The 288,358-nt window shown below is 40.9% G+C and overlaps 1 protein-coding gene and 1 pseudogene across 1 annotated transcript; both read left to right on the top strand.

Moving 5' to 3' along the window:
• Positions 1-53,470: 53,470 nt before the first annotated feature.
• Positions 53,471-248,983, top strand: LOC126066244 (cadherin-3-like; annotated as a pseudogene).
• Positions 248,984-249,237: 254 nt separating this feature from the next.
• LOC126066243 (potassium-transporting ATPase alpha chain 2-like) lies at positions 249,238-287,051 on the top strand. The gene is made up of 23 exons (XM_049867104.1): positions 249,238-249,411; positions 250,045-250,233; positions 252,919-252,978; positions 256,903-257,106; positions 257,914-258,027; positions 259,212-259,346; positions 259,465-259,582; positions 260,371-260,639; positions 262,420-262,618; positions 262,752-262,861; positions 264,790-264,924; positions 268,768-268,960; positions 270,935-271,110; positions 271,961-272,097; positions 277,830-277,980; positions 278,577-278,745; positions 278,835-278,989; positions 285,124-285,244; positions 285,409-285,554; positions 286,032-286,165; positions 286,370-286,471; positions 286,849-286,940; positions 287,023-287,051. The coding sequence occupies exons 1-23, from the start codon at positions 249,238-249,240 to the stop codon at positions 287,049-287,051; spliced, it is 3,312 nt and encodes a 1,103-aa protein (XP_049723061.1).
• The last annotated feature ends 1,307 nt before the right edge of the window (positions 287,052-288,358 follow it).

Raw genomic sequence — 288,358 nt, 5'->3', positions numbered from 1 at the left:
TATCCTGCTTGCACTGGCTGAGTCTCTGTCACTCAGGTCAACTCTTTAGATCTGTGTTTGATGGTCAGGGCTCTTAGATTGTCATGTATGTGATTGATTCACTTGTGTTTCCGAGTCTTTTTTGCAAGTGAGATCCGAGGTAGCTTCTACCTAGTCAGACATCTTGGCCCCGCCTCCTCGTTTCTTATTTTGATTACATTTTTTCTTTGTCAGTCTAGTGAGGGGTTTGTCAGTTTTATTGATCTTTTTCAAAGAATCACCTTCTGAATTTGATTCTTTCTACTGTTTGTCATCTTATTTATTTCTTCTCTGATCTTTATTATTTCTTTTCTTCTAGTAGTTTTAAGTTTAGGTTTAGTTGTTTTTTTTTTTTTTTCTAGTTCCTCAAGCTGTAGAGTTAGACCATTTATTTGAGATCTTTGTTCTTTTTTTAATGTAGGTGTTTATTGGTAGAAATTTTCCTCTGAGGACTGCCTTCACTGCATTCCATAAGTTTTGGTATGATGCATTTTCATTTTTATTTATTGCCATTTTTTTTATTTCACTCTTTTTTAAAAAATAATTTTTATTGTGATTTAAGTGAAAGTTTAAAAATCAAGTCAATCTCTCACACAAAAACCCATATACACCTTGCTATGCACTCCCAATTACTCTCCGCCTAATAAGACAGCCCGCTCTCTCCCTCCACTCTCTCTTTTCGTGTCCTTTTCACCAGCTTCTAACCCCCTCCACCCTCTCATCTCCCTTCCAGGCAGGAGATGCCAACATAGTCTCAAGTGTTCACCTGATCCGAGAAGCTCACTCCTCACCAGCATCCCTCTCCAATCCATTGTCCAGTCCAATCCATGTCTGAAGAGTTGGCTTCAGGAATGGTTCCTGTCCTGGGGCAACAGAAGGTCTGGGAACCAAGACCACTGGGGTCCTTCCAGTCTCAGTCAGACCATTAAGCCTGGTCTTATGAGAATTTGGGGTCTGTATCCCACTGCTCTCCTGCTCCCTCAGGGGTTCTCTGTTGTGTTCCCTGTCAGGGCAGTCATCGGTTGTAGTTGGGCACCATCTAGTTCTTCTGATCTCAGGATGATGTAGTTGCTGGTTCTTGTGGCTTTGTCTGTCCCTTGGGCTCGTAATCATCTTGTGTCCTTGGTGTTCTTCATTCTCCTTTGATCCAGATGTGTTGAGACCAATTGATGCATCTTAGATGGCTGTTTGCTAGTGTTTCAGACCCCAGATGCCACTCTTCAAAGTGGGATGCAGAATGTATTGTTAATAGATTTTCTTATGCCAATAGACTTAGATGTCCCCTGAAACCATGTTCCCCAGACCCCTGCTCCTGCTATGCTGGCCTTTGAAGCATTCAGTTTATTCAGGAAACTTCTTTGCTTTTGATTTAGTCCAATTGTGCTGACCTCTTCAGTATTGTGTGCAGTCTTTCCCTTCACCTAAAGTAGTTCTTATCTACTATCTAATTAGTGAATACCTCTCTCCTGTCCTCCCTCCCTCCCCCCATTGTAACCACAAAAGAATGTTTTCTTCTCAGTCTAAACTATTTCTCAAGTTCTTATAATAGTGGTCTTATACAATATTTGTCCTTTGCAACTGACTTTCACTCAGCATAATGCCTTCCAGGTTCCTCCATGTTATGAAATGTTTCACAGATTCCTCACTTTTCTTTATCCACTTGTGTGAATATACCATAATTTATTTATCCATTATTCTGTTGATGGGCACCTTGGTTGCTTCCGTCTTTTTGCTATTGTAAACAGTGCTGCAATAAACATGGGTGTGCATGTATCTGTTTGTGTGAAGGCTCTTGTTTCTCTAGGATATATTCCAAGGAGTGGGATTGCTGGTAGTTCTTTTTCTAACTTTTTAAGGAACCGCCAAATCACTTTCCAAAGTGGTTGTACCATTTGCCATTCCCACCAGCAGTGTAGAAGTGTTCCAATCTCTCCACAGCCTCTTCAACATTTATTATTTTGTGTTTTTTGGATTAATGCCAGCCTTGTTGGAATGAGATGAAATCTCATTGTAGTTTTGATCTGCATTTCTCTAATGGCTAATGATCGTGAACATTTCCTCATATATCTGTTAGCTACCTGAATGTCTTCTTTAGTGAAGTGTCTATTCATACCTTTTGCCCATTTTTTAATTAGGTTATTTGTCTTTTTGCAGTTGAGTTTTTGCAGTATCATGTAGATTTTAGAGATCAGGCGCTGATCAGAAATGTCATACCTAAAAACTTTTTCCCAGTCTGTAGGTAGTCTCTTTACTCTTTTGGTGAACTCTTTGAATGAGCATAAGTGTTTGATTTTTAGGAGCTCCCAGTTATCTAGTTTTTCTTCTATGTTCTCCATAATGTTTTTTATACTGTTTATGCCATGTATTAGGGCTCCTAATGTTGTCCCTATTCTTTCTTCCATGATCTTTATCGTTTTACATTTTATATTTAGGTCTTTGATCCATTTTGAGTTCGTTTTTGTGCATGGAATGAGGTAAGGGTCTTGTTTCTTTTTTTGCAGATGGATGTCTAGTTATGCCAGCACCCTTTGTTAAAAAGACTGTCGTTTCCCCATTTAACTGTTTTGGGGCCTTTTTCGAATATCAACTGCTCATATGTGGATGGATTTATGTCTGGATTCTCAATTCTGTTCCATTGATCCATGTATCTGTTGTTGTAGCAGTACCAGGCTGTTTTGACTACTGTGGTGGTATAATAGTTTCTAAAATCACGTAAAGTAAGGCCTCCCACTTTGTTTTTATTTTTCAGTAATGGCTTATTTATCCGGTCCTCTTTCCCTTCCATATGAAATTGGTGATTTGTTTCTCCATCTCATTAAAGAACGTCTTTGGGATTTGGTTCGGAATGGCATTAAATGTATAGATTGCTTTTGGCAGAATAGACTTTTTTTATAATGTTAAGTCTTCCTATCCAGGAGCAAGGTGTGTTCTTCCACTTATGTAAGTCTCTTTTGGTTTCTTGCAGAATTGTACTGTAGTTTTCTTTGTATAAGTCTTTTACATCTCTGGTAAGATTTATTCCAAAGTATTTTATCATCGTGGGGGCTACTGTAAATGGCATTAATTTGGTGATTTCCTCTTCAATGTTCTTTTTGTTGGTGTAGAGGAACCCAACTGATTTTTGTATGTTTATCTTGTATCCCAATACTGTGCTGAATTCTTCTATTAGTTTCAGTAGTTTTCTGGAGGATTCCCTAGGGTTTTCTGTGTATAAGATCATGTCATCTGCAAATAGAGATACTTTGACTTTTTCCTTGCCTATCTGGATGCCCGTTATTTCTTTATCTAGCGTAATTGCTCTGGCTAGGACGTCCAGCACAATGTTGAATAAGAGTGGTGATAAAGGGCATCCTTGTCTGGTTCCCGATCTCAGTGGGAATGTTTTCAGGCTCTCTCCATTTAGGGTGATGTTGGCTGTTCGCTTTGTATATATGCCCTTTATTATAATGAGGAATTTTCCTTCTATTCCTATTTTGCTGAGAGTTTTTATCATGAATGAGTGTTGAACTTTGTCAAATGCCTTTTCTGCATCAATTGATAAAATCATGTGATTCTTGTCTTTTGTTTTATTTATGTGGTGTATTACATTAATTGTTTTTCTAATGTTGAACCACTCCTGTATACCTGGTATGAATCCCACTTGGTAATGGCGAATTATTTTTTTGATATGTTGTTGGATTCTATTGGCTAGAATTTTGTTGAGGATTTTTGCATCTATGTTCATGAGGGATATAGGTCTGTAATTTTCTTTTTTTGTCATGTCTTTACCTGGTTTTGGTATCAGGGATATGGTGGCTTCATAGAATGAGTTTGGTAGTATTCCATCCTTTTCTATGCTCTGAAATACCTTTAGTAGTAGTGATGTTAACTCTTCTCTGAAAGTTTGGTAGAACTCTGCAGTGAAGCCATTTGGACCAGGGCTTTTTTTTTTTGTTGGGAGTTTTTTGATTACATTTTCAATCTCTTCTTTTTTTATGGGTCTATTTAGTTGTTCTACGTCTGTTTGTGTTAGTTTAGGTAGGTAGTGTGTTTCTAGGAATTCATCCATTTCTTCTAGGTTTTCAAATTTGAGTACAGTTTATCATAGTAATCTGATTCTTTTAATTTCAGCTGGGTCTGTTGTAATTAGTCCATCGCATTTTTTATTCAGGTTATTTGCTTCCTCTCCTGCTTTTCTCTTGTCAGTTTGGCCAATGGTTTATCAATTTTGTTGAGTTTTTCAAAAAAACAGCTTTTTATCTGATTTTTCTTCAAATATATTAGTGCCAAGTGATTTATCTTTGAGTTCAGAAATTCTAGGTTCTACTTGCTCAATTCTGCTCCTCTGACTTTCTACTGAGTTGTCTAATTTTGTAATTTTATTGTTAATCTTCTGAATTTCTGATTGCTGTATGTCTATGGATTTTTCCAGCTTATTAAACTTTTCATTATGTTCCTGAATAATCTTTCTGAGTTTTTCAGTTGCTTTATCTGTGTGTTCCTTGGCTTGTTCTGTGTATTGCCTCATTTTCTTCCTGATGTCTTGAAGGATTCTGTATATTGAACTTTTGTATTCTGCATCTGATAATTCCAGGAATGCACGTTCATCTAGAAGATCCCTGGATTCTTTGTTTTAGAGCTTGTTGAGGTGATCATGGCCTGTTTCTTTATGTGACTCGATATTGACTGTTGTGTCTGAGCCATCTACAAGTTATTGTATTAGCTTTTGCTTGCTCACTGTGTCGTAGTTGCTTGCTTTCTTTTGTTTTGGTGTACCCCTGTGGGTTGCTTGAGTGAGCTAGCTTGATTATTTTCGCCTTTGGAGGTCTGGTGTCCTATCCCCAGCTGGCTAGAGCTGTTATCAGGTATATCTGTCTAGGAGTTCATTCAGTTTTCTTGTATGAATTCAGCTCAGGTTTCCAGGTAGCTGATATCAAGTGTGTGGTACAGGCTCTGTCCTACAGTCTTAGAGGGGCAGGGGTGATTGGCATACATATATGTATCTGATTGCAGCAGGGGGTCATGCTCTGAACAAGGCAGGGGGCTGAGAACCGACCCCCAAATGTCTCTGAGGAATACGCATCTCTGTTTCCTAGAGCATGGTGGTGGGTGAGCTCTGCAGAGGGACCATGAGCACCCAAAGTTTTTGTTGTAAGGACTGGGAAGTACCAGTTATCCCTGGACCCCTGTTGCGGGTGGCTGGGTGACCCAAGTGGAGCCACCAGTCCTTGGGTCCCTGTTGTGGGTAGGTGACGACCTTGTTTAATCGGCAAAGCAATGTCAAATGTCAAACACCTACCTCTCCACTGTACCACTGAAATTGTTGGAGTTTGTCAACAAGGGCCAATTCTCCCGAAATAGGCCCACACAGGTCCATGCAGTAGGGAAAGATGCTCAGGGTCCACTGGCGGTTTATGCCTGGACAGGAACTGCTTCTGTCCTGAGCTCCCCCCAGTTAATGGAGCTAGCAAATTATCTTTTCCCCCTAGTTGGAAATTTTTTCCTTCCCCAAGGCTGGGAGAACAGGTCCAGGTGCTCACCAGGGTCTCTCTCAGGCCTAAGGATTCAGCTGCTGAAGGTGGGTTGGGGGTGGGGGTGGCGCGGTAAAATATACGCAAGTACTTAGCTTTTGCCGAGAGCGCCCTTCTCCTCAGGTTCTGGAGGTGTGAGTGGGCTGTGTGGCTGGCTGCTTCTCCCTGAGGAAACTGCTGCAGAACGCTAGTACCGGCCTGCCACCGCCACTGCCGTTCTGGGAATGGTGCCTGAGGGCTCCCCACGATTCAGGTTCGGTAACTCCTCTCCGCTTCTGAATGGTCTCTTCCTTCCCCTGCCCCTCAGTTCCTTGTCTAATCTTGCCTTTGATGCTCAGGGCTCCCAGCTTGTCACAAATATACTCATTTCACTTGTTTTTTCGGGTCTTAGTTGTAAAGAGGGCTCGACAAAAGAGTCTGTCTATTCCGCCACCTTGGCTCCGCCTCCTTAATGTCACTCTTGATTTCTTCCTTGACCCAATAGTTTTTTAATAGTGCATTTTTTAATTTCCATGAATTTGTATGTTTTCTAGTTTTACTTCTGCTGTTAATTTCTAATATTCCTTTGTGGTCAGAGAAGATATTTCACATAACTTCGTTTTAAATTTGTTGAGACTTGTTTTGTTGCCTAGCCTATGGTCTATTCTGAAAAATGTTTCATGTACACATGAGAAGAAAGTATATTATTCTGATGTTGGGTAAAAAAAAGAAAAAAAAAATTTTTTTTCTTTTGTTGGGTAGAGTGCTCTATATATGTCAATTAGGTCTAATTGGTTTATGGTATTGCTTAAGTCCTCTGTGTTTTCATTTACCTTGTTTTCAGATGTTCTGTCAAGCATTAAAAGTGGTGTACTGATGTACCCAACTGTTAATGTGGAATTGTGTATTACTCCTTTCAGATCTGTCAGTATTGGTTTTATATACTTTGGAGTATTGATGTTAGGTGTATATGTATTCATATTTGTTATGTCTTCTTGATGTTCTTGATGCAGTGACATTTTTATTATTGTGTAATGTCCTTCTTTATTTCTTATAATAGATTCTGATTTAAAATTTATTTTATTTTATATCAGTGTGGCCACTCTTTTTTGGTAACTAGTTGCATGGAACATGCTTTTCCATCCTTTTACTTTCAGTCTGTATCCTATATTATCTTTGTCCCATTATTCCCATATTTCTGCTATTTTTTATGTTTAGCTGCTTTTTTGTGTTGAGCCTTTTTGATTTCTTCTTCACTTTTGTATATTTTTTCTAAGTATTTTCTTAGTGGTTACCACAGATATTATAATGAACCACTTAAAATTGCTGCAACTTATTTAGCTTGCTGCCAACATATGACATACAAACAGCAAGTAGCATACAAAATTAGCATATAAAACTCCATTCCTGTTTTGCTCCTCTTTCCCCCTTTTTGTCACATCATTATACCCTATATCTGATAGGTTTGATTTTGTATTTATTTCTTATGCATGTGACATTGTTTAGCTTATGGAACTTAACTATTGAATTTACCCCTTAAGAATACTGTCTACTTGGTCTCTATGCTTGCCAATGTCTCTACCTTTATTGCAGATTCCTCTCTCTCTTGTTTTCCCCCTTTCCCATGTGCAGATCAAGTATTTGTCTAGTATCCTTTCCTTTCCACTGGAAGAAGTTTCCTAAATAAATTCCCAGAGTTTCTGCTTATTTGGGAATGTCTTGATTTTCCCCTCATTTTTGAATGACAGCTTTGTGAGGTAAAGAATTCTTGATTGGCAATTGTTTTCCTCCAATACTTTATATGTGTCGCTTCATTGTATTCTGGCCTCCAGGGTTTCTACAGAGAAATCCATAGTAATTATTACAAATGATCCTTGATAAGTTATATGGCGCTTTCTTCTTGTTGTTTTCAGAATTTTCTGTTTTTCTTTGGTTTTTATGAATTTTACTACAATGTGTTGTGATGAAGACCTCTATATTTTTTCTTCTTGGGGTTCACCTAGCTTCTTGGATTTGCAGGCTTGATTCCTTATTTAGGTCTGGGAAATTCTCAATGGCTACCTTTTGGAAAAATGTTTCTATACCTTTTTTACTATCGTGTTCTTTTTGAATTCCAAAAATCCTAACGTTGGATTTCTTAATTGAATTCTAAATTTCCATTTGGCTTTGTTTATCGTTCTCTGTTCTTTCCTCTTATTTCTCTTGAAACCTGATAAACCCAGTTACCCTGTCTTCTAGTTCACTTATTCTATCTCCTGTCTGTTCAAATGTATTGTTGAAAATTTCTCTTGCAATTTCTGATTCAATTATTTTATTCTTCAATTCCAGTATTTCTCTCTCTCTTTTTCTTTTGATTTCAGTCTCCTTATTGAGTTTTCATTTTGTTTCCTGATGTCCACTAGTTTATTTGTTGTGTGTTCTTTACTTTCTTTGAACATACTTAACATTGTTATCTGGGGGTCTTCTATTTTTCCCATTAACCTGGTTTCCATCAGAGAAATATCTGCTTCTTCATGGTTTCCTTTTTATTGGGCCATCTTCTTCTGTGATCATATACGTTTTATATTTTTTTGTTGAATGTGAGAATTATAATATTTTACTGTGTTAGTCAGGAACTTAGAATTTTTTTATTTCCAGGAATTATTTTATATATCTATAACTTAATTCCACCTTCTTCTCCTAAGTCCAACTAATGGACACTCTGGCCCTTTGACTCTTTCAGCATGGACTCAGTCTTTCTGTGGTTTGGTTGTGTGTATCCTTCCAGAAGGCTGCAACAGTGGGGCAGATTTCCCTCACATCTATTTGTGGGTGTGGGGCTTGGCTTTTCCTTTGTGGCTAATTGTGCAGGCTTGGGACTTTTCTGCTGGCTGAATGTGGAAGGAGTGGGGCAAGGCTTTCCCAAGGCAGAGTGTGGTAGTGCTTTGTGTCCTTTCCCCAGGGGCAATCCTTAGGAGCCTGGCTGTTAAGTAGGGAGGCAGTTGGTTACTGCTGGGTTTCCTGTTTGATGTACTTTTCTCTTCCTGGCCTGTGGATGGGTCCCATGGCTCTTCTTTGGCTCTGGGTCCTAATACCTACCTGTCTTTGGCCTCAGTGAGACTCAATAGCACTCACCCTCCAGCTTTTTGCTTCCCCCTGCCCCTGCCCAAGTGTGTGCTTGGGCTTCCCTGCTCATGTATTTCCACAACCAACCTGCATCACTTTAATCAGATTGTGATTTCCTTAGTTTCCTGGATTTCAAATCCAATCGTGCCAATATACCAGTATCTCTCACTTTTTCCCCAATTGAGAAGGCACCCCACCCACTTTGTTTGATCTCTCCAAAGCAATTTTCCTAATATCTCTGAGCTGGTGTGTGTCCTTATTGCAGATTCTGTCCTGGGTTCTTTTTCAGTGGCGTTTCCTACCCAAGTCCCAAAATGGCTGCAGTGAGCTGCAACAGCAGGTAGGGTGCTGGCAGTCAGCAAAACTCAGCCTTTCCACCATCTCTGCTGTCTTTCCTGATTTGGTCTCACTCCTGTTTGGAGCTCCAGAATTTCTGTCTGTACTAATTTTCATTTGTTGTTCCCTGACTTAGTTGTAGGTGGAAGTAAGGGAGCAACTGCTATTCCACCATCTTGCCCTGTCCTCCAGCCAGCCAGTCTCTTGAAATTAATGTGTGTTGAGGGAAAACTTGGGCCTACAGAAAAATAGATAAAACAAATTACTGGCAATCCCAATAACTGGAAAAGTTCATTTCCTTCCAGTCTTTTTTCTCTGTGCATATGTACACATACTATATACGCATTCTACATTCTGTTCATTTTGTTTTACTTCATAGCATAAGAAATTAACCAGATAATTTAAAAATTATTATTTGAACAACTGGGTGAATAACCTATGAAGTAAGTGAAGTGAACCATAACTTATTTAACGTTTTCCCTATGTTGGAGATGATTTAACCTTTGCCATACATCATTTCTGGTCCTTCTAGCCCAAAGCAAAGCACTACAAACCTGTGTGCTGGAGGTAAAGGACAGGACAGCCCTGGGGATCTCACGGCCTTAGAACCTTCTGGAACTGAATTAGGCCTCGGTCTCTCTTCTCCCCCTCCCACTGGCTGAGCACATCACAGCCCAGGACTCCTTAGCAGGGTTGGTTTCTAGGCAGTTTTCTCTTTTTCACAGTTAAGTTCCAGTCTTCCTGATAGGAGCCTGTTGTATGAGTGAGCTTGGGGTCCTGACTGGCACAGGAGCTCTGGGGGGCTGAAGGTAGATACTTGAGGGTAGGCTTTTTGAGCCTTGTTCTGCCACCTTCCAGTAATTCTCCCTAAAATGTGGCCAGTGTCTTAACCTTTTTATACTTAGTTTTGTCTGTTTTTGAAGTTCATGTCAATGAAATCACATGTATGTCCTCTCTTGTGTCTGATTTCTGTTATCCAACTTTATGTTTATAAGGTCCACCCGTGTTGTGGTATGTACTTGTAGTAGTTTTGTTTTACTGGATGAATTTCTATCCATTGTAGTTTAGTGGACATTTGGGCTGTTTTTTAACTATTATGTGTAGTGCTGCTATGAACCTTCTAATACATGTCTTTGGGCGAATATGTTTTTGTTGTGTCTGTACCTTAGAGGGGAATTGCTGGGTCATGGGGAATGTCTACAATCAGCTACAGAATATACTGCCAATTTTCTAAAGTGACTGTACCATAGTATACTTTCACATCAGACTTCTACTTTTTTATATTATACTTTTGTACACTACTTGAGTACTTTTTCAAGTTCACACTATTTTTATAACTTAAAAAAAACTCATCTGCTATCCTTTATATGACAGAAAGTTTCTTTTTATACTAAAGAAATAATAATAATAAAACTCTGAGACTAAATGACAGCTTTTCCAAAAAGAATGATTGGGAGACCTTACCCCAACTTTTATATGTGCACAGCACTGTCCTTGTGGAGATTGTTTTACTGCAACCAGCAAAACCAGGAGCACTAGGGCAGAGCCAAGATAGTGGAATAGACAGATGTTCCCAGCAAGCCCTCTTTAAAACAAAGACCTGAAAAAACAAGTGAAACGAGTATATTTGTGACAAGCTGGGAGCCTTGAGCATCAAAGGCAAGCTGAGAAAATGAACTAGGGGTAGGGGGAGGAAGAGACCATTCATAAGCAGAGAGGAGTTACCAGACCTGAATCACGGGGAGCCCTCAGGCACCATTCCCGGAGCAGCAGCGGAGGAGGGCTGGTACTAACATTTGGCCAGTTTCCTCAAGGAGAAGTAGCCAGCCACACAGCCCACTCACACCTCCAGAACCTGAGAAGAATGGCGCTCTTGGCAAAAGCTAAGTACTTGTGTATATTTTACCATGCCCCCCAAACCCCAAGTCAGCTTCAACGGCTGATTTCCCTGGGCCTGAGATAGGCACTGTTGACCACCTAGAGCCATCCTCCTGGCTTTGAGGAAGGAAAAGCTTTGCAACTGGGGGAAAAGATAATTTGCTAGCTCCACTAACCGGGGGAGTTCAGGACAGAGGCAGCTCCTGTCCAGGCATAAACTGTCCATGGACTTTGAACATCTTTCCCTTCTGCATGGACATGTCTGGGCCTATTTCGGGAGAATAGACCCTTGTTGGCAGACTCCAACTGTTTCAGCTGTATGGTGCAGAGGTGGGTGTTTGATGTCTGACATTGCTTTGCCCGTTAAAAAAAGATCCTCACTTACCCACATCAGGGACCTAAGGACTGGTAGCTCCAATCTGGTCACCCAGCCACCTGCGACAGGGTCCAAAGATAACTGGTACCTCCCAGTCCTTACAACAAAAACTTTGGGTGCTCATGGTCCATCTACAAAACCCACCCACCTGCACCCTACAGGAAACGGAGGCACTTTCCTCAGACACACTTGGGGGTCAGTTCTCAGTCCCCTGTCTTGTTCAGAGTGTGACCTTTTGCTGCAATCAGATACCGGTATATACACCAATCACCCCTGCCCTTCTAAGACTGTAGGACAGAGTCTGTACCACACACTTGATGATCAGCTACCTGGAAACCTGAGCTGAATTCATACAAGAAAACTGAATGCACTTCTAGACTGATATACCTGAAAATAGCTCTAGTTATCTGGGGACAGGAAGTCAGAGCTCCATACGGAAAAATAAGCTAGATCACTTAAGCAACCCATAGGGATATGCCAAAACAAAACAAAGCAAGAAGCTACGAAACACTAAGCAAGCATAAACTAATGCAATAACTTATAGATAGCTCAGAGACAACAGTCAATATCAAGTCACATAAAGAAACAGACCATGATCACCTCAACAGGCTCTCAAAACAAGGAATCCAGGGATCTTCTAGATGAAAGTGCATTCCTGGAATTACCAGATGCAGAATACAGAAGTTTAATATACAGAACCTTTCAAGACATCAGGAAGGAAATGAGGCAATACACAGAACAAGCCAAGGAACACACAGATAAAGCAATTGAAGAAATTAGAAAGATTATTCAGGAACATAATGAAAAGTTTAATAAGCTGGAAAAATCCATAGACATACAGCAATCAGAAATTCAGAAGATTAACAATAAAATTACAAAAGTAGACAACTCAATAGAAAGTCAGAGAAGCAGTGTTGAGCAAGTAGAAGCTGGAATTTCTGAACTCGAAGATAAATCACTTGGCACTAATATATCTGAAGAAAAATCAGATAAAAGAATTTTTAAAAAATGAAGAAACCTTAGGAATCATGTGGGACTCTACCAAGGGAAATAACCTACAAGTGATGGGAGTACCAGAAGAGGGAGGGATAACAGAAGATGCAGAGAGAATTGCTGAAGATTTGTTGCCAGAAAACTTCCCTGATATCATGAAAGATGAGAAGATATCTATCCAAGATGCTCATCGAACTCCACATAAGGTAGATCTTAAAAGAAAGTCACCAAGACATATTATAATCGAACTTGCCAAAACAAAAGATAAAGAGACAATTATAAGAGGAGCAAGGGATAAATGAAAAGCCACCTACTAAGGAGAGCCAATAAGAATAAACTCGGACTACTAGGCAGAAACCATGCAGGCAAGAAGGCAATGGGACGACATTTAAAAAATTGAAGGAAAAAAATTGCCTGCCAAGAATCATATATCCATCAAAACTGTCTCATAAATATGAATTTGAAATTCAGACATTTCCAGATAAACACAAGTTTAGGGAATTTATAAAAACCAAACCAAAACTGCAAGAAATACTAAAGACAGTTCTGTGGTAAGAAAATCAGTAATATCAGGTATCGACCCAAGACTAGAACACTGGGCAGAGCAACCAGAAGTCAACTGAGAGAGACAAATCTAAAAAAAAAAAAACAAAGCAAGAATACAAAAAAAAAGCTCCAAAAAAGGTAACAGGGATGTTATTATATAAAAGAAGACAATATTAAAATAATAAAGACTGACTAGGAAATGTAATCATACACCTTTCATATGGAGAGGAATATACACTGATACAAAAAATGAAAATTAGGTTTAAATGTAGAAAAATAGGAGTAAATAATAAGATAACCACAAAGGAGACGAACTATCCTACTCATCCAAATAAAATACAAGAAAAAAATAGAAACTCAGCAGAAACAAAATCAACAACAACAAAATATGAGGAAAGGACAATATATAAAGAAAATCTACTCAGCACATAAAATGAAGAGGGAACAAGTAACTGTCAACAACGCACAAAAAAAGACATCAAAATGATAGCACTAAATTCATACCTATCCGTAGTTACCCTGAATGTAAACGGACTAAATGCACCAATAAAGAAACAGACAGTGGCAGAATGGATTAAAAAACATGATCTATCTATACGCTGCCTACACGAGACACACCTTAGACTTGGAGCCACAAACTAAAACTCAAAATATGGAAAAAAATGTATCAAGCAAACAAAAATCAAAAATGAGTAGGAGTGGCAATATTAATTTCTGACAAAATAGACTTTCAAGTTAAATCCATCAGAAAGGGTAAGGAAGGACACTATATAATGATTAAACGGACAATACACCAAGAAGATATAACCGTATTAAATATTTATGCAGCCAATGACAGGGCTCCAAGGTACATAAAGCAAACTCTATCAACATTGAAAAGTTAGATAGACAGCTCCACAATAATAGTAGAAGACTTCAACACACCACTCTCAGTGAAGGACGGGACATCCAGAAAGAAGCTCAATAGAGACACAGAAGATCTAAACGCCACAATCAACCAACATGACCTCGTAGACATATACAGAACACTCCATCCAACAGCAACAAAGTATACTTTCTTTTCTAGGGCACATGGAACATTCTCTAGAATAGATCACATATTAGGTCATAAAGCAAGCCTTAGCAGAATCCAAAACATTGAAATATTACAAAGCATCTTCTCTGACCAGAAGGCCATAAAAGTGGAAATCAATAACAGGAAAAGCAGGGAAAAGAAATCAAATACTTGGAAACTGAACAATACCCTGCCCAAAAAGGACTGGATTATAGAAGACAGTAAAGATGGGATAAAGAAATTAATAGAATCCAATGAGAATGAAAACACTTCCTATCAGAACCTTTGGGACACGGCAAAAGGTGTGCTCAGAGGCCAATTTATATCAATAAATGCACACACACACAAAGAAGAAAAGGCCAAAATCAAAGAATTATCCCTACAATTTGAACAAATAGAAACCCACAGGCACCAGAAGAAAACAAATAATAAAAATTAGAGCAGAACTAAATGAAATAGAAAACAGAAAAACAATTGAAAGAATTAACAAGATCAAAAGCTGTTTTTTTTTTAAAAAATCAACAACATTGACAAACCATTGGCCAAACTGACAAAAGAAAAACAGGAGAGGAAGCAAAGAATCCGAATAAGAAATGAGAGGGGCGATATTACAACAGATCCAATTGAAATTAAAAGAATCATATCAGATTACAATGAAAAACTGTAACAAATTTGAAAACCTAGAAGAACTGGATGAGTTCCTAATAACCTACTAAATTAATGCAAACAGAGGTAAAACAAATAAATAGACCCATAATAGAAAAAGAGATTGAAAAGGTAATCAAAAAACTCCCAACAAAAAACAGCCCTGGTCCAGACAGCTTCACTGAAGAGTATTATCAAACTTTCAGAGAAGAGTTAACACCACGGCTACAAAAGGTATTTCAGAGCATAGAAAAGGAAAAAATACTACCAAACTCATTCTATGAAGCCACCATGGCACCACAAGAAAAGAAATTATAGACGTATATCTCTCATGAACGTAGATGCAAAAATCATCAACAAAATTCTAGCCAACAGAATTCAACAACATATCAAAAAAATAATTCACCATGACCAAGTGGGATTCATACCAGGTATGCAGGGATGGTTCAACATTAGAAAAACAATTAATGTAAACCATCATACAAATAAAACAAAAGACAAGAATCACATGATTTTATCACTTGATGCAGAAAAGGCATTTGACCAAGTTCAACACTCATTCATGATAAAAAAACTCTCAGCAAATTAGGAGTAGAAGGAAAATTTCTCAACATAATAAAGGGCATTTATACAAAACCAACAGCCAACATCACCCTAAATGGAGAGGGCCTGAACCCATTCCCACTGTGATCGGGAACCAGACAAGGATGCCCTTTATCACCACTCTTATTCAACATGGTGCTGGACGTCCTAACCAGAGCAATTAGGGTAGATAAAGAAGTAAAGGGCATCCAGATTGGCAAGGAAGAAGTAAAAGTATCTCTATTTGCAGATGACATGATCTTATACACAGGAAACCCTAAGGAATCCTCCAGAAAACTACTGAAACTAATAGGAGAATTCAGCAGAGTACTGGGATACAAGATAAACATACAAAAATCAGTTGGATTCCTCTACACTAACAAAAAGAACATTGAAGAGGAAATCACCAAATCAATGTCATTTACAGTAGCTACCAAGAAGATAAAATACTTAGGAATAAAACACAGTACACTTCTGCAAGAAACCAAAAGAGACTTAACTAAGTGGAAAAACATACCTTGCTCATGGATAGGAAGATTTAACGTTATAAAAATGTCTATTCTACCAAAAGCGATCCATACATCTAATGCACTTCCGATCCAAATCCCAATGGCATTCTTTAATGAGATGGAGAAACAAATCACCAACTTCATATGGAAGGGAAAGAGGCCCCAGATAAATAAAGCATTACTGAAAAAGAAGAACAAAGTGGGAGGTCTTACTTTACGTGATTTTAGAACCTGTTATTCTGCCACGGTAGTCAAAACAGCCTGGTACTGCTACAACAACAGCTACATAGACCGGTGGAACAGAATTGAGAATCCAGACATAAATCCATCCAGATATGAGCAGTTGATATTTGACAAAGGCCCCAAAACAGTTAAATGGGGAAAAGACAGTCTTTTTAACAAACGGTGCTGGCATAACCGGATATCCATCTGCAAAAAAATGAAAGAAGACCCATACTTCACACCATGCACAAAAATGAGCTGATAATGGATCAGAGATCTAAATATAACATCTAAAACAATAAAGATCATGGAAGAAAAATAGGGACATTAGCAGCCCTATTACATGGCATAAACAGTATACAAAACGTTATTAAGAATGCAGAAGAAAAGCCAGATAACTTGGACCTCCTAAAAATCAAACACCTATGCTCACCCAAAGAGTTCACCGAAAGAGTAAAAAGACTACCTACAGACTGCGAAAAAGTTTTTAGCTATGTCATTTCCGGTCAGCGCCTGCTCTCTAAAATCTACATGATACTGCAAAAACTCAACCACAAAAAGACAAATGAACCAATTAAAAAATGGGCAAAAGATATGAATAAAGACTTCACTAAAGAAGACATTCAGGTAGCTAACAGATACATGAGGAAATGTTCACAATCATTAGCCATTAGAGAAATGCAGATCAAAACTATAATGAGAATTCATCTCACTCCAACAAGGCTGGCATTAATCCAAAAAACACAAAATAATAAATGTTGGAGAGGCTGTGGAGAGATTGGAAAACTTCTACACTGCTGGTGGGAATGTCAAATGGTACAGCCACTTTGGAAATTGATTTGGCGCTTCCTTAAAAAGCTAGAAATAGAACTACCGTGCGGTTCAGCAATCCCACTCCTTGGAATATATCCTAAAGAAACAAGAGCCTTTACAGGAACAGATATATACACATCCATGTTTATGGCAGCGCTCTTTACAAAAGCAAAAAGATGGAAGCAACCAAGGTGCCCATCAACAGATTAAGGGATCAATAAATTATGGTATATTCACAGAATGGAATACTATGCATGGATAAAGAACAGTGATGAATCTTTGAAACATTTCGTAACATGGAGGAACCTGGAGGGCATTATGCTGAGTGAAATTAGTCACTCATAAACGGACAAATACTGTATAAGACCACTATTATAAGAACTTGAGAAATAGTTTAAACTGAGAAGAAAACATTCTTTTGTGGTTATGAGAGGAGGGAGGGAGGGAGGGTGGGAGAGGAGTATTCACTAGTTAGATAGTAGATAAGAACTACTTTAGGTGAAGGGAAAGACAACACAATACAGGGGAGGTCAGCACAACTGGACTAAACCAAAAGCAAAGAAGTTTCCTGAATAAACTGAATGCATTGAAGGCCAGTGTAGCAGGGGCAGCGGTTTGGGGACCATGGTTTCTGGGGACATGTAAGTTAATTGGCATAAAGAAAACATTCTGCATCCCACTTTGAAGAGTGGCGTCTAGGGTCTTAAACGCTAGCAAGCAGCCATCTGAGATGCATCAATTGGTCTCGACCCACCTGGATCAAAAGAGAATGAAGAACACCAAGAACACAAAGTGATTACGAGCCCAAGAGACAGAAAGGGCCACATGAACCAGAGACTACATCATCCTGAGACCAGAAGAACTAGATGGTGCCCAGCTACAACTAATGACTGCCCTGACAGGGAACACAACAGAGAACCCCTGAGGGAGCAGGAAAGCAGTGGGATGCAGACCCCAAATTGTATAAAAGACCAGACTTAATGGTCTGACTGAGACTAGAAGGACCCCAGTGGTCATGGCCCGCAGACCTTCTGTTGGCCCAGGAGAGGAATCATTCCCAAAGCCAACTCTTCAGACATGGATTGGACTGGACAATGGTTGGAGAGGGATGCTGGCGAGGAGTGAGCTTCTTGGATCAGGTGAACACTTGAGACTATGTTGGCATCTCCTGCCTGGAGGGGAGATGAGAGGGTAGAGGGGGTTAGAAGCTGGCAAAATGGTCAAGAAAAGACAGACTGGAAGGAGGGAGCAGGCTGTCTCATCAGGGGGAGAGTAATTGGGTGTATGTAGTAAGGTGTATATAAGTTTTTGTGTGAGAGACTGACTTGATTTGTAAACTTTCACTTAAGGTACAATAAAAATTATTTAAAAAAATAAAAAGACCAGACTTAATTGTCTGACTGAGACTAGAAGGGCCCAGGTGGTCATGGCCCCTAGACCTTCTGTTGGCCCAGGACAGGAACCATTCCTGAAGCCAACTCTTCAGACATGGATTGGACTGGACAATGGGTTGGAGAGGGATGATGGTAAGGAGTGTGCTTCTTGGATCTGGTGGACACTTGAGACTATGTTGGCATCTCCTGCCTGGAGGGGAGATGAGAGGGTAGAGGGGGTTAGAAGCTGGCAAAATGGACATGAAAAGAGAGAGTGGAGGGAGAGAGCGGGATGTCTCATTGGGGGAGAGTAATTGGGAGTATGTAGGAAGGTTTTTTTTTTTTTTTTTAGGAAGGTGTATATAAGTTTTTGTGTGAGAGACTGACTTGATCTGTAAACTTTCAATTAAAGCACAATAAAAATTATGAAAGAAAAAAACAGAAACCAGGAGTGCTAGTGGCAGGGTTGGCATTAAGGGGAGCACTGGGCCCAGGGAGTAGCCCCTGGCAGGCCTCTCAATTTCATGTTTTGGCCACGAGGAAGGGCAGGTAAGAACATCAGTTGTGAATACTCTAGCATATGTCTTGGAGTTGGGTAGACCAAGCTTCTGATCCTCTGTTTTTTTTTTTTCCTTAGAAAAGGTGCTAAGGCATTCCTAGGTAGCACAAACAATTAATGATCTCTGCTACTAACTGAAAGGATGGAGGTTCGAGTCCACCCAGAGATGTCTTGGAAGAAAGGCCTGGTGATCTACTTTCAAAAAATCAGCCACTGAAAAACAGAGCAAAATAAAAGAGCCCTGGTGGCACAGTGGTTAAGAGCTATGGCTGCTAACTAAAAAGTCAGCAGTTTGAATCCACCAGCTATTCCTTGGAAACCCTATGAGGTCATTCTACCTCACCTTATAGTGTTGCTATGAGTTGGGATCAACTCAATGCCATTTTTTTTTATTAACTTTTATTGAGCTTCAAGTGAACGTTTACAAATCAAGTCAGTCTGTCACATATAAGTTTACATACATCTTACTCTGTACTCCCACTTGCTCTCCCCCTAATGAGTCAGCCCTTCCAGTCTCTCCTTTCGTGACAATTTTGCCAGCTTCCCTCTCTCTCTATCCTCCCATCCCCCCTCCAGACAGGAGGTGCCAACACAATCTCAAGTGTCTACCTGATATAATTAGCTCGCTCTTCATCACCATCTCTCTCCCACCCACTGTCCAGTCCCTTTCATGTCTGATGAATTGTCTTCGGGGATGGTTCCTGTCCTGTGCCAACAGAAGGTCTGGGGACCATGACCGCCGGGATTCCTCTAGTCTCAGTCAGACCATTAAGTATGGTCTTTTTATGAGAATTTGGGGTCTGCATCCCACTGATCTCCTGCTCCCTCAGGGGTTCTCTGTTGTGCTCCCTGTCAGGGCAGTCATCGATTGTGGCCGGGCACCAACTAGTTCTTCTGGCCTCAGGATAATGTAGGTCTCTGGTTCATGTGGCCCTTTCTGTCTCTTGGGCTCATAATTACCATATGACCTTGGTGTTCTTCATTCTCCTTTGATCCAGGTGGGTTGAGACCAATTGATGCATCTTAGATGGCCGCTTGTTAGCATTTAAGACCCCAGACGCCACATTTCAAAGTGGGATGCAGAATGTTTTCATAATAGAATTATTTTGCCAATTGACTTAGAAGTCCCCTTAAACCATGGTCCCCAACCCCCCACTCTTGCTCTGCTGACCTTTGAAGCATTCATTTTATCCTGGAAACTTCTTTGCTTTTGGTCCAGTCCAATTGAGCTGACCTTCCATGTATTGAGTGTTGTCCTTCCCTTCACCTAAAGCAGTTCTTATCTACTAATTAATCAATAAAAAACCCTCTCCCTCCCTCCCTCCCTCCCCCCCTCATAACCACAAAAGTATGTGTTCTTCTCAGTTTATACTATTTCTCAATATCTTAAGTGGTTGTATGATTTTACATTCCCACCAGCAGTGTATAAGAGTTCCAATCTCTCCGCAGCCTCTCCAACATTTATTATTTTGTGTTTTTTGGATTAATGCCAGCCTTGTTGGTGTGAGATGGAATCTCATCGTAGTTTAATTTGCATTTCTCTAATGGCTAATGATCAAGAGCATTTTCTCATGTATCAGTTAGCTGCCTGAATATCTTCTTTAGTGAAGTGTGTGTTCATATCCTTTGTCCACTTCTTGATTGGGTTGTTTGTCTTTTTGTGGTTGAGTTTTGACAGAATCATGTAGATTTTAGAGATCAGGCACTGGTCGGAGATGTCATAGCTGAAAATCCTTTCCCAAACTGTAGGTGGTCTTTTTACTCTTTTGGTGAAGTCTTTAGATGAGCATAGGTGTTTGATTTTTAGGAGCTCACAGTTATCGGGTTTCTCTTCGTCATTTTTGGTAATGTTTTGTATTCTGTTTATGCCTTGTATTAGGGTTCCTAGGGTTGTCCCTATTTTTTCTTCCATGATCTTTATCGTTTTAGTCTTTATGTTTAGGTCTTTGATCCACTTGGAGTTAGTTTTTGTGCATGGTGTGAGGTATGGGTCCTGTTTCATTTTTTTGCAGATGGATATCCAGTTATGCCAGCACCATTTGTTAAAAAGACTGTCTTTTCCCCAATTAACTGACACTGGTCCTTTGTCAATATCAGCTGCTCATATGTGGATGGATTTATATCTGGGTTCTCAATTCTGTTCCATTGGTCTATGTGCCTGTTGTTGTACCAATACCAGGCTGTTTTGACTACTGTGGCTGTAAAATAGCTTCTGAAATCCGGTAGAGTGAGGTCTCCCACTTTCTTCTTCTTTTTTCAGTAATGCTTTGTTTATCTGAGGCTTCTTTCCCTTCCATATGAAATTGGTGATTTGTTTCTCTATCAGCTTAAAAAATGACATTGGAATTTGGATCGGAAGTGTATTATATGTATAGATGGCTTTTGGTAGAATAGACATTTTTACTATGTTAAGTCTTCCTATCCATGAGCAAAGTATGTTTTTCCCCTTAAGTATGTCTTTTTTAATTTCTTGTAGTAGAGCTTTGTAGTTTTCTTTGTATAGGTCTTTTACATCCTTGCTAAGATTTATTCCTAAGTATTTTATCTTCTTGGGGGCTACTGTGAATGGTATTGATTTGGTGATTTCCTCTTCGGTGTTCTTTTTGTTGATGTAGAGGAATCCAAGTGATTTTTGTATGTTTATTTTGTAACCTGAGACTCTGCCAAACTCTTCTATTCGTTTCAGTCGTTTTCTAGAGGATTCCTTAGGGTTTTCTGTGTATAGGATCATGTTATCTGCAAATAGAGATAATTTTACTTCCTCCTTGCCAATCCGGATGCCTTTTATTTCTTTGTCTAGCCTAACTGCCCTGGCTAGGACTTCTAGCACGATGTTGAATAAGAGCGGTGATAAAGGGCATCCTTGTCTGGTTCCCGTTCTCAAGGGAAATGCTTTCAGGTTCTCTCCATTTAGAGTGATCTTGGCTGTTGGCTTTGCATAGATGCCCTTTATTATGTTGAGGAATTTTCCTTCAATTCCTATTTTGCTGAGAGTTTTTATCATAAATGGGTGTTGGACTTTGTCAAATGCCTTTTCTGCATCAATTGATAAGATCATGTGGTTTTTGTCTTTTGTTTTATTTATGTGATGGATTACATTAATGGTTTTTCTGATATTAAACCAGCCTTGCATACCTGGTATAAATCCCACTTGATCGTGGTGAATTATTTTTTTGATATGTTGTTGAATTCCATTGGCTAGAATTTTGTTGAGGATTTTTGCATCTATGTTCATGAGGGATATAGGTCTGTAATTTTCTTTTTTTGTCATGTCTTTACCTGGTTTTGGTATCAGGGAGATGGTGGCTTCATAGAATGAGTTGGGTAGTATTCTGTCATTTTCTATGCTTTGAAATACCTTTAGTAGTAGTGGTGTTAACTCTTCTCTGAAAGTTTGGTAGAACTCTGCAGTGAAGCCGTCCGGGCCAGGGCTTTTTTTAGTTGGGAGTTTTTTGATTACCGTTTCAATCTCTTTTTTTGTTATGGGTCTATTTAGTTGTTCTACTTCTGAATGTGTTAGTTTAGGTAGGTAGTGTTTTTCCAGGAATTCATCCATTTCTTCTAGGTTTGCAAATTTGTTAGAGTATAATTTTTCGTAATAATCTGATATGATTCTTTTAATTTCAGTTGGGTCTGTTGTGATGTGGCCCATCTCGTTTCTTATTCGGGTTATTTGTTTCCTTTCCTGTATTTCTTTAGTCAGTCTGGCCAATGGTTTATCAATTTTGTTAATTTTTTCAAAGAACATGCTTTTGGCTTTGTTAGTTCTTTCCATTGTTTTTCTGTTCTCTAATTCATTTAGTTCAGCTCTAATTTTTATTATTTGTTTTCTTCTGGTGCCTGATGGGTTCTTTTGTTGCTCACTTTCTATTTGTTCAAGCTGTAGGGACAGTTCTCTGATTTTGGCTCTTTCTTCTTTTTGTATGTGTGCATTTATCGATATAAATTGGCCTCTGAGCACTGCTTTTGCTGTGTCGCAGAGGTTTTGATAGGAAGTATTTTCATTCTCGTTGCATTCTATGAATTTCCTTATTCCCTCCTTGATGTCTTCTATAACCCAGTCTTTTTTAGGGAGGGTATTGTTCAGTTTCTAAGTATTTGATTTCTTTTCCCTAGTTTTTCTCTTATTGATTTCTGGTTTTATTGCCTTGTGGTCTGAGAAGATGCTTTGTAATATTTCGATGTTTTGGACTCTGCAAAGGTTTGTTTTATGACCTAATATGTGGTCTATTCTAGAGAATGTTCCATGTGCGCTACAAAAAAAAGTATACTTTGCAGCGGTTGGGTGGAGAGTTCTGTATAAGTCAATGAGGTCAAGCTGGTTGATTGTTGTAAGTAGGTCTTCTGTGTCTCTATTGAGCTTCTTACTGGATGTCCTGTCCTTCTCCAAAAGTGGTGTGTTGAAGTCTCCTACTATAATTGTGGAGGTGTCTATCTCACTTTTCAGTTCTGTTAAAATGTGTTTTATGTATCTTGCAGCCCTGTCATTGGGTGCATAAATATTTAATATGGTTATATCTTCCTGATCAATTGTCCCTTTTATCATGATGTAGTGTCCTTCTTTATCCTTTGTGGTGGATTTAAGTCTAAAGTCTATTTTGTCAGAAATTAATATTGCTACTCCTCTTCTTTTTTGCTTGTTGTTTGCTTGATATATTTTTTTCCATCCTTTGAGTTTTAGTTTGTTTGTGTCTCTAAGTCTAAGGTGTGTCTCTTGTAGGCAGCATATAGACGGATCGTGTTTCTTTATCCAGTCCGAGACTCTCTGTCTCTTTATTGGTGCATTTAGTCCATTTACATTCAGCGTAATTATAGATAAATAAGTTTTTAGTGCTGTCATTTTGATGCCTTTTCATGTGTGTTGTTGACAATTTCATTTTCCACATACTTTTTTGTGCTGAGATGTTTTTCTTAGTAAATTGTGAGATCCTCATTTTCGTAGTGTTTGACTTTCTGTTTCTTGAGTCGTTACGTTTTTCTTGGCTTTTATCTTGAGTTATGGAGTTGTTATACCTTTTTGAGGTTACCTTATTATTTACCCCTATTTTTCTAATTAAAAACCTAACTTTTATTGTTCTATATCGCCTTGTATCACTCTCCATATGGCAGTTCTATGCCTCCTGTATTTAGTCCATCTTTTTGATTATTGTGATCTGTTACATATTGACTTCCGTGATTCCCTGTTGTATTTTTTTTAATTAATCTTAATTTGTTTTTGTGATTTTCCTATTTGAGTTGATATCAGGATGTTCTGTTTTGTGACCTTGTGTTGTGCTGGTATCTGATATTATTGGTTTTCTGACCAAACAATATCCTTTAGTATTTCTTGTAGCTTTGGTTTGGTTTTTGCAAATTCTCTAAACTTGTGTTTATCTGTAAATATCTTAATTTCGCCTTCATATTTCAGAGAGAGTTTTGCTGGATATATGATCCTTGGCTGGCAGTTTTTCTCCTTCAGTGCTCTGTATATGTCGTCCCATTCCCTTCTTGACTGCATGGTTTCTGCTGAGTAGTCTGAACTTATTCTTATGGATTCTCCCTTGAAGGAAACCTTTCTTTTCTCCCTGGCTGCTTTTAAAATTTTCTCTTTATCTTTGGTTTTGGCAAGTTTGATGATAATATGTCTTGGTGTTTTTCTTTTTGGATCAATCTTAAATGGGGTTCGATGAGCATCTTGGATAGATATCCTTTCGTCTTTCATGATGTCAGGGAAGTTTTCTGTCAGGGGTTCTTCAACTATTTTCTCTGTGTTTTCTGTCCTCCCTCCCTGTTCTGGGACTCCAATCACATGCAAGTTATCCTTCTTGATAGAGTCCCACATAATTCTTAGGGTTTCTTCATTTTTTTAAATTCTTTTATCTGATTTTTTTTCAGCTATGTTGGTGTTGATTCCCTGGTCCTCCAGATGTCCCAGTCTGCATTCTAATTGCTCGAGTCTGCTCCTCTGACTTCCTATTGCGTTGTCTAATTCTGTAATTTTATTGTTAATCTTTTGGATTTCTACATTCTGTCTCTCTCTGGATTCTTGCAACTTACTGATTTTTCCACTATGTTCTTGAATAATCTTTTTGAGTTCTTCAACAGTTTTATCAGTGTGTTCCTTGGCTCTTTCTGCAGTTTGCCTTATTTTGTATCTGATGTCTTGAAGCATTCTGTAAATTAGTTTTTTATATTCTGTATCTGATAATTCCAGGATTGTATCTTCATTTGGGAAAGATTTTGATTCTTTTGTTTGGGGGGTTGTAGAAGCTGTCATGGTCTGCTTCTTTATGTGGTTTGATATGGACTGCTGTCTCCGAGCCATCACTGGGAAACTAGTTTTTCCAGAAAATCCGCTAAAAAAAATGCAGTCAGATCCCTATCAGAATTGCCTTTGGATTATAACCGCCACCTTGTTCCCTGTAAGGATGAAAGTCTGAGATTTGGATCATTTATGCTTGGCTCTAGCTGGTTCTGTGTTTTTAGTCCAATTAGGGGTGGATTTTTGGTCCCTGGGTGTTTTGTTGTTGTTGTTGTTGTTGTTGTTGTTTTGTTCCTTCTCTCAGGCTGAAAGAGTGGGTTAGGAAAAGACCAAAAGAAAAAAAAAGGGGGGGGGGAAGCAAAGCCGCCGCGGAGCAGGAGCTGTTCTCCCTCTGGCTCAGGCAATTCCAATGTTAATGAAGCCGTTGGGGAGGGTGGGAGAGGGATCAGAGAGATAGGAGAGTAGCACCTCAGAATGTAGCCAGAGTTGCTTGTCTTGCTTGGAATGACTATTATATCTGAGATTCCTGTGGGGCGTGTCGCCTATGTGTCCTGGCTGTGTGGAGATTGCCCCCGGGGGTCTGGCCCGCTGAAGTCATGGTCAGATCCTCTGCTGCCAGTTCAAATTCTAGCGTCAAGGTTCTCCTGCTGGGACGCTTTACTCCCGGCTCCAAAATCAGTCGCTGCCTCCCAGGGACTTCTCGTCCTGCCAGCCGCATCGCCACGCCGCACCCGCGAACCGGCTGGGCCCCCTCCCAGGGTTAGTTTAGGGGAGTGGAGCAGCTCCCCGTGTTTGTGCCATGACAGCACCCAGTCAGATGTCCGGCGGCACGATTCCCAGGCTGGGACGCTGCTCTCCCAGCTCCAAGACCAGTCACTGCCTCCGGGGGACTTCTCCCAACGTCTGCTTCACCACGCCGCCTGTGCAAACCAGCTGGGCCCCCTCCTGGGGTGAGTTCAGGGGGGGTAGGGCTGGGCCCCTTGTTTGCGCCATCAGGTCCCCTGGGCTCTGCCCTAAATTGGGCGCCAAAGGTTACGTGACTGAGATGCTGGCTCCAGGCTCTGAAAACAATCGCTGCTTCCCCGTATTTGTTCATTTTCGGTCTCTAAATCTGTGTTTGTTGTTCAGGGTTCATAGATTTTTATGTACATGATCGATTCACTTGTTTTTCCGAGTCTTTGTTGCAAGAGGGATCCGAGGTAGCGTCTACCTAGTCCGCCATCTTGGCCCCGCCTCCTGGATGCTGCAATTTTTTTGTAAATATCTACTTGGACAGGGTGGTTGTTAAGATGAAATTGGACCCGTTTCTGGCTTGGTTAATGATAATTATAAGCTCACAGTGCTTACTTTTAAGTGGCTGAGCAGGGAGCACTGAGAAGGGGCATAACAAACTAAAACAACCAGAGGTTGTTCAGAGTGATCTGTGTGAGTTAGGGTAGCAGGGTGTATATTGTGTGTAGGTGGATTTGTGGCCTTTGGAAATGCTGAAAATCTCCTGCCTCTGGCAGTACCTTGTTTTAGCTATATGTCTCATGACACCATCTAGGACTAATATTTTACCCACAAACTGACCACAGAATGGTCTTATCTGTTGAGGTCAAGCTTGGAAGCCCCATCTGAAACTTGTTTGGTCAGCAAGTGCAGGGCCCCCACGTCACTGCTGATCAGAGGAAGTAAGCCACATCGCTCCTCTGTAGCCACGTGGTTAAAGTTCTTGGTCCAACCAGGGGACTGACCTGTCTTGTTTTCCCTGGGTTGATTTCCAGAAGCCCCTTCCTTCCTAATATTTTCTTTGTTCCCTTCCCCACAGAAGTTTTCATGGGCTTCTCTGGGCAAGAGTCAGCCCTGCTTAGCACTGATGACGACAACTTTGCTCTGCTGAATGATGGAACAGTCCAAGTGAAACACTATGTCCACCTGCAGGATGGGAGAAGGATGTTCTCTGTGCATGCCCAAAACAATGATGGTCAGGAGTCCTTGGTCACTGTGGCTTTTGTGAGCCAGCTTAAGCCTTCGGAGGAAGTAGTGTTAGCCCAGAGTTGTCCACAGCTGTGGGTATGGGCACTGATCTACGCAGGGTAGAATTTCCAGCTACCCAGAGGGGCTGCCAGAGAGTCAGAGCAGTGGGGCAAAAAGCTGTCTTGTGAGTAACCACCCTAGGAAAGCTTAGTGCCCTTTGTCCCTTAGATTTCCTCTCCCATCTTCCTCTCTTTATCTAAACCCCAAAAGAAGGCAATTCTAACAGTACTGACAGTTTCATGAGTCTCTGGGAAGATGGACCTAAGGCACTTGGCCACACTTCTTTGTTTCTTTTAATTTGATTTCTTGAATAGATGATATATCCACATGGTTTAAATTTTTTAAATATGAAAAAGTTATACAATGAAAAATTTCCACTTGCCTGTCTCCTTCTGCCTAATTTCCTCTCTACTCCCCCAACAGAAAACACAGATAGCCGTTGTTACCATTTTATCTTTTCAGAGTTTGGTTTACATAGACCAATGCAAAAATAAAAATAGACCCTTATTCCTCCTCCCCTTTATGCAAAAGATAACACTATTCATATGTCTGCACCTTTCTTTCTACCCTTAAGAATATGTCTACATAATTCCTATCTCCTCATCACACATAACCAGTTATTAATTTCTCCTCTATGCTCATAGACTTTGTCTATATATAAGCTTTTGTTGTTGTTGTTAGGTGTCGTCGAGTTGGTTCCAACTCAGGGCCTGTGTTCAACAGAATAAAACACTGCCCAGTCCTGTAGCATCCTCACAATCATTAAACCCATTGTTGTAGCCACTGTGTCAATTCATCTTGTTGAGGCTCTTCCTCTTTTTTGCTGGTTTTCTACTTTACCAAGCATGATGTACTTCTCCAGGGATTGATCCCTCCTGATAAATCTCCAAAGTATGTAAGATGAAGTGCAGCCATCATTGCTTCTAATGAGCATTCAGGCAGTACTTCTTCCAAGACAGATTTGTTTGTTCTTCTGACAGTTCATGGTATATTCAATATACTTATACATAACCAAACATGAAAAATGTCTTCTTTTTATACTTTTTACACAAAAGCTGGAATAGAGCCCAGCACTGTATTAAGATGTTCTGAATCTTGCTCTTTTCAGTTAGCAACATATATTAAAGATCTTTCCATGTCAGCACATAGAGAGCTTCCTTGCTCCTCATTTTTGAAGATGCATAGTGTTCCACTAGGTAGACAGACTGTAGTGTTTTTACTCAGTCTTCTGTAAGTGAGAACTTAGGTTGTTTCCAAGTTTCCTTTTGCAATAGACCCAGCTAGGTCTTTCTCCTCACCCTTAACTCCTGTACATGAGGGGGCACTGAGATGCGTTTCTGATGTTTGCACATTTGGGTTAAGGGGTCTTCTCTTCCTGCAGAAGAAGAAGGCATTGAAGATATCCCCATCCAAACATATGAAGATGCAAGAGAATGTCTGACCTGGCCAATATTTGTCCCTGACAATGCCAAGGGTCCTTTCTCCCAGAGGTTATGTCAGGTATGACTATGGCCCTTCTCCCTGGAAGTCACTGGTGGCTGCAGGGACCCCACCCAGAGGCTTGAATGTGGAGTTTCTCCCTACTGGGCCTGTAGAGGGACAGCTCTATCATGGAAGCAGTCTGATAAAGTGGTCCTGCAGGCTCCCACCACACCACAGAGGATTCTTTGCTGCAATTATGAGATACTTTCACTTCGTCAGTTGCCACTTTCTTTTGCTTCCAGCTCATATCCAATAATAACAAAGGCTCCAAGATTTTCTACAGCCTGGGGCTGATAGTTCCTGTCTTAGACTGTATTCTCTAGAGAAGCAAAACCAGCAAAAGCATAGAGAGAGAGAGAGATTTTTTTCAAGGAAATGGCTCATATGATTTTTAGAGGTTGTAACATTTCAAGTCCATGGGGCAACAAAGACGCTTTTCTGTATTCACGTAGCCACAGGAGCTGATGATCCCAAGATCGACAGGCAAGAACACTGGTAAGCTGCTAGCCTAAGTCCCAAGAAATGGAGGTCAAACAGGAGCCAGCTGCAGAATCTGGAAAAAGCAAAAGCCCCAGCAAATAGAGCAGGAAGGACTAGGAGGTGGAGGCCTGAGAGATGAAGGCTGAGGGGTCGGTGAGCTACCACAGCCCTTGCCCCCACTGGTACCATGCAGCAGATCCCATCATGGGGACGATCACATATCAAATCTCAACAGGGAAGTGATCATAACACTACACGGCTGCCAAAACACTGAGAATCCTGGCCCAGCCAGGACAACACACAATCTTAACCATCACATCCCCCCACCCCAAGGTTGTCTTTACCACACAGAAGGAGAGTGGCAGGTTGTTGTCGAATAAGCCACTGGACTGAGAGAAGATCGTCAAGTGTCTTAGTTATCTAGTGCTGATATAACAAAAATACCAGCTATGGATGGCTTTAAAAAACAGGAATTTATTCTTTCACAGTTTAGGAGACTAGACTTTAGAAATCATGGTGCCAGCTCCAGGTGAAGGGGTTCTCTCTCTGTTAGCTCTAGGGAAAGGTCCTTGTCATCAATCTTCCCCTGTTCTAGGAGCTTCTCAGCTCAGGGACTCTGGGTCCAATGGATGTGCTCCACTGCTGGCTCTACATTCTTGTTGGTGGAAGGTTCATTTCTCTCTGCTAGCTTCTCTCTCCTTTTATCTCTTGTTAGATAAAAAGTTATACAGGCCACACCCCAGGGAAACTCCCTTTACATTGGAGCAGGGCTGTGATCTGAGTAAGGGTGTTGCATCCCACCTTAATCCTCTTTAACATGCTCTAATCTTGCCTTATTAACCACAGGCAGCAATTAGGATTTACTTCATATAGGAATATCACATCAGATCACAAAATGTAGGACAACTACACAATACTGGGAATCATGGCCTAGCCAAGTTGGCACATATTTTAGGGGGACACAATTCAGTCTGTGACTCCAAGTATGAGGCAAGTAGCCTTTAGCATCAAGAGGGTAGGGTGAAGATGGCAGAGTAGTCAGATTCTTCCTGTGGTCCCTCTTACAACAAACACCTGAAAAAACAAGTGAATCAATTATATATGACAATCTAGGATCCCTGAACGTCAGACAAAGTTGAGGAGTCAGACTGAGTGGCAGAAGGAGGGAGAGACAGTTCAGACGCAGCGAGAATTTGCCAGACCTGACCTGGCTGGCACCCTGCAGGCTGGATCAGCTGGTGCATGCAAGCTGAGGCAAGTAGTAGCGCTCAGGACAAGTTTTCCATATCAGGAGAAACCAAGTGGTAGAGAGTCTGCAGAAGCCTCCAGAGCCAGGGGGAGGTGGCACTGGATCTTTGAAAGTTAAGGGCAAGCGTCTAACCTACCCCCACAGGATCAAAACAGCCCTTCTCTAGGAAGTACCTCTCTCCCATTCCCCTACTCCTCCCCTGATCTGCTCTGGTTCCAGGCTGGTTTCAGTGATTGCCGCGTCCCTGGCATTTTCCCTGCTTTGGAGAGGGAACAAATGACAAACAGGAAAAAACAATCTGCCAGCTCCCATAAGCTGGGATCTAGGGGCAGGCACAGCCCCTTTGCCTAAGCACAGGCATCAAGGGTCCATGGACTTTGAATGCCTCTCACCCCTGCCTAGACATGTGTGGGCCCATTTCAACCGAGTAGGCCCTCATTAGCATAGTACAACAGGACATATACCCAAAGCCTATTTTCAACCGCAACAACTAAGGGGGAGTGGCAGATTTGTGATATTTGACCCCACCCTGCCCTTTAAACAGGGTCCTCACCCACACATATCAGTGGCCTGAGGACTAGTAGCTCCACCCACTCCACCTAGCCACCCATGACAGGGGTCTGAGAAGAAGTAGTGCCTCCCAGTACAGCCAACAGCACTGGGTGCCCGAAGTCTGGCTGCAAAACTCACCCACCTATGTGCTCTAGAGAACAAGGACATGCCTTCTACCCAAGGACTCAGGGACAGCCATTTGCTCCCTAACTTGCTAAACACATAACCTTCTACTGTAGCCAAATACCTGTGCCTGCTCCAATTATGCCTATGGAGCCCTGCTCATCTAGGACTGTAGGTGAAAGGCTGCACTACACACTTGGTGACCAAAAACCTGGACACCTGAGCTGAATCCACACAAGAAAAGTAAATGTATTCTTGGGCTCAGATACCTAGTACCAGCTCTAACCACCTGGTGACAGGACCTGAGAGCTTCAAAGGTGCCAATAATGAGAGTAGCTCACAAGACCAGCCTATTTGGACATATCAAAACAAAAGAAGAAGCTAGGACACAGTAAGCAAACATAAAATAAATGTAATACCTTATTGATGTCTTAGAGACAACAGTTGATATTAAATTGCATAAGGAAACAGACCATGGCGGCTTCAGCAAGCAACCAAAATAAAGAACCAGGAAACCTCTGGAGGAAGAGAAAGTCTTGGAATTACCAGAGGTAGAATTCAAAAGACATATACAGAGCTCAATACACAGAGCTTTTCAAGAGATCGGGAAGAAGACCAGGCAAAACACAGACCAAGCCAAGGAACACAGAGACAAAACAATAGAGGAATTTAAGAGGGCTATAAAAGAGCAAAAAGACAAATTTAACAGGCTGAAAGAATCCATAGAGAGACATCAAATAGAAATCCAAAAGATTAGCAATAAAATTTCAGAATTAGACAACTCAATAGAAAGTCATAGGAGAAGAATTGAGGAAATGGAAGTCAGAATTAGTGAGCTTGAAGGTAAAGCATTTGACACCAATTTATTTGAGGAAAAATCAGGTAAAAAAATTTAAAAAATGAAGAAACTCCAAAAAGTATGTGGAGCTATATCAAGGGGAATAACCTGCAAGTGATTGGAGTACTAGAGTGGGGAGGATAACAGAAAATACAGAGAGAATTGCAGAAGATTTGTTGGCAGAAATCTTCCCTGATACTATGAAAAAGAGAAGATATTTCTCCAAGAAGCTCATCAAACCCCACACAGGGTAGATTCCCAAAGAAAGTCACCAAGACGTATTATAATCAAACTTGCCAAAACCAAAGATAAAGAGAGAACTTTAAGAGCAGTTTTTTTTTTTTTTTTAGGGATAAACTAAGTCATTTACAAAGGAGAGTCCATAAGACTAAGCTTGACTACACAGCAGAAACCATGCAGGTCAGAAGGCAATGGGATGACATATATAAAGCCTTGAAGGAAAAAAACTGCTAGCAAAAAAATTATATTTCCAGCAAAACTGTCTCTGAAATATGATGGCAAAATTAGGGTATGCCAGATAAACAGAAGTTAAGGGAATTTGTAAAAACGAAACCAAAACTGCAGGAAATACTAAAAGGAGCCCTCTGGTCAGAGAATCAATAATATCAGATAACAACCCAAGACTAGAACACAGGACAGAACAAACAGATATCAACCCAGATAGGGAAGTCACAAAACAAATGAAAGCTAAAACACAGAAAATAGAGAAACAGACATTAATATGTAAAACCTGACAACATTAAAACAAAGAACAGGGACTAAATAATGTAGCCATAGAACTTTTATATGGAAAGGAAGTTAAGGTGATATCAAGAAATAAAAGATTGTATTAAGAAAACATTCTGCATCCCACTTTGGAGAGTGGCGTCTGGGGTCTTAAACGTGAACAAGTGGCCATCTAAGATGCATCAATTGGTCTCAACCCACCTGGATCCAAGGAGAATGAAGAACACCAAAGACATAAGGTAATTATGAGCCCAAGAGACAGAAAGGGCCACATAAATCAGAGATTACATCAGCCTGAGACCAGAAGAACAAGATGGTGCCCAACTACAACCAAGGACTGCCCTGACAGGGAACACATCAGAGAACCCCTGAAGGAGCAGGGGAGAAGTGGGATGTAGACCTTAAATTCTTGTAAAAAGACCAGACTTAACAGTCTGAGACTAGAAGGACCCTGGAGGTCATGGTTCCCAGACATTCTGTTAGCCCCAAGCTGGAATCATTCCCAAAGCCAACTCATCAGACAGGGATTGGACTGGACTATAAGACAGAAAATGATACTGGTGAGGAGTGAGCTTCTCGGATCAAGTAGACACATGAGACTATGTGAGCAGCTCCTGTCTGGAGAGGAGATGAGAAGGTAGAGGGGGACAGAAGCTGGCTGAATGGACACAATAATAGAGGGTGGAGAGAAGGAATGTGCTGTCTCATTATGGGGAGAGAAACTAGGAGTATATAGAAAGGTGTATATACATTTTTGTATGAGAGACTGACTTGATTTGTAAACTTTCACTTGAAGCAGAATAAAAATTTAAAAATAAATAAAAATAGCTATTTTAAAATAAAAATTCTATAACAAAAAAGAAATAAAAGATTGGTTTAAACTTAGAAAAATAGAGGTAAATTTTAAGGTAATCACACAGGAAACTAACAACCCTACACATTAAAATAAAAAAAGAAGAAAAATATAAAGACTCAGCAAATACAAAATCAACAACAATGAAAAAGATGAAAAGAAAATACATAAAGAAAAATGACTAAGCACAGAAAATTAAGTGGAACAAAGAAACTGTCAACAACACACACAAAAAAAGTCAAAATGATAGCCGTAAACTCATACTTATCAATAATTACACTGGATGTAAATGGACTAAATACACCAATAAAGAGGCAGAGAGTGGCAGAATGCATAAAAAGACAAGATCACACCTTAGACTCAAAGGCACAAACAAACTAAAACTCAAACCATGGAAAAAAATATACAAAGCAAACAAGAAAGAGCAGGAATGGCGATATTAATCTCTGACAAAATAGACTTTAAACCAAAATCCACCACAAAGGATAAGGAAGGACACTATACAATGATTAAAGGATCAAGACACCAGGAGGACATAACCATAATAAATATTTATGTACCCTACAACAGGGCTCCAAAATACATAAAACAAACTCTAACAGCACTGAGAAGAGAGATAGCGCCATAACAATAGTAGGAGACTTCAACACACCACTTTTGGTGAAAGACAGAACATCCAGAAAAAAGCTCAATAAAGACACGGAAGATCTGAATGCCACAATCAACCAACTTGACCTCATAGACATATACAGAATGCTCCACTCAACAGCAGCCAAATATACCTTCTTTTCCAAAGCACACTGATCATTCTTCAGAATAGACCACATATTAGTCCACAAAGCAAGCCTTAGAACAGAATCCAAAACATCAAAATATTACAAAGAGTCTTTTCTAACCATAAACCCATAAAAGTAGGAATCAATTACAGAAAAAGCAAGGAAAAAAAAATACATGGAAACTGAACAATACCTTGCTCAAAAACTACTACGTTATAGAAGAAATCAAGTATGGAATAAAGAAATTCTTAGAACCAAATGAAAATGAAGACACATCCCACCAGGACCTCTGGGACGTAGCAAAAGCACTGCTCAGAGGTCAATTTATAGCAATAAATGGACACATTCAATAAGAAGAAAGGGCCAGAATCAAAAAATTAACACTACAACTCGAACAAATAGAAAGAGAACAGCATAAAAAGCTCTTGGGCACCAGAAGAAAGAAAATAATAAAGATTAGAGTAGTAGCCTTTAGCATTCAATGTAAACGTCCTATCAGGGGACAAGAAGCTGGCCCTGCTGAGGAGAGTAGCCACAGGTGGATCCCAGGCCTGTGTGCCCACAGCTATTTGGTCATGCTGTATCTGAGAATGGTGTCTCAGTGGAGGAGTCACTGGATTATCATGACAAACAAGAATGACTATAAGCCCAAGTTCACCCAGGATGTCTTCAGAGGAAGTGTCTTGGAGGGGACACTGCCAGGTAAGAGGATTCCAGAGGGGACTGCTGTGGGTCTGTTGGGTGTAGACCTGGTCTTGAGTTAACTTCTGAAACCATCTGGGGATCAACCCAGACCCTTAAAAGTTGGAAGACCCCTCTACATCTGATTTCCTTGAGTGTGCATCAGATCACATGGAATCTTCTTAAACTTTCAGATTCCCCTACTCCTTCTCAAAATTCCTGAACCAGAATGATCCTGGGGCAGAGCCCTGGAATCTGTAAAAATAAAAATTTTCCAGAACACTCAGATGATGTAAAACACTAACGTTGTATCTGCGAATGCCTAGATTTGAATTTTGACTTTGCTTCTCTGCCAGCTGTGACCCTGGCAAGTTCCTGACCTTGAGCCTCAAATCTCACATCTGGAAATGGGGCTAATATCTACCTGAGTAACTGTGAAGATTAGAAATAGTATGTGAATCCTGTTATGTAATATAAGCACCTGACATGTGCTTATTCAGTGAATGGCAACTACAAGGAAAGCAGCAAAGGATGGAAGGTGTTAGAACATGGTTTTTTGTTTCTAATAATTTATTTAATTTTTGTTGAACATACACACACACACACACACAAAACCTGTTGCCATGGAGTCAATTCTGACTTATAGCAACCCTTCAGGACAGAATAAAACTGCCGCGTAGGGTTTCCAAGGAGCACCTGGTGGAATAGAACTGCCAATCTTTTGGTTAGCAGCCACAGCTCTTAACCACTACTTCTCCAGAGTTTCCATACACAACATAAAAATAACATTAATTCAGCAGTTTCAGTGGCATTGATTACATGATTCAAATTGTGCAACTAATCTCACCATCCTTTTCTGAATTATTCCTCCACTGTTAACATAAATTCACTATCCCCTAAGCTTCCTGTCTAACTTTTACAGTTGTGGTCGTCAAATTGATCCCATACAGATAGTTCTTTAAGAGAGACCACAGTTTTTATTAATTAGTTTTTAATTATATATTATTTTGTTTTCAGTGAAAATTTACACAGTAAATTGGGTCCCCATTTGACGATTTCTATACAATTTGTTCAATGACATTAGTTAAGTTTTTTCACGATGAGTCAACATTCTCTTTCATTGCATTCTGTTTGTTCCATTTCTGGTACTCTAGTTTTCCTGCACCCTTATATTCTCATTTTTGCGGAGCGTAATTGTTGATCTTTTGGTCTTGTATAGCTGGTTTGGTTTTGTTTTTAAAAGGGCATGGTAGGAGGGGGCCAAGATGGCTGACTAGGTAGATGCTACCTTGGATCCCTCTTGCAACAAAGACTCAGAAAAACAAGTGAATCGATCACATACATGACAATCTACGAACCCTGACCAACAAACACAGATTTAAAGAGTTGACCTGAGTGACAGAGACGGAGAACGAATGACCACGGGGAAGCAGTGAATGTTTTCGGAGCCTGGAGCCAGCGCCCCAGTCAGGAAACCTTGGCGCCGGGCTTTGAACTGGGTGCATGGGAGCTGAGCATGGCATCCTGTGATGGCGCAAACACGGGGCGCAGCCCTTCCCCATTGAACTAACCTCGGGAGGGGGCCCAGCCAGTCTGCGTGGGCGGTACAACGCGGCTGGAAGGAGAAGTTACTGGGAGGCAGCGACTGGTTTTGGAGCCGGGGTGCGGCATCCCAGCCGGGGAACCTTGGCGCTGGGCTTTGGACTGGGCACAGGGGAGCTGAGCACCGCATCCTCTGACGGTGCAAACACGGGGTGCAGCCCCAGCCCCTGAACGGACCTCGGGGGAAGCCCAGCCAGTGTACACAGGTGACGCAGCGATGCGGCTGACAGGAGGAGAAGTCACCGGGAGGCAGAGACTGGTTTTGGAGCCGGAAGTGCAGGGTCCCAGCCGGGGAACCTTGACACTGGGCTTTGGACTGGGAGCGGAGGAACTAACCGCGGCTTCTGAGACAGCACAAGCACGGGACGCGGGCCTGACCCTCGGGGACAATCTCTACCCAGCCAGTGCACACAGGCGACGCGCCCCTCAGGAATCTCAGATAAAAGAGTCACCCCAAGCAAGATAAGTAACTTTGTCTATATTCCAGGGTGCTACTCTCTCCTGTTTTTTTGAACCCTCCCCTCCCCTTCCCAGGCAGCTTCATTAACATTGGAATTTCCTGAGCCAGAGGGACTCAGCAAACATAAAGTCAAATACTATGAAAATGAGGAACACACAATTTACAAAGAAAAACATCTCAGCACAAAAAAGTAAGTGGAAAAATGAAATTGTCAACAACACACATAAAAAAGCATCAAAATGACAACGCTAAACACATACTTATCTATAATTACGCTGAATGTAAAAGGACTAAATGCACCAATAAAGAGACAGAGAGTCTCAGACTGAATAAAGAAACACGACCCGTCTATATGCTGCCTACAAGAGACACACCTTAGACTTAGAGACACAAACAAACTAAAACTCAAAGGATGGAAAAAAATATATCAAGCAAACAACAAGCAAAAAAGAAGAGGAGTAGCAATATTAATTTCTGACAAAATAGACTTTAAACTTAAATCCACCACAAAGGATAAAGAAAAAAAGGACACTACATAATGATAAAAGGGACAATCGACCAGGAAGATATAACCATATTAAATATTTATGCACCCAATGACAGGGCTGCAAGATACATAAAACACATTTTAACAGAACTGAAAAATGAGATAGACACCTCCACAATTATAGTAGGAGACTTCAACACACCACTTTCGGAGACGGACAGGAAATCCAGTAAGAAGCTCAATAGAGACATGGAAGACCTAATTACTACAATCAACTAACTTGACCTCATTGACTTATACAGAACTCTCCACCCAACTGCTGCAAAGTATACTTTTTTTTCTAGCACACATGGAACATTCTCTAGAATAGACCACATATTAGGTCATAAAACAAACCTTTGCAGAATCCAAAACATTGAACTATTACAAAGCATCTTCTCAGACCACAAGGCCATAAAAGTGGAAATCAATAACAGAAAAATTAGGGAAAAGAAATCAAATACTTGGAAACTGAACAATACCCTCCTGAAAAAAGACCGGGTTATAGAAGACATCAAGGAGGGAAAAAAGAAATTCATAGACTGCAACGAGATTGAAAATACTTCCTATTAAAACCTCTGCGACACAGCAAAAGCAGTGCTCAGAGGCCAATTTATATCGATAAATGCACACATACAAAAAGAAGAGCCAAAATCAGAGAACTGTCCCTACAGCTTGAACAAATAGAAAGTGAGCAACAAAAGAATCCATCAGGCACCAGAAGAAAACAAATAATAAAAATTAGAGCTGAATTAAATGAATTAGAGAACAGAAAAACAATGGAAAGAACTAACAAAGCCAAAAGCATGTTCTTTGAAAAAATTAACAAAATTGATAAACCATTGGCCAGACTGACTAAAGAAATACAGGAAAGGAAACAAATAACCCGAATAAGAAACGAGATGGGCCACATCACAACAGACCCAAATGAAATTAAAAGAATCATATCAGATTATTACAAAAAATTATACTCTAACAAATTTGCAAACCTAGAAGAAATAGATGAATTCCTGGAAAAACGCTACCTACCTAAACTAACGCATTCAGAAGTAGAACAACTAAATAGACCCATAACAAAAAAAGAGATTGAAACGGTAATCCAAAAACTCCCAACTAAAAAAAGCCCTGGCCCAGATGGCTTTACTGCAGAGTTCTACCAAACTTTCAGAGAAGAGTTAACACCACTACTACTAAAGGTATTTCAAAGCATAGAAAATGACGGATTACTACGTAACTCATTCTATGAAGCCACTGTATTCCTGATACCAAAACCAGGTAAAGACATGACAAAAAAAGAAAATTACAGACCTATATCCCTCATGAACATAGATGCAAAAATCCTCAATAAAATTCTAGCCAATAGAATTCAATACCATATCAAAAAAATAATCCACCATGACCAAGTGGGATTTATACCAGGTATGCAAGGTTGGTTTAATATTAGAAAAACCATTAATGAAATCCACCATATAAATAAAACAAAAGACAAAAACCACATGATCTTATCAATTGATGCAGAAAAGGCATTTGACAAAGTCCAACACCCATTCATGATAAAAACTCTCACCAAAATTGGAATTGAAGGAAAATTCCTCAACATAATAAAGGGCATCTATACAAAGCCAACAGCCAACATTACTCCACATGGAGAGAGCCTGAAAGCATTTCCTTTGTTAACGGGAACCAGACAAGGATGCCCTTTATCACCGCTCTTATTCAACATTGTGCTAGAGGTCCTAGCCAGAGCAATTATGACAGACAAAGAAATAAAGGGCATCTGGATTGGCAAGGAGGAAGTAAAATTATCTCCATTTGCAGATGACATGATCTTATACACAGAAAACCATAAGGAATCCTCCAGAAAACTACTGATACTAATAGAAGAGTTTGGCAGTCTCAGATTATAAGATAAACATACAAAAATCACTTGGATTCCTCTACATCAACAAAAAGAACATCGAAGAGGAAATCACCAAATCAATACTATTCACAGTAGCCCCCAAGAAGATAAAATACTTAGGAATAAATCTTACCAAGGATGTAAAAGACCTATACAAAGAAAACTACAAAGTACCACTACAAGAAACTAAAAGGAGCCTCCTTAAGTGGAAAAACATACCTTGCTCATGGATAGGAAGACTTAACATAATAAAAATGTCTATTCTATCATAAGCCATTTGTACATACAATGCACTTCCGATCCAAATTCCAATGTCATTTTTTAATGTGATGGTGAAACAAATCACCGACTTCATATGGAAGGGAAAGAAGCCCCGGATAAGTAAAGCATTACTGAAAAAGAAGAAGAAAGTGGGAGGCCTCACTCTACCTGATTTTAGAACATATTATACAGCCACAGTAGTCAAAACAGCCTGGTAATGGTACAACAACAGGCACATAGACCAACAGAACAGAATTGAGAACCCAGATATAAATCAACCACATATGAGCAGCAGATGTTTGACAAATGCCCAGTGTCAGTTAATTGGGGAAAAGACAGTCTTTTTAACAAATGGTGCTGGCATAACTGGATATCCATTTGCAAAAAAATGAAACAGGACCCATAGCTCACACCATGCACAAAAACTAACTCCAAGTGGATCAAAGACCTAAGCATAAAGACTAAAACGATAAAGATCATGGAAGAAAAAACAGGGTCAACGTTAGCAGCCTTAATACAAGGCATAAACAGAATACAGAAGATTACCAAAAATGACAAAGAGAAACCAGATAACCGGGAGCTCCTCAAAATCAAACACCTATGCTCATCTAAAGACTTCACCAAAAGAGTAAAAAGACCACCTACAGACTGGGAAAGAATTTTCAGCTATGACTTCTCCGACCAGCGCCTGATCTCTAAAATCTATATGATTCTGTCAAAACTCAACCACAAAAAGACAAACAACCCAATCAAGAAGTGGGCAAAGGATATGAACACGCACTTCACTAAAGAAGATATTCAGGCAGCTAACTGATACATGAGAAAATGTTCTCGATCATTAGCCATTAGAGAAATGCAAATTAAAACTTTGATGAGATTCCATCTCACTCCAACAAGGCTGGCATTAATCCAAAAAACACAAAATAATAAATGTTGGAGAGGCGGCGGAGAGGTTGGAACTCTTATACACTGCTGGTGGGAATGTAAAATGATACAACCACTTTGGAAATCTATCTGGCGTTATCTTAAACAGTTAGAAATAGAACTACCATACAACCCAGAAATCCCACTCCTCGGAATATACCCGAGAGAAATAAGAGCCTTCACACAAACAGATATATGCACACCCATGTTTATTGCAGCTGTGTTTACAATAGCAAAATGCTGGAAGCAACCTATGTGTCCATCAACGGATGAATGGTTAAATAAATTGTGGTATATTCACACAATGGAATACTACACATCCATAAAGAACAGTGAGGAATCTGTGAAACATTTCTTAACACGGAGGAACCTGGAAGGCATTATGCTGAGCGAAATTCGTCAGAGGGAAAAGGACAAATATTGTATAAGACCACTATTATAAGATTTTGAGAAATAGTATAAACTGAAAAGAACACATACTTTTGTGGTTACGAGGAGGGGGAGGGAGCGAGGGTGGGAAAGGGGTTTTTTACTGATTAGTTAGTAGATAAGAACTACTTTAGGTGAAGGGAAGGACAATACTCAATACATGGAAGGTCAGCTCAACTGGACTGGACAAAAGCAAAGAAGTTTCCTGGATAAACTGAATGCTTCAAAGGTCAGCAGAGCAAGGGCGGGGGTTTGGGGACTATGGTTTAAGGGGACTTCTAAGCCAATTGGCAAAATAATTCTATTATGAAAACATTCTGCATCCCACTTTGAAATGTGGCATCTGGGGTCTTAAATGCTAACAAGCGGCCATCTAAGATGCATCAATTGGTCTCAACCCACCTGGAGCAAAGGAGAATGAAGAACACCAAGGTCTCACAATAACTATGAGCCCAAGAGACAGAAAGGGCCACATGAACTAGAGACTTACATCATCCTGAGACCAGAAGAACTAGTTGGTGCCCGGTCACAACCAATGACTGCCCTGACAGGGAGCACAATAGAGAACCCCTGAGGGAGCAAGAGATCAGTGGGATGCAGGCCCCAAATTCTCACAAAAAGACCATACTTAATGGTCTGACTGAGACTAGAGGAATCCCGGCGGTCATGGTCCCCAAACCTTCTGTTGGCCCAGGACAGGAACCATTCCTGAAGACAATTCATCAGACATGAAAGGGACTGGACAGTGGGTAGGAGAGAGATGCTGATGAAGAGTGAGCTACTTGTATCAGGTGGACACTTGAGACTCTGTTGGCATCTCCTGTCTGGAGGGGGGATGGGAGGATAGAGAGAGTTGGAAGCTGGCAAAATTGTCACGAAAGGAGAGACTGGAAGGGCTGACTCATTAGGGGAAAAGGCAGTGGGAGTATGGAGTAAGGTGTATATAAACTTATATGTGACAGACTGACTTGATTTGTAAACATTCACTTGAAGATCAATAAAAATTAAAAAAAATTTGAGTTACATACAATGATTCATAATAAAGAACTCACGCACTATTTTGTGACACTCATGAAAAAAAAAAGATATAAAAAAGAGAATCATGCAGAGAGACATGGGGACCTCATACCACCAAGAAAGCAATGCTGGAAGCAGAGCATGTCCTTTGGACCCGAGGTTCCTAAGCAGAGGAGCTCCTATGCCATGTGAAGTTTGATGACAAGGACCTTCCTCCAGAGCCAACAGACAGAGAAAGCCTTCCCCTGGAGCTGGCACCCTGAATATGGACTTCTATTCTACTAGAATGTGAGAGAATAAACGTTTGTTCATTAAAACCAAAAAAAAAAAAAAAAAAAAAGGGCATGGTACTCACAGGTAATATCCTTTTTTTAAATTTACTTTTTATTTATTGTGCTTTAAGCGAAGGTTTACAAATCAAGTCAGTCTCTCATACAAAAAACTTATGCACGCCTTGCTATGTACTCCTAGCTGCTCTCTCCCTAATGAGACAGCACACTCCCTCTCGCCACCCTGTATTCCTTGAGTCCATTTAACCAACTCCTGTCCTCCTCTCCCTTCTCATTTTGCCTGCAAACAGAAGCTGCCCACATAGTCTCATGTGTCTACTTTAGCCAAGAAGCTCACTCCTCACCAGTATCATTTTCTGTCTCATAGTCCAGTCAAATCCCTGTCTGTAGGATTGATTTTGGAAACCCCGGTGGCGTAGTGGTTAAGTGCTACAGCTGCTAACCAAAAGGTCAGCAGTTCAAATCCACCAGGTGCTCCTCGGAAACTCTATGGGGCAGTTCTTCTCTGTCCTATAGGGTCGCTATGAGTCGGAATCGACTCGACGTCAATGGGTTTGGTTTTTCTTCTTTTGGTTTTAGAATTGTCTTTGGGAATGTTTCCAGTATTGAGCTAACAGAGGGTCCAGGAATCCCTCTAGTCTCAAACCATTAAGCCCGGTCTTTTTATGAAAATTTGAGGTCCATATCCCACTGTTCTCCTGCTCCATCAGGAATTCTCTGTTGTGTTCCCTGTCAGTCATCATTTGTAGCCGGACACCATGTAGTTCTTCCAGTTTCTGATGGAGTCTCTGGTTTATGTGGCCCTTTCTGTCTCTTGAGCTCATATTTACCTTGTGTCTTTGGTGTTCTTCAGTCTCCTTTGCTCCAGGTGGGTTGAGACCAATTGATGCATCTTAGATGGCCACTTGCTGGCATTTAAGACCCCACACACCACTTACCAAAGTGGGACACAGAATGTTTTCTTAATGCATTTTGTTATGCCAATTGACCTAGATGTCCCCTGAAACCATGGACCCCAGGTCCCTGTCCCTGCTACTCTGGCCTTCGAAGTGTTCAGTTGGTAATATCCTTTGTTTTGTATGCTGCTCTGTTATTCACTAAAAGGTGGTCTCAGGATAGTTTCCTTTCAAGGTTTAAAGAATATCTCTGGGTAATAGACTCAGGGAGGTCTCTGGTCTCAACTGGTCCAGCAAGTCTGGACTTTTTAAGAATTAGAGTTCTGTTCCACATTTTTTCTGCCATTCTAACAGGTCCATGTATTGTGGCCCTGTTCAGAATGGTCAATAGTGGTAGCTGGGCACCATCTCATTCTTCTGGCCTCAGGGTAGATGAAGCCATGGCTCGTGCAGGCTTTTATCTCTGTGGACTTATTTCTTCTCTGAGGCTTTGGTTTCCTTCTTTCTCTTTTGCTCCTGACAGGTTGTTTCTTAGATGGCTGCATGCAAGATTTTAAGACCCAGATGCTACTCAGCTCACTAGGATGCAGAACGTGAACTTTGTGAACTATATTATGCCAATTGCCTGAGTTGTCCTATGAGACTAAGGTCCTATCCCAGAAAACCAATCTCTTAAGGTGTTTGGTTATGTCTGAGAGGTATCTGTAATTATGTCCTTTATGACTATATATGCCCGCACACACATATATACACATATATAATTACTTCTATCTGTGCACGTGGTAGGTATGTACCTGTACCTACCTGTCTTGGTTATCTAGTGCTACTGTAACACATATACCACAAATGGATGGCTTTAACAAAGAAAAATTTATTCCTCACAGTAAAGTAGACTAAAAGTCCAAATTTAGGGCATCAGCTCCAGGAGAAGGCTTTCTCTCTCTGTCAGGACTTCCATCATTGTTCCCCTAGACTAGGAGCTTCTTCGTCCAGGGACCCCGGGTCCAAAGGATGCTCTCTGCTCACAGCACTGTTTTCTTGGTGGTATGAGGTCCCAAACTCTCTGTTCCCTTCCCTTTCCTTTTCATCTCTTGAGAGATAAAAGGTGGTGCAGGCACTGGTGATATTCTCTGAGCTTCACATAAGTGTCTCCATTTTGTTTTTAGTTTCTACATTGGCCACTAGTGCCGATGTAGTTGTTCCATTCAGACTATTTTTATTTGTTTCCTAGGACTGCCACAACAAATTATCACAAACATGATTGTTTAAGACAACAGAAATTTACTCCCTCAGAGTTCTACAGGCTGGAAGGCTGAAATTAAGACATCAGCAGGGACACAATCCTGCCCAGGATGGGCTCTAGGGTAGAATTCTTCTGTGCCTTTTCCAGCTTCTGGTGTCTCCTGGCATTCCTTGGTTTGTGAGAACATAACTCTAATCTCTGCCTTTATCTTCACATGACCTTCTTCCCTGGATCTCTGTGTCTTCTCATTTTCTGTCTCTTATATGGACAACCATCATCAAATTTAGGGCTCATTCTAATTCAGGATGATCTCATCTTAAAATTCTCAATGTAATTACATCTGCAAAAACCCTTATTACAATTAAGGTCACATTCTGAGGTTTGGAGTAGACATATCTTTTGGGGGGACACAATTCAATTCACTACACTATTCATAGAGGCTAACCCTTCAGTCACTTCAACTTTGGCATAAGCTCCTCAAATGAACAACAAATGAGCACTATCATACCCATAAGCCTATTGCCATTGAGTTGATTCCAACTCATAGTAAGCCTATAGGACAGAGTAGAACTTCTCCATAGGGTTTCCAAGGAGAGATTCCTGGATTTAAACTGTTGACCTTTTGGTTCGCAGCCAAGCTCTTAACCACTGTTCCACCAGGGCTCTGAGCAGTATCATAACATCAAGCAATACATCAAAAGCCAAGGAAAAACACTCAAATCATTTGACTTTTTTTCTAACACTTGATTGTGCTTTAGGTGATCATTTACATAGCAAGTTAGTTTTCCAATCAGTAATTCATACACAAATTGTTCTGTGACATTGGCTGCAACCCTCCCAATGTGTCAGCACTCTCCGTATTTCCTACCTGGGTTCCCCATTTCCATTCATCAGTTTCCCTGTGCCTCCCTGTCTTCTCTTCTTTGGTTTTGGGCAAAGGTTCCCCTTTTCTTCTCAATAGTTGATTGTTCTAAGGAACACATTCTTCTCAGGTGTTATTGTTTATTTTATAGTCCCATCTATTATTTGGCTAAAAGGTGGCCTCTGGGAGTGTCTTCAGTTAGAAAGTTGCCTTAGGGGAGTATCTTGGGGGTTCCTCTAGTCTCTTTTGGACCAGTAAGTCTTGTCTTTTTTTAAATTTATTTATTTGAATTTTGTTCTACATTTTTTACCCGTTTGAACTGGGACCTTCTATTGTGAACCTGGTCAGAGTGGTTGGTAGTAAAAACCAGGCACCATCTAGTACTTCGGGTCTCAGGATAGAGGAGACTGTGCTTCATGTGGGCCATTAGTCCTCTGGACTAATTGCTTCCTTGAGTCTTCACTTTTCTTCATTCTCTTTTGCTCTAGGCAGGAGGAGACCAATAGACCAATGGTTGCTTCTTAGATGGCTGCTCGCAAGCCTTTAAGACTCATCAGACTTGGGTGCAGAATATTGTCTTTACTGTGTTTCACCAATTGACCTAGGTGTCCCCCAAGATCATGGTCCATAGCCTTCATGTCCAGTAGTTCAGTTCAGATGTCTAAGTAGTTTCTATAGCTGTGCCCCCAAGTACTCTATTATGTATATGAGTATACTTGCAGCATTTACAAATATGTATGTAGAAATATACACACATGCATATAAATATAAATATATATTTATATACACACACATACAAATGCACGGGTGTGCTCTCTCACCTATTTAGCATACATATTTACCTATGTATATACAAATTCAAATTGTTGCTTATTACTACTGTTGTTGCAGGATTTTATATATTATAGCATTTACCATAGCTGTCTGAAATTTATGCTTCTTTATCTCTCAGTGTCTTGCTTTGCCTTGGTCACGTTACACTGGCTTCCCCCATGTTGCATATTGCCTTTCCCTTCACCAGAACTAACACTTATCATGATCATGTCATCTGACAATAGAGATAGTTTTACTCATTCCTTCCAGATTTAGTTAACTTTTATTTCTCTTTCTTACCTTGTTGCTCTGGCTAGGACTTTGAGAACAATATTGAATAAAAGTGGCGATAATGGGCATCCTTGCCTTTTTCCCATTCTCAAGGGGAAGGCTCTCAGTCTTTCTCCATTGAGAATAATATTGGTTGTTGGTTTTGCATATATGCCCTTAGTTATATTGAGAAATGTCCCTTTTATCCTTATTTTGCTGAAGGTTTTTATCAGGAAGGGTGTTGGATTTTATCATATGTCTTTTCTGCATCAATTGATACGATCATATGGTTCTTTTCCTTAGTTTTATTTATGTGGTACATTACATTGATAGATTTTCTAATATTGAACCACCTTTGCAATCCTGGTTTAAATCCCACTTGATCACGGTGTATTATTATTTTTTTAATATATTGTTGAATTTTGTTGAAAAATTTTACTTCAATATTCATGGGGGATATTGGTCTGCAGTTTTCTTCTTTTGTGATGATTTTGCCTGGCTTTGTTATCAGGATGATCCTGGCTTCATAGAATAAGTTAGGGAGTATTCTTTCCTCTTCTATGATTTTGCAGAATTTGAGTAAAATCGGCATCAACCCTTCTCTGAATGTTTGGTAAAACCCCCCAGTGAAGCCATCTGGTCCTGGGCTTTTTGTTGTTGTTGGCAGTTTTTTTTATGACATCTTCAATCTCTTCTTTCGTTATGGTTCCGTTTAGATTTTTCTACCTCTGTTTGTGTAAGTTAAGGTAGTTAGTGTGTTTCTAGGAGTTTGTCCATTTCATCTAGACTTTCAATTTTGTGGGAGTACCATTTATCATAGTATTCTGTTATGTTTCTCTTTATCTCATTTGTATTTGTTGTAATGTCTCCTATTTCATTTCTTATTTTGCCTCTTCTGTTTTTTTTGTTTGTTTGTTTTTTCTTTTGTCTGTTTAGCCAGTCATTTGTCTATTTTACTGATCCTTTTAAGGAGCCAACTTCTGATTTTGTTGATTTTTTTTCCTGTTGTTTTTCGGTTTTTGATTTTGTTTATTTCTGTTCTGATCTTTATTATTTCCTTTCTTCTGGTAGCTTTGGCCTTCTTTTGCTCTGGCTTTTCTACTTGTTCAAGTTGTCATTTTAAGCTATTGATATTGGATCTTTTTTTTATGTAGGCAATTATTTCTTCTTTTATTACTGTACTTTAGGTGAAGGTTTACAGAACAAACTGTTGTTGTTGTTAGGTGCCCTCGAGTCGGTTCCAACTCATAGCAACCCTATGCACAACAGAACGAAACAGTGCCTGGTCCTGGGCCATCCTTACAATTGTTATGCTTGAGCTCATTGTTGCAGCCACTGTGTCAATCCACATCGTTGAGGGTCTTCCTCTTTTCTGCTGACCCTGTACTCTGCCAAGCATGATGTCTTTCTCCAGGGACTGATCCCTCCTGACAACATGTCCAAAGGATGTAAGATGCAGTTTTGCCATCCTTTCCTCTAACGAGCATTCTGGCTGTACTTTTTCTAAGACAGATTTGTTTGTTCTTTTGGCAGTCCATGGTGTATTCAATACTCTTCACCAACGCCACAATTCAAAGGCATCAACTCTTCTTCGATCTTCCTTATTCATTGCTCAGCTTTCACATGCATATGATGCGACTGAAAATACCATAGCTTGGGTCAGGCTCACCTTAGTCTTCAGGGTGACATCTTTGCTCTTCAACACTTTTAAGAGGTCCTTTGCAGCAGATTCACCCAATGCAATGTGTCTTTTGATTTCTTGACTGCTGCTTCCATGGCTGTTGATTGTGGATCCAAGTAAAATGAAATCCTTGACAACTTCAATCTTTTTTCCATTTATCATGATGTTGCTCATTGGTCCAGTTGTGAGGATTCTTGTTTTCTTTTTTTTTTTATGTTGAGGTGTAATCCATACTGAAGGCTGTGGTCTATGATCTTCATTAGTAAGTGCTGCAAGTCCTCTTCACTTTCAGCAAGCAAGGTTGTGCCATCTGCATAACGAAGGTTGTTAATGAGTCTTCCTCCAATCCCGATGCCCTGTTCTTCTTCATATAGTCCAGCTTCTTGGATTATTTGTTCAGCATACAGGTTAAATAGGTACGGTGAAAGAATACAACCCTGATGCACACCTTTCCTGACTTTAAACCAATCAGTATCCCCTTGTTCTGTCCGAACAACTGCCTCTTGATCTATGTAAAGTTTCCTCATGAGCACAATTAAGTGTTCTGGAATTCCCATTCTTCGCAGTGTTGTCCATAGTTTGTTATGATCCACACAGTCAAATGTCTTTGCATAGTCAATAAAAGACAGGTAAACATCCTTCGTTATTCTCTGCTTTCAGCCAGGATCCATCTGACATCAGCAATGATGTCCCTGGTTCCACGTCCTCTTCTGAAACCAGCCTGAATTTCTGGCAGTTCCCTGTCGATAAACTGTTGCAGCTGAACAAACTAGCTTCTTGTTAAAAAGTACACATATTGTTTTATGATATTGGTTACCATCCCACGACATGTTATCACTCTCCCCTTCTCAACCTTGGGTTCCCTGTTACCAGCTTTCCTGTCCCCTCCTGCCTTCTAGTTCTTGTGTGCAATTATTTCTATATATCTCCCTCTGAGTATTGCTTTCGTTGTGTCCCAAAAGTTTTGACATGTGTTTTCATTTTTTTTGATTCTGCTTTTTAATTTCTCTTTTGATTTCTTCTATGACCCCATAGTTTTTAGTAGTGTATTATTTTCTTTCCATGTAGTTATTTTTTTTCCTCATTCTTCCTGTTGTTGATTTCTAGCTTTATACCATTATGATCAGAGAAGATGCTTTATGATTTCAGTCTTTTTAAATTTATTGAGACTTGTTTTGTGACCTAGCATATTGAACGCCACAATTCAAAGGCATCAACTCTTCTTCGATCTTCCTTATTCATTGCTCAGCTTTCACATGCATATGATGCGACTGAAAATACCATAGCTTGGGTCAGGCTCACCTTAGTCTTCAGGGTGACATCTTTGCTCTTCAACACTTTTAAGAGGTCCTTTGCTTATTGTTCTGCTGTTGGGTGGAGTGTCCATTAGGTCAAACGGGCTTATGGCTTTATTTAAGTCCTCAGTGTCCTCACTGATCTTTTTAGATGTCCTGTCCAGAATTGAGAGTGGTGTGCTGAAGTCCCCAACTATTATTGTCGTGTTGTCTATTTCTCTTTTTATATTAGTCAATATCTGATTCATGTGTTTTAGAGCATTGATGTTGGATGCATATATATTTATAAATGTTACGTCTTCTTGATGGATTGACCCTTTTATAATTATGTAATGTCCTTCTTTATTGCTTGTAATAGATTTTGATTTAAAGCCTTTTTTGTCTGATATCAGTATAGCCACCCTTGCTCTTTTTTGGTTACTGACTGCATGGAAAAAATTTTTTTTCCATCCTTTTGTTTTCAGTCTGTTTGTTTCCTTATGTCTAAGGTGTTTTTCTTATAGGCAGCAAAACAATGGATCATTTTTTAAAATTCATTTTGTTACTCTGTCTTTTGCAAGGAAAGTTTAGACCATTTACATTTAAATTTATTACTTAAATAAAGTACCCACTTCATTCATTTTGTTATTTGCTCTTTGAGCGTCTTACATCTTCTCTGTTGTTTTATTCTTTTTTTTTTTGTTACTTTTTGTGTTTGGTCGCTTTTTTATGATGATTCTTTATGATTTCTTCTTTCTTTTGTGTATTTTTTATAGATGTTTTCTTACTGGTTACTACAGATATTACATTACATAACTTGCATTTGCAACAACACTTAACAAACAAACAAATAACATACAACATTAACATACCAAGAGACTATTCCTGTTTTGCTCCTCTCTCCCTTTTTCCTGAGGGTGAGTCTCCATTGGCATCATTGTACATCCTATATCTGATAGGTTTACTATGTACTTCTTTCTTACACACTTGATGCTGTAGAGCTTGTACAAGTTAGCTATTAAGTTTATTCCCTGAAAATATTATATACTTGGTCCTTATATTTGCCCATGAAATTGCATTTTTTGGGGGGGGGGAGATTGCTCTCTTTCTTTTAAAATTTCCTTGTGTAGATTGGAGTATTTGTTTAATGTTCTTTCTTTTCCCTTTGGAGAACCCCTTAAGTAATACCTTCAGAGCTGGTCTGGTAATGACAAGTTCCCAGAGCTTTTGTTTATTTGGGAATGTCTTAATTTCCCCTCATTTTGAATGACAGCTTTGTTCAATAAAGAATTATTGGTTGACAACTGTTTTCCTTGACTATTTTCTGTATGTCAGTCCATTGTTTTCTGGCCTCCAGGGTTTCTGGGGGAGAAATCCACAGTAATTGTTATAAAGACACTTGCTATGTTATATAGTGCTTTTCTCTTTCGGCTTTCAGATTCTCTGCTTGTCTTTGGTTTTCAGAAATTTTATTAGGATGCTATCCAGGGTGGATCTTTTTGTATTTCTTCTTATTGAAGTTCATGTAGTTTCTTGTATTTGCAAGCTTGGTTTCCTGTTCACGTCTACGAAATTCTCTAAGATTATCGCTTGGAAAAAAAATTTTTTTCAGTTATTATCATGAGGCTCTGAAATTCCAACAATTCTAACGTCAGATTTCTTAATTGAGTCCCATATTTCCATTTGGTTTTGTTCAGATCCTTTGTTTTCTTTCTCTTGTTTCTTCTGGGACTTGATAAGTTCAGTTACTCTGTCTTCTAGTTTACTCATTCTACCTTTTGCCCATTTGAATGTATTGTTGAATGCTTTTCTTACGTTTTCTAAATAAGTTATTTTTATTCTTCATTTACAGTAATTGTCTCTTTTTTTAGGTAATGTTTTCAATTTCTTTATTCTGTTTCTCATTTTGTCCCTCAATTTGTTTCCCGATCTCCATTAGTTTGTTTTCTGTTTTTTTTTTTTTTTTTTGCTTCCTTTAAACATATTTAATACCTTTGTCTTGAAGCCTTCTATTTTTATTATCCTGGTCTTCATTGGAGAAATTTCTGCTTCTTCATGTTTTTCTTTTGATTGGTCCTTCTTCTCTTGTGATTTTATGTGTTTTATTATTTTTCATTGAACATGGGGCATTTTAATATCCTTTTGTGATAACTTGAAATTGTTTTATTTTTATGGAAATAGTTTTGTTAGGTTTACCTCCACTATCTTCTCCTAAGTACCGTTACTAAGCACTCTTGAACTTAAGGTATTTCAGCACTGAGTCAGCAGCTCTGTCTGAGAATTTATCTCTGTTATTTTTTGCTTCTAGCCTAATGCCACAGCTTTTAGTGTCTTGAAAAGTTTTAAGTCTCTGGGTACTTACTCTGGCTGGTTCTCCCTAGGGTGGCTGACTTTACTGGTGTGTGAGGGTCCCTCTATCTTCTATGAGTTTGGCTGTATCCCAAACTACACTCCTGGGGCTGGATTTCTTCCCTTCTCTCTGTGGGATTAAGGGATGATTTCCTCTGTGGTTGATTGCATATACATGAGAGTTTTCTGCTGACCATGATAGAGATGTGGAGATGGTGGGGTTCAGATGAAGGTGATGTGGCTTGGCTTTCCCAAGTTGAGAGTGGGGAGCACTTTATGATCTCCCACATGGGTGACTATGAAATGGTTCTCCCACACTGCCCGATTGCGGGCAGGGAACAAGTTGTTTCCCACTGTGTTGTCTGTTTGTTGTATTTTTCTCACTCCGGCTGATGGATGTACTGCTCCACTTTTCAGTATCTCTGGGTCCTAGCAATCTTTGGCTTCTGGTCTTGGTGTCATTCAACAGTACCCACTTGAGACACCTTAGCCTCACTGCTCCCCCCTCAAGTATGCAGCCTGTGAATATCTGCAGCTAAGTTGTGCCTCCTTAATTGGACTACACCTTCCTCAGTTTCTGGGGCCCTGGTGGTGCAGTGATTAAAGTGCTTGGCTGCAACCAAAAGGTCAGCAGTTTGAACCTACTAGGTACTTTGTGGGTGAAAGATGTGGCAGTCTGCTTCCATAAAGATTGCCTCCTTGGAAACCCTATGGTGTAGTTCTATTCTGTCCTACAGGATTAGGAATTGGAATTGACTTGATGGCAACGGGTTGGGTTTTGGGTTCCTTCAGTTTAGCACCTGTACTGCATTCTTTTTTCTAGTTGTTGCCTGTCATTGTCCCAAAATGGCTGCAATGAGTGGAGTTCTCCAGATTCCAGTGGCCAGAATCCTCCAGTATCTGGGCCAACCTCACTATTCCTCTCATCTGTATTTGAACTTACCTTAACTCTGCAGCATCTCAGTGGCCATCCAGAGGTCTGAGATCTCAGTCTCCACCTGTTTCTATTAGTTGTTCAGTGGGTTAGTTGCAGAGGGATAAATAGGAGTGACCAATCACTCTGCCATCTTGTCCCACTTCCAGAACTATGGTTTTTAGAAAGCTGAAAATAAATTGCCATGGCTGGAGAAAAGGATGGCAGGGGCCAGCCAAATACTAGGGAAGTATCAATGACCTTACAAAGACAGGTGCTGGTGGAAACGGTTCCTCCTCTTCTTTTCTCTCTGTTGTGGAGAATTACAGAGAAGTGTGAAATGGCTAGACTGCCAATAACAGAAACCCCCACAATAAAAACAGTGGCTTAAACAAGATGAAGCTTTTTTTTTTTCCTTTTTCTTCTTACATTCTGATATGTCTAGAGGTAGTCAACACAAGATGGAATAGTGATTCATAATGTTGGGAACCTAGGTTGGAGACTTAGTGGGGCAAAGAGCTGCCTTGGGTGAGGTAGTGGAATAGCTTAGGTGGAATTGTTCCTTTTATCTTCTTGCTCTGCTGTTTTGGCTTTTGTTTTCAAGGTAATCTTGTGATGCTTCTGGAGCTATAGGCATCACCTTTGGAAGGAGGGAAGGGGTCAGAAGAACACCCCCATACTTGTAAAAACACTTCTTCCAAAATTCTCATTTGTCAGAACTTAGTTGTATGGTCACAGCTACTTTCAAGAGAGACTTGGAGAGTCTTTTGTTCTGGTAGGCCTATGCCCAGCCTAAAATTAAGATTCTGTTTTAAAGGCAGAAAGAGAGAATGGAAAAATGAGTACCAGCTAGCAGCCTCTGCCAAAAAAGTGGCACATGAGTGCAAGCTGGAGGGCAGGGAGGAACCTCTCAGAGTCCCATAAGTGGGCAGAGTTGGACTCAGAGTTGGAAGAGGAGGGCACTCAGTCATCTCATGTCCCCTCCAGGTACTTCTTTGATGAGTGTGACAACCACATATGAGGATCATGCCATCAACACCTACAATGGGGTGGCTCCTTACTCGTCCATAGCCAGTTGGATGGAGGATTAACAGCTGCAGAGGGTGGAACAGTCTCAGGATAGTTAGCTTCTGAGCTCTGAACATGCTGTGCTTTCCACTTTGACAGAACGAGAACTGGATGCCCAAAAATGTGGTGAGCCATAAGGTAGAGAGGCTGACAATGGCTGATCTGGATGTCCCCACTCAACTGGCATGGCATGCCACCTCCCACATTGTAACAGGTGATGACAGGGACCATTTTACCATCACCACCCACCCTGAGAGCAACCAGCATATCCTGATAACCAAGAAGGTGAGTCAGTTTTGGCTTTATACAACAGTAACTCCAAGGGTAGTCAGGCCTGAAGCTTCCAGGATAAGAAGGCCATGCCTACCTTAGCTGCAGGAAACATTATGTTGGGCCACCTGCCTCATTCACCAGGAAGTGCATTAGGCCAGTGGCTTCCAACACGGTCCTGCCCCTTCTTGTGTTGGGGATACCTATGTTCAAAATGAACCTTACATATGCATCCAATTCACAGAACAGGTAAGAGTTGCTGATCTTATTGAAGCAGAACCGTGGAGTCACTCCTCCCAGATCCCATTGTCCCGCAGCTGCCCCAATCAGTCTTCTCACAAGGAAAGTCTCCAAACTGCAGAAGTTGTATGTTTTATTTGAATTCATGCTTATTTTGCATTCAACCCATAACACTTATCTTGGTGTTTGAATAGTAAAGTGTTTAAAATTACTTAGTAGGTAGGCATACTGTGGTGCAGTGAATTGCTTAATATGGCCCTTTTAGCCACGTATTGTCTTGTAACTCTCACACAATGATTGGGTGGGTCTATGCAAATAAGGTGTTTTTGACCCACCAAGTGTATCGGACAGCCTACTAAGAATGTAAAAAAAAAAGTGCATGGAACCCCTGTGGGAGTGGGACCATGCAAATAAGGTGTATGGAACGCTAAGGAGTTTGCCATCTTGCTAGGTTTAAAAGAGAGCCAATCCCACAGCAGAGGGAAGACCTCACTACCATCAAGAAAAAAGAGCTGGGAATGGAGTACTTCCTTTAGACACAGGTTCCCTGTGCTGAGAACCTCTGAGACCTAGGGAACAGAGAGAGAGAGAACTGTAACACCAAAGATGGCAAGAGATAGTGAGAAGCAGCAGCAGAGAAATGGTGGCAGCTGAACCAGGATACTAGCAGAAGATGGGCACAGTGGGCATCCCAGTCCATGGAGAAAGTGCCTTCAGGCAGGAGGATTCCTGGTAGAGTGAGGTGACTCTGGACACCTACTGGCAGAGCTAAAGAGCTTTGTTATACTTTTCGGAGCAGGGCAGAGGCCAAGATGAGCAGGGCCTAGGGCAAGGGCTGAGAGAGTAGGCCTGTTCTGAGGGGGCCTAGAGGAGCCTGTCCTGAGGGGCTAGGAGCCCTTCCTCAGGGAACGGAGAGGTGCCTGTCCTCAGGGGGCTGTGGAAACCCCTGCATGACCAAGAGGAGCTGAAAAAGTTGTCCTGCACTGAAGAAGGGAAATTTTGCCTACATGCTTCCTGATCCCAGTTGCAGCCTGTTGATACTTGTCTTAGTCATCTAGTGCTGCTATAACAGAAATACCACAAGTGGATGGCTTTAACAAAGAGACATTTATTGTCTCACCGTCCAGTAGGTTACAAGTCCAAATTCGGGGTATCAGCTCCAGGGGACGGCTTTCTCCCTCTGTTGGCTCTAGAGGAAGATTCCTTGTTATCAATCTTCCCCAGTCCAGGAGCTTCTCAGGCACAGGGACCCACGTCCAAAGGCGCGTCTTGCTCCTGGTGCTACTTTCTTAATGGTATGAGGTCCCTAACTGTCTGCTTGTTTCCCTTTCCTTTTATCTCTTTTGAGATAAAAGATGGTGCAGGCCATCACCAGGGAAACTCCCTTTACATTGGATCAGGGATGTGGCCTGGTAAGGGTGTTACAATCCCACCCTAATCTTCTTTAGCATAAAATTACAATCACAAAATGGAGGACAACCACACAATACTGGAAATCATGGCCTAACCAAGTTGATACAAACATTTTTTGGTGGACATAATTCAATCCATGACATTCCACCCTTTGGCCCCCCCCAAAATCGCATGCTTGCCACATGCAAAACATATTCATTCCATCGTATCATAGCAAAAGTCTTAACTCCAAATCCAAAATCCAAAAATGTATCTTCATCTGTGAAATCTAGAATATAAGTTATCTGCTTCCAAAGGCACAATGGCAGAACAGGCACAAGCTAGACATTCCAATTACAAAAGGGAGAAATTGAAGGGAAAGAAGGCATAACAGGCACCAAACAGATCAGCAGAACACATTACATTAGCCCTCAAGGCTTTGAAAATAATCCTCTGTTCTCTGAGACAATTTACACAATGGCATTGCCCTCCAGATTCTAGGTATTGGCCACACTCTCCAGATTCTGAGTGGAGGCTCCTTGGCCCTGAATTTCAGCTCCACCTTCCAGGCCCACTGAGACAGCAACTCTGCTCCCTCAGCTTTAGGCAAACCATTGTCCTAGTCCATCCAAGTGGCAACTCTACACTTAGAAACACCAGAGGTCCTGGCCATGCCTTTCGAGACTGAGGCAGCTCAGCTTCTTGTGTTGTCTCTTCAGCTTCTGTTTTCTGGTTTCTTGGCCTCTTGGCTCCTTAGACCTGAAGCCCACATCTGCCGTGCTGGGGCAAGTGTTTCAAAGCTCTGTAGCTCCATCAGTAAAGGCTCAGAGACATCCCACTCCACCAGGAAGTTTTTTGTACACAGGCACTCAGCTCTCTTGTTCTGTGGGTCAGCTCCAGTGCTGTCTGGTGCTGGTCTCCTGGTTCTGCTGCTTCTGGTTCTCTGCTGCTGCAGGTTCTCTGCTGCTGCTGGCCTTCTGTTACTGCTGTTCCTCTATCCATTCACAGCTTCAAAACCGCTTCCATATGTTAGGTATCTGTTAACACAGAACCCCACTTTCAGTACCAAATTCTGTCTTAGTCATCTAGTGCTGCTGTAACAGAAATACCACAAGTGGATGGCTTTAACAAAGAGAAATTTATTCTCTCACAGTCTACTAGGTTACAAGTCCAAAATCAGGGTGTCAGCTCCAGGGGATGGCTTTCTCTCTCTGTTGGCTCTGGAGGAAGATTCCTTGTCATCAATCATCCTCTGGTTGAGGAGCTTCTCAGAGGTAGCAACCCCAGGTCCAAAGGACGTGCTTTGCTCCTGGTGCTACTTTCTTGGTGGTATGAGTTCCCCAACTCTCTGCTTGCTTCCCTTTCCTTTTATCTCTTGTAAGATAAAAAGGAGATGCAGGCCACACCCCAGGATAACTCCCTTTACGAAGGATCAGGGATGTGACCTGGTAAGGTGTTACAATCCCACCCTAATTCTCTTTAGCATAAAGTTACAATCACAAAATGGAGGACAACCACACAGTACTAGGAATTATGGCCTAACCATGTTTATACACACATTTTGGGGGGGACATAATTCAATCCATGATAATACTGATCCCAAGTTGTAACCTGTTACTTCCTTAATAAACCCCATAAGTGTTAGTATGGTCTGTGAGTCCTGAGTGGCCATTGCAACAAGTTATCAAACCCAGCAGAGAAGAAGAGTGCCATGGGAGGGACAGCTGGTGTCAGAATTTATGGAAAGGTTGGAGCGAAGCAGTATGCTTGACCTCCACCTCATCAGCCTTGGACTAGTTGAAGTTGATTTCGATTCTTTCCCCTCTTTGTGAAGCTAGACGAGATCTGACACCACTGTGCCATTTTTACACAGACTCTTTCCTCTAAAAAGCCTTTGAATAAAATTGGGGCTTCAAGAAAATAAGCCTTATCTTTCTTTGATTTCTTTTACCTCCTAATTTCGTTACAACAAATGCCACCACCACCACCACCCCAACCTCCCATTAAGTAAGCAGAATTTTACATAATACTTTTAAGAATATTCTCAACAGTTTCAGAATATTCAGGGTTTCCTTTTGCAACAAATAGATGGTAGTGCCTCTTTTACATTCCAGAATGAAGTTCATTTTTTAAAAAATAATATTTTATTGTGTTTTCAGTGAAGGCTTACACAGCAGTTTGAGTTCCCAGTCAACAATTTCTACATAGTTCAGGGACATTGGTTATATTCTTCACAATGGGTCAACATTCTCATTATTTCTGTTCTGGTTGTTCCATTTACTTTAGTTTCCCTGCACCTTTACATTCTCATCTTTGTTTTAAAGTAATTAATTATGGCCAACAATTTTCTGATTACCATATTGTTCAATATTTTGACCATCACTCCTGCACAGGACCTCTCCTTCCCACCCTCCTAGAGGTTGAATAGGCACCCAGGGGGAGGATGTTTCCCCTCCTACTCATGTATGCCTGCCAGAACAGTCTCCCCTTCAACCGTTACTTCCCATTCACAAGTGAGATGCTTAAGAGCCTAGAGGCCATGATTCCATTATCCAGTTGGCATGAGGGGGCTTTGAATGATGACACCAAAACTCTTAAGCACTCTGGGTGTTACTTTTCTCAGCTTTTCCTCTCCAGCTACCACATTCTGAGAGACCCAGTAGGGTAGGTGGAAATGCACCCAGACAGTGGGCAAGTCACTGTTGTGGCCAACTTGAACCTCAAGGATGAACGGTTTGTGAAGAATGACGTCTACGAAGTCATAGTCTTGGCCATGGACAATGGTGACAGCTTCTTCCCAATCCTTCTACAAGGGGCATTTTTTCCCATGTGGTATGACACAGCACGTTTCCTTCAACCCCATAGTAGGAACATGGTGGGGAGGAATGTCAGCAAACCAATCTTGAGAGTCAAAGGGATCTTTTACAGGAGTGCTTTAAAGATTGATCCTAAGGTGGCTGGCCATGATTCAGATTCTCTAAAAACCCTGGGAGTTAAGAGGAGTTGTTACCTTGAGGGCTCCCTTCTGCCTAAGTTTGTGGTTCACTGAACCCTGAATTGGCTTGTCAGTTTCCTCTTGTGATTGATTGATAAGGCATTGCTGGGATTAATGACTTGAGCAAGATCTAAGGCTGCATCTGGGATCACTGGGAAAGTGTCATGATTGATTATTGATAACAGATTGTGATTGCCATTTCTGGCTTGATACATAGTCAGCCTGGGTCTGGAGGCAGTTGAGAGGTTACAGCAGGGCTGTGAAGGGAAGCTTTCCTGAAGCTGATAAGCAAACATTAGATTAGCCCCAAGGTGGCCAATAGGTTTCCCCTTGTGATAGATTGGTAGTGGTTGTCTGGCTGAAGTGACTGCTACTATGTTGTAATCCATTGGTAATGTCTTCCATGGACATTAAATGAGAATAATGGCATGATTGTCAAGTGTTTGCCAACACAGCCTTGATCTATACTGGAGCTGGGGCATGGAAGGTATTGAGAAGTTACAGCTGGGCAGTAAACAAGAGTAAACAAGCTGATTGGATAGGTCATAGGGGAATTTAACATTGATTCATCAACCCAACCAAGGGCAGATATGTGTAATTGCAAACAGGGAGCCCTCCTACTATGGGTACTGAAACCCTCCTACTAAACACTTATCAACATCGACGACCATGGCCCAGTCCCTGAGCTCTGTCAGATCTGCAACCAAGTACTGAACACCACAGTCAAGGACCTATCCCCAACACTTCCCCTTTCCAGGCCCAACTCACCTACAAATCAGACATCTACTGGATGGCAGATGTCAGTAAGAACGGTAATTGAGCAGTGGTGGCAGGTGGGTGCCAGCTCTGCTGGGTGGGCTTCTGCCTCATACCAGGACCCTGCGCACATTCCCTTCCCAGCATCTTGTGGGTCACGGAGGTAACCATCTCCTCCAGAAACTCAATCAAATGCTATTTGGTAGCCTAATATAAGCTTTTGGAATCCCACAGGGGCTCTTAGAGACCATTCTAGCTGAGCCACCTTCCTTGTACAGATGGAAAAATGGGTGCCTAGAGAAAGAGGGAGTGACTTACCCAATATAAGAGTCAGGGTCCCAACACAGTAATAGTAGTTTACACATACTAAGAATGCTTACTATATGCTAGACACTGCTGCAAATACTTTATTTAGATTAGATAATCTTCACAACTACCATGTGAAGAAGATACTATTGTCACACCCTCACACACACACACCCATCTTACAGAAGAGGAAACTGAGGCTTACAAAAGCTTAAATATCTTACCAGAGGTGTCATCACTACAAAATGATGGCAACAGGATTTGAACCCAGATGGTCTGTCGAACCATTAGGCTCTGTTATTTATTGATATGCAAGATGCTTTTTTTTTTCCATATTTAATATTTCTACCACCTTCTGTGATCAGTATTTTTATTCCTATTTACTGATGAGGCTCAGAGAGTTTAAACTGCATGACCAAGGCACCGAGTGGGTGAGTCATAGAGCAGAAATTAAAGCCAGACTTTGACACTAGAGCGCCTGGCCCCCACACCACTGCTCCTATCCACCTCCCTGTCCTGTTTCTTTCCAACCCATCAGCTCCAAGGTTCTCAGCCTTCTGTGAGTTTATACTTGTCTCAAGGACTTGAGAAGAGTCCTACTGGCATCAAGTGAGTGAGGATTCAAGGTGAGGGTTTAGTGGTTGAGGTTTCAGGGTGCACCCCAAGCGCTAATAAAGCCCCTGTAGAAAGTGCATGACCATGGTTTAAACTGTTATCCCTTCTTCTTGGGGTTAGGATCCCCCAGGAGGGAAATGGGGAACTGATATATTTAGGCCCCACCCCAAAGAAAGTAAATGTTCATTTCTATTATTGCTTATAAGCCCAGCCCAGAAAGGACTCAGGAGACCTGTTTCAGACACCCACAATGTCTCATTTTTAGGATGCCTGTGATTTGGGTGTATATATCCAGCCTCTTTCCTTTGGGAGCCCAAGTTTGTTTTCTGTCACCCCCTTGTGGCCCAGAGGCCATTTTTTTTTTTTCTTCACTGAACATATAATGTAAGAGCTTGGACTCTGGAGCCAGAATGCTTTGGTTTAAGACCGAAGTCATCCATTTACTAGCTTTATGAACTTGGGCAATTTACTAAATCTCACTGTTCCTCAATTTCTTTATCTGTAGAATGGGAGTCAATAATTAAACCTACTCTCATACAGCTATTGTGACAATTAAGTAAATGAATACATGAAAAACATCTTGCCTTGCGTATAAGTGCTCACTACATGCAAGCTGCCATCCTCTCCACTGTCTTTTCCCAACAAAAACCCAAAAGCCCTGTGGAAATGTTAACGTTATGACCAAATCCCAATGGTACCAGTACCTGATAGTAATGTTGATACCTGAGTCCTGGTTTTAACCTAGTTTTCTTGTTCCACTTTGTCCCTGTTGACAGGGGAATTAATCCAGACTTCAGCTCTATGTGACTTAAGCCTACCTACTTAACCTCTCAAAACCTCAATTGCAAAATAAGGATAATAATAGAAACCACCTTTTAAAGTTGTGGTGAGCAATTAGAGTTAGGTTTGGCACATAGTAAGCATCGATTTGGCCTCCATCATCAATATCATCAGCACCACCATCAACTGAAGAAATCAGCCCAACAGCATGGGAACAGGATGTTGGTAGGGTGTTTGGCCTCTCTGCATGGTAGACCAAATACTCAGTCTGCAGAACTGTCTCTACCTGCTGGTACTGAAAAGGAATGGCATGAATTCTCCTTTTGGGACTTTCTAAGAGGGGGAGTGGTGAGTTAGAAATGTGGGGGTTGTTTATGGTTACCACTATGATTGGGAGACACTACTGGCATTTTGGAAATCCTGGTGGCTAGCTATGGCTGTTAATCAAAAGGTCAGCAGTTCAAATCCACCAGGCACGCCTTGGAATTTCTGCGGGACAGCTACTCTGTCCTATGGGTCGCTATGAGAAAGAATCGATTTGACAGCAGTGGGTTTGTTTTTTCATTTTTTTTTTTGGTTTACTGGTATTTAGTGATGGGGACCTGCAATGCTTAGAAAGTTCTTTATGATAAAAAAAAAAATACTGCTACTCAAGCCTATAGCTCCCCCTTGAGAAACTTGGGTCTAAAATGAAGGGTGCTATGTGCAGATCTTTCTTTAAAGAGACCCTTGACCCTCAAAAATTTTCCTCCCTAACTCTAGGACTGCCACACAGTCTCCCCAGAGTTGTGTCCTTTGTGTGGGCCACGTCTGCTCTGTGGTTAGCCAAAATCTGCCACTGACTTCGGAACTTTGAAGCCTAGTTAGCCCAATGCCTATTTCTTGTATCCCTGAATATGTGTGATATCATTAGTCCTGTGATAACACAGATTGGCATCCTATCTGATCCTCTTAACAATACCAGTTATCTAAGCATGGCAGGTGTCATTTGGATTTATTAATAACCGAATATTCACTTTAAAACTAGGTGTTTCATATATAGAATTCATTCATACATTTGAGGTATAAAGAATATATTTTTTATTGCAAGAGCAAGATGTTGCAATAATATATGTTAGTAAATTTTAAAGTAGTGAAAATAGAAAAATAAGTGGCCAGTTAATACGAATATTAAGAGACTGTGTTAGCTAGATCTCTTAGGGAGATAAATGTATTCTTTTTGAAGCAACAGTTCAGCAGTTGATGGTGCTGAAAAATTATTGGTCCTGCATGACATCACTTTTAAAACTTTATTTTAAAAAATATTGCAATTGTTGATACTTTTCCAAGTAAATTGATGAATTTATTCTTTTACCACAATAAATAATCCTTTCCATAATGACAAATTTGGCTTTGACCAAATATCTATTTTTAACACTCAACCAAAGCATGCTTTTGGGATATTTCTCCATGTTACCCAGATGCAGATGTATAATATACTCAGTTCCCCCAACATATGGTACTCCAAGGCTGATAAATTGTCCACTCTAGGAGACACAGTGGCCTTGTCCCTGAATGAGTTCCTGAAGCAAGACACATATGATGTGCACCTTTTTCTGTCTGACCACGGCAGGGCCACCGTGTGTGACTGTGACAGCCATGTGAAGACCTGCCCCAGATGCTGTAAGTGGGGTTTCATCCTATCCATCTTGGAGGCTTTCCTGGCCCTGTGGCATGAGTACCAGGATGTTAAAAGAGCTGATTCTATCTTGAACTTCTGGGACTAAGGGACCATTGCCCATCCATTCCTTAAACTTTTTGTTTTTATGTTGTACTTTAGATGAAGGTTTACAGAACAAACTAGTTTCTCATCAAACACAGTACACACATTGTTCTATGACATTGGTTAACAACTCCACAACATGTCAACACTCTCCCTTCTCATCACTGCGTTCCCTATTACCAGGCTTCCTGTTCCCTCCTGGCTTCCAGTCCCTGCCCAAAGGCTGGTGCACCCCTTTAGTCTTGTTTTGTTCCATGGGTCTGTTCAGTCTTTGGCTGGAGGGTGAACCTCAGGAGTGACCTCGTTACTTAGCTGAAAGGGTGTTGCGGGGCCATACTCTCTGGGTTTCTCCAGTCTGTGTCAAGCCAGCAAGTCTGGTCTTTCTTTTTGAGTTAGAATTTTGCTCTACATTTTTTCTCCAGCTCTGTCCAGGACCCTCTATTGTTATCCCTGTCAAAGCAGCCAGTGGTGATAGCCATGTACCATCTAGTTTTACTGGACTCAGCCTGATGGAGGCCATGGTAGATGTGGCCCATTAGTCCCTTGGACTAATCTTTCCCTTGTATCTTTAGTTTTCTTCATTATTCCTTGCTCCTAAAGGGGTAACACCGGTGGAGTATCCTCGATAGCCACTTACAGGCTTTTAAGACCCCAGATGCTACTCACCAAAGTAGAATGTAGAACATATTCTTTATAAACTATGTTATGCCAATTGAGCTAGGTGTTCCCTGAGACCATGATCCCCACAGCCCTCAGTCTACCAATTCAGTCCCTCAAGGAATTTACATTCCTCGAACTCTTAATTCTAGGATTGTCCTCCAGCCGGTAGCTATTTACGAAGCTTTTGAAATGCGCAGGTTTTGGGTTACAGTAGTGAGCAAACAGACTTGACCCTGTTGGATGGAGTCTAGTGGCTAGAGCAGTTCTCAGATGTGGCCTCCAGGTCAGCAACATTAACATTACCCAGAATTTGTGAGAAAGGAAAATTAACAGGCCCCACTTCAGACCTAGTGACTCAGAAACTTGAGGAGGTCTAGAAATCTGTGTTTTAACAAGCCCTCCAGGAGACTCTGATGTAGCTAGGATTTGAGAACCACTAGTCTAGGGGGCAGAGTTTAATTAAAAATTGTCTTTTCCCTAAAGGTAGAACCTATCACAGCTGCTCCTACTACTCCTTGACTTGTCCTTACACAGAAAACACACATTCAATCAGATATGAATACAACAAGATCAAGCTTAAAATAATTCAACATACTTATTAAGTCAGGGTGGCACAAATGGTTAAGCACTCAGCTACTAACAGAGTGGTTGGTGGTTTGAATCCACCCAGAGGCCCCTTGGGAGAAAGATGTGGCAATCTAATTCCAAAAGAAAACTTTATGGTGTGCTGTTCCTCTCTGACACACATGGGGTTGCCATGAGTTGGAATTACTCAACGGCAACTGGTTTCAGGTTTTTTTTAACTATGTGTCAAGCACTGTTTTGGCCACTGGGAGTATAGCACTTAACGAAATAAGAGTGTCAAGATAGGGGGGACATCTGCAGTTCTAAATAGGATGGCTAGGAAAAGCCTTGCTGAGAAGGGGATATTCAAGTAAAGATCTGAAAGTTTAGGAAGCAAATCATGCATATATTTAGGGGAATAGCATTCCAGACAGAGGGAACATGTATGAAAGCCCTGAGGCAGGACTATGTCTAGTGCGTAGAAATAGCAAGGAAGCCAATATGGCTGGAAAAGAGTGAGTGAGAGGGAAAAGCATAGATGAGGTCAAAAAGTTGATGGGGATCATCATATTGGACCTTGTAGGCTCTTGTATGGACTTTGGCTTTTATTCTGCATAAAATGGGAAGTCAGCAGATTTTAAGCAGAGGAACGATGTGATTAGATTTAACTTTTACAGAATTTCCACTGAACAGACTTTAGTGGAGAGCAGAGTAAAGTCAGAAAAAACAGTTTAGGAGGATGTTGCCATAATCCAGGAGTGAGATGATGGTGGCTCAGACAAAGATGATAGCATTGGAGGTGATCAGAGGTGACGGTCGTACAGTGAGATAGAGTCCATTCAGACTGATGTGTGGTTTGAGGGCAATAGTCATCAATGATTCTAGGGCTTTTAGCCTGAGTAATTAGGAACGTGGAGTTTCCATTTACAGACTGGGGAAGGACAGTGGAAAGAGCAACTTTGCCAGGCCAATCCAAATGGAGATATCAGTAGGCATTAGACATATAAGCCTTATAAGACATATTAGGTGAGAAGTCGAGGTCACCTCCTACCTTCCCCCAGGCCCAGTGAGAATGAAAATAAATAAGGAGTTACAGTTTAGCTCACATGGTGTGTGTATCCCGAGAACCTGTGGATTTCCAACGAAAGCTAGGTCTGTCTTGTCTGGTCAGAAAGAACCAGAAGTTCCATCAGCAGGCAAAAAGATGATAAACCTAAGCAGTGGCTGTAATGTCTTACATCCAACTGCCTCAAAGAGGGGGCCAGAGGGCATCCTCCTAGTATGGGGTTAACTGAGTGTAGTCATGGCAATTAGGAAAAGCAAACAGCCATTAGCTATCTAGTACTCCCATATAAAAAGAACTTGCCAATCATAATCTCTAAAAACCAGTTTCTGTCTTAAAATCCTAACTTAGCATTTACACCTAAATTCAAAGTATTGCACCATATTAGTGTTGCATTATCTTGCTTTAAGTTAAACCCTAGGCTTATTAAGGAGCCATCTGGTGACTAGAAGAGAGTTTCATTTAAAGGTAATGTCTTCTTGGAGGTCCCCATCCCCATAAAGGAGGATTTTCATAAGGACAAATACACCAACATGGGGAAGAATGATAGTAAATTATATGGAATTATAGGTGGTGGCAATGAAGTCAGAATACTTCTAAAACGAAGTAATATTAAGCTGAGATTTGAAGGATGAGAAAGAACCATGTATATGCACAGAGAGTGTTGTAGGTGAAGAAATAGCCCATATGAAGATTCTGAAGTGAGGAATTGTGTGGCATACGTGAGGAATTCAGAGGAGGCTAATGTAGCTAGACATTGGTGGTGATTGGAAGGGTTGAAGACAGAAGCAGGGGCCTTGTTAAGGAGTTTTTTTTTCCCCCTAAGAGCAGATGGAACCATTTAAGTGTGTTAAGCAGGGAAGGAACAAGACATAGAGGTTGTTGCTCTGGTTACTGAGTGGAGGGGTGTAAAATTAAATGGGGCCCTAAAGGTTTAGGGGTATTGGCCAGACATGTGGTTTGGTGTGGGGGGGTATTCACTCCTGAACCCTTTCAGCCCTCCTTCTGGTGCTCTTTTGTTGATGAGAAAGAAGCAGAAGGGCAAGAAGCCTCTTCTGGTCCCAGAAGACAACACCTGGAACATCTTCCACAATGGCAAACAGGAAGGTGATGAAGAAAACCAGGTGAGGCACTGGGAGATCTAGGAGCTGGAACTAGGTGCCCTCAGGGTACAGGCAGTGATAGTTGAGCCAAAAACTGACTACACTGGCTACCTTGACCAGACCCTAGTATGAAGCATCAACCTTCATGTAGAATCGACCATCAACTTTCCTCCAGCCAAGGTGACTTTGAGCTTGTACTTAATTTAGAAAGATAGAGGTGAGTAGAAACTAGGGCTTTAAGAAATTTCTAACCTTTAGCTGTTGTCTAAAACTTACACATGGGCCAAAGCATCCAGGTGGTAAGGAGGATCCTTATCAATCTATGATCTTTATTTTCATAAAGGACTATGACATTACCCAAGTTCACCAGGGTCTGGAGGTCCGGTCTGAGGTGGTTCTCCACAATGATATGGTGCCAAATTTCATCCCCACACCCATGTACTGTCTGCATCTAGCCAACCCAGATAAAACTGGCACCTCATCATTGAGGTGAGGCTTAGGGGCAGTCTAAGTGTCTTAGGCTGGGTTCTCTAGAGGAGCAAAACCAGTGTAGGGTATATATATAAATATAGAGAGATTTATCTCAAAGATATGGCTTACACAGTTGTGGACACTGCAAGTCCCAAATCCGTGGTTCAGGCATCAGGCTGGAGGCTTTTCCTGACTCATGCTGTTGCAAGGCCCACCAAACCCCAAATTGGCAGGTCAGGTAGAATGCTGCTCACTCACAGGGTTGCAAGAGCTGGCTAACTCCAAAATCTGCATGTCAGCCAGCAGACTGCTGGCTCACGTACAAGAACTGGAGGTCAGAGGATGATGAGTCAGAAGCAGGATACAGAGCAAGAAAGCTTTGCCAGAAAGTCCATATTGGATGCAGGCCACACCCCCAAGGAAACATTAATCAGATCACAAAATAAAGGATAACTACATAATACTGAGAATCATGGCCTAGCCAACCTGACACATAACATTTACCATCACAGTCCACACTTTGCCAACTTGACATCAGTACACACCCTCTTAAACCATACATAATCTCTAAATAAAGACAATTATAAAGTCATACTTGCATCTAATATGCTACCATTAACACGTGTACAACTGAAAATGTACCAACACCATTTAAATCTTATATTTTATGTGATGGAATAAGAGAAGGAAGAAAACAAAAATATTTGTTTTGTATACACACACATATCATAAAAAACATATATATGCGTACATGCACATATAAGAAAACAAGGAAGAAATACCCATAATAATTACAGTCCTTGTTTCTGCAACTGGTCACATGTTCACAGATGGTATTTAGAATTACCTTCTTCTACCACCCATTCCATGTTCTCTTTGTTCTGAAAAAGCACACCAGCTGGTTATAATCCTTTGCCTGGTGGGGTGACTCAAATCTTCATTCCCGAAGGGTCTGGGCCGTTAGTAGTCATGTCAGAATTGGGTTGCTGTAGTTTTCCATTGACTTTAATCACAGGACATGGTAGTACTAAGAGACACCCTAAAGGATCTTCTGTATTCCAGACATACTCTTCTTTACCTCCATTGTGTCGTATCAATCTGATTTCTCCTTGGTAATCAGGATCAATCACACCAGCCAATAGGGAAGCTCCATTCATTGCCTGTTGATCCAGAGGCATGAGGGTGACATTCTTAACTTCCTGTTCAATGGAATCAGTGATGTGTCACCAGGTAGCAGCATTCCTCCATTTGGAACTAACACCTCTATACCCACAGAGCCTAGGGTTGCAGGCACAGGAAACAAAAATTTGGCAAGTGGGTCATTAGGGGTAATAGTGAGTGGTTCCACTGCCATTTCCACCCCTTGATTCCTGAACCGATGAATCCTGGCAATAGGAGAACGAGAACTATCTATTGGACTCTGGTTTGGAGCTTATACAGCCTCCTGGAGAACATTGCTCCACACCTCCAAGGTGTAGCCACCTAGTTGATGCCATAAGTGTATCTTTAGAAGGCCACTCCATCGTTCTATTAAGTCAGCTGCTTCCAGATGATGGGAAACATGTAAGACCAGTGAATTCCCAGAGCATGGGCCCATTGCCACCCTTCATTTGCTGTGCCTTGATCCAAGGCAATGCTGTGTGGGATACCATGAAGGTGGATAAAGCATTCTGTAAGCCCACAGATGGTAGTTTTGACAGAAGCATTGTGTGCAGGGAAGGCAAATATGTATCCAGAGTAACTGTCTATCCCAGTAAGAACAAAATGCTGCCCTTTCCATAATGGAAGTAGTCCAATGTAATTGACCTGCCACCAGGTTGCTGGCTGATCACCCCCTAGGCATGGTGCCATATCAGGGACTTAGTGTTGTTCTCTGCTCCTGGCAGATGGGGCACTCAGTCATGGCTGTAGATAAGTTGGCCTTGGTGAGTGGAAGTTCTTGTTGCTGAGCCCATGCATAACCTCCATCCCTTTCACCATGGGCACTTTGTTCATGAGCCCAACGGGCAATGACAGGAGGTAGTCCAATGTAATTGACCTGCCACCAGGTTGCTGGCTGATCACCCCCTAGGCATGGTGCCATATCAGGGACTTAGTGTTGTTCTCTGCTCCTGGCAGATGGGGCACTCAGTCATGGCTGTAGATAAGTTGGCCTTGGTGAGTGGAAGTCCTTGTTGCTGAGCCCATGCATAACCTCCATCCCTTTCACCATGGGCACTTTGTTCATGAGCCCAACGGGCAATGACAGGAGTAGCTGGGGAAAAATGTTGACTGGTAGCCACAGAGTGCATCATCCCATTCACTTGATTGTTAAAATGCTCCTCTGCCGAGGTTACCCTTTAGTGAGCATTTACATGAGATACAAATATCTTCACTTCTTTGGCCCATTTAGAGAGGTTTATCCATATGCTTCTTCCCCATGCCTCCTTGTCACCAATTTTCCAATCATGTTCCTTTCAAGTCCCTGACCGTCCAGTCAAAGCATTGGCCACAGCCCATGAATCAGTACACAGCTGCACATGTGGCCATCTCTTCTTCCAAGAAAAATGAACAAGCATGTGCACTGCTCAAAGTTCTACCCACTGGGAGGATTTTCCTTCACCACTGTCTTTCAGGAAGGTCCCAGAAAAGGACTGTGGTGCTGCAGTTGTCCGTTTTCGAGTAGTGCTTGCATATTGCATGGAACTGTCTGTAAACCAGGCACAAGTTTTCCCTTCCTCAGCCAACTGATCATAAAGAACTCCCCATGAGGCCATAGGGGCAGATTGGGAGAGGGGAGATAATGTAACAGAAGTGGAGGCCATGGGCATTTGAGCCACTTCCTCATGTAACTTGCTTATGCCTTCAGTTCCTGCTCAAGCTGGATCTTGTATACACCACTTCCATTTAATGATGGAGGGCTGCTATGCACTTTTGACTTTACGACTCTATGGGTCAGACAACACTCAGTTCATGATGAGCAGAAATGTCTAGAACATGGTGACTTGATGTCTCATGGTTAAGCGTTCAGTCTCTACTAAGGCCCAGTAACAAGCTAAAAGCTGTTTCTCAAAAGGAGAGTGGTTATCTGAAGGGGATGGCAAAATAGTAAGGGTCCGCACTGTGATTCACCAATTGGGGCCTGCCGAAGACTGAACAGCATTTCTATCGCAACTGACACTTCAAGCACCATTGGCTTAGCCCGATCATACGATCCAAGTAGCAGAACGGCTCATACTGCAGCCTGAGCCTGTTGCAGAGATGTCTCTTGTACTGGGCCCCACTAAAAACTGTTGATTTTTTTAGTCACTTGATAAATAGACTGAAGTAGCACACCGAAGTGAAGGATACAGGTAACCCCTGGTTCTCAAAAGATTGCCTTAAGGCACTTCACTTTTTTTTTTTAATTTTTATTGTGCTTTAAGTGAAAGATTACAAATCAAGTCAGTCTCTCACACAAAAACTTATATACACTTTGCTACATACTCCCAATGATTCTCCCCCTGATGAGACAGACCACTCCCTCCCTCCACTCTCTCTTTTCATGTCCATTCCACCAGCTTCTAACCCCCTCTACCCTCTCATCTCCCCTCCAGACAGGAGATACCAATATAGTCCCAAGTGTCCACCTGATCCAAGAAGCTCACTCCTCACCAGCACCCCTTTCCATCCCATTGTCCAGTCCAATCCCTGTCTGAAGAGTTGGCTTTGGGAATGGTTCCAGTCCTGGACCAACAGAAGGTCTGGGGGCCATGACCACTGGGGTCTTTCTAGTCTCACTCAGACCATTAAGTCCGGTCTTTTTATGAGAATTTGGGGTCTGCATCCCACCACTCTCCTGCTCCCTCAGGGGTTCTCTGTTGTCTTCCCTGCCAGGGCAGTCATCGTTGTAGCCAGGCACCATCTAGTTCTTCTGGTCTCAGGCTGATGTAGTCTCTGGTTCATGTGGCCCTTTCTGTCTCTTGGGCTCATAATCGCCTTGTGTCCTTAGTGTTCTTCATTCTCCTTTGTTCCAGGTGGGTTGAGACCAATTAATGCATCTTAGATGGCCACTTGCTAGCATTTAAGACCCCAGATGCCACTCTCCAAAGTGGGATACAGAATGTTTTCTTAATAGATTTTATTATGCCAATTGACTTAGATGTCCCCTGAAACCATGGTCTCCAACACCCTGCCCTGCTACACTGGCCTTCAAAGCATTCAGTTTATTCAGGAAACTTCTTTGCTTTTGGTTGAGTCCATTTGTGCTGACCTCTCCTGTGTTATGTGTTGTCTTTCCCTTCACATAAAGTAGTTATTATCTAATATCTAATGAGAAGCCACTTCACTTTTGAGAAAAACCTATTTGGGTAGCTGTTTGTGCTAACGGAAAGAAACCCAAAGAGCATTTTTGCTTTTACCAAAAAAGCAAAAATAACATTCAGGGTTTGTTTTGAAGCAGCTGTTAAAGAGGCAGTGTACAATACGAGCAGGAAGAGTGATGTCACCAAGCTCCTTCCCCGGCAACTACATTCAGCATCTCAGCACCACAGCTTTGAACAGTGTCAGTGATTTCAATTTATTCTAGGCATTCATTAGCAAGATGTACCCTAAGGTATCAGCAAAGCTTAAGGAACGTTGTAGAGGTGTTATGCTTAGCATAAAACTGCCCTTTCAGAGTGCTCCCTGTTTTCTCAATTCTGGTAAGGAAAACTATGAAGTACATACATTGTTTCTACTTTATATAGGCTGTGTATGATGCCTCCAAAATCCAAAGTGGACCACCAGGTGTTGTGTCTCATTTTTAGTTGTAGGAGGGGTCAAATGCAACAAGTTACCTTTCACTTAAGGAATATCTCAACATGCCTCATACCACTGGACCTCTAGAAATTTCACTGAGGTGAAAGGTACCTGAATTTTTGTCAGGTTAATTTCTAACCTCTAGCACACAAACGTCTTACCAGCAAGTCTAGAGTCATTGATACTTCTTCCTTTCTAGGTCCAATCAGCGTAATGCCATCAGTGTAATGGACCAGTGTGAAGTCTTGTGGAAGGGAAAGGTGACCAAGTTTCCTTGGGGCTATATTATGCCATAGGGCTGCAGAGCTCATGTACCCTCCCCCCTCCCCCCAGGCAGGCCAGTGGAGGTGTACTGCTATCCTTGCCAGCTGAAGGCAAAATGCTTCTGGTGTTCCTTCAAAACAAAAATCAAGAAAAAGCCATTGGCCAGATCAAAAGCTGCATACCAGGTACTGGGAGATGTATTAATCTGCTCAAACAATGAAACCACATCTGGAACAACAGCTACAATTTGAGTAATCACCTGGTTAAGTTGTCAATAATCCACTGTCATTTTTCAAGGTCTATCTATTTTTTGCACTGCCAAATGGCCAAATTTAATGGGGGCATGGTGGGAATCACCACCCCTACATCCTTCAAGTCCTCGATGGTGGCAGTAATCTCTGTAATCCCTACAGGAATGCACTATTGCTTTTAGTTTACTATTTTCCTAGGTAGGGGCAGTTCTAATAGATTCCACTTGGCTTTTCCTACCATAATAGACTTTACCCCACATGTTAGGGATCCAGTGTTGGGGTTCTGCTAGTTGCTGAGCATGTCTATTTCAATTATGCATTCTGGAAATAGGTAAATCACTACAGAATGGGTTTGAGGACCCCCTGGGCATACTGTGAGACAGGCCTGAGCTAAGACTACATTAATAACCTGACCTCCATATGCCTACACTCTGACTGGTGGGCCAAAGTGACATTTTGTGTCTCCTGGGATTAGTGCCAGTTCAGAGACAGGGTCCAGTAATCCCCCAAAAGCCTGCTTATTTCCTTTTCTCCAATGAACATTCACTCTCATAAAAGGCTGCAAGATCCCTTTGGGGAAGGCTGGTAGAAAGTATAAATTTTTGGCAGTGTAATGGGGTCCTTCCTCAAGGTGACCCAGTCTCCCCTTCATTCAAGGTGTTGTGGGTCTGTAAACTGGCTTAAGTCTGGGAATAGACTGAGGGGCTGTGACTCTATTATGGCAATTCAAGTTAGACTGCTGTTAATTTGACCTAGAATTCTTCCACTTGTACAGATAAGTAAATATTTTACTCCTAGGGACGCCGTGACAAAGTAGCCAACACCATAAGTCCTTATGAGTTAGATTATTCTGATTACTGCTTTGACTGTGCTGTCCATTATGGTTACCATGCCCACCTTGTCTTTAGTGATGGAGTGTCACCACTTGGCCTCACCACCCTGGGATCCAATCAGCCCCATTATAGTTCGGTGCCTTAGCTCAGTTAGGGAAATTCCCACCGTCAAATCTGACTTACATAGAATAGCAAACACAACAGTCTTCAAGGATGCTAGGTCTCCCTTCACAAATTTGTTCCTCACCGTTGTGGTGAAAGTAGTGTCCTCTGGGTACTCCATACATGGGTCTTGAGTCCAACTTGATACATCCATTCTAACATGCCAGTTTCCCTAAGCCTTTGGACACCTTCTTCTACAATATGCCAAGGTAGACCTGGCATTTCAACTTGATTTAGTGTAGGCCACCACTTAATCCATGCTTCAATGAATCAACCAGTCTTAGGCTGGGTTCTCTAGAGAAACAAAACCAGGAAAATGTATAAGTATATATAGACACAGATTTATATCAAGGATGGCTCAAGCAGTAGTTGAGGTTGGAACTTCCCAAATTCGTGGGTCAGGCTGGAGGCTTCTCCTGATTCAAGTAGGCACAGGGACAGGTGAACCCAAGATGGACAGGTCAGAAAGCAGGGCTTTTGCTCACAGGCTGCCAAGACAAATGAATTACCACATCAGCAGGCAAGATACCAAGTAAGCTGATAGCTCAAGTACCAAGAATTGGAGGTCAGATGAACAGGAATCAGCTGCAGGATCCAGAGACAGCAAAAGCCCACGACCCTTGCCAGAGTCCACCTATATTGGATGTAGTCCACACCTCCAAGTAAACTTCCTTTCAACTGATTAGCTACTCACAGCATATCCCACCATAGAGATGATCGCATTATATCAAAAATCATCAGAGAAGTCACCTGCCTGCCAAACTACATCATAACTGCCAAACTGCTGAGAATCATGGTCCAGCCAAGTTGACACACTACCTTAATGATTACACAACCAAATAAACTATTACATCCTTTTCTAACCACTCAAGTTTCATTGAATGAAGAATCTATGCTTAGTGGACTCGTATCAATATCAGACTGATCCAGAGTTATGTTCCTTGCACTATTATCCCACACCCTTAATAGCCAAGCCAAAACCAAGCCCATTGCCATTGAGTTGATTCAGTCTCATAGTGACCCTATAGGACAGAGTAGAACTGCGCCATAGGGTTTCCAAGGAGCTGCTGGTGGATTTGAACTGCTGACCTTTTGGTTAGCAGCTGTAGCTCTTAATCACTACACCAGCCATTGCCACACACACTCCCCAGGTTTCTAAATCAAGCAGTTCTTTCAGAGTATACTTCCTCCTCGGTCACACTGTTCTTCACCTCTTGAGGCTCGCTGGGGCTTAAGTCTAGTTATAGGTTTAGAAGCAAAAACGGGTGGTAGGGATGGGTTCTGAGGACATTCAGCAGTATCTCTTAAAGCATCTGCCTCAGCCGATGTCCCAGGCAATGCCCCAGCCATTGCTCCAAGTGATGTCTCAGACAAAGGCTCTTCAGACACAGCTTGGTTAATCTTATTAACCCTCGTTTAGCAGACAAAGATGGAGTAATCTCTTCAGTTGGGAGTAAGAGGGCTGGCTCTGTTGACAGGAGTGATTCAACGAAATTTAGGGGTTCAGTATCCTCAGATTTCTGATTATCTGCCCATATGTCCCCATCCCAAGTTCCAAGATCCCATTTCTTCCCAATCAATGCCCTCACTTTAACTTCAGACCCCATTTGAGGTTGGGAATTTAACTGGTGTTGTAATTCAGTCACTCTTACAATAGGACACTGGGTTTGGTTTTCGGCAATAACGATTCTGTTACTACAAGAAATGAGGCTTTCCTTCAGGGCACAAGTGGCAACTATCAAGTCTTTTATGTGAGAGCTGAGCTGTGAATCTGAAGTCCTGAGCTCATTTCTTTCTTTCACCACTTTGTCTAGTGAAATTAGAACCAACCAATCTGCTTCCTTATATTTCTAAGTTTGACTGAAATGCTGAAAGACATCAAACACATAATCATCTGGAGCCTTGTTTCTCATAAATATTTGATCCGATGGTGGTGATATTTTATGTATTTCTACTGCCACCTCATGCCATGAATTAGCAGTGCTCTCTTCCCTATGGAATTAGAGTCATTGGTGTATTTAGGTCTAGACAGACTTAAGAACCAATTCAGAAAACTCATCCTTAAGATTTTTTTCTCCTAGTACCACTCTCGGTACCCAATATCTTAGGCTGGGTGCTCTAAAGGAGCAAAACCAGTGAAAAATTACTGTTCAAATGGATGCCATCTAGTCAGTTCCCACTCATAGTGACCGTACGTACAACAGAACAAAACACTTCTGGTCCTGCACCATCCTCACGATCATTACTATGTTTGAGCCCATTGTTGCAGCAACTGTGTCAATCCATCTCATTGAGGGTCTTCCTCTTCCTTACTGACCTTGTGCTTTACAAAGCATGATGTCCTTCTCCAGGGACTGGTCCCTCCAGATAACATGTCCAATGTATGTGAGATGACGTCCTGTCATCCTCACTTCTAGAGAGCATTCTGTACAGAATTATTCATTCTTTTGGCAGCCCAAACCTTCACCAACACCACAACTCAAAGGTGTCAATTCTTCAGTCTTCCTTATGCATTGTCCAGCTTTCACATTCATAGGAGGCTATTGAAAACACCATGGCTTGAGTTAGGCACACCTTAGTCCTCAAAGTTACATCTTTGCTTTCTAACATTTTAAAGAGGTCTTTTGCCACAGATTTGCCCAAAGCAATACTTCGTTTGTTTTCTTAACTGCTGCTTAAATGGGTGTGGAACGTGGATCCAAGTAAAATGGAATCCTTGACAATTTCAATCTTTTCACCATTTATCATGATGTTGCTTATTGGTCCAGTTATGAGGGTTTTTGTTTTCTTGATGTTGAGATGTAATCCATACTGAAGGCTGTAGTCTTTGATTTTCCTCAGTAAATGCTTCAAGTCCTCTTCACTTTCAGCAAGCAAACTGTTAATGTGTCTTCCTCCAATCTTGATGCCACATTCTTCTTCATATATTCCAGTTTCTCAGATTATTTGCTCACCATACAGATTGAATAGATATGGTGAAAGGATGCAACCCTGATGCATACCATTTCTCATTTTAAACCATGCTGTATCCCCTTGTTCTGTATGAACAACTGCCCCTTGAACTATGTACAGGTTCATCATGAGCATAATTAAGTGTTCTGCTGCAATTCCAGTTCTTTGCATTGTTATTTATTATGATCCTCACAATTGAGTGCCTTTGCATAGTCAATAAAACACAGGTAAATATTTTTCTGATATTCTCTGCTTTCAGCCAAGGTGCATCTGACATCAGCAATGATATCCCTTGTTCCAAGTCTTCTTCTGAATCTGGCTTGAATTTCTGGCAATTCTGTGTCGATGTACTGCTGCAACCACTTTTGAATGATCTTCAGCGAAATTTTATTTGTGTGCAGAGAAGGTGGGGCCAAGATGGTGGAGTAGTCAGGCGCTTCCTGTGGCCTCTCTTAAAACAAAGACACACACAAAAAAAGTGAATTGATTATATATGACAAGCTAGGAGCTCTGGACATCAAAGGCAAGGTTGAGGAATTGGACTGAGTGGCAGGGGAGAAATGGTTCAGAAGCAGGGAAGAGTTGCCAGACATGATCTGGTGGGAACTGGCACTCTGTAGGCCAGTTATGCTGGAGTGAGTGTGGTGAGGCAAGCAGTGGCATTCAGGACATGTTTTCCACATCAGGAGAGAATGAGCGGCAGAGAGTCCTCTCAACCCTCCAAAGTAAGCAAGAAGTGGCTCTTAATCGGCAAAAGATAATTTAACCTACCTCACAGATCCAAAAATATCCCTTCAGGAAAAAACTCTCTCCCAATTACCTGCTCCCTTCCCACTCTGCACTGGGTCTAAGAAGGCTGCGGCCCCTAGGTGGGAAGAAGGACCCTGCACTCACCTTGAGCCATTCTCCTGGCCTTGGAAATGGAATAAATTAACAGTTCCCCTAAACCAGGAACTTAGGGCAGAAACAACCCCTTTGTCTAGGCACAGGCATAAGGGGTCCACAGATTTTGAATGCCTTTCACCCCTGCCTAGACCTGTGTGGGCCCATTTCAACAGTATAGGCCCTCATTAACATGGTACAACAAGGTATGTACCTGAAGTCTAACTTCAAATGTTTCAGCTACACCTTGGAGAGGCAGGTTCATGCCATTCAACACCACTCTGCCTATTAAGCAGGGACCTTGCCTACCCACATCAGGGGCCTGAGAACTGGTAGCTCCATCCATGACACCTAGCCACCTGCCACAGGGCTCCAAGAATAAGTGGTGCCTCCCAGTCCTTACAGTCAACAGCACTGGGAGCCCATAGTCCAGCTGCAAAACCCAACAACATATGTGCTCTAGGGAACAGGGACACACTGTCTTGAAAGAAACTCAGTGGCAGTTATCAGCCCCTTTCCTGGCTCAGTGCGAGACCCCCCTACTGCAGCCAGATACCTGTGCCTATACCAATCACCCCTGCATGTCTAGGACTGTGAGAGCCTACACCACACCCTTGGTGACTGATTACCTGGACACCTGAGCTGAGTGCATACAAGAAAAGTGAATGGAATCATAGGCTCACATACCTGGTAACAGCTCTAACCACCTGGCAACAGGACATTAGAGCTTCAAAGATGCCAATAATCAAGCTCACTCAAGCAGCCTTTTTGGGAATATCAAAACAACAAAACAAGAAGCTAGGACATAGTAAACAAACATAAAATAAATAAAGACAATAAATTATTGATGACTTGGAGACAACAGTTAATATCAAATCACATAAAGAGGCAGAACATGTGGCTTCAACAAGCTTCCAAAACAAAGAATCAAGAAATCTTCAGGATAAAGAGTATTTCCTGGAATTACTAGAGATAGAATACAAAAGGTTAATATACAGAACTCTTCAAGAGATCAGGAAGGTGATCAGGCAAAACACAGAACAATCCAATCAGCACACAGACAAAGCATTAGAGGAATTTAAGCAGATTAGACAAGAGCATAATGGCAAATTTAATAGGCTGCAAGAATCCATAGAGATACAAAAGAAATTCAGAAGATTAACAATAAAATTTCAGAATTAGACAATTCAATAGAAAGTCATAAGAGCAGAATTAAGGCAATGGAAGTCAAAATTAGTGAGACTGAAGATAAAGCGCTTGACACCAACATATTTAAGGAAAAAGCAGATAAAAGAATTAAAAAAAAAAAAATGAAGAAACCCTAAGAATTACATTGAACTATATCAAGAAGGATAACCTATGAGTGATTGGAGAACCAGAAAGAGGGGGATAACAGAAAATACAGAGATAATTGTTGCAGATTTGTTGGCAGAAAACCTCCCCGAAATCAGAAAAGATGATGAGATATCTATCCAAGATGATCATTGAACCCCATACAAGTTAGATCCCAAAAGAAAGTCACCAAGGCATATTATAATCGAACTTGCCAAAACCAAAGATAAAGAGGGAATTTTAAGAGCAGCTAGGGATAAACAAAAAGTCACCTACAAAGGAGAGTCAATAAGACTAAGCATGGACTACTCAGCAGAAACCTTGCAGGCAAGAAGACAATGGGATGACATATATAAAGCCTTGAAGGAAAAAAAAAATTGTCAGCCAAGAATTATATATCCCTCAAAACTGTCACTCAAATATGATGGCAAAATTAGGGGATTTCTGGGCAAACAGAACTTTAGGGAATTTGTAAAAACCAAACCAAAATTACAAGAAATTCTAAAGGGACCCCTCTGGTTAGAAAGTCAATAACATCAGATAACAAACCAAAACTAGAACATGGGGCAGAGTAACCAGATATCAATCCAGATAGGGAAATCACAAAAATAAATCAAAGCTAAAACACTCAAAACAGGGAAACAGAGAAGTCATTATGTAAAAGATGACAACATAGAACAAAAAAGAAGGACTACAAAATGTAGTCATAGATCTTTCATATTGAGAGGAACTCAAGGCGATAAAGAGAAATAAAAGAGTGGTTTCAGCTTGGAAAAATAGGGGTAAACATTAAGGTAACCACAAAGGAAACTAAAAATCCTGCACATCAAAATAAAAAACAAGAAAACCATAAAAATTCAGCAAATACAAAATCAACAACAATGAAAAAGAGGAAAAACATATAAAGAAAAATGACTCACCACAGAAAATTAAGTGAAACAAAGAAACTGTCAACAACAGACAAATAAGACATCAAAATGGCAGCACTAAACTCATAAAAAAAAAAAAATACCTATCAATAATTACACTGAATGTAAATGGACTAAATGCACCAATAAAGAGATGGAGAGAATGGATAAAAAACATGATCTGCCTATATGCTGCCTACAAGAGACACACCTTAGACTTAAAGACACAAACAAACTAAAACTCAAAGGATGGAAAAACATATATCAAGCAAAGAACAATCAAAAAAGAGCAGAAGTGACAATATTCATTTCTGACAAAATAGGCTTTAAAGTTAAATCTACCACAAAGGATAAGGAAGGGCACTATATAATGATTAAAGGGCCAAAACACCAGGAAGACAGAACCATAGTAAATATTTATGCACCCAATGACAGGACTCCAAAATACATAAAACAAATTCTAACATCATTGAAAAAAGAGATAGACAGCTCCACAATAATAGTAGAATTCAACACACCACTTTCAGTGAAGGACAGAACATCCAGAAAGAAGGCTCAGTAAAGTACAAAGTACAAGGAAGACCTAAATCCACAATCAACCAAACTCATAAACATATACAGAACACTCCACCCAGCAACAGCCAAGTATACTTTCTTTTTCAATGTAGTTGGAACATTCTCCAGAAGAGAACACATATTAGGCCATAAAGCAAGCCTTAACAGAATCCAAAACACTGAAATATTACAAGGCATCTTTTCTAACCCTAAAGCCATAAAAGTAGAAATCAATAACAAAAAAAGCAAGGAAAATATCAAACACGTGGAAACCGAACATCTTGCTAAAAAACTATTGAGTTATAGAAGAAATTAAGGATGGAATAAAGAAATCCATAGGATCAAATAAGAAAGAAAACACATCCTACCAGAATCTTTGGGACTTAGCAAAAGCAGTGCTCAGAGGTCAATTTATAGCAATAAATGTACACTTCCAAAAAGAAGAAAGGACCAGAATCAAAGAATTAACCCTACAACTCAAATGAATAGAAAGAGAACAGCAAAAGAAGCCCTCAGGCACCAGAAAAAAGCAAATAACAAAAATTACAGCAGAATTAATAGAAATAGAGAACAGAAAAACAATCAAACGAGTTAAAATACCAAAAGCTGGTTCTTTGAAAAGATCAACAAAATCGATAAATCATTGGCCAAACTGACAAAAGAGAATCAGGAGAGGGAGCAAATAATCCAAATAAGAAATGAGATGGGAGGATATCACAACAAACACAACTGAAATTAAAAGAATCATAACAGAATACTATAAAATATTGTACTCTAACAAATTTGAAAACCTAGAGAAAATGGACACATTTCTAGAAACACACTACTTACATAATCTAACACAAATAGAGGTAGAAGAACTAAATAAACCTATGACAAAAGAAGAGATTGTAAAGGTAACTTAAAAACTGCACCCCCCCCCACCCCCAAGAAAAGCCATGGCCCTGATGGCTTCACTGGAGAATTCTACCAAACTTTCAGAGAAGAGATAACACCACTACTACTAAATGTATTTCAGAGCATAGAAAAGGATGGAATACTCCCAAACACATTTTATGAAGCCAGCATAACCCTGACGCCAAAACAGGTGAAGACACCATAAAAATTGAACATTACAGACCAATGTCCCTCATGAACTTAGATGCAAAAACCCTGAACAAAATTCTAGCCAATAGAATTCAACAACATATCAAAAAAAAAAAAAAAAATTCACCATGACCAAGTGGGATTCATACCAAGTATTCAGGGATGGCTTAACATTAGAAAAACGATCAATGTGATGAACCAAATGAATAAAACAAAAGACAAGAAACAAATGATCTTATCAATTGATGAAGAAAAGGCACTTCGCAAAGTCCAACACCCATTCATGATAAAACTCCCAGCAAAATAGTAATAGAAGGAAAATTTCTCAACATAATAAAAAGGATTTATGCAAAGCCAACAACCAACATCATCCTAAATGGAGAGAGTCTGAAAGCATCCCCCTCGAGAATGGGAACCAGTCAAGGATGTCCTTTATCATCACTCTTATTCAACATTGTGCTGGAAGTCCTAGCCAGAGCAATTAGGATAGAAAAAGAAATAAAGTGCATCCAAATCAGTAAGGAAGAAGTAAAAGTATCTCTATTTGCAGATGATGTGACTTTATACACAGAAAACCCGAAGGAATCCACAAGAAAACTACTGGAACTGATAGAGTTCTGCAAAGCATCAGGATACAAGATAAACAGACAAAAATCAGTTGGATTCCTATACACCAACAAAGAGAGCTTCAAAAAGGAAATCACCAAATCCCCCAAGAAGTTAAAATACTTAGGAATAAATCTAACCAAGACCTATACAAAGAAAACTGCAAGATGCTACTGAAGAAACCGAAAAAGCCCTACATAAGTGGAAAAAGATACGTTGCATATGGTTAGGAAGACTCATCATTGTGAAAATGTCTGTTCTACCCAAAGCAATCTACAGATAAAATGTAATCCTGATCCAAATTCCAATGGCATTTTTTAATGAGATGGAGAAACAAATCACCAACTTCATATGGAAAGGGAAGAGGTCCCATATAAGTAAAGCATTACTGAAAAAGAACAAAACGGGAGGCCGCACACTACCAGATTTTAAAATCTTTTATACCACCACAGTTGTCAAAACAGCATGATATTGGTACAACAACAGATACATAGACCAACGGAATAGAATTGAGAATACAGACATAAATTCATCCAGATATGAGCAGCTGATATTTGAAAAAGGCCCAAAGTCCGTTAAATGGGAAAAAGACAGTCTCTTTAATAAATGGTGCTGGCATAACTGGATATTCATCTGCAAAAAAGTGAAACAAGACCCATACCTCACACCATGCACAAAAACTAACTCAAAATGGATCAAAGATCGAAATATAAAATCTAAAACAATAAAGATCATGGAAGAAAAAAATATGGACAACACTAGGAGCCCTCATACATGACATAAACAGTATGCAAAACCTGTATGCACAAACACCAGAAGAGACTGGGAGCTCCTAAAAATCACTTTGTGCTAATCCAAAGAGTTCACCAAAAGAGTGAAAAGACCACCTACAAACTGGGAAAAAATTTTGGCCAGGACAAATCAGATCAGTGTCTAATCTCTAAAACCTACAAGATACTGCAAAACTTCAACAACAACAACAAAAATAACACAGTTGAAAAATAGGCAAGCAATATGAACAAGCACTTCACCAAAGAAGACATTCAGGCAGCTAACAGATGCATGAAGAAATGCTCGTGATCATTAGCCATTACAGAAATGCAAATCAAAACCTCAATGAGATCTCACCCCAACAAGGCTGACATTAATCCAAAAATAATAACAATAATAATAATAATAAATGTTGGAGAGGTTGTGGAGAGACTGGAACACTTATACACTGCTGAGGGAATATAAAATGGTACAACTACTTTGGAGATAGATTTGGAACTTCCTTAAAAATCTAGAAATAGAACTACCATATGATCTAGCAATCCCACTCCTTGAAATACTTCTTAGAGAAATAAGAGCCTTCACGTGAATAGACATATGCACATCCATGTTCATTGCAGCACTGTTCACAATAGCAAAAAGATGGAAGCAATCAAGGTGCCCATCAACGGATGAATGGATAAACAAACTATGGTGTATTCACACAATGGAATACTACACAACTATAAAGAACAACGATGAATCCGTGAAACATCTCATAAGGTGGAGGAATCTGGAAGGCATTATGCTGAGTGAAATTAGTCACGAAAGGACAAATATTGTATGAGACCCCCATTATAAGTACTTGAGAAAAGATTTAAACACAGAAGAAAACATTCTTTGTTGGTTATGAGGGTGGTGAGGGAAGGAGAAGAGTACTCACTAATTAAGTAGCAGACAAGAATTGTTTTAGGTGAAGGGAAGGACAACACACAATATAGGGGAAGTCAGTACAAATGGACTAGTCCAACAGTTAAGAATTTTCCTGAATACAACCAAACACTTCTAGGGACAGAGTCGCAGGGGCAGGGGTCTGGGGACCATGGTTTCGGAGGACATCTAGGTCAACTGGCATAACAAAGAGTATTTAAGACAATGTTCTGCATCCCACTTTGGTGAGTGGTGTCTGGGGTCTTAAAAGCTAAGATGCATCAATTGGTCTCAACCCACATACAGCAAAGAAGAATGAAGAACACCAAAAACACAAGGAAAATAGGAGCCCAAGAGTAAAAAAGGGCTACATAAACCAGAAGCTCCATCAGCCTGAGACTGGAAGAACTAGATGGTGCCTGACTACCACCAATGACTGCCCTAACAGGCAACACAACAGAGAACCCAGGATGGAACAGGAGAAAAGTGCAATGTAGACCTCAAATTCCAGTAAAAAGACTAGACTTAATGGTCTGACTGAGACTGGAGGGACCCCAGTGGTCATGTCCCCAAACTAAAACCATTCTCAAAGCCAGCTCTTCAGAAAAATATTAGACTGGACTATAAGACAGCTCCTGTAGACACATGAGACTATGTGGGCAGCTCCTGATCTGGAGGTGAGATGAGAAGGCAGAGGGGGACAGAAGCTGATTGAATGGACACAGAAATACAGGGTGGAGAGGAGGAGTGTGCTGTCACATTGTAGGGAGAGCAACTAGGGTCATATAGCAATGCATGTATAGGTCTTTTTGTGAGAGGCTGACTTGAATTGTAAACTTTCACTTAAAGCACAATAAAATTTTTTTCTTTTAGTTTGTGTGTGATATTAATGATATTGTTCAATAATTTTTGCATTCAGTTGGATCCCATATATTCCATCTGGCAACGTCCACATGTATAAAAAAAAAAGAAAAAAAAATTTTTTTTTTTTTTAGTCACTGTTAATGTTGTTGAAAAAAGGTATTTGCTGTTAAAAAGCTGCTAGTCTTGCAAAATTCTATCATGTGGTCTCCAGCATCATTTCTGTCACCAAGGTCATATTTTCCAACTACTGATCCTTCTTCTTTGTTTCCAACTTTTGCATTCCAATCACCAGTAATTATCAATGCATCTTGATTGCATGTTAAATCAATTTTAGACTGCAGAAGTTGGTAAAAATCTTCAATTTCTTCACCTTTGGCCTTAGTGGTTGGTGTGGGAATTTGAAGTCTTATTAACTGGTCTTCCTTGTAGGCATATGAATATTATCCTGTTACTGATAGCATTGTACTTCGGGATAAAACTTAGAATGTTCTTTTTAATGATGAATGCAAAGCCAATTTGTCATTCCTGGCATAAAAAAAAATATATATATAATTGTCAGATTCGAAATGGCCAATACCAGTCTATTTCAGCTCACTAATGCCTAGGATGTTGATGTTTATGTTTATTCCATTTCATTTTTGATGATTTCCAATTTTCTTAGATTCGTGCTTTGTACATTCCATGTTCAGATAATTAAAGGATGTTTGCAGCTGTTTCTTGTCTTTTTGAGTCATGCCACATCAGCAAATGAAGGCCCAGAAAGCTTGACTCCATCCACATCATTAAGGTTGACTCTACTTTGAGGAGGCAGCATTTCCTGAGTCAAATTTTGAGTGCCTTCCAACCTCAGGGGCTCATCTTTGGACACTATATCAGACAGTGTTTCACTGCTTTTCATAAGGTTTTCACTGGCTGACTTTTTTCAGAAGTAGTCCACCAGGTCTCTAGTCCGTCTTAGTCTAGAAACTCAGCTGAAACTTGTCCACCATCCGTGACCCTGCTGGTTCTTGAATACTGGTGGCATAGCTTCCAGCATCACAGCAACATGTAAGCTCCCACAGTATGACAAGCCGACAGATACGTGTGGGTGAAGCATATACATATATATATATATAGACAGACAAATTTACTTCAAGGAAATGGCTCACACAGTTCTGGAGGCATCAAATCCACGGGTCAATCATCAGGCTGGAGGCTTTTCCTGACTTACATAGTCACAAGGGCTGCCAAACCCAAAATTGCCGGGTCAGGCAGAAGGCTGCTGGCTGATATCCCAAGAACTAGATGTCAGAGGATGATGAATCAGATGCAGGATCCAGGGTAAGTGAGCTTTGCTAGAACTTCCATGTATATTGAAAGCATGCCACACCCAAGGAAATTCTCCTTATATCAAATTTTTAATAAAGGATAATTACATAATATTAAGAATAATGGACTAGCCAAGTTGACACAGAATATTAACCATCACACTAAGATAACCCTTTATTTCAAGACTAGTGCCCACAGTACAGGAGAAAGAACATGGGCTTGGAGTCTTGGCTCTAGATTCAAATCTTGGTTCCACCACCAGCCAGCTATGTGACCTATGGCAACTCCTGGAACTTGGGCTTGTTTCCTCCTCTGTAAAACCCTAACTTGCCAAGTGGTGAATAATAGATTAGGAGGGATTTATGCACTTATTCAACAAAAACAATGGTTGATAGGTGATTCCAATATGCACCAAAGTTTGAGAATCTCAGTTATGGGTTGTACAGTGCAGTGAATTACTTAATATGGCTCTTTTAGCCTTAGTTTTTGTAACTCCCACCAGATGACTGGGTGAAACCATGCAAATGAGATGCAAGTGGCCCACAAAGGGACTGGTCTGCTTGCCAATAATGTAAGTAAGGTGTATGGCACCCTTGTGAGGGTGGGACCATGCAAATAACATGTATGGAACTTAATTAAAGGATTGGTCAGTGTTGCCATCCCACTAGCCTTAAAGGGAGACAGAGAGAGATAGAGAGAAAAGAATTGTAACACAGAAGCAGTGAGAGATGGTGGCACAGAATTACCAAGAGTTATAGTGGCATGAGACAGCAAGAACCAGGAGACCAAAGTGAGAGTCCTGCGGTGGGGCTTGTCGACCCATGGAGCTTAGAGTTGTAACACTTGCCTGAGAAGGCCCCCAGCAGGGCCCAGCTGCAGAAGGCCCCCAGCAGGGCCCAGTGGCAGCAAGGCCTCACCATGGCCTGGTGGCAGAAGGCAAAAAGTAGCTTTCCTGATCAAACAACTGCATCCTGAGTTATTCCTGTTACTTCCAAGTTGATTCCAATCTGTAGTTTTGCCTTTTCTTCCCTTATAAACCACTTAACCGTAAGTATAGTTCGTGAGTTCTGTGAGGTTGTTACAGCAAATTATTGAACCCAAAAATGGAAGGGAGAGTACTGAGGGGTGGGGAAATAGTTGATGTTAGAGATGATGGAGTTGTACAGCAGCTTGGAAAAGTTGCACATTATGGACATCTTTAGCCTCCTTCTCATAGGAACTGGCTTTGTGCTGATCCTAAAAAAAGAAATTATTGGTTTTCTGGAGGCAAGGCAAAGACGGCAGAGTAGTCAGATGCTTCTGATGATCCCTCTTACAACAAAGGCCTGAAAAAAAAGTGATGTGATTATATTTATGACAAGCTACGAGTCCTGAACATCAAAGGCAAAGTTAGAGAACGGATTGAGTGGCAGGCAGACAGAGAGATGGTTCAGAAGCAGAAAGGAGTTGCCAGACCTGAACTGCCAGGAATGCTCAGGCACTACTCCCAGGAGTGACTGTGGCAGGCTGGCGGTAGCCTTCTGGCCACCATTTCCTCAGGAAGAGAAAGCCAGCCGCACAGCTTACTCACAACTCCAGAACCAGATAAGAACAAAGCTCTTGGCAAAAGCTAAGTACTTGTGTATATTTTACCATGCCCCCAGCTCCCAAGCTGGTTTCAGTGGCTGTCAACTTTCCTGGGCCTGAGATAGGCTCTGCTGAGAGTCCTGAGCCATTCTCCTGGCCTTGGAGAAGGAACAAACTTACAATTAGGGGGAAAAGATAATATCCCAGCTCCACTAACCTGGGGAGCTCAGGACAGAAGTGACTCCTGTCCAGGCATAAATGATCCATGGATTTTAAATACCTTCCCCACCTGAATGGACCTGGTTCTTTGAAAAAATTAACAAAATTGATGAACCATTGGCCAAACTGACAAAAGAAAAACAGGAGAGGAAGCAAATAACCTGAATAAGATATGAGATGGGCAATATCACAACAGACCCAACTGAAATTAAAAGAATCGTATCAGATTACTATGAAAAATTGTACTCTAACAAATTTGGAAACCTAAAAGAAATGGGTGAATTCCTAGCAACACACTACCTACCTAAACTAACACAAACAAAGGTAGAACAACTAAATAAGTCCATAAAAAAGAAGAGACTGAAAGGTAATTAAAAAGCTCCCAACAACAACAACAACAACAAAAAAGCCCTGGCCCAGACAGCTTCACTAGAGAGTTCTACCAAACTTTCAGAGAAGAGGCAACACCACTACTACTAAAGGTATTTCAGAGAATGGAAAAAGATGGAACACTCCCAAACTCATTCTATGAAGCCAGCATATCCCTGATACCAAACCAGGCAAGAACAGCACAGAAAAACAAAATTACAGACTTATATCCCTCACAAACATAGATGCAAAACTCCTCAACAAAATTCTAGCCAATAGAATTCAACAACATATCAAAAAAATAATTCACCATGACCAAGTGGGATTCATACCAGGTATGCAGGGATGGTTCAACATTAGAAAAACAATTAATGTAATCCATCATATAAATAAAACAAAAGACAAGAACCACATGATCTTATCAATTGAGGCAAAAAAGGGATTTGACAAAGTTCAACACCCATTCATGATAAAAACTCTCAGCAAAATAGCAATAGAAGGAAAATTCCTCAACATAATAAAGGGCATTTATACAAGGCCAACAGTGGACTTCAACCCAAATGGAGAGAGTCTGAAAGCATTCCCCTTGAGAATGGGAATCAGACAAGGATGCCCTTTATCACCACTCTTATTCAATATTGTGCTGGAGGTTCTGGCCAGAGCAGTTAGGCTAGATAAAGAAATAAAGGGCATCCAGATTGGTAAGGAAGAAGTAAAAGTATCTCTATTTGCAGATGACATGATCTTGTACACAGAAATCCCTCAAGAAAACTACTGAAACTAATAGAAAAGTTAAGCAGAGTTTCAGGATACAAGATAAACATACAAAAATGAGTTGGATTCCTCTACACCAAGAAAAAAACATCAAAAAGGAAATCACCAAATCAATAGCATTTACTCTTGCCCCCAAGAAGATAAAATACTGCTGGTGAGGAGTGAGCTTCTTGGATCAGGTGGACACTTGAGACTATGTTGGCATCCCCTGCCTGGAGGGTAGATGAGAGGGTAGAAAGGGTTAGAAGCTGGCAAAATGGACACGAAAAGAGATAGTGGAGGGAGAGTGCAGGCTGTCTCATTAAAAAAAAAAAAAAAGGGGGAGAGTATTTGGAAACTCTATGGGGCAGTTCTACTCTGTCCTATAGAGTCGCTGTGAGTCGGGATCGACTCGATGGCAGTGGGTAGCAAGGTGTATATAAGATTTTATGTGAAAGACTGACTTGTGAACTTTCACTTAAAGCACAATAAAATTTTTTTTTTTAAGTAATTTTTTATTTAGCTGGTTTAAGAATGGTGGGGTTTGTTGCAAGGGCCCAGTCTCACTGGAATACGTGCTTTCAGAAATAAGGGAATAAACAGGAGAATGGAGAAACTTCTGGTTTTTGAATGGATAATAAACCCCAGGGTTAAAGTAGCTGTTATATTGCAATCAATTATCCAAGGAAAACGCTGTTCTTGGGAGTTAGGAGTGGTTGGTCTAACTCCAGAGGAACTGACTAACTGGATGCATATGGAAATGTGGAGTGATAAGGAAAGGGTGAGACTTACTATTCCTTGGTTTCTGTTATCAGTAATAGCTGGAAGGGCAGGGAAGAATTGTATCACTGAACTAAACACAGATCTTGTTCTGTTGGAGACATGATCTTTAGCCTCAGGGCCAACCTAAAAAGGAAAAATTGTGTCAGAATGACAGGAAGTACTCCTAGGACTGCTGGTCTCCAAGAGTTAGCCTGGGAAGGGAATGGGTAGACCAGAAACTACTGAAACTAGGGGGTATAAAAAAAAAAAAAAAGTTTTTTTTTTTTTTAAAGGAATTACTTCAGTTTGTAGATTGGTATTGTCAGCTTCCTGAAACCTCATTACTATTGTTAGAGCTACTAATTTAGGGGCACTGTTTTTAATTTTGAATGCTGTAGAATGGAAGAATATGTTTGGGTTGATGCAAGACCTCCAACTCACTATTGTCAAAAATGATACAAGATACAGTTACATAGCAGGTTAACCCAGAGGGTACAGCCAGCCTGGTGAACTGGATAAAATTTACAGTGAGACTTGTTTACCCTGAGAAGGGAAACTGCCCCTCTCCCCCTGTAAATACCCAATGGAACACTCTAGAGAAAGTAGCTGATGTGTTTCTTATGCAAGTCATGATGAAGTGGCTTTATGGTGATTAGGATATTCATTTGGTGAGTATGTCTTTTACACAGGTCATGGCAGATATGGTAATCAAAGGAGCCCCTTCTACATGGGCACCCCATGTAACCTTGCTACTGTGAAACAAAGCAACGATCCTAGAAACATTCTCAGGTCTGTTGGCACAGCTTCCCCACATGGGTCTTACAGATGCAAGAAACATAAGGATGATTCATAGGAGAATGGGAAGAGGCAATGGGGAAAGAACTTACTCCAGAAGAACAAATATTTTTAAATGATTACTAAGAAATGGGAAGAATATAATGGACATTGATGGAGTTGAGACAAAAGTTCTAATGCAGCACTACAGGAGGTTGGGTAGACCAACAAAAACACCTGCAGGTTCCAAAACACGAAAGAGGCTTGAACATGTCCATTCTATTCACCCCAGTCAGGGGAAATTTAATGATGGTAAGTCCCATCTGGGACCATTTGAAGCAGGGGCTCAGCTAGTTGATCAAGATAAGGATTGATGAGGGGGCCAGAGTCTTCTTGTCCAGGCCCCATCAGGGAACCTGAGGCCATATGCACATGTGTGGGTGAAATGGCTCAGGGGTGGGGAAAAGACATCCTTGGGGCTCTTGGACACAGAAGCCCAATATACTGTAATCCAAAAACCTGTCAATAAAATCATGAAGGAGCCTAAACTTAGGTATGGGGATGCATCTGTTGATGGGACTAAAGTGAAAGTTTGGATGAGAATTGGAAGATTCAAACAGATCTTGTATGAAGTAGTTGCATCTCCCTTACATGAATGTGTTATCGCTATGGATATTATGTCTAACTGGGGAACATTTCCTCTACTTGATATTGTAAAATGGAAGGCTTGTAAGTCTGCCCTTAGGCCAGTATTGATTGGACATGCTAAATAGGAATCATTAGAATTGTCCAAACCAACTCAGGTTGTTAATTTGAAACAGCATAGGATACCTGGTGGACAAAAGGAGATTACTGCTTTGATTAAAGACATTCTAAAGGCTGGAGGGTTGGTGCCAAAAAATTCTCTGTATAATTGTCCAGTAACACCCATGAAAAAGGCAGATGGCTGGTGGAGGCTGACAGTAGACAATCAAAGCCTAAATAAAGTAGTGCTACCTGTGGTTTCAGCTGTTCCAGATATGATACCAATGGTGCAGAAAATACAGCAGGCTAAAGGAGACTGGTACTCAGTGATTGATCTTGCAAATGTTTTTTTCTCCATCCCAGTCTCAGAAAAGAGCCAGTCACAGTTTTCTTTCACATGGAAAGGATCCTAATTTACTTTTACTGTAATGCCACCGGGTTACTTGAATTCACTAGTTTACTGTCATAGTTTGATTAGAAGAGACTCAGACTTAGTGGAAATCTCAAAGGTAATGATATATCACAGTGATGATATTATGTTAATTTCAAATGCCAAAGAACAGACTAGGGTTGATTTGAATACACTGGTGGCCCACGTGACCAAAAGAGGTTAACAAAACCAGCAAAAATCCAGAGCCCTGACCAAACAGTGAAATTCTTGGGAATAACTTGGGCGGGTGCCACTCATGACATTCTGCAGGCTACCAAAAATAAGTTGCTGTTGCTACCTACCCTCAAGACTAAGAAGGAGGCCCAATGTTTGGTTGGTCTAGTTGGATTTCAGAGAGTGAATATTCCACATCTGGGAATATTGTCGGCCTTGTCCATAAAACTACTTGGGAAAAAATTGTACTCTAATGAGGGCCAGAGCAACAGCAGCTATGTCTGAATTACAGAAAGCTGTCTCCCTCTCCCCGTATTTAGGCCCTTATGATCCACATTCAGACATGATTTTGGAGGTGTCTGCTACACATGCTGATGCAGACTGGAGCTTATGGCAAAAAAACTGAGAATGCTGCCATATGGCAACCACTGGGATTCTGGACTAGGAAGTGTCCTGATACTGCAGCACGATACGCGCCACTTGCAAGGCAATTACTCACCTCCTATGGGCATAGATTGAGACTGCCTCAATAATAGAAGGACATAAAATCATGAGACCTGAAATACTCGTAATGTCTTGGGTTATGTCAGAGAGACACTCTAGTGAGGAAGGTGGTATCCCAAGTAGTTCCATAATAAAAGGGAAGTGGTTCATACAAGACCAAGCTACTTGGGGGAATTCAGGGAGGAACCCATCACATCCATGAGCAGATAGCCTCTTTTCCCATAGATCCTACCTTGGAAGCAACTGAGAAGCTGCCAGAGCCCATTGCTACATGGACAATGAACAATTGTCCTATGAACAATTTTCTGCTGACTTACAGAAGGCTGCTTGATTCACAGCTGGAGGTTCCAGGGTACATGGACTACATATGACGTGGAAAGCTACTGCATTCAGAAGCAGATGGAAAGACCCAAATTGAAGAAGGTAAGAACAATTCAGCTCAATGGGCTGAATTTCTTGCTCTCTTCCTAGCTGTGATGGAAGAATTGGGCAATGGCGAGAGCCCATGTGTTTGGATTGTCACTGCTTCATGGGCAGTAGCCAATGGCCTAGGTATATGGTCAGGCAAATGGGCAATACAAAATTGGACTATTAAGGGGACACCCTCGTGGGATATGGACCTATAGAAACCACTCTGGGAATTTAGAGGGTGCATTAGTGTTGGACATGTCAGTGTCCATCAGAAGACCCTCCCTTCCTGAATTGGAAGGAGATTGGAATCAACAAGTGAACCTATTGGAATGCTCACTTGAGATGGCCATTTGGGCCCATGAAATAAGCTGACCTGGGGATGCTGAAGCAATGCAGAGATGGTCTGAATCTAGACACACCTCTCTTGCACCCTCTGAGGCACAAAATGCCAATAAGGTCTGCTCTGTCTGCCAGCAAGAAAAATAGAGGTTGCAGACGGTTATAGGGAAGATTCTCTGGGAGGGAGGCCATGCACATAGCTGGTAGTGGATTATATTGGATTAAAAATGCTGGTTGCACAAGGTGGCAACAAATGAGCCTTCAGGGGAATAGATACTTACTCTGGACTGGGCTTTGTGTACCCCATGACAGATGCACATGTCAAAAACACCATTAAGGGATTGGAACAAAAAGTACTTATCAATTTGGGCCACTGAGTTATGTTTCATCAGACCAAGGAAGACACTTTATTGCCCATAGGGTGCAACAATGGGCCAAGAAACATATAGTAAGCAGACATACCATGTTGTATTCCACTCTCGATAGAGAATTGGAATAACCAATTGAAACATTTGTATCTAAAATGGAGGCAGACAAAGGCATGAAGGTCTGGCTCACATGCCCTCATGAGTATGTGCTCATACTCATCATGATGGGAACAAAGGGAGGATCACTACTGGACAGATTCCTACACTTCTCTTGGGAATCTTGGGAAGAAGGGATTGAGGAGAACACCAGTTCCCATATCACCTAAAATTGCTTTTTTCTTGCCAGATGCTGTGTTCCCAGGACCAGGGATGCAGCTGTGGATGCCGGAAGCAAGGGTGATCCCTAAGCAAGAGACTGTAACTATAGCCCTGAACATGTATACCAGAATTCCCAGGGGCCTAATGAGATAGATTGTACCTTTGGGGTTGACAGCGAACACTGCCATATTTCCTAGTGAGTGAGACAGCCCACTAGTGTGGTACCAATATAACCTATTCAGCACGAATGGGAGTGGACTGAGAGTGAAGCTCTTGCTAGACTGGTGTTGCCACCAGCAATCTGGGCTAGCACAGCAGCTGAAACTGATGTCTTTTCCCAAGGTGGAAAAGTTTGGATAGAAATAAATGACACATGGAAGGAAGAAGAAATAATAGCTGAAGGTAAAGAAATGAATAAACAGGTTACGCAGCAGGGAAAATCTAACATTATGCTGATATTTCCAGAGAGATTCAGAACAAGGAAATAATCTTTCCTCAGTTAAATTTTATCAGAACCCAGAGAGGATGAAGCTGTGATGGCTATTGGAGAAACTGACCAAATCAGATGGATACCTGCAGCAGACATGAATGACTGGTACCTGAGTAACCTCACCCTGAGTACTCTTTGCCCTATTTCAGGACTAATTGTTAATAACTGTTTTGGATTGATAAAGTGATTGGGAGGGGGAAGTTAATCCTTCAAATATGAAAGGACCAATGGCTCAATGAGCCAGGAGGTGGCCTGCAGTGCAGTGAATTACTTAATATGGCCTTTCTAGTCATAATTTTTGTAACTTCCAGCAAATGACTGGGTGGGGCAATGCAAATGTGGTACTTGTGGCCCACCAAGGGGATTAGATAGTTTAGTGATAATGTAAATAAAGTGCATGGTATCCTTGTGGGGATTCAAATAAAGTGTATGGAACCCTAACAAGGGTATGGGTCAGTTTTGTCATCCCACTAGGCTTAAAGGGACACAGAGAGAGAGAGGGGAGCTCTAACGCTGAAGACAGCAAGAGATGACTGTGCAGCAGTAGCAAGAGCGATAGTGGCAGGAGATGGCAGGTATCAGGAGAATGGCTTGAAAGGCTTGCAGTGGGGTTTGCGAACCATGGAACTAAGAGTTGTAACACTTGTCCAAGAAGGCCCCCAGCAGGGACCAGCAGCAGCAAGGCCCCATCAAGGCCTGACAGAGGGCAAGAAAAAGCTGTCCTGATGGAAGAAATGCATCCTGAGTTATTCCTGTTACTTCCAAGCTGATCCCAATCCTGAGTTGTACCGTGTTACTTCCCTAACAAACCACTTATTTTTAAGTACAGTTTGTAAATTCTGTGAAAGTAATTTGTTGATGCAAATTACTGAATCCAAAGATGGAAGGGAGGCTACTGAGTTGAGGGGAAGTAGCTGATGTTAGAGATAATGGAGTGGTACAGCAGCTTGGAAAATTTGGACATTACAGACATCTTTAACCTGCACATCATGGGAACCACCTTTGTGCTGATCCTTATAAAAGAAATTGCTCATTTAGATAAGTACCTAGCACAGTCCAAGGACAGTAGTTCCCAAACTTGCCTGCACATTGGAATCACCAGGGAAACTTTTAAGAATACTGAAGCCTCTGACCTCTAGAAATTGTGATTTATTTGATCTGGAATGTCGCCTGAGTTTCAGTTTTTAAAAAAAGATCCCTGGGTTATTCAAGTTTGAGAATCACTGGCAAGCACATGGCATTTATTAGGTAATGCTAAATGTTGTTACTAATAGCTGTCAAATTATCTCCCATGTGCTTAACTCTGGTTGCAAATTTGATTTATCTGAGGAATTTCAAAAAATATCAATGCCTGAGATCTAGGCATCTACTTTATTTTCTTAACTTCCCAAGTGATTCAAATACACACTCAGCATTTTTGAGAACCAGCGAACTAGGCACATAGGAGATATGTAATATGAGCCAACCACAGCTTGTACTTAGTTAAAAAGAAAAAACTTTTTTTTTCTTTTTTAACTTAGTTAAAAAAAAAAATGCCATCAATAAATGGAGGTTCTTTTTTTTTAAAAAAAAAAAAAAGTATTTTATTGTGTTTTTGGTGAAGGTTCACATAACAGTTTAGGTTCCCATTCAACAATTTCTACACAAATTTTTCAGTGACACCGGTTACATTCTTTACAATGTGTGAACATTCTTGTTTTTCCATTTTGATTGTTCTGTTTCCATTAATCTAGTTTCCCTGCTCCCTTACATCCTCATCTTTGTTTTAAAGTAATTGTTGTCCATTTGGTCTCATATAGGTGATTTTTAAAGGAAAACAGTATTTATGGATGATATTATTTTTTGAAGCAATTTGTTATTCAGCTACAAGGTGACCTCAGGGGTTAGTTTCAGTTCAAGGTTTGAAGAGTATCTCAGGACAACAGTCTTGGGGAGTTGTCCAATCTCAACCAGTCCAGTAAGTCTTTTTTTTTTTTTTTTCCAGTAATTTGAGGTTCTGTCCCAAATTTTTCTCCCATTCTATCAGGGTCCTGATTAGAATTGTCAGTAGTAGTAACTGGGCACCATTTAGTTCTTCTGGTCTCAGGGTAGATGAGGTAATGCTTTCTGAAGACTATTTGTTCTGCAGACTAGTTTCTTCTTTGAGCCTTGGTTTCTTTGTTTTACTTTTGCTCCAGATGAGTAGAGACTAATAGTTTTATCTTAGCTTCTTGCAAGATTTTAAGACTTAAATGGAGATTCTTAATAACAAAAAAGAAAGCAAGGAAGGAAGGAAGAAAGAGAAAGGGAGGAAGAATCTCCATTTAAGTCTTAAAACTTACAAGGAGGGAGGGAGGGAGAGAGAGAAGAAAGAAAGACAGAGAGGAGAGAGAGAGAGAGAAAGAGAGAGAGATAGAGAGACAGAAAGAAAGAAAGACAGACAGACAGACAAAGAGAGAGAGAGAAAGAAAGACAGAAAGAGAGAAAGACAGAGAGAGAAAGAGAGAAGGAAGGAGGGAGGGAGGGAGAGAGAAAGAAAGAAAGAGAGAGAGAGAGAAAGAAAGAAAAAGGAAAGAAGAAAGAAAGAAAGAAAGAGAGAAAGAGAGAAAGAAAGAAAGAAAGAAAGTAAATTAGTTGAAATTCAAAACTGCATCAGATGCAGGGAGCAGCAGTGGACAGAGGACATGGTCGGGGGTCAGGGCTGCTCATCCTGACTCAGTCCCTCTCCCTGTTTTCTCTTTAACAAAGAGGGAAAGTAAGCTTTTTACCCTTTTTGCCTTCCAGAAACAGCTTGATGGTGAGACTCTGTTCTTTACTCTGGGTGTATTTGAGAGAGTTCTATACAAACATATTCTCATAAACTGGAAAGCTACTGAAGACATCTGGTTTGGAGAAGATGGCTTAGACTTGGAGCTGGATGCCTGGAACATTTCTTCCAATTAGAGGAAGACAGTTTCTACAATGTCTGTATGTTGGGCATTTTTCCAAATACTATCTTTTTTAAACCCCACATTACTTTGTGGGGTAAGGGTCCTATTATTATCTTTGTTTTACAGATGAGAAAATAATGTTCATCTACATGCCAAGTACTATTTGTAATAAGTGCTTCATACATATTTACATATATTCATTTATTCCTCTTAAAACTGTATAAAGTATCACTATTTTACAGATGAGGAAACAGATGTATAGAGAGGTTAAGGGACTTGCCTGAGGTCACAAAACAAGTATGTGGACTCTGAGTTCTAACTCGGGCTGCCTGATTTCAGAGTCCCGGCCCTTGGCCTCTGTCACTGGTCCAGGTCACATTGAGCACTTGCTGTGTTTTGGGCCCTGTTTTAAGTACTTTATGTGCATTTTTTTAAGACACAAATACAGATACTCCTCAGAAATAATCAAACACCTTTCAACATTGGTTTTCTGTATTCAAAGGCTTAGGACCATAGTCTCACGGGACAACTCAGTCAGTTGGCATAACATAGTTCACAAAAGTCATCATCTACATCCTAGTGAAGTGAGTCAACATTTGGGGTTTTGTAGTTATCTAGTGCTGCTATAACAGAAATACCACAAGTAAGTGGCTTTAACAAAGAGTTTATTCTTTCACAGTTTAAGGACAGAGTAGAACTGCCCCATAGGGTTTTCAAGGAGCACCTGGTGGATTTGAACTGCCGACCTTTTGGTTAGCAGCCATAGGTCTTAACCACTACACCACCAGGGTTCCCTTTAGGAGGCTAGAAGCCCAAATTCAGGGTGCCAGCTCTAGGGGAAGGCTTTCTTTCTCTGTTGGCTTTGGGATAAGGTCCTCATCATCAATCCTCCTAGGTAGAGGAGCTTCTCAGTGCAGGAACCCTGGGCCCAAAGGACGTGCTATTCTCCTGACTCTTGTTTTTTGGTGGTGTGAAGTCCCCACGTCTCTCTGCTCCCTTCTCTCTTTTATATCTCAGAAGAGCTTAACTTAAGACACAACCTAATCTTTTAGATTGAGTCCTACCTCATTAACATCATGGAGGTAAGGTTTACAACACACAGGAAAATCAGGTCAGATGACAAAATGGTGGACAATCACAAAATATTGGAAATCATAACCTAGCCAAGTTGACACACATTTTAAAAAATTATTATTATTTTTTTTTCATTTTAGGGGGATACATTTCAATCCATAACTGGTCTTAAAAGCTTGCAAGTGCCCAAAACACAACTACGGGTCTCAACTTATCAGGAGAAAAACAGTAAGAAGGTAACCAAAACCACAGAGAAGAAACAAGTCTACGAGAGCCACAATCTCATGTACCCGGAGACCAGAAGAACTAGATGGTGGCCGACTATCACCACTGACCACTATGACTAGGGCCACAATAGTTGGTCCCAGATAGAATGGGAGAAAAATATGGAGCAGAAATCAAGTTCTTACTAAAAAAAAAAAAGCCAGACAAACTGGAATTGTAGAGAACAGAGGACCCTCTGAGACTATTGCCCTAAGATACTCTTTAAACTTGGAACTGAGCTTATCCCCTGAGATACTCTTTAAACCTAAAACTGAGCCTATCCCCCAAGATCAGCTTTTAGTGAAATAGCAGAGTGATACACAAAATTAAGGATATTACCCATAAGATCGGTCCCCTACTTAAAAATCATCAGTATGATATCAACAGGTCAACAATTTCTCAAAAGAAAAGATGATAAGGGGCCGGAGAAACTATAGTACTGGACATGGAACAAAAAGAACACAAAGAGAATGCTGACACATTGTGATAAATGTAACAAATGTCACTGAACAATTTGTGTGGAAATTGTCAAGTGGAAAACTAACTTGCTTTGTAAACTTTCACCAAAACTCAATAAAAGGTCTACTTTATATGTACCTCTAGAATCCCTGGGTGGTGCAAACATTTAAATCACTTGGCTGCTAACCAAAAGGTTGGTGGTTTGAGTTCACTCAGAGGTGCCTTGGAAGAAAGACCTGGTGATCTATTTCAAAAAAAAAAAAAAAACCCAGCTATTGAAAACCCTATGGAGCACAGTTTTACTCTGACACACATCTGGCCTCCATGAGTTGGAATTGACTGGACAGCAAATATATCAAGCCCATTGCCGTAGAGTTGATTCTAACTCATAGTGATCCTACAGGACAGAGTAAAACTGCACATAATGGTTTCCAAGGCTCTACATCTTTGCAGAAGCAGACTGGTGGGTTAGAACCACTGATATTTTGGTTAGAAGCTGAGTCCTTAACCGCTGTGCCACCAGGGCTCCTTTATACACACACACACATGCATCTCTAAAACCTTAAAGGAGGGAGAAATGGCCTCACAATGAGGAAATGGAGGCTCAGTAAGTTTAGTCAACTTACTTGTGTTCTCGCAGCTGGCAAATGTCAGAGTCCCATTCTGCTGGGATGACTGAGACAGTCATCTGCTGTCTTGCCACAGAACCTGGAGGCCACCAACAGCGACCCCACAGCCCCACCCTGACTCCCCTGTTAGTGTTCCACTACGACTTCAGCCTCCGACCAGGACCAAGATTATGATTATCTGAATGAGTGGGGCAACAACTTCAAGAAGCTGGAAGCATGTACTGTGGTGAGAAGGACAACTAGGCCACCCTGCCTGCAGGGCCAGGAATTAAGCTCCAGGCCATAGCACCCTCCTCTAAGAGGTCTCGAGTTCACCTTTCCACCAAGAATTTAGAGATTGTCAAGAAGTGGCTTAGCAACTTGGAGGGGCGAGTCCTCAAGTCTGACTCTAAACGAATTAGCCTTTCAGAGTGGAGGGATGTGGGCAGATTGACTTTAACTCTGAAAAGCTCTCAGCCTAGGTCAGGGTTGCCTTGGAGGCCAAATTTCTGGGAATTTCTCATCTGCCATAATATGCTCGGCCCTGTGTCCTGGGCCTTACAAGCCCTGACCCTCCCATGATGACTTTCTATCTGGAATGGACACTTCTCCTTAGAAAGAGGCATCTTCTTGCACCATGATTTCTTTTTCTTTCTTCTCTTTCTTTTTTTAATGCTATTTTTGAAAAGTTAGAGGCAGGTCTTCAACCATCGCCTTGGTTCCTCCAGAGCTACTGGGTTCACCATTCCCTTCCTGCCTTCCTCTCTCACCAGCAGCCCCCTGAGAACTCCCATCTCATTTAGGGGATCACTGCATTTTTATACTGAGTGTGTCTAGGTTGCCCCCTGTTGTGTGCTGTAGATGAAAGGTAATGACAATCGTCTAAATGTACCAAATTTTTTATTAAAGGAATTTTTCCCAGGGCTGCTTTATTATTATATAAGTCACAAACCATGCAATTCATATATATATATATATATATACATAATATATAATACAATGGTTTTTAGTATTTTCAGAGTTGTACAAGGAGGGACGAACAATTTTAACCCTATTCACCTCGTTTCAGTTTCCTCCCAATGGGAGCAGAAGCTCATGATTAGTTAACAAGCTCAGGTGGGCCCAGATGGGGACTGTGCAGGGATGGGCTGGGGTTGGGGGCCAACCTTCTTCCCTCCTCCCTAGAAATTCAGACCTGCTTTTCTATGTGAAGAGCCCTCATATTATAATGGTTAAGCACTCGCCTACTAGCCAAAAGGTTGGTGATACAAACCTACCTGTTGCTCAGTGGGAAAAAGATGTAGCAGCCTGCCTCCATAAAGATTACAGCCTCGGAAACCCTATATGGCAGTTCTACTCTGTCCTATAGGGTCACTATGGAATTGACTCGATGACAATGGGTTTTTTTATGTAAGACAACCCACCAGAGTAGCAGGCATGTCTTTCCTGGAAAGATGGCTGCTCTTTCTGTGGTACAGTATGTAAAGATTCCCTCTTCAGTGCTGTGGGCTTTGTGTGAAAAGGCAGGGCCTGGGCAAGATTCAGAGTCTTTGGGTGGTGCAAATGGTTAAGCACTCGGCTACGAACCGAAAGATTGGAGGTTTGCATCTGCCCAGAGGTGCCTAGGAAGAAAGGCCTGGCAATCTACTTCTGAAAAATTGGCCATTGAAAATCCTATGGAGCATAATTTTATTCTGATACACATGGGGTTGCTATGAGTCAGTGCGGTCTCCACACAGGGCTTAGAGCAATGGACACACAGAACTCAAAGACCATACTCATGATTTTGGGGTTTATTAGGGAAGTAACAGGCTACAATTCAGGTTCAGGAATGCTCAGGATACAGTTCTTCCATCAGGACAACCTCTTTTTAGCTGTGCCTGCAGGCACACCTCTCTCTGGCCCCTTGGCTCCTGCTCCTGCTCAGGCAAGTGTTAAAAAGCTCTTTTAGCTCTGCGATTAGTGTCCTGAGGCACACCACTCCACCAGTAAGCGTTGGCCCTAAGGCACTCAGCTTTAGCTCCATTAGTTGGCAAACCTAGCTCCACCAAGTGCCCAGAGGCACCCTACTTCACCAGCAAGCCTTCTGCCCAGGCACTCAGCTTTCTTACTCCATGAGCTGGGAAGCCTACTGTGCTGTCTCCTGCCAGTCTCTCCTGCCACTGTCTCTCTGCCACTGCTTCTCACCATCTTCAGTGTTACAGCTCTCTCTCTCTCTCAGTCTCCTGGTTTCAGGAGCTTCTCAGTGCAGGGATCCCTGGTCCAAAGGATATGCTCTGCTGTTGGCTCTTCTTCCTTGGTGGTGGTGAGATCCTCTCTTTGCTCCAAAATTGGCTTTCTTTTAAGCCTAGCCAGATGGCAAAACTGACCAATTCCCTTGGTGAGTCACAATTACCTTATTTGCACAGTCCCACCCGATTACTTGGGTGGGCGTTACAAGATCATGGCAAGAAAGGCCACACAAAAGTGATCTATCAAACGATAGGTGGAAATGCAAATTCTCAGCAAGGGTTCAAACAGAAAGGAGCCAGTTGGAAGCCCTGGCTCCACGGCAACTAGAACTCAAAGTGCAGCCTCTGGGCCAGCTGCATCAGCATCACCTGGGAACCTGTTAGAAATGCAAATTCTGCTGAATCAGAAACTCTGGGAGCAGGAACTAAGATCTGTTTTAACAAGCCCTTCAGTTTAAGACCAAGGCTCTGAAAGATGAAGCTAAGGGCATCCTGAAGCCTCAGCCTCTGGTTGGGAAATCAAAAGGGAATTAAGTAGGCTGGAAAGTCCTATCCCTATTGTCGTCAGAAATTTCTCACCTGTCCTCAGTCCATAACGCCATAGCCCACAAGCCAAGATCTCCTCCTGGCTCTCCAACTTTTGGCTCCTGCTGCTTCAGATTCCCCTTTTCCAAGGCACTACTGCTTTTGCTAATAAGGTTGTGTTGGAGGATTGGGTGTCTCAGCCAGCAAACGCCCGCTGCCCTTATCTTTTTTTTTTTTTTTTATCTTTTTGTTGTTTAGAATACACACAACAGAATGTACACCAAATTGACAATTTCTACGTGTACAATTCAGCAACATTGATTACATTCTTCAAGCTGTGCAACCATTCTCACCCTCCTTTATTGAATTGTTCTCCCCCCATTAACATAAACTCACTGTCTCCTGAGTTTCCTATGTAATCTTCCAGGTTGCCATTAGTTTGATCCCATATGAATACTTCTTAAAAGGGCATAATGCTCAGGGAAAACATTCTTAATTAGTTAAGCTAAACTCAACTAGTTTGAAATTTAAAGACTTCAGGCTGCCACACCTATTCTTAAACTTCAAGAAGCCTGAATAAAGCTTGAACCCTACCTCTAGTTAACGATAAGAATAAAACCAAATGCCCACTGTTCAGGCTGGCCTTCCTTCTCTTAGATTTTTTGGGGGGAATTGAGGAGGAAAATCCTGGCCTCTGTGGATGGATCTAGATTCCCTTGGCAGTGGAACCAGTCACCAGCTTCTGCATGGTTTGGAAAGAATGAGCCCAGACACCATGCTGTGGGACTGTTAGGTCACACTCTCATTCTAGGCCTGCTTTCTCATCTGCAAAAGGGGAACTTAAGACCCTGGCTTTTAGGGCCTATAAAAAGGAGTCAGAATGCTTATAGCTGGTAAATCACCACTGGAGTTCCTGGATAGGGCAAACAGTTAAAGTGCTTGGCTGCTAACTGAAAGGCTGGAGGTTCAACTTCATCCAGAGGCTCCTCAGCAGAAAGACCTGGTGATGTACTTTTAAAAAATCAGCCAATGAATGCCTTATAGAGCACAGTTCTACTCTGATACACATAGGGCCACCATGAGTCAGAATCAACTTGATGGCAACTGGTTGGTTAAGTTACCAGTGCTAACCACACAGAGCAAGCGCTAACCCTAAGTAATTAGTGCATGCTGCCATACCAGTGAGGACCACCTGATGCTTGATTTACTAATCCTTCACATTTCATGATTCATGTGCATACATAAATGTATAAAATAAAACAATCATGAACCTCTCTTCCTATTACATCTTAATGCCTGGGAGTAACCCCCGTGAAGAGTTTTGTGAGCCTCCTTCTCATTTTTTTTTCTTCAATGCATGTACACACACATTTTGTATTGATGCCTTTTCATAACAGCATTCTACAGTTGGATATATTATTTAATCTTACCACCATCCACTGGTAATTGGTAATTCGGGGTTTTGCCCATAACAATGTTAAAATAAACATCCTTGAACACCCATCTTTGGAGATGCTTCCAAGCCATCCCTCCAATCTTCTTGGGATAGGTGAGGGGGAATGTGGTCAAAGCTGCCTGACACTGGGTGGAGGGTTCAGTCTAGGATGGCAGGTTGGAGCTGAAAGGACCTCTAGGGCTCATTCTATTAAGTGATTTTTTTCCCCAAGCTTTTAAAATCCAGAGCCACAGAATCCAAATTCAACAGAAAAAATAATAAAAGTGGAATTTCGGCTGAATAAGAGGTTGGGATGCCCGGAGACTTGTCTCTTTGCCCTCATTCTCCCAAAGTATCTCCTTAAAAACCATTGCTGTAGAGTCAATTCTGACTCATAGTGACCCTATAGGATGGAGTAGAACTGCACCATATGGTTTCCAAGGAGTGGCTGGTGGATTTGAACTGCTGATCTTTTGGTTAGCAGCTGAAGTCTTAACCACTGCACCACCAAGAACTCCCAAATACAGAGAGTTTGAAAATTGCCTTTATATACCTCTATTATTTTTTCATAGATGGAATGATGGAGGCTCCAAGAGAAGTGACTCTCAGGCCTCACTTCAGGCCATGCCTTTCCCTTGCAACAGTCCTTTTTTTTCCCAAGGGACTGCATCTAGGACTCGCCTCCTTCATGGGCCTTGCTCTACTCTTGAGAGGCCTGGAGGGATGACTCTTATCTCCAGAAGCTACGTGAGTAGCTGATCCTCCTGAATTCCTGGCTCCCCATGCTGGGCGGAGCCCTGGTGGTGCAGTGGCTAAGAACATCAAAGAGGAAATCACCAAAATCAATACCATTTACAGTAACCCGCAAGAAGATAAATACTTAGGAACAAATCTTACCAGATATGTAAAAGACTTATACAAACAAAACTACAAAACACTTCTGCAAGAAACCGAAAGAGACCTACATAAGTGGAAAAACATAACTTGCTCATGGATAGGAAGACTTAACATTGTCAAAATGTCTATTCTACCAGAAGCGATCTATAGATTTAATGCAATTCTGATCCAAATTCCAATGGCGGTTTTTAATGACATGGAGAAAAAGATCACCAACTTCATATGGAAGGAACAGAGGCCCCAGAGAAGTAAAGAATTACTGAAATAGAACAAAGTGGGAGGCCTCACTAGACCTGATTTTAGATCATATTATACCATCACAGTAGTCAAAACGGCCTGGTACTGGTAAAACAACAGATACATAGACCAATGGAACAGAATTGAGAATCCAGACATAAATCCATCCACATATGAGCAGTTGATATTTGACACAGGCCCCAAATCAGTTAAATGGGGAAAAGACAGTCTATTTAACAAATGGTGCTGGCATAATGGGATATCTGCAAAAAAGTGAAACAAGACCCATACCTCACACCATGTACAAAAACAAACTCAAAATGGATCAAAGACCTAAACATAAAATCTAAAATGATAAAGACCATGGAAGAAAAAATAGGGACAACATTAGGAGCCCTAATACATGGCATAAACAGTTTACAAAACCTTACTAACAATGCAGAAAAAAAAAAACAGATAACTGGGAGCTCCTAAAAATCAAACACCTATGTTCATCCAAAGACTTCACCAAAAGACTAAAAAGATTACCTGCAGACTTCGAAAAAGTTTTTACCTATGACATTTCCAGTCAGTGTCTGATCTCTAAAATATACGTGATACTGCAAAAACTCAACAACAAAAAGATAAAAAACCCAATTAAAAAATGGGCAAAAGATATGAACAGACACTTCACTAAAGAAGACATTTAGGTAGCTAACAGATACATGAGGAAATGCTCATGATCCTTAGCCATTAGAGAAATGCAAATCAAAACTACAATGAGATTTCATCTCACTCCAACAAGGCTGGCATTAATCCAAAAAACACAAAATAATAAATGTTGGAGAGGTTGTGGGGAGACTGGAACACTTCTACACTGCTGGTGGAATGTAAAATGGTACAACCACTTTGGAAATCGATTTGGAGTTTCATTCAAAGCTAGAAATAGAACTACCATACGATCAAACATCCCACTCCTTGGAACGTACCCTAGAGAAATAAGAGCCTTTACAGGAACAGATATATCCACACACATGTTCATTGCAGCACTGTTTACAATAGCATAAAGATTGAACCAACCAAGGTGCCCATCAACGGATGAGTGGATAAATAAATTATGGTATATTCACACAATGGAATACTATGTATTGATAAAGAACAGTGATGAATCTGTGAAACATTTCATAGCATGGAGGAATCTGGAAGGCATTACGCTGAACGAAATTAGTCAGTTGCAAAAGGGCAAATATTGTATAAGACCACTCTTATAAGAACTCAAGAAATAGTTAAAACAGAGAAGAAAAATATTCTTTTGTGGTTACGAGAAGGGGGAGGGAGAGGGGTATCCACTAATTAGATAGTAGTTAAGAACTACTTTAGGTGAAGGGAAAGACAACACACAATACAGGACATGTCAGCGCAACTAGACTAAACCAAAAACAAAGAAGTTTTCTGAATAAACCAAATGCTTTGAAGGCCAGTGTAGCAGGGTTTGGGGGTTTGGGGACCATGGTTTCAGGGGACATCTAAGTCAATTGGCATAATAAAATCAATTATGAAAACATTCTGCATCCCACTTTGGAGAGTGGTTTCTGGGGTCTTAAACGCTAACAAGTGGCCATCTAAGATGCATCAACTGGTCTAACCCACCGGGAGCAAAGGAGAATGAAGAACACCAAGGACACAAGTTAATTCTGAGCCCAAGAGACAGAAATGGCTGCATAAACCAGAGACTACATCAGCCTGAGACCAGAAGAACTAGATGATGCCCAGCTACAACTGATGACTGCTCTGACAGGGAACACAACAGAGAACTCCTGAGGGAGCAGGAGAGCAGTGGGATGCAGACCCTATATTCTCGTAAAAAGACCAGACTTAATGGTCTGACTGAGACTAGAGGGACCCTGGTGGTCATGGCCCCCAGACTTTCTGGTAGCCCAGGACAGGAACCATTCCAAAGCCAACTCTTCAGACAGGGATTGGACTGGACAATGAGATAGAAAAAGATGCTGTTGAAGAATGAGTTTTTTGGATCAAGTAAACACTTGAAACTATGTTGGCATCTCCTATGTGGAGGGGAGTTGAGAGGGCAGAGGGGGTCAGAAGCTGATGGAATGGACACAAAAAGAGAGAGTGGATGGAAGGAGTGGGCTGTCTCATTAGGAGGAGAGCAATTAGGAGTATATAGCAAGGTGTATATAAATTTTTGTATAAGAGACCGCTTTGATTTGTAAACTTTCACTTAAAGTACAATAAAAATTAAATAATAATAATAATATAAAATAAAATACTTAGAAATAAATCTAACCAGGGACATAAAACACCTATACAAAGAAAGCTACAAAACACTGCTGCCAGAAGCCTAGGTAAATGGGAAAACATAGCATGCTTATGGATAGAAGGACTCAACATTGTGAAAATACAATGCAATTCTGATCCAAATGCCAACAGCATTCTTTAGCAAGATGGAACAACAAATCACTTACTTTATATGGAAAGGGAAGAGGCCCAACATAAGTAAAGCACTATTGAAGAAAAAGAATAAAGTAGGAGGACTTGCACTACTTCACCTTAGAACATACTACATAGCCGTGGTAGTCAAAAGAAGCTCGTATTGGTACGATGACAGATACATTGACCAATGGAACAGAATGGAGGATCCAGATGTAAAGCCATCCACCTAGGGTCACTTGATCTTCAACAAAGCCCCAAAGTCCATTAAATGGGGAAAAGATAGTCTTTTTAACAAGTGGTACCAGCAAAACTGGATGTCCATCTGTACAATAATGTAACAGGACCCATACCTCACACTATACACAAAAACCAATTCAAAATGTATCAAACACCTAAGTACAAAATGTGAAAGTATAAAGGTCATAGAGGAAAAAATAGGGTCAATACTAGAGGCCCTAATATAAAGCATAAACAGCACACAAATGATAACTAACAATACACAAACACCCAAAGATAAGCTAGATAGCTGGGATCTCCTGAAAAGTAAACATTTATGCTCTTCAAAAGACTTTACCAAAAGATTAAAAAGAGAACCTACAGACTGGGAAAAAAAAATTTGGCTATGACAAATCGAACAAAGTTCTAATCTCTAAAACTATAGGAAAATCCATCACCTCTACAAAAAAAGACAATTCAATTAAAAAATGGGCAAAGATATGGACATACACTTCACCAAGGAAGACATTCAGGCAGCTAACAGACATGAGGAAATGCTCAAGATCACTAGCCACCAGAGAAATACAAATCAAAACTACAATGAGATACCATCTCACCTCAACATTGCTGGCACTAATAAAAAAAAAAGAAACAGAAAATAAAAAACTTTGGAGAGGTTGCAGGAAGATTGGAACTCTTATGCAATACTGGTGAGAATGTAAAATGGTACGACCACTATGGAAAAATAAGGTGCTTCCTTAAAAAGCTAGAAATAGAAATACAATAAGATCCAGTAATCCCACTACTAGGAATATGTCCTAGAGAAATAAGAACCATCCCACAAATAGACATATGCACACCCAAGTTCATTGCAGCGCTATTCACAATAGCAAAAAGATGGAAACAACCTAAGTGCCCATCAACAGATGTATGGTAACAAACTATGGTACATACACACAATGGAATACTACTCAACAGTAAAGAACAATGATGAGTCTGCAAATCATCTCACAACTTGGATGGATCTGGAGAGCATTATGCTGAGTGAAATAAGTCAATCACAAAAGGACAAATACTGTATGGGATCACTATTATAAAAACCCAAGAAAAGTTTTACACACAGAAAAAAACAATCTTTGATTGTTACGAGGGAGAGGAGGGGTGGGAAATGGAAATCACTAAATAGTAGACAAGTTAACTTTTGTTATGGGAAAGACAGTATGAATTTTTTTTACTGTACTTTAGATGAAGATTTACAGAACAAACTAGTTTCTCATTAAACAGTTAGTACACATATTGTTTATGACATTGGTTAACTACCCCACGACATGTCAACACTTTCCCTTCTTCACTTTAGGTTCCCTATTACCAGCTTTCCTCCCCCTCCTGCCTTCTAGTCCTTTCCCCAGGGCTGGTGTGCCCCTTTAGTCTGTTTTATGGGCCTGTCCAATCTTTGGCTGAAGGGTGAACCTCAGGAATGACTTCATGACTGAACTGAAAGGGTGTCTGGGGTCCATACTCTCAGAGTTTCTCCAGTCTCTGTCAGGACAGCAAGTCTGGTCTTTCTTTTTGAGTTAGAATTCTGTTCTACATTTTTCTCCAACTCTGGGACTTTCTATTGTGATCTCTGTCAGAGCAGTCAGTGGTGGTAGCTGGACAGCATCTAGCTGTAGTGGACTCAGCATGGTGGAGGCTGTGGTAGATTTGGTCCATTAGTCCTTTGGACTAATCTTTCCCTTGTATCTTTAATTTTGTTCATAAGACAGTAAACAATTTTGGGGAAGTTAGCTCAACTTGACCAAGGCAAGCTCATGGAAGCTTCATAGATACATCCAAACTCCCTGGGGGACCAAATTACTGAGCTGAGGGCTGGGGACAATGGTCTTGGGGAACATCTAGCACAATTGGCATAACATAGTTTATAAAGAAAATGTTCTACATTCTACTTTGGTGAGTAGCATCTGGGGTTTTAAAAGCTAATGAGTGGCCATCTAAGATACTCCACTGGTCCCACCCCTACTGGAGCAAGGGAGAATGAAGAAAACCAAAAACACAAGAGAAAGATCAGTCCAAAGGACTAATGGACCACGAGTACCACAATCTCTACCAGAATGAGTCTAGCACAACTAGATGGTGCCACCACCAACTGCTCTGACAGGGATCACAACAAAAGGTCCTGGACAGAGCTGGGGAAAAATGTAAAACAAAATTCTAACTTACAAACAGAGCAGGCTTACTCTGGTCTGAGAGAGACTGGAGAAATTCTGAGAGTATGCCCCCTGGACACCCTTTCAACTCAGTAATGAAGTCACTCCTGAGGTTCAACATTCAGCCAAAGATTAAACAGGCCCATAAAACTAAATGGGTACATCAGCTCAGGAACAGGGATGAGAAGTCAGGAGGAGACGGGAAAGCTGGTAATGGGGAACCAAGGTTGACAGGGGGAGGGTGTTGGCACATCGTGGGATTGGCAACCAATGTCACAAAACAATTTGTGTATTGATTAATGAGAAACTAATTTGCTCTGTAAACCTTTATCTAGGGTACAAAAAAAAAAAAAAAAGGAAAGCAATGTGTGCCACTTTGGCTAGGCCATGATTCCCAGTACTGTGTGGTTGTCTTCCATTTTGTGATCTAATATGATTGTCCTGTGTGTTGTAAATCCTAACCCCTATGATGTTAAAGAGGCAGGATTAGAGGCAGTTATGTTAATGAGGCAGAACTCAATCTACAGGATGTGATTGTATTTTAACTCAATCTCTGTTGAGATACAAAAGAGAGAAGAAATCAGAGAGGAGAGGGACCTCATTACGATCAAGCAAAAAGAACCAAGAGAGGAGTGCATCCTTTGGACCCGGAGTGCGTTCTTTGGACCCGTAGTCCCTGTGCTGAGAAGCTCCTAAACCAGGGGAAGATCGATGACAAGGACCTTCACCCAGAACAGAGGAAGTAAGCCTTGCCTTGGAGCTGGCACCCTGAATTCGGACTTCTAGCTTCCTAAACTGTAAGAGAATAATCTTCTGTTTCTTAAAGCCATCCACTATGCTATTTCTGTTACAGCAGCACTAGATAACTAAGGCAATTGACATAGATTCGCTGCCGCCCTAGGTTCTTATCTAATCTTTCGAGTTGTTGTTGTCAGTTTGATCCCATACAGATAGTTCTTAAAAGGCAGGCTTTTTTTTTTTACTAGTTAAGCTAAACTATTATTTGGTTTTAAGAAGATGTCAGGAGATATTTTTGGTTTAAGGTTTAAAGGTTATCTCAGGGCAATAGTTTTAGGTGCTCATCCAAACTTCATGGCTCTAGGAAGTCTGGAGTCCGTGAGAATTTGAAATTCTGTTTTGCGTTTTTCCCCTTTTGATCAGGATTCTTCTGTAGAATCTTTGATCAAAATGTTCAGTAATGGTAGCTGGGCACAATTTATTTACTTCTTCTGGTGTCATGGCAAAGGAGGCAGTTGTTCATGGAGGCAGTCAGCCATGTACTCCATATCATCCTGTTCCTATTCATGATTCTCCCTCTTCCTCTGTTACTCCAGGCAGACAGAGACCAACTGTGCCTTGGATGGCTGCTCGCAAGCTTTTAAGGCCCCAGGTGAATGCCCTGCTTATTAACCTTGGAAACCTTGATTCCGACACTGGAATAAAAAATGTCTTGTGAGAACACATTGTACAAAAGAAAAAGAGCGATCAGAGAGAAGAAAAATTATTTCCCTACAGGCAGTACATTCATGCTCAGAGATCATATATGTTGCTTAACTACGGAGAAAATTCAATTCAACACATATTCACTGAGCGACTTAATATGCTAGGGACCACAAGGGGATCCAATGAAAAAAAAACCCAAGGAGATAGAGGCCCAGCCCTTGACCTCAGGCAGGCAGCTTGATCTGGTTATGGAGACCAGACATGGTTACACATACACTTGCACACACATACTCATGCACTCTCACCCACACACACAAACACATACATTCTCACCATTCACATACATGCACACCCACACACACTGTCATACACACTCTCACACACAATAATTAATAGACATAATACTTTCACAAACACTGACTAAGCATGGTAGAAGGCACTAGCCAGGAGAAAAATGTCCCCACTCTCAAGAAACTGAAAATTTATTGTGGTAAGGCAAGTAGCTAAAAAATAATTTTAAAAAGAGGAAGAGAAAGTTGAGAGCCATAAATGAAAATAAAAACTTGTATTTACCTAGTACTTTCTTAACATTCCATATACTTTCCCCTGGATGTCATTTGTAACACTCCTTCTGGTTTCTCTCCCACCTCTCTGGTGATTCCTTCTCAGTTTCTTTGGTGGGTCGTTTTCCTCATTTTGCCCCTTAAATGTAAAGAGTCCGCTGCTTTCCCAAAACAACACTCATGGGTGACCTCTCATATATCCACGGCCTCAACTATGAATTATAAGCTGATTACTTTTGCTTGAAGGCCAGCTCCATGAGGACAGAAATCTTGCCTAGTGCGTTGATCCATTTCCTTAATATAAATCTGTCTATATATTTTTATATATATATATATATATATAAATTTATATATATATACACACACTTTACTGGTTTTGCTTCTCTAGAGAACCCAGCATAAGACATTTAGTACAGAGAGTGGTTTTCCAAATTTGTTCTTAATTCTGGTTAGTCTTAAAGATTTTGATGATTCTGCTGCCAGTAGTAAAGAGGGCACTGCTGATCTATGGTGAGAGGTGACAATACAAATATGCTTAATGTCACCACCAATAGATCAGGTATTTGTGAAAGACGAGGTTCTAGGTGACTGCATGCTTGGTATCTTCCTACAACTTTGTCATAATAAGAAGTACAAGGAAGCTTGTTGGTTGATCCTACTTTTGCTAGACAAACTGGTGAAAGAAAGAGATTCACTCAGGGCTTCAAAGCTCAGGTACTATATAAACAATTTCAAAGTTTCCACTTGTGCTTTGAAAAAGCCTTATTTCTTGTAGTTACAGAGCTGATATTGCCAAAAACAAAAACCAGAGTCTTATCATAAGAGTGGATGCATTATAGCACCAACTCAACTTGCCAGTCTCAAGAGGTATCTGAAGTTAAAGTGAAGGCATTTATTGGGAAGAGCAGGGATCCCGAAACCTGGGATGGAGACATATGGGCAGATAATCAGGAAGCAGGAGAAACTGAGCTCCTAAATTCCATTCAATCACTCCTGCCAACAGAACCAGCCCTTTCATTTCCATCTGAAGAATTACTCCATGTTTGTCTACTAAACTACCCTCCTCAGTAAAACCATTAGCTCCTTCACTCCCATCCAATGAGATGAACCTAGCTGCCTCTAAAGGGAACTTGTCTGAGTCATTGCATGCTGAATGTTCTCAAAACACTTTCCCACTGATTTTGGCTTCTAGACCTATAACTGTACTTAAGTGCCAGGGATCCCCAAAAGGTGAAGTACAAAGTGTGACCCAGGAGGAGGTACACTACACTCCAAAAGAACTGCTTGACTTTTCTGATATGTACAAACAGAAACCTGGGGAATATGTGTGAGAATGGCTATTAAGCTTGTGGGAAACTGGTGCAAGGAACATAAAGATGAATCAGTCTGAGTTTATTAATATGGGCCCACAAAGCACAGATACCTCGTTAATGTTTCAGCTTGAGAAGTTAAGAAAGGATTTAACAGTTTATTTGGTTGGGTCACTGGAGCATGGATTATGCAGTGGCCTACACTAAATCAAGGTGAAGTACCAGACCTGCCTTGGTATATTAGAGAAGATGGTATCCAAAGGTTTAGGGAAATTGGCATGCTAGAGTGGATTTATCAGGTTACACACACAGACCCACACATGGAGTGCCCAGAGGACACACTGTGAGGAACAAATTTGTAAAGGGAGCTCCAGCATCCTTGAAGACTGCTGTGATTGCCAACTCAGATTTGACAGTGGGACTGCCCTAACTGAATTAGACACCTAACTACAAGAGGACTGATTGGACCCCATGGTAGTAGGGGCCAAATGGCTGCACTCAATAAACAAATGCAAGGTGAGCCTGGTTACTGTAAAGGACAGCAGACTCAATGTAATCAGAATAGTCTGACACATATGGACTTATGGCATTGGCTACTTAATCACAGTGTCCCTAGAAGTGAAATAGAAGGAAATTTACTAAAAGTTTACTTGATCTGTACAAGTGGATGAATTTTAGGTCAAGTGAACAGCAGTCTAACTCGAATCACCAGAATACAGAGTCACGGTAACTCAGTCAATTCCAGACTTGAGTGAGTTAAAAGGCCCACAATCTCTTGAATGAAGGTGAGGACGGGTTCCCTTGAGAAAGAACTCCAATACACTATGGAAAATTTATACTATTAATCTCTCTCCAAGCCTTCACCAAAGGGATCTACAGCTGTTCATTGGGGAAAAGGTAATAATCAACTTTTGGGGATTACTGGATACTAGCTCTGAACTGACACTAATTCCACAAAATCCAAAACATCACTGTTGTCCAGTAGTCACAGCGGGGGCATATGGAGGTCAGGTTATTGATGGAGTCTTAGATCACGGCCATTTCACAGTAGGTCCAGTGGGTCCCTGAACTCACTGTGTAGTGATTTCCCCAGTTGCAGAATGCATAATTGGAATAGATATACTCAGCAACTTGCAGCACCCCCACATTGGATCCCTGACAAAGGGAGTAAGAGCTCTTATGGTGGGAAAATTCAAGCAGAAGCCATTAGAACTGCTCCCATCTAGAGAAAAAGTAAACCAAAAGCAATACCGCATTCCTGGAGGGATTGCAGAGATTACTGGCACCATCAAGGACTTGAAGAACGCAGGGTTGGTGATTTCCACCACATCCTCATTCAACTCACCTATTTGTTCTGTGCAAAAAACAGACGGATCTTGGAAAATGACAGTGGATTATGGAAAATTTAACATGGAGGAGGCTCCAATTGTGGCTGCTGTTACAGATGTAGTTTCATTCATTGAGCATTTCAATACATCTCCTGGTACCTGTATGTAGTCATTGATCTGGCTAATGCCTTTTTCTCCATACCTATTTCAAAGGACCATCAAAAGCAGTTTGCCTTCACCTGGCAAGGCCAGTAATACACCTTCAGTTGCCTACCTTAGGGCTACATCAATTCTCTAGTCTTAAGTCCTAATTTAGACTACAGGAAACTTGACCACATCTCCCTTTCACAAGACATCACACTGGTCCATTACATTGATGACATTATGCTGACTGGACGTAGTAAGGAAGAAATGTCAACGTCTACGGACTTATTGGTAAAATATTTTCATGCCAGAGGGTGGGAAATTACTTCCACAAAAATTCAGGCACCTTCCACCTCAGTGGAATTTCTAGGGTTCCAGTGGTGTGGGGCATATTAAGATACTCCTTCTAAAGTGAAGGATAAGTTATTGTATCTGGCTCTTCAGACAACTAAAAAGGAGGCACTGTGCCTAGCGAGCCTCTTTGGATTTTGGAGGCAACATATTTCTCATTTGAGTGTGCTACTCTGGCCTATTTATCACGTGATTTAGAAAGCTGCTAGTTTTGAGTGGGGCCCAGAACAGGAGAAGGCTCTGCAACAGGTTCACACTGCTGTGCAAGCCACTGTGCCACTTGGGCCATATGATCTGGCTGATCCAATGGGGCTTGAAATGTCAGTGGCAGATAGAGATGCTGTTTGGATTCTCTGGCAGTCTGTTATTGATGTTGAATAAAAGCGGTGATAAAGGGCATCCTCATCTGGTTCCCGTTCTTAAGGGAAATGCTTTCAGGCTTTCTCCACTTAGAGTGATGTTGGCTGTTGGCTTTGTATAGATGCCCTTTATTATGTTGAGGAATTTTCCTTCGATTCCTATTTTGGTGAGAGTTTTTATCATAAATGGGTGTTGGACTTTGTCAAATGCCTTTTCTGCATCAATTGATAAGATCATGTGGTTTTTGTCTTTTGTTTTATTTATATGGTGGATTACATTAATGGTTTTTCTAATACTGAACCAGCCTTGCATACCTGGTATAAATCCCACTTGGTCATGGTGGATTATTTTTTTGATATGTTCTTGAATTCTATTGGCTAGAATTTTGTTGAGGATTTTTGCATCTATGTTCATGAGGGATATAGGTCTGTAATTTTCTTTTTTTGTGATGTCTTTACCTGGCTTTGGTATCAGGGAAACGGTGGCTTAATAGAAAGAGTTAGGTAGTATTCCATCATTTTCTATGCCTTGAAATACCTTTAGTAGTAGTGGTGTTAACTCTTCTCTGAAAGTTTGGGAGAACTCTGCAGTGAAGCCATCTGGGCCAGGGCTTTTTTTTTCTTGGGAGTTTTTTGATTACCTTAACAATCTCTTTTTTTGTTATGGGTCTATTTAGTTGTTCTACTTCTCATTGTGTTAGTTTAGGTAGGCAGTGCTTTTCCAGGAATTCATCCATTTCTTCTAGGTTTGCAAATTTGTTAGAGTACAGTTTTTTGTAATAATCTGATATGATTCTTTTAATTTCATTTGGGTCTGTTGTGATGTGTCGCATCTTGTTTCTTATTCGGGTTATTTGTTTCCTTTCCTGTATGTCTTTAGTCAGTCTGGCCAATGGTTTATCAATTTTGTTAATTTTTTCAAAGAACCAGCTTTTGGCTTTGTTAATTCTTTCCATTGTTTTTCTGTTCTCTAATTCATTTAATTCAGCTCTAATTTTTATTATTTGTTTTCTTCTGGTGCATGATGGATTCTTTTGTTGCTCACTTTCTATTTGATCAAGTTGTAGGGACAGTTCTCTGATTTTGGCTCTTTCTTCTTTTTGTATGTGTGCATTTATCAATATAAATTGGCCTCTGAGCACTGCTTTTGCTGTGTCCCAGAGGTTTTGATAGGAAGTATTTTCATTCTCGTTGCATTCTATGAATTTCTTTATTCCCTCCTTAATGTCTTCTATAACCCAGTCTTTTTTCAGGAGGGTATTGTTCAGTTTCCAACTGTTTGATTTCTTTTCCCTAATTTTTCTGTTATTAATTTCCACTTTTATGGCCTTGTGGTCTGAGAAGATGCTTTGTAATATTTCGATGTTTTGGATTCTGCAAAGGTTTGTTTTATGACCTAATATGTGGTCTATTCTAGAGAATGTTCCATGTGCGCTAGAAAAAAAAGTATACTTTGCAGCAGTTGGGTGGAGAGTTCTGTATAAGTCAATGAGGTCAAGTCGGTTGATTGTAGTAATTAGGTCTTCCGTGTCTCTATTGAGCTTCTTACTGGATGTCCTGTCCTCCGAAAGTGGTGTGTTGAAGTCTCCTACTATAATTGTGGAGGTGTCTATCTCACTTTTCAGTTCTGTTAAAATGTGTTTTATGTATCTTTGCAGCCCTGTCATTGGGTGCATAAATATTTAATATGGTTATATCTTTCTGGTCAATTGTCCCTTTTATCATTATGTAGTGTCCTTCTTTATCCTTTGTGGTGGATTTAACTTTAAAGTCTATTTTGTCAGAAATTAATATTGCTACTCCTGCTCTTTTTTGCTTATTGTTTGCTTGATATATTTCTTTCCATCCTTTGAGTTTTAGTTTGTTTGTGTCTCTAAGTCTAAGGTGTGTCTCTTGTAGGCAGCATATAGACGGATCGTGTTTCTTTATCCAGTCTGAGACTCTCTGTCTCTTTTTTGGTGCGTTTAGTCCATTTACATTCAGCATAAAATTTTTTTTTTTATAATTATAGATAAGTATGTGTTTATTGCTGTCATTTTGATGCCTTTTTATGTGTGTTGTTGACAATTTCATTTTTCCACTTACTTTTTTGTGCTGAGATGTTTTTCTTTGTAAATTGTGTGTTCCTCATTTTCATAGTATTTGACTTTATGTTTGTTGAGTCGTTCTGTTTTTCTTGGTTTTTATTTAGAGTTATGGAGTTGTTATACCTCTTTGTGGTTACCTTAATATTTACCCCTATTTTTCTAAGTAAAAACCTAACTTGTATTGTCCTATATCGCCTTGTATCCCTCTCCATATGGCAGTTCTATGCCACCTGTATTTAGTCCCTCTTTTTGATTATTGTGATCTTTTACATATCGACTTCAATGATTCCCTGTTTTGAGCATTTTTTTTTAATTAATCTTAATTTGTTTTTGTGATTTCCCTATTTGAGTTGATATCAGGCTGCTCTGTTCTGTGACCTTGTGTTGTGCTGGTATCTGATATTATTGGTTTTCTGACCAAACAATTTCCTTTAGTATTTCTTGTAGCTTTAGTTTGGTTTTTGCAAATTCTCCAAGCTTGTGTTTATCTGTAAATATCTTAATTTCTCCTTCATATTTCAGAGAGAGTTTTGCTGGATAAATGATTCTTGGCTGGCAGTTTTTCTCCTTCAGTGCTCTGTATATGTCATCCCATTGCCTTCTTGCCTGCATGGTTTCTGCTGAGTAGTCTGAACTTATTCTTATTGATTCTCCCTTGAAGGAGACCTTTCTTTTCTCCCTGGCTGCTTTTAAAATTTTCTCTTTATCTTTGGTTTTGGCGAGTTTGATGATAATATGTCTTGGTGTTTCTCTTTTTGGATCAATCTTAAATGGGGTTCGATGAGCATCTTGGATAGATATCCTTTCGTCTTTCACGATCTCAGGGAAGTTTTCTGCCAGCAGATCTTCAACTATTCTCTCTGCGTTTTCTGTCCTCCCTCCCTGTTCTGGGACTCCAATCACATGCAAGTTATCCTTCTTGATAGAGTCCCACATGATTCTTAGGGTTTCTTCTTTTTTTTTTAAGTTCTTTTATCTGATTTTTTTCAGCTATGCTAGTGTTAATTCCCTGGTCCTCCAGATTTCCCAGTCTGCATCCTAATTGCTCGAGTCTGCTCCTCTGACTTCCTATTGCGTTGTCTAATTCTGTAATTTTATTGTTAATCTTTTGGATTTCTGAATGCTGTCTCTCTATGGATTCTTGCAACTTATTAATTTTTCCACTATGTTCTTGAATAATCTTTTTGAGTTCTTCAACTGCTTTATCAGTGTGTTCCTTGGCTTTTTCTGTACATTGCCTTATTTCATTTCTGAGGTCATCCCTGATGTCTTGAAGCATTCTGTAAATTAGTTTTTTATATTCTGTATCTGGTAATTCCAGGATTGTGTCTTCATTTAGGAAAGATTTTGATTCTTTAGTTTGGGGGGTTGTAGAAGCAGTCATGGTCTGCTTCTTTATGTGGTTTCATATCGACTGCTGTCTCCGAGCCATCACTAAGATATTGTAGTGATTTATTCTATATTTGCTCACTGAGTCTTATCTTGTTTTGTTTTCTTTCAATATACGTAGATGGGCTACTAGATTGCGCTGTCTTGATTGTTGTAGCCCTTGACTTACTTATGAGCTATTACCAGCTGGTTTGGGCTGTTACCAGATATATATGCCTGAGTCCATTCACTATTCTTGAGTAGAATCTGATTTTGGGTCATCAAGTGTGTGATGCACACTGTCACCTATCCACCTTGAGAAGTAGTGGTGATAGTTGTGTGCACCAGATTCTAGTAGCAGCTGGGGTTCACAGTCCATGGGGGGGCAGGATGCTGACAGGCTTCCCCCAAGTGTCAGTGAGGTAGGTGTGTCTCTATTCCTAAAGCACCTTGGTGGGAGGGCTCTGCAGCTGTATCTTAGGCCCCCAATGCAAGTACCTCTACAGATTGGTAGGTGTCACCCTCCTTAGACCCCTAAGGCAGGAGGCTAGGTGGTCTGGGAGGAGCTTCAGCCCTCAGTTCCCTGTTGTGGGTCAGTGAGGGCTCTGTTGAACACACAGAGATATCAGACCTGGGAAACTTGTCTTTCCAGTAAATCTGCTAAAACAAATGCAGTCAGATCCCTATCAGAAATGTCTTTGCATTATAATAGCCACCTTGTTCCCTGTAGGGTTCAAAGCCGGAGACTGTGGATCACATATGCTTGGCTGGAGCTGGTTCTGTGTTTTTAATCCAATTACAGAAGGATTTTTGGTCCCTGGGTTTTTTGTGGTTGCTTCTCTCAGGCCAGAAGAATGGGCTAGGAAAAGACCAAAAAAAAAAAAAAAAAAGGGAAAAGAAAAACGGCGGAGGAGTTCGCCCTCTGGCTCAGGAAATTCCAATGTTAATGAAGCCACCTGGGAAGGGGAGGGGAGGGTTCAGAAAAACAGGAGAGAGTAGCACCCCGGAATATAGACAAAGTTATCTATCTTGCTTGGGATGACTCTTTTATCTGAGATTCCAGAGGGGCGCGTCGCCTGTGTGCGCTGGCTGGGTAGAGATTGCCCTAGAGGGTCAGGCCCACGTCCCGTGCTTGCACTGTCTCAGAAGCCACGGTTAGTTCCTCCACTCCCAGTCCAAAGCCCAGCGTCAAGGTTCCCCGGCTTGGATGCTGCACCCCTGGCTCCAAAACCAATCTCTGCCTCCCGGCGACTTCTCCTCCCACCAGCCGCGTTGCCGCCCCGCCCGCACAGACTGGCTGGGCCCCCTCCCGAGGTCAGTTCAGGGGGGTAGTGCTGTCCCCCGTGTTTGCGCAGTCACAGGATGCCGTGCTTAGCTCCCCTGCACCCAGTCCAAAACCCGGCGCCAAGGTTTCCTGACTGGTACGCTGGCTCCAGGCTCTGAAAACAGTCACTGCTTCCCCGTAGTTGTTCGTTCTCCATCTCTGTCACTCAGGTCAACTCTTCAAATCTGTGTTTTTTGGTCAAGGTTCATAGATTGTCATGTATGTGATTGATTCACTTGTTTTTCCGAGTTTTTGTTGCAAGAGGGATCCGACGCAGCGTCTACCTAGTCAGCCATCTTGGCCCCCTCCGGCAGTCTGTTATTGATGAATAACAGCTCAGACCCTTAGGATTTTGGAGGAAAACCCTCTAATCCTCTGCAGATAACTACTCTCCTTTAGAGAAACAGCTTTTGGCTTATTACTGGGCCTTAGTAGAAACTGAATGCTTAACCATGGGACACTAAATCACCATGCGGCCTGAACTGCCTGTCATGAGCTGGTTGTTGTCTGACCCACAGAGTCAAAAACTTCAGCATGCACAGGAATAGCTGTTGTTCTTAGGTGCCATCGAGTTGGTTTTGACTTATAGCGACCTTATGCACAACAGAACGAAACATTGCCCGGTCCTGAGCCATCCTTATAATCGTTGCTATGCTTGAGCTCCTTGTTGCAGTCACTGTGTCGATCCACCTCGTTGAGGGTCTTCCTCTTTTCTGCAGATCCTGTACTCTGATGTCCTTCTAGAGGGACTGATCCCGCCCGAAAATATGTCCAAAGTATGTAAGATGCAGCCTTGCTATCCTTGTTTCTAAGGAGCATTCTGGTTGTACTTCTTCCAAGACAGATTTGTTTGTTCTTTTGGCAGTCCACGGTATATACAATATTCTTTGCCAACACCACAATTCGAAGCTGTCAATTCTTCTTTGGTCTTCCTCATTCACTGTCCAGCTTTCACATGCATATGATGCGATTGAAAATACCATGGCTTGGGTCAGGTGCACCTTAGACTTCAAGGTGACATCTTTGCTCTTCAACACTTTAAAGAGGTCCTTTGCAGCAGATTTACCCAATGCAACGCGTCTTTTGATTTCTTGACTGCTGCTTCCATGGCTGTTGATTGAGGATCTAAATAAAATGAAATCTTTGACAACTTCAATCTTTTCGCCGTTTATCATGATGTTGCTCATTGGTCCAGTTGTGAGGATTTTTGTTTTCTTTATGTTGAGGTGCAATCCATACTGAAGGCTGTGGTCTTTGATCTACATTAGTAAGTGCTTCAAGTCTCTTCACTTTCAGCAAGCAAGGTTGTGTCATCTGCATAACACAGGTTGTTAAGGAGTCTTCCTCCAATGCCCTGCTCTTCTTCATATAGTATCCACATAAAATGAATGCAAAACACCAAAATATTAACTGTGGTTATCACTGCCTGATAGGGTTATCGATAATTGAAAAAGTTTTTCTTTCACCTTGATGCTTTTTCTTAATTTTGTGAAACCGACATGTGCTTATTTTAATAAAAATGATATCAATAATTTTCTTAAAGAGAAGTCTTGAAAGATAAGCACAAGGCAATCATTTCATTCTATAGATGAGATTTTAGGAAAGATTGCATTTGACAGTTAGAAAAAAAAATCCAAGCTTCCTGTTTTGTAAAGAATACCATTCATGCTCAGTATATTTGAATACAAAACCAAACCAAACCGATTCCAACTCATAGTGACCCTATAGGGCAGAGTAGAACTGCCCATAGGGTTTCCACAGAGCAGCTGGTGGATTTGAACTGTTGACCTGTTGGTTAGTAGCTGTGGTTCTTAACCACTGGGCTACCAGGGCTCCATATTTGAATAATTACTGCAAATTTTAAAGGTTGCTATCTGTCAGGTCTTCTTCTAGGCTGTGAACTCCTTAAAGGAGCTTCTGCTTATTTGGCATTTACTAGGTGCCAGACCCTTTACATCTGATTTGTCATTAAACCTTCATCACAGACTGTGAGATAGGTAGTGAGGCCCAAAGTCTGGCATTTATACAAGGGTGCACATTAGGGAACCCCTTGAGTTTATTTAACATAAAGCCCAAGGTTCATAGTTGAAACTGTGAGACAAAGAACTCCATTTGGCCTTTGTCTCCAGCTCCTGAAAATAAACATAGAAATTTGCCAGCAGTCAAGGACCCTTTGTTTTCTAAAATAAATAGCCAGGCAACATGCAAACATGTACAAAGAGGGAGATGATGCAATCAATCATGCATATCATGATTAATAATCATGCATATCTCCCATAACCAGGATTCATGGGTCCAGAAATCAAAGGGAGTGGCACAACTCTATTACTCCTAGTGACCTGTCCCTACAACTTTGTTGACTTAGAGGTTTAGAGGAACCCTCTGGCCTGGAGATGCATCACTGATTCCACTGAACTGGTAATTAAGAATGCTGCTTGGGGATACAAGATAAACATACAAAAATCAGTTGGATTCCTGCACCTATAAAAAGAACATCGAAGAGGAAATCACCAAATCAATGCCATTTTTTACAGTAGCCCCCACAAAGATAAAATACTTAGGAATAAATCTTACCAGAGATGTAAAAGACTTATATAGAGAAGACTACAGTACACTTCTGCAAGAAACCAAAAGAGACTTACAGTAGTGGAAGAACATACCTTGCTCCTGGATAGGAAGACTCAACATTGTAAACGTGTCTATTCTACCAAAAGTGATCTATAGATACAATTCCAATCCAAATCCCAAGGACATTCTTTAATAAGATGGAGAAACAAATCACCAACTTCATATGGAAGGGAAAGAGGCCCCAGATAAATAAGGCATTACTGAAAAAGAAGAACAAAGTAGGAGGCCTTACTTTACCTGATTTTAGAACCTATTATACCGCCACAGCAGTCAAAACAGCCTGGTACTGGTAAAACAACAGATACATGGACCAATGGAACAGAATTGAGAATCCAGACATAAATCCATCCACATATGAGCAGTTGATATTTGACAAAGGCCCCAAAACAGTTAAATGGGGAAAAGACAGTCTTTTTCAAAAATGATGCTGGCATAACTAGATATCCATGTGCAAAAAAAAAATGAAACAAGACCCATACCTCACTCCATGCACAAAAACTAACTCAAAATGGATCAGAGACTTAAATATAAAATCTAAAACGATAAAGATCATGGAAGAAAAAATAGGGACAATGTTAGGAGCCCTAATACATGTCATAAACAGTATATAAAACATTACAAAGAATGTAGAAGAAACACTAAATAACTGGAGCTCCTAAAAATCAAACACCTATGCTCATCCAAAGACTTCACCAAAAGAGTAAAAAGACTGCCTACAGACTGGGAAAAAGGTTTTAGCTATGACATGTCTGAGCAGCACCTGACCTCTAAAATCTACATGATACTGCAAAAACTCAACTGCAAAAAGACAAATAACCCAATTAAAAAATGGGCAGAAGATATGAATAGACACTTCACTAAAGAAGACATTCAGGTAGCTAACAGATATATGAGGAAATGTTTACAATCATTAGCCATTAGAGAAATGCAGATCAAAACTATAATGAGATTTCATCTCACTCCAACAAGGCTGGCATTAGTCCAAAAAACACAAAATAATAAATGTTGGAGAGGCTGTGGAGAGATTGGAACACTTCTACACTGCTGGTGGGAATGTCAAATGGTACAACCACTTTGGACATCGATTTGGCACTTCCTTAAAAAGCTAGAAATAGAACTACCATACGATCCAGCAATCCCACTCCTTGTACTATATCCTAGAGAAGTAAGAGCCTTTACACGAACAGATATATGCACACACATGTTTATTAAAGCACTGTTTACAATAGCAAAAATGGAACCAACCAAGGTGCCCATCAACGGATGAATGGATAAATAAATTATGGTATATTCACACAATGGAATACTACGCACCAATAAAGAAAAGTGAGGAATCTGTGAAACATTTCATAACATGGAGGAACCTGGAAGGCATCAAGTTGAGTGACATTAGTCAGTTGCAAAAGGACAAGTATTATATAAGACCACTATTACAAGAACTTGAGAAATAGTTTAAACTGAAAAGAAAACATTCTTTTGTGGTTACAAGAGGGGGGAGGAAGGGAGGGTGGGAAAGGGGCATTCACTAACTAGATAGTAGATAAGAACTACTTTAGGTGAAGGGAAAGACAGCACACAATACAGGGGAGGTCAGCACAATTGGACTAAACCAAAAGCAAAGAAGTTTCCTGAATAAACTGAATGGTTCAAAGGCCAGTGTAGCAGGGGCAGGGGTCTGGGGACCATGGTTTCAGGGGGCATCTAAGTCAATTGGCATAATAAAATCTATTAAGAAAACATTCTGCATCCCACTTTGAAGAGTGGCGTCTGGGGTCTTAAACGCTAGCAAGTAGCCATCTAAGATGCATCAGTTGGTCTCAAGCCACCTGGATCAAAGGAGAATGAAGAACGCCAAGGACACAAGGCGATTACGAGCCCAAGAGACAGAAAGGGCCACATGAACCAGAGACTACATCATCCTGAGACCAGAAGAACTAGATGGTGCCCAGCTACAGCCAAGGACTGCCCTGAGAGGGAGCACAACAGAGAACCCCTGAGGGAGCAGGAGAGCAGTGGGATGCAGACCCCAAATTCTCATAAGATCAGACTTAATGGTTTGACTGAGACTAGAAAGGCCCTGGTGGTCATGGCCCCCAGACCTTCTGTTGCCCCAGGACGGGAACCATTCCCGAAGCCAGCTCTTCAGACATGGATTGGACTGGACAATGTGTTGGAGAGGGATGCTAGTGAGGAATGAGCTTCTTGGATCAGGTGGACACTTGAGACTATGTTGGCATCACCTGCCTGGAAGGGAAATGAGAGGGTGGAGGGGATTAGAAGCTGGCGAAATAGACATGAAAAGAAAGAGTGGAGGGAAAAAGCGGGCTGTCTCATTAGGGGGAGAGTAATTGGGAGGGTGTAGCAAGGTGTATATGGGTTTTTGTGTGAGAGACTGACTTGATTTGTAATCTTTCACTTAAAGCACAATAAAAATTACATATAAAAAAAAAGAATGTCACTTGGCCGCTTTGGGCTCCTCATGCCTCTGGATCAGTGGGCAAAGAAAGGAGTTACCATATTGGCAGGTGTGATTGATCATGATTACCAAGAAGAAATAGGACTGATGTTACATAATGGAGGTAAAGACGACTATGTCTGGAATGCAGGAGATCCCTTAGAGTGTCTCTTAGCTCATCCATGCCCTGTGATTAAATAGTTCTCAAGTCTGGTTAGTCTTAAAGATGTTGATGACTATGCTTCCAGTAGTAAAGAGGGCACTACTAATCCATGGTGTGAGGTGGCAATACAGATATGCAAAATATCACCACCAATAGATTAGGTATTGGTGAAAGATGAGGCTTTTGGTGATTGCAAGTATGATACCTTTCTACAATTTTGTCACAATGAGAAGTACAAGGAAACTCGTACGATAGTCCTACTTTTGCTAGACATTCTGGTGAAGGAGATGAACTCAGGGCTTCTGAGTCAAAGCTCAAGCACCGCATAAATGACCTCAAAGTTTCTGCTTGTGGCTTTAAAGAAAGTCTATTTATTGTAGTAACAGGACAGATATTGCCAAAAACCAAAGCCAGAATCTTACTGTAAGTTGGCTAAATTACAATACGAACTCACTGCCAAGCTCAAGAGGTGTCTGAAGTTAAAGTGAGGGCATTGATTGGGAAGAAATGGGATCTTAAATCCTGGGATGAGGACATATGGGCAGGTAATCAGGAAGCTGGAGACACTGAGACCCTAAATTTCATTGAATCACTCCTTCCCACAGAATCATTAGCCCCTCCACTCCTATCTAATGAGATTAACCCAGCTGCATCAAAAGCACCATTGTCTAAGTCATTGTCTGGGATATCACCGGAGTCAGATGCTTTACAAGGCAATGCTGAATGATCTCTAAACATTTCCCCACTGATTTTGGCTTCTAGATCTATAACTAGACTTAAGTCCCAGTGAGCCTCAAGGTGAAGTACAAAGTATAACCCAGGAGGAAGTACACTACACTCTGAAAGAACTGCTTGACTTTTTGAATGTGTACAAACAGAAACCTGGGGAATATGTGTAGGAATGGTTATTAAGGGTGTGCGATACTGGTGTAAGGAACATAAAGATGGATCAGTCTGATTTTATTGATATGGGCTCACTAACCACTGATTCTTCATTCAGTGTTTCAGCTCAAGAAGTTGGGAAACGATCTAGTTTATTTGGTTGGGTTGCTGAAGTGTGGATTATGTGGTGGCCTACACTAAATCATGGTGAAGTACACGACTTACCCGTGTATACTGGAGAAGAAGGCATCCAAAAGCTTAGGGAAATTGGCAATGCTAGAGTAGATTTATCAGGTTACACCCACATACCTACCCATGGAGTGCCCAGAGTACGCACCTTTGACCACAACTGTGAGGAACAAATTTGTGAAGGGTGCTCCAGCATCCTTGAAGACTGCTGTGATTGCTATTTTATGCAAGTCAGATTTGACAGTAGGAACTGCCCTAACCAAATTAAGGGCACCTAACTATGATGGGTATAACTATGATGCCACTGATTGGACCCTGTGGTGGTAGGGGTCAAGTGGCAGTACTCGATTTACAAAGACAGGTTAGGCGTGGTTACCATAATGGACATCAGAGTCAAAGCAGTAATCAAAATAGCTGACTTGTATGGACTTACATCATTGGCTACTTAGTCATGGTGTTCCTAGGAGTGAAATAGATAGGAAACCTACTAAATATTTGATCTGTACAAAAGGATGAATTCTAGTTCAAGTGAACAACGGTCTAACTAGAATTGCCAGAATACAGAGTCACTGTCCCTCAATCAATTCCAGACTTGAGTGAGTTTATAGACCTACATCCTCTTGAATGAAGGGGAGGGAGGGTCCCCTTGAGGAAGGACTCAAACAAACTGCTAAAAACTTACATTGTTAATCTTTCTCCCAGCCTTCCCCATAGGGACCTACAGCCTTTTACAAGAGTGACTGTTCATTGGGGAAAAAGAAATAATCAGACTTTTTGGGAATTACTGGATTCTGGCTCTTAACTGACACTAATTACAAGAGTTTCAAAACATCACTGTGGCCCACTGGTCAGAGTGAGGGCATATGGAGGTCAGGTTATTAAAGGAGTCTTAGCCCATGTCCATCTCACAGTAGTTCCAGTGGGTCCCCAAACCCATCCCGTAGTGATTTTCCCAGTTCCAGAATGCATAATTGGAATAGATACACTCAGTAACTGACAGAATCCAGTTGGATTGAATCCCTGACAAATGGAGTAAGGGCTATTACGGTAAGAAAAGTCCAGTGGAAGCCATTAGAACTATCCCTAGCTAGAGAAATAGTAAACCAAAAGCAATACCACATTCCTGGAGGGATTGCAGAGATTACGACCACCATCAAAGATTTGAAGGATGCAGGGGTAGTGATTCCCACCATACCCTCATTCAACTTGCCTATTTGGCCTGTGCAAAAAACAGATGGATCTTGGAAATGACAGTGAATTATCAAAAACTTAACCAGGAGGTGACTCCAATTGCAGCTGCTGTTCCAGATGTAGTTTCATTTTTGAACAATTTAATATATCTCCTCATACCTGGTATGCACCTATTGATCTGGTGTCTTAGTCTTCTAGTGCTGCTATCACAGAAATACCACAAGTGGATGGCTTCAACAAAGACAAGTCTATTTTCTCACAGTCCAGCAGGCTAGAAGTCCGAATTCAGAGCACTGTCTCCAACAGAAGGCTTTCTCCCTCTGTTGGCTCTGAAGGAAAGTCCTTATTATCAGTCTTACCCTGGTCTGGGAGCATCTCAGCACAGGAACCTCAGGTCCAAAGGATGTGCTGTGCTTCCAGTGCTGCTTTCTTGATGGTAAGATGTCCCCAACTCTCTGCTTGCTTCCTTTTCCTTTTTATCTCTTGAGAGATAAAAGGTGGTTTAGGCCACATCCCAGGGAAACTCCCTTTACATTGGATCAGGGGTATGACCTGGGTAAGGGTGGTGTTACAACCCCACCCTAATCCTCTTTAACATAAAATTACAATCACAAAATGCAGGACAACCACACAATACTGGGAATCGTGGCCTAACCAAGTCGAGACACATATTTGGGGGGGACACAATTCAACCCATGATATCTGGCTAATGCCTTTTTCTCCATACTTGATTTGAAGGACCATCAGAAGCCGTTTGCCTTCACCTGGCAAAGCCAGCAATACACCTTCAGTTGCCTACCTTAGGGCTACCTCAACTCTCCAGCCCTATGTCATAATTTAGTCTGCAGGAAACTTGACCACATTTCCCTTCCACAAGACGTCACACTAGTTCATTACATTGATGACATTATGCTGATTGGACGTAGTAAGGAAGAGATGTCAATGACTCTGGACTTATTGTAGAAACATTTGTGTGCTGTGCTAGAGGGTGGGAAATTAATTCCACAAAAATTCTGGCACCTTACACCTCAGTGAAATTTCTAAGGTTCCAGTGGTGTGGGGCATGTTGAGAGCTTCCTTCTAAAGTGAAGGATAAGTTTTTGTATCTGGCTCCTCCTACAACTAAAAAAGAGGCAAAACGCCTAGTGGATCTCTTTGGATTTTGGAAGCAACATATTTCTCATTTGGGTGTGCTACTCTGGCCTATTTATCAAGTGACTTGAAAAGCTGCTAGTTTTGAGTGGGGCCCAGAATAAAAGAAGGCTCTGCAACAGGTCCATGCTGCTGTGCAAGCTGCTCTGCCACTTGGGCCATATAATCCAGCTGATCCCATGGTGCTTGAAGTGTCAGTGGCAGATAGAGATGCTGTTTGGAATCTTTGGCAGGCCTCTCTTAGTGAATCGCAGCACAGAACCTTAGACTTTTGGAGCAAAGCATTGTCATCCTCTGCAGATAACTACTCTCCCTTTGAGAAACAGCTTTTGGCTTGTTACGGGGCCTTAGTAGAGACTTATCGCTTAACCATGGGACAACAAGTCACCATGCAGTCTGAACTGCCCATCATGAAGTGGGTATTGTCTGACTCACAGTCAAAAAGTTGGACAAGCACAGCAGGACGCCATCATTAAATGGAAGTGATATATATGAGATCAGGCCTGAGCATGACCTGAAGGCAAAAATGTTGCATGAGGAAGTGGCAAATGCCCATGGTCTCCACTCCTGTCACATTACCTTCCATTTCCAAGTCTGCAACTATAGCCTCATGGGGAGTTCTTTATGATCAGTTGACTGAAGAAGAGAAAACTCCTGCCTGGTTTGCAGATGGTTCTGTGTGATATGCAGGCACCGCTCATAAGAGGACAGTGGCAGCACTACTGCTCTTTCCTGGGTCCTCCCTGAAGCCCAGTGGTGAAGAGAAATCCTCCCAAAGGGAAAACTTCAAGCAGTGCACCTGGTTCCTCACTTTGCTTGGAAGGATAAATGGTCAGATGTGTGATTGCATACTGATTCACAGGCTATAGCCAATGGTTTGGCTGGTCAGGTATTTGGAAGGAACATGATTGGAAAATTGGAGACAAGGATTTATGGGGAAGAGGTATTTGGATAGATCTCTCTGAACGAGCCAAAGAAGTGAAAATCTTTGTGTCTCTTGTGAATGCTTACCAAAGAGTGACCTCAGCAGAGGAGGATTTTAACTATCAAGCGGGTAGGATGATGCATTCTGTGGAAACCACTCATCCTCTTTCCCTAGTTACTCCCGACATTGCTCAATGGGCTTATGAACAAAGTGGACATGGGCAGAGACGGAGGTTATGCATGGGCCCAGCAACATGAACTTCCACTCACCAAGACCAGCTTGCTACAACCAGCAGCAGAGACCAACACTGTGTTCCCAATATGGCACCATCTCTTGACGTTATCAGCCAGCAACCTGGTGGCCAGTTCATTACACTGACCACTTACATCATGCAAAAGGCACCATTTTGTCCTTACTGGAATAGGTACCTACTCTGCATATTGATTTGCCTTCTCTGCACGCAGTGCTGCTGTCAAAACTACCATCAGTGGAATTAAAGAATGCCTTATCCACCATCATGGTATCCCACACGGCATTGTCTCAGATCAAGGTAGTCACTTCACAGAAAATGAAGTGTGGCAGTGGGCCCATGCTCATGAAATTCATTGATCTTACAGTGTTCCCTATTGTCTTAGGCTGGGTTCTCTAGAGAAGCAAAACCAGTAAAGCATATAAATATATATAGAGAGATTTATATCAAGGAAACAGCTCACGCAATTGTAGGGGTTGGAACGTCCCAAGTCCTTGGGTCTGGATAGAGTCCTTTCCCAATTCACAGAGCTGCAGAGCTGATGAACCCAAGACAAGTAGGTTGGAGAGCAGGGCTACCGCTTACAGACTGTGATGGTCGAGGAATCCCCAAGGTTGGCAGGCAAGACCACAAGGTTTCTCTTGAGTCGCATAGCTGTAGGGGCTGGTGAACCCAAGATAGGCAGGTCGGGAAGCAGGACTCTTACTCGGAGGCCATGTAGATTGGCGAATCCCAAGATGGACAGGTAAGCTGCTAGCTCAAGTACCAAGAACCAGAGGTCAGACAAGAGACAGCTGCTGGATCCAGAACAAGCCAATAATTTTTGCAAGATGAGCAGGAAATAAGTAGGTGGCAGAAGGAGGAGAGATGAAGGCTGAAGGGGTGGTGAGCTGCCACAGGCCCCACCCCCAGCAGTACCACTCAGCAGCTTCCATCATAGGAGTGATCACATATCAAATTTCAACAGGGAAGTGACCACAACATTATACAACTGCCAAAACACTAAGAATCATGGCCCAGCCATGTTGACACACATTCTCAACCATCACACCCATAATCCTGAAGTAGCTGGCTTAATAGAATGATGGAATGGCCTCCTAAAGATGCAAAAGTGGCACCAGCTAGGTGGCAATACCTAGCAGTGTTGGGGCAATGTTCTCCAGGAGACTGTATATGCTCTAAACCAGCATCCAATATATGGTGGTGTATCTCCCACAGCCAGCATTCATGGGTCCAGGAATCAAGGAGTGGAAATGGGAGTGGCACCACTCACTATTACCCTTACTGACCCACTTGCAAGATTTTTGCTTCCTGTCCCTTCGACCTTATGCTTTGCAGGTCTAGAGGTCTTAGTTTAAAAGGGAAGAATGCTCTCACCTGGAGACATATCACTGATTCCATTGAACTGGAAGCTAAGAATGCCACCTGGCCTCTTTGGGCTCCTTATCCCTCTGGATCAACAGGCAAAGAAAGTAGTTACCTTCTTTGGTGTGATTGATTCTGACTGCCAAGAGGAAATCAGATTAATATTATATAATAGGTGTAAAGGAGAGCATGTCTGGAATGCAGGAGATCCCTTAGGGCGTCTCTTAGTACTACCATGTCCTGTGATTAAAGTCAATGGAAAACTACAGCAACCCAATTCCTACATGACCACTAATGGCCCAGACCCTTCAGGAATGAAGGTTTGGGTCACCCCACCAGGCAAAGAACCATGACCAGCTGGGGTGCTTGCTGAGGACAAAGGGAATACGGAATGGTGGTGGAAGAAGGTAGTTCCAAATACCAGTTACAGCCCTGTGACCAGTTGCAGAAACTAGGACTGCAATCGTTATGAGTATTTCCACTTTGTACATGTGCGTCAAATACTTTTGTTTTCTTCACTTATAAGATGTAAACAGTGCTACTGAATTTTTGATTGTATGTGTGCTCGTTGTATCATGTTAGGCCCAAGTATGACTTTATAATTGTCTTTATTCAGAGATTACGTATGGTTTAAGGAGATGTGTACAGGTGCCAAGTTGACAAGGGATGGACTATGATGGTTAAGATTGTGTGTCAACTTGGCTGGGCCATGATTCTCAGTCTTTTGCCAGTCATATATCGTTGTAATCATGTCCCTGTTGAGATTTGATATGTGATCACCCCCATGATGGGATCTGCTGTGACTAGCCAATCAGTTGAAGGGGAGTTTCCTTGTGCGTGTGGCCTTCATTGAGTGTGTGCAGATGTTTACCCAGGGCTGGGGGCTTTTGCTTTTTCTGGATTCTGCAGCTGGCTCCTGTTCATCTGACCTCAGGTCTGGGACTTGAGCTAACAGCTTACCCATGTTCTTGCCTGTCAATCTTGGGTACCAACCCCTGCGGCTATGTGAATCAAGAAAAGCCTTTTTCATGACCCACGGATCTGGGACGTTTCAGCCTCTACAATCATGTGAGCCATTTCCTTGATATAAATCTCTTTCTCGTCCTCTCTCTCTCTCTCTCTATACATATATATTTATATGCTTTACTGGTTTTGTGTCTCTAGACAACCCAGCATAAGACAACTACTAATCAACCAGAAGGTTCAGGAATGAAGGTTTGGGTCACCCCACCGAAGAACCATGGCCAGCTGAGGTGCTTGCTGAAGGTAAAGGGGATATGCAATGGGTGACGGAAGAAGGTAGTTCTAAAAACCAATGAATACTGCAATCTTTATGAATATTTCTTGCTTGTATTTGTATATCAAATATTTTTTGTTCTCTTATAAAATTTAAGCTATAAACAGGGCTAGTGCATTTTTGGTTGTATGCGTGTTACTTGTCTTATGTTAGGCACAAGTATGACTTTATAATTGTCTTTATTTGGAGATTATGTATGGTTTAAGGAGATGTGTACAAATGTCCAGTTGACAAGTGGTTGACTGTGATGGTTAAGGTTGTGTGTCAACTTTGCTGGGCCAGAAATTTCAGCAGTTTGGCCGTTATGATACAGTTTAGCACTTATGTAATGATGTTATCACCTCCATGAAGAGATCTGCTGTGAGTAGCCAACCATCTGAAAGACAGTTTCCTTGGGAGTGTGGTCTGCATCCAATATATATGGACTTTCTGGCAAAGCTTGTTTGCTCACTCTGTACCCTGCATCTGGTTCGTCAGCCTCTGACCTCTGGTTCTTGGGACTTGAACCAGCAGCTTGCCAATATTTGGATTCACCCTGTTGGCCTGCAGCCTGCATGCAGTCTTACCTGCCAGTCTTGGGTTTGTCAGTCCCTGCAGCTGTGTGAGTCAGGAGAAGCTCCCAGTAATGCCTGACCCACATACCTGGGACTTGCCATCTTCTACAAACTGCGTGAGCTATTTCCTTGAGATAAATCTCTCTCTCTGATTTTGCTTCTGTAGAGAACCCAGACTAAGATAATAAGTATTTGTTGAATAAATGCCTAAAGTTCAGTGCTTTCCTGTCTTATGATGTGCTATTCCTTCTAAGCAATTTTCCCCTAGTGATTCAGCTTAGTTTCTTTGAGGCTGGTGCAGGGCCTGGCACAAATTCTGGACTTCATAGCCATTTTAGAGGTTAATACAATTACCTGATTGCAAGAACTAACTGAAAGCAGAACAAAGCTATGTTATTGCTTAATGGGGACCGAGTTTCTGTTTGGGCTGATGAAAAAGTTTTGAAGATAGGTAGTGTTAATGTCGCACAACATTGTGAATATAATTAAGGCCACTGAATTGTACATATAAAATGGTTAAAATAACAAATTTTGTGTTATATATATTTTACCACAATAAAATTAAAAATTTCAGTGTGGGACTATTTAGTGCCAAGGAGGAGGGCATATCTGTTCATGAAAAATTAAACAATTAAGGCCATTTTCATAAGCCCATGAAGTTATTCACAAGTATTCTCTTCCTGGCTGAAACACTGAGCCTGAAGAAAAATGATTAGTGAGGAAAAGAATATCTGATCCTCTTTTCAGATGAGTTCAATTCTCTTCTGCCAGAAACAAGTCACCGTTGACAGGGACACTTGCGCCCTGAAGATAGAAAATGTCATGCTAATTTTACCACCCAATTTTATTTATGTTTCAGGTCACTTTGCTGTTGCCAAGTTTTCCATTTGCTCAAAAGGGGCATTATAATAAAAGCTGGTGATATATTTAAGCTTTATAGAACCCTCTTAGACTGTCAGGTAGTTCTGATTTTCCCCAGAGGACCATGATATTCATGGAGGCACACTGAGTTTGGTGCTACAATAATCACAACACTGTTGTTGTTGCTGTATGACATTGAGTCAGTTTGGACTCATAACAACCCTAAAGGACAGAGTAGAACTGCCCCATATGGTTTCCTAGACTATAATCTTTACAGGAGCAGATTGGGCCTTTTTTCTTGCAGAGTTGCTGGGTAGGTTTGAACCACTGGCCTTTGGGTTAGCAGCCAAGTGCTTCACCATTGTGCCACCAGGGTTACTTCAACAATCACAATAGCTTCTATTTATTGAAACTTTATTATTTGCCATACAAGGGGCTAAACATTATATTGTCTCACTTCGTGTCACAATTTCCCATTTTATAGGTGAAGAAACTGAGGCTCAGATGATTTAGGAACCTTGCAGAATGTCAGAACACCAATATGTGGCAAATTAGGACTTGAATTAGGACTCGTAACTCCTCGTTTATGACTATCTCCCCTATGAGTCAGAATCAACTCGATGGCAGTGGGTTTGGTTCTTTGGTTCCCCAAAAGGAGAGGGATTTGTAATTCAGCTGAGTTCTGAAATGGTGAGGATGTGGATTATAAGGAGTCCTTGGGTGGTGCAAATGTTTAAGCACTTGAATAGTAACCAGGAGTTGGTGGTACAAAACTACCCAGAGGTGCCTTGAAAGGAAGGCCTATGGAGCAGTTCTACTCAGCACACATGGGTTTGCCATGAGACTGACTCCACGGCAGCTCGTTTGGTTTTCAGTGTGTGTAGATGATGAATCAGAGCATGCACAGTTTTTAGAAGACCGCAAAGTCCTGTGAAACCCCACTTATTGCCCAGATTTAGTGTATTGGTCTCTTTAGTAGATTAAGTCTCTGAAGCTGATTAGGAGAGTTTGGCCCTCTCCCATTGTGCCAGCTGCTGATCCCTATGTGGACTTACAGATAGTAGCTACATTTCTGTCCTGGGTTGTACTAATGGTTAAGCCCTTGATTACAAGACAAAAGGCTGGCAGTTCGAACCCACCCAGAGGCACCTTGGAAAACAGGCCTAGTGATCTGCTTCCAAAAGGTCACAGCCATGAAACCCTATGGAGCAGTTCTAGTCTGCACACATGGGATTGCCATGGGTCTGAATCAACTAACAACAATTCTACCCAGGGCTGGCATGTCAGATCTTCCTGGTCTTACCTGTCTCTTATTCCAGCTGCTGCTGCACACATGCTCCAACTGACTTCACAGCAGTATTAGGTGCTTTGTTTGCCTCATGAGCAAACTGGTCATTCACCTCCCTGCTTGGGGAATTGCTGTCGAGGTCTCCATAAGACCCACCTGGTGCTCACACGTATGCAATTTGGGGGAGCAACATGGAAGTAGGGTGAATCTTTGACCAATGGGAAGCAAGAACTGATGGGTAAATTCTCCACCTCCCCCAGCTCCTGATAGGCAGAATTCAGATGCAGTTCACATAGTTTCCCCATGAGGACAGGGACTGACCCTATAGCTTTTCTTATAATACCTGGGGCTTAACGGCTGTTGAATAAATAAATATTTTTTCAGTGAATGTGTGCCCCACACCTAGCAATCATTTGCACACTGTAGTAGCAGGCAGCTCGGTAACTGGCATCCTTAAATTAGTTTGACTTTCTCTCCTTTCCTTCTCCCCTACTCCTGTTGCCTTGAATTGTATTCCCTACAAAGTTAAAGCACATGAGCCCTCCATCTTGGGCACTACTTTTGAGGAACCCAAGCTAAGACAGGTGGGGGAGCTCTAAATAATCTTACATTCATTCAAAAGCTTCAGAGACAGCCAGCACATCTGTGTCCAAGGCATTTGGATTTTTTGAGTCATAGGTAATATATAATGAGGTGGGGTGAAAACCTGTGACTAGAAAGCATACTGTAGAGTTACTTCCATCTTAAGGAGCCTGGGTGGCACAAGCAGTTCGCAACTGGCTGCCAACTTGGCAGTTCAAACCTGCTCAGCAACTCTGCAGAAGAAAATGCCTGGTGAACTGCTTCCATAAAGATTATAGCCAAGAAAACCCTATGGGGCTGTTCTGCTTTATAGCACATGGGGTTGCCATGAGTCAGGTGTAAGTAGATGGCAGCTAACAACAACAACACCTACATCTCCCTTCAAATAACTTTCCATTTAATTTCCACAGATCATTTCCTTCTCACTAAGTAACTAAGAAGCATAAGACACTTATATACCAAAGGTTAGCCCAGCCCACTCATTATCTTCTCCTGGTACTTTTTTCTACTTTCAAAAAGATATGTGACATCTTCATGCTTGATTGAAAACTGATTTCTGGCCCCAAGGTGAACCCAGGAGCTGCTTCCCTCTCTTTGCACAGATTCAAAACACATGAGTGAAACTCAAAAACTTTGCAATGGCAACTGCAATCTTCATCTGTCATTTTGTTGTACTGTGGTTGCTTGCATGTTGCTGCGATGCTGGAGGATATGCCGCTGGTATTTCATATACCAGCAGGGTGACCTGTTTTGGGTAGGTTTCAGAGAAGCTTCCAGACTAAGACAGACTGGGAAAAGGACCTGGTGATCTACTTCTGAAAAAATTGGCCAGCGAAAACCTTATGAATAGTGGCAGAACATTGTCTGATATAGTGCCAGAAGATGAACTTCTCAGGACCAAAAACCAAAACCAAACCCACTGCTGTCAAATCGGTTCTGACTCATAGCAGCCCTATAGGACAGAATAGAACTGCCCCATAGAGTTTCCAAGGAGCGCCTGGTGGATTTGAACTGCCGACATTTTGGTTAGCAGCCGTAGCACTTAACCACTATGCCACCAGGGTAAGACACTCAAAATACAACTGGGGAAGAGCTGCCTCCTCAAATTAGACTCGACCTTAATGACACAGATGGTGTAAATCTTTCAGGACCTTTATTTGCTGATGTGCTTCAACTCAAAATGAGAAGAAATAGCTTCAAACATCCAGTAATAATTGGAACACGGAATGAACAAATATGAATCAAGGAAAATTGAAAGTTGTCAAAAATAAAATAGAATGCTTGAAGATCGATATCTTAGGCATTAGTTAGCTGAAATGAACTGGTATTGGCCTTTTGGAATCAATCATATGGTCTGCTATGCTGGGAATGACAAATTAAAGAGGAACAGCGTCTCGATCATCCTCAAAAAGAACATTTCAAGATCTATCCTGAAGTACAACGCTGTCAGTGATAGGATAATATCCATACACCTACAAGGAAGACGAGTTAATATGACTATTATTCAAATTTATGCACCAACCACTAATGCCAACGATGAAGAAATTTAAGATTTTATCAACTTCTGCAGTCTGAAATTGATCACACCTGCAATCAAGATGCATTGATAATTGCTGGTGATTGCAATGCAAAAGTTGGAAACAAAGAAGGATCAGTAGTTGGAAAATGTGACATTGGTGATAGAAACAACACGAGAGACTGTGTGGCAAAATTTTACAAGACCAAGAACTTACTCATTGCAAATACCTCTTTTCAATAACACAATGCAATTACACACATGGACCTTGCCAGATGGAATACACAAGAATCAAATTGACTATATCTGTGGAAGGAGATGTTGGAGAAAACTCAGTATCACCAGTTAGAACAAGGCCAGGGGCCAACTGCCGAACAGATCATCAATTGCGCATATGTAAGTTCAAGTTGAAGCTGATGAAAATTAAAACAAGTTCCACTAGAGCCAAAGTGTGATCTTGAGTGTATCCCACCTGAATTTAGAGACCATCTCAAAAATATATTTGATGCATTACACACTAATGACCAAACACCAGATGAGTTGTGGGATGATATCAAGGCCATCATACACGAAGAAAGTAGAGGTCATTTAAAAGACAGGAAAGAAAGAAAAGACCAAAATGGGTATCAAAAGAAACTCTGAAACCTGTTCTTGAGCACAGAGTTGCTAAAGCAAAAGGAAGAAATGATAAAGTGAAAGCCATGCTGTCCTGGGACTCTGGGATACTCTGGGCAGTTCCATAGAAGAGGAAGGTTGGAGAGGTAGGAGGGGCAGCCCTTGTCCTGAGCTGGAGACCTTGTATCAGGGCAGAGGGAAGGAGGGATGAAGTTGGTGAGGCCTCCTTCTCAGATCCAAGGGATCTCTCTGCTGCTGAAGGGAGGGAGAGGGGAAGATATGAATAAAGTTGTAATTAATCTAAAAATTAAATTAAGTTAAAAATAAACCCATCATAAAAAATGCACAGGCCAGGTGAGAGTGGTGGTATCTTCCATGTATGGCTCACCTCCCCAATTTCTCCAGAATAGAAATAGCAGAGAAATAAATTAAGGAATCCAGAGACCATCACAAGTTAAGTAGGCATAATTACCCTCTCCCACACCAATCACAAGGTTAGGAAGCTGAAGTCATTTTGCACCACCCATACCCCAGAGAGCAGAGGAACAATAGTGCCAAAAAGGGAAGGAAGGAAGCCAGGAGAACATATAGCTGGGTTGGGGTGGGATGAAGTCACTGCTGTGCAAGTAGCTGGTAAGTAGATCAATGCAAAGAAAGGCCAAGCAGCAGGGATAGGAATGGAAGGGGTTGAGGCTTTTAGATGAAAAAAAAAAGGCTCTCCTAAAACAGAATGCTCACTGTCCCTGCCACTGGGGAGTGGAGTAGCCCAATCAGCACCCTGGGAGCTAGAGGAGCCATTAGGCCCTGGAATCCCCTTCCCACTCCCATCCACACATCAGCCCCTCTTCTACCTGGGAGGACTATGGGGAGGTGAAGGCACAGATTCTTGAGGAAGGGGACAAATACCCCTTTCACACAGCTTGTGAAAGAAAATGTCCAGCTCTGGGGATGGAACGAGAACAGAGGGTTCAGTGTGGAGGGAGTTCAGAGCCCCTCAGCCTCACCTCTGCAGCACCAGAGCAACACCAGTCCCACCTGCTCAGGGCTGTTCCTTGCCCAGTCAACAGCTGCGTAGGCTCCCTGTCCAGAAACCTGAGATCAGGGGAAGGTCACTTCTGGTGGTTTGCCTGGAAGGAAAGAGAGGTAGAAGCTGATGTCAACTTGGGGAGGACCTGACAGGGAACTGACCACCCTGGGCTTAGTGTTCCAGCTCTGATCCAACTTCCTAGGAAATCCCATAGATCCAGCCTCCACTGCCTCCATAAAGCAGGGAAGTAAGAAGGCCAGAGCACACCTGAAGCCTTCCCATTCTTTTCACTGTAAGGATTTCTGCAACTTTGCTGGCCTTGGAGTCTCTGCCAAATGTAAGCAATGGTGGCTGATGTCCTTGCTGTAGCAAGCTTTGAGTAAGTAGTCTCTGTTCTTATTTGGATTGTCTTTGCTTATTTATTTATTTATGGAAACCCTGGTGGCTGCTAACCAAAAGGTCAGCAGTTCGAATCTGCCAGGCGCTCCTTGGAAACTCTATGGGGCAGTTCTACTCTGTCTTATAGGGTCGCTATGAGTCAGAATCGACTCGATGGCAGTGGGTTTTGTTTTATTTTTTGGGTTGCTTATTTATACAGAACCATCTGGCCTCCCCCACAGACATGTTAGAAAAGACAAAGCAAGGGATTATAGAAATTCCCCAGAGGAAACACACCCATCTAGTCCCAGCAGTTTTGTTCAGGTGGAGGTGAAGTGGCTGGTTGGCAGCTAGGACCAACCGGCCTCCACTCTATTCTCCCAGGTGACTTCTGGGAGGCTTTTGGTTGTTTTGGAGGCAATGATTTTGAAGGCCATGAAGGTATCAGATATCCTCTTCTGTTGAACCCTATTGAAAGACTGCCGAGGGAGTTTGCACACCTCCACCCTCTACTACATAAAGTCTTCCTGGCCCGACATGCCATGCATGCACAGCAGCTGGGACTGGGAGCTGATTTTCATCCTCATGTAAAGTTTAGTGAACACAGCTTGGTCTCCCAAGGTTTGAGCATCTCCACTCAGTCCTTACATTCAAGTTCATTCAGGAACTTCTGGCACACCTGAAGCACAGATTTCTTCTTAAAAACTTGAAGAACCTGCAAGTGACCCCCTGGATATTTCCTGAGGAGAGGCTGGGGTCACACCACAGGGAAAACTCTGCTGGTTACACACCTGTCAAGGTGCCCAACATGGATAGTTTCTTTTGGACATATCCTGGCGGAAATTGGTTCTGCCCAGGCCTCCACCAGTGCAGCTGAAGTGGTGGGCTTAGAAGGAAAGCATAGAGAATGCCAGACTGCTGGGCTGGGATGCTGCACCTTACAAATACTCTCTGTGGGGTGCAGCCCAGAGACCTGGCTGGGCTGCACTGAGGTCACCTAGTATTCCTGGTGCAGGAAAAGCAGGGCTATGGAGACTGAGGCAGAACCAGAAGCCCTGGAAGTCCTGGACTGTCTCACAGTTAGGTTGTATTTGCTATTTTAGACGGAAGCCTGGCCAAGGCTGGCTTCCAAAACAAGGGCATTCTTTGGAAACCCTGGTGGAATAGTGGTTAAGAGCTATGGCTGCTAACCAAAAGGCTGGCAGTTTGAATCCACTGGGTGCTCCTTGGAAACCCTGTGGGGCAGTTCTACTCTGTCCTATAGGGTCCGTATGAGTCCAAACCGACTCAACAGCAACCAGTTTGGTTTTTTTCTTTTCTTTTTTTTTTTTGCTTTAGTTTATGCTGGTAGGGAATTCTCACTGTTCACAGGGCTGGTGTTTTCCTCCTCTAGACTAGATAGGGGGCAGGTAGTTAGAACTCTAGTCCATCAGTGAGTCCCAGATCTCTTCCTGCGTGTAAAGCATGAACACCATCAACTCAGTTCACCAGGGTCTTTGTAGTCAGGGAGTGGCTCCATGTAAAGCTTTAGTTCATAACCTTTACGGCCTACATTCATCCATGAAAGCATGATTTGCTTAAAAGTACCTCTTTCCTGGGATTGAGAATGAGTTTTTTTTTCCAGCCTTTTTTTGTTTTCTGTGAAATTTTATAGCTCAAATTAGTTTTTCATTCAAAAATTTATACACAAATTATTCTGTGACATTGGTTGCAACTCCTGCAATGTGTCAGTACTCTCCCCCTTTCCCTTTTCACCATGGGTTCTCCATGTCTTTTCGTCCAGTTTTCCTGTCCCTTTCTGCCTTGTCTTTGCTTTGGGGCAGGTGTTGCCCATTTGGTCTCACGTACTAAATTGAAATAAGCACATTCATCACATGTGTTATTGTTTGTCTTATAGGCCTGTCTAATCTTTGGCTAAAAGGTGAACTTCATGAGTGGCTTCAGTCCTGAGTTAGGAGGGTGTCTGTGGACCCAGTCTCTGTCAAACCAAGAAGTCTGATTTGCGTGTGTGTGTGTGTGAATTTGAATTTTTTTCTAAATTTTTCTCCCAGTCTATCTGGGACCCTCTATTGTGATCCCTTTCAGAGCAGTTGGAAGTGGTAGCCAGGCATCAATTAGCTGTTCTGGGCTCAGGCTGGTAGAGGCTGTGGTTCATGTGGTCCATTAGTCCTTTGGAGTAATGGTTTCCTTGTATCTTTGGTTTCCTTCATTCTCCGTTGCTCTGAATAGGATGGGACCAATAGACGTATCTTAGATGGCCTCTTGCAAACTTTTAAGACCCCAAACACCACTCATCAAAGTAGGATGTAGAACATTTTCTTCATTAACTATGATATGCCAATTGACCTAGATGCCTCCTGAGACTATGGTCCCCAACCCTCAGCTCCAGTAATTTGGTCCCCCAAGGTGTTTGGATGTGTCCAGGAAGCTTCTATGACTTTGCCTTTGTCAAGTTGGGCTGCCTTCCCCTATACTCAGTGTTGTCTTTTCCTTCATCAAAGTTAACCTGTCTACTATTAGTTAGTGATTTCCCTTCCCCACCCCACCTCTCCCTCATAACCATCAAAGATTGTTTTTTTCTGTGTGTAAACATTTATTGGGTTTTTATAACAGTAGTCTCATACAATATTTGTCCTTTTGTGACTGACTTATTTCACTCAGCATAGATTCATCCATGTTGTGAGATGTTTCATGGATTCATCATTGTTCTCTATTGTTGTGTAGTATTCCATTGTGCATATGTATCATAGTTTGTTTATCCATTCCTCTGTTGATGGGCACTTTGGTTCTTTCCATCTTTTTGCTACTGTGAATAGTGCTGCAATGGACATGGGTGCGTATATGTCTATCTGTGGGACAGTTCTTATTTCTGTAGGATATATTCCTAGGAGTGGGACTGCTGGATCATATGCTATTTCTATTTCTAGCTTTTAAAGGAAGCGCCATATTGTTTTCCATAGTGGTTGTACCATTTTACATTCTCACCAGCAATGCATAAGAGTTCCAATCTCCCCACAGCCTGTCGTTTGTTATTTTCTGTTTTTTTTTTCTTTTTTTATTAGTGGCAGCAATGTTGAGGTCAGATGGTATATCACTGTAGTTTTGATTTGCATTTCTCTAATGGCTAATTATCACAAGCATTTCTTCATGTGTCTGCTAGGTGCCTGAGCATCTTCTTTGGTGAAGTGTCTGCTAATAGCCTTTGCTCATTTTTTAATTGGATTATTTGTCTTTTTATTGTTGAGGTGTTGAAGTATTCTAAAGATTTTAGAGATTAGACCCTTGTCAGATATGCTGTAGCTAAAAATGTTTTCCCAGTCTGTAGGTTCTCTTTTTACTCTTTTGTTGAAGTCTTTTCATGAGCATAAGCGTTTAATTTTTTAGGAGCTCCCAGCCATCTAGTTTTTCTTCTGGTGTTTCTGCATTGTTAGTTATGGTTTGTACTGAATTTATGCCATGTATTAGGGCATCTAGTGTTGTCCCTATTTTTTTTCTATAATCTTTATCGTTTTTATGTTTTATATTTAGGTTTTTGATCCATTTTGAGTTAGTTTTTGTGCATGGTGTGAGGTATGGGCTCTGTTTCATTTTTTTACAGGTGGATATCCAGTTTCACCAGCATTATTTGTTAAAAAGACTGTCTTTTTCCCATTTAATGGACTTTGGGCCTTTGTCAAAGATCTGCTAACCACAGGTGGATGGATTTACATCTGGGACCTTGATTTTGTTCCATTGGTCTATGTGTCTGTCATTGTACCAGTAGCAGGCTGTTCTGACTGCTGTGGCTGAACAGTAGATTTTGAGATCAGTAGGAAGCCTCCTACTTTGACATTTTCACAATGTTGATTCTTCCTATCCATGGGTATGGTATTTTTTTCCCCATTTATATAGGTCTCTTTTGTTTTCTTGTTTTGTAGTTTTCTTCATATAGGTCTTTTACATCTGTCTTAGTTATTTAATGCTGCTATAACAGAAATACCAGAAATGGATGGCTTTAACAAATAGAAGTTTAGTCTCTCACAGTCAAGTAGGATAGAAGTCCAAATTCAGGGTGCCAGCTCCATGGGAGGCTTTCTTTCTCTGTTAGCTCTGGAGGAAAGTTTTTGTCATCAATCTTCCCCTGGTGTGGGAGCTTCTCAGCATAAGGACCCTGGGTCCAAAGGATGTGCTCTGCTCCCGGCACTACTTTCTTGGTGATATGAGGTCCTTACCCTTTCAGCTCTCTTATATATCTCAGAAGAGATTGATTAAATATACAACCTCATCCTGTAGAATGAATCCTTCCTCATTAACATAACTGCCTCTAATCCTGCCTCATCACCATCATACAGGCAGGATTTACAACACATAGGAAAATCACATCAGATCACAAAATGGTGGACAACCACACAATACTGGGAATCATGGCATAGCTAACGACACACATTTTTGGGGAACACAATTCAATCAGTAACAACGTCCCTGATCAGATTTATTCCTAAGCATTTTATCTTTTTTAGGGGACTATTATAAATGGTATTGTTTTCCTGATTTCCTTTTTGAAGTTCTCTTGGTTGGTGCATAGGAATCCAACTGATTTTTTTTATGTTAATCTTGTATTCTGCTACTTTGCTGAATCTATTAGTTCCAGTAGTTTTCTTGTGGAATCTTTGGGGTTCTCTATGTATAGGATTGTATCATGTGCAACTAGAGATAGGGATGAGACTTTTTTGAGCAGGCTTTTGCACTCCATGAATATGTACAAGTGAAGATGATTTTTCCATTCAGTATCTGCTCCTGCAGCTACTTGAAGTTCTGTCCATCAAAAGGCAGGCATTCACTGACCAGTATATATACAAAGACTCCTCTGCTCCACAACATATCCACTGTGGTTTCACTGTACTTTTGGCCCTGGAAGAGTTCTGAGACAGAATAATGAGGACGGCTACAAGAGGTATCCAACTTCTTACCAAAGGTGCATTCCTTGCTGAAGACAACGTCTGGAGTGATGATGCCATCCAAGAGTAGGTTTTCTGCTTTTAACTCTCTATGTATATTAAACCTCTGGTGACAGCAGACTGGCAGAATTTACTTGGATCACTTTTTCCTTCACATTTCCATGAGCCACTAGGAAATCATCAAACAGTCAAAAGGCAGAGTTTTCTCAGGCTTGATATCTTCAAATAACTATGTTAAGATAATTTAAAGTCTTCATTATTCTTATTTCATGGGAGAGTTTGAAAAGTCTGGGGAAATTCTGTTTAGTCTTGGCAATGGTCATGACACTGATGCTCAGCCAAACTTCAATCAGGCTGGTCTGAGCTACAGCCTCTAACTTCCAAGACTTTACCCAATGTGTAAGTTTTAATGAAAGTAAAAGAAAGTTTTGAGGTAAACCCTGATACTGGGCTAAGATTGAATTCTGACTAATCTTACCCTCTACCCTCCAGGCCCCTACAAAGGAATGTGCTGGGGCAGATCCTGTCCCTGCACAAAGCTTAGATTATATCCAGGCTGAACGACAGCCACAGCCTCAGAGTTAACTCCAAATACTGAAACAAGAGATAATACAGGAGGCTGGAGACTGGAATGATTAAAAGAGAATGGCTAAAACAAGTCTGAAAGAAAAAGGAATTCATCCTAGAAGGGTGGAGTTCTTGAACCAGTTATTAAGAAATGAGAGGGCTGGTAACAACAGCCAAGATTGCAGAGTAGTCAGGTGCTTCCAGTGAACCATCTTACAACAAAGATCTGAAAAAACAAGCAAACAATTATATTTATGACAAGCTAGGAACACTGAACATCAAAGGCAAAGTTAGAAAATGGACTGAGTGGCATGGGGAGAGAGAGATGGTTCAGAAGGGAAGAGGGGTTGTAAGACCCACATCTCCAGGAACCCTCAGGCACCATTCCCGGGAGCAATGGTGCCGGGCTAGTGGTAGCATTCAGCCGCAGTTTCCTCAGGGAGAAACAGGCAGCCACAGAGCCTACTAACACCTCCAGAACCAGAGAAGAATGGCACTCTCAGCAAAAGCTAAGTACTTGCATATATTTTACCACACCCCCAGCCCCCAAGCCAGCTTCAGTGGCTGTCAATTTCCCTGGGCCTGAGATAGGTCCTGCTGCATGCCCTGAGCCATGCTCCCAGACTTGGAGAAGGAATCAATTCACAACTGGGGGACAAGATAATCTGCCAGCTCCACTAACCTGAGGAGTTCAGGACAGAAGCAGCTCCTGTCCAGGCATAAATGGTCTGTGGACTTTGCATATCTTTCACACCTGCATGGACCTGTGTGGGCCTATTTCAGGAGAATAAGCCTTTGTTGCCAAAATGCAACTGTTTCAGCTGTGCAGTGGAGAGTGAGGTGTTTGATATTTAACTACGCTTTGCCTATTAAACAGGGTCCTCACCTACCCACATCAGGGGCTGAAGGACAGGTGGCTCCACTCAGGCCACCCAGCCACCTGCAGCAAAGGTCCAAGGATAATTGGTACCTCCAGTCCTTACAACCAAAAGCATTGGGTGCCCATGGTCTGTCTGTGGAACCCCCCCTCCTGTGTCCTATAGGGAACAGTGACACACTTTCCTCACACTCGGGTGACAGTTGTCAGCACCCTGCCTTGTTCAGAGTGTGACCCCCCGCTGCAACCAGATACCTGTGCCTACACCAATCACCGCTGCCCCTCTGAGACTGTAGGACAAAGCCTGTATGACACACTTGATGACCAACTACCTGGACACCTGAGCTGAAGCCATACAAGAAAAGCGAATGGACTCCTAGGCTTATATACCTGATAACAGCCCTGGCCACCTGCTGACAGGATGTCAGAGCTTCAAAGGCAAAAATAATCAAGCTAGCTCACTAAAGAAACCTATTTGGGCATATCAAACCAAAACAAAGCAAGAAATTAGGATACAGTAAGAAAATGTAAAATAAATTAATACAATAACTTATAGATGGCTCGGAGGAAACAGTCACTATCAAGTCACGTAAAGAAGCAGACAATGATTGATTCAACAAGCTCTCAAAATAAAGAATCAAGGGATCTTCTGCATAAAGGTATCTTCATGAAATTATGGGATGCAGAATACAAAAGATTAATATACAGAACTCTTGAAGACATCAGGAACGAGATCAGGAAGGAGATGAGGCAATACACAGAACAAGCCAAGGAACACACACATAAAGCAGTTGAAGAAATTAAAAAAGGTTATTCAAGGACATAATGAAAAATTTAATAAGCTGCAAGAGTCCATAGGGAGACAGCAATCAGAAATTACAGAATTAGCTCAACAGAAAGTCGGAGGAGCAGAATTGAGAAAATGGAAGTCAGCATCGCTGAAACTGAAGACAAAACACTTCGCACCAATATATTTGAAGAAAAATCAGATAAAAGAATTTATAAAAATGAAGAAACCCTAAGAATCATGTGGGACTCTATCAAGAGAAATAACCTACAAGTGACTGGAGTACCAGAAAAGAGAGGGATAACAGAAAATACAGAGAGGATTGTTGAAGATTTATTGACAGAAAACTTCCCTGATATAGTGAAAGATGAGAAGATATCTATCCAGATGCCCAACAAAGTCCACATAAGGTAGATCTTAACAGAAAGTCACCAAGACATATTATAATCAAACTTGCCAAAACCAAAGATAGAGAATTTTAAGAGTGGCTAGGGATAAATGAAAAGTCACCTACAAAGGAGAGTTAATAAGAATAAGCTCAGACAACGGCATAAACCATGCAGGCAAGAAGGCAATGGGATGAGGAAAAAAATTGCCAACCAAGAATCATATATCCAGCAAAACTGTCTCTCAAACATGAAGGCAAAATTAGGACATTTCCAGATGAACACAAGTTTAGGGAATTTGTAAAAAACAAGCCAAAACTACAAGAAATACTAAAGGGAGTTCTCTGGTTAGAAAATCAGTAATATCAGATATCAAGCCAAGACTAGAACACTGGACAGAGCAACTGATATCAAGCTAGATAGGGAAATCACAAAAATAAATCTAGATAAAAAGAATGCTCAAAACAGGGAAACAGTGATGTCATTATGTAATAGAGGACGACATCAAAACAATAAAGGGGGACTAAGAAATGTAGTCATAAATCTTTCATATGGAGAGGAAGTCAAGGCGATATAAAGAAATAAAAGTTCGGTTTAAACATAGAAAAATAGGCATGAATATTAAGGTAACCACAAAGGAGACTAACAATCCTACACATCAAAATAAAATACAAGAAAAACATAAAGATTCAGTAAAAACAAAATCAACAACAATGAATAAGAAAAAGACAGTATATAAAGACAACTACTCAGCACAAAAAATTACGTGGGAAAAAGAAACTGTCAACAACACACACAAAAAAGACATCAAAATGACAGCATTGAACTCATACCTATCCATAATTACAGTGAATGTAAATGGACTAAATGCACCAATAAAAAAACAGAGAGTGGGGAGGGGGGCCAAGATGGCTGATTAGGTAGACGATACCTCGGATCCCTCTTGCAACAAAGACTCGGAAAAACAAGTGAATCGATCACATATATGACAGACAATCTACAAACCCTGACCAACAAACACAGATTTAAAGAGTTGACCTGAGTGACAGAGCTGGAGAACGAACAACTCCGGGGAAGCAGAGACTGTTTTCAGAGCCTGGAGCCAGCATCCCAGTCAGGTAACCTTGGCGCCGGGCTTAGGACTGGGCTCAGGGAAGCTGACCAGGACATCCTGTGAATGTGCAAACACAGGGTGCAGCCCTACCCCTCTGAACTGACCCCGGGAGGGGGCCCAGCCAGTCCTCATGGGCAGCGCGGCGACGCAGCTGGTGGGAGAAGTCCCCGGGAGGCAGCGACTGGTTTTGGAGTGGGGAGTGCAGCGTTCCAGGTGGGGAACCTTGGCGCCAGGCTTTGGACTGGGTGCAGGGGAGCTGAGCACCACATCTTGTGATGGTGCAAACACGGGGTGTAGGCCTACACCCCTGAACTGACCCCGGGAGGGGGCCCAGCTGGTCTTCATGGGCCACACGGTGACACGGCTGGCGGGAGGACAAGTCCCCGGGAGGCAGCGACTGTTTTTGGAGCCGGAAGTGCAGCGTCCCAGCCAGGGAACTTTGACACTGGGCTTTGGACTGGCAGCAGAGGAACTAACCGCGGCTTCTGAGACATCGCAAGGACGGGACGCAGGCCTGACCCTCGGGGGCAATCTCTACCCAGCCAGCACACACAGGCAACACGCCCCTCGGGAATCTCAGATAAAATAGTCATCCCAAGCAAGATAAGTAACTCTGTCTATATTCCGGGGTGCTACTCTCTCCTGTTTTTCTGAACCCTCCCCTCCCCTTCCCAGGCGGCTTCATTAACATTGGAATTTCCTGAGCCAGAGGGAGAACTACTCCGTGGTTTTTCTTTTCTCTTTTTTTTGGATCTTTTCCTAACCCATTCTTCCTGCCTGAGAGAAGCAACCACAAAAAACCCAGGGACCAAAAATCCTTCCATAATTGGATTAAAAACACAGAACCAGCTCCAGCCAAGCATATGTGATCCACAGTCTTCGGCTTTGAACCCTACAGGGAACAAGGTGGCTATTATAATGCAAAGGCATTTCTGGTAGGGATCTGACTGCATTTATTTTTAGCGGATTTACTGGAAAGACAAGTTTCCCAGGTCTGATATCTCTGTGTATTCAACAGAGCCCTCACTGACCCACAACAGGGAACTGAGGGCTGAAGCTCCTCCCAGACCACCTAGCCTCCTGCCTTAGGGGTCTAAGGAGGGTGACACCTACCAATCTGTAGAGGTACTTGCATTGGGGGCCTAAGATACAGCTGCAGAGCCCTCCCACCAAGGTGCTTTAGGAATAGAGACACACCTACCTCACTGACACTTGGGGGAAGCCTGTCAGCATCCTGCCCCCCCATGGACTGTGAACCCCAGCTGCTACTAGAATCTGGTGCACACAACTATCACCACTACTTCTCAAGGTGGATAGGTGACAGTGTGCATCACACACTTGATGACCCAAAATCAGATTCTACTCAAGAATAGTGAATGGGCTCAGGCATATATATCTGGTAACAGCCCAAACCAGCTGGTAATATGTCATAAGGAAGTCAAGGGCTACAACAATCAAGACAGTACAATCTAGTAACCCATTCACGTATATTGAAAGAAAACAAAACAAGATAAGACTCAGTGAGCAAATATAGAATAAATCACTACAATATCTTAGCGATGACTTGGAGACAGCAGTCGATATGAAACCACATAAAGAAGCAGACCATGACTGCTTCTACAACCCCCCAAACTAAAGAATCAAAATCTTTCCCAAATGAAGATACAATCCTGGAATTATCAGATACAGAATATAAAAAACTAATTTACAGAATGCTTCAAGACATCAGGGATGACCTCAGAAATGAAATAAGGCAATCTGTAGAAAAAGCCAAGGAACACACTGATAAAACAGTTGAAGAACTCAAAAAGATTATTCAAGAACATAGTGGAAAAATTAATAAGTTGCAAGAATCCATAGAGAGACAGCATTCAGAAATCCAAAAGATTAACAATAAAATTACAGAATTAGACAACGCAATAGGAAGTCAGAGGAGCAGACTCGAGCAATTAGGATGCAGACTGGGAAATCTGGAGGACCAGGGAATTAACACCAACATAGCTGAAAAAAAAATCAGATAAAAGAATTAAAAAAAAAGAAGAAACCCTAAGAATCATGTGGGACTCTATCAAGAAGGATAACTTGCATGTGATTGGAGTCCCAGAACAGGGAGGGATAACAGAAAACACAGAGAGAATAGTTGAAGATCTCCTGACAGAAAACTTCCCTGACATCATGAAAGATGAAAGGATATCTATCCAAGATGCTCATCGAACCCCATTTAAGATTGATCCAAAAAGAAAAACACCAAGACATATTATCATCAAACTCGCCAAAACCAAAGATAAACAGAAAATTTTAAAAGCAGCCAGGGAGAAAAGAAAGGTCTCCTTCAAGGGAGAATCAATAAGAATAAGTTCAGACTACTCAGCAGAAACCATGCAGGCAAGAAGGCAATGGGATGACATATACAGAGCACTGAAGGAGAAAAACTGCCAGCCAAGGATCATTTATCCAGCAAAACTCTCTCTGAAATATGAAGGCGAAATTAAGATATTTACAGATAAACACAAGCTTGGAGAATTTGCAAAAACCAAACTAAAGCTACAAGAAATACTAAAGGAAATTGTTTGGTCAGAAAACCAATAATATCAGATACCAGCACAACACAAGGTCACAGAACAGAACATCCTGATATCAACTCAAATAGGGAAATCACAAAAACAAATTAAGATTAATTTAAAAAAAGTGCTCAAAACAGGGAATCATTGAAGTCGATATGTAAAAGATCACAATAATCAAAAAGAGGGACTAAATACAGGTGGCACAGAACTGCCGTATGGAGAGGGATACAAGGTGATATAGGACAATACAAGTTAGGTTTTTACTTAGAAAAATAGGGGTAAATATTAAGGTAACCACAAAGAGGTATAACAACTCCATAACTCAAAATAAAAACCAAGAAAAACGGAACGACTCAGCAAACATAAAGTCAAATACTATGAAAATGAGGAACACACAATTTACAAAGAAAAACATCTCAGCACAAAAAAGTAAGTGGAAAAATGAAATTGTCAACAACACACATAAAAAGGCATCAAAATGACAACAATAAACACATACTTATCTATAATTATGCTGAATGTAAATGGACTAAACGCACCAAAAAAGAGACAGAGAGTCTCAGACTGGATAAAGAAACACGATCCGTCTATATGCTGCCTACAAGAGACACACCTTAGACTTAGAGACACAAACAAACTAAAACTCAAAGGATGGAAAGAAATATATCAAGCAAACAATAAGCAAAAAAGAGCAGGAGTAGCAATATTAATTTCTGACAAAATAGACTTTAAAGTTAAATCCACCACAAAGGATAAAGAAGGACACTACATAATGATAAAAGGGACAATTGATCAGGAAGATATAACCATATTAAATATTTATGCACCCAATGACAGGGCTGCAAAGATACATAAAACACATTTTAACAGAACTGAAAAGTGAGATAGACACCTCCACAATTATAGTAGGAGACTTCAACACACCACTTTCGGAGAAGGACAGGACATCCAGTAAGAAGCTCAATGGAGACACGGAAGACCTAATTACAACAATCAACCAACTTGACCTCATTGACATACAGAACTCTCCACCCAACCGCTGCAAAGTATACTTTTTTTTCTAGCGCACATGGAACATTCTCTAGAATAGACCACATATTAGGTCATAAAACAAACCTTTGCAGAATCGAAAACATCAAAATATTACAAAGCATCTTCTCAGACCACAAGGCCATAAAAGTGGAAATCAATAATAGAAAAATTAGGGAAAAGAAATCAAATACTTGACTGAGTTTTTATCTCTCTTCTTTATGGGAATGATTGAGGTTTCGTTGATTCAGAACTGAAGACCTTCATAATGTGGCATCTGGATTTTTACTTTCCCCTTTCTTCAAATGGTCTGACCTGAACTGATGGTGGTTCTAGAAGTTGAGTGTGCACAAAACCTGTGGCCCGCATTTCAGACATCCAGTGTCCTGGTGACTCCCCTGTGCTTTTGATTTAGTAGTTCATAGAAGATTTTTTTTTTTTTTAGAAGAGAGCTTAAAGATAAAGATATTCACCATTGAAATGATCCCTAACCATTCATAAGGATGAAGGCAGTGGCTGTTAAAAACAAAAAAAAATTACTGTGGTAAAATATATATAACACAAAATTTTCCATTTAACTATTTTTAAGAGTACAATTTGGTGACATTAAATACATTAATAAAGTTGTACAACCTTCTCCACCTAATTCCAAAATTTTCATCATTCCAAACAGGAACTTAGCACCCCTTAAGCAATAACTCTCAATTTCCTCCTCCCCTGAGTCCCTGGTAGTCACTAATAAACTTTGGTCTCTATGCTTTTACATGTTTTATTTATTTCATATAAGTTATATCATATAATATTTGTCCTATCACTGATTTCACTTAGCATAGTGTTTTCAAGGTTCATCCATTTTGAAGCATGAACAAAGTTTTTCTTTATGAATAAATAATATTTTGTGGTATGTGTTTTTTTAATCCATTCATCTGTTGATGGACACTTGAGTTGTTTCCATCTTTTGGCTATTATGAATAATGTTGAGATGAACACTAGTATACAAGTATCTTTTTGAATACCTGCTTTCGATTCTTTTGGTTGGGTTCAAACTACAAACCTAGGTGTGGAATATCTGGGTCATATGGTAGGTAATTCAACATTTAACTTTTTGAAGAACTGCCAAACCACTTTCCCACAGTGGTTGTGCTATTTTACATTCTCACCCACGGTGTGTGAGAGTTCCAATTTCTCTATACCCTCACCAACACTTATTCTTCCCCATTTTTCTGCTAATAGCCATCCTAGGGGATATGAAGTGGTATCTCATGTGGCTTTGATTTGCATTTCCCTAGTGACTAGATGGAGCCCTGGTAGTGCAGTGGTTATGAGCTCAGCTGCTAACCTAAAGGTCAGCAGTTCGAAACCACTAACTGCTCCTTAGGAATGCTACGGGGTGGTTCTACACTGTCCTATAGGGTCATTATGAGATGAAATTGACTCAGTGGCAATGGGTTTGGCTTTTGGTCAAGTTCAGTGACTAGACGACATTAAGCATCTTTTCATGCACTTATTGGGCATTTGGTTATCTTCTTTAGAGAAATAGACCTATTTAAGTCCCTTGACCATTTTTTTAAACTTGTAAGTAGACTTCCAGGCTTCTTTTCCTAGTTTGTCTTTGTCTGGAAGCCCCACTGAAACCTGTTCAGCATCATAGCAACAGGCAAGTCCCCACTGACAGACAGGCAGTCGCTGTGCATGAGGTGCATTGGCCCAGAATTGAAGCCAGGTTTCCCATGTGGAAGGCAGGAGTTCTACCACTAAACAATCAATGTCCCCATTTGACACAGAATTTGCCAATAACATAGACAAAGTCACTGGGTCTCATACTTTCCCATGTAAACAACGAAAAGCCTAAGATGGAAAAAATAGGCTTTTTTTCTTCATCCTTTAATCTTATTCTTTCTCATACAGCAGCCATCTTGCCACAATGAGAATGTTGGTTGTGTGGTAATGGCGGTAGAGTAGGCAGAAAGAAGGAGCCTGAGTCACTGATTACTTTGCAGAGCACCTGTCATATCTGAACTGTAACCTCTGGAGATAAAATGATAAAATCCTTACTTGTTTCCATTTTCCAGGTGCTTTGTCACTCACAAACAAAAAATATTGCTACCTGACCAATGAGACTGTTATTTTGTGTTGAGAGAATTCTGGGCATTGATTGTAATTTTGTGCCTTAGAAAGATGTCATGAAAACCTTCCTTTGTTGCTTATGAGAGAGAGAGAGAGGCACTACAACTAATCTTCCCTTATAACTAAATTTTGAATTAGTCTTGGTCTTAGGCTGAATTCTCTAGAGAAGCAGAACCAGTTAAGTATATATATATATGGAAAGAGAGATTTACCTCAAGGAAATGGCTCCCATGGTTGTAGAAGCTGGCAAATCCCAAGTCTGTTAGTCAGGCATCAGGCTGAAGAACTGACTCACATAGCTGCAGGGGCTGATGAACCCAAGATTGGCAGATCAGTTGGCAAACTGCTGGCTCACAGGCTACAGAGGCCAATGAATCCAAAGATCGACAGTTAAGCTGCTAGCTCAAGTCCCAAGAACCAAAAGTCAGCTGATGACAAGCTGGATGCATGATCCAGAGCAAGAGCTTTGCTGGCACATTGATTTCTATACTGGAGGCAGGCCACACCCCCAAGGAAACTCCCTTTCAACTGATTGGCTGCTCATAGCAGATCTCATCATGGAATTGATTGCAGTATTACATAACTGCCAAATCACATCATCATGTAACTGCCAAACCACTGAGAATCATGGCTCAGCCAAGTTAACATACAACCCAAACTATCACAGTTTTCTATCCTTTATCTTTTTATTTCCTCAACCCCTGTGTCTTTTACCTATAGTACTTGCCTGAGACAATAATATCCTGGTGTTTAAGCTCAAAACTCAGACCTAAGGTCTGTATTACTGTCACTCTCAATAATTTGTGATACTGTGACCACTATTCACTATGTTCATAAAAATGTTATTATCACTCAACATAATTAATTCTTTAATGTAATATAATGTCCAAATAGACAAAACGTGCTTCCCTTTATATGTTGTGTTGTTGTTGTTAGCTGCTTTTGAGTTGGCCCTGACTTATGGTTACCCCATCACTATGGAATGAAACTGATCATTATGATTGATAGGATTTTCTTTGGCTGATTTTCAGAAGTAAGTCACCAGGCCTTTCTTCCTAGTCCATCTTAGTCTGAAAGCTCTGCTGAAACCTGTTCAACATCTTATTGTCATGTAAGCTAACAGACACATGGTGGCTCTGTATGAGGTGCCTTGGCTGGGAATCAAAGCCAGGTCTCCCACGTGTAAGGCAAGGATTCTACCACTGAACCACCAATGCCACCTAACTTTTTAAGGAACCTCCAGAATGTTTTCCACAGAGGCAATGCCATTTTAAATTGCTGCCATTAATAATAGCCATCATAGTTGGTATGAAGTGGTATCTCATTTTTGGTTTGATCTGCATTTCCTAGTGGTTAAGCGTTCAGCTGCTAACCAAAGGTTGGCTGTTCAAATCCACCAGCCTTTCCTTGGAAATCCTATGGGGCAGTTCTACTGTGTCCTATAGGGTCACTATGAGTTGAAATCAACTCAACAGGAATGGTTTTTTTAGTCACTTGGAACATCTGGTGTGCTTATGGGCCATTTGTATATCTTCTTCGGAAAAATGACTATTCAGGTCCTTTGCACATTTTTTATTGGGTTATCTTTTTGGTGCTGAGTTGTAGGAATTATTTATATATTCTGGATATTAAACTTTTATCCGATATATGATTCCTAAAATATTTTCTATTTTCTCCTTCCTGCAGGTTGTATCTTTACTTTCTTGATAAAGTTTTTGATGCACGAAAGTTAATTTTGTTGAAGTCCAACTTATGTATTTTATCTTTTGTTGCTCATAATTTTAATGTCATATCTAAGAATCTACTATCAAAAACTAGCTTCTGTAGCACTACTTATACATTTTTACCTAGAAAAGTTTTATAGTTTTAGTCTATGTATGGTCTTTAATCCATTCTGAGTTAATTTTCATATATGGTGTGATGAATGGGTGTGATTTCATTATTTTGCATGTAGAAACCGGTATTACCAGCCCCATTTGTTGAAAAGATTCTTTTTTTTTCACATTGAATGGATTTTCAACTTTGTGGAAAATCAATTGACCATAAATGTGTTGGTTTATTAGGGACTCTCAATTCTATTCCAGTCATTGGTCTATTTGTGTATCCTTATACCAGAACCAGACTGTTTGGGTCACTGTAGCTTTATAGTACATTTTTTAATAGGAATGTGTGAGTTGTCCTACTTTGTTCCTCTTTTTAAAATTGCTTTGGATTGATTTGTGTCCTCTTGCAATTCCAGATAAATTTCAGGATTTGCTTTTCCATTTCTCCAAAAATGGCTATTAGAATTTTGATAGAGATTGCAATGAATCGAGATCACTTTGGGTACTAATGACACCTTAACAACATTAAGTCTTCCAATCCGTGAACACAGGGTGTCTTCCCATTTATTTAAACTAAAAACACCAGTTGCCTTTGGGTTGATTCTGACTCATGGCAATCCCATGTGTTTCAGAGCAGAACTGCACTATACAGGGCATTCAATAGCTGGGATCTTTTGGAAGTAGATCTCCAGGCATTTCATCTGAGGTAACTTAAATTTATTTAGGTCTTTTAAAATTTCTTTCCATAATGTTTTATAGTTTTCCAGGTACAAGCCTTTCACCTCCCTGGTTAAATTTATTTGTAGGTATTTTTTTCCTTCAGATACTATTGTGAATGGAAGGATAATCTTTTTTTTTTTTCCTTAAATTTTATTTATTTTGTCGTTGAGAATATATACAGCAAAACATACACCAATTTAACAGTTTCTACATGTATAGGCATACCTAGGAGATACTGGAGTTTGGTTCCAGACCACTGCAGTAAAGTGACTATCACAATAATGCAAATCGCAAGAATTTTTTTGGTTTCCCAGTGCAAATAAAAGTTATGTTTAGATCACAACCAGAGGTGGAGCCAACATGGTGCTATAGATGGAAGCTCCATGCTGTTCCTCTGCATCAAAGACCCAAAAAATGAAGCAAAACATCAAACCCTAAGCATCACATGAAGGAATAAAGAACTCGATCAACCACCAAATGGAATAAGAAACTAACAGAGAACAGAAAATGAGGGGTAAGGAGTGGAAGTCCCCTGCCAGCTAACATGGCACAGATTCATCATCTTGGAGTACAGCCACCAAGGAAAGCAGACAGGGAGTACAAGAAGGCAACTTCACCGAGCTTCCAACATTAGACAGAGCACCCAGTAACCAGGGATACACACCTTCCTACCCCTCACCCTTCTTCCCTGTATGAGGTCTCTGCTGCTTTCCAATGGGCCACAGTCACTCAGTCAGAGAGACACCAGCTCACTGCTGCTTAGATTTGCCATCTTGGACCTCAGCCACCAAGGGCCAAGAACAGAAAGTATGGGAAGACAACTTCATGGAGCTTCCAAAAGGAGACAGAGCACCCAGAAACCGGGGATACATGCTTTCCCATCCCCCACCCTTCTTCCCTCTAGGCAGCCTCTGCCACTTTCCAGTGGGGATCACTCAGCCGGAGTGACACCAGCTCACTTCCGCCAGGGTCCACTCCACCCCCGCAGTGGGCCTCTTCGGCGCCATTTTGTTTGTTTTTGTTACGGTTTTCTTGGCTTTTTTTTTTCTTTTCTCTCTCTCCCTTCCTTCCCTTCAGTTTCTCCCACACAGGTAAACTCATGTGCCATCCCCTCCCCTTCATGATGGACTGTGATTTTTTGGTTTGTTTGCTTCTTTTTTCTATTTCTTCTCTCTCCTTTCTTCCATGCATCCAGCCCAGTGCACCACCCCTACCCCTTCTCAAGGGGTCATACTGCACCACTTGGCTGGAGAGTCGCTGCACGCAGCCTCCCGAGGTCTGTGACACCGTCACCAACCAGCACCATTTTATTTATTTTTTGTTTCTTTTACTCTTTTTTGTTGTTATTTCTTCTTTCTCCCTTTCTCCCACCAACCTAGCTCCATGCACCACGCTCCCCACTTCTTGGCAAGCTGTGCTGTACTGCTTGGCTGGAGAGCCTCTGGCACACGACCTCCCATGTATGCGCCACACCCACAAGCTGGTTCCCTCAGAGTCATGTTTTTCTTTTTTATCTTTCCCCTTCTCCCTCCCACCTAAGCCCTGCATTGCCTCCACCTCTTCCTGAAGGGCTGTGCTGTGCCACCCAACAAGAGAGACATCAGCTTGCTGACACCCCAATTCCACCCTGCCCCCAAAGGCCGGCTCCCCCACCACTGTATATATAATTTTTGGTTTCTTCTATCTTTTTCCCCTCCTTCCTATCCTTCCACCCACCTAGCCCTGTGTACCACCCATGCCTCTTCTTAACAGGCCAAGCTACACTGCTTGGCTAGAGAGCCACCAGCACATGGCCTTGCCCAGTCTGCCTTGCCCTCACCCACAGATTCCTAGCAGGCCACCATTTTATTTATTTTTTCTTTTGTTTATTTTTCTTCTTTCTCCTTCCCTCAAGCACTTAGCTCTGCACATCTCCTCCTCTCCCTGCCCTCCTGCTTATCTGAACCATGCACTTAGTGCTGTGCATCCAAGCAGAACCAATTTGATCCTCCGGCTCCCACCCTGCACTGTCTCCTGGCCTAACCCCATCAGCCCCACTTCGTACAGCAAACTACTCATCCTTGTCTCTCGACGCCCAGTGGACATGCTCTGCTGTATCAGAGCTGAGTGACTGGCCCTACTCACCTGGACAAAGTGGTGAGAAGTATGTCCACAGGTGAGCAAGCAACAAAACATGCCCAAAAATAAGGAAAAATTAAGCAAAATCATGGAAAATAACAGACAAAATCGGAGAAAACACAGACAAAGCAAAGGAAGAATTTAGGAAAATAATATAGAAACAAAATATCAAAATAAATAAACAACTAGAAATCATACAAAAACAGCTACTAGAAATCCAAAAGAGAAACAACAAGATTTCAGAAACAGACAGTGCAATAGAAGGTTTTAGGAGCAAATTTGAAAAATGCAAGACAGGGTCAGCGAAATTGAAGGCAAATACTTGGATACCACTTTGAGGAAAAATCAGAGAAAAGAAGAAAAATGAAGAAACCCTGAGAATGATGTGGGAAATAATTAAAAGGAAAAATTTGCATGTGATTGGAATTCCGGAATGGGGGAGAAAACGGAAAACACAGAGGATCATTGAAGATTTGCTGATAGAAAACTTTCCTAATATCATGAAAGATGAAAAGCTGACCATCTAAGAATCTCAATGAACTCCATACAGGGTAGACTCCAAAAGAAAATCATTGAGACATAATCACACTCCTTAAAATTGAAGGCAAAGAAAGAATCATGACAGCAACTCAAAAAAAAAAAAAAGAAAAGAAAAGAAAAGTCACATACAAGGGGAAAAAATAAGACTAAGCTCTGATTATCTGGAAGAAACCATGCAGGCAGAAGGCAATGGGGTGACATATATAACCATGAAATTAAAAAACTGTCAACCAAGAATAATAAAGTAAAAATAAGTAAATATATCCTGCAAAAATCTCACTGAAATATGATGGTGAAATTAGGACATTTCCAGATAAACAGAAATCAATGGTATTTGTAAAAATCAAACCAAATTTTTAAGAATTATTGAAGGAAGTCCTTCAGTTAGAGAACCAACAACCTGAATTTAGAACACAGGTCAGTATCTGCCAAATACTGAGCTAGGTAATGAACTCTCAAGGACCAAGCAAAACTCAAAGATTCAAACCAGGGAATTAGAGATGTCAATTTGTAAATGATGACAACATCAGAACAATAAAAGGTGGAATACATGGTGCAGATATAGAACTTTCAAATGGCAGGGAAGTCAAGGCAATATCAAGTAACAAAAAAATGGCTCAGACTTAGGAAGGTAGGGATAAGTTTCAAGGTAACCACAAAGAAAGTTAACAAACCTACTCAAAAAAAAGAAAAACAGAAAGTCTCAGTAAACACAAAATCAACAATAATGAAAGAAACAAAAAGAAATTTCATACACACACAAAAGGAATTCAGCACAAGACAGTAACAGGAACCAAGAAAAGGTCAGCAGCACAAAAAAAAAAAAAAAAAAAAAAACTACAAAATGAACAGCAATAAACTCACACCCGTGAATAATCACACAGAATGTAAATGCCTTAAATGCACCCGTAAAAAGACAGAGACAGTGACAGGATGGATAAAAAAAAAATAAAAGTGAACCATCGATAAGCTGTCTACAAGAGACATACCTTAGGCTCAAAGTCATAAATATATTAAAAATCAAAGGATGGGGAAAAAAAGTATAACAAGCAAAAAAGCACAGGAGTGGAAATACTAATCTCAGATAAAATAGATTTTAAGTCAAAATCTGCCATAAAAGACAAGGAAGGACATTGTGTAGTGATTATAGGGACAGCCAACCATGATTACATAACCATGATTAATATCTATGCACCCAACAACAGGGCTCCAAAATATATTTAAAAAAAAATCTAACAACACTGAAAAGAGAAACTGACAGTTCCACCATAATAGCAGGAGACTTCAACACAGCCCTCTCAGGAAAGGACAGAACATCTAGGAACTCAGCAAAGATACAGAGGATATTAAGGCCGCAATCAACCATCTTGACTTCCTAGACATATATATAATACTCCACTCAACAGCAGCAAAGCATATATTCTTTCCCAATGCACCTGGAATGTTCTCCATGATAGGCCATATCCTGGGCCAAAAAGCAATGCTCAACAAAATCTAAAACACTGAGATAGTACAAAGCATCTTCTCTGATCACAACACCATAAAAGTACAAATTACTAACAGGAAGAGCAAGGAAAAAAATCATACACACAGTGTCATGGATTGAATTATGTCACCCAAAAGTATGTGTGTCAACTTGGCTTGGCCATGATTCCCAGTATTGTGTGATTGTCCGCCATTCTGTCATCTGATGTGATTTTCCTAAGTGTTGTAAATCCTACCTCTATGATGTTAATGAGGTGGGAGAGGCCGCAGTTGTGTTAAGGAGACAGGACTCAATCTACAAGATTGGATTGTGTCTTGAGCCAATCGCTGTTGAGATATAAAAGAAAGAAGCAAGCAGAGAGACAGGGGGACCTCATACCACCAAGAAAGCAGCACCAGGAGCAGAGTGCCTCCTTTGGACCCAGGGTTCTTGTGTGGAGAAGCTCCTAGTAGGGGAAGATTGATGACAAGAACCTTCCTCCATACCAGCAGAGAAAGCCTTCTCCTGGAGCTGATGCCGTGAATTTGGACTTCTAGCCTGCTAGACTGTGAGAGAATAAACTTCTGTTTGTTACAGCCATCGACTTGTGGTATTTCTGTTACAGCAGCACTAGATGATTAAGACACATGGAAACTGAATAACTCCTTACTTAAAAACCACTGGTTAATAGGAGAAATCAAAGCTGGAATAAAAAATAATTTTAGGATCAAATGAAAATGAAAACACATCATACCAAACCACTGGGACACAGCAAAGGTAGTGCCCAGATGTCAATTTATAGCAACAGATGGACACACCAAAAAAGAAGAAAGGGAAAAAATCAAAACATTAGCTAGACAACACAAACAAATAGGAGAACAGCAAAAGATGCCCAGAGCCACCAGAGAAAGGAAATAATAAAGATCAGAGCAGAAATAAAAGAAATAGAGAGTAGAAAAACAATAGAAAGAATCAACAAAACCAAAGTTGGTTCTTTGAAGGATCATCAAAATTGACAAACCATTGGCCAAATTGACAAAAGGAAAACAGGAAAGGAAGTATATAATCCAAATAAGAAATGAGACAGGTGATATCACAACAGACCCAACTGAAATAAAAAGGATCATGACAAGTTACTTTGAGAAACTGTACTTCAACAAATTCCAAAACATAGAAGAAATGGAAAATTTTTAGAAACTCACTAACTACCTAAACTAACACAAACTGAGGTAGAAAATCTGAACAGGCCCATAATAAGAGAAGAGATTGAAAAGGCAATTAAAAAAAAAACTAACAAAAAAAAAGTCCTGCCCAGATTGCTTCACTGGAGAATTCTACCAAATATTCAGAGAAGAGCTTACACTAGTACTACTCAAATTATTTCAAAACACAGAAAAGTAAGGGATACTTCCAAATTTATTCTATGAAGCCAGCAGAACCCTGATACCAAAACCAAGGAGAGACATCACAAAAAAAGAAAATTACAGACCAATATCTCTCATGAATATAGATGCAAAACAACTCAATAACATTATAGCTAATAGCACCATATAACAAAAATAATACACCACGACAAAATAGGATTCATACCAGGTATGCAAGGATATTTCAACTTTTAGAAAATCAATCAATGTAATCCACCACATAAATAAAAGAATCACATGATCATCTCAATTGATGCAGAAAAGGCATCCAATGAAGTCCAACACCCATTCCTAATAAAAACTCTCAATGGGATAGGAATAGAAGGGAAATTCCTCAACATAATGAAGGGCTTCTATACAAAACCTACAGCCAACAACTTTCTCACAGAAAAAAGCTGAAAACATTCAATGAGAATGGACATAAGACAAGGATGCCCTTTATCACCACTCCTATTTAATACAGTACTGGAAGTCCTAGCTAGAGCAATAAGGCAAGAAAAAGAAATAAAGAGCATCCAAATTGGTAAGAAGAAGTAAAACTATCTCTATTCACAAACCATTAACCCACTGCCATCGAGTCGACTCTGACTCATAGCGACCCTATAGGACAGAGTAGAACTGCCCCATAGAGTTTCCTAGGAGCACCTGGTGGATTTGAACTGCTGACCTTTAGGTTAGAAGTCGTAGCACTTAACCACTTCACCACCAGGGTTTCCATCTCTATTCACAGAAGATATAATAATATACACAGAGAACCTTAAAGATTCCACAAGAAAACTACTGTAACTAATAGAGTTAGCTGAATAGAAGCATACAAGATAAACATAAAAAAATCAGTTGGATTCCTATACACAAATGTCATTGATTGAATTATGTCCCCCCCAAAATGTATGTATCAATTGAGCTGGGCCATGACTCCTGGTATTGTGTGATTTTCCTATATGCTGTAAATCCTGCCTCTGTGATATTAATGAGGGAGGATGGGTGGCAGTTGTGTTAGTGAGGCAGGGCTCAAACTACAGGATTAGATTGTGTCTTGAGGCAATCTCTTGAGATATAAAAGACAGAAGCAAGCAGAGAGACAAGGGAACTCGTACCACCAAGAAAGCAGTGCCGGGAGCAGAGTGTGTCCTTTGGACACAGGGTCCCTGTGAGAAGAAGCTCCTAGTCTGGGGGAATATTGAGGAGAAGGCCAACAGAGAGTGAAAGCCTTCCCCTGGAGCTGACACCCTGAATTTGGACTTTTAGCCTACTTTACTGTGAGAAAATAAACCTCTTTTTGTTAAAGCTACCCATTTGTGGTATTTCTGTGATAGCGGCACTAGATAATAAAGACAGAATTTGGTACCAGGAGTGGGGTGCTGTTCTAACAGATACCTAAAATGTGGGAGCAATTTTGAAACTGTGAATGGATATAGGAGCAGCTGCGACAAAGGGCTAGCAGTAGCAGAGAACCTGCAGTGGCAGAGAAGTGGCAGCGAAAGAACCAGCAGCAACAGAATCAGGAGACCAGAGCCAGACAGTGCTGGAGCCGATCCACAGGGCAAGAGAGCTGAGTGCCTGTGCACAAGAGGCTTCCTGGTAGAGTGGGGTGCCTCTGGGCACTTATCGATGGAGCTAGGCTTGCTGACCCACAGAGCAAGAGAGCTGAGTGCCTGTGTGTAGGAGGCTTCCTGGAGGACTGGGTGCCTCTGGGAACTTATCAGTGGAGCTACAGAGCTTTGGAACACTTGCCCCAGCAAAGCAGATGCAGGTGTGAGGCCTGAGGAGCCAAGAGGCCAAGAAACCAGGAAACAGAAGCTGAAGAGACAAAGAACACAAGAAGCCTCAGTCTCAAAAGGTATGGCCATAACCTCAGGGGTTTCAAAGGGTGGAACAATGGCCTCTGGTGTTTTTAACAGTGGAGTCACACACTCAGATGGACTGGGAGAACGGTGTGCCTAATGCCGAGGGAGCAGAGCTGCTGTCCCAGTGGGCCTGGAAGGCGGAGGTGAAGCCCAGGGCCAAGGGGCCTCCACTCAAAATCTGGAGAGTGTGGCCAATACCTAGAGTCTGGAGGGCAGAGCTATTGCGTAAATTGTCTCAGAGAACAAAGAATTATTTTCAAAGCTTTGAGGGCTACTGTAATGTGTTCTGCTGACTTGCTTGGTGCCTCTTATGCCTTCTTTTCCTCCACTTTCTCCCATTTGTAGTGGAAATATCTAGCTTGTGCGTGTTCTGCCATTGTACCTTTGGAAGCAGATAATCTGTATTCTAGATTTCGCACATGAAGAGGAATTTTTGGCTTTTGGACTTGGAGTTAAGGCTTTTGCTCTTGGAGTTAAGGCTTTTGCTCTGATATGATGGGGTGAATATGTTTTGCATGTTGCAAGGATGTGATTTTTGGGGGGCCATGTCATGGATTGAATTATGTCCCCCCCAAAAAGTGTATAAATTAGGCTGGGCCATGATTCCTGTATTGTGTGATTTTCCTGTATGTTGTAAATCCTGCCTCTTGATGTTAATGAGCGAGGATGGGGGGCAGTTGTGTTAGGCAGGACTCAACCAACAGGATTAGATTGTGTCTTGACGCAATCTCTTAAGATATAAAAGACATAAACATGCAGAGAGACAGGGGACCTCACACCTCCAAGAGTGCAGTGCTGGGAGCTGGGAGACTAGAAAGAAGCTCCTAGACTGGAGGAACATTGATGAGAAGGCTGACAGAGGGAGAAAGCCTTCCCCTGAAGCTGACACCCTGTATTGGACTTTTAGCCTACTTTACTGTGAGAAAATAAACTTGTCTTTGTTAAAGCCATCCACTTGTGGTATTTCTGTTATAGCAGCACTAGATAACTAAGACAACCAATAAAGAGAACTACAGAAAGGAAATCAAGAAAACAATGCCATTTATAGTAGCCCCTAAAAAAAATGAAATACGTGGAGTAAATCTAACCAGGACATAAAAGATCTATACAAAGAAAACTACCAAACACTACTGCAAGAAACCAAAAATGACCTATACAAATAGAAAAACATAATATGCTTATGGATAGGTAGGCTAAACCATTGTGAAAATATCAATTCTATCCAAAGCAATCAACAAACACAATGCAATTCCGATTCGAATACCAACAACATTCTTTAATGAGATGAAAAACTGACCATTTACTTTATATGGAAAGGAGAGAGGCCCCAATAAGTAAATCATTACTGAAGAAGGACAAAGTAGGAGGCCTCTCACTACCTGACCTCAGAACCTACTATACAGCTGTTGTTCTCGTCGCTGTTGTTAGGTGCCATCGAGTTGGTTCAGACTCACAGCAACCCTATGTACAACAGAATGAAACACTGCCCAATCTGTGCAGCATCCTCACAACCTTTGTTATGCTTGAGCCCACTGTTGTAGCCACTGTGTCAATCCATCTCACTGAGGGTCTTCCTCTTTTTTGCTGACCCTCTACTTTACCAAGCATGATATCCTTCTCCAGGGCCTGCTCCCTCCAGATAACATGTCCAAAGTATGTGAGACAAAGTCTCACAATTCTCACTTCCAAGGAGCACTCTGTATTTCTTCCGAGACAGGCTTGTTCTCTCTCCTGGCGGTCCATGGTATATTCAGTATTCTTTGCCAACACCACAATTCAAAGGCATCAATTCTGTCTTCCTTATTAATTGTCCAGCATTTGCATGCATATGAGGCAATTGAAAAAATATTATGACTTGAGTCAGGTGCACCTTAGTTCTCAAAGTGACATCTTTGCTTTTTAACACTTTAAAGAAGTCTTTTGCAGCAGATTTCCTCAATGCAATATGTCATTTTATTTCCTGATGCTTCCATGGGTGTTGATTGTGGATCCAAGTAAAGTGAAATCCTTGACAACCTCAATCTTTTCTCCATTTATTGTGATGTTGTTTATTGGTCTAGTTGTGAGGATTTCTGCCTTCCTTACGTTGAGATGTAATCCATGCTGAAGGCTGTAGCCTTTGACCTTCATCAATATGTGATTCAAATCCTCTTGGCTTTCAGCAAGCAAGGTTGTGTCATCTGTATATATCAGGTTGTTAATGAGTCTTCCACCAATCCTGATGCCATGTTCTTCTTCATATAATTCAGCTTCTCATATTATTTGCTCAGCATACAAATTGAATAAGTATGGTGAAAGGATACAACCTAATGTATGCCTTTCCTGATTTTAAACCATGTAGTATCATCTTGCTCTGTTTGAATGATTGCCTCTCAGTCTATGTACAGGTTCCACATGAGCACAATTAAGTGTCCTGGAATTCCCATTCTTTGCAGCGTAATCCATAATTTGTTATCATCCACACAGTCGAACGCCTTAGCATAGTCAATAAAACACAGGTAAACATCTTTCTGGTATTCTCTGTTTTCAACCAAGATCTGACATCAGCAATGATTCCCCTCATTCAATGTCCTCTTTGGAATCTGGCTCGAATTTCTGGCAGTTCCCTGTCAATGTACTGCTGCAATAGCTTTTGAATGATCTTCAGCAAAATTTTACCTGCGTGTGATATTAATGACATTGATAATTTCTGCATTCTGTTGCATCACCTTTCTTTGAAATGGGCAAAAATACAGAACTGTTCTGTCAGTTGGCCAGATAACTGTCTTCCAAATTTCTTAGCATAGACTAGTGATTGTCTCCATTGTTGCAGCCGTTTGTTGAAACATCTCAATTGGCATTTTGTCAATTCCTGGAGCCTTGTTTTTCTCCAATGCCTCCAAGGTAGCTTGAATTTCTTCTTCCTTCATACTGTCGGTTCTTGATCATATGCTAACCTCATGAAATGTCTGAACATGGACCAATTCTTTTTGGTATAATGATTTTGAGTATTCCTTCCATCTGCTTTTGATGCTTCCTGTGTCATTCAATATTTTGCTCACAGAATCTTCAAAATTTCAACTTGAAGGTTGAATTTTTTCATTTCTTTCAGCTTGAGAAATGCTGAGCATGTTCTTTCCTTTTGGTTTTCTAACTCCAGGCCTTTGTACATTTCATTATAATACTTAACTTCATGCTGCCCTTTGAACTTTTCTGTTCAGCTCTTTTACTTCGTCATTTCTTCCATTTGTTTAGCTACTCTACCTTGAAGAGCAAATTTCAGAGTACACAGCCACAGTAGTCAAAACAGCCTGGTACTGGTAGGATGAAAAATACTTTGATCAGGGGAACAGAATCGAGAACACAGATGTAAATCCATCTACCTACAGCCACTCGATCTTTGACAAAGGCCCAAAGTCCATTAAAGGGGGGAAAAGACAATCTTTTTAGCAACTGGTGTTAGCAAAACTGGAGTCCATCTATAAAAAATGAAACAGGACACATACTTCACACCATATACAAAATCTAATTCAAAAAAATCAAAGACCTAAAAAAAAAACCCCAAAACTATAAAGATCACGGAGGAAAAAATAGGGTCAACATTAGGGGCCCTAATATGTGGCATAAACAGCATACAAACCATAATTAACAATATACAAACACCAGAAGATAAGCTAGATAAATGGGATCTCCTAAAAATTAAACACTATGCTCATCAAAACACTTCACCAAAAGAGTAAAAAGAGAACCTACAGACTGGAAAAAAAGTTTCAGCTATGACAAATCCAACAAAGGTCTAATCTCTAAAATCTATAGAAGAATCCAACACCTCCACAATAAAAATACAAATATATCCAATTAAAAAATGGGCAAAAGATAATGAACACATAATTCACCAAAGAAGGCGTTCAGGAGACTAATAGTCATGTGAGTAAATGCTTGTGATTCTTAGCCATTAGAGAAATGCAATTCAAAACTACAATGTGGTACCATCTCACCCTGACATTACTGGCACTAATCAAAAAAAACAGAAAATAACAAATGTTGGAGAGGCTGCCAGAAGATTGGAATTCTTATGCACTGCTGGTGGGAATGCAAAATGGTACAACAATCTTGGAAAACAATATGCCTCTTCCTTAAAAATCTACAAATAGAAATACCATAGAATTCAGCAGCCCCACTCCTAGGAATATATCCTAGAGAAATAAGTACCCTCACATGAATAGACATATGCACACCCATGTCCATTGTAGGATTATTCACAATAGCAAAATGATGGAAACCACCTAAGTGCCCATCAACAGATGAATGGGTTAAAAAAAAAAAAAAAAAAAACCATGGTACCTGCACACGGTGGAATACCACACAACAATAAAGAACAATGATGAATCTGTGAAACATCTCATAACATGGATGAATCTGGAGGGCATTATGCTGAGTGAAATAAGTCGATCACAAAAGGACAAATACTGTATGAGACCACTATATAAAAGCACGTGAAAATGTTTCTACACAGAAAAAAAAATCTTTGATGGTTACTTGAGAGGGGAGGGATGAGGAGGGAAAAACACTAATTAGATTGTAGAGAAGTGGTAACTTTGGTGAAGGGTAACAGAATACATAATATTGGGGAAGTCAGTGCACCTTGACCTGGACAAAGTCACAGAAGCTTGACAGACACATTCAAATGCCCTGAGAGACCAAGCTACTGGGCTGAGTGCTAGGGACTGTGGTCTCTGGGGATATCTAGCTCAATACGCTTACCATAGTCAATAAAAAGAATGTCCTACATTCAACTGTGGTGGGTAGTGACTGGGGTCTTAAAAATCTGCAAGCAGCCATTTAAGATACATCTACTGCTCCCATGCCGGCTGATGCAATGGAGAATGAAGAAGACCAAAGACACAAGGCAAAGACTAGTCCAAATAAATGGTGCCGGTTACCATCATCAACTGCTCTGGTAGGGATAAAAATAGAGAGTCCCAGATAGGGCAGAAGAAAAATGTAGGACAAAATTAATATTCACACACACACAAAAAAATCAGGCTTGCTGGTCTGACAGAGACTGGAGAAACCCCAGGAATGGCCCCTGGACGCTCATTTAACTCAGTAAGTCACTCCTGAGGTTCACACTTCAGCCAAAGATTAGACAGGCCTATGGGGATCCAACAATAACATACATGAGGGACGTGCTTCATAGTTTAATCACGTATATAAGATAACGGATACACTAGCCCAAAAGCAAAGACAAGAAGGCAGGAAGGGACAGGAAAGCTGCATGAAAGGAAACAGGGAAACTGGGGTGGAGAAGGGGAGAGTGTTGACACATTGTGGGGTTGGCAACCGGTGTCACAAAACAATTTGTGTATTAACTCTTTAATGAGAAACTTATTTGCTCTGTAAACCTTCACTCAAATCACAATTAAAAAAAAAAAAAAAAACTTCAACAACAAAAAGACAGCCCAATCATAAAATGGGAAAAGGACTTGAATAGACATTTCACCAAAGGAGACATTAAAAATGCTACCAAAGACATGAGAAGATGTTCAGCACCATTAGCCATCAGAGAGGCACCAATCAAAATCACAATGAGATACCATTTCACTCCCAGCAGGATGATTTAAAAAAAAAAAAAAAAAAAAAAACACGGAATTGTTGACAAGGATGTGGGGAAGCTGGAACCCTTATCCATTGTTGGTTGGAATAAAAATGGTACACTCATTGTGGAAAAGAGTGTGGCAGTTCCTTAAAAAACTAAAATTAGAACTACCATATAACCCAACAATTCCACTCCTAGGTATATACTCAAAAGACTTGAAAGCAGAGGTTGAAAAAGAAACTTGTTCACCAATGTTTATTGCAACATCATTCACAATAGCCAAAAAGTGGAAACAACCTAAATGTCCATCAACAGATGAGTGGATAAATGTAATGTGTTACATAAATACAATGGAATACCACTCAGCCAGTAGAAGAAATGAAGTCTTGATACATGCTACATTATGGAGCTTGCAGATATCATGCTGAGCGAAATAAGCCAATCACAAAAGGACAAATATTGTAGGACATCACTTATATAAAAAGACAAGAAAAGATAAATGTACAGGGCGGAGCCAAGATGGCGGACTAGGCAGATGCTACCTCAGATCCCTCTTACAACAAAGACGCGGAAAAACAAGTGAATCGATCACATACATAACAATCTACGAACCCTGAACAACAAACACAGATTTAGAGACGGAGAACGAACTAATACGGGGAAGCAGCGATTGTTTTCAGAGCCTGGAGCCAGCGTACCAGTCAGGTACGGCACAAGCACAGAGAGCTGCTCCACCCCCCTGAACTAACCCCGGGAGGGGGCCCAGTTGGGTCGCGCGGGCGGCGTGGGATGCAGCCGGTAGGTGAAGTCCCCGGGAGGCAGCGACTGGTATTGGAGCGGGGAGAACAGCGTCCCAGCCGGGACACTCGGTCACGGCACAAGCACGGGGAGCTGCTCCACCCACCTGAACTAACTCCGGGAGGCGGCCCAACTGGTCCGTGGAGGCGGCATGGCAATGCGGCTAGAGGGACAAGAAGTCCCCGGCAGGCAGCGACTGATTTTGGAGTCGAGAGTGCACCGTCCCAGTAGGGGAGCCTTGATGCTGGGCGTGGGGCTGGAAGCAGAGGATCTGACCTTGACTCCAGCGGGCCAGACCCCCCCGGGGGCAATCTCCACACAGCCAGCACACATAGGCGACGCGCCCCGCGGGAATCTCAGATATAATAGTCATTCCAAGCAAGACAAGCGACTCTGGCTATATTCTGAGGTGCTACTCTCCTATCTCTCTGTTCCCTCCCCCACCCTCCCCAGGCAGCTTCATTAACATCCGAATAGCCTGAGCCAGAGGGAGAACACTGATAGGGATCTGACTGCAATTTTTTTTAGCGGATTTTCTGGAAAAACTAGTTTCCCAGTGATGGCTCGGAGACAGCAATCCATATCAAACCACTTAAAGAAGCAGACCATGACAGCTTCTCCAAGCCCCCAAACAAAAGAATCAAAATCTTTCCCAAATGAAGATACAATCCTGGAATTATCAGATACAGAATATAAAAAACTAATTTACAGAATGATTCGAGACATCACAAATGAAATAAGGCAAACTGCAGAAAAAGCCAAGGAACACACTGATAAAACTGTTGAAGAACTCAAAAAGATTATTCAAAAACATAGTGGAAAAATTAATAAGTTGCAAGAATCCATAGAGAGACAGCATGTAGAAATCCAAAAGATTAACAATAAAATTACAGAATTAGACAATGCAATAGGAAGTCAGAGGAGCAGACTCGAGCAATTAGAATGCAGACTGGGACATCTGGAGGACCAGGGAATCAACACCAACATACCTGAAAAAAAATCAGATAAAAGAATTTAAAAAAATGAAGAAACCCTAAGAATCATGTGGGACTCTATCAAGAAGGATAACCTGCGGGTGATTGGAGTCCCAGAACAGGGAGGGGGGACAGAAAACACAGAGAAAATAGTTGAAGATCTCCTGACAGAAAACTTCCCTGACATCATGAAAGACGAAAGGATATCTATCCAAGATGCTCATCGAACCCCATTTAAGATTGATCCAAAAAGAAAAACACCAAGACATATTATCATCAAACTCGCCAAAACCAAAGATAAAGAGAAAATTTTAAAAGCAGCCAGGGAGAAAAGAAAGGTCTCCTTCAAGGAAGAATCAATAAGAATAAGTTCAGACTACTCAGCAGAAACCATGCAGGCAAGAAGGGAATGGGACGACATATACAGAACACTGAAGGAGAAAAACTGCCAACCAAGCATCATATATCCAGCAAAACTCTCTCTGAAATATGAAGGCGAAATTAAGATATTTACAGATAAACACAAGTTTAGAGAATTTGCAAAAACCAAACCAAAGCTACAAGAAATACTAAAGGATATTGTTTGGTCAGAGAACCAATAATATCAGATATCAGCACAACACAAGGTCACAAAACAGAACGTCCTGATATCAACTCAAATAGGGAAATCACAAAAACAAACAAATTAAGATTAATTAAAAAAAAATACACATAACAGGGAATCATGGAAGTCAATAGGTAAAAGATCACAATAATCAAAAAGAGGGACTAAATACAGGAGGCATTGAACTGCCATATGGAGAGTGATACAAGGCGATATAGAACAATACAAGTTAGGTTTTTAATTAGAAAAATAGGGGTAAATAATGAGGTAACCACAAAAAGTTATAACAACTCTATAACTCAAGATAATAGCCAAGAAAAACGTAACGACTCAACTAACATAAAGTCAAACACTATGAAAATGAGGATCTCACAATTTACTAAGAAAAACGCCTCAGCACAAAAAAGTATGTGGAAAAATGAAATTGTCAACAACACACATAAAAAGGCATCAAAATGACAGCACTAAAAACTTATTTATCTATAATTACCCTGAATGTAAATGGACTAAATGCACCAATAAAGAGACAGAGAGTCTCAGACTGGATAAAGAAACACGATCCGTTTATATGCTGCCTACAAGAGACACACCTTAGACTTAGAGACACAAACAAACTAAAACTCAAAGGATGGAAAAAAATATATCAAGCAAACAATAAGCAAAAAAGAAGAGGAGTAGCAATATTAATTTCTGACAAAATAGACTTTAGACTTAAATCCACCACAAAGGATAAAGAAGGACACTACATCATGATAAAAGGGACAATTGATCAGGAAGACATAACCATATTAAATATTTATGCACCCAATGACAGGGCTGCAAGATACATAAATCAAATTTTAACAGAATTGAAAAGTGAGATAGATACCTCCACAATTATAGTAGGAGACTTCAACACACCACTTTCGGAGAAGGACAGGACATCCAGTAAGAAGCTCAATAGAGACACGGAAGATCTAATTACAACAATCAACCAACTTGACCTCATTGACTTATACAGAACTCTCCACCCAACTGCTGCAAAGTATACTTTTTTTTCTAGCGCACATGGAACATTCTCTAGAATAGACCACATATTAGGTCATAAAACAAACCTTTGCAGAGTCCGAAACATCGAAATATTACAAAGCATCTTCTCAGACCACAAGGCGATAAAACTAGAGATCAATAACAGAAAAACTAGGGAAAAGAAATCAAATACTTGGAAAATGAACAATACCCTCCTGAAAAAAGACTGGGTTATAGAAGACATCAAGGAGGGAATAAGGAAATTCATAGAATGCAACGAGAATGAAAAAACTTCCTATCAAAACCTCTGGGACACAGCAAAAGCAGTGCTCAGAGGCCAATTTATATCGATAAATGCACACATACAAAAAGAAGAAAGAGCCAAAATCAGAGAACTGTCCCTACAACTTGAACAAATAAAAAGTGAGCAACAAAAGAATCCATCAGGCACCAGAAGAAAACAAATAATAAAAATTAGAGCTGAACTAAATGAATTAGAGAACAGAAAAACAATTGAAAGAATAAACAAAGCCAAAAGCTGGTTCTTTGAAAAAAATAACAAAATTGATAAACCATTGGCTAGACTGACTAAAGAAATACAGGAAAGGAAACAAATAACCCGAATAAGAAACGAGAAGGACCACATCACAACAGAACCAAATGAAATTAAAAGAATCATTTCAGGTTATTATGAAAAATTGTACTCTAACAAATTTGAAAACCTAGAAGAAATGGATGAACTCCTGGAAAAACACTACCTACCTAAACTGACACATTCAGAAGTAGAACAACTAAATAGACCCATAACAAAAAAAGAGATTGAAACGGTAATCAAAAAACTCCCAACAAAAAAAAGCCCTGGCCCGGACGGCTTCACTGCAGAGTTCTACCAAACTTTCAGAGAAGAGTTAACACCACTACTTCTGAAGGTATTCCAAAGCATAGAAAATGACGGAATACTACCCAACTCATTCTATGAAGCCACCATCTCCCTGATACCAAAACCAGGTAAAGACATCACAAAAAAAGAAAATTATAGACCTATATCCCTCATGAACATAGATGCAACAATCCTCAACAAAATTCTAGCCAATAGAATCCAAAAACACATCAAAAAAATAATTCACCATGATCAAGTGGGATTTATACTAGGTATGCAAGGCTGGTTTAATATCAGAAAAACCATTAATGTATGATCTTATCAATTGATGCAGAAAAGGCATTTGACAAAGTCCAACACCCATTTATGATAAAAACTCTCACCAAAATAGGAATTGGAGGAAAATTCCTCAACATAATAAAGGGCATCTCTGCAAAGCCAACAGCCAATATCACTCTAAATGGAGAGAACCTGAAAGCATTTCCCTTGAGAACGGGAACCAGACAAGGATGCCCTTTATCACTGCTCTTATTCAACATCGTGCTGGAAGTCCTAGCCAGGGCAATTAGGCTAGACAAAGAAATAAAAGGTATCCGGATTGGCAAGGAGGAAGTAAAGTTATCACTATTTGCAGATGACATGATGATATACACAGAAAACCCTAAGGAATCCTCCAGAAAACTACTGAAACTAATAGAAGAGTTTGGAAGAGTCTCAGGTTATAAAATAAACATACAAAAATCACTTGGATTCCTCTACATCAACAAAAAGAACACCGAAGAGGAAATAACCAAATCAATACCATTCACAGTAGCTCCCAAGAAGATAAGATACTTAGGAATAAATCTTACCAAGGATGTAAAAGACCTATACAAAGAAAACTACAAAGCTCTACTACAAGAAATTCAAAAGGATATACTTAAGTGGAAAAACATACCTTGCTCATGGATAGGAAGACTTAACATAGTAAAAATGTCTATTCTACCAAAAGCCATCTATACATTTAACGCACTTCCGATCCAAATTCCAATGTCATATTTTAAGGGGATAGAGAAACAAATCACTAATTTCATATGGAAGGGAAAGAAGCCCCGGATAAGCAAAGCACTACTGAAAAAGAAGAAGAAAGTGGGAGGCCTCACTTTGCCTGATTTCAGAACCTATTATACAGCCACAGTAGTCAAAACAGCCTGGTACTGGTACAACAACAGGCACATAGACCAATGGAACAGAATTGAGAACCCAGACATAGATCCATCCACGTATGAGCAGCTGATATTTGACAAAGGACCAGTTTCAATTAATTGTGGAAAAGAAAGCCTTTTTAACAAATGGTGCTGGCATAACTGGATATCCATTTGCAAAAAAATGAAACAGGACCCATACCTTACACCATGCACAAAAACTAACTCCAAGTGGATCAAAGACCTAAACATAAAGACTAAAACGATAAAGATCATGGAAGAAAAAATAGGGACAAACCTAGGAGCCCTAATACAAGGCATAAACAGAATACAAAACATTACCAAAAATGATGAAGAGAAACCCGATAATTGGGAGCTCCTAAAAATCAAACACCTATGCTCATCTAAAAGACTTCACCAAAAGAGTAAAAAGACCACCTACAGATTGGGAAAGAATTTTCAGCTATGACATCTCTGATCAGCGCCTGATCTCTAAAATCTACATGATTCTGTCAAAACTCAACCACAAAAAGACAAACAACCCAATCAAAAAGTGGGCAAAGGATATGAACACACATTTCACTAAAGACGATATTCAGGCAGCCAACAGATACATGAGAAAATGCTCACGATCATTAGCCGTTAGAGAAATGCAAATTAAAACTACAATGAGATTCCATCTCACACCAGCAAGGCTGGCATTAATCCAAAAAACACAAAATAATAAATGTTGGAGAGGCTGCGGAGAGATTGGAACTCTTATACACTGCTGGTGGGAATGTAAAATGGTACAACCACTTTGGAAATCTATCTGGCGTTATCTTAAACAGTTAGAAATAGAACTACCATACAACCCAGAAATCCCACTCCTCGGAATATACCCTAGAGATACAAGAGCCTTCATACAAACAGATATATGCACACCCATGTTTATTGCAGCTCTGTTTGCAATAGCAAAAAGTTGGAAGCAACCAAGGTGTCCATCAACGGATGAATGGGTAAATAAATTGTGGTATATTCACACAATGGAATACTACGCATCGATAAAGAACAGTGACGAATCTGTGAAACATTTCATAACATGGAGGAACCTGGAAGGCATTATGCTGAGCGAAATTAGTCAGAGGCAAAAGGACAAATATTGTATAAGACCACTATTATAAGATCTTGAGTAATAGTAAACCTGAGAAGAACACATACTTTTGTGGTTACGAGGGGGGGAGGGAGGGAGGGTGGGAGAGGGTTTTTTATTGATTAATCAGTAGATAAGAAATGCTTTAGGTGAAGGGAAAGACAACACTCAATACATGGAAGGTCAGCTCAATTGGACTGGACCAAAAGCAAAGAAGTTTCCGCGATAAAATGAAGGCTTCAAAGGTCAGCGGAGCAAGGGCGGGGGTCTGGGGAACATGGTTTGCGGGGACTTCTAAGTCAACTGGCAAAATAATTCTATTATGAAATCATTCTGCATCCCACTTAGAAATGTGGCATCTGGGGTCTTAAATGCTAACAAGCGGCCATCTAAGATGCATCAATTGGTTTCAACCCACCTGGAGCAAAGGAAAATGAAGAACACCAAGACCACATGACAACTAAGAGCCCAAGAGACAGAAAGGGCCACATGAACCAGAGACCTACATCATCCTGAGACCTGAAGAACTAGTTGGTGCCCGGCCACAATCGATGACTGCCCTGACAGGGAGCACAGCAGAGGACCCCTGAGGGAGCAGGAGATCAGTGGGATACAGACCCCAAATTCTCATAAAAAGACCAAACTTAATGGTCTGACTGAGTCTAGAGGAATCCTGGCGGCCATGGTCCCCAGACCTTCTGTTGGCACAGGACAGAAACCATCCCCGAAGACAACTCATCAGGCATGAAAGGGACTGGTCAGCGGGTGGGAGAGAGACGCTGATGAAGACTGAACTAATTATATCAGGTGGACACTTGAGATTGTGTTGGCAACTCTTGTCTGGAGGGGGGATGGGAGGATAGAGAGAGAGAGAAGCCGGCAAAATTGTCATGAAAGGAGAGACTGAAAGGGCTGACTCAAGAGGGGGAGAGCAAGTGGGAGTAGGGAGTGAGATGTATGTAAACTTATATGTGACAGACTGATTGGATTTGTAAACATTCACTTGAAGCTTAATAAAAGTAAATAAAAAAAAAAAAGATAAATGTACAGAGAACACAGTTTGTTAGTGTTTACTAGGGGCAGGAGGTAGGGGGAAAAGTGGGTTTAATGGTGATGGAAAAATCACAATAATTAAGGGTAGGGTTGCATAGGTGATTATTGAAAATTTTGTCAATAAGTTCTACACCTGTAAAGAGTTGAATTGGCAAAAGTTGTTTGATAGGTATATTTACAACAATGACCTGATCAAAAAAATAAAAATGTAGCTGCCGAATCTGCTTATGTACAAACTAAACACCTCATGGGATTTGGTTCCTTGGTTTGGAGGTTTAGGGTCATGGTTTCACGGAACATCACAGTTAATTGGCCTAATAATGTGTTTAGTGCTTTTGTTCTACCTTCCAGTTCATTGCCTAGTGTTTGGGGTCTTAAAAGTTCGCAAATGGTCACCCAAGGCACAAAAATTGGTCTCTATTCACCTGGAGCAAAAGAGGAAAGAGAGAGGAATAGGAGGAGAATATGGAATGTGTGGCTAATTCCTTCCATGAACAACTGCCTCCTTTGCCGTGAGACAAGAAGAACTGAATGGTGCCCAGCTACTAGTACTGAACACTCTGATCAAAGATTTCATAGAAGAACTCTAACCAAAAGGGGGAAAATGCAGAATAGAATTTCAAATTCTTATGGACTCTAGACTTTTTGGAGTTATGGAGGGTGGATGAACATCTGAAGCTATTGCCCTGAGATAATCTTTAAACCTTAAACTAAAACATTCTCTGAAGTCATCTTAAAACCAAACAGTAGTTTAGCTTCGCTAGTAAAAAAAGGTCTGCCTTGAGCATTATGCTCTTTTAAGAACTATCTATATGGGATCAAATTGACAACAGCAACTTGAAAAATTAGATAGGAACCTTAGGGGGCAGTGAATGGAACAACTCAGAAAAAGGAAGTTGAGAATGGTTGCATAACTCAAAGAATGTAATCAATATTAGTAAATGGTACATGTAGAAACTGTTGAATCAGTTATGTTTTGCTGTGTACGTTTTCAACAATAACAACAAAATTAAAAAAAGGAAAGAATGCCCGAAGTGAAACAGCCAGGATGTTGTGGAAACTCCCTCAGTGGAAGCCTTTTCAAACAGCTTTCTCCTTCTGGTAAAGTATCACTTTCCTAAAGGTAAAGGATATTTCAATATCCTTACCAAATCTATAAGACTTTATTATTCCAAATTAATAAAAATCTTCTTCCCAAATTTATTCTATTTTTATTTGCACACAGAGATGAAAAACTAGAGAAAGCAAAGGTGCCAGAAAGCAAATTATCCCAAGATAGGGTAACCAGAAACCCAAGACTTAGTTACACATACTAACAATCAGGAAGTCCCCTCCACCAACCTAAAACAATCAGTGCTTTTAATACCACCCTCTAAGAAGTCTGAGTTACATGAGTAGTGAAGAGCTTTGATAAAGGGTACAGATGAGTTTCCAAAAGCATACCTAAGCAACAAACCTGTTACGTGGCCCAGCTGTATCCTGTTAGAGAGAATGGATGGCATAAAGTTATAAAGACTGTGACAGGGATATGTTCACAGTTGGTTTCTCTGTATTTTTATCTTCTAAAATAACTCTTCTCCTTTTACTTCCATCTTTCCCCCAACACCCCGACAGGAATTGGTCCTGAAACCATATGCTCTTTTTTCCTTCTCTCTTGTACTCCTCTTTGCCTGCTCCTTACGCCTCTAATGACAATCCTTAAGCACAAGGGAGCCAATGCATGAGCAAAAGTGTGCCAACCATTATCTTAGCACATATCATTCTAGTTACATTATTCTTTCCAATGCTTTTCGTTAGCCCCAAACTACTACCCATTAACTGACTTTTCCCCTAAGCCCATGTTCTATGAAAACACAATCCCTCTTTGCTATCACTGAACCACAACAGCTTCAAAAGGAGTTTGTTTTTTTTTTTTTAATTTTTATTTCAAAGTTTTTTCTCAACTTTAAAAAGATGTAGCCCTCTTTAGGAGCAGACCTCTTCTGTTGGAATTCTGAATGAATTAGGGGCACAATTTAGAGCCACAGTAACAATTAAAATAGAATCACAAAACTCCTCCACCTAGTGGACTTACAATCTGCAGTGAAATAGGTTTCTAAAATCAAGGGTTTGAAAACAAACCTCTATCAATGGTTTTCCCTAATGCTAAATCATATAGCATTTGTGCCAGATATGTCAGAAATTAAGAATTGCTTTGAGAAGCAATTCAAGGAAGAAAAGTTTCTGGTTAGGAATAAAGAATGTACTGGGTGCTTAACACTTGTGGGTTGTTAGCCTTAAGTTTTTAAGTAAGCACAGTGAGTGCCTGAGTTTGGCTCATTTGAAAAGAAAAAAAGATGAAGACATAAAGACAAAGATGTGATTTCTTTAAAGATAAAGAAGCAGTACATCAAGCCAATCTTCAGAGTTTCTTCCAGCTCGAAAATTCTTACTCTATGAAAACCTTTACATGGTTTTGTAACATAGTAACTATACAGAGACTTTATCTTTCCTACAGGTTAAAGAATATAGCGGCTTCCTCAAAAAGAATATAGCTCTCACAAGAAAGATAAAAATCCAAGAAATAAGGTCTATTCTGTCTCATAATGTGAAATTTTCTCTTTCTTAGAGGAGTTCAAATAACATTTTTTTAATTGAGAAATGATGGAAATTTAGAAAATAAATATATTTTCCTAATAGGTTATAAGAAATACTTCCCATGTTTTCCACTAAAAAAGTATACATAGAGAAATAATGTATAAATAACAAGGATTGTGTTAAAGAGCAAAAGCTATCCAATAGAAGAACCTTAGATGAATAATTTCAGAACACTTGTTAACAAGGCAACATCAAAGGTACAAATAAACCTCATCTAAATTGTCATCCTCACTTACTTCCTCAATACCTTTAAGCAAAAAAAAATTTCACAAAGGAACCCTAGTGGTGCAATGGTTAAGCACTTATCTGTTAACCGAAAGGTCAGTGGTATGAATCCACTAGAAATTCCATGGGAGAAAAGGCCTGGTGATCTGTTTCCATAATAATTACTGCCTAGGAACCCCTATGGGGCAGTTCTACTCTGTCCTATAGGGTCACTATGAGTTGGAATTAACTAGATAGAACCTAACAACAACCAACAGCAAATTTCACAAATTTGTAACCTTGCTTATTCACTCCATAAATTTCATTCATTCCTCTTCCAAGGCATTTCTGCCCGTTGCCATAGCTATAACTTTAGCTGATACCCTAGAAACCAGAGCTAGACTTGATCCCTTCCACCCTTACCTATCCTATATGAAAAGAATCACCAATAAGTATGTTTAATACCTGCACAAGTCAATCCTTTATTCAGAATTGCTTCCAAATAATACTTACAGTTTTGAAATTTGAAAGCTTCAAACTTGGCCACCTGAGGCAAAAACAATGCTGTCTATTCTCTGCTCTTCCTGATCAGTTTTGCTTGGGGAAGCTCCATAAACTCCTCTGCAGCAAAAGGTGATGATGCAGCTCACTTCTTGGCAATGAGGTCTACATGGAAATCTCTTGTTTGGGGCCCAAAACAAAGCTATTGCTTTCCAAAGAAAAGATGCATGTGCCTTTTCCTCTTCTCCCCTATCAGAATGTGGGCTTAATATTTAGATATACAGGAACTATCTGGCGAGCATGAAGATAAAAATCACTTATTAAAGGAGCAACACGACAGAGCCTGTGCCTGATTGCATTACTGAGTTGCAACGGCAGCCCTGGATTTTTTTTTTTTTTAACACTGGAAAACTCAACCTCTTTGTGCTAAGCCATGGTAGTAAGGTTGCTGTTACCAGTACTGGAGCAGAATCCTAACTGACACAAGCACCACAGCATGCTCACCACCCCCACTGAATCTGAAGGCTTTCAAGCCCTACTATGGTATAAATACCTTGACTTAAAAACTTGCTTCTTAAAGTTTGGCAATTTCTTACTAATGAAACACATGCTAATCACATGACCCACCAGTCCTACTCCTAGTATTTATTCAAGTCAAATAAAAATCTATGTTCAAAACAAAAACCTGTATGTAAATACCCATGGAGGCTTTATTTGTAATTGTATACACTGGAAACAACCCAAGTGTCCCTTAACTGGGAAATGGATAAACAAACCATGGTACCCACCCACCACTGCCCACCATGGTAAAGCTATATAATGGAATAGAATACTACTCAGCAATACAAAGGAACAAGCTACTACTATACGCAACCACATGGGTGAATCTCAGATGTATTATGCTAAGTGAAAGAGCCAGACTCAAAAGGCCATAGTGCATGATTCCATTTACATAATGTTCTGCAAAAGCATAAATATAGGAACAGAAAACAGATTAGTAGCTGCTAGGGGCTGAAGGGAGGGGGGATGGGGTTGGCCAAAAAGGGCATGAGAGAATTTTGGGGATGGTGGAACTGTTCTATATCTTGATTGTGGTGGTGGTTACACAACTGTATGTTTGTCAGAACTATCCACTAAAAAGGGTGAATTTTACTGTCTGCACATTAAATAGCAAAACAAACAAGAATGACAAAAAAAACAGTTGCCACAGAGTCAATTCCGACTCAAGGCGACCCCGCATGTGTATAAAAAACCCGTTGCCATCAAGTTGATTCTGACTTATAGCGACCCTATAGTACCCAAAAATGACCTTATAGTATACCTTAAAATAAATGGGGGCTGTAAAGGAGTACTTCAGGACTTTACCTCTTACAGCAAGCCTTGCAAAATGTATTGATGGCCCAGAAACTCTAAGCACTCCTTAACCAGATATTATTGGCCCTACCCAAAACCAAAAACCAAACCATTGCCATCAAGTCAATTTCAACTCATAGCAACCCTATATTATTGTCCCTACGTGGCTAAAATTAATGTTTCAGTTGCCTGTGGTCTTATGGACACCTCATGTCTGTTTACCGTATATCTCACATTAGAGTGAGCATCTTGAAAGAGTCTACTCCTCTCTCTTTTTTTTGACCTCAGTCATGTATAGTAAAATCTTTGCCTTTTTAAATACTGAATATTTACCTCTAATTTTCATGCTAAACTCTTGTCAGGAAGTTATTCGAAGATATAATGCTCTTTAACATAAATTCAAAGGTTGCTAACATTTCTTGCTAACAAAAGATAATTAAACTAGTCTTCTTCCAGAGTTTATATAAGCACATGCTATCTAAGCTAGTTCTAGTCTTCAAGTTTAATTCCTCAGGATTCTCCAGCCAACGGAATTTTTTTATAGCACTTGTTGCACAAAACCACAAGGGGGCATTGTTCACATTAGTATAAAACCAAAAAAACCAAACCCTTTGGCATTGATTTCAGCTCATAGCGACCCTACGGGACACAGCAAAAGTGCCCCATATGGTTTTCAAGGAGTAAACTACTTTAAAAATTAATGCTTTCACGACTCAGACACATCACACCAATGTTCATTGCAGCATTATTCACAATGACCAAAAGATGGAATCAACCCAAGTGCCCATCAACAGATGAACGGGTAAATGTGGTACATACTAAGATGGAATATTATTCACCGTAGAGGGAAATGAAGCTCTGATACATGCTACAACATGGATAAACCTTGAGAAGATTACACTAAGTGAAATAAGACAGACACAAAGGACAAATATCGTATGATTCCACTTACATGAAATATCTAGAATAAGTAAATCCATTGAGACAAAAGATTGGTGGTTATCAGGGGACGAGGGAAGGGGAAATAGGAAAAAAAAATAGTATAGGTTCTATAATCACCCCTCCTGGGTTTGAATCTTCACTCTGCCATGTTAGCTCTGTGTCTTGGGCAAGCAACACAACCTCTTCTGCCCCAGTTTCCCTACCTGAAAAATGGTGAGGACAAAATGGATAATCCAGGTAAAAGGCAGAGCACAGGAGTTGATCCTTCATAAGTTCAATAAATGTTAGCCTGAAATAATAGCAGCTGCTACAGCAGTGATAGACTTAAAAAAAAAAGGAATGCTTTCAAATACAGATTCATTTAGCTTGTCTCTGTGATAGTCTGTTTCACTTAGTGAGAATTTAAGGTTCAAAACCACGGCAGTTTAAGCATGGATGGGGGAAACATAGATACTACATGGAGATATCCAAGGAACACCAAGAAGAAGCTGAGACTCCTTCCCCTAGAGTGGACAGGGAGTGTTCCCCTATAGCCAGTGCCCTGAATCTGACTTCTAGCCTCCTAAACTGTGAGAAAATAAATTTCTGTTCATTAAAGCTTGTGGTATTTCTAGTATAGCAGCACTAACAGACTAAGACAGACATCTACGCTAAAATGGCAGAAAGAAAATACTGTATTCAAAGAAGGACAAGATATTCCTTTCAGGGAATGAGGATAAGTATCCCTAAAGGAGGCTGGATTTCAGCTGGGCTAAGAGCCATGAGAAGAACTTTAAAAATGGAGAAGGTGAAGTTTTCTAGAAACAGCAGCATGAGCAAAACGGAGAGTCAGAAAGGTCAAAAGGCATGTTTGGGCCATATGTAGTAACAAACCTGACTACAACAGAGAGCTCTTATAAGCAAGTAATATGGAAATAACCAGAAAAATAAATAAATAAACCCACGTTATAGAATCCTGACTGGTAGTTCTAATGAGCTTTGTTTTCACTGACATTTTAGCTGGCCAAAACAAAATTAGTTTAACAAATTTACTTTTAAATTTTACACCAATCATATATATAACTAAGAAATATATGTATATTTAACACCTAATTTTAAACAAAAAGTAACCCTTGTGGTGCTAACCTAAAGGTCAGAAGTTTGAACCCACCAGCTGCTCCATGGAAGAAAGATGTGGCAGTCCGCTTCCATAAAGATTCACAGCCTTGGAAACACGATGGGGCAGTTATACTCTGTCCTTTAGAGTTACCGTCATTTGGAATTGACTTGACACCAATGGGTTTTTTTTTTTTTTTTTTTAATTTTGTACAACAGAAGAACAAATACAAAGAAAATATTCTATACTTCTCGTTAGTCAAGTCAGTTCCTTAAGTCAGATAACATTGTTCAGTCACTTGAGGAGTGCATTCCAAATGTGTGATTTTCTTGAACAGCACTCAGCATTCCAGGTGTGTCTTGGAACAGATGAGTAAGAGAACTGAGCCAGGGTTGGGTTTTTGCCGGGTGAGTGCAAAGGAAGGACACTGGATTAAGGAACTGAGATACTGACAAGAATGGATGAAGCGATCTAAACCAGATAGGGAAGTGAAGACAGAAGGGGGAAGGGGAGTGTCTTAGGTTGGGTTCTCTAGAGAAGCAAAACTAGTAAAGTGTGTAGAGAGAGAGACTTATATCAAGGAAATGGCTTACACAGTTTTTAGAGGCTTTAAGTCCCAAGTCCATGAGGTAGGAAAGAAAATTCTCCCGTCATGTAGCTGCAGGGGCTGGCAAACCCAAGATTGGCAGGCCAGAAAGCAGTGCTGCCACAGGCTGTGGAAAATCCATGATCGGCAGGCAAGACGCTGGCAAGCTGCTAGCCCAAGTCCCAAAACCAGAGGCCAGACAAACAGGAGCCAGCTGCAGGGTCTGGAGCCAGCAAAAGCCCTGGCAAGGCAAGCAGGAAGCAAATAGGCAGAGGAGGCTGGGGAGATGAATGCCGATGGGGTGGTGAGCCACCACAGGCCTCACCCCTGGCAATACCACTCAGCAGATTCCATCATACGGATGACATCGTATCAAATCTCAACAGGGCAGTGATCACATTATACAACTGCCAAAACACTGAGAATCATGGCCCAGCCAAGCTGACACATAATCTTAACCATCACTGGGAGTCTGACAGAAAAATAGATGTCCAGTTTTAAGACCTCCAGGGCACAGTGTTCCAGAAAATAACATCCAGGCCAAGTGACTGAAACTGAAGAGAGATGAAGGACCCCAGAAATGTAAAAGTAAAGTGTCCAATGAACTCTTATTATAAGCTGTAAGTCTTATTGGGAAGGATGTTAGAATTGAAGGGAGCTGTAAAGACAGCAGAAAACTCAGAGGAGAAAGGCAAAAATCTGGAATCTGCACCAAGAGGCCTCCACGTCGCAAAAATCAAAAGGTCTCACTTTTTGGTTCTCATTTTAATTGACCTATCCACAGCAATCTGCACTGCTATTCACATCTCTCTTCTTCACATTTTCCCTTCCGTTGGCTTCCATAACACCCCATATTCCTAATTTTCTGCTACATCTGTCTCCTCATCAGTCTTACTCATTTTTACTCGTTGCAAAGGCTCAAAGTACAGTGTTAGGCTACCTTCTCTCCTCACTCTACCATTTCCCCTTGGTGAACTCTTCCATATTCATGGTCTCATGATCCAAAAATATGTATTTCCCGCCTAGACTGGTCTGAGTCTGAATGCGTACTCAAAACATCTTTAAACAGACATCTCAGAGTCTCCTCATACTTAACAGTGTCCAAAGCCACTGCCTCAAATACCAATTCTGAGTCTTTCCATATAACACCATTTAATAGTAATTCAGTCAATAAATATTTATTCTCCACCTACTAATTTTGAGGCACTGTGCAAAGTGCAGCAGTACCGTAAATGACCAAGACTAGGGCCAGATATAATATAGTGTGATAATTGCTGTTACAGGTACATTAATAACTATGTATTTGCAAAGGAGGGAGTGTTTAGTTAGGGTAGTTTGGTCCATGGGCTAGCACACAATCCACACACTTATACCAGAATATGAATCAAATTACGCCACAAAGCACAATATTTACTACAGTTGACTTTTTTTAAACAAGACTTTCTTGATGAAGGAAGTAAATGCACAGATTTATATTCTGGCACAAGCTCTTTATCATGTTCAGAGTAGAACTATGGTAGCACTAGAGAGAGGAAATGAAGAGTAAGAAGAGCGTGACAAATCAGGTGACACTTAAGACAGGCCCTACAAAATAAGATTTGCTAAGGAGATAAAGAAAAAAAGGCATTCTAGTACATCCTGCTCCAGGTGACCTAGATACCTTCATTTGTTAGCTGAAGATGCTGTTAAAAAATCTATTATATACATCAAGTCTATGTTGACTGGATGACCATATTGTTTAAAATTAAATTCTTCTGAATTGTCCCTTTACCCTCATCCAACTCCTGCTTCTGTGTGTATGTGTGTATGTCTTTTTTTTTTTAAAATCATATTTGTCCATTGTTGGTTCTAAATCTTTATGTTTATGCTGGTTTCCCTCAAAATTATCTCTAAAGCCTTATAGAACAGTAACTAACTTTTTCACAGAAGAGTACCAATCTGGTACATCACTACATATGAAAGTGGACTAAGTTGAGCAAACTACAAATTTAAGTACGTGATCATTTTAACTGTCCCACCTTAGTCTTCTGCGTTGAGAGGAAGTATCTTAGTTCTTTCTGGGAAGACAGTAAGAGTGCTCTAATGGGATTTTTGATAAATATGTTCTAGGTAGACATCAGCTAATCTTCTTCCCTAATGGTGTAAAACCACCAATCACTTGGTAAGGCTCAGATTGCTTGGCTTTGATTTCAGGAATGAATTCCTGGTTTTTACAATTAAGGACAAGCACTTGTATATCTTGCTCACTGCTGTATTTGCTCTGCCTATCATACTGCAGTAATTCAACAAATTTTTGCTGAAAAAAATAATCAAAATAATGAACATACCCAAGTATTAGAAATTTTTTTAACAGGAGCACTCAGCCACTATTGCCTCCACTACTGAACATCTACTAGATAACATGCAGCAGCTCCCCTCAGAGAGTAGAGTACATTACCATTATGACACATTTGTTATTTAAATGAACCCTGATATCCAGAATTCCTATTAGGTCTACCCAAAATTATAATCAATAATAAATGGTCTCATACAATATAGCTTACAGTCCTGTTCCCTAGTACAACATTATAGGGAAGTCAATGAATCAAAACTACATTAATAAAAATTATATTCTCAAAACACCAAATAACAATATTTTCAAAGTCATTATATACCAATTCTGAAGAGGAACAAATTCAGGATTAATCATACTCAGTTGAATATTTTCCAACTTATAAAAAACCAAATTTCCCTTTTCAATTATTCATTACTGTACCCATTGCTGTCAAGTTGATTCCAACTCATAGCTACCCTATAGCACAGAGTAGAACTGCCCCATAAAGTTTCCAGGAAGTGGCTGGTGGATTCAAACTGCCGACTTTTTTATTAGCCACCAAGCTCTTAACCACTACACCACCAGGGCTCCAATTATTCATTAGGGCCAGAAAGATCATCATTTGGAAGCACCCAGCATTGCCACAGTAAAAGACAGTTATTTCACTGAACTCTTTGCTCACTTTCTTCTTTCCTCCTTTCACCTTGCAATCTCCTCTGGTGTGTCTAACTTGATTTTCTTCATACCAGAAGTATCTAGGGGGAAAAAGCCTGCTGAACATCAGGAAGCATATAGTATGCTTTTGACTAAATCTTCAGTATCATGAGGGATGGAAACCCTGGTAGCGTAGTGGTTAAGAGCTATGGCTGCTAACCAAAAGGTTGGCTGTTTGAATCCACCAGGCACTCCTTGGAAACTCTATGGAGCAGACCTACTCTGTCCTATAGAGTCGCTATAAGTCAGAATTGACTCAACAGCAATGGGGTTTTTTATGGGGGATAGTGGAGGCTTTGTGCCTAACATTAAATTTAGGAGCACAGGCAGTTTTTAAACTAAGTAAGCAGTTTTTATCCATTCTTACTATGACTTTTATGTTAAAGAACAATTTTTCATGTATTTGGGCTAAGAACTACTAGATAGGAAAAAAAGAAATAACAATTTTGGTTACAAAGTAAACAATGTCACCCATTTTCTCAAATAACATTACGTACCTAAATGAATGACCTACCAACCAAAATTGAGGGCGGTAACTAAAGAAATAATGACTGCACATAACTATCCGAAGCAGCATGGTATAGTAAAATGAGTGTACAGTTTGGAGTTAAGAAACTTATATTCAAGATTCAGTTCTGAAGCCTTGGGCAGATGATTTTTTTTTTTTTTTCCAGATCTATTAAGTGAGGGCAATATCTACTTCGCATAGCTGTTTGGGAGGATAAAAATGAATAAGAGATGTAAAAATGCCTTAAAAACTATAAAGAACTTCACAAAAGTTTACTTACTATTAGGCTAAGTAAATAGAGATATGAAGTCAACAGATGAACGGAATAAAAGGAGCATGCATGTATCAAAAAAAGATAGGGTGGAAAAGACATAAATGAGAGGTGGGGCCAAGATGGTGGAGTAGTGAGACACTCCCTGTGGTCCCTCTTACAACAAAGATCAGAAAAACCAAGTGAATCAATTATATATGACAATGTAGGAGCCCTGACCATCAAAGACAAAGTTGAGGAATCAGACCGAGAGGCAGGTGGAGGGAGAGATGGTTCAGAAGCAGCTAGGACTTGCCAGGCCTCACCTGGCTGGCACCAGCACCCTGCAGGCTGGATTGGCTGGCATGCAAGGGGTGAGGAGAGCAGTGGCACTCGGGATGTGTTTTCCACATCAGGAGAGACCGAGTGGCAGAGAGTCTGCTCAAGCTTTCAGAACCAGCCAGAAATGGCACTGAGTTGGTGAAAGATAAGTACAAGCATCTAACCAACTGCATGGATGACCCCCATCCCCCGCCACTGGGGAGTACTCTCTCCCATTTACCTGCTTCTTGCCTGCTATGCTCCAGGCTCTGATCTGCCTTCAGTGATTGCAGCAACCCCTGGGCTGGAAGTAGGACCCATGGTGCTCCCTGAGCCATTCTGCCAGCTTTGGAAAGGAAAAAATTAACAAACAGGAAAAAATAATCCACCAGCTCCCCTAAGCTAGGAACTCAGGGCAGGCACAACCACTTTGCCTAGGCACAGGCATAAGGGGTCCCATGGACTTTGAATGCTTTTCCCCCTGCATAGACCTGTGTGGGCCCAATTCAATAGCTTAGGCCCTCATTAGCACAATATAGCAGGGTATATACCTGAAGCCTATTTTCAGCTGTATCAGCTATAAGTTGGAGTGGTAGATTTGTGACATTTGAATCTGCTTTGCCCATTAAGCAGGGTCCCCCCCCCACCAATGTCAGGGGCCTGAGGACTGGTGGCTCCACTCACTCCACCAAGCCATCCAAGACAGGGGTCCAAGAATAAGTGGTGACTCCTAGTCCTTACAGCCAACAGCATTGGGTACCAACAGTCTGGCTGAAAAACCCACCCACCTACGCTCTCTAAGGAACAGAAACACCTTCCACCCAGACGCTCAGGGGAAGCAGTCAGCCCCCTGCCTTGATTAGCACATGACCCCCTACTACAGCTAGATACCTGCGCCTACTCCAGTCACCCCTTCCCATATAGGACTGTAAGTGAGAGCCTGCACCACAAATTAGTGACCGACGACCTGGACACCTGAACTGAATCCACACAAGAAAAGTAAATGGACTCTTGGGCTCACATACCTAGTAACAGCTCTAGTTACTTGGAGACAGGATGTGAGAGCTTCAAAGATGCCAATAATCAAACTAGCTCACACAACCAGCCTATCTGGGTATATCAAACAAGAAGCTAGGATACAGTAAGCAAACATAAAATAAATAAATACAATAACTTATTGATGGCTCAGAGACAACAGTCAATATCAAATTACATGAAAAGCCAGACCATAATGGCTTCAGCAAGCCACCAAAACAAATATTTAAGAAACCTTCCAGAGGAAGAGAATTTCTTGGAATTACCAGAGGTAAAATTCAAAAGATCAATATACAGAGCTCTTCAAGAGATCAAGAATGAGGTCAGACAAAACACAGAACAAGTCAAGGAACACAGAGACAAAGCAAAAGAGGTAAAACAAGAGCATAATGAAAACTTTAACAGGCTGCAATAATCCATACAGAAACAGCAAACAAAAATCCAAAAGATTAAAAATCAAATTTCAAATCAGACAACTCAATAGGAAGTCACAGGAGCAGAATAGAGGCAATGGAAGTCATAACTAGTGAGAGTGAAGATTAAGCACTTGACATCAATTTATTGGAGGAAAAATCAGATAAAAGAATTAAAAAAATGAAGAAACCCTAAGAATTTGTGGGACTCTATCAAGAGAATAACCTACAAGTGACTGGAGTACAAGAATGGGGAGGATAACAGAAAATACAGAAAGAATTGTTGGCAGAAAAAATCTCCAATATTGTGAAAGATGAGAAGATATCTATCCAAGAAGCTCATTGAACCCCACACAAGGTAGATCCTAAAAGAAAATCACTGAGATATATTATAATAAACTTGCCAAAACCAAAGGTAAAGAGAGAATTTTAATAGCAGCTAGGGATAAATGAAAAGTCACCTACAAAGGAGAGTCAGTAAGAGTAAACTCTGACTACTCAGCAGAAACAGTGCAGGCAAGAAGGCAATGGGTGACACACATAAATCCTTGAGGGAAAAAAGTGCAGCCAAGAATTATATACCAAGCAAAACTGTCTCTCAAATATGATGCCAAATTAGGGCATTTCCAGATAAACCGAAGTTTAGGAAATTTGTAAAAACCAAACCCATTAGAAAATCAATAACATCAGATAACAATCCAAGACTAGAACACAGGACAGAACCACCAGATATCAACCCAGATAGGAAAGTCACAAAAATAAATCAAAGTTAAAACACTGAAAATAGGCAAAAAGATACATCAATATATAAAAGATGACAACATTAAAACAAAAAAGAGGGACTAAATAATGTAGTCATAGATCTTTAACAGGAAGAGGAAGCCAAGTGATATAAAGAAATAAAAGATTGGTTTAAACTTAGAAGAATAGAGGTAAATATTAAGGCAACCACAAAGGAAACTAACAATCCTGCCTTCAAAATAAAAAACAAGGAATAAATAAAGATTCAGCAAATACAAAATCAACAATGAAAAAGATGAAAAGAAAATACGCAAAGAAAAATGGCTCAGCACAGAAAAATAAGTGGAAAAAAGAAACTGTCAACAACATACACACAAAAATATACCTCCAAATGACAACACTCATAGCTATCAATAATTACGCTGAATGTAAATGGACTAAATGCACCAATAAAGAGACAGACAGGCAGAATGGATTAAAAAAAAAAAAAACTATGCATCTATATGCTGCCTGCATGCTGACTTAAAGACACAAACATACTAAAACTCAAAGGATGGAAAAAATACACCAAGCAAACAACAATCAAAAAAAGCAGGTGTGATGATATTAATCTCTGATGATATAGACTTTAAAGCAAAATCCACCAAAAAGGATAAGGAAAGCCACTATAAAGTGATTAAAGGGTCAATCCACCAGGAGGACATAGCCATAATAAATATATATGTACCCAACAACAGGGCTCCAAAATACATAAAACAAACTCTAACAGCATTGAAAAGAGAAATAGACAGCTCCGCAATAGTAGTAGAAGACTTCAACACACCACTTTCAGTGAAGGACAGAACTACTAGAAAGAAGCTCAATAAAGACGAGAAGACCTAAATGCTGCAATCAACCACTTCATCTCATATACATAGACATATACAGAACACTCCACCCAACAGCTGCCAATGCACATTAAACATTCTCCAGAATAGATCACATATTAGGCTACAGAGCAAGCCTTAAGAGAATCCAAAACACTGAAATATTACAAAGCTTCTTTTCTGACCATGAAGCCATAAAAATAGAAATCAATAACAGAAAAAGCAAGGAAAAAAAAAATAACACATGGAAACTGAACATCACCTTGCTCAAAAACTACTGGGTTATAGAAGAAATTAAGGATGAAATAAAGACATTCACAAAATCAAATGAGAATGAAAACACATCCTACCAGAACCTTTGGGACACAGCAAAAGCAGCGCGCAGAGGTCAATTTATAGCAATAAATGCACACATCCAAAAAGAAGAAAAGACCAAAATCAAAACATTAACCCTACAACTTGAATAGAAAGAAAGCAGCAGAAGAAGCCCTTGGGCATCAGAAGAAAGGAAATAATAAGAATTAGAGCAGAATTAAATGAAATAGAGGATAGAAAAATCAATTCAAACAATTGGAAGGTTAACAAAACCAAAAGCTGATTCTTTGAAAAGATCAACAAAATCGATAAACCACTGGCCAAACTGACAAAAGAAAAACAGAAGAGGAAGCAAATAACTTGAATAAGAAATGAGATGGGCAATATCACAACAGACCCAAATGAAATTAAAAGAATTATAACAATACTATGAAAAACTGTACTCCAGCAAATTTGAAAACCTAGAGAAATTGGACAAATTTCTAGAAACATGCTACCTATCTAAACTAACAGAAACAGAGGAAGAACTAAATAAATCTACAACAAAAGAAGAGATTGAAAAAGTAATTTAAAAACTTCCAACAACAACAACAAAAAGCCCTAGCCCTGACAGCTTCACTGGAGAATTCTACCAAACTTTCAGAGAAGAGTTAACACCGCTACTACTAAAGGTATTTCAGAGCACAGAAAAGGATGGAATACTCTCAGACTCACTCTATGAAACCAGCATAACCCTGATATCTAAACCAGGTAAAGACACCACAAAAAAAAGAGGAAATTACAGACCAATATTCCTCATGAACATAGATGCAAAAATCCTCAGCTAAATCCTGGCCAATAGAATTCAACAACATATCAAAAAAATAATTCACCATGACCAAGTAAGATTCATACCCGGTCTGCAGGGGTGGTTCAACATTAGAAAAACAATCAATGTAATCCATCACATAAATAAAACAAAAGACAAGAAACACATGATCTTATCCTGTGAGAATGGGAACCAGGCAAGGACGACCTTTATCAACACTCTTATTCAACATTTTGCTGGAGGTCCTAGCCAGGGCAATTAGGCTAGAAAAAGAAACAAAGGGCATGCAAATTGATAAGGAAGAAGTAAAAGTATCCCTATTTGCAGATGATATGATCTTATACATAATAGAAAACCCCAAAGCATACAGAAGAAAACTACTGGAACTAATACATAATTTCAGCAAAACACCAGGATACAAGGTAAACTTACAAAAATCGGTTGGATTTCTCTACACCAACAAAGAGAACTTCAAAGAGGAAATCAAATCAATACCACGTACAATAGCCCCCAAGAAAATAAAATACTTAGGAATAAATCTAACTGGAAACATAAAAGACCTATACAAAGAAAACTACAAGACACCACCGAAAAAATCCAAAAGAGACCTACATAAGCAGAAAAACATATTTTCTTAGTCATCTAGTGATGCTAAAACAGAAATACCACAGTGGATGGCTTTAACAAAGAGAAATTTGCTTCTTCACAGTAAAGTAGGCTTAAAGCCCAAATTCAGGGTGTCAGCTCCAGGGGAAGGCTTTCTCTCTCTGTCAGTCTTCTCATCAATCTTCCCCTGGGCTAGGAGATTCTCTGTCCAGGGGCCCTTGGTCCAAAGGACGGTTTCTGCTCCTGGCACTGCTTTCTTGGTGGTACGAGGTCCCCCTCTCTGCTCGTTTCCCTTTCCTCTTTATCACTTGAGAGATAAAAGGTGGTGTAGGCCACTCCCCAGGGAAACTCCCTTTACATTGGATCAGGGATGTGACCTCAGTAAGGGTGTTACCATCCCACACTAATCCTCTTTAACATAAAATTGTAATTACAAAATGTAGGAGAACCACATAATACTGGGAACCATGGCCCAGCCAAACTGATACACATTTTGGAGGGGCAGTAATTCAATCCATTTGAGACAGAAACAAGAAACTGAGAAAAGAAATAATTAAAAAAAAAAAAAGCCCTAAGGCAGCCCACTGGCATGGTGGTGCAGACCAGCGATGTGGCTTCTCAGCCAAGTGGTGCTGTACAGCCTCTCAAGAAGGAGCAGAGATGGCACACAGCGCCAGGTTTTCAGGAGAAAAGGAAAGAGAGGAAGGTAGAGAGAGACAAGAAACTGAAAAACAAAGAAAAAAATGCTCCCAGGGATCCCACAAACATGGTGGCACGGATGGGGGAAGGGGCTTCTCCAGCCAAGCGGTGCTGCACAGCTTATCAAGAAGAACTGGAGCTGGCACATGGCAACACGTATTAGGGTGAACGGAAAGGAAGGAAGGTAGAGACAAGAAACTGAGAAAAGAGAAATAAAAGCCCCAAGAGAGCCCACTGGTTTGGCAGAATGGACTAGAGAAGTGATTCCCCAGCCGAGCAGCACTGCTCAGCCCATTAAGGAGTGGAGAGAAGGCGGAGACAAGATGGTGGAATAGACAGATGCTTTTGTCGAGCCCTCTTTACAACAAAGACCTGAAAAAACAAGTGAAACGAGTATATTTGTGACAAGCTGGGAGCCCCGAGCATCAAAGGCAAACTTAAACAACGAACTGAGGGGCAGGGGAAGGAAGAGACCGTTCAGAAGCAGAGAGGAGTGGCCAGACCTGAATCGCAGGAAGCCCTCAGGCACCATTCCTGGAGTGGCGGCTGTGGCGGCAGCGGTGGCAGCAGTGGGCTGATCCTAGCGTTCAGCCAGTTTCCTCAGGGAGAAACAGCCAGCCACACAGCCCACTCACACCTCCAGAACCTGAGGAGAAGGGCGCTCTCAGCAAAAGCTAAGTACTTGCATATATTTTACTGCGCCTCCCCACCCCCAAGCCAGCTTCAGTGGCTGAATCCCTAAGCCTGAGATAGACCCTGGTGAGCACATGGCGCCGTCCTCCCGGCCTTGGGGAAGGAAAAAATTTGCAACTGGGGGGAAAAGATAATTTGCTAGCTCCATTAACTGGGGGAGCTCAGGACAGAAGCGGCTCCTGTCTAGGCATAAACCGTCCGTGGACCTTGAGCATCTTTCCCTTCTGCATGGACCTGTGTGGGCCTATTTTGGGAGAATAGGCCCTTGTTGGCAAACTCCAGCCATGTCAGCAGTGCGGTAGAGAGGTGCGTGTTTGACATTTGACGTTACTTTGCCTATTAAACAAGGTCCTCACCCACCCACAACAGGGACCTAAGGACTGGTGGCTCCATTTGGGTCACCCAGTCACCTGCGACAGGGGTCCAGGGATAACTGGTACCTCCCAGTCCTTACAAAAAAACTTTGGGTGCCCATGATCCTTCTGCAGGGCCCACCCACCAGCACGCTCTAGGGAACAGAGACGTGTTTTCCTCAGAGACACTTGGGGGTCGGTTCTCAGCCCCCTGACTTGTTCAGAGCATGACCCACTGCTGCAATCAGATACGGGTATACACTCCAATTACCCCTGCCTCTCTAAGACTGTAGGACAGAGCCTGTACCACACACTTGATATCAGCTACCTGGAAACCTGAGCTGAATTCATACAAGAAAACTGAATGGACTTCTAGACTGATATACCTGATAACAGCTCTAGCCACCTGGGGACAGGACACCAGAGCACCAAAGGTGAAAATAATCAAGCTAGCTCACTCAAGCAACCCACAGGGGTATGGTATACCAAAACAAAACAAAGCAAGTAGCCACGACACAGTAAGCAAGCATAAACTAATACAATAACTTATAGATGGAGACAACAGTCAATATCAAGTTACATAAAGAAACAGACCATGATCACCTCAACAGGCTCTCAAAACAAAGAATCCAGGGATCTTTTAGATGAAAGTGTATTCCTGGAGTTATCAGATGCAGAATACAAAAGTTTAATATACAAAACCGTTCAAGACATCAGGAAGGAAATGAGGCAATATGCAGAACAAGCCAAGGAACACACACATAAAGCAACTGAAGAACTCAGAAAGATTCTTCAGGAACATAACGAAAAGTTTAATAAGCTGGAAAAATCCATAGACAGCAATCAGAAATTCAGAAGATTAACAATAAAATTACTAAATTAGACAACTTGATAGAAAGTCAGAGGAGCAGAATTGAGCAAGTAGAAGCTAGAATTTCTGAATTTGAAGATAAATCACTTGGCACTAATATATTTGAAGAAAAATCAGATAAAAGAATTAAAAAAAATGAAGAAACCTTAAGAATCATGTGGGACTCTATCAAAAGAAATAGCCTACGAGTGATTGGAGTACCAGAACAGGGAGGGATAACAGAAAATACAGAGAAAATTGTTGAGGATTTGTTGCCAGAAAACTTCCCTGATATTGTGAAAGATGAGAAGATATCTTTCCAAGATGCTCATCAAACTCCACATAAGGTAGATCTTAAAAGAAAGTCACCAAGACATATTATAATCAAGCTTGCCGAAACCAAAGATAAGGAGACAATTATAGAGCAGCAAGGGATAAAAGGAAAGTCACCTACAAGGGAAAGCCAACAAGAATAAGCTCAGACTACTCAGCAGAAACCATGCAGGCAAGAAGGCAATAGGATGACATATTTAAAAAACTGAAGGAAAAAAATTGCCTGCCAAGAATCATATATCCATCAAAACTGTCTCTTAAATATGAAGGTGAAATTAAGACATTTCCAGATAAACACAAGTTGAGGGAATTTGTAAAAACCAAACCAAAACTACAAGAAATGCTAAAGGGAGTTCTTTGGTTAGAAAATCAATAATATCAGGTATCAACCCAAGACTAGAACACTGGGCAGAGCAACCAGAAGTCAACCCAGACAGGGAAATCCAAAAACAAACAAACAAACAAAAAGCAAGATTAAAAACAAAAAGAAGCCCAACACAGGGTAACAGCGATGTTATTATATAAAAGAAGACAACATTAAAATAATAAAGAGGGACTAAGAAATGTAATCATACAGCTTCCATATGGAGAGGAAGATATGGCGATACAAAGAAATAAAAGATAGTTATAAATTTAGGAAAATAGCAGTAAATAATAAGGTAACCACAAAGGAGACAAACTATCCTACTCATCAAAATAAAATACAAGGGAAAAATACAGACTCAGCAGAAACAAAACCAACAACAACAAATATGAGGAAAGGACAATATATAAAGAAAATCTACTCAGCACATAAAATCAAGTGGGAAAAAGAAGCTGTCAACACACAAAAAAAGACATCAAAATGATAGCACTAAATTCCTACCTATCCATAATTACCCTGAATGTAAATGGACTAAGTGCACCAATAAAGAGACAGAGAGTGGCAGAATGGATTAAAAAACAAGATCCGTCTATATGCTGCCTACAAGAGACACACCTTAGACTTAGAGACACAAACAGACTAAAACTCAAAGAATGGAAAAAAATATATCAAGCAAACAACAATCAAAAAAGAGCAGGAGTGGCAACATTAATTTCTGAAAAAATAGACTTTAAAGTTATATCCATCAGAAAGGATAAGGAAGGACACTATATAATGATTAAAGAGACAATACACCAAGAAGATATAACCATATTAAATATTTATGCACCCATTGACAGGGCTGCAAGATGCATAAAACAAACTATCAGCATTGAAAAGTGAGATAGACAGCTCCACAATAATAGTACACGAACAGATATATGCATACCCATGTTTATTGCAGCACTGCTTACAATAGCAAAAAGATGGAAGCAACCAAGGTGCCCATCAAAGGGTGAATGGATAAATAAATTATGGTATATTCACACAATGGAATACTACGCATCGAAAAGAACAGTGAGGAATCTGTGAAACATTTCATAACATGGAGGAAACTGGAAGGCATTATGCTGAGTGAAATTAGTCAGTTGCAAAAGGACAAATATTGTAAAAGACCACTATTGTAAGATCTTGAGAAATAGTTTAAACCGAAAAGAAAATATTCTTTTGTGTTTACAAGAGGGGGGAGGGAGGGAGGGTGGGAAAGGTGTATTCACTAATTAGGTAGTAGATAAGAACTACTTTAGGTGAAGGGAAAGACAGCAGACAATACAGGGGAGGTCAGCACAATTAGACTAAAACAAAAGCATAGAAGTTTCCTGAATAAACTGAATGCTTCGAAGGCCAGCGTAGCAGGGCAGGGGTCTCGGGACCATGGTTTCAGGGGACATCTAAGTCAATTGGCATAATAAAATCTATTAAGAAAACATTCTGCATCTTACTTTGAAGAGTGGCATCTGGGGACTTAAACACTAGCAAGCAGCCATCTAAGATGCATCAATTGGTCTAAACCAACCTGGATCAAAGGAGAATGAAGAACACCAAGGACACAAGGCGATTATGAGCCCAAGAGACAGAAAGGGCCACATGAACCAGTGAGTACATCATCCTGAGACCAGAAGAACTAGATGGTGCCTGGCTACAATTGATGACTGCCGTGACAGGGAACACAACAGAGAACCCCTGAGGGAGCAGGAGAGTGGTGGGATTCAGACCCCAAATTCTCATAAGACCAGACTTAATGGTCTGACTGAGACTGGAAGGCCCCCGGTGGTCATGGCCCCCAGACCTTCTGTTGCCCCAGGACAGGAACCATTCCCAAAGCCAACTCTTCAGACATGGATTGGACTGGACAATGGGTTGGAGAGGGATGCTGGTGAGGAGTGAGCTTCTCGGATCAGGTGGACTCTTGAGACTATGTTGGCATCTCCTGCCTGGAAGGGAGATGAGAGGGTGGAGGGGGTTAGAAGCTGGTGAAAAGGACACGAAAAGAGAGAGTGGAGGGAGAGAGCAGGCTGTCTCATTAGTGGGAGAGGAATTGGGAGTATGTAGCAAGGTGTATATGGGTTTTTGTGTGAGAGACTGACTTGATTTGTAAACTAGCAAGGTGTATATGGGTTTTTGTGTGAGAGACTGACTTGATTTGTAAACTTTCACTTAAAGCACAATAAAAATTAAAAAAAAAAATAGGAGTGGCGATGGCAGATAGCAGGCACCAGGTGTTCGTGAGAAAGGAAAGGAAGGAGGTCAGAGAGACAGAAGAAACCAATGTTGTTGTTGTTAGGTGCCGTCGAGTCAATTCCAACTCCTAGCGATCCTATGCATAACAGAATGAAGCACTGCCTGATCCTGCGCCATCCTTACAATCGTTATGCTTGAGCTCATTGTTGGAGCCAGTGTGCCAATCCACCTCATTGAGGTCTTCCTCTTTTCTGACGACCCTGTACTCTGCCAAGCACAATGTCCTTCTCCAGGGACTGATCCCTCCTGACAACATGTCCAAAGTATCTAAGATGCAGTCTCGCCATCCTTGCCTCTAAGGAGCATTCTGGCCACACTTCTTCCAAGACAGATTTGTTCATTCTTTTGGCAGTCCATGGTATATTCAATATTCTCTGCCAACACCACAATTCAAAGGCGTCAACTCTTCTTCGGTCTTCCTTATTCATTGTCCAGCTTTTCCATGCATATGATGTGATTGAAAATACCTTGGCTTAGGTCAGGCGCACCTTAGTCTTCAGGGTGACATCTTTGCTCTTCAACACTTTGAAGAGGTCCTTTGCAGCAGATTTACCCAATGCAATGCGTCTTTTGATTTCTTGACTGCTGCTTCCATGGCTATTGATTGTGGATCCAAGTAAAATGAAATCCTTGACAACTTCAATTTTTTCTCCGTTTATCATGATGTTGCTCATTGGTCCAGTTGTGAGGATTTTTGTTTTCTTTATGTTGAAGTGTAATCCATACTGAAGGCTGTGGTCTTTGATCTTCATTAGTAAGTGCTTCAAGTCCTCTTCACTTTCAGCATAACGCAGATTGTTAATGAGTCTTCCTCCAATCCTGATGCCCCATTCTTCTTCATATAGTCCAGCTTCTTGGATTATTTGTTCAGAATACAGATTAAATAGATATGGTGAAAGAATATAACCCTGACGCACACCTTTCCTGACTTTAAACCAATCAGTATCCCCTTGTTCTGTCCGAACAACTGCCTCTTGATCTATGTAAAGGTTCCTCATGAGCACAATTAAGTATTCTGGAATTCCCATTCTTCGCAGTGCTATCCAAAGTTTGTTATGATCCACACAGTCGAATGCCTTTGCATAGTCAATAAAACATAGGTAAACATCCTTCTGGTATTCTGTGCCTTCAGTCAGGATCCATCTGACATCAGCAATGATATCCCTGGTTCCATGTCCTATTCTGAATCCAGCCTGAATATCTGGCAGTTCCCTGTCAATATACTGCTGCTCAATATCATCAGTCAGAACAAGGCCAGGGGCCAACTGTGGAACAGACCATCAATTGCTCATATGCAAGTTCAAGCTGAAACTGAAGAAAATCAGAGGAAGTCCAAGAGAGCCAAAACATGACCTTGAGTATATATCCCACCTGAATTTAGAGACCATCTCAAGAGTAGATTTGACGCATTGAACACTAGTGATCGAAGACCAGACGAGTTGTGGAATGACATCAAGGACATCATCCATGAAGAAAGCAAGAGGTCACTGAAAAGACAGGAAAGAAAGAAAAGACCAAGATAGATGTTAGAGGAGACTCTGAAACTTGCTCTTGAGCGTCAAGCAGCTAAAGCAGAAGGAAGAATTGATGAAGTAAAAGAACTGAACAGAAGATTTCAAAGGGCCTCTCGAGAAGACAAAATAAAGCATTATAATGGCACGTGGAAAGAGATGGAGATAGAAAACCAAAAGGGAAGAACACGCTCGGCATTTCCCAAGCTGAAAGAACTGAAGAAAAAATTCAAGCCTCGAGTTGCAATAGTGAAGGATTCCATGGGGAAAATATTAAACGACACAGGAAGCATCAAAAGAAGATGGAAGGAATACACAGAGTCATTATACCAAAAAGAATTAGTCGATATTCAACCATTTCAAGAGGTGGCATATGATCAGGAATCGATAGTACTGAAGGAAGAAGTCCAAGCTGCTCTGAAGGCACTGGCGAAAAACAAGCCTCCAGGAATTGATGGAATATCAATTGAGATGTTTCAAAAAATAGATGCAGCGCTGGAGGTCCTCACTCATCTATGCCAAGAAATATGAAAGACAGCTTCCTGGCCAACTGACTGGAAGAGATCCATATTTATGCCTATTCCCAAGAAAGGTGATCCAACTGAATGTGGAGAAACCAATATCACCTAAAAAAAGCAACAACAACAAAAAATGGCACTGATGGAGCCGACTGCTGTGGGTGGGGCAAATCCTAAGTGGCAGGGACCTGGCATCTCCCGGCCAAGTGACCAAGGCCTGCCAGAAAGCTATGGAGGCCGCCCAGGGGAAGTGGCAGGGACCTGGCATCTCCCGGCCAAGTGACCAAGGCCTGCCAGAAAGCTATGGAGGCCGCCCAGGGGAAGAAGGGTAGGGGGTGGAAAAGCATGTATCCCTGGTTACTGTGTGCTCTGTCTCCTGCTGGGAGCTCAGTGAAGCTGCCTTCCAACTCCCTGTCAGCCATTGTCCATGGCTAAGGGGTCCAACACAGCTGATCTTGCCACGTTAGCTGACAGGGAACCTCCACTTTCTAGCTCTCCTTGCTCTCTGTCAGTTTCTTATGCCATTCGATGCTTGGATGAGTTCTTCATCCCTTCATTTGACACTTAGGGTTACAGGATTGATGTTCGTATTTGTTTTACTTAGTTTTTCAGGTCTTTGCTGCAGAGGGACAGAGTGGTGCTTTTGTCTATTGTGCCGTGTTCTGTTTTTCTTTTCTTTTTAGCAAATGTATTAGATAAAAGCCAGATGTGATAAAAATTTTAAAGGTGAATAGACCTAATATAAACTTTGTGAGTAAATTTCAAATTGATAATCTAATGAAGATTTAGTACAGCATATGTCCAAATGATCTAAAAAGGAATATTCAGGGTAAAAGCAGCACTTCATCTTTTAGGAAAAATAGCCATATAGTGTATTTTTTCAAAACAACAGAAGGAAAAAAAGAAGCAAGATTATTTTTGATACTCCAATTTGCTATTTTTATGCTTTAACGTAAAACAAAAGAGATTATTACTATTACAGACTATATGGAGATCATGTAGGAAATGATCTTCAATTGCTTAATGTTGAGATTATGTTAATAAATACATTGCACTTGCATAACATTTTGCTAATATTAACTACAGAGTTTTCATGACAAAATGACAGGGCTCAATTTATTCTAAATTAGTGGCATCATTTATTCACATTAAAATTCAAAGACCAGATTTGTAAGCTACATTAGAATAAAAGAAGCCTACTTTTAAAATTTGGTTTCCAAATACCAAGAGTTGCTTTCTTTTTATTTAAAGTAAATAACAATAAAAATTACACACACAAAAAAAATCTTGCCACTCAGAAAGAATAATTTCAGACGTACATACATACATAAAGGATGACTATATATAAACAATTTCAAATTTAAAACATTGTATTTAATTTTACTTGAATTTACAAGAATGAGAAAACAAAGGAATTATTTTTTTAAACACAGAAATACCATTTCCTAAAAGATCCTTCTGTGTTAAAAAGAAAAAAAAATTGTGCAAAAGCAAAAGGTTTGTGTTATTATAGCTTATTCTTAATTTCATGTTTCTAATTTTATAAAATAAAAAATTTACACTTCAATTATTCTCCTTAAATTTCCTCCTTCCTTTCCCAATCTGTAAGTAATATTAGTTCTTACTTTAACAAGGTTTAACAAAGTTTACATTGTTCTATAATCATAATTGTTATTTTTACTCTTGATTCTATACTGAAATGGATTCAATGCTTTCTATTAGTCCTTTTTGTACAATTTCTCCACTTTTTTCTTAAATTTTATTTAAAGCTTTTACATACAGGTAAGATTCTTTTATAGCAAGGCTCCACTGTGTCAATAATAGATGCAAAACACAGAGACGGTAATAACTGAGATGCACAATATGAATAAGTAACACAGGGACCAAAGTGTCACATTCAAGGACATCTTAAAAAATACCTCCCCCCTGCCCCCGCTTTCTACTGGGAAGGAAGTTGAAATCATTGAAGTTTGCATCATATTTTCCTGGAAAAAAAGAACATTTAACTAAAACAACAAAAAGAAATCCATCAATGTTTGCGACTATACAATTATTTAAAATTTTATTTGCTAAAGAATGTTACAAATACCTGAGTAAAAACACTGCTAAGCTAGCCTTTCTAGGGAGAACAGTCGTTCAAATTCAAATTAATTAACAAAGATAAGACTAATTCTCCAAATAAGAATTTTTCATATGAATAAATACTAATGAGATTACATGCCCCTACTTAAGCATCTAAGCACAGAAATAGACAATTTAATCAGATGAAATTCTTGCAGTTATTCCAAATATTAAAATTTAAACAATGAAACCTCTGATATAGCTCTTCCAGAATCAAATACCACGAAAACACAACCTTGTAAAATACATATTCTCTCAAATCCCATTGCCTCCTTCCATTATCTTTGCCATCATCCAATTTAGAAACCCTTATCTTTCACCTAGATTACCGTGATAGCCTCCTAGATTGTCTTCCAGTTCTTAAATCCTTTCCTCTCCAACTGACCCTGCACAGTGACACTACAAAAACAGTTTCTAATCTTGTCACTATCCTATTCAAAAATATGCAAATGGCTTCCTAGAGTCCTTCAGTGAGATTCCAGTTTATTTTCTCACCCTACCTTTTCCCATACCCCCCACCTACTCTGACTCAATCAAACTTGTTGTTAGCTGTCTTCCAAGTCGCCCCTGCTCCCCACTCGTGGCAACCCCATACACAACAGAACGAAACGCTGCCCAGTGCTGCACCATTCCCATGATCAGCTGCAGATCGGAACATCCAGAGGGTTTTCCATTAGCTGATTTTCAGAAGTAGGTTGCCAGGTCTTTCTTCCTAATCTGTATTACTCTGGAAGCTCCACCGAAACCTGTTCAGCATCACAGCAACATACAAACCTCCACTGACAGACTAGTGGTTGGTGCACTTGAGGTTCATTGGCTGGGGATCCAACCAGGTCTCCTGCATGAGAGGTGAGAATTCTACCACCACCGCCCTCTCAATCATACTAGAACACTGCAATTACCGAACTCACCTTATACAGACACCTCTTTGCCTCCCCATAGAAAAGTACATCTCCCCAAATCCTACACATCTCCCAAGATACTTCTTCCAAAAGCTTTTCCCAATTTGCTCTGCACTGTGAAAATACCTTCTATATGCCTCTATTGGAGCCCTGGTGGTGCAGTGGTTAACAGCTCAGCTACTAACCAAAAGGTCAGCAGGTCAAAGCCACCAGCCACTCCTTGGAAACCCTATGGGACAGCTCTACTCTGTCCTATAGGGTCGCTGAGTTGGAATCGACTTGAGAACAAGGGGTTTGGTTTCTGATTTATGCCTCTATCACCAGTCACACTGTATTGTGATTTGTGTTTATAAAATGTTATCACCTGACCTAGTACTGTCTTAGTCACACTCATATTCCCACCATTTGGCACACAGTATGAACATTGATTAAGTATGTATCCGAATTCCATTTAACCTAAACTGAGACTCATGCAGAGTTGGAGAATGGTTTTAAACTTAACTACAACTATTTTGTGGCTTTAAATATATCATCTATATGCTGATGACTCCCAAATTTATACTTCAACACACATCTCCCTTGAAAGTGCAGACTTGTAGCAAACAGCCTACCCAACAGCTTACGTAACACTAACATATTCCAAATTCAACTCCTGGCCTTTCCTTCCAAATCTGTTCCATTTAAAATCTTCCCCATCTTGTTCCTTTTGTTTGGCAAAATTCCTTAAGTCATTGTTGTCTCCTCTTTACCTCACTCCACATAGAATCCTTTAGCAAATCATGTTGGACCTACTTTCAAAATATATCTACAATCTGACTACTTCTCATCACCTCCAGAGCCCTAACCTGGTCCCGTCTCTCAGTTGGATAATTTTAATAGTCTCGCTGATCTTCTTTATAGTCAATTCCTATCACACCAACCAGAATACTTTTATAACATAAATCAAATCATGTCACTCCCTTGCACAAAATCTGTAAATGACTAGCCATCTCACAATAGTAAAAGTGAAAGTTCCATTAATGGTCTACAAGGCCCTTCAAGGTTGGCCCTCTTCCTTCATTTTCTACAACTCTACCAGACTCTGTCCTGTCTAGCCACACTGGTCTTCTCCATTCTGTTTTACGGCATCTGCCTCAAGCCTTTTGCACTTGCCTATTATCCCTTCCCCCCAGATATACCCATGGCTCTAATCCTTGAAGTCTTTGCTCAAATTTCACCTACCTTATGAGGCCTTCCCTGACCACCCTAATTAAATCTGGTCTACCTATCATTCTTTACTGCTTCATCTCTTTCCACAGCACTCTCTACCTTCTAATACACAAGGTAAGGAGTTTGCTTATTATCAGTAGGGAGATGTTACGCTCCATAAAGATAAGGATTTTTGTATGTTTTGTTCACTGCTATATTCCCAGTTCTTGATAGACAGTTGGAATCCAATAAAATCTGCTAAAATAAATGAACAGATGGGGAAAACATTCCAGTCAGACATACTGTGGGACATAAATGACCCGATTCCACGAGTGCAGGGAAGAACCAGAAGTAGAAAGAGGAAATGGAGAAATAGGAGAGGGAAGAAAGGCATGGTACCAGGAGGAAAAACAGCCTGCTGTTGCGGGTTAAGATTTTCCAGTTCAAAACTAAGTTCTGCCTAGGTCCTTGCCTTCTCCTGGCCAAGAATGACCAGGAGAGGCTCAGAAGTTCCACAGAAACAAAGGTTTATTTTTATTAGTTGCAGACAGAAAAGGCAGAGGCTCCTCAGGAAGAGACGGAAAAGAGCTTTTGCCTCTGTTAGCCTCCAGTTGTTCCCTGAAGAAAGGACCTCCCAGGGTTTATAAAGGTTTTTTGGGGGAGGGGGAAAGCCTTGTCTTTATTCATAAAATGGGTGGAGATTTCCAAGAGAAGGGGAGGGATTATGGAATCAGATGCGCAAGAAGCCACAACTCAAGATGACCGCCCCCTGCCTCCCGCCCCGCCAAAGGCTGTAGGTAGGAAAATGGAGTCCTTCTCTGCAGGCAGCCGGGTGTCGAACAAGACTCACTCTGGGATGCTGTGCAAGCTCCTCATCCCGGGGAACCGAAAAACAACCCTGAGGAAGTTGCCATTTACCTGCTGCTCACAAAATGTAAGAAAAGGTTATTTTCTCAAAAGAGAACACATTCTAACAACTCATAGGGGCGGTGAGGCTTGTGGGAGGCTTTAATTAGGAGTATTGAGCCAGAGTTTATCTGCCTCAGCCAGTCTGATGCCCAGTCTGTCTCACTACCAGGAGGGCTGTGGAATGTCTGATGCTGAGAAAAACTAGAGGGAGATTGTCTCCATTACCACAATGCAGAAGCCTGGTAATTCCAGGAAGGCTGGACAGTTGAGTTGAGGCTGAGCATCAAGAGGGGACTGAACGTCGAAAGGGGGCTGGGCCCCAGGAAGATGCTGGGCTTCAAACGGGGACAGCACCCAGGGAGTGCCTGGGTCTTACAGGGGGGTTGCGTCTCCGACGAAGGCTCTGATCCGGCTGTGGGAAGAGACAACTAAGGAGGTGGGGGCGACGTCATTGTCTTGAGCATTAGTCATCTGGCATCAGAGCAGCGTCACTCAGGCGCCAAAGTGGAGTCAACTTGAGGGGTGGGAACCATCCGGAAGGAGTCATGAAAGCACCAGCCGGTACAGCCATGTGACCCACCATGTGGGGAATCTTGCTTTTAGCGTCACTTCCGTTATGGAGAATTACACAGCACTACCAGCTACAGACCGAAATGTCATTTGTCGGCGCTGATAAAATTTCCAGCATTGGCCCTGGATTGCGAACTGCCTTTTGGGTAGTTTTAACTCTGCACGGGAAGATTTGTGTGCGTGATCACGTTCCGCCACCACAAATGGTGAGGGATATTATTCACCTGGTGCTCTCTCCGGGCTTCAACGCCAGCGGGATGATGGACAACCAGCAGAGAGGTCCCAAGCTCAGGTAAGCGGCAGCACGTCCTCTGCCCACTAGGCCTGCCCGTTCCCTCTTTGGCCCGGCTCAGCTCTCTGAGGAAAGACATGACGCCTGGGAGGGAGGAAGAGCGGGGAGTGGGCGCAGCCAACTTTTTCTCCGAAGCCCCAGCGGTGGGGAGGAGGTCGTGGGGCACTGCCTAGAAAGTAGGGTGTGTTGCGCGAGCTTTGGCCTGGTAATCATTACAAAGATGATATATTCTCATTTAGCGCTTAATATAAGCCATACGCTGTACTAGACGGTCGACACACACTCAATAATCTAATTTTTCCATCTTAGAAACTGGGAAACCGAGGCTCGGATGGGTGCCCAGATCACACCGCCGGGAAGTGGCGGAGCCCAAATCACAACAATGGAGCCTGTGCTCCTAACCTCTGTACCGTATTTATTGCCTTCTGATGTACAAGACCCTTGGCTTTCGCAGAAGACTTTTTTCTCTCTAGCCCCCAACCTGTTTCCCTAAGCTCTGATTATGTCATTGTGATACACACACACAAGCACACATACATACCTAGTGTTCAAGCCAGACCAAATTTCTGCACAGTTCTTCAGTGCTCTAGGCTCTTTCTGGCCTCACTGTTTGCACTTCTTGACACACCTTACAAATTCCTACTAATCCTTCAACACCCCAACTTAGATGTCATTTCATTGAAGCCTTTCCAAACTCTTCCAAGCATTGTCAGGCCTTTCTCTTTACTCATGGATTTTTACTTGCTTAATTCCATCACATATTTAATGTATTATATTTGAATTATTTGTCAGCATATCTGTCTCCACCGCTGCACAGAGGTCTTCTAGCCTTAACACATACTAGGCACTAGGTACTTGCCAAATAAATGCTTCTCGGACTCCGCGTGTATATTTATTTCCAGTAATGTTTGTTCTACATAGTAGATAGGAATTGGCATTCTAGCTGGAGAATAGTAAAACTGAAATATTAACCCTTCCATTTCTGGATCTAACTTTTGTTCTTTGACTACCCCTAACTTTTGTTCTTTGACTACCCCTAGGCCATGTTTCTACCTAGAGGTCTTCCTTCCAGGTCCCATTTCTGTTATAGCTATTTAAAAAGCCATGCCCTGGTGACACAGTGGTTAAAGTGCTCGGCTGCTAACTAGTAGGTCAGTAGTTCGAACCCATCAGCCACTCCGCAGAAGAAAGATGTGGTTAACCAAGTTATTTAGTTGGGTTCCTATGTGTGTTGCTTCTGGTTCATCATTATTTCTGATTTTAAATGAAGGCAGGGTTGGCAGGTGAGCAACAACCATCTCCCTAATGATACTTACATTATGATTCACTTTTCTCATTTTACCAGCAGTTACTTCAGGTACTCTTTTCTCTATCCACTCTCTTCTCTTTGTTTCTTTTGTATCTCTTCTCTCTTTCTTTTATTCTTTAAGCACTTAACACACTGTGTCTGTGAACTGTGTGTATCCCCCTTATCTGAGTTAACTAGTGCGGCTGTAACAGAAATACAACAAGTGGAAGGCTTCGACAAAGAGAAATTTATTCTCTCACAGTCTAGAAGGCTAGAAGTCTGAATTCAGGGTGCCAGCTCCGGGGAAAGGTTCTTATCATCAGCCTTCCCGGTCAAGAAGCGTCTCAGCTCAGGGACCCCAGGTCCAAAGGACACGCTATACTCCTGGTATTTCTTTCTTGGTGGTATAAGGTCCCCATGTCTTTCTGCTCACTTCTTTCTTTTATATCTCAAAAGAGATTGACTTAAAATGCAACCTAATCTTGTAGATCGAGTCCTGCCTCATTAACATAACTAGTGCTAATCCCACCTCATTAAAATCATAGAGGTAGGATTTACAACATGTAGGAAAATCATATCCGATTAAGACAGGGAACAGAGGGCCCCCCAAATCTGCAAACAAAGTAACAAGAAATGGGTCAGGGTGCAGAAACAAAACCATTCCCTAGAACAGTGGGGCAAAGTATCAGAAAATAGCCCTAAAGTTGTCTTACAGAAGCAGCTGGAAAAAACCAGCCCAATGGACATGTGCAGAACATCCACCTGTGACCGTTGTGTGATTTTAAGATACCTCTAAACAAAATTCCTCTTCAATTTGTCATTCCTCGCACAGTAGACCATATGATTGTCCAAAATGGCCAGTACCAGTCCATTTCAGCTCACTAATGCTAGATATTGATGTTTGTGTATTCCATTTCATTTTTGACAGTTTCCAATTTTCCTAAATTTATACTTAGTACATTCTGTAGGGTCTCTATAAGTTGAAATAAACTTAACAGCAATAGGTTTGGTTTTTGGTTTATGTTCCTATTATTAACGCATGTTTATAGCTGTTTCTTCTCATTCTGAGTCACATCACATCAGCAAATGAAAGTCCTGAAAGCTTGACTCCATCTATGTCATTAAGGTCAACTGTACTTTGAGGAGGCATCTCTTCTCCGGTTGTCTTCTGAGTGCCTTCCGACCTGAGGGGCTCATCTTCTAGCACTGTATCAGACAATATTCTACTGCTATTCATAAGGTTTTCATTGTGTAATTTTTTTTTTCAGAAGTAGATTGCCAGGTTCTTCTTCCTTGTCTGTCTTAGTCTGGAAGCTCAGCTGAAAACTGCCCACTATGGGTGACCCTGATGGTATTTGAAAACCAGTGGCATAACTTCTAGCATTACAACAACATGCAAGCCACCATAGTATGACAAACTGACAGACAAGTGGGAAGAACATTTCAAGATCTATCCTGAAGTACAATGCTGTCAGTGATAGGATAATATTCATACATCTACAAGGAAGACCAGTTAGTATGACTATTATACAAATTTATGCACCAATCACTAAGGCCAAAGAGGAAGAAATGTAAGATTTTTACAAACTTCTACAGTCTGAAATTGATCAAACATGCAATCAAGATGCATTGATAATTACTGGTGATTGGAATGCGAAAGTTGGAAACAAAGAAGGATCAGTAGTTGGTGATAGAAATGATGCCAGAGATTGCATGTTAGAATTTTGCAAGACAAACGACTTCTTCATTGCAAATGCTTTTTTTCAACAACATAAACAGTGACTATAGATGTGAACCTCATTGAATGAAGTACACATGAATTAAATTGACTACATCTATGGAAGGAGATGATAGAAAAGATCAATATCATCAGCCAAAACAAGGCCAGGGGCCGATACAGAATACACCATCAATTACTCATATGCAAGTTCAAGTTGAAATTGAAGAAAAATAGAACAAGTTCATGAAAGTCAAAGTACAACCTTGAGTATATCTCACCTGAATTTAGAGACCATCTCAAGAATAGATTTGATGCATTGAACATTAACGACCAAAGACCAGACAAGCTGTGAAAGGACATCATACATGAAGAAAGCAAGAGGTCATTAAAAAGACAGGAAAGAAAGAAAAGACCAAAATGGATGTTAGAAAAGACTGAAAATTGTTCTTGAATATTGAGTAGCTAAAGCAAACAGAGAAATGAAGTAAAAGATTTGAACAGAAGATTTCCAAGGGCAGCTCAAGAAGACAAAGTAAAGTATTATAATGAAATGTGCAAAGAACTGGAGATAGAAAACCAAAAGGGAAGAACACCCTCCACATTTTTCATTCTGAAAGAAATGAGGAAAAAATTCAAGCCTCAAGTTGCAATACTGAAGGATTCTATGGGCAAAATGCTGAATGACACAGGAAGCGTCAAAAGAAGATGGAAAGAATACACAGAGTCACTGTACCAAAAAAGAATTGGTTGATATTCAATCATTTCAGGAGGTAACATGTGATAAAGAACCAATGGTACTGAAGGAAGAAGTCCAAGCCCCAGTGAAGACTTTGGTGAGAAACAAGGCTCCAGGAATTGGCAGAATACCAACTGAGATGTTTCAACAAATGGATGCAGCACTGGAAGTGCTCACTCATCTATGCCAAGAAATTCAGAAGACAGTTACCTGGCCAACCGACTGGAAGAGATCCATATTTATGCCTATTCCAAAGAAAGGTGATCCAACAGATTGCGGAAATTATCAAACAATATCATTAATATCACGTGCAAGTAAAACTTTGCCGAAGATCATTCAAAAGTGGTTGCATCAGAACATTGACAGGGAACTGTCATAAATTCAAGCTGGATTCAGAAGAGGAGAGGGAATAAGGTATACCATTGCTTATTTCAGATGGATCCTGGTTGACTATGCAAATGCATTCAACTGTATGGATCATAACAAATTATGGATAACACTGCAGAGAATGGGAATTCCAGAACACTTAATTGTGCTCATGAGGAAGTTGTACATAGACCAAGAGGCAGTCATTTGAGAAGAACAAGGGGACACTAGGTGGTTTAAAGTCAGGAAAGGTGTGTGTCAGGATTGTATCCTTTCACCATGCTTATTCAATCTGTATGCTAAGCAAATAATCCGAGAAGCTGGACTATATGAGGAAGAACAGGGAATCAGGATTGGAGGAATACTCATTAGCAACCTGTGTTATGCAGATGACACAACCTTGCTTGCTGAAAGCAAAGAGGACTTGAAGCAGCTACTGATGAAGATCAAAGACTACAGCCTTCAGTGTGGATTACATCTCAACATGAAGAAAATTAAAAATCCTCACAACTGCATGAAAAAGCAACATCATGATAAACAGAGAAAAGATTGAAGTTGTCAAGTATTTCATTTTACTTGGATCCACAATCAATGTCCATGGAAGCAGTAGTCAAGAAATCAAACAATGCATTGCACTGGGCAAATCTGCTGCAAAAGACCTCTTTAAAGTGTTGAAAAGCACTTGAAGGACTAAGGTGCACTTGACCCAAGCCATGGTGTTTTCAGTCTCCTCATATGCATGTGAAAGCTGGACAATGAATAAGGAAGACGGAAGAAAAATTGATGCCTTTGAATTATGGTGTTGGCAAAGAGTATTGACTATACCGTGGACTGCCAGAAGAATAAACAAATCTGTCTTGGGAGAAGTACAGCCAGAATGCTCCTTAGAATCAAGGGTGGTGAGACTTCATCTCATGTACTTTAACCATGTTATCAGGAGGGACGAGTCCCTGGAGAAGGGCATCACGCTTGGTAAAATAGAGGGTCAGCGAAAAAGAGGAAGACCCTCCACAAGGCGGATTGACACAGTGGCAGCAACAATGGCTCAACCATAACAATGATTATGAGGATGGCACAGGACTGGGAAATGTTTTGTCCTGTTGTGCCTAGGGTTGCTATGAGTCAGAATCAACTCAACGGCTCCTAACAACAATGACAACTAATTTAGAAAATGAAAGATTGGACACATTAAAAATTAATAAAGTGATGGAATTATTGAACAGCATAATTAATAAGCCTAATTTCATGGTTCCCAAACTCTACACTGAGATGTACCCGCGAGCTACAGTGAATGCACAGGGACACTGCAGGAAATTTTACATTTCAAGGAAAACAGCAGTACTCAGCATCTGGTTGGACACCATACAAACTGCTAGCTTGAGAGAGTTCACAGTTGTAACATTAGATCACACTGCATTCCCTTTGATGACTTCATATCTTTGGGAAGCTTTGTTTCTGGCAGTTGCATGATAAAAAGCAAGCACCAAGGAAAATCTATGAGTGATGGGAAATGAAGGTGGCAGTGTCCAATCTGATTCCAGGATTTGCAAGGCTATAGAGTCCTGGGGTGGTGCACATGGTTAAGTGATGGCCTACTAACCAAAAGGTTTGGGGTCAGACTCATCCAGAAGCACCTTGGAAGTAAGGCCTGGTTGTCTGCTTCTGAAAGGTCACAAACTTAAAAACCCTAAGAAGCACAGTTCTGCTTTGCATACATGAGGTCACTATGAGTTGGATCAACTTGATGACAACTAACAACAACAACAATAACACAGTGCCCAAAAGACATGTACATCCCACAGTGGTCATTAAGAATTAAATTTTTAAAATTATATTTACTGTTTTTTTAAACAGCTACAGTTCGTTGTGACACAAACACTTTTTAAGTCATTTGGATTTACTTACTTAATGAACAGAACCATTAGGTATTTCTTTTGGTTAGGGGTTCCATGAAAAAATTATCAAGACACTGAGGGTGCAGTGAATAGAGAAAGTTTGAGAATCTCTGGCCTAATCTAATAATATATGTAGAAACCTGCACCCCAAAATTGGGAATATAAATTCTTTTCAAGCAGACAAGAACATTTTTGCAAAAGATGGTTATTTTTTAGGTCATAAAGGAAGTCATCAACATCTTACAGACCATCGTGTACAATCTAATCTGTAAATTAGAAATCAATAATAAAAATGGCTTTTAAAAACACATATACCAATAAGAGCCTTCACACAAACAGATATATGCACACCCATGTTTATTGCAGCTCTGTTTACAATAGGAAAAAGCTGGAAGCAACCAAGGTGTCCATCAACGGATGAATGGTTAAATAAATTGTGGTATATTCACACATGGAATACTATGCATCGATAAAGACCAGTGACGAATCTGTGAAACATTTCATAACATGGAGGAACCTGGAAGGCATTATGCTGAGTGAAATTAGTCAGAGGCAAAAGGACAAATATTGTATAAGACCACTATTAGAAGATCTTGAGAAATAGCATAAACTGAGAAGAACACATTCTTTTGTGGTTACGAGGGGGGGAGGGAGGGAGGGTGGAGGAGGGTTTTTTACTGATTAGTTAGTAGATAAGAACTACTTTAGGTGAAGGGAAGGACAATACTCAGTACATGGAAGGTCAGCTCAACTGGACTGGACCAAAGGCAAAGAAGTTTCCGGGATAAACTGAATGCTTCAAAGGTCAGCGGAGCAAGGGCGGGGGTTTGGGGACCATGGTTTAAGGGGCCTTGTAAGTCAATTGGCAAAATAATTCTATTAAGAAAACATTCTGCATCCCACTTTGAAATGTGGCGTCTGGGGTCTTAAATGCTAACAAGCTGCCATCTAAGATGCATCAATTGGTCTCAACCCACCAGAATCAAAGGAGAATGAAGAACACCAAGTTATCACATGATAACTATGAGCCCAAGAGACAGAAAGAGCCACAGGAACCAGAGACCTACATTATCCTGAGACCAGAAGAACTAGATGGTGCCCGGCCACAACCGATGACTGCCCTGACAGGGAGCACAACAGAGAACCCCTGAGGGAGCAGGAGATCAGTGGGATGCAGACCCCAAATTCTCACAAAAAGACCACACTTAATGGTCTGACTGAGACTAGAGGAATCCCGGTGGTCATGGTCCCCAAACCTTCTGTTGGTCCAGGACAGGAACCATTCCAGAAGACGACTCATCAGACATGGAAGAGACTGGACAGTGGGTAGGAGAGAGATGCTGATGAAGAGTGAGCTATTTGTATCAGGTGGACACTTGAGACTGTGTTGGCATCTCCTGTCTGGAGGGGGGATGGTAGGGTAGAGAGGGTTGGAAGCCAGAAAAATTGTCACGAAAGGAGAGCCTGGAAGGGCTGACTCATTAACAAAAAAAAAAACAGGTTAGGGGGAGAGAAAGTGGGAGTAAGGTGTATATAAACTTATATGTGACACACTGACTTGATTTGTAAACGTTCACTTGAAGCTCAATAAAAATTAAAAAAATAATAAAAATAGTATTAGAATATGCACATAAATATTTTATTTTATGATATACTTTTAGAAATTGATTGTTTTTTCGGGAATCCTAGGACATAGTTTTACAAGTCAAATCATTAGTCCTCGTGTCTCTTTTAGAGAAGCAAACCTTTTAATATTTTTAACTGTTTTAAGATTTTAGTTGTTTCTTCTGCATTTACGGAGACCTAGTGGCTCAGTGGTTAAAAGCTCGGCTGCTAACCAAAAGGTCAGCAGTTTGAATCCACCAACCACTCCTTGGAAACCTTATGGGATAGTTCTACTCTCTCCTGTATGGTCGCTATGAGTCAGAATCGACTTGACAGCACCGGGTTAGTTGGTGTTGGTTGGTCTGCGTTTATATTGCTATCGTTAACTGAAATATTTGCATTGCTTTTTTCTTGTTTGTTACCCCCATTTTGAAACTATTTGACTCCCTAGTATGTGTTCCACATTTTGTGAATAATAACACATGCACCAATATGCTGATACCCATAAGCACACATAATTCCCTGAGTTCTAGGTTTTGCCACATTTATTGTGTCATTTTTGTTAAATATCAGTTGAGATTTATACTATCTTTATCTTTGTAAATGTTATTCACAGGTAATCTGCGTAGTGTAACACAATTGTGTTTCCTTTCTTTTACATTTTTTGTAGGATTTGATTATTTATTAATTTTCAATTGCGTAGTTTTGTTTTGCATCAAAATCTTTGTCAAAAGTTTAAACTCCTCTAATGTGGAAATTAAGGAATCTATTTTTTTCTTGGCAATACCTTTCCTTCAATCTTCCACCCTCTTGCTTCGATTTGAATTGGCTCATTACCTGGCATGCTGCATGAGTGTTTTACTGAAATCTCCTTTCTATAATGTCCTGAGAATGCCCTTTATCACTCTCCTGCACTGAACTACCCATTTCTTAAATCTTATGTGTTTCTCATCCATTTTGAGATCTGATGTAATTATCCTGTTTTGTAAACCCTAACCTGTATGATGTTAATGAAACAGGATTAAAGACAGTTATTTCACTTTTTATGTTAACAAAGAAGGACAAAATCTACAGGATTAGGTCGTATCCTGAGTCAATTTCTTTTGAGGTATAAAAGAGAGAAGCAAACAGAGAGGAGAGGAAAGTCCTACCACCAAGAAAGAAGAGCTGGGAGTGGAGTGTGTCCTTTGGATCCGAGGTCTCTGCACTGGCAAGATCCTAGAACAGGAGAAGATTAATATCAAGGACCTTCCCCCAGAGCTGACAGAGGAAGAAAGTCTTCCCCTGGAGCTGGCACCCTGAATTCATACTTCTAGCCCCCTAAACTGTGAGAGAATAAATTTCTGTTTGTTAAAGCCAAAAAAAAAAAAAACACATATATCTACAAATTTAAAAGCATACTCCTAACTTTCACTGGCTCAACAGAAAAACAAAGAGAATTTTGAAAAATTTCTAACTTAACAAAAAGCTGTATTAAAAAAAAAAACCTATTGAAAACACCTATTGCATCAAGTAGAAAACTTTATACCTTATGTGCATTTATGTACAAACATAAAAGATTGAAAATACACACAAGAAACTAGGAAAAGAGCAACAAAACAAACCCATAGAAAGTAGAAGAAAGACAATAGTATAGATTAGTATAAAAAGTAATGAAATAAGAACTATAAAAACCAGGGCCAGATTACCCAATGAGCCAGGTACACACAGGCTTACTTGTGGGCATTTACTAATTTGTAGTGAGCAGTTTCCCATGGGAAACTGCTCACTACAAATTAGTAAGTAAACACAAGTAAACACCTTCATACCTTGCTTAATGTAAGCTGGTGCATACCTTGCTTACTGGTTAATCCGCCCCTGATAAAAACAATAGAGACAATCAACAAAACCAAAGCGGGTTCTTTACAAAACTATTAAAATAGGCAAATCCCTTGCAAGGTTGATCAGAGAAGAAGAAAAACAAGTTACAAATAAGAAAAATTTAAATGAAAAGGATGGCATGCTTACATATTCAGTAGAATTTTTAAAACCATAAGAAAATACTACAAATATTTATATTAATAAATTTGGACAATTTAATGAATAGCAAAAGTCCTAGAAAAATGTTACTTACCGGAATTGACCAAAGAAGGAAAAGATAACCAAATAGATCAATAAAATCAAAGAAATTCATTCAGTACTCAAAAATACTCCACCTGAAAAAAGATACCAGGGAATAAATAAATAAATTGAGTAGAAAAGACAAATCTCCTGTGCAGAGGAATTCTAAGAAATTTATGTGGATACTCTGTCCTCAAGGAAAACCAAACCTATTGTTGTTGAGTTGATTCCGACTCACAGCGACACTATAGGAGGGAGATCATATCTCCTCATTCCTGAAGTGATTTTTTTCAAAAAGCACTATATGGAAAGAAGGAAAAGAGTAACTTTACAGTGGAGAAATCTCACAAATGCCTATCTCAACCATGTGTTCAAAGTCAACATCAACAATGATAGATTATGTTGATTGGATGCACCCTCGATATGATATGACGAAATAGCACTTTTATGGTCTTCCTCCCAAAAATATATTTCCCCAATCTAATCATAATAAAAACATCAGGGAAACCCAAATTGGGGGATATTCTACAAAATACCTGACCGGTAGTCTTCAAAACTCTCAGTCATCAAAAACAAGGACAGGCTGAGAAACTGCCACAGCCAAGAGGGGCCTAAAGAAACATAACAACTAAATGTAATGCGGTGTCCCGGATGGGATACTGGGACAGAAAAAGCACATTAGGTAAAAGCTAAGGACATCTGAATAAAGTATGGACTTTAGTTAATAATAATATATTGATATTAGTTCATTAATTTTAACAAATGTACCATACTAATATGTTAATAATAGGGGAAGCTGTGTGTAGTGGGGGGGGGAGGGGTGATATATGGGAACCCCCTGTACATCTGTGCGATTTCTCTGTAAATTTAAAATGGTCCTAAAAAATAAAGTCTATTAATAAAAAAGGAGCCCTGGTGGTTAAAGTGCTTGGCTGTCAACCAAAAGGTCAGTGGTTTGAACCCAAGCTGCTCTGTGGGAGAAAGATGTGGAGTCTGCTTCCATAAAGATTTACCACCTTGGAAACTCTATAGGCTTTGGGTTCTTTGGATTAATAAAAAACACACACATGTGGGGCCACCATGAGTCAGAACTGACAGCAATGAGTTTTGGTTTTTTAGATTTTGAACATACTTATGCAAAAAACTTTTTAAACTCCGGAGTCTTTTCCCTGAAGAATAATCAATCCCAGGTGTGAAACGGCTCAACCAAAAAAAGAGGTGACCAATTTTGCAACCCCTGTTGGGATTCTGTACAGCTGGGTTGCTTTATAGAAGGACTGGATGGATTCATAATACACTCAAAAGTATATGAGTATTTGTTCTCCTAAAGCACTGCTATTACTGGGATGGCTCCTTTTCTAACACTTACTTAACAAATATATATTGATCTTAAATTTGAACAAATGCAGTTCCTTAATCATCAGAAAGCATCTTTTCTCAAATAATAATATACTGTCATTTCCTCCTATGTAAACCGTCATATTCTGTACATTACTCATCATATACCCATTGCCGTTGAGTCAATTCTGACTGAGAACAACAGTAGTAGAACTGCCCCAAATCTTTATGGAAGCAGACTGCCACATCTTTCTCCCACAGAGTGGCTGATGGGTTCAAACTGCTGACCTTTCTGTTAACAGCCAAGCTGCTTAACCACACTGCACCTCAATCACCATATACTGCTTCTTAACTATTGATGTTTACACATTATCTTTGTAGCTAGGTCATAAGTTACTTGAAAAGAAAAACTATTCTTTGTATCCTCCGAAGTACCAAGCGTATTGTAATATTGCATTTATACCTGCTCTGCTCAGCACTTGGGTGGAAATAAACTAAAGGATCTTATCTCAGCCTCCATGTAGGTCTCCCAGAGAGTTTGAAGCTCGAGAACACTCTCCATGCTTCCAGGAATCAGTGCTCTTCTAGGGTAGTTTTTCTGTTCCAGAAAATGCCCCCTGTGAGGGATGTTAACATCCTGCTCCGCAGTAGAAAAGACCTGGCTATCTGCTCGCATAAAGGTTACAGCCTTGGAAACCCTATGAGGCAGTTCCAGTCTGTCCTATATGGTCATTATGAGTGGGAATCGACTTGACGGCATACAACAACAATAACAACGCCTTTAATACGGAGTCCCTGGATGCGGCAAATGGTTAAGCAATTGACTACTAGCTGAAAGGTTGGTGGTTTGAACCCTCCCAGAGGCACTTTGGAAGACAGGCCTGGTGATCTGCTTCTGAAATGTAAACCCTGCGGAGTAGTTCTATTCTGCACATATGGGGTTGCCATTAGTCAGAATCCAGCTTGACAGCAACTAACAACAGTAACAGGACCTTTAATGTGCTAATAACAGGACAAGTGTCCAAGGATGAGATGGCTATTTTATAAAACATTGTTGGGACATATATGTCCTTATGACCAGTTTACAGGACTAAGATTCCAGGGCACACTGATAATATATTTAAAAATATATATATAAATAGAATCTTCATTATATCACCTTTCTGTGTTTCCTCCTTTTCACGCATTAAGAATCCTAGCTGAATAATCTCATTCCATGTGCCTGAGGACAAAGAGGTCAAGGAAATGAGGGTATTTTGGCAGTTATCTGGACTTTCCAGGTTCCTAGTCCTCCAAATCTAAGTGATCCTTTGAGATGCAGACTGATGTCTACATTCATCAAATTCATGGATAGCACTTGAATGACCCATTTCTCTCTGTTTTGCCGAAACAGTTCATGTATGCTTTTGAAAACAGAATATGTAGCCAATGTGAAATTTAGCAAAAGTAACTTGGCTACTCCGAGTTCCTAGGAAAACTAAGAACATCAAATCACTTCATAGCAGCCTTTCAAATAATTCAAAATCAGAACTTCTTCTCTGTGCTTCTCTCACCTGGAATGGTTCATTGTCCTCCCCACTGCTATGTGGGCATCTTGACTACAGTAAAACATCTTCAGAATAAACCACAAGGAAATCTTATTCTAAGAGTGTTTACGAAAAATGAAACAGTCTTTTGATAATACCTGGGCTTTCATCAGTAACATTTTTCATGTAACTCCCATCCTAAAAGGCAATCAATCTTACAGGTCTCCTTTAGGTTGCAGGTGAATGCCTAAAAACTGACATCTGATTTTTCTATCTACTAGAAGCTTTGTGCATGGCTTCCTGGGCTGATGAGCTGGAAGAGCTTTATTCAAAATTCCCTAATAGCTGGAAAAAAAAAAAAAAATTGCTGTCGAGTCAATTCCGACTCATAGCAACTCTGTAAAGGTTGCATTAAAAGTAAAACGGGCGATTTGAACTAAAACCAGCTTGACATCTGTATTTCATGCCTTTCGTTATTTGCTAAAGCAGAGCAGCATTGGTTCTCCTGGCAGAAGACATGATTCTTTAATCAGCGTGAATCTCACCTCCCTTGGAAAGATAGAGGTTCCACAGCCTAGAGCCTGGCTCCTGCAGTGTAAATCTGACCCAGGCTCACATGAACACTGACATGCTTTCCTGACTATGGGGTGGGGGAGGCAGGTAAAGAAGAAGAAGAAAGATGCTTCTAATTCACCACACAAGTGCTGCTAAACTTTCATAGGCACTTCATGAGAAAAGGTTTAGAGCGCTGGACAACCTGTAATTGTCTGTATTAACAGAATTTTCACTCAGTAACCCACGACAGGAGCAAGACCATTCTAACTGCAGAAGAACCAGCTCTTACATCAATAGCATCTGTCTTAGTTATCTAGTGCTGCTATAACAGAAATGCCACAAGTGGATGGCTTTAATAAAGAGAAATGTATTTTCTCACAGCCTGGTAGGCTAGAAGCCTGAATTCAGGGCACCAGCTCCAGGGAAAGACTTTCTCTCTTTGTCAGTTCTGGGGGAAGGTCTTGTCATCAATCTTCTCCTGGTCTAGGAGCTTTTCAGCACAGGGTCCCTGGGCCCAAAAGATACGCTGTGCTCCGGGCACTTCTTTCTTGGTGGTGTAAGGTTCGCACATCTCTCTGCTTGCTTCTCTCTTTTATATCTCAAAAGAGATTTGTTTAATCTTGTAGACTGAGTCCTATTTCATTAACATAACTGCCTCTAATCCTGCCTCATTAACATCATAGAGGTAGTATTTACAACACATTAGGAAAATCATATCAGATGACAAAATGGTGAACAATCACACAATACTAAGAATTATGGCCTCGCCAAGTTGACACATATTTTGGGGGGACAGAACTCAATCCATGACAGCATCAAAACCAAATAATCAGCCAGCTAGGAGTAGAAAACAATCGACAATGCCTGGAATTTGCTGAGCTGAATTAGAAAATCTAAAGGTATCACAGGTGCTCTGACTCTAAATCAGGTGTCCGGGACTTTGGAAACTGGCAGTATTTATGTAAGCTTTGTTTTATTGGCCTTTGTTCACCTCTAGAGGCCCTTCAGTAGTTCTGTAGATGCCTAGGAGGTAGCCCACAGGTACTCAGAGTCAAGGACTATCCATACATCTCTAACATGACACCTGTCTTTTCTGTGGATTCATCCATATTGCCAGCCCCTATTCTTTTTGTCAATATGAGAACCCCTTTGTCAGGGAGTAGGTATGAAACCATTATCCAAAGAGCAGAGAAAAGCCCCTTAGTCCACAGACAAGAGCTATAATAGCAGAGCACTACATTTTAATAAATACGTATAAAGGCAAAGTGAAGTGAGAGTTCTCAAGCCATAAAGTGTTAGAGCCAGAAGGGATCTTACAGACCATCCAGTACAGGGTCCTTGTCTTAGTCATCCAGTGCTGCTATAAAAGAAATACCACAAGTGGATGGCTTCAACAAACAGAAGTTTATTCTCTCACAGAGTAGTAGGCTAGAAGTCCAAATTTAGGGCATCAGCTTCAGGGGAAGGCTTTCTCTGTCGGCTCTTGGAGGAAGGTCCGTGTCATCAAGCTTCCCCTGGACTAGGAGCTTCTCCACACAGGAACCTTGGGTCCAAAGGACGGGCTCTGCTCCCTGCACTGCTTTCTTGGTAGTATGTGGTCCCCCCCACTCTCTGCTCACTTCCTTTCCTTTTATCTTTTTTTTTTTTTTAAGATAAAAGGTGGTACAGGCCAAACGCCCAGGGAATCTCCCTTTACATTTGATCAGGGACATGACCTTAGTAAGGGTGTTGCAATCTCACCCTCATCTTCTTTAACATAATCTAATACTGCCTCATTAACCACAGGCAGAGATTAGGATTTATATCACATAGGAAAATTACAATCACGAAACGGAGGACAACCACACAATATTGAGAATCATGGCCTAACCAAGTTGACACATATTTTGGGGGAACACAATTCAATCCATGACAGTCCTCAACCTTAGTTGTACATTAGAATCACCTGGGGAAACATCTCAACCTCATAAGGCAAAGCCTCAGGCAGCATTACATCAGAACCCTGTTTCCTTTGCTTGGCTTGCTCCCCCACAGCTTTGAAGTTACATGTCAACCCCATTGCGCCTGCACAGTATGATTAAGAATGTTTCCGACATAACTTTTTTGAACTCCCTATCTGTAAACCCCTTAAAAGTAACTTTTCCCTTGCTTTCGGGGAGCAGTTCGCAGCAGCAGCTCCAGCTAACTCTTTTCCTTGTACAGTGAAATAAGGTGCTTTTCTGCCTTCCCACCTTGGTTTCTCGTTTATTGGCCAATAAGAGCCATACCAAGAGAGAAACTGGGGTTTCCACCTGGTAACATTTCTGGTGTCTGCTCAGTTCCTGAGGTGGCTCAGACAGCAGATCGGCCCCAATGTCTGGCACCACCACATTTCTTCCGGAGACCTTGGGGCAGCCCTGAAAGCTGATACACCCTGGACCCAAACGATGAAATGATGACTCTGTGGGAGGCACGAAACATGCCTGAGTTGTTTGGTAAATACCTAGGTAAGGCCTGAGAAGATACTCAAGAAGCAGGAGGAATTGACTGTTGAGTGCATTAGGAATCTGAGGTTAGTTGGTAAATAACAGGGTAATTCCTAGCTAAGGCCTTAGAAGAGTACCAAGAAGCAGGAGGAATTGACTGTTGAGTGCATTAGGAATCTGAGGTTAGTTGGTAAATAACAGGGTAATTCCTAGCTAAGGCCTTAGAAGAGTACCAAGAAACAGGAGGAATTGACCACTGAGGGCATAAAAGGCTCTAGGTACCTGTTAGGTTGGTGCACTGGATTAGGTTGTGTGAGTGTACGTGTGTGTATCTGGAGAATGGGGAACACTCAAGAGATCCCATAATGCAGCCCACTAAAATGTATCCTTAAGAACTGGGAACAGAGACTTGAACAGACATGGCTCTGGCAGTATGCTTGTCCCTTTTCCTATTTTTGCATCTTTAAATATATGCCGAATAAAACCTTTCTTTTTGCTTTACTAAACTTTGTGGTGTTTTCACCCTACAACAGTTAATGGTGTAGTCTTTGCAGGGATCCTAAAACCACGAATCCAGTCAACCTTAAGGAGACCTGGACTGCAGAGCAGAAGCTGGCAAAGAGAGGTCCTATATTCTGGACCCACAAGTTCCCACTCCCTGTCCCCTTGACACTGACAGGGTAAGTGCTCTCAGAAAACAAAATTTTACTTATTCTTTTTTCTCTTTCTTGTGTTTTCTTAAGTTTTGTTTGGTATATTTGTTTTGAAAACCAGTTGTTTGATTAAGGAGAACCTTTCTTAGGTTTTTGCTTGTTTGGTTAAGTGTGACATTTACTAATTCTTGGTGAACAGCAGTTTAGTGTCTGGATTCAGGTGCTTGAAACATTAAAGAGGTAATTCTATTTCCAAAGAGCTCTGGGTCACTAAAGGTCACAATATTTGAGCATGGGTCAACCAGTAAAAGCCACTAGGGTAGTATCTGGTGCTCATCACAAGCATTAAAGACTCCTATGACAGGATAAACTGGTCACCAGACAGGCTAGAGCACTAGAGAAAATCTGGGAAATAGTGCCAAATTCTGCCAAATTCTCAGGGGGAGGTGGAAGCTCCTGACCTGTTTTATGAAATTCACAGGGAGAAGTGGGAGCTCCATACCTGTTTTCTGATATAATTTCTCAATAAAGAATCACAGTGTTAAAATCATCAGTAGCTATTTTAAAATACTTTCCAGTTGAAGGAACTAGTATATTTAAGGTCTAAATTAAGAGACTAGGTCTCTATCTAGATGAATTAATTAAGTTCAAAAGAAAGAAAACCAAAAGCTTGAACCGTAGAGCTTAACCAAAAAAAAAAAAAAAAAAAAAAAGCCCATTGCCATTGAGTCGATTCCAACTCATAGTGACACATAGGACAGCGTTGAACTGCCTGTAGAGTTTCCAAGGAGCACTGGAGAATTCGAACTGCTGATCTTTTGGTTAGAAGCCATAGTTCTTAACCACTACACCACCAGGGTTTCCTAGAGCTTAACATTTTTGATAAAGGACCCTGGATTCCCCCTCCCCTTCGTGCCCCCATACTAAGACACTGGTTTAAGGTTCATATTTTAAAGCACTATAAACTGAATATACTATAAACGATTTGAAATTACAGTGTCTACTTTGGAAAAATGAGCTTCCATTTGTGTTGTCCTGTCTTTTCCGTTTTGGGGAACTTTTGCTTGATGCTCAAATTTTGTCAGAAAATCTTCCATTGGAGGCTCTGGCAAATTAATACATTCCATCTAGAACCAGTTTTTTTTTTTTTTTTTTCCTGTAAACTGAGTCAAGAGAGTGTGGGTGGGACAGGATCAGCTCCAGTCCCCCTAGCCAAGAATTAATTGATGGATTCCTTTACAAAATTGCTAAAGAGTTTGGTATTTACTAGGTAAATAGCCCTTCAAAATGCCTCAGTCAACTTAAATATATGTAAGTGAATTGGGATGACTCAATCTTGTCTTCGATTAATCAAGAGGGTAAGGAGGGGGCAGGATCAGGCCTCCCCAGCCCCCAGTCTCCAAAGTCATGTATCTCCAGGGAGGCTTTTGAAAGACCTTTTCCAACTAAGTGGAGACTTTTTTAAGACAAAAGAAAATAAGAAAAAACTGCTGCTTTACTATAGTTAAAAAAAAAATTACGTAGATCTCAATCATAAAAGAACTGTAAACAAGTTCTTTCTATTGTAGCGGAACTCTAAGAAGCCAAAAATAGCGATCACAATGAGACACACCTAAAATGGCCTAGAAAAATGTTTCCACCCCTAGCTAGAGACTTAAGGTTATATCCATATCAATGAATGGATCAGTTGAGCACAGACTTTGTGATTTCCAAAGCTGGTCGATAAAATCTTTAAGGGCTAAAATTAGATTGAGGAAAATAAAAGAAATAGTAAAAGTTGAATAAAAACTTGGAATATTTAAACAAACTTCATTTCAACAGTTACGTTATACAAGTTTAAAATAATTTCCAAGACCTTTTAGATAACTTACGATATTAAATTGAGTAAATATATATTTGAGTCTGCTAATGAGTGTGTTCATCTTTTGCCATTTTTAAAGGAAGTACCGTAAAAGATATGGAACAAAGACAATGGTTAAGAGGTTTATTAAAAGGAAATTTATTTGATATTGTCTGTCTGACTAAATTTTAATGGTATAAATGTATGAGATTTTTTTAGGAGGTTTAATGTTAAATAATGCATAAAACAAAGAATTAGGTTTCTTGCTGTTAATATAACAAAAATTTTCTTTGATTTCTCAGTGCAAAAAATTTATTCTTTGTGTAATCTGCCTTGAAGACAAAGGTTCAGCCTTTCATTAGAATAAAGTTCCTGATTAAAAAGCCAAGCCCCATGGCTCTGGAAAGAAAAAAAGCTACAGTTTTTGCCTTTAAGATCTTTGATTAAATAACTTAACACCAGACAACTTTGAAAACCTCATAGAAAGCTACAAAAAAAAAAAAAAAATGCTAAAAAGATTTATTTAATATGTTTTGAATTACATAGAATGTGTTGTCAAAATCAAGAGAAGTGCCTGATTCTCTTTGGGTTAAAATTTATGTTAGGATTTCCTCTTATGTTTTTGCCTAGACTCAGGAGAAATCTTGTAGTCTTGTCTGCTGACCTTGGGGATTCCTCGACCATCACAGCATGTGAGCAGGAGCCCTGCTCTGTGACCTGCTCATCTTGGGCTCACTAGCTTCTTTGACTCTGTGAATTGGGAAAGGCATCTATCCTGATCCAAGGACTTGGGACGTTCCAACCCCTATAAGCACATCAGGTGTTTCCTTGATATAGATCTCTGTGTATATATTTATATATGCTTCACTGGTTTTACTTCTCTAGAGAACCCAGCCTAAGACACCACTCACCAAAGTGGGATACAGAATGTTTTCTTAATAGATTTTATTATTCCAGTTGACCTAGATGTCCCCTGAAACCATGGTCCCCAGGCCCAGCCCCTGCTACTCTGGCCTTTGAAGCATTCAGTTTATTCAGAAAACTTATTTGCTTTTGGTTTAGTCCAGTTGTGCTGACGTCTCCTGTATTGTGTGTTGTCTTCCCCTTCACCTAAAATAATTCTTGTCTACTATCTAATTGGAAACCCTGGTGATGTAGTGGTTAAGTGCTATGGCTGCTAACCAAAACGTCAGCAGTTCAAATCCGCCAGGTGCTCCTTGGAAACTCTATGGGGCAGTTCTACTTTGTCCTATAGGGTCGCTATGAGTCAGAATTGACTCGACGGCAGTGGGGTTTACTATCTAATTAGTGAATACCCCTCTGCCTCCCACCCTCCTCACCCTCGTAACCATCAAAGAATATTTTCTTCTGCATTTAAACTATATCTTGAGTTCTTATAATAGTGCTCTCCTACAATATTTGTCCTTTTGCAACTGACTAATTTCACTCAGCATAATGCCTTCCAGGTTCCTCCATGTTATGAAATGTTTCATGGATTCGTCATTGTTCTTGATCAAGGGTAGTATTCCATTGTGTGAATATAACAATTTACTTATCCATTCATCTGTTGATGGGCATCTTGTTTGCTTCCATCTTTTTGATATTGTAAACAGTGCTGCAATGAACATGGGTGTGCGTGTATCTGTTCATCTAAAGACTCTTATTTCTCTAGGATTTATTTTAAGGACTGGGGTTGCTGGATCATATGGTAGTACTATTTCTAGCTTTTTTTTAAAAAAAAAAAAAAGCACCAAATCCGTTTCCAAATTGGAAATTTTACGTACCTACCAACAGTGTATAACTGTTCCGGTCTCTCCATAACCTCTCCAACATTTATTATTTTGTGTTTTGGGATTAATGCCAGGCTTGTTGGAGTGAGATGGAATCTCATTGAGTTTTGATTTGCATTTCTCTAATGGCTAATGATCATGAACATTTCCTCATTTACCTGTTAGCTGCCTGAATGTCTTCTTTGGTGAAGTGCCTGTTCATATCCTTTGCCCATTTTTTAATTGAGTTATTTGTCTTTTCGTTGTTGAGGTTTTGCAGTATCATGTAGATTTTAGAGATCAGACGCTGATTGGAAATGTCGTAGTTAAAAACTTTTCCCAGTGTGTAAGTAATCTTTTTACTCTTTTGATGAAGTCTTTGGATGAGCATAGGTGTGTCATCTTTAGGAGCTCCCAGTCAGGGCCAGGGCTTTTTTTGGGGGGGGGGGAGTTTTTTAATTACCTTTTAATCTCTTCTTTTGTTATGGGTTTATTTAGTTGTTCTACCTCTGTTTGTGTTAGTTTAGGTAGGTAATGTGTTTCTAGAAATTCATCCATTTCTCCTAGGTTTTCAAATTTGTTAGAGTACAATTTTTCATAGTAGTCTGATATGATTCTTTTAATTTCAGTTGTTATTTGGGTTATCTCATATCTTATTAGGGTTATTTGCTTTCTCTCCTGTTTTTCTTTTGTCAGTTTGGCCAATGGTTAATCAATTTTGTTAATTTTTTCAAAGAACCAGCTTTTGGTCTTCTTAACTCTTTCAATTGTCTTTCTGTTCTCTATTTCATTTAATTCTGCTCTAATTATTATTTGTTTTCTTCTGGTGTCAGGATTTCTTTTGTTACTCTCTTGGTATTTGTTCAAGTTTTAGGGATAATTCTTTAATTTTGGCCCTTTCTTCTTTTTGGATGTTTCCATTTTTTTTTTTTTTGCTATAAATTGACCTCTGAGCACTGCTTTAGTTCTATCCTAAAGGTCCTAATATGAAGTGTTTTCATTCTCATTTGATTCTATGAATTTCTTTATTCCATCCTTGATGTCTTCTGTAACCCAGTCATTTTTGAGCAGGGTGTTGTTCAGTTTCCAAGTGTTTGATTTCTTTTCCCTGCTTTTTCTGTTATTGACTTCTACTTTTATGGCTTTATAGTCAGAGAAGATGCTTTGTAATATTTTGATGTTTTGGATTCTCTTAAGGCTTGCTTTCTGATCTAATATGTGGTCTATTCTAGGGAATGTTCCATGTGTGTTGGAAGAGAAAGTTTACTTGGCTGCTATTGGGTGGAGTATTCTGTATATGCCTATGAGGTCAAGTGATTGATTGTAGCATTTAGATCTTCTGTGTCCTTATTGAGCTTCTTTTTGGATGTTCTGTCCTTCACCAAAAGTGGTGCGTTGAAGTCTCCTACTGTTATTGTGGAGCTGTCTATCTCACCTTCCAATGTCAGGGTACGTAAATATTAAATATTATATCCTCCTGGTATATTGTCCCTTTCATCATTATATAGTGTCTTTCCTTATCCTTTGTGGTGGATTTAACTTTAAAGTCTCTTTTGTCAGAAATTAATATTGCCACTCCTGCTTTTTGTTTGCTTGATATAGTTTTTTCCATCCTTTGAGTTTGTTTGTATCTTTAAGTCTAAGATGTGTCTCTTGTAGGCAGTATATAGATGGATTGTGTTTTTTATCCATTCTGCCACTCTCTGTCTCTTTATTGGTGCATTTAGTCCATTTACATTAAGTATAACTATGGATAGGTGTGAGTTTAGTGCTGTCATTTTGATGTCTTTTTGTGTGTGTTGTTGACAATTTCTTTTTTCCACTTAATTTTTTGTACTGAGTAGTTTATCTTTATATATTGTCTTTTCCTCTTATTCATTGTTGTTGATTTTGTTTTTGTTGAGTCTGTGTTTTTCTTGTATTTTATTTTGATGTGTAGGATTGTTAGTCTCCTTTGTGGTTACCTTAATATTTACCCCTATTTTACTAAGTTTAAGCCAAAGACGTTGTCATCTTTTACATAATGACATCACTTTTTCCCTGTTTTGAGCATTTTTTTAATCTTGATTTATTTTTGTGATTTCCCTAACTGGGTTGATATCTGCTTGCTCTGTCCTGTGTTCTAGTCTTGGGTTGATATTTGATGTTACTGATTTTCTTACCAGAGAACTCTCTTTAGTATTTCTTATAATCTTGGTTTGGTTTTTACAAATTTCCTAAACTTCTGTTCATCTGGAAATGTCCTAATATTGCCTTCGTATATGAGAGATAGTTTTGCTGGATATATGATTCTTGGCTGGCAATTTTTTTCCTTCAATGCTTTATATAAGTCATCCCATTGCCTTCTTGCCTGCATGTTTTCTGCCAAGTAGTCTGAGCTTATTCTTATTGACTCTCCATTGTAGGTGACTTTTTGTTTATCCCTAGCCAGTCTAAAAATTCTCTATCTTTGGTTTTGGCAAGTTTTATCATAATATGTATTGGTGACTTTCTTTTCTGATCTACCTCATGCGGGGTTCAGTAAGCATCTTGGATAGATATGTTCTCATCTTTTAGGATATCAGGGAAATTTTCTGCCAACAAATCTTCAACAATTCTCTCCAAATTTTCTTTTATCCCTCCCTGTTCTAGTACTCCAGTCATTCTTAGGTTATTTCTCTTGATAAAGTCCTGCATGATCCTTAAGGTTTCTTCATTTTTTAAATTCTTTTATCTGATTTTTCTTGAATATATTGGTGCCAAGTGTTTTATTTTCAATCTCACTAATTCTGCCTTCCATTTCCTCAATTTTGCTCCTCTGACTTTCTATTGTATTGTCTAATTCTGAAATTTTATTGTTAATCTTGTGAAGTTTTGATTGCTCTCTCTCTATGGATTCTTGTAACCTACTAAATTTTTCATTATGTTCTTGAATAACCTTTTTAATTTCCACAACTGCTTTATCTATGTGTTCCTTAGCTCATTCTACATTTTACCTGATGTTCTTCCTGATCTCTTGAAGAGTTCTGTATATTAATCTTTTGTATTCTACATCTGGTAATTCCAGGAAGATACCTTCATCTGGAAGGTTCCATGATTATTTGTTTTGAGAGCTTGTTGAAGTGATCGTGGTCTGCTTCTCTATGTGATTTTATATTGACTGTTGTCTCTGAGCTATCTATAAGTAATTTTAATTTTTTTATGTTTGCTTACTATATCCTAGCTTCTTGCTTTTTTTGATATGCCAAATTGGCTGCTTGAGTGAGCTAGCTTGAATATTTGTGCCTTTGAAGCTCTAACATCCTGTCACCAGATGGCTAGAGCTGTTACCAGGTATATGAGCTTAGGAGTTCATTCACTTTTCTTGTATGGATTCAGCTCAGGTGTCCAGGTAGTTGGTCATCAGGTGCGTGACACACGCTGCGTCCTACAGTGTTAGAGGAAGAGGGGTGATTGATATAGGTACAGGTATCTGGTTGCAGCAGGGGATCATGCTATGAACAAGATAGGGGTCTCACAACTGTTCCCCAAGTGTCTGTGAGGAAAGCACATCCCTCTTCCCTAGAACACACAGGAGGGTGGGTTCTGCAGTTGTACCATGGGCACCCAATGCTTTTGGTTGTAAGGACTGGGAGGCACCACTTATACTTGGACCTGTGTCATGGGTGGCTAGGTGACATGGGTGGAGCCACCAGTCCTCAGGCCCCTGATGTGAGTAGGCAAGGACACTGTTGAATAGGCAAAGTGGTATCAAACATCAAAAGCTCACCTCTCCACCACACAGCTGAAACAGTTGAAGTCAACTCTTAAGCACATACACTGTTGCAGTCCACCAAAAAAAGCCTAATCTCCTGAAATGGGCCCACACAGGTCCATGCAAGGGTGAAAGGTATTCAAAGTCTGCAGACAGTTTGTGCCTGGACAGGAGCCACTTCTGTCCTGAGCTCCCAGCTTAGTGTAGCTGGCAGGTTATCTTCTCCCCCAGTTGTTAATTTATTCCTTCTCCAAGGCTGGGAGAATGGCACAGGGTACACGGCAGGACCTATCTCAGGCCCAGGGAAATCAACAGCAACTTAAGCCAGCTTGGGAGCTGGGGGAGCAGTAAAATAAACACAGGTACTTAGCTTTTGCTGATAGTGCTGCTCTTTGGTTCCAGAGGTGTGAATAGACTGTGTGGCTCACTATCTCTGTCTTAGGAAACCACATCCTGAATGCTACCACCAGTCTGCCGCGGTTGCTCCAAGAGATCATGCCTGAGGGGTGCCAGCTGCCGCTGAGACAGGTCTGGCAACTCCTCACCACCTCTGAACCATCTTTCCCTCCCCCGCCACTCAGTCCAATTTCCTAACTTCGCCTTTGATGTTCAGGACTTCTAGCTTGTCATATATATAACCATTTCACTTGGTTTTTCAGGTCTTTGGTGTAAGAGGGATCACTGGAACTGTCTGATTACTTCTCCACCTTGGCCTTGCCTCTCCTCTAGGGCTCCCATTCGATAGTGTAACTCTTGAATTAGAAGTTCTCATTGGTAAACTTAGCAAAAAGTCGTAAATATCATAACCAGAGGAAAAAAAAAAAGTATCTGAAATTCATTCAAGGTATGATTTTACGAAATAAAATAGTATTAAATTTCTTACTAGCTCTCTCAAAGAACAGTTTCGTGCCACTTCTGCTTCTGAGAAAGTGACCCATGACTGTTAATAGGTACTCTTGGGAAGAACACTCAGTATGTTTTAAACAGATTAACTGAAGGCCTCCAACAGGAGAGGTCCATCCTGTATTATCTTGCTAATCATGTATTCTCTAATGGAATCTTGGTTGTCACATATAAATTTTTCTATACCTTCTGTTTTCTGTAGTCAAACTTTGTTCCTTATAGGTATATGTTTTTGTGTGGTAGGTCCAACTATAATAGCTTAGATGATCCTTTTCCAACTGACAGTGAGTTTACATAGGCAATCAATCTCTTGTTTATATTTCTGATGAATGCATGGGCAATGCAATCTGAGAATTTTAAGATTACCTGTAGATATTCATAGTAATGATGCTAGTAAATATATAAAAGATAATGTTAAATTGCTGTGCATCATAAAACGAAAGTCAAAAAGGAAGCCATTGGTCCAATACTCTGGGTGGGGTTGGTAGCTTTAATTTCTATTATGCTATAGTTGAATTTCTTTAAGAAATTTATCAATCATTATAGGACAAATAGCAGACAGAGTTGCTAATGGGATGGAAGCACAACAGCAATCTCTGACCTCATTAGCCAAGTTGACATGAGATAACAAAATAGACTTCGATTTTTTTATTAGTACAAGAACGTATAATCTGTACTGTAGCAAATACCTCTTGTTGTATTCAGAAAACACAGGAAAAGTAAAACAGGATATACACAGAATTAGACAACAATGAGCTACTTGGTTACACACTAACTCCCTTACAAACACCACGTTTATTTGGTTAGTTACCATCAAGAATAAATACATAAGCTAAATCAATATTGCAAGGAATAGGAATATTCTTAGTCTGCATCCTGAAAGTATTGGGCATAATAAAACTTAATTTCCTATTGTCTTAAATGCTTAAGAAAGCCTCAGGCTAAAATGTTGATGTACATTGAGTTGGCTCGCTCTGGCAATGCCATTGATGGGAACGTTGCTCTTGCTTAAGGTCCTGGTGGAGAACCAGATGATATCCGGTAGAAAACCAGCACTGTGAGTTTAAAGAGCCTGCCATGGCCACCATCTAGGGACTTGACTAAGTCCCGGTACTAATCATCAATGTGTTACCTCCAATCGTCGATCAAAAGAAAAGAATGATTTAGGAGATAATACTGGAACCATTACTCCTTGTTCTTAAGGAACTAGAGCTGGAGCTGAACTCACAAGGACGCATGAAGACACATCACCTGGGCATTGAGGTATAAAGACAATAGCTAGGACAATCTTGGAAGACATCTCTTAGGAAAATATCCACATAAACAGGGCATGAAAACCACTCGTATCTTTTGGCATTTAACCAACAGTCAGTTGTAAACCATACAACATAGGCAAGAATTACCCATAATCTCTGTACCTCTCCATCCAACTTACTGGCTAAAAGAAGAGGGGGTGCAATTCCTAAGTCCAACATTTGCTCCCTCCCTGAGAACATGCCAAACAATTCCAAGCTGGGCTATAGTTCAAAATGGACACTGGTCTTAAATGACCAATGTCCAAAAGGAAATGAAGAGAATAAGGCAGATCCTCAGGCAGCTTTGTATCAGAATCCTGTTTTCTTTGCTTGGCTTTCTCCCTCACAGCTTTGAAGTTATATGTAAACCCCATTATGCCTGCATAGTATGATTAAGAATGTTGCTGACATAATTTGTATGAACTCCCTATCTGTAAACCCCTTAAAAGTAACTTTTCCCCTCACCCTCAGGGAGCAGTCTTGGTGGTGGCAGCTTTGACTGACTCCTTTTCCCAACACAATGAAATAAAGGAGCTTTTCTGCCTTCCCACCACGGTCTCTTGTTTATTGCCGATAAAATCATGCTGAGCAAGAACCTGGGGTTTCCACCTGCTAACACTCAGGTCACTCCAGACCAATTACATGGTCTTGGTGGTAGTATGTGCAATCAAGTTTGAGAAGAAGGGCTCTAGTCCAGTGGTTCTCAAACTCACTGGTTCCTAAGAACACCTGGGGGGCTTTATAAAACTAAATCTCCAGGACTTATCCAGACTCATTTGGGTGTGAGATCTGTTGCGGAAATTATAATTAAAAAAAAAAAAAAAATCTGTTCCCAACCCAGGAAACTTCTGCACAAAAGTAGGAGAGAACAAAAACAATTTTATTATTCAATAAGCATTAAAGCAGAATGTGATGCATCACAGGCAATCCATTAAAGAGGTCAAAAAACAGAAAGGAATCTGACCCTTTTTGTAGCCCAGTAGATGCAACTCAGTTCATGCATGTTTTAAGATAAACAATAATTAAAACCACTTGCTGTTGAGTTGATTCCAACTCATGAAAACCCCGTGTCCGTCAGAGTAGAACCCCCATACGGTTTTCAATGGCTGATTTTTCGGAAGTAGATCACCAGGTCTTTTTTCCAAGGTGCCTCTGGGTGGACTAGAACGTCCAACCTTTCGGTTAATAACTGTATGTACCACCCGGGAGGCTCCAAATGATAATTAGTTCTCAAGTAGCAAGATTTAAAAACACCATTTCTTACATATAATGCATCCTAAATTTATCTAGTAATTGGGGTAGCCCCCTATGTTCCTTAATTACCTTTACCCAAAAAGAAAAATAATTTTTTCAAATCTTTAAGATTGGACGTAGTTTTGTAACTTGGAGCAGGATGCCCTTAGAAGTTAGGTTCCTACCCTCCCACAGACAATGGGAGGTATCTTTCCTGATGATTGCATTTCACAGGGATGGTGCCCAGGTCCATTAGGAAACACTTCTGTGTTGTAGAATGGGCACCAGTTGCTGAGTCAACTCTAACTGTACATCAGAGCAGGCCTCATGTATATCAGAGTAAAACTGTGCTCCATAGGGTTTTCAATGGCTGTGACCTTTAGAAAGTAGTTCACCAGGCCTTTATTCCAAGGCACGTCTGGGTGGAATGCAACCTTTAACTTTTTGGTTAGTAGCCAAGCTCTTAACCATTTGCACCACCCAGGGACTCCAATAAAACTTGCTAAAAGCTTGTTTAACCTTTTGAAAGGATTTAGGTACATCTCAAAAGAGGCAGAGAAAGAACTTACAATTATAAGTTTTTTTTAAGTAAAAGCTCTGAGAAAAGAAAAAATACTTTCTTTCCCTCTTTGCATCGGGAGAAATTAATTTTGTTAATACCCTTACATACCCAAGAATCTGCATTTTAAAGCTCCCCAGGAGATTCTAATGATCAGTCAGGTTTGGGAACAATTTAGTCCATTTCCTACACTGTCCAAGGCCACAGAAAAATTACCTGTTCTCCCAAGCAAATGCAGTTAGCAAATGAGAAAACCAAGCCTAGAATCCAGGTCTACAGATTCTCAATTCAGCATTAAATAATGAAGAAGTTATTAAATCTCTCTCTCATGCTGGAAAAAAAAATATCTTTTAGGGTTCACAAAAAATCAAAATCATGTCTTTTTTTCATGAGAAATAGATGAAACACATCTAGAAATAAACTTCAGCTGCAAAATGAGTGTCTTATTTAATAAGAAAACTTCCCTAATTGCAAGAGTCAAACACTGAAAATCAGAATGACCAAGGGAGATTGTGGGATCTCCTTTTAAAATGATACTTTTAAACCATACTGTTCGCTTTCTCCAAGAAAATTGAGATGTGGAGGCGCCTACTGCATGCCTGTTATAGTAGCAGTGGCTGTGAAAGACATAAATAGAAGACATGGCCCTGGGCCTCAATAAACATAGATTTTAGCTGGGGAGACAAGCACCTGTAAAGGAGGCAATCAAGAACTGCAAGAGCAATACAACAGATGTTTTAGCACTTTGGAGAACGGAGAGTCTAAGATGAGCTGTGTTATTCAGAGAATGCTTAATGGAAGAAGCAAATCTTGAAAGAGGCACATGAGGTTGAAGACGATGTCTCTGAATCCTCCCCGTGGCCGCCCAGCCTGAGGAGTAGGGAACATTCACCATTTCTGTCTTGTCATAGACTTTCTGGTTTTTGTTTCTTAGGGCTGATTATAGTTGGAATTTTTTGTTGCCGTTTCTTTTCTTTTACTCTTTCCTTTTTTTCCCCTTGTTTATTTGTTTTGGGTTTGTCTTTACTCAAGTTGCCCTTTGCCCAGTCAGAAATGAATAATTTGGCACATGGCTGTGTGGCCCATGGATGTTCTATAAAAATTTTTGGTGCCTGAGCAATTCCAGATAGCCTTGATGGTGAAGATCCCACATTGCATTCTGAGCCTGGTGTGTCATTTTAGTGTGTGCTCCCTCTGCTGGTTACCTCCAGAAATTGAGAGGACATATCACACTCTTCTCAGGTCCAAGAATGTGAGCTCTGCACAGTGGCAAAAATTTTCTGGCTGATGAGACTGGAAGAACTAGATTGTGCCTAGGTATCATTGATCACTGCCCTGACAGGGAACACAACAGAGAATCCCCGATGGAGCAGGAGAACAGTGGGAGGCAGATCTCAAATTCTTGTAAAAAGACCAGGCTTAATGGTCTGACTGAGACTAGAGGGACTCTGGAGGTCATGGTCCCCAGACCGTTTGTTAGCCCAAGGTTGGAACCATTCTCCAAGCCAACTCTTCAGACAGGGATTGGACTGGACTATAAGATAGATATTGATATTAGTATGGAGTGAGCTTCTTGACTCAAGTAGACACATGAGACTATGTGGGCAACTCCTGTCTGGAGGTGAAATGAGAAGGAAAGAGGGGAACAGGAGTTGGTCAAATGAACATGGGGAATAGATGGTGGAAGGGAGGAATGCACTGTCTCATTATGGAGAGAGCAGCTAGGAGTACATTGCAAGGACTGTATAACTTTTTGAATGAAAAACTAACTTGATTTGTAAACTTGATTTGTAAACTTTCACTTAATGCACAATAAATAAATGAATTAATTAAAATTTTTTTCTGGCTGAAAAGAGATCTGATTAAAAAAAAAGAAATCTTACTACCACATTCATTCAAATCGACCGTCTTAGGCAAACATAGCTTATGTGGGCTCCAATTTGTTTTGATTTTAATGTTTGACCTAGAACCAAGCAGGCAAGTGGTGCTGAGGCTGGGTCCCTAAGTACGCTTGCTGATAGCTGCAAAGGACTGGCCCTAAGGCACCTAAAGGAAGTGCGGCGGCCAGAACAAGCAAATAAAACTACTGGACATCCAGTTAAATTTGCACTGTAGGTAAACAATGTCTGGGTAGGTAAACAATGTATAATTTTTTAGTATAAGTATGTCCTATGCAGTATTTGAGACATACTAAAAAATTATTCGTTGTTTATCTGAAATGCAGCTCTAAATGGGTGCCCTATATTTTATCTGACAACCCTAAGAGGGAAGAACCAGGTTAAAGGAAAAGGTCAGTCCAAAGTCTAAGAAGACTCTTGGATGAAAACTGATAAAACATAGTGGTGCCTAGAAGCTGGTGACAATTGAGTCATTAGACTTAAGAAGACACCAGCCCCACCAAAACTCTGAAGTAAACCTCCATGCTGGGTGCATATTACAAAAGCTCAAGACGGGGAAGGGCCTTGGAAGCTCTTTAATTCACTCTGCGTCATTTTCGCAGGGCTGATTTAAATCCCACCATAATGTCTTTTTATACAAACTCTCTTTTAAGAAGACACTTTAAAGAACCTTAGTAAAATACTTTAGAGGACATTGGCAGAATTCTTCCCTTCTGTGGGAGACCAGGATTCGATTTCTAGCCAATGCACCTCAGGCACAGCCACCACCCATCTATAACCGTAGGCTTGCATGTTGTTATGATACTGAACAGGTTTTAGTGGAGCTTCCAAACTAAGATGGACTGGGAAGAAAGGGCTGATGGTCTACTTCTGAAAATCAGCCAGTGAAAACCCTATCGGTCTGATCTGTGACTGATCAATGGGGAGATATGTTCATTTGTTTAGGCTGGGTTCTACAGAGAAACAAAACCAGTGAAGTATATATATGTATTTAATATAAACCAAAAACTCATTGTCGCCGAGTTGATTCCAACTCATAGCGACCCTATAGGACAGAATAGAACTGCCCCATAGGGTTTCCAAGGAGCAGCTGGTGGATTCAAACTACAGACCTTTGGTTAGCAGGCATAGCTCTTTAACCACTACTCCAACAGGGATCGTCATATATTTAATATACATATAGAAAGAGAGAGAGAGATTTAAGGAAATAGTTCACATGGTTGTAGAGGCTGGCAAGTCCCAAGTCAGTGGGTCAGGTGTCAGACTGGAGGCTTCTCACTCATGTAGCTTCAGGGACAGACAAACCCAAGATCAGCAGGTTAGACAGCAGACTACTTGCCTCATGAGCTGTGGAGGCTGATGAACCCAACATCAGCAGGTAAGATGGCAGGCTGCTGGTTCACAGGCTGTGAAGGCCAATGAAACCCAGGATCAGCAGGCCACTGGCTCAAGTCCCAAGAAGGGAAGGTTACATGATGACAAGTTGGATGAAGGATCCAGAGCAAGTGAGCTTTGCCAGAACATCCATATATATATTGGATGCAGGCCACACCCCTAGGAAACTAGCCTTACAACTAATTGGATAATCACATCAGATCACATCATGGAGGATGACCATATCATTATATAACTGCCAAACTACATCATTACATAAGTGTCAAACCACTGAGAATCATGGCCCAGCCAAGTCGATACATGACCTTAACCATCACACCACATGCCCTTTAGGTTGCCCCCAATGGTCTCTGTCTGATCCCTTGAATGCCTTTATCTGACTGTAAAAGCCTCCACTGCTCTGTTCTGTTCTGATTGTCCTTAATAGCCCCAGGTAGGGTCATCACCACAGTATAAGTGCTATTTTCTGAAAAGCAGGTTTCTTTTGCACAGAAGGTTAATATTAGGGTTTCCTGTACATGAGGACCCCCACGTGTCTGTCCATTTGTTGCTGCTGTGGGAGCTTGCGTACTGCTGTGATGCTGGAAGCTATGCCACTGGTATTCAAACACCAGCAGGGTCATGCATGGTGGACAGGGTTCAGCTGAGCTTCCAGACTAAGACAGACTAGGATAAAGGACCTGGTGGTCTACTTCTGAAAAGATTAGCCAGTGAAAACTATATTAAGAGAAAAGGAACATCGTCTGATTTAGTGCCAGAAAATAAGCCTCTCAGGTTGGAAGGCACTCAAAATAGGACTGGGGGAGAGCTTCTTCCTCAAAGTAGAGTCAACCTTACCGACATGGATGAAGATAAGCTTTGGGGGCCTTCATTTAGTGATGTGACACAACTCAAAATGAGAAGAAACACCTGCAAATGCCCGTTAATAATTGGAACATGGAATGTACAAAATATGAATCAAGGAAAATTGGAAATTTGTCAAAAATGAAACGGAACGCATAAACATCAATATCCTAGGTGTTAGTGAACTGAAATGGACTGGTATTGGCAATTATGAATCAGACAATCATATGGTCTACTATGCCAGGAATGATACATTGAAGAGGAATGGCATTTCATTCATCATCAAAAAGGACATTTCAAGATCTATCCTGAAGTACAACGCTGTCAGTGATAGAATAGTATCCGTATGCCTACAAAGAGACCAGTTAAAACAACTGTTATACAAATTCACCCACCAACCACTAAGGTCAAAGAGGAAGAAACTGAAGATGGTTACCAACTTCTGCAGTCTGGGATTGATCAGATATGCAATCAAGATGGGTTGATAATTACTTGTGACTGGAATGTGAAAGTTGGAAACAAAGAAGAAAGATCAGTAGTTGGAAAATATGGCCTTGATGATAGAAACAATACCACAGAACACATGATAGAATTTTGCAAAACCAATGACTTCTTCATTGCAAATACCTTTTCTCAACAACATGAATGGCGACTATACACATGGACCTCACCAGGTGGAATACACAGGAATCAAATCAACTACATCTGTGGAAAGAGATGATGGAAAAGCTCAATATCGTCAGTCAGAACAAGGCCAGGGGTCAACTGCAGAACAGGCTACCAATTGCTCATATGCAAGTTCAAGTTGAAACTGAAGAAAATTAGAACAAATCCATGAGAGCCAAAATATGACCTTGAGTATATTCCACCTGAATTTAGAGACTATCTCAAGAATAGATTTGATGCATTGAACACTAATGACCAAAGACCAGACGATTTGTGGAATGACATCAAGGACCTCATACATGAAGAAAGCAAGAGGCTGTTAAAAAGTCAGAAAAGAAAGAAAAGACCAAAATGGATGTTAGAAAAGACTCTGAAAATTGCTCTTGAATGTTGAGTAGCTAAAGCAAACAGAAGAAATAATGAAGTAAAAGATGAAATAACAGTAGATTTCAAAGGGCTGCTTGAGAACACAAAGAATGATGATGTGTGCAAACATCTGGAGTTAGAAAACCAAAAGAGAAGAAAACACTTGTCATTTCTCGTGCTGAAAGAATTAAAGAAAAAATTCAAGCTTAGAGTTGCTTAGTGAAGGATTCTATGGGCAAAATATGGAATGACTCAGGAAGCACCAAAAAGAAGATGGAAGAAATAAACAGAGTCACTGTACCAAAACAATCGGTTGGCATTCATTCATTTCAGGAGGTAGCATATGATAAAGAACCAACGGTACTGAAGGAAGATGTCCAAGTCGCACTGAAGACACTGGCAAAAAAACAAGGCTCCAGGAATTGACGGAATACCAACTAAGATGTTTCGACAGATGGATGCAGCACTGGAAGTGCTCACTCGTTTATGCTAAGAAATTTGGAAGACAGCTAGCTGGCCAACCGAAGAGATCCATATTCATGCCTATTCCCAAGAAAGGTGATCCAACTGAATGTGGAAATTATCAAACAATATCATTAATATCACACACAAGTAAAATTTTGCTGAAGATCATTAAAAAACCGTTGCATCGGTACACAGACAGGGAACGGTCATAAATTCAAGCTGAATTCAGAAGAGGATGTGGAACGAGGTATATCATTGCTAATGTTAGATGAATCATGGCTGAAAGCAGAGAACACCAGAAAGATGTTTACCTGTGTTTTATTGAGTATGCAAAGGCATTCGACTGTGTGGATCATAATAAATTATGGATAACGTTGAGAAGGATGGGATTCCAGAACACTTAATAGTGTTCATGAGGAACCTGTACATAGATCAAGGAGCAGTCATTCACAGAACAACAAGATACTGTGTGGTTTGAAGTCAAGAAAGGTGTGCATCAGAGTTATATCTTTCACCGTATTTATTCAGTATGTATGCTGACCAAATAATCTGATAAACTGGACTATATGAAGAAAAATGTTGCGTCAAGATTAGAGGAAGACGCATTAACAACCTGAGACATGCAGATGACACAACCTTGCTTGCTGAAAGCGAAGAGGACTTGAAGCAGCTACTGATGAAGATCAAAGACTACAGCCTTAGTATGGATTACACCTCAACATAAAGAAAACAAAAATCCTCACAACTGGACCAATGAGCAACATCATGATGAACAGAGAAAAGATTGGAGTTGTCAAGGATTTCATTTTACTTAGATCCACAATCAACAACCTTGGAAGCAGCAGTCAAGAAATCAAAATGCATTGCCTCTGGCAAATCTGCTGCAAGAGACCTCTTTAAAGTGCTAAAAAGTTTTAAGAGGGTGAAGGGGGGGGGAGAGGGGAATTCACTAACTAGACAGTAGGCAAAAATCAGCTTAGATGAAGGGAAGGACAACACACAATACAGGGGAAGTCATCACAACTGGACTAAACCAAAAGCTAAGATGTTTCCTGAACACAAACACTTTGAGGAACAGAGTAGGAGGGGCGGGGATCTGGAAATCGTGGATTTGGGGGACATCTAGGTTAACTGGCATAACAAAGTTTAAGAAAATGTTCTGCATCCCACTTTGGCAAGTGGCTTCTGGGGTCTTAAAAGCTTGGGAGTGGCCATCTAAGATGCATCAGTTGGCCCCAACCACAAAGGAGAATGAAGAACACCAATGACACAAGGAAAATATTAGCCCAAGAGACAAAAGGACCACATAAACCAGATACTCCATCAGCCTGAAACCAGAAGAACTAGATGGTGCCTAGGTACCACCAATGACTCCCCTGACAGGGAACACAACAGAGAGTCCCTAATGGAGCAGGAGAAAGTATGGTGCAGAACTCAAACTCATGTAAAAAGACCAGACTTAATGGTCTGACTGAGACTAGAGGAAACCAGAAGACATGGCCCCCAGATTCTTTGTTAACCCAGAACTAAAACCATTCCCAAAGCCAACTTTTCAGACAAAGATTAAACTGGACTATAAAACATGAGATAATACTCATGAAGAGTGTGCTTCTTAGTTTCAAGTAGATACATGAAACTAAATGGGCAGCTCCTGTCTGGAGGTGAGATGAGAAGGAAGAAAGGGATAGGAGTTGGTTGAATGGACAAGGGAAACACGGGGTTGGATGGGGGAGTGTGCTGTCACATTTTAGGGATTGCAACTAGGGTCCTATAACAATATGTATATAAATTTTTGTATGAGAAATTAACTTGAGCTGTAAACTTTCACCTAAAGCACAATAAAAAAAAAAAAAAATAGTGTTAAAAAGCAAAGACGTCACTTTAAGGACTAGAGTGTGCCTGACCCAGGCCATGGTGTTTTCAGTTGCCTCATATGCATGCAAAAGCTGGGCAATGAATAATAAAGACTGAAGAATTGATGCCTTTGAATTATGGTGTTGGCAAAGAATATTGAATATACCATGGACTGCCAAAAGAATGAAGAAACCAGTCTTGGAAGAAGTACAGCCAGAATGCTCCTTAGAAGCTAGGATAGCAAGACTTCATCTCATACACTTTGGACATTTTATCAAGTGGGACCGGTCCCTGCAGAAGGACATTATGCTTGGTAAAGTAGAGAGTCATTGAAAAAGAGGAAGACCCTCAAAGAGATGATAGAGACAGTTGCTGAAACCGTGGGCTCAAGTATAACAATGATCATGAGGATGGCACAGGACCAGGCAGTACATGGGGTTACTGTGTGTTGGAATTGACTCAAGGGCACATAACATACTGCATCATGTCCCCCCACCTTTCTCAATCATCTGAAGTATCCCTGTTTGCATAATACAACTCTCCGGCACATAATCATAGCCACCTCTTCCCAATAGTAGACAATATAAACTCATGTCCATTTATTGATGCAGAAGCAGACTCATAAGATCATGCAGCCACTTTGTCAATCCATCTTGATGATGGTCTTCCTCTTTTTTGCTGACCCTCTACCAATGTTTCTAATGAGCATTCTGGCTTTGCTTCTTCCAAGACAAATTCTTTTGTTCTCATTAAGGCCAACTGTATTTTGAGGAGGAAGCTCTTCCAACCTGAGGGGCTCATCTTTCACCACTATAGCAGACAATGTTCTGATGCTATTCATAAGATTTTCACTGGCTAGTTTTTTCGGAAGTAGACTGACAGGTCCTTCTTCCTAGTTTGTTTTAGTCTGGAAGCTCAGCTGAAACCTCTCCACCAAGGGTGACCCTCCTGGTATTTAAAATACCAGTGGCTAAGCTTCCAGTATCACAGCAACACACAAGACACCACAGTACAACAAACTGACAGACATGTGTTGGTCAATACACAAGACACCACAGTACGACAAACTGACAGACATGTGTTGGTCAAATACATTAAGATTAACTAAAAATGTTCTAGGCACTTTTTAGCAAAATAGCAGGGTGCACTCAAAATAAAGATATTACCTGTAAGATCGGGACCCTAGGGAACCTTAGGAAATATATATTGAGAGAGATTTATATCAAGGGAATGGCTCACACAGTTGTAGAGGCTGGAAAGTTCCAAGTTTGTGGGTCAGGCTCACAGGCTGTGTAGTCCAACGAATCCTAAGATCAGCAGCCTGGATGGTGGGTAAGCTGATACCTCAAGTCCCAAGAGCCAGTAAAGAGGATGACTGGTTTCCACAGAACATATCATCCTATCCACTTGGTTGTTAAAATCTTCCTACACTGAGGTCACCCTTTGAGGTCACTCTTTGAGAGACAAAAGGTGGTACAGGCCCCACCCCACCCCCTTTTACATTGGATCAGGGAGGTGATCTGAGTAATAGTGGTGTTACAATCCCACACTAATCCTTTTTAGCATAAAATTACTATCACAAAATGGAAGTCAACCATACAATACTGGAGATCATGGCCTAACCAAGTTGACACATATTTTGGGGGGACATAATTCAATCCATGACAAAGCACACTCCTTACCAGTATCATTTTATGTCTTATACTTCAGTCTAATCTTTGTCTGAAGAGTTGGCTTTGAGAATGGTTTTAGTTTTGGGCTAACAGGGAGTCCAGGGGCCATGACCTCTGGGGTCCCTCCAGTCTCAGACCATTAAGCCTGGTCCTTGTACTAGAATTTGAGGTCTGCATCCCACCTTTCTCCTGCTCCATCAGGGACTTTCTGTTGTGTTCCCTGTCAGGGGAATCATTGGTGGTAGCTGGGCACTATCTAGTTCTTCTGGTCTCAGGCTGATGGAATCTCTGGTTTATGTGGTCCTTTCTTTCTCTTGGGCTCATGTTTTCCTTGTGTCTTTGGTGTACTTCATTCTCCTTTGCTCCAGGTGGGTTGAGGCCAATTGATGCATCCTAGATGGCCTCTTGCCATCCTTTAAGACCCCAGATGCCACTTAGCAAAGTGGGATGCAGAATGTTTTCTTAATACACTTTGTTATGACAATTGACCTAGAAGTCCCCTGAAACCATGGTCCCCAGACCCCTGCCCCTGCTACTCTGTCCCTCAAAGTGTTTGGTTGTATTCAGGAAACTTCTTAGCTTTTGGATTAGTCCACTTGTGCTGACTTCCCCTGTATTGTGTGTTGTCCTTCCCTTCACCTAAAAAAATTCTTGTCTACTGTCTAGTTAGTGAATACCCCTCTCTCTCCTTCCCTCCCCACCCTCATAACCATCAAAGAATTTTTTCTTCTGCGTTTAAACCTTTTCTTGAGTTCTTATAACAGTGATCTCATACAATATTTGTCCTTTTGCAACTAATTTCACTCAGCATAATGCCTTCCAGATTCCTCCATGTTATGTTTCATGGATTCATCGTTCGTTGTTCTTTATCATTGCATAGTATTCTATTGTGTGAATATACCATAATTCGTTTATCCATTCATCCGTTGATGGGCACCTTGGTTGTTTCCATCTTTTTGCTATTGTAAACAGTGCTGCAATGAACATGGGTGTGCTTATATCTATTCCTGTGAAGTGGGCCATCAACATCTTTAAGACTAACCAGATTTGAGAACCAATTTAGAAAACTCTTCCTTAACAGTTTTCTCTAGAACCACTCTAGCAAATGTCAGCCTGGGTTCTCTAAAGAAGCAAAACTAGTAAAGCATATAAATATATATATATGCCCCAAAAAACAAACCTGCTGCCATCGAGTTGATAACAAATCATAGCAAGCAACCCTACAGGACAGATTAGAACTGCCCCCATAGTGTTGCCAAGGAGCACCTGGCAGATTTGAACTGCTGACCTCTTGGTTAGCAGCTGTAGCACTTAACCACTACGCCACCAGGGTTTCCAAATACATATATAGAGAGAGATTTATCAAGGAAATGGCTCATGCGGTTGCAGATGCTGGAAAGTTCCATGTCTGTGGGTCAGACTGGAGTCTTCTCCTGGCTCGTAGGCTGTGGAAACCAATGAATCCCAAGATTGGCAGGCAAGATGAAAGGGTAAGCTGGTAGCTCAAGTCCCAAGAGCTGGAAGTCAAACAGGAGCCAGCTGAAAGATCCAGAGGGAGCAAAAGCCCATGAGCCTTGCCAGAAAGTCTACCTATATTGGATGCAGGCTATACCCTCAAGGAAACTCCCTTTTAACTGATCCCATCATGGAGGTGATCACATTATATCAGATCTCATCGTGGAAATTATTATATCATTATACGACTGCCAAACTACATCACAACTGCCAAAGCACTGAGAATCATTGCCCAGCCAAGCTGACACACAACTTTAACAATGACACCTACTTTAAAAAAGACCATCAGCGTGAGACCAAAAGGTCAATGTCTTAGGCTGGGTTCTCTAGAAAAACAAAACCAGTAATGCATACAAATATGTAGACAGAGATTCATATTAAGGAAACAGCTCATGTGATTGTAGGGGTTGGAACATCCCAAGTCATTGGATCAGGATAGAGTCCTTTGCCACTTCACAGAGCTGCAAAAGCTGGTAAACCCAAGATGAGCAGGTTGGAGAGCAGGGATCCTGCTTGCAGGTTGTGATGGTCAAGGAACCCCCAAGGTTGGCAGGCAAGACAGCAAGGGTTCTCCTGAGTCATTTAGCTGCAGGGGCTGGTGAACCCAAGATAGGCAGGTCAGGGAGCAGGACTCTTGCTTGCAGGCCGTGAAGATCAGCAAATCCCAAGATGGACAAGTACGCTGCTAACTCAAGTCCCAAGAACCAGAGGTCAGGCAAGAGACAGCTGCTGGATCCAGAACAAGCCAAAGATGTCTGCAAGGCAAGCTGGAAGGAAGTAGGCTTCGGAAGGGGGAGAAATGAAGGCTGGGGGGGCAGTGAGCGGCCATAGGCCCCATCCCTGCCAGTACCACTCATCAGATTTCATCATGGGCATGATCACATATCAAATTTCAACAGGAAAGTGATCACAACATTATACAACTGCCAAAACACTGAGAATCATGGCCCAGCCAAGTTGACACACAATCTTAACCATCACAGTCAATAGTTTCTTAAAAGCAAAGATAAGAAGACAAGGGAGCAGTGAATCTAGAGTACTAGAAAGGGAACAAATATAACTGATTTAAAGAGAGTGTTGACACATTGCGATAAATATAAGTAATGTCACTGAGCAATTTGTTTGGAAATTGTCAAATGGGAACTAACTTGCTGTATAAACTTTCACCAAAAACTCAATAAAATATTATTTAAAAAAGATGTATATTTAGCTGTGTATATTTTCAACAACAGAAAAAAAAACATTATAAAGCTACAGTAATGAAGTGTGCTAGTGGTATAAGGATGGACACATAGATCTATGAACAGAATAAAGAGTTCAGCTGAAGCTGACTCATACTGGTTCACAGAGCTGATTGTTCAATTTTCAGGAATTATGTGGGCTGATTGTTAAACTATTAGTAGCTCAAAACTGGCCATGTGGGAGTATTCACATCATGGAAATCAGCAAACACTATAAACAGGCCCCTCCTTTTCTTCAGAGAGTTGGGTGTTAAACATTTGCCATCACAGCACAACTTACGTATGTGGTCAATTTATTTTTGACAAAGGTGCTAAGGTAATTCAAAGGGTAGGACAGAATAGTCTTTTCAACAAATAGTGCCAGGAAAACTGGATATTCATATGAAAAGAAAATGAATCCCAACCATTTCCTTAAACCATACACAAAAAATTAACTAGAAATTGACCATAAACTTGGATGTAAACCCTAGAAAAACCATTAAAAAAAAAAAAAAAAAGGTCTAGGAACAGTTACATACATCATGTCAGTCTGTCCCAAATATGTAATATTTGTCAGTTGGAACAATCCTAGAAGAGGCCCTTGGTATGGGTATGCATCTTTCAAAAGACAGGGAAACCCAGCCTCAAGCAGAAGCTGCTGTTTAAGGACCTGGACAGAAAAAAAAAAAAAACCTTTTTTTTTTTGGGGCAGAGGAGGTGTCCAAATCCTAGCCTAGCTTTACAGCCAACCCAAGGAAGGTCATTAGAAGTGGGTAGGTTCAGGGTCCATTGCCCAGAACAATGTGGGTGATAGCCCCTGGGGCCAATAAGAGTTGAGCTGGTGTTTCTTAGGGGAAACCCATTTCATAGTTGTACCGTGTGTGTACTGCTTCAGGTGTCTATATCATACCTAGTGGCCACAGGGAAGTGAGAAGACTCCCCTCTTTTCAAGGCAGAGTGGGATATGTGGACACAGGGGCAGGACGAATGACAACAGCAGAAGAATGATTCTGGGGTTAGGGAGGGCAAGGGGGTGTGGTCCCATTTGTCTTCTTAGGTAGATGTTAGCACTTGGCCCACACCCAATGGGCCAGAGAAGTGGAGCAGTGGGTGATCCTGGTCCCTTGCAGAAGCCCTGAAACTCTGCAGGACCAGCCCGAAATCGAGAAACTGACAATGGGAACATGTTTGTCCAGTTCAGCAGTAACACTTTCCCAAACTTGTCACCAAGTAGAGTAAGTAGCAATCTTCTCCAAGTGCTGGGGAGCATAACTTATTATGTTTAAATCTGTAAGGTCAACTTTATCTTAGCCCACTCCTCTCCCTACCTCCTACTCTCCTATCCCCCAATCAAGTCCACATGTACCTAGGTTTTCTGCTCTTGGAGTTTGACCTGAACTTGAGTTCAAGGATATCTCTCTGGGCATCTTGCTTCTCTTTCCATATCTATCCAAACAGTTGAAGGGGGTGCTTAAATGGTTGCAGCCACCTGTGGCTCTAAAGCCCCTTATCTTGGATTCCCACCAAGCTGTGGGACATCAATTTCGTATAAATTCTGTATTTGTTTTATCTGTTAGCCTTTCCTTTGAAGAGCATTTTCCAGGGGAGGAAGAGTGGGATACAACACAGACAGCCCCAGAAGTCTATTGCTGCTTGAGTTTGGACTAGAATTTAAAGTCCTCTCCAACTCTGAAGATTCTGTGATGTGCATATGTAAAACTGATGTCCCCTGGAGCCTTCCTGTCCCTTCAGGTTTAGTTTAGTTAAGAAGTGGCTCAATGGTGGTATCCTTGCTCCACAATGGAAGAAATTCTTCCCTTTCCAAATGAAGAAAGGGAGGAAGGGAGGGATTGTGAAGTGGGGAGGCATTCATCACACCCACCAAACACATTCAGTCTTGCCCACCGGATAGCCTTGTCTGGAGTCCTCTGGCCTCCAGAGCTTAGAGGTTCTACCCTCGCAGCCCCTCAGGCTGCTCCATATCCTCCCATCTCTCCTTCCCTCTCCCTGCTTCCAAAACTGCTTCAGCACTCTACGTTCTTATCTGGATCCTGCAAAGTAATTCAGAGACTGCTCAGAGTCTCTCTCTGTCACTCCCAAATTGAGGCCTATATTTGCCTAAAGAAATCCATTCTCCAATAATGAAGCAGCCTTTTGTTACCAGGACACTTCCTTTTTAAAAAGAAATTTCAAATAATGTTTTAGGTTAAAGTTTACACAGCAAATTAGGTCGCCTTTAAGGCTTTTTATATATACAAATTGTACCTTGCCATATGTTACAATTTTTACAATGTGTCAGCATTCTCATTATATCCGTTGTTTGTTCTATTTCCATTAATCCTTCTCATCTTTGCTTTTGGGTAAATGTTAACTGATTGGTCTCACATAGTTAATTGTTCAAGGGAGTACATTACTCATGGGTGATTTTGTTTATTTTATAAGCCAATCTATTATTTGGCTGAAAGGTGCCCTGCAGAAATAGCTTCAAATCTAAGTTCAAAGGTTATTTTAGGGCAGTAGCCTCGGGGTTCCTCTGTATTGGTCCAGTAGGTCTGGCAGGATACTTTCTTAGCAGTTGCTGCTGGGAACAGCATTTCCCTCCTCTGGTTATATACCTTTATAAATTCGTTTATTTGGTAAGCAGTAAAAAGAAAAACAAGTGTAGACTTTCACCAGAGCCTGGATCAGGGCGTGAGCCGCAGAGAAGCCCTCTCCTGGGCGCACAACTTTGCCCGCCTGAACTTCACTTCGCTGCCCGGGCCCATGCCTTGCCGTGCCGTCCAGCCCTGCCCTAGGGTTCAGAGTGTCAGCCCGCCGGCAGGGGCGCCTTGCGGGGCAGGTGCAGAGGGCGGGGCCGCACAAGTTTAAAAGCTCGCGGGCCGGGCAGTCCCCACTCAAACCGGAGCTAACACCCCAGGCCCTGCGCGCCCTGCCGAGCTCCGCTACTCGGAGGCGCCGCCACATACTACGACCACGTCCAGCGCTGAACCTCGGCCTCAGCATTATTGGCAAGGTGCGCGAGCCCCAGGAGACTTACTCGAGGGTCCCGAGGGAGTGGATGGGAGCTCGGTAATGGTGAGGAAGAAATGCCGCGTCCCAGGGGACAGAAGGAGGGATAGAAACTGCGGGCTTTCTAGTTTTTGAGCGTCCTCTGGCCTCACTGAGGGTTATCGCCCCCACACTGGAGGAAAACTCCCATGGTTCGAACCTCAGGGCGGGCAGGGGTAAAGAAATCAATCTAAATGTGCGGGAAAGGGCCATAGAGTTCTAGGCCAGCTCTAAGTACACCTGAGAGTCGCCGATTTCGAATATGGCGCTGGAGCGGGAGTCTGCAGGTTAAATGATGGAATGCAGTCTGAGAAGAGTTGCGCCCTGCCGGGTTGGTAAGGTTCATGAGCTCAGTGGACATTCCCTCTACCCAAGAAAGGGGACCAAGGATGGATTACCCAATAAACAAGGTAAGCACGTGCTTATAGGTGCTTACCGCGTACCATATGCTGCCCATTCACTTAGTCTTGTACGTTACAAGTAGAGTCCGGCGCGCGCTCCTTAGTGTGTGTCCCGGGTGGTGCAGGCCGCTGTGCCGCCAGAGAGAGTGAGAGAGCTCGGGGGCTTGGGGGGCAGGCTGAGCCTGGCGGCAGCGCCGGACCTAGCTTGACTGCGGTCCGTGGCCATTGTCATGGAGGTGGAGGTTCACGGCGGAACTGGGGCCAAACTTCCCCCCTACCGGTCACCCCCATCGGAGCACCGCCGCGGCGTCTGGTTCGAGGCCGTCGTGTCCCCTGTAGCCGCCGTCCGATCGTCCCCTTTCTAGAGGTGGAGCAAGAGTTGAGGCTGCGCCCAGTCTCTGGCCCCAGTGTCTCCCCACTCACGGTCGCTCACCTCCAGTCGGGCGCCCCGGCGCCTCTCGGGATGCGCGTGGCGGGTCGGGCTCCATTTCCCCAACTCCGCGGAGGCAGCGGAGGTTACCGGTGGTGGGGACGGTCGGGATTGCCCGCCACCTGCCCTGGTCCGGCACCCCGCAAGTCCTCCCTCCTCCCCGACCCCGCCACCCCGCTCGGCACTCCTTCCCTCCTCTTCTCCCCATCTTCCCGCCTCCTTCTACCGACCTCCCAGCACCTTTCGGGCCCTTGACTGGCCTCCCCTTGCCTGCCCACGACCCCTTGTGGTCCCGCGCCCTCAGTGACTAGGGGCCTGGGCAGCGCGGGTGCGGCGAGGGACAGGGTGGGCCCCGAGCGTTGCCTGTCAAATGTAGGGGTGTGGAAGGGGGAGGGGCACGGTAGGAGTAGCTGGGATTGGAGCCGGACCCCGCCTTGACCACCACCCTGTCCTGGGACCTAGCGCGGCCTGGAGCTTGGGTTTAAAAAACCTCTGGTCGCCGGTAGGCTATGGTTACGGGCTGTGCCTTTTTCCTCTCCCTCAAACTCCGTCCTCCCGCGGGGGTGCTGTGTTCTTGCACCCGCCGGTCCAGTGGCCATCCGAAGAGGGAACATGGCGACCAGTGTGTCCCTGAGGGCCCTCACCCTAGTGCCCTGGGACTGAAAACCCACCGGCGCCTTGAGGCTAAAAAAAAAAAAAAAAAAAAGTAGGCTACAAGATTAAGTTAATGCTCAGCACATGGTATGAGGCAAAGGCAGGTAAGCACCGGTAAGCATGTGTTTACCTTGCTTGTTGGATAATCTGTCCCTGTGCCCTGACATTGGCAACATTGTCATAGGACTGGCCTCTGCACTTAGCAAAACCAATTTTGCAAGCTTCACAAAAATAGTGAAGTACTTTATTTGCAATTTTTTCACGAATAAGCATGCATTTATCTTGCTTATTGGGTAATTTTTCTCTAAAGAGGACACACATTTGGTGGGAAAAAGGCACTAGGGGAAACTTGTGGCTCCTTGGAAGGATCTCGTCTAGAGTTGGGGGAAATAATTTTCCACTTGCCGCACCCTAGGGAGGGTCACCCTAAGGAGAGGGCTTGCAGGCCTGCCCTGCCCCACCCAACCTTCCTTCTAAATAGGAGATGAAAAGGGTGGGGAATTGTTGCTTGGAGGTGGAAGAGAGAAACTGTCTACAGCCCCTTCTCCGGCTCTCCTCTCTAGACCGAGGGAATGAAGAGGGAAGAGGGTCTCCATTCCCTTTCCCTGCATGTTCCTGACCCACTGGAGAAGGCTCACCACCTCTTCAGAAAATCCATTTAGGTCCATATTACACCCCTGTTTCTTTTTCAGAAAAAACCAGAAATGTATTCTGTGGAGCTCAGTGGAACAAAAAACATTGAGAAAACAGACAAGGGGGATGGCAAGGAGAAGCACAGGGACCTGAAGAGCAAGGGATGGAACTGCAAAAGGAATCACCAGATACAGGAGATTAAGGAAGAACTTAATCTGGTCAGTAGCCACTGACTACTGCCCTCCTGAGAGCTTGCCTCTCTTACAAAAGAAAAATCCAGCTCAAGGATTTGAAAATTCCCTTGAGATTTGTTTTCTTGTTTTTTAAAAAAGTGGTGTGATAACATCTGCCCTAGAGTCAAGCCCTGTGCAGGATTCCTGTATTCTGCTTGGAGGCACTCCCAGGTAGAATTCAAAGGGGAAAGTCTCCTAGTTCTCTCTTCCCTGGCTGTTTAAGTGAGATATAAATAAGCACTTGCCAGTTTTTACCCTCCAAAGTAAAACTGTTTGAACCAGAGCCTATTGAGGACAACCAAAGCTATTCGACCTGGATACGTTTCTGGATATATAATGCCCCATAAGAAAGAAGGTAGATAGCTAGACAGACATTTGGAAATACAAGCCCTGAAAGGGGACTGACTGAATTTAAATCCGAGTTTAAGCTTCAGTTTTTTCTTTTGTGAAATAGGAATTAAAACTGGTGCGTACCTCTAAATGAGATAAAGCAGGACTGGGCACATTGTAGATGCTTAAGAAATAGGAGTTATTTCCTGTGTATCTCTAGATTTTAGGATTGAAAACATATCTACTCTTTCTTGGAATTGCTAGTTACAGCATAAATATATGCTCATCTATTATATGCCTACGTATTGCAATGAGAACTTCCCTTTTTTGAGCACTTTGGGGAGATATATAATAGAGTTAAAGAATGTCCACATTATCAGCCAAAGTGTTCTCCTTCTGCTTCCCTGCTAAGAAAGGAGCATCTTTCTTTCTCTCTTTTTCCCAAACCTCACCAAGCCAAAAACCAAACCCGTTGCCATCGATTTGATTCCTACTCATAGCGACCCTGTAGAACAGAGAGAACTGCTCCGTAGAGTTTCCAAGGAATGCCTGGTAGATTCGAACTGCTGACCTTTTGGTTAGCAGCTGTAGCACTTAACCTCTATGTCACCAGCTTCCAACCTTCTCACAAACAGTCCTTTAATTTGTGTTAGAGGGCTTGGGTGCTTTTGCATTCTGGTCTCTCTGGTCCTTAGAACCTTGATGACAACTAAAGAGTTCCTTGGCTTTTGAATAAATATCTATAGCTCGATAAAGATCCAAGCCTATGCTGTTCTCAAGCTGGCCAGGAGAGGGCACTCAGACGCCCATGCATTCTCCCTGAAGCCCAGGCTTGGAGGAAGAAAAGTATTTGGTATCACAGAACTGCCATTCTCCAAGCGTGAGGTGCATGGGTGCAAACCATGGCTGTAAGCATCCCTTAGTGGTATCTGTCCAGAGTTTGGCACACTGTGCTGTGCTCTGTGCTGGTGTTTATCTGTGGCCTCCAGACAGTAAGCGAGACTGTGCTTTACTCCTTTGAGTCCCTGGCAATATCACGTTCAATTAACTGCTAGAATAATGAATGAGCAAAGCAGAATCTGGCTAAGGAGAAGGCAAGAAGCAAAAAAAAAAAGATCTTTTATTGGAAGGCTTAATAATTGTAATGTAGCATGAAACTCTTTTTCGACATGATTAAGAAAAGAGATGGTTTGAGTACCAATCCTAGCATAAATATTTGTTCCAGGCAATCAGGGATTCAAGACTCAGCCACAGGGATAAATAATAAATAAACTTTGATGCTCCTGAGTGCTGAGTTTTCTAGGTGGGATAAGAAAGGCTTAACCCTGGGTTTTCTGCTGCAGGAAGTAGCTCCTAGTCCTTTAACCCAGGCATTCTCAAAGGGGAAGGAGTGGTGATTCCCCTATCCCCATGCCAGAGACATTTGGCAGTATCTGGAGACATATTTGTGCGTCAAAACTCCCGGTAGGATGCTGCTGGCATCTAGTGGGTAAAGGTCAGAGATGCTGCTAACCATCCTACAATGTACAGGGCAACCCCCCATCCCCCACCCCACAGCAAAGAATTGTCTGTCCAGAATGTCAATAGTGCTGAGAGTTAAAAACCCTTCCTTAAGCATAGGGTCACCACTATGAGTCTAAATCAACTCGACAGCACACAACAACAGTCCAATGATTCCATGGTAGAATTAGCAAGTGGGAGCCATACTGGCATTTATTTTGCAGGTTTTTAGCCTGTGGGGTTTCTCTAACCAGGCAACTACCTGAGTTCCATTCCTTGAATAAGGAAAAGCATGCTTCTTGGTGCCAGAGACATCCACCCTTCATGGATAAGGAGTTGTCAGAACACAGGACCCCAGTTGTTGTTCAAGCAAGTCATTGAGTAAGATGCAGAGAGTCTGGTTTGGTGTTGCTCATTATCCTCAAGTGATCTCAGAATTTAGGTCTAAATTAAGTATCCAGATAGCTAGTACCTGGAAGACAACTATCTTAGGACTTACATGTGCTGGAGATCAATGTTGAGGTGTTGTACATTACTTTGTTGATGAAAGCTAAGGACAGTTACTAAGTGGTAAGTGACAAATTAAGCCTGAACTCTTCAGGGATGACCAGAAAGTCCCCTAGCCTATGAATTAGGACAAGACTCTTTTGAAGCAGTGCCCTTCCCCTACTGCAACAAGCCCCTGGCAAAATGGTATGTTTTTCTTATTCTACCACATTTCCTAGCCCTCTCCCATCCTTAGTGCTACTCCCTGCTTTCATGGGCTGGTCAAAGCTCAGGGTTTGAGTCTTTTGTTAGAAGTGTCTTAATTCACTCTATTCTTCCTTTCATGGATTTCAGAATGACCACAAACTCAGCAATGAGGACTTGGAAAATAAATATGGAACAAACATTGTTACAGTAAGTCACTGGGAACCAGGGATCAGGAATAGAAGCCCTCTGACCATGTAAGTGGAAAGGTTGTGTGTTCCATATGTGTAGAAGAGTAGATGTCACTTTAGGGTGAATGACTATGGCAGCAATTTGGAGAACACATGCCTTGAATGTGGCAGAAGAGCTGGCCAACTTCAAGGAGCTGATGTGTCTGAGCCAAGTCCCTTTCACTGAGCTATCTACCAGAAAGATACAGATACTTTCCTGGCTGTCACAGTCAGAGATTGCTTTTAATCCCTGTGTTGTGGTATATAGTGCTCTTATTATCAGAGAATGAGGGAAACCAGTGCTAAAAGTGACTCTGTTTGTCCCTGCCTTCTCCAAAAAGGAAGGCTTTCTCCAGAAGCACACTGGTATGTTCACAGATACTTCAGAAAATACTGCTTTCTGCTGTGAATTCCAATTCAAATGAAAACTCAAGTTTTGGTACCTTGATACCATGAGGTTTGAATACTGAATGTACAGCAGAAATACCTACTATGTGCAGACCACTGGACTGAACATGGAGAGAGACAAAGAGGAACAAGATGGTCTCTGATCTTAAGAAGTAAGCAGTTCTGTAGGGGAGGCAGATGTGTATAAAAATCCACTGTATTTCACTTAAATGACAAATGAGAGGTTTAAAACATAGCTGAGAGAATGATGAATTCTGGCTAGAGGGACCAGAGGAGACTCCTTAGGTGATATAATGTTCGCATTGGGACTTAAGAGGATGACTAGAATTTAAGTTGGCAGAGTACCCAGGGAACAAAAAAGAGCAGAATGGACCCTGAGAGCAATCTGGAGTCACTGGGACCTAGTGTGTGGAAAGGGAGGAGGTGAGGCAGAAATGAGACAGGGAAAGGTAAACTGGGTGAAACTGTCAAGAGCTTTGATATTAAACTAAGGAATAGACACTATTTTAAGTGTATAAGGGGCACAATTTCTAAACAGGGAAGTGGTTTGATAAGATTGGTTTGAAGTTTTTTTTTTTTTTTTTGAGTGGGAGATGGAAGGGGAAGATTCTAGAAGAATAAGACAATAATCCAGGACAGTAAGAAGGAAATCTCATAACAGGACAACAGCAGTAAGATGGGAAGTAAGGGGGCAGATTCAAGAGACGTTTCAGAGAGATAGCTAATAGGACTTGAGGAAGACTGCCACAGTATTTTGAATGAATCACTAATGGAATTAACCCAAGTAGAGAATGCAGGAGACGGAGAAGATCTGGTCAGGTGGGAGGGTGGGGAGAGGTGAGAGATAAGAGAAGGCAATAAAGAGGAGAAGATGATAAGTTTTATTTTGAATTGTATTATTTGAAATATCTCTGGAACTCTATGTGGAAATGTCCAACAGTCATTTAGAAAGATGAGTTGGGTTCTGGAAAAGGAATGACAAATGGAGGGTGATGATATTAAGTTGGTTAATCTGAATCCTGGTTATTCAACAAGTATCTGTGTTTTCAATACAGAAAAAGCATTAGGCCCTACTTTGACTCGTGATACATGAGGTTTCAATGGCTGATGTTTTGGAATTAGATCTCTAGGCCTTTCTTCTAAGGTATCTCTGGGTGGTCTTGAGCCACCAAACTTTTGGTTAGCAGCTGAGCTCTTAATCGTTTGCACCCCCCAGGGACTTCATTGGCCCTATCCAAAAACCAATCTAGTTGCCATCGAACCTATTCCAACTCATGGCAACCTGTAAAAATGGCTTGGTGGGGAGGCATCTGACCGCCTCTAACATCACAAGGAGGAAAGAGAATTAACATCCACAGCCCAAGGCTGATTCCCAGGAGGTGGAGGTCAGACATGCCTCCACTCCCCCAACATTTTACTGATTCTAACACCAACCATTCCTCCCATGGCACTCTGTACTTATCTGCTGGGTTCAATAATTAGGTGCAGTGGCCACAGAGTACTCACAGACAATACTCATGGTTATGGGGTTTATTAGGGAAATAACAGGTTACAGTTTAGGTTCCGTAATGTTCAGGATACCATTCTTCTATCAAGACAGCCTCTTCTCAGCTATGCCTGCAAGCACACCTCTCTCTGGTCTCAGCCTCTTGGCCAGGCCTCTGCCCTACTTGGGCAATTGTTACAAAGCTCTTAGCTCTGCCAATAAGTGTCCTTAAGCTTGGCACTCCTCCAGTAAGCCTTGTGTCCAAAGGTGCTCACCTTTCTTGCTCCATGGGCTGGGAAGAACCACTGCCACTGTCTCGTGCCATCACCTCTTGCTGTCCTCCATGTTACAGCTCCTCTCTCTGTCTCCTGGATCTAGGAATTTTGTAATTGAGGGATCCCAAGTCCAAATGATGTATTCCACTCCTGGCTCTTCTTTCTTAGTGTTGAGATCCTCTCTTCCTGCCTCTGGGATGGCTTATTTTAAGCCTAGCGAGATGGCAAAATTGACCAATCCCCTTGTTAGGGTTCCATACACCTTATATGCATGGTTCCACCGTCTCAAGGGTGCCATGCACCTTATTTACATTATTAGCAAGCTATTCAGTCCCCTTGGTGTGCCACAAGCACCTTACTGGATAATTCCACTCAGTCATTTGTGGGAGCTGCAAAAGCTATGGCCAGAAGGGCCATGTTCAGAAATTCACTGCACAACCCAACCCCCTGTGTTTCAGAGTAGAACTATGCTCCATAAGGTTTTTATTGCTATAACCTTTCAAAAGCAGATCATCAGGCCTTTCTTTTGAGGCACCTCTGGGTGGGTTCAAACCACCAGTCTTTCAGTTAGCAGCCAAGCACTTAACCATTTGTGCTACTCAGGGACTCCATTGACCCTATTTAAAAAAAACCAAAACAACCTGTTGCTGTTGAGTCAATTCTGACTCATAGCATCCCTAATAGAGCACCCAAAAATGAACGAGTCGTAGTACCTGTCTTTAAGTAGCTTATAAGATAAAAAGCTATATATAGGACTTTCCAAATAGATAGTTTGCAGGAAAAAAATCCTATGACTGATAGTACAAGATTTCAAAAGAGGGTGGGCTCACCTCCATGCACCTGTGGACCGCATGCATCATCGGGGAAGGCTCTGGCAAGAAGTGACTTTGTGTTTGGGCCTCAAAGGTTGGGTAGAATTTGTAACTGAACTCAGGGTGGATATGCAGAAAAGTAGAAAAGTACTCATGTTGTGCTATATAGAAAAGGAGCCCTGGTGGAGCAGTGATTAAGAACTTGGCTGCTAACGAAAAGGTCATTTGTTCGAACACACTAGACACTCCACAGGAGAAAGATGTAGCAGCCTGCTTCTGTAAACATTACTGCCTTGGAAACCCAATGGGGCAGTTCTACTCTGTCCTGTAGGGTCGCAATGAGTCAGAATTGACTTGAAGGCAAGGGGTATTCTATATAGAAGTCCCAGAATAGGTGATATGTCTTTTCTGGGTTTACTGCTTTGCCCTTAACCCTGATGACTAGCTTCTGCATTTCAAATCCTGCATTAGCAGAGCTACATCTATCTCTAGATAAATCTCTAAGATATTAAAATTCCTTAGCAGAGCATAGTGGTTAAGAACCTGGACTCTGGAACCAGGTTACCTGGGTTGAATCTTGGAACTACCATTTACTAGCCGAGTGACTTTGGGCAAGTTACGTAACCTCTATATGCCTCAATTTCCACATTTATGACATAAGGATAATAATAGCACCTTCCTCATAGGGTTATTTTGAGGAGTAATGAATCAATATGTGTACAGCACTTAAAATCATGCCTGGGTCATATTATGCATTAAACATTCTTTAAACATGGGGAGATGGGGACTGTGGCAATCTCCACTTGTCCCAGGACGTTATTTAGGCTGATACATTAACTCCTGACCACAACCTGCAGAAATCTGATCCAACCCCCTGAAGGAAAAGAACTAATTCCTGTTTCATTTTTGCTCGGCCTTCACAGGGTCTCTCCAGTGCAAGAGCTGCAAATCTCCTGGCTCGGGATGGGCCCAATGCCCTCAGCCCTCCCAAGGAGACCCCAGAGGTTGTCAAGTTCCTCAAGCAGTTGGTGGGGGGCTTCTCCATCCTCCTGTGGATTGGAGCCATCCTGTGCTGGATTGCATATGGGATTCAGTACTCCAATGATCCATCCTCATCCCTAGACAATGTAAGGTCCTGGCTGATCCCCCACATGGCTCTGCTGACTTGGGAACAGGGAAGAACAAAACCATGAATTTAGGCCTTAGAGGGCAGAGTACTGGACTGGAGTCAGGGCACTGCCACTGAGCACTGCATGGGCTGTAGAAAATGAATCACTGTCGCATGTGTAAAACAGAATTATATCTGACTTCCTAATGTCTCAGAGGCGGTGTGGGCATGACTTAAAAAAATAAAATGAAAAAGCACCTTGAGTCCCTAAGGAAAAAAAAAAAAAACTCTACCTCCAGGTATTTTTGAGATCTTTCTCCTCAAAGCTGATTGTCTCCTTTAAACTTGGAGAGCTTCTACACTTGTTGAGAACTTGATACCAAAACTACAAAATTGAATTGACCAACTATATGCTAAGAGAAAGACACCAGACACAAAAGACTTGGAATGTCCAGAAAAGGGAACTCTGTAGGAACAGTGAACAGATTAGTGGTTGCTTGGAGCTGGGGATGGGATCTGGAGGTTGACTGCGAACAGGCATGAGTAAGTGAGATTTTTGGGGTGATGGAAATGTTCTAATGCCTGATGTAGTGATGGTTGCACAACTCTGGAAGTTAGTTTAAATTAAAAAAAAATCTAACTACATAAATAATCCTGAAATAAATAGTCATTAAATTGTGCCCAAGAAACAGGTAAATTTTATGGCATGTAAATTATGTCATACCAAATGCCACGTGTCTCACCTTTCTGTGGAGAGATCTAGCCTTAGGATCTGGCTCATTACTATCATTTGTTTGACTGATTGACTCCTTTCCTCATTACTCAGGTGTATTTGGGTGCTGTTCTTGTCCTGGTTGTTATTTTAACAGGCATATTTGCTTATTACCAAGAGGCAAAAAGCACCAACATCATGGCCAGCTTCAGTAAAATGATTCCTCAGGTGAGTTGCCCAGCCATCTTTCTCCTAAGAATTACTTTCATATGAATTACTGAGTTACTTTCATATGAAGAGGCATCAGCTAATAAAAAGTGGGGTTTTGGTGGCAGAGAATCTAGCTCAAGCCCTTGCTGTCTGAAAAATCTTGAGCACATTACCTAATCTCTTCGAATCCCATTTCCTCACAAGGTTTTGAGATTATCAAATGAAGCAAGATACAAGACAATGCTTTGTCAAGAATAAAGTAGGACAGAAACATTAATCATTGTACCACATCTTCTGCTACTGCTCTGCATTTGTGAACCATTTGAATAGTATAATTTTATAGGTGATTCAGAAACCCTGGTGGCATAGTGGTTAAGTGCTATGGCTGCTAACCAAAAGGTTGGCAGTTCAAATCCACCAGGCGCTCCTTGGAAACCCTATGGGGCAGTTCTGCTCTGTCTATAGGATCGCTATAAGTTGGAAACGACTCAACAGCAATGGGTTTGATTTTTGACGACTGATTCAGGAGGTAAACTGTAGAAGTTCAGGGAATGTTCACTGGCAGCCAAGGAGATCAACCTATGATTCTTCCATTCCTGAGCTCAGTGTATGTTGCCCCAGATGCTGTCAGTGTGGGACACCAGTGCTGTCCTTTTCACACAGGACTTCTACTGTGTATTCTCTAGGGAATCTGTGTACCTCTGTTGACACAGAACAGGGGAACTGGACTGTCCTTAGCCCAAAGAACTGCCAGCCAGAAGGAAAGATTGTGGATGCAAAGCACACCTCCTTCCTTGCTAAAATGCAGGAGATCTATCTCATTAGAGTTTTCCCTTCTTTAGAAAGATCATTGAACCCTACAGAAAGAACACTGTCAGTGCTCTTCCTGCATATGACAGCCAGTGTCATTTATCCTTGGTTGTCACTCCCTTTCCATCAGGCCTGTGTCTCTAACTTTGCTATATCTGCCTACAGCAGCATTTTCTGGTTCTAAGAGTATCTCTGTGAGCTCCTTCTCAAGAAAAACTACTTCTGGGGGTCTTCAGACCCCAGGTGAAACACTCTTTCACTTTATTTTTTGCTATTCTTATAGCCGAGGATTCTAATTCCTCCATTTCTGAGATTTGCCAGAGGTGTAAATGAAGGAGGTAGATTAGCGTCATTTCAGGATCTGAGACATCTATCACATTTTTCTTTCCTAGCAAGCTCTTGTCATACGAGATGCAGAGAAGAAGACAATCCCTTCAGAGCAGCTGGTGGTGGGGGACATAGTGGAGATTAAAGGAGGAGACCAGATTCCTGCAGACATCAGATTGCTGTCTTCTCAAGGATGCAAGGTAAGCATCATGGGGCACCCCTAAGGATCAAGCTTGTAACTAGTTGGCATTCTGTTGGCTTTACTTATTTTAGTATATGTGAGGCAGGAAACCTATTTTGAATATTACAAACTTCTAGGTGGATAACTCGTCTCTCACGGGGGAATCCGAGCCCCAGTCCCGGTCCTGTGACTTCACTCATGATAATCCCCTGGAAACAAAGAACATTTGCTTCTATTCTACAACCTGCCTGGAAGGTATGTCCAACTGACTTTAAGGGCCACATGCACTTCTTCCTCCTTAGGCCTTATGTTGTTGTCTTTTTTACCATCTCTTGTTTTAAAGCTTTTCCCAGAGAAAACATAAAATTAAAGAGCCTAGATGTCATGGATTGAATTGTGTCCCCCCAAAATATGTGTCGACTTGGTTAGGCCGTGATTCCCAGTATTAAGTGGTTGTTCATTTTGTGATTTTCCTATGTGTTACAAATCATAATCTCTGCCTATGGTTAAAGAGCATTAGGGTGGGATGTAACACCCTTGCTCAGTCATATCCCTGATCCAATGTAAAGGGAGTTTCCCTAGGGTGTGGCCTGCACCACCTTTTATCTTACAAGAGATAAAAGGAAAGGGAGGTGAGCAGAGAGTTGGGAACCTCATACCACCAAGAAAGCAGTGCCAGGAGGGGATCATATCCTTTGGGCCCAGTGTTCCTGCGAGAAGCTCCTAGTCCAGAGAAAGATTGATCAGAAGGACCTTCCTCCAGAGCCAACAGAGAGAGAAAGCCTTCCCCTGGAGCTGATGCCCTGCATTTGGACTTCTAGCCTACTTTGCTGTGAGGAAATACATTTCTCTTTGTTAAAGCCATCCACTTGTGATATATCTGTTAAAGCAGCACTAGATGACTAAGACACTAGAGAAATGATTTTCATCCTGTAATGTCATGTACTAATTGATCATGTAAACTACCAACAAGGACTATAAAGCAGAATGGGTTCCTTTCACAGCTAAAGACCCCTGGAATAAAATGTCTCCTTCCCTTGTAGGTGCAGCAACCGGCATGGTCATCAACACAGGTGACAGCACCATCATTGGACAAATTGCCTCACTGGCTTCAGGAGTCAGAAATGAGAAGACACCCATTGCCATTGAGATCGAGCATTTTGTTCATATTGTGGCAGGAGTGTCTGTCTTCATTGGCATTATTTTCTTCATCATCACAGTGTCCATAAAGTATCCAGTCTTGGACTCCATCATCTTCCTCATTGGCATCATTGTAGCCAATGTGCCTGAGGGCCTCCTGGCCACTGTCACTGTGAGTCCATGCTGTTAGATAGCCACCAACTCTTTCTATACCCTGACATTGTTAGCACATAACGTGTATGCTAGGTAAGCTCCCACAAGCAAACTACGAGCCTATTCTATCTTTAGAGTGAAACTCCTGCCCCAGCACGGACAACAGTGGAACATTCTGAATAAATTGTTTCTTAGAGGGACAAAAGGAATTGTGATATTTTTAGTATTAGAATGCATTGTCATTGAAATCTTTACATTTTCATTTTCAGGAGATTTATCTGCAATCATGCAAGCTACTTTGCTCCTTAAGATCTAGATAAGATAGATTCAATCATTGATATATTTTTTTCAGAGTCTAATACCTTCCCCACAATTCTTCAAAAAAAGAATTCCTTGGCAATTGCAACCTAAGAACTTAGGCATAGTCTCCAATCCACATTGTTTGCCTCAATTCTCTTCTCTCTTGGGAGCAAAAGCCGAAATTCTTCTCATTTTCTTCTGCAAAGCAATTCAGTCCTTTCCCTCTCCTGCCCCAAATTCGGCTTTATATCTTCCTCTGTAAGGGCCCACCTAATAAATCTTTGGGCAAAAACCACCCTCCTTTCTAGTCTCTGCTGGGAAGGCCCTGTGGTTGGAGGGAAGAAGAGATTCATTTTTCAGTTATATGTAAAAGGTGACCTATATAATCATTGGCCTGCTATTGTCCTGCTCAAAGACAGAAGGATTTTTTAAACTTCAAATCTCTTCTGGCCTCATGAGATTGTATTTGAAGAAATTGGAGCTGAGAAAAATCTTTGAGATTAGGGAGTTTAAAAGAGAGAGCTAAGTCTTTAAAGTATGGCGCTGTGAAAATAAAACATAAATAGTTCTTGATTTCCAAAGCAAAAAATGAGTCCTTTGGAATAACCTCCTTGGCGTATGCCAGTGAAAATCTCTTACACATTCATCCTTACGAAAAACATAGCATATGGATGGGTAAAGCTCACTTCATAATTACGCATGAGTACAGGCCATAACAGCCTGGCCTCTCTTTGCCACCTGTGGGTCCCTCAGGATCATTTTCTTCAAAAGATGAAGGCACAAAAAATGTGTTTAAAAGAAAAATTTTGGCGTATGAGGCTTATCAACCACTCGGTCTGTTTTGCTACATCAGTAAGTATACCACTGTTCTAAAATTAAGCTAGTTCTTTCCTAAATTTCAATCATAGCTAAACTTAGCTATTTATGTGTTATTGAAACTGAGTCCAAAGTAGTTATTTTTCTCCCTGTCTTTGTGTTTAATTTTATTTTGTTTTTTAATTTTATTTATTTTGTTGTTAAAGCATACAGCAAAATATATAGCAATTCACTTATACAATTTAGTGACATCGATTACATTGTTCAAGTTGTACAGGCATTCTCACTCTCCTTTTCTGAGTTGTTCCTCTGCCGTTAACATAAACTCACTACTCCTTAAGGTTCCTATATAATCTTTCGAGTTGCTGTTGTCAATTTGATCTCATATAGATAGATCTTAAAAGAGCATAATGCTCAAGGTGGATATTCTTTACTAGTTAAGCTAAGCTATTACTTGGTTTTAAGAAGACTTCAGGGGATATTTCAGGTTGAAAGATTATCTCGGCACAATAGTTTCAGGGTTCATTCAGCCTCCATGGCTCCAGAAAGTCTGGAGTCCATGAGAATTTGAAATTCTATTCCGCATTTTCCCTCTTTTGATCAAGATTCTTCTATAGACTCTATGATCAAATTTTTCAGTGATATCTACCTGTTCTTTTCAAAAGCTTCTTTCTACCATCTAGGTGTCACTGTCACTGACTGCAAAACGGATGGCCAAGAAGAACTGCCTAGTGAAGAACCTCGAGGCGGTAGAGACCCTTGGCTCTACCTCTATCATCTGCTCTGACAAGACTGGGACTCTGACTCAAAACAGGATGACTGTGGCCCATCTGTGGTTTGACAATCAGATCTTCACGGCCGACACAAGTGAAGAACATTCAAGTAAGTCTTGTGGAACATTCAGCATGGTCCAAAGTTGTGGACCTGCCCATAGGGGGCCACTAAACATGGCAGTTTTGGTGTGCAGTGTCTAAATCATTTAAGCCGAACCCACTGTCCATTCTTTGTTTTCCAGACCAAACCTTTGACCAAAGTTCTGGAACCTGGGCCTCCTTATCCAAAATAATAACACTGTGTAATCGAGCTGAGTTCAAGCCAGGACAGGAAAATGTTCCCATTATGAAGGTAAGGCTTCTGCTTAACTTGGTCTTAAATCACAACCAGTTTGAAGCCACTTTCTCTGTTCTGATTTGGTGTTTGATTTAATCTCTCCAACTGAGTAAAGTTTGTACTAATAAGAGCAAGTCTGGCTCACAAGATATGAAGAAAATTTCCTTCTGTATTGAGAATTCACAAACATTTAAAAGTTTTCAGAATATTGATTTAGATAGTTTTGAAAATTCTGTTTCATTCCAAAAAATAAATGTTTCTTAAAGTTACTTTTCCTCCTTAACTTCTTTGTCAGCTAAGTGGATATAATCAAGTGGATGTAAATACCATTCACTAAAGTTTAAAATACAGTTGGATGGAAATTAAGGAACTGGTCTTAGGGCATATTTTCTTTTCTTTTTTTTAATGTGCTTTAGATAAAAGTTTACAACTCAAGTTAATTCCTCATTCAAGAATTTATACACATTGTTTTGTGACATTAGTTGCATCCCCACAATGTGGCAGCACCCTCCCCCCTTTTCCACCCTGGGTTTCCTGTGCGCACTAGACCAGTTCCCATCCTTTCCTACCGTATCGTCCTGCTTTTGGACAGGAGCTGCCCATGTGGTCTCATATATTTGATTGAACTAAGAAACACATTCCTCACATGTATTATTTTTGGTTTTATAGTCCTGTCTAATCTTTGTCTGAAGAGTGGGCTTTGGGAATGGTTTCAGTCCTGGGCTAACAGTGCTTCCAGGGGCCATAGTTTCAGGAATTCCTCCAGTCTCCATCAGACCATCAAGTCTGGTCCTTTTATGTGAATTTGAGTTCTGTTCTACATTTTTCTCCTGCTTGGTCCAGGACTCTCTGTTATGTTCCCTGTCAGGGTGGTCATTGGTGGTAGCTTGGCACTATCTATTTCTTCTGGTATCAGATTGGTGGAGTCTCTAGTTCATTTGGTCCTTCAGTCCTTTGGGCTAGTATTTTCCCTGTGTCTTTGGTTTTCTGCATTGTCCTTTGCTCTAAGTGGGATGGAACTAATTGCTGCACCCCAGATGGCCTCTTGCAAGCTTTTAAGACCCCGGATGGCACTTACCAAAGTGGGTTGTAGAATATTTTCTTAATAAACTTTGTTATGCCAATTGGCCTAGATATCCCCTGAAACTATGGTCCCCAGGCTTTAGGGCACATTTTCTATGACAACTTTTCTACTCGTAATCCAGGCCAAAACTTTTAGAAGTCATCTTCGACTCTCTCCTTTCCGTATATCTAGTGAGTCACCAAGCCCTATCATTTAAGCTTCAAAATGTACCTAATTTTACACTTATCTCTAACACCTTGTGTCTAAATAACTATAACAACCTCTTAACTGCCTTCTTGATTCCAGTTTATCCCTCTTCCATTCTTTCTTGCATGCCACTCATTTTTCTTAAACACCACTTTTATCTTCACCTAACTTTGCTGAAAAACTTTCAGTACTTTCCTATTTTCTGCTTCTCAAGTTTAGAACTCATCCTGCCTTTCATGGCCCTCCATAATCTTGACCCTTAACTAATATAATCTAATCTTAACTCCCAGTCCGTCTTTACTTCTGGCATTCACACTGGAATCATCCACTTTTATACCTTTACTTGTGGCATCCTGGTTTCTATAAGGCTTTCTTCTGCCTCTCTATAAACCTTCTCTCTTTCAAGATCTAGTTCAATAGCTGCTTCTTTCAGGAAGATCCCAGTCCTTACTGAGCTCCAGCTTCTTTGAACTTCTCTAGTGCCAGTAGGTGATACCATCATTGTCTTAATCATTCACTAATTGTCATGTAATCCTCTTGTCTCTTCTGCTAGGCTATAAACTCTTAGAAGACAACATGTTGGTTTATGGGCTAAAGGGAGGTTGGGTCATTGAGCACAAACACAAAAGCACCAGATTATGTGCTTCAAATATTTATTTCTTTTAATTCCCAGAAAACCGTGGTTGGAGATGCCTCAGAAACTGCTCTCTTGAAATTTTCAGAGGTCATTTTGGGTGATGTGATGGAAATTAGAAAAAGAAACCGCAAAGTAGCTGAAATTCCCTTTAACTCTATCAACAAATTTCAGGTGAGTTTTTCCTCACAACTGGCAATTTTTATCACTAGGATGATATTTCTGTCTTCACATATCCTTTGGGTAGTACACATTTTGAATGATGTCTGACTTCAAAAACAGTCCTCAAGGATGCAGGGCCCAGGCATCTGGTAAACCCAGATCAAGTTTCCCTTGCTGGCCTCCTTCCTTTCCCTGAAGTAGGGTATAGAAGAAAAGAAAGGTGAAGAGCTTGTCAAGACTTGGCTGCTCCTATGCATGATCCCTCTATATTACATACACACACACAAAGACGTATGCATACATGCCTACATACATTTACATAAGAAAAGTAAACCAGTTGCCATGGAGTCACCTCTCACTCATGGCAACCCCCTGCGTGTCAGAGTAGAACTGTGTTCCACTGGGTTTTCAGAGGATGATTTTTTGGAAGTAGATTACCAGGCTTTTCTTTCAGGGTGCCTCTGGGTGGACTAGAGACTGTGGCCCTTGGTTAGCAGCCAAGCACACTAACTGTTTGCACCACACGGAGACTCACACACACACACACATCCCCCCCACACACATACACCAGTTTCTTGTATTAGGAGGTGTGTTTCTATTAAATAAAATGCTGGTGACAAATCCTGACTTTAAAGTAACTTTCATACAAGTAAAAGGCAACAACCCAAATGAAAGGGAGAGGAGAGAGAGCAGAACTAACCTTACTGCACACCTAGTATATGTCAGGCACTTTATCTACTTTATCTTATTTATTCCTTACCATAAGCCTGTGAGGTATTACTAATTAATCCCAGTCTATAAATAGGGAAACAGGCACTTAAACAAGTGTTTGACTTGCATCTCTAATTGACACAACCAATTTTCAGAACAAGTCTGCCTAACTGCAGAGTTCATACTTTTCTACCATAATACAAAGGCAGAGCAACTTCATTTTGCTCCATGTGAGTAAGCCTTGCCCTTTGTAAAAACAAGTGAATAGTCTCTCAGATGACCAGTCACGTTCTTTGCGATCTGACTTCTAAGCAGTTCTTAGGGACCTCCTTTCTACCCATGATAGCCAGGAACAAGACAGCCAACCTTTCTAGTGGTCTCCCCTCACTCCAGATGTGGTCAACAACCGTCCCCATCTTCCTCTTCTGAATAGACGTAACTGCTAGTAGCCCAAGATACTGTGCAGGTGGGATTTCACATACAGTCCAAAGCTGAGAGCAAGGGATCGTGACTTGGGTTTGGCATAATAGTAAGGCATGTACATAGAATAACCATGCTTTTGTAAAGTTTCTGGTGATTACCCATTTATCTTCATTTTGATGGAATTTAGGGTTGGAAAAGAACTGTTGCAAACATCTTTGTGGATTGTTACTGTTGCTGTCATGTTGATTTCGACTCAGAGTGACCCTATGTGACAGAGTAGAACAACCCTATTGGATCTTTTACGAGAACAGATTGCCAGGTCTTTATTCTGTGAAGCCACTGGGTGGGTTTGAATGCTAACCTTTCACTTAACAGTCGGGCCCTTAACCGTTGTTCTACCAGGGCTCTTTTCTTTCTGGGTAATGGACTGATAAAGAATCACATTTAGCTAAATAGGCAAATAGCAAAAATTTATAACGGGAAATATTAAAGCCAGGAAATCTCTTATTTGAAGCAAAAGTGAAAATAGAATGAGAAGCAATCCCAACATAGCAATAGCTAATGATAGCTAAAATTACATCCGAAGCATTCTACATGCATAAATCATTCAGTTCTCACAACTATTTGATGTAGGTACTATTATTCTGCCCTCCAGCAGATGAGGAAATGAAAGTACAGAGTATATCACACACAGCTAGTAAGGAGCAGAACCAGGATTCAAACCCAAGTAGTCCATGATCCTAAGGACTATGTTAGATTATCTTCCAAGATTCAGAATCATAAGGAGCCTCCATTTTACCACAGAAAAGACATTCCTAGTCTATGAGAAATGAGAAAGAAAGCAGGTTCCGTGATGAAGCCTGCAATTTTTCATGTGCAGAAAGTTAGAGGAGAAGTTGGGCCATGCAGAGTTGAGGCTGAAAAGGAGAGAGGGCTCCTATGTGAGCTCCTCCTGAAGAGGTCAAAGAAACACTTTAGGTGCTACTGGAGCCATACCAGTAAAGAGCAAAACTCCACCCTAAACAAAGAGCTGTAGAGATCATTACAAATTCTTTGGCGTGCCAGTCAACTAAAGGAAAAATGGTGAAAAGTCCATGTCTTATTGATCTTGGTAATATTTCCCAAACAGACTAATCTATGGAAACACTTTCAGTAGTCTATGGCAAATTGGGAAATTAAGACAATGTGGTAAGTTTTATATAAGGATGGATTTATTTAATTTAAAAGTTTGTCCTTTATACCATTTATGATTAAGACTCTAGAGCCTAATAGCCTGAGTTCAAATCCAAGCTCAACACCTACTAACTGTGTGACCTTGAGGGAGTCAACTAACCTCTCTGTGCTTCAGTTTTCTCATTTGCAAAAGGGGATAATAATATTACCCACTGCCTTAGGGTTGTTTTCAGTATTAAATGAGTAGTGTGTGAAGCACTTAGAATAGAGCCTGGCATAGGGTACACACTATAAAATTGTCTACAATTATTATTCCTACTTTTTATATTTTAAAATACAAGAGCTTTTATGAAATGATGGTGATAATAAGATGGCAGGTGTTTTGTTTCATTTGTTTAGTATTTTTACTTGTCCATAAAAAAGCTGCCAACACTATGCTGCCCCTCTACTACTCGTTTTAAGTTTACTTATCTCTGATATCCAGCAGTCCAAGAACTATTAATTGAGAATCAACTGATGGACTCAAAATGGTAGAATTTTTCTTTGTAATTGACTTATTTCCTTCCAAACACTCCAGCTTTCTGAAATTCCTGTTGAGTGCTTAGAAGAGTACCTGGTATGTAATAAGGGCTATGTAAGGAGCCCTGGTGGCGCAATGGTTACCCGTTAATCTGCTAACGAGAAGGTCCGCAATTGGAATCCACCAGCTGCTCCTTGGAAGCTGTATGCAGCAGTTCCGCGCTGCCTATAGGGTCACTATGAGTCAGAATCAACTTGATGGCAACAAGTTTGGTTTTCTTCGGTTTATGTAAGGGTTAGCCATTTTATTATATATATGTATATTCAAAATTTTTGATTATTTTATTGAGGTAAATCTAGAAGTAGAATTGCTAGGTCAAATGGTATTCATGTTAAAATTGTGACACCTATTACTTAACTGTCCTCTAGAAAGATTGTACATGTGAGTGTCCACAACCTTACACTCCTGCCATTTCCTTTGACATCAAGGTGGCACAAGGAATTCCTGCAGGCATCATGCCTGCCTGAGCTCAGAGTAGTTGTGTCTGAAAAAAGTGCTGCTCACAATAGGGAGGTAGAGACAGGAGGTGAGATGTGGAGGCTCAGAGCTCCTACCCCTCTTGTGAGCACCCCAGGAGACCTCCCTCAAGGCCCAAGATTTCATGGACTGAAAGCCGTATCTGCCTTCGTGGCCTTCTCTAAAGGAAACATTTTTGGTTTGAAAGACAAGTTCCACTTAGTTTGGTTTCAAACTCAAGGTGCCACTCTGGGCTGGGGCCAAGTCTAGATCTCTGCATATTGCTTGGTGACAAGACAAAGAGGATTGAACAAGCCTGGGGATGTCATTATTCCCCTTCCTTCTTTTATATTCCAAGGACAAGTAGCCCAACAAGAATAAGAGATGTTTTTCACTTCCTGTCATGTTAGTAATTAAAAGTCTTGTACAGCTTATGCCCCTGGTAATGAAGATGGAATCAATAATAGATAACATGCTGTGTCTAACATGCTCCATTATTTCTCTCCTCCCAGCTCTCCATCCATGAGATGGATGACCCCAATGACAAACGCTTCCTCATGGTGATGAAAGGGGCCCCTGAGAGAATCTTAGAGAAGTGCAGTACCATCATGATCAATGGCCAAGAGCAGCCCCTGGACCAGAGCAGAGCCAAGGCCTTCTACACAGCATACATGGAGCTCGGAGGCCTGGGCGAGCGTGTGCTAGGTGAGTTCTTGGGATCAGAACTCATATCCATCACCTGATAGATGCAAAGTTCTGACTCTGGGTTGAGGCAATAAAGATGCAGGCATCTTTGAGTAATGTATTATATAGTAGAGTAGATATGGCATCCACACAAATAATACTAAGAAGAATATGATAAACATGATAGTAAACATATAACAAAATGTATATGACAGTACAGAGAAGAATGAGGTCACTTCCAATAAGTAAAATCAGGGAAGATTTTATGGAAGGAGTTACATTATAAACTGGGCCTTGAATGACAGATAATATTTTGAAGGGAAGTTGGGGAAAGTATTCAAGGAAGAGAGAACAACATGAGCCAGAGCACAAAGGCAGGACTGAATAAGGAAAGATAGGCAAGCTGAGCCAGAATACTGGTGCTGAGTGTTGTAGGGGGCATGAGATAGCATAATCATGGTCATAGCATAGTCATAGAAGAGAAAGCTAGACTGAATGGGTGGGTAAGGAACTGGGGTTTCATTCTGCAGTTAGTGGAGAGCTGTTGAAGGCTTTGCATCAGAAGTGAGCTGATCAAAGTTTTGGTGTGTTTTTAAGGATAATTTTTGGCAATAGCGTATAAGAAGGGATAAAAGGAGAGGAGAGGCATGGGTCTAAGTAGGAGGTAGCTGCCCTCATTCAAGTGAAAGGGGATGAGAATTTTTTCCAAGGCAATGGGAAAATGAAGGAGGGGTCAGATGCAAGATGCTTAATGGATATTGATAGTCAGGCTTAGTAGCTAATTAGAGGAGAAAAGTACATTTTAAAAAGGTTGATGTGAGTAGGGAAAAAAAGTAATGCCAGTAACTGAGATAGGGAATGTTGGAAGGAACCTTAGAAATACAACAATTGTAGAGGAGCCTATTGGAGGTTATTTAAGATTTTGGGGGACAACATGTCCCATTGTGAGAGTCATGGGCTCATCAAAGGATACCTTCTCAGAACAACAGAAGGATAAATTTAAAGTTGACAATAAGCGTCATTAAACATTAAAATTCTTGCCAATAGAGATGTTGGAATCTGTGGAATATGTGTTTCTAAAGGATTCTTGAGTTTGTAAAGTACATAAACCATGTAAAAGAGATGATAATGCTTTAGCATGCTCTAAATATTCCACAGGACTGGGTAATCTCCTTTTCAACACGAGATTGGTATCTGTCTGACTAGCATAGCTCTAGGCACCTCTCATTTGATCTCTCGAAGTCTGTACTTCATTGAAATTTGTAAAGTTAGTGAGCCATGCTGAGAATAAATTCAGTATAAAAGCTAATGAGAAGTTTACAAGGTCTTAGAAGTCCCACCAGACACAAAAATCCCTTCGACCTCAACTTGTGAGAGGCTGACGCCTTCAGAGAGTGGTTCTACCCCATTCCTAACAGCCTTTCTCTCATGCTTATCTTGACTAAAAACTGAACTTCGTACTATTCCCCCTGACACCCCAAGTTCTTTCCCAACCTTGTCCAGTAGCATATGCTGTTTTCTCTGCCTTTCCACCCCCAGCCCTCCCTTCTTTCCCTGAAAAACATCTACACCTCTCTCAGGACCCAGCTCAAATGTTACCTCCTGGGTAAAGTCTTTCCTAACTCCCCGGGTAGCTGTAGTGCAGCTATACTCTGTAGGACTGACTATGTTTTATTATACTTTATCTTTTTATTCCTCTGTCTACCAAACTGGGACATTTTCAGAAGTAAAGGCTTGGTCTTTATATCCCTAGACTATAACATGGATCCTAATGGGCACACAGGAAATTATTTTTGTATTAAATGTACTTTCTAAAACCATGCATTATAGAATTGAAGAAATTATACAGTTCTGGTATACTGTAATACCAAATAATAACTCTAATACCATAGTCGCAAAATATTAAAGGACTGTGAGTGTATCATATTGTACCCCCTTTTCTTTTGTCATGTCTTATCCTGGTTTCATCAACTCCCAAAATCATGCCCATTCCAGGTTTCTGTCATCTCTACCTGCCAGCAGATGAGTTTCCAGAAACCTACTCATTTGACGTAGACACCATGAACTTTCCCACCTCCAACCTCTGTTTTGTGGGGCTTTTGTCAATGATTGATCCTCCTCGGTCCACTGTGCCTGATGCAGTTACCAAATGCCGGAGTGCTGGGATCAAGGTGAAAGTCATTTTCCTGACTCAAAAAGTTCCCCATATATGTTGTATCTCCGACTGAGAACTTACGTCATAGAAGATGGTCAGCATTTAGGTCTCTTTATGTAAATATCGGAAACCCTGGTGGCATAGTGGTTAAGTGCTAAGGCTGTTAACCAAAGGGTTGGCAGTTCGAATCTGCCAGGCGCTCCTTGGAAACTCTATGGGGCAGTTCTACTCTGTCCTATAGGGTCACTATGAGTCAGAATTGACTCAATGGCACTGGGTTTTATGTAAATATCATAATTCTCTTCTTTTATCTGCACATTCACTTACTTAGGATTTTAGTAACAAAATGATTGTGTCTATGTGGAATAAACCAGAACAGTAATTGCAATGAAAAGAAAGATATCTCCTTGTGCCTTGAAGAGGCCATATCTTGTCCTAGACCACAGTGGACAATTAAAGGTTTTATTGTTTAATCTTGAGATCCAGCCTCCAAAAGTCCATTCATCTTCATGATATATAAGCCAAAATTGAGTTCTGTGACCATGTTAATATTAAGAAAGTTGAAACATGGGGCTGCTCCAAATACACATCTATGAGCCCTTTCACAAATAATAGCAATGGGAAAGGGGTTACTCTAATGTCAGACGAGGTAATTTAAGAAGTTCGGGAGCAAGGGTTGATCCAACAGGATCAATGTGTACTTCAGAGACAGTTGTGTCTTAAATCAAGAACTGCCCACAAGGGCAAACCACAATAATTGCAAACCATATTCTTCCAAGTCATGATAGAGTGGGCAATATTGAACTGTTCCTGCTTTAGCTGGCCTAGTTCCTCATTGTCCATATGTCTTCCTCATTGTGCTTTAGGTTATTATGGTGACAGGTGATCATCCCATCACAGCCAAAGCTATTGCCAGGAGCGTAGGTATCATTTCGGCAAAAAGTGAGACAGTGGAAGACATTGCAAAACGCCTCAACATTGCTATGGAGCAAGTTAACAAATGGTAAGCACAGAGCCAATAGAACAGAAACTGAAGTTCTTCACATGGAACCCTGTTGGTGTTAAAGAGCTGTGTTATTAGGAGCTAATCACCTTTTGATGAAACACCCTCTCAGGGTGGCACTAGACTGATTTGATCTATAATTCACATATCCATTCATTCACTCAAAACTTTACTAAGCACCTAATATGTGCCAGGCACTGTATTGACATGCTATGAATATTACCCCTTATGTCTAAATTTCATGATCCAATGAAGTAGATTTGAAAACTTGTGCCCAATTTAGAGTGAGGAAAACAGAAACAAAGAGTTTATATGAAACTACTTGCCATTGATCTAGTTGTATAATCAGGACTATTAATAACCCATTGGATTTCATGCAGTCTCCTAGTGAGCATCTTGGGTATTATCTATTCAGTCGGCTTCATAATGTGCAGCTATGTAAACATACTGGAAGCTATGCCACTGGTATTCAGATACCAGCAGGGTCACCCATGGAGGACAGGTTTCAGCTGAGCTTCCAGCCTAAGAGAGACTAGGAAGAAGGACCCGGAGGTCTACTTCTGAAAAGAATTAGCCAGTGGAAACCTTATGAATAGCAGCGGAACATTGTCTGATATAGGGCCAGAAGATAAGCCCCCAGGTTGGAAGGCACTCAAAAGGTGACTGGGAAAGAGCTGACTCCTCAAAGTAGAGTGAACCTTAATGACATGGGTGGAGTAAAGCTTTCAGGATCTTCATTTGCTGATGTGGCATGACTCAAGATGAGAAGAAACAGCTGCAAACATCTGTTAATAATTGGAACCTGGAATGTAGGAAGTATGAATCTAGGAAAATTGGAAATCATCAAAAATGCAATGTAACACATAAACATCGATATCCCAGGCATTAGAGAGCTGAAATGGACTGATATTGGCCATTCTGAATCAATCATATAGTCTACTATGCTGGTAATGACAGCTCGAAAAGAAATGGTGTAGCATTCATTGTCAAAAAGGACATCTCAAGATCTATTCTGAAGTACAATGTTGTCAGTAATAGGCTATCCATATGCCTACAAGGAAGACCAGTTAATATGACTATTTTTCAAATTTACACACCAAACACTAAAGGCCAAAGATGAAGGAATTAAAGATTCTTATCAGCTTCTGCAGTCTGAAATTGATCGAACATGGAGTCAGGATGCATCGATAATTACTAGTGATTGGAATGCAAAAATTGGATACAAAGAAGAAGGATCAGTAGTTGGAACATGGCCTTGGTGAAAGAAATAATGCTGGAGATCGAATGATAGAATTTTCAAGACCAACGACTTTTTTTTATTGCAAATACCTTTTTTCACCAACATAGATGGTGACTGTACACATGGACCTCACCAGATGGAACACACAGGAATCAAACCGACTACATCTGTGAAAAGAGAGGATGGAAAAGCTCAATATCATCAGTGAGAACAAGGCCAGGGGCCGACTGTGGAACGGACCATCAATTGCTCATATGCAACTTCAAGCTGAAACTGAAGAAAATCAGAGCAAGTCCACAAGAGCCAAAATAAGACCTTGAGTGTATCCCACCTGAATTTAGAGACCATCTCAAGAATAGATTTGATGCGTTGAACATTAATGACTGAAGACCAGATGAGTTGTGGAATGACATTAAGGACATCATCCATGAAGAAAGCAAGAGGTCACTGAAAAGACAGGAAAGAAGTAAAAGACCAAGATGGATGTCACAGGAGACTCTGAAACTTGCTCTCGAACATCAAGCAGCTAAAGCAAAAGGAGGAAATGATAAAGTAAAAGAACTGAACAGAAGATTTTAAAGGGGAGCTCAAGAGGACAAAATAAAGTATTATAATGACATGTGCAAAGAGCTGGAGATAGAAAACCAAAAGGGAAGAACACGCTCGGCGTTTCTCAAGCTGAAAGAACTGAAGAAAACATTCAAACCTCGGGTTGCAATAATGAAGAATTCTATGGAGAAAGTATTAAACGACACAGGAAGCATCAAAAGAAGATGGAAGGAATACACAGACTCATTATACCGAAAAGAATTAGTCAATGTTCAACCATTTCAAGAGGTAGCATATGAATAGGAACCGATGGTACTGAAGGAAGAAATCCAAGCTGCACTGAAGGCATTGGTGAAAAACAAGGCTCCAGGAATGACAGACTGTCAATTGAGATATTTCAACAAACGGATGCAGCACTGGAAGCTCTCACTCGCCTATGCCAAGAAATATGGAAGACAGCTTCCTGGCCAACTGACTGGAAAAGATCCATATTTATGCCTATTCCCAAGAAAGGTGATCCAACCAAATGTGGAAATTATAGAACAATATCATTAATATCACACGCAAGCAAAATTTTGCTGAAGATCATTCAAAAGCGGCTGCAGCAGTATATCAACAGGGAACTGCCAGAAATTCAGGCTGGTTTCAGAAAAGGATGTGGAACCAGGGTATCATTGCTATGTCAGATGGATCCTGGCTGAAAGCAGAAAATACCAGAAGGATGTTTACCTGTGTTTTATTGACTATGCAAAGGCATTCAACTATGTAGAGCATGACAAATTATGGATAACATTGTGAAGAATGGGAATTCCAGAACACTTAATTGTGCTCATGAGGAGCCTGTACATAGATCAAGAGGCAGTTGTTCGGTCAGAACAAGGGGATACTGATTGTTTTAAAGTGAGGAGAGGTGTGCGTCAGGGTTGTATCCTTTCACCATACCTATTCAATTTGTATGCTGAGCAAATAATCCAAGAAGCTGGACTATATGAAGAAGAACAGGGCATCAGGATTCGAGGAAGACTCATCAACAACCTGTGTTATACAGATGGCACAACCTTGCTTGCTGAAAGTGAAGAGGACTTGAAGCACTTATTAATGAAGATCAAAGACCACAGCCTTCAGTATGAATTACACCTCAACATAAAGAAAACAAAAATTCTCTCAACTGGACCAATGAGCAACATCATGATAAAAGGAGAAAAGATCGAAGAGTTCAAGGATTTCATTTTACTTGGATCCACAATCAACAGCCATGGAAGCAGCAGTCAAGAAATCAAAAGACACATTGCATTGAGTAAATCTGCTGCAAAGGACCTCTTTAAAGTGTTGAAAAGCAAAGATGTCACCTTGAAGACTAAGGTGTGCCTGACCCAAGCCATGGTATTTTCAATTGCCTCGTATGCATGTGAAAGCTGGACAATGAATAAGGAAGACCAAAGAAGAATTGACGTCTTTGAATTGTGGTGTTGGTGAAGAATATTGAATATACCACGGACTGCCAAAAGAATGAACAAATCTGTCTTAGAAGAAGTACAACCAGAATGCTCCTTAGAAGCAAGGATGGTGAGACTGTGTCTTAAGTACTTTGGGTGTGTTCTCAGAAGAGATCAGTTCCTGGAGAAGGACATCATGCTACAAAGTACAGGGTCAGTGGAAAAGAGGAAGGCCCTCAACGAGGTGGATTGACACAGTCCTGCAACAATGAGCTCAAGCATAACAAAGATTGTAAGGATGGCGCAGTACCCGGCTGTGTTTTGTTCTGTTGTGCAAAGGGTCGCTATGAGTCGGAACTGACTTGACAGCACCTAACAACATGTAAACATATTCTTCACTTCTTTTTTAATTAGTCAAAAATAGAATGGAAGCTTCCTAAGGAGAGACTCAATTTTTCCTCATTTCTTCTAAATTCTTTTAAGCTTGTCCATTCATCCATTTTTTTTTTATTAATTCTTTTAACAATTATTTGTAGAATGCTAACTGTATACCAGGCACCGTGCTAAACACTGAAAGTATAGTAGCAAACGGTATAAACACTATCCCTGCCCTTGGGGAGCTTTCAGTCTAGCCAGGGAGCTAGAAAAAACAACTGGTTGTGGTGTGTGATGAGTATAATGAAGGAGACATGTGGGGGACAGTATAGCTGGAAGTAGCAGGAGACTAACCTGGACTGGGATGGTCAGAGGGAGCTTCCAGGATATGGTGTTGACAGTATAAATGCATCAAAGACTCCAAAGTCTCAAGTTAAAAATGAATGTCATTGGCTTTGTTATACTTTCATGCCTGTGGGGAAGAAAGGAAAAGACCAATGAACCTCTTCTAGTTTACCCCAGCATTTATATTCTTTAGGAATACAGAGATGTCAGATAATAAGTTATTACTAGGGCAACAAATGGCCAAGAAAACCAAACAGAATTATACCCCGGGGCATGGCAATAATATCAAATGTGGGGCCCTGGTGGCGCAGTGATTAAGAGCTCGGCTGCTAACCAAAAGTTCAGCAGTTCAAGTCTACCAACTGCTCCTTGGAAACTCAATGGGGTAGTTCTACTCTGTCCTATAGGGTCGCTATGAGTCAGAATCAACTCGATGGCAACGGGGTTTAAAGAGTCTCCAAAGCTTCTTTGTATGAGTAACATTTACAAGGCAAATTTTGGATTTTTTTTGTTTATGTGTCTGGCTTTTAAAAATAATAGATTTATATGTTTTCATACAAGTCACCACATGGAATGGCAGAATGAGATGGATACTTCTGTAAATATTTTCATTTAATCACTTTATCAGATCTAGCTTAATGACAGTATAATTGCATTTTGGCAGCTGTAGAGGGAAAGGAAAAGCCCTTTTATCTTGCCTTATAGGCACTTACATACATATCAGTTAGGAAGGCCTGTAATTTCAGAATCAAGTGCTAGAATTCCAATATTTAGCATCAAGGGCAAAAAGCAAGCCTAAAAAGATACAAAATATAAAGAAAAAGATTTATAATGTTTTGTACCTACAATATTTAAGCTGAGATTTGAAGGCTAAAATCTGGAGTGTTAGCCAAGCAAAGGTGAGCTGAGGAGATGTCAATTCCTTGCAAAGGGAGAAAGGCCTTTGAAGGCCTTAGGACAGAGCTTGGAGGGTCTCAGAACTGAGAGCTATGAGGAGATAAAGCTCAACACCACAGACTTCACTTGGCCTGGGAGGCTGCACATGGCCTTGGAGATCAAGTTGGGGGTCCTGGGGTTTGTTCTAAGCACACTGGAAAACTTCTGAAGAGTTTTAGCAGGGAAGTGACACAGATCTGCATAATAGATGTCTCTGGAGACAAACATTTATATTTCAGCAGGCAATATTTTTGCTCAACGAAGACCAAATAAATTGTTCTCCCTTTATAAAGGGAATGTCACATAGTAGATGTTCTGTAAATTTCAAATGAATAACAAAAACAACAAAGAATTGTTTCCTATGCATTTGGCGTAAACTGATTTCTAGGGCCCAAAACAAGTAAACAGGCAGATTTCTTCTAACAATTTACTATGAAAAATTTCAAACATATAGCAAAGTTTGAAATATTTTACAGTGGACACTTATTTACCCATCACTTACATGTTATTATTAAAATCTTTCAAAAGGCAGTTTTTACCTTCATTTTACTTGCTAAGTAAAGCATTGCCCAGGAAGTACCACTTCCTCACCCATTCCTGTAATGAAAAGGCTGCTCGGCTATTTATACCTATTGTTATATGATACCAAGAAATGACTTAATTTTTGAGCTTCAGTTTATTGTCTTAAAATGGAGACTAAACTGTCTCCAATACTCCTAATCACTTTATTAGGAGCTGAGGATATTTGGTTCCATGTAATATCACAGTGGTTCAACCCATGTACTGCCCAGAACAGTTCTTTAATTTCAGGTCTGAACTATGGCCTCACTGGTCTCTCCTGACCTTTCTAGGGATGCTAAAGCTGCCGTGGTGACTGGCATGGAGCTGAAGGACATGAGCCAAGAACAGCTAGATGAGCTCCTAGCCAACCACTCGGAAATTGTCTTTGCCCGGACGTCCCCGCAGCAGAAGCTGATTATTGTGGAGGGCTGTCAGAGACTGGTGAGTGAACACACCTCAGCTAGAGGGCCCAGGACCACTGTCACCAGGTGGAGAAACGCCAAAATAGATTTGTGTCTCAGACCTGGACTCTGGGGCCTTTTGAAAACTCTCAAGAGAAAAGTCTTTGCCAGTCATTGTCATTTCACCTCTCTGCCCTCTCACTGAGTTTATACTCCATTCTTCTTTCCTTTTTTACCTCTGAAAGGAATGGTGCCAGACCCTTCCATGCTACACATTAAAGGAAGAACTCAAACTGGTTCTCTGCACTCCATAACTAGAGCTACAGGCTTCCAACAGCAAAACATTTGGGTACTGTGGTAGGTGTGGGTCTATAAAGAATTAAAAAAAATAAGACACAGCCCCTATCCACTTTAACCTACCATACACGCTGGTTTTTATATTTGGATACGTTTTGTTTGCAGCTCATTATCCTTACATCCTAGATTTTCTGTACTTACATTTTTCCCCATATAGGCCCTTAATTTCAGCTCCAGTATTCTCTTAACCTTAAGATGAAATTGAGACTATGTTGTTCTTGCCAAACCTGTGGTCCACTGGATCTGCATATATATGTTCTCTCACCACATGCCCCACAGGGTGCAGTGGTTGCTGTGACAGGGGATGGAGTTAATGACTCTCCAGCTCTGAAGAAGGCAGATATTGGAATTGCCATGGGCATAGTGGGTTCTGATGCAGCCAAAAATGCAGCTGACATGGTCTTGCTGGATGACAACTTTGCATCCATAGTCACAGGTGTGGAAGAAGGTAAACGAGGTCTCTAGTGGTCTTACTGAGGGCTCGGGTCACCTGGGGGACTAAAAGCAAGTCCTATAAGATGAAACATTTTCGCCTAGGTCGCCTGATCTTTGACAACCTAAAGAAGACTATGGCTTACACCTTGACCAAGAACATGGCTATGGTTTTACCCTTTATGCTCTACACGATTATTGAGTTCCCCCTTCCCATTGCCACCGTTACCACCTTGTTCATTGACTTGGGCACAGACATTGTAAGTAGCACTAAAGGGAGCAGTGGTCTGTAAGCTTTTAAGGATAAGGAGATGAACTAAATCAGTGCTTCTCAGACTTCAGTGCCACAAGGCCTGAAGTTACAGTGTTTCTAAAAAGCCCCTGGGTGATTCTGCTGGTCCACCTAGTTCTTCACTCCATATAGGAGCTTTTCAAGAGATGAGTTCATCACCCTCCAAAAAAAGCGTGTGCCATTGGTCATTTCAGCCCCTGTATGTCCCTTTTCTTTCTTTTTTTGTTAAATTTGAATATGAATATTACACTTCTTATTTTATTTCATTGTGCTTTAAATGAAGGTTTACAGAACAAATTAGCTTCTCATTAAATAATTAATACAAAAATTGTTTTGTGACATTGGTTGCCAACCCCCCAACTTTCAACACTCTCCCCTTCTCCACCTTTGTTTCCCCATTATTAGCTTCCCTGCCCCCTCTTTCTCATCCTTGCCCCTGGGTTGGTGTGCACATTTAGTCTCATTTTGTTTTATGGGCCTGTTTAATCTTTGGCTGAAGAGTGAACCTCGGGAGTGACTTCAGAACTGAGTTAAAAGGATGTCCAGGTCCCTACTCTCGGGGTTTCTCCAATCTCTGTCAGACCAGTAGGTCTGATCTTTTTATGTGAGTTCGAATTTTGTTCTACATTTTTCTCTATCTCTGTTCATGACCCTCTAATATGATCCCTGTCAGAACAGTCGGTGGTTGTAGTTGAACACCATCTAGCTGTGCTGGACTCAGTCTGGTAGAGGCTATGGTAGTAGTGGTCCATTAGTCCTTTGGACTAATCTTTCCCTTATGTCTTTGGTTTTCTTCATTCTCCCTTGCTCCAGGTGGGGTGGGACCAGTGGAGTATCTTAGATGGCTGGTAATAAGCTTTTAAGATCCCAGATGTTACTCACCAAAGTAGAATGTAGAACATTATCTTTGCTAGATGTCCCCCAAGACCATGGTCCCCAGCCCCTCAGCCCAGTAATTTGGTCCCTCAGAGAGCTTGGATGTGTCTATAAAGCTTCCATGACCTTGCCTTGGTCAAGTTGTGCTGGCTTCCCCAGCATCATGTACTGTATGATATATTGTATATTTACCATATTTAGTGTTTTTCCCTCCTCACTTCTCCCCTCGTAGCCATCAAAGATTTTTTCTTTCATTGTGTAAATGTTTTCATGAGCTTTTATAATTGTGGCCTCATATAATATTTGTCCTTTTGTGACTGACTTATTTCACTCAGCATATTGCCCTCCAGATTCATCCATGTTGTGCGATGTTTCACAGGTTCATCATTGTTCTTTATCATTGCATAGTATTCCATTTTGTGTATACAGCATAGTTTGTTTATCCACTCATCTGTTGATGGGCACTTAAATTGTTTCCATCTTTTTGCTATTGTGAATAATGCTGTAGTTAACAAAGGTGTGCTGTGTCTATTCGTGTGATGGCCCTTATTTCCCTAGGATATATTCCTAGGAGTGAGATTGCTGGATCTTATGGTATTTCTATTTGTAGCTTTTTAAAGAAGCACTATATTGTTTTCCAAAATGTTTGTACCATTTTGCATTCCCACAAGCAGTGCATAAGAGTTCCATTCTCCCCACAGCCTCTCCAACATTTGTTATTTTCTGTTTTTTGATTCGTGCCAGTAATGTCATTGTAGTTTTGATTTACATTTAAGTAATCGTTAGTGATTGTGAGCATTTCCTCATGTGTCTGTTAGCCACCTGAATGTCTTCTTTGGTGAAGTGTCTGTTCATTCCTTTGCCCATTTTTTAATTGGAATGTTTGTCTTTTTGTTGTACAGGTGTTGGATTTTCCTATAGATTTTAAATATTAGAACTTTGTCAGATTTGCCATAGCCAAAAATTTTGTCCCAGCCTGTAGGCTCTCTTTTTACTCTTTTGATGAATTCTTTTGATGAGCATGTGTTTAATTTTTAGAAGACCCTAGTTATCTAGCTTGTCTTCTGGTCTTTGTGTATTGTTAGTTATAGTCTGTATCCTATTTATGCCACGTATTAGGGCCCATAGCACTGAAACTATTTCTTCTACAAACTTCATAGTTTTTGGTTTTATATTTAGGTCTTTGATCCATTTTGAATTAGTTTTTGTGTATGGCATGAGATATGGGTTCTGTCTCATTTTTTTTTTTGTGAATGGACATCCAGTTTTTCTGATACCATTTGTTGAAACAACTGTCTTTTCCCCATTTAACGGATTTTGTGCCTTTGTTGAAGATCAGGTAACTGTAGTTGGATGAATTTATATCTGAGTTCTCATTTCTGTCTCATTGGTCAATGTAACTGTCATTGTACCAGTACGAGGCTGTTTTGAGTGTCAGAGCTGTATAGTAGCTTCTGATGTCAGGTAGTGCAAGGCCTCCTACTTTATTCTTCTTCTTCAGTAGTGCTTCACTTATCCAGGGCCTCTTGCCTTTCCATATAAAGTTAATGATTAGTTTTTCTATCTCGTTAAAGGATTCTGTTGGTATTCAGATCAAGATTGCATTGTATTTGTAGATTGCTTTGGTAGAATTGACATTTTCACAAAGTTAAATCTACCTATCCATGAACATGGCATGTTTTTCCACTTATGTAGGTCTTTTTTGTTTCCTTGCAGTAGCGTTCTGTAGTTTTCTTTGTGTAGATCTTTTACGTCCCTGGTTAGATTTGTTCCTAAGTATTTTATTTTTTTAGGGGCTATTATAAATGGTATTGCTTTCCTGATTTCCTTTTTGGAGTTTTCCAACTGATTTTTGTATGTTTATCTTGTGTCCTGCTACTCTGCTGAATCTATTAGTTCTAGTAGTTTTTTTATGGGTTCTTTATGTATAGTGTCATATCATCCACAAATAGGGACTGTTTTACTTCTTCTGTACTAATTTGGATGCCCTTTCTTTCTTTTTCTTGCCTTATTGCTCTAGCTAGGACTTCTAGTACAATGTTAAATAGGAGTGGTGATAAAGAAAATCCTTGTCTTGTTCCTGTTCTCAAGGGGGATGTCTTCACCCTCTCTTCTTTAAGAATGATGCCCTTTATTGTGTTGAACAATTTCCTTCTATACCTACTTTATTGAGAGTTTTTATCAGGAACAGGTGTTGGAGTTTGTCAAATGCCTTTTTTGCATTGATTGAGATGATTATGTGATTCTTTTGTTTTATTTACGTGGTGGATTATGGCGATGGATTTTTTTTTAAATCAAGGTATTAATCAGTTTCCATGTATTTGATTTTTTTCGCTTGATCTTTCTGTTATTAATTTTTACTTTTACAGCATTGTGATCAGAGAAGATACTTTATATTATCTCCGTGTTTTGGCTTTTATTGAAACTTGCTTTGTGGACTAAGATGTAGTCTATTCTGGAGAACATTCCATATGCGTTGGAAAAGAACGCGTACTTAGCTGCTGTTGGGTGGAGTGTTCTTGATATGTCTATGAGGTCAAGTTGTTCAGTTGTAGCCTATAAACCTTCTGTATCTTTGTTGAGTTTCTTTCTAGATGTTCTGTCCTCTAGTGAGAATGGTGTGTTGAAGTCTCCTATTGTTATTGTGAAACTGTCAATTTCTCTTTTCAGTGATGATGGAGTTTGTTTTATGTATTTTGGAGCCCTGTCATTGCGTGCTGGAAACCCTGGTGGCGTAGTGGTTAAGTGCTACAGCTGCTAACCAAAGGGACGGCAGTTCAAATTCTCCAGGTGCTCCTTGGAAACTCTATGGGACAGTTCTGCTCTGTCCTGTGGGGTCTCTATGAGTTGGAATCAACTCGACGGCACTGGGTTTGGTTTTGGTTGGTTTGGTCATTGTGTGCATAGATATGCATTATGCTTATATGCTCATGGTGGATTGTCCTTTTAATCATTATATAAATCCTTCCTTGTCTTTTATGGTGGATTTTGTTTTAAAATCTATTTTATCTGAGATTAGTATTGCCACTCCTGCTCTTTTTCAGTTACTGCTTGCTTTGTGTCTCTTGTAGACAACAAGTTGATGGGTCCTGTTTTTTACTCGATTCTGTCACTCTCTGTCTGTTTATGGGTAGCATTTAAGCCATTTATGTTCAGTGTGATTATTGATAGGCGTGAGTTTATTGCTATCACTTTGTAGTTTTTTTTTTTTTTTTTTTTTTTGTGGTGCTGGCATTTTCTTTGTTCCTCTTAGTTTCCTGTGGTGAATTCCTTTCATTTGTGGAATTTTTTTTTTCAATTCTTTTGTTTTTGTAGATTTTGTGTTTACTGAGACTTGAAGTTTTTCTTCATTTTGATGAGTAGGTTTATTAACTTTCTTTGTGATTACCTTGAAATTTACCCCCTCTTCCTAAGTTTAAACCAGTCTTTTGTTACTTGATATCACCTTGACTTCCTCTCCATTTGAAAGTTTTATATCTACATCATTTATTCCCTGTTTTATTGTTCTGACTTTGTTGTTATTTACAGATTGACATCTCTGTTTCCCTGTTGTAGTTCTTTTAGTTTTGTTTTATCCTTGAGAGTTCGTTACCTAGGGTTGTTACTGGCTTGATGCTATCTTGTGTCCTAGATTCAGGTTGTTGCCTCTCCTCATTTTCGTTCTTTGTCTGTTTCTTATTCCATTTGGTGCTTGGTTAAGTTCTTTAACCCTTCATTTGATGCTTAGGGTTCCAGTTTTGATGTTTGTATCTGTTTCAGATCTCTGCTCTAGAGGGATGGTGTGGTACTTCTGTCTATTACACCATGTTGGCTCCACCTGTACCTCCCTTTTCTTTTGGGACGATGAAGCTGTCACCAAAACAGTCCCTGAAATGCTGGGACCCAGTGGCTAAAATGAGAACATTATAGCCATCCCTTTTTAAGTAAAAGCATCTGTGATCTAGAAGCCTTTTCTTAAATACAGTAAGAAGTTGCTGATTTGTTGCTAGTTGCTGTCCAGTCAGTTCCAACTCATGGTGACCTCATTTGTGCAGAGTAGAACTGTACTCCATAGGGTGGGTTTTTAAGGCTGTGATATTTGGAAGCAGATCATCAGGCCTGACTTCTGAAGCATCTCTAGGTGGGTTCTAACTGCCAATCTTTCATCTACAGTAAGAAATAGCAGTTATTAAACCTCTATAAAACATTTTTTTAATTGTGCTTTAGGTGAAAGTTTACCGAGAAAATTAGTTTCTCATTCAAAAATTTATACACAGATTGTTTCATGACACTGGTTGCAATCCCTGCAATGTGTCAGCACTCTCTGCCTTTCCACCTCGGCCTCCCCATTTCCATTTTTCCAGTTTTCCTGTGTGTTCGTGACTTCTGGTCTTCACTTTGGGGCAGGTGATACCCATTAAACTTCAATAAGGTTTTGCATTAACCTACAATAAATTCCACTAAACACTCTCCTGTTCTCGAATGTATCCATTTAAAATCTTGAAGCTCTTTGAATGTTACTCATATGGCTCTGGTTTACATGGGTAAAAGGGTAAAAAGAACACAGAGCAAGCCAAATTCACAGCAAGTTGCCTGATTTTTCTTCTCCTTTGTTTTAAGTAACAATCAGGTAATCCCTACATTACAGGGGACCTAGAGATGTCTTTACCTCTGAGGGGAATTGAGGGCCCCACAATTTCCAATCAGACTATTCTCTGGGCCCCTTCAACTTGCTCATTTTTCTCCACTGTAGGGGTTCTCCAAGTGAGATCCTCACTGGTAGCAATAGGCCTCACCTGGGAACTTGTTACAAATGTAAATTATCTGACCCCACCGCAGACCTGCAGAATCGGAAATAGTGACCTGTCTTTTACAGGCCTTCCAGCTGATTCTGATGCCTGCTAAAGTTTGAGAACCACTGTTCTAGTGCATTACATTGTGGTTGAGGGGTATGCCAAGGGTAGAGGCATGTTGGAAGAAATCCACCTCTGAGGGGAAAATGTTTTATAACTCGTATGTTTAGCACGTGATGATAATAAAAAGGAGATTGATTTTTTTAAACTGGCTGTCTTTAAATTCTATGCAGGCAATGAACCCTGCACCCATAGATGGCCATCTCATATCCTCCCTCCCACCACCACCTCCCACCAATCGTACCCACCTACTGCCATGCCACTGCTTTTATCAGTGTTCTATACGTAGATTGTGTTTCAGGGTTAGGATTCACAGGCTCTCTCACCACTCTAGATTCCATTCATTGCCTTGGCTTATGAGAAAGCTGAAAGAGACATAATGAACAGGAAGCCTCGCCACAAGAATGACAGACTTGTGAACAAGCCACTCGTCCTCTACTCTTTACTGAACATTGGTATGATAAGGGCATCTCTTACCTGTCACACAAGGGTTCACCCAAGATAATTCATTTGAGACAGGTCACAACTGTGGTTTTTCTTTTGGGGTGTGGTTGGAATGACAGGAGGGACTGAGAAGAAAATTATAGAAGCTTATTTCTTATCTCTCTTATCCTTTTAGGTGTCATAGTAACCCTGGGAGCTTTTGTTGTTTATTTCACTGTTTACGCACAGGCGGGGTTTAGACCCAGTGCTCTTATTGGTCTCCGGGTAAAATGGGAAAACAACGATGTGAATGACTTGGAAGACAGCTATGGACAAGAATGGGTAAGGGAGGGCAAAGCTCTTCCCTGAGCATCCTATTGATTCTCCCCTCCTGTCACTGTCTTGCCCTGATTGATGCTGAAAGTTCATTTTCCTGAAGTATCTTAGTGAGACAAAGAGGGTGAAACTTTTCTCAATTATTAGGGCTTGGGGACACATTGTTTGGCCTTTGCCAGAACTCAGCCTCATCTCTCAAATTAGATCCCTAGAGCTAACTTTTTTATATTAGTTTTGCAATTGGTATGGAAGAATGACCCGTCCAGCAACACCTACAGTTGAACTGAAAAAATTAAATTAGCATTCTTTCCCTACTAATCTGGTTAAAAGAAAAAAAATATTTCTTTCCAAAGACAAAAAGGCGATCTGGTACCAGTCTTGGTGAAGTGGGGAAGGGAATAAAGCTTTACAGAACTGCATTGAAATTTCCCCAAAGTTTCCCTCATGAGTCTCATGGTCTCCTCTGCCTCTGCTCCCTGACAGACGAGGTACCAAAGGCAGTACCTAGAATGGACAGGCTACACAGCCTTCTTTGTTGCCATTGTGGTCCAGCAAATAGCAAATCTGATCATCAGGAAAACAAGGAGAAACTCCATTTTCCATCAGGGTCTTTTCAGGTATTGACAGTGTCTGATCTCATAGCTTAACTCTGGGCTTGTAAGACCAAGGGTCAAGAGGTCTGTTGATTCAAAGGGCCAAACTATGACCTTGCCTTTAATGTATAAGGCATTAACTCTGCTGGGTAGCATCAGTCTGTTGGGTGGCAGCATCACCATCCCATATGAGTTCAGAATCTGCTTACTTTTTTTCATGTCTTGCAGCAATAAAATCATCTGGGTAGGGATTGCCTCCCAAATCATCATAGCATTAATCCTCTCCTATGGCCTTGGGAGTGTCACAACCCTGAATTGCACTATGCTCCGGTAAGTTCACCTTGTGGTGGTGGGAAGGAAAGAACCCATTCCCATTCTGAGCTTTCACAAAGTAAATCAACATTAGGATTTCAGAGGTTTTTTTTCCCCTCACCAATCCAGTTTTCCCAGAAGAAGAAATGGGTTTTCCAAACTTTACGATCCCATCTTTACTCTCATTCAGTGGGCCACTTCAAAGGCAAATGTTGCTTCTTACCATCACAGTCAAGGTTAAATAAAAAGCTTTTCATCTTTATATTGTGTGATCCAACAAATTTGTTATTTCTAGTAAGGCAAGGAAAATGAACAAGAACCCCTCTGCCTATTGGTTGGGGTTGGGCCTTTCCTTGGGGTGCACTGGGACTCACCTTCCTGCCTTCTACTTCCAGGGCTCAGTATTGGTTTATGGCTGTGCCATATGCTATTCTGATATGGGTATACGATGAGGTGCGAAAGCTTTTTATCAGGCTTTACCCTGGAGGTAAGTAGTAGTATGATTTGTGAGGTTTTGTTTACCAACTTCAACAGACTTGATTTCTAATTGACTTTTTCTACCTCTCCAGGTTGGTGGGATAAGAACATGTATTATTAAGACCACCTTATTTCCCAAGTCTCCCAACTGCACATTGCTGATGTTCATCTTTTGGCCACTAGCTAGAAGATGTCTTGGCCAGGCAATGGGGACACTGTCAATATTTATGCACAAGAAGGAAGAAAACTGTGTGAAAGATATTCAGCTGATGTTTTATACTTCAAAGCTGAGATACAACTGTTTGCATATGATTTTTATCTCTATCTCCTTGTCTTAAAATATGTGAATTTCAAGATAATGATGTAGGGAAGAGGACATAAGTTTATATGTACATAAATTTCAAGTCTTGTGTAACCCAGATATCTGCTGGAGTCTCACTGCTCCTTCAGCTCTAGATAGGGTTGCTCAAACCTCCATTCCACATTCTATTCAATGATCTCTGTAAGATTTCTGTAAATTCCTGGGGAACTTGTATTTTCATGGCCACCTTACTCAAAAAGGCTAATTCAGCTGCATGATTGCAGAATATGAATGTGGCCGCAAGTTTACATCATAGCAACATGGACAACCTCAAATTTGACTCTAAGACATCCTTCTCAAAAGTCCTCACCCATCTTGCCATGACACAGTTTTCCGAGATGCATCAGCCCTCATCCCAACTTCTCACCATCTCACCAGTCATTGTAGTCTCTACTTCCTCCCATCTTACCTTCCCTCTCCCCTCCCCAGACCTCTAATTTAGCTTTTTCCAGCTCCTCCAAAACTGAGCTCCGTTTTGTGTATCCTAACTCAAAATGCTCAGTTGATCCAAGGGGCTTTTCCTTTACCAGGATTTCACCTCAGGAGAAAGCCTTTGTAGTTTAAAAGTAATATTTATTTCTCATTAAACAGCTGCAAAGCACTCTGTAGCACTAATTTTATGTCAATCATGTTTCATGTTCTCACTTAGGTTTATTCATGTGTGACACATACATCATGTTGGCAAGCCAAGAGAGGCCTCATTTTTAAATAGAAGTTTTTTTTTAAACAAAGGTCTAATTGTGGTGTTATAATTAGAGTTTTTCTAGAAGCAGATCATAGGATACAAAAAATTAGGTGTGATTTTAATTTTTAACCTTTTTAAGTCATTTTACTGATCTACAAAAGGTCAGAAAAATGTAGGACCTACTTTTTGAACTCTTCCCTCACCAGTATTCTTGCCCTGTATTGCTATGCCTTCTGATGTGCTCACATTTCTAAGTCAGGGTTTCTATGGGAGTGATACATCTTCCATAAGCAATGTCTAGGGAAAATAGTTTTCTCAGCCTTTCCATCTATTGCACACCCAATACAAATCTGATCTGACAGAAACCTGAAATTTACATTTG

The sequence above is a fragment of the Elephas maximus genome, chromosome 23 (genome assembly GCF_024166365.1).
Source record: "Elephas maximus indicus isolate mEleMax1 chromosome 23, mEleMax1 primary haplotype, whole genome shotgun sequence".
Taxonomy (NCBI): domain Eukaryota; kingdom Metazoa; phylum Chordata; class Mammalia; order Proboscidea; family Elephantidae; genus Elephas; species Elephas maximus.
This window is presented reverse-complemented; position numbering and strand designations above follow the sequence as displayed.

Coding starts and splice junctions, on each gene's coding strand:
- LOC126066243 (XM_049867104.1), top strand. CDS start 249,238: ATGGTTACGGGCTGTGCCTTTTTCCTCTCCCTCAAACTCCGTCCTCCC. Junction 257,107..257,913: donor CATCCTCATCCCTAGACAAT/GTAAGGTCCTGG, acceptor CTCATTACTCAG/GTGTATTTGGGTGCTGTTCT. Junction 258,028..259,211: donor TCAGTAAAATGATTCCTCAG/GTGAGTTGCCCA, acceptor TTTCTTTCCTAG/CAAGCTCTTGTCATACGAGA.